The sequence below is a fragment of the Mirounga angustirostris genome, unplaced genomic scaffold (genome assembly GCF_029215605.1).
Source record: "Mirounga angustirostris isolate CCGP_5_RB_7025 unplaced genomic scaffold, mMirAng1.0.hap1 SCAF_1, whole genome shotgun sequence".
In the NCBI taxonomy this organism is placed as follows: Eukaryota; Metazoa; Chordata; class Mammalia; order Carnivora; family Phocidae; genus Mirounga; species Mirounga angustirostris.
In genome coordinates, this window is record NW_026991709.1 from 57352589 (window position 1) to 57632882 (window position 280294).

At 39.0% G+C, this 280294-nt stretch overlaps 4 protein-coding genes and 1 pseudogene across 8 annotated transcripts; 3 read left to right on the top strand and 2 right to left on the bottom strand.

Annotated features, from left to right (window-relative positions):
- The first annotated feature begins 825 nt into the window (after positions 1 to 825).
- CUNH3orf52 (chromosome unknown C3orf52 homolog) lies at positions 826 to 28925 on the top strand. The gene is made up of 6 exons (XM_045902854.3): positions 826 to 1057; positions 7127 to 7256; positions 13977 to 14104; positions 19746 to 19816; positions 23420 to 23601; positions 27462 to 28925. The coding sequence occupies exons 1-6, from the start codon at positions 920 to 922 to the stop codon at positions 27464 to 27466; spliced, it is 654 nt and encodes a 217-aa protein (XP_045758810.1). The 5' UTR covers positions 826 to 919; the 3' UTR covers positions 27467 to 28925.
- Positions 28926 to 33285: 4360 nt separating this feature from the next.
- On the bottom strand, positions 33286 to 53237 carry GCSAM (germinal center associated signaling and motility). Its single transcript, XM_064589469.1, has 9 exons — positions 53227 to 53237; positions 53006 to 53126; positions 48159 to 48176; positions 43195 to 43208; positions 40240 to 40308; positions 37558 to 37602; positions 36486 to 36532; positions 34570 to 34598; positions 33286 to 33668 (listed from the first exon to the last, which is right to left on the bottom strand). The coding sequence occupies exons 1-9, from the start codon at positions 53235 to 53237 to the stop codon at positions 33354 to 33356; spliced, it is 669 nt and encodes a 222-aa protein (XP_064445539.1). The 3' UTR covers positions 33286 to 33353.
- Positions 52910 to 127995, bottom strand: SLC9C1 (solute carrier family 9 member C1). Its single transcript, XM_064589402.1, has 27 exons — positions 127568 to 127995; positions 126327 to 126427; positions 123582 to 123710; positions 119282 to 119447; positions 116342 to 116470; positions 114465 to 114626; positions 109378 to 109477; positions 104739 to 104913; positions 94937 to 95018; positions 92236 to 92402; positions 90345 to 90470; positions 87099 to 87196; positions 83708 to 83827; positions 76801 to 76996; positions 75462 to 75647; positions 74499 to 74648; positions 73245 to 73296; positions 71894 to 72042; positions 68989 to 69114; positions 67739 to 67837; positions 67057 to 67230; positions 60682 to 60813; positions 60363 to 60548; positions 58785 to 58905; positions 57855 to 57904; positions 55515 to 55571; positions 52910 to 53126 (listed from the first exon to the last, which is right to left on the bottom strand). Exons 1-26 carry the CDS (start codon positions 127716 to 127718, stop codon positions 55536 to 55538), a joined length of 3363 nt encoding a protein of 1120 aa, XP_064445472.1. The 5' UTR covers positions 127719 to 127995; the 3' UTR covers positions 52910 to 53126; positions 55515 to 55535.
- A 40399-nt stretch (positions 127996 to 168394) lies between these two features.
- On the top strand, positions 168395 to 186354 carry CD200 (CD200 molecule). 5 transcript variants are annotated; one of them, XM_045902860.3, is made up of 7 exons: positions 168435 to 168545; positions 169299 to 169571; positions 172062 to 172143; positions 175299 to 175619; positions 177969 to 178236; positions 180401 to 180508; positions 185083 to 186354. In XM_045902860.3, exons 4-7 carry the CDS (start codon positions 175542 to 175544, stop codon positions 185088 to 185090), a joined length of 462 nt encoding a protein of 153 aa, XP_045758816.1. In that variant the 5' UTR covers positions 168435 to 168545; positions 169299 to 169571; positions 172062 to 172143; positions 175299 to 175541; the 3' UTR covers positions 185091 to 186354. The 5 variants fall into 5 exon arrangements, with proteins under 5 accessions (XP_054360146.1, XP_045758814.1, XP_045758816.1 ...); XM_054504171.2 differs by lacking the exon at positions 169299 to 169571 and having other exon boundaries at positions 168395 to 168545; positions 177964 to 178236; XM_064589538.1 differs by having other exon boundaries at positions 168437 to 168545; positions 177964 to 178236; positions 180401 to 185166.
- Positions 186355 to 205445: 19091 nt separating this feature from the next.
- LOC123834537 (small ubiquitin-related modifier 2-like) lies at positions 205446 to 205736 on the top strand (annotated as a pseudogene).
- The last annotated feature ends 74558 nt before the right edge of the window (positions 205737 to 280294 follow it).

Below are 280294 nucleotides of genomic sequence, written 5' to 3' on the forward strand. Positions count from 1 at the left end.
TTAGATTGTATGTGAGTGCGTATGCCTTTCCCTCAGGTTGGGTGTGTGTGTGTGTTGTTGGGGGTGAGGGGTGTCTGTGACTCCTCTTCTCAAAGGCAGATGATGATAAACGTTTGTGAATGTTTCCTACATGGTCGTCACTGCTCCGAGTGCTTTACTGACACCAACTCTTTTAATCCTGGCAAGAGTTCCATTCTGTAGGCACTAACACGCGGCCAACTTTCCAGGTGAGAAAGCTGGCAGGAAAGATGAAGCCCAAGGTCGCACTGTAGGAACCGTGTGAAAGGGAATTAACCTGGGCAGCCTGGTCTCAGAGCCTGCCCTTCCCTCCACCACCCCATCCTGGCTCTTTGCCTGACTCTGGACTTATACAGGGAAGGACTGTGTTCGCGTGTACTATCCATCTTCATCTGCTCGGAACCTCGCACAACGCCTGGCACGCAGGAGATGCTTCATAGTTCCTTGCTGGTGAAATGAATGAACTTCTGCTAGGCGGGGCAAGCCCTGGCAGCAGACGGCCCCTGGAGATGGAATGTCAACTTTCCTCCGTGGCACCGCGCTGCCGGCCCCATCCCGGCCACAGCCGCCACCCGGCCGGGCCCTCGGCTCAGCTTCTGCTTTGGATCTGCGCGAACTGGGAAAGGCTGAGCCGGCAGCGCCCTGAACAAACCAGAAAAACAGCCCTCCTCTGCTCGGCTCGCGAGCCCACAGGAGGCGCGGCGGCTCTACCCCGCGAGGGCCTGCGGCGCCTCCTCAGCCCCGCCCCGCCCCGCCCCGCCCCGCCCCGCCGCCCGAGGTCTGCCCCGCCGCGCCCGCCGGGGGCGGAGTGCGTGCTGGTCGGGAGGCCACTCTGGACTCTGCACCCTGGCGTGTGTGCACCCTGCTTCCCGCGGGCCGCTCAGCGCTCCTCTGCCCGTCCATGGAAGGGGCCAGATCCCCATCGCCGGGGGAAGACCTGGAGCTCTTGGCGCTCCGAGGGCAGCCGGACGAGCAGAAGCCTCTCAATGGAACCGTCCAGGTGATCCCTCTTTCGGTCGAGGAACCCTGCCCAGCCCAGGTAAGGCCTGCTTGGCGCTGCGGGCGGTGTCCGGGCGCACTGTGAGCCGGGCTGCCGGCCAGGACCCGGGCCTGGCACCCTCAAAGTTGCGGGGTTCCAGCCAACCGTCCCGGCGTCTCAGACGCGGAGCGCTGGTGCGCCCTGGAAGCTTCTGAATGGAGCGCACGCGGGAGTGCGCTTCCGCCTGAGCCCGCCAGAACCCCTGCCACCCCTCCGATCCTGAGCCCGCCAGGGCCCCCTGCCACCCCTCCGATCCCTCTGACCCCCATGGAACCTGAGGAACCCTACACAGGTTGTACAACTGTGTATGTTGTACAACCATTGCCACCGCCCGTGTACGGGCCCCTCTCTTCAGAGAGAGTCCCCAGGGATAGAGGTGGCTTTAAAAAGCTCTGTAACTTTAAGTTTTTTCTTTTTCAAGCGCGGAGAAAGAACTAGAGTGATAGATGGAGTCTTCGCTCTTTCTTCAGAATCTCCTTGCCTTAGCTTTACTGCCTTGCTGCTTCCACCCTCCCCCTAGCCCTCACCCACTGCCCATCATCCCCCTATCCCGCTTCACATCCCCCAGACACACGCTTTCTGTCCTTTACTGATCTGGCCATTTGATTTGGCAGGAAAAGAGACCGGGAGAGGCGACTGAACTCCCCCTGCTCAGTTGATGGGAAGTAATTTCAAAGTGTTTGTCCCAAAGAACTAGACTATGCCTCATTTGCTTTCCCTCCTCTCAATCTCTACAGCAAGTCATGGCGGTGCTTAGGCTGAGCTCTTTTCTGATCCAGCCCTGGCAGTGATGGGAAGTTTATTCATTCTCATCAAATGCTTGTAAAACAGCAGAGACTTTGAATTCACAGCCATCTGCCTTCTGATTAACCCCTAGGATTGGCTGGAGGTTTACAGGGTGCTTGGAGCTCCCCATATATATGGCTCCAACCTGATCTTTTGACGTCCCACTTCTCCACTCCCACCCCTTTGACTCTTCTTCGCCTGTTGATTTAAGGGATAAGCAAGGACATCGAAAGGAGAAAGCTGAGGCGCCTGGGTGGCTCAGTCGTTAAGCGTCTGCCTTCGGCTCAGGTCATGGTCCTAGGGTCCTGGGATCGAGCCCCACATCGGGCTCCCTGCACCATGGGAAGCCTGCTTCTCCCTCTCCCACTCCCCCTGCTTGTGTTCCCTCTCTTGCTGTGTCTCTCTCTGTCAAATAAATAAAATCTTTAAAAAAAAAAAGAAAAAGAAAAAAGAAAGGGGAAAGCTTTGCTTTTGCTTCAACATCGATTCCTGGAAACACTGTAAAGTCTGCTTTTCTGAGGACCTATAGGTACCCTGGAGGGTGATTTGGGACTTTATGTTTGAGTGAAAAATGAACACCAAGGAAGAATGAAGGTTGGACGAAGATGGTCTGTTCTCTGTGCAGTGGCCACAGCTGTGGGCTTGCTGTGTCAGTCCTCCAAGCCAGGGTCTAGGAATGGATTGCGAAATACTTGCCTCATGTTAGGTAGATCCAGGACATACCAACGACTCCTGGGACTGAATCTAGAGACAGGAGTTTTGGTGACAGTTTTACCACTAAAAGGTGTGCCCTGTGTCACGGTGCTAAGGTCTGTAGTTAAATGGTCATGTAATGAGGTTAACCGGGCTTCTCTAGGAGGCCTGGGAATGCCTTGTTGAAAACAGATGAGTAGAAGAACATGGCACATGCATGTAGGGCATCAGTATTTTATAATTGTTTAGTACCTACCCAGGAGAGATGGCTCTTTCGTATTCTAATTACTTCCTCATTAGCCAGCTGTACACTGATAGCCTAGACTTCCTCGTGATTTAGCTTTGTAGGTCGCCAGATAGGGAAAGCTATGGGGAGTGACAGAATGGCATGAAGGTGAAGGGTACATGAGCCCTTGGAGGGCATTCAGATATTTGAACAGGAAACATTTAAAAGGAGAAAAAAAAAATCTCCATTTAAGGTGTTAATCGTTCTCTTTGGTTACATAGAATAAGTTGAAGTGTATTTTGTTTTTTTAAAGATGTATTTGTTTATTGAGAGTGAGCACACAGGTACCCACAAGCAGCAGGGGGAGGGGCAGAGGGAGAGGGAGGGAGAGAATCTCAAGCAGGCTCCACGCTCAGTTTGGGACTATTGGGAAGAAGACATCCCACCTCATGGGTAACTTCCTAGTTGGAAGGGCGGATCTGGGAGAGTCTACAAAGGCAGTGGGGAAAGAGCTTTCCCTTGCTTGTTCTGGGCTTGGAGCTTGAGGGAAATTAGCCCCATTGCTATGCATTGTTCAGAATTTAGGACAAGAATCTGCTGGATTTTCTGTGGGTGGACAAGTGAATTAAATCCCACAATGAGATTACAAAAGTACAAATCTTTCTACAGTGCTAAGAAAATTTTTCCAAATGTATATAATTTCTGCTCTTAATAGAGCCAAAGAGAAGAAGAGCTTTTTGTGTCTAAGAGAGAGTTCGCCGTTGTTGCAGGGCTTTAGGTCATGTATTTGGATCCCTATCTGAAGGGGGATGTGACTGTTTGGGGGCCTGTTCAGAGGAAAGCCACAAAAATTCTCCAGCCATATAATGCAATCATAGAATGTAAGATGCAGTTTGCAAAAATCTCTGGAAAGCACCTGTAGAAAAACCTGCCTTGGCTTCTCCTCGTGACCTAGAATTTAGGCACGAGACAAAGAAGATGCTAGTGAAGGAGGCAGTGTGTCCTTGTGACCTGGGTTTTAGGGGAGTCTCGGCACAAATGACACACACCTACTCTATCAGAGGCTCTTCACCCTCAGGGCACAGTGGAATCTCCTGGGGGAACATCTAAAAAATACAAATTTCTTGGTTGCTTCTAATGTGCAGGGAGCTGAGAAGCACTGTCGTTTATTCTCGGGGTGGGAGTAAGCTGATGGACTACTTCACAATGACTTAAAGTCTGTGAAGATTAATTTTGCGAAGGATAGTGTCTCTCCCCTAGGGCTGACGGCAGGCAGCGAAGGGGCCAGGCTGTAGGTTGGCAGCTTTGGGCTGGACAGGAAGAGGCATTTCCTCCAGGCGAGGGGCTGTGTACTAGTGAGGTGACTATCCTAGGAAGTCAGAGTAATGGTCTCCTCATAGCACCAGGGTCCTAGTTTATTATTTCTAAGGGAAATCATAAGTGGAGCCACAAGAGGCCAAAGAGGTTCACTGACCCTCAATTTGCGGCTCATTTGAGACTCCAGCCCCTTTCATTTTGTACTAAGCTTATGGTCCTGGCTGCTTCTTGTGTAAGGACTGAAAATGGCATGAGGTCATTTTGTTCTCAGGAGCTCTGTAAGTAGGAAGATATGTTTCTGTTCCCTGGGAAGTTGAAGATACCTTGTCCTGGGACTTTTTTCCCGTGTGTCTTATTGAGCCCTTGGCTTTGGTGTCTTTGGAGCAGTTTTTAGTCTTCGGGTTGGGTGAGAGGTGGCTCTGTCCTTGGACTCTGGAAATCCGCTTACCTCAAGAGCATTTTCTTCTGTCCAGGTGTTCCCTTTGTTGCTCCTCTCACACCTGACCAGAAGAGCCAGTGTAAAGTGTACTCAGGGGCTCCAAAGTGTGACCTCCACGATAGAATTTCTCAAAGTACCTTCTTAAAAGTTCTAGAACCTTCTACACTGTATTAAGAGCCTAATACTTGAATGAGGCACAAATCTGGGATATAAGAATGAGGAAGTTTAAGAACCATTCCTCCTTCTATCCGGTTTCAGTTTACCTTGGAAGATAGGCTGATATCTGTTTATATTTGAATATGAAACCAGACAAAGCAGGGACAAATGTGCTGTGTGGACAGCTCATGTTCTGGGATATCTCTCCATGGGCGACATGGCAGGGAGGCCTCCACAAAAGGAGAGATCTGACCTGGCTCCTGGAGAGTGATGAGGCTTCAGAACAGAAGTCTCAACCCTGATAAAGCAACTGATTTACTCTGGGAGGCTCAAAATTACAGAATGGGGGGGGAGTGTGGGTGGGGGGGGGTGGGCACCTGGGTGGCTCAGTCAGTTAGGCGTCCGCCTTCGGCTCAGGTCATGATCTCAGGGTCCTGGGATCAAGCCCCACGTCCAGTCTGCTTCTCCCTCTCCTTCTGCCTCTGCCCTCGCCCCACTCATGTGCTCTCTCTCTCTCTCCCTCAAATGAATAAATGAATAAATGAATAAATAAATAAATAAATAAATAAATAAATAAATACATACATACATACAGGCTGGGGCCTACCCCCCACTTCCTCTACAGTCTGGTCCCCTGTGTCCAGGTAGGGCCTAGGGGTGTGTGGTTTAAATTCCTCCTCAGCTGATCCTGACGTGCTGCCAGGCTTGGGAACTTCTCACTGAGCAAGTCTGAACTATCGTCCTGAAGTGCACGATTTCCTTTTCTGGTGGCCATCACCACAGGCATGAGGGAAAGAAAGTCAACCAGGTGCTGCTCTGTGGGACTGGAGAACACAGTAATGATGGCTCCCGTGTGTGGGGTCCCTAACATTTGTGTAGCAGGTGCTTCATGTCCACGATCTCTAGCCTTTACAAGAGCCCTGGGAGCTAGATTTATTTTACAGTTGAGGATGTCAGGGCCGGTGAGCTTCAGTAACTTGCTGAATGAGGCAGTCACTGCCTTCAAGTGTGGGCGGGGAATGCCGATGCAGAACCACACTTTGCCCCCTCGGAGTCTGTGGACTCAATGTGGGAATTCCCGAACGGCTCGGTAGGAATGGAGAGGAGTCACGGAAGCTGGTAGGGGCCGGGGGTGGCCCGAGCGGGGGCACCCCACGGCAGCCAGACGCGCTCGGAACCTGGGGCTCTGCACCGTGTCACGGGGGGCTGTGGACGCAAGGGGCCAGCTTTGCCGTGACCCGCAGCAGGGATCCGTCTCGCCTGCTCTAACTGCATCTTGGAGATGGGCTAACGCGGCCCTTGCAGGGCCGTTCGACTGACATGAAACGGTGTTGGCCACCAATCAAGCATGGCCGTTGTGGCCTCACGACCCCCATGGCCGCCCCCTTCCTGGTGTGGCTCCCAAGCTGCCTTGCATTTCCCTTTCCAGGCCCTAATTCCACAGTGTGGGGCGCGGCGGCAGCCCCTTCGCTTGTTCTTGGTGTGCCCACTCTAAACCGCACATCATTCTTCTCTTCATCTTCAGCTCGGCTCTTATGCTCCAGAACCTTTCACGGGTCCCCAGCACACAGCAAATTAAGTCCAGACTGCTCTGGCGGCACTGAAAACCCTCTCGAGGAGGCTCCAGGCTTTCACGGTCTCTAATCTTAACCGTCGTGACTTGCTTCTGGAACCCACCACATTCCCGTCAGAGGATCCTCTTGGCCAGCTAGCTCCCTTATGAATCAACACTGAGGATGCTCTCTCCTGGAGTTGGAATGCCTTTCTCTGCCCATCCTTCAAAGTCCTGCTTCCACCGCCCCCCCCCGCCCCCCCCCCTCCACCTCCAACCTCACCTCAGAGCCCCCAGGGTATTTTCTCTCTTACTTTTTTTTTTTTTAAAGATTTTATTTATTTATTTGACACAGAGAGAGAGATAGTGAGAGAGAGAGAGAGAGAGCACAAGCAGGTGAGCAGCAGGCAGAGGGAGAGGGAGAAGCAGGCTCCCAAGGAGCAGGGAGCCCGATGTGGGACTCGATCCCAGAACCCTGGGATCATGACCTGAGCCGAAGGCAGCCGCTTAACCGACTGAGCCACCCAGGCGCCCTCCCTTACTTTTTTTAAAAAAAAGGTTTTATTTATTTATTTGAGAGAGAGAGAGAGCACAAGCTGCGGGGCGGAGGGGCAGGCAGAGGGAGAAGCAGACTCCCTGCTGATCAAGGAGCCTGAGCGGGGGCTCGATCCCAGGACTCTGGGATCGTGACCTGAGCTGACCGCCTGAGCCACCCAGGCGCCCCTCCCTCCCTTCTGTGTGAGGTTACATTCTGCTTCTTTGCAAACCTGACTCCGTGGAGTGTAGCCCAGAGAGGGCAGGATCCTGCTGCCTTCATTTCTGTATTACTGGCCCTTCACAAGCATTCAGAAGTGCTTCTTGAAACCAGTGACTGCCTCACAGTGTCCCTCTGCTTTCCAGGCCAACAAGGAGAACCCTTGGAGCTCCTGTAATAAGAAATTGATTGGAAAGTGCAAACTGTGGATGGTCATCGCCTCTGTTTTCCTAGGTCTCATTGTAGTCATCATCATAAGCTTATGTCTTCTTGGAGGTAAGAGGATTTAAACAGGACTAAGCTGATGCATTTGCAGAACTTATTTAATGTTCGTTTATGAGTTACACTGATATGGAAGATGTGCTCATTGCTATTTCATTATTTATAATATGAATTTAAAACTGGCTTGGGATTGTTGTATGGGTGGTAGCTATCCATGGTTCTTTGTTTTATTTCATTTTTTTGTTTGTTTAATAAGCTCTGAAAGAAGTATGGAGACCAATGTTTTATTTTAAACTCTGCCCACTGGATCTTGAAGGTTTCTTAATTTTAACTTACCTAAACACTAATTTATCTTTTATTGTTTCTCTACACCTACTTATTTGAAATTTTTTTCATTTGTTTCATAAAATAATTATTATACTTCCTCTGATATACCTAGTACATTATTATAATGATAAATAATGAATAGCCCATTTGAAAACATCTTAAAAACTTTATAGAACCACGTATCTATATGCTATCATTACTTTAACTATTTTGGAAATAACTTTATTATATTTGTGTTGTATGTGTTTACAAAACAAAAACTTACACGGTGCTAACTATATACTTTACATATTTTATTTATTATTTATTTTTTTAAATTAAAATTTTTAAAAAGATTTTATTTATTTATTTGAGAGAGAGAGTGAGAGAGAAAGAGAGCACAAATAGAGGGAGCAGCAGAGGGAGAGGGAGAAGCAGGTTTCCCGCGGAGCAGGGAGCCCGATGCGGGACTCGATCCCAGGACCCTGGGATCATGACCTGAGCAGACGCTTAACTGACTGAGCCACCCAGGTGCCCTTTATTTATTATTTATTATGAATATGAAAATAATACATGTTCAGTTACCCATAAAGCCCATCCATATTATTAATATTGCACTATATTTTCTTCTTTTTCTTACTTGCATTTTTAAAATAATTTGAGTTCAGATTGTTTTTTATTTATTTAATTCTTTTTTTTTTTAGAAAGAGAGAGAAAGAGAGCGTGAGTGTGAGCCACGGTGGGGTGGGCGGAGGAGGCGAGGGAGAGGTAGAGAGAGACTCCTAATTTTTTTTTTTTAATTTTATTCATTTATTTGCCAGAGAGAGAGCAGCAGGCGCTCTCCTGAGCAGGGAGCCTGATGCGGGATTCGATCCCAGGACCCTGGGATCATGACCTGAGCCGAAGGCAGACACTTAACCCACCGAGCCAGGCGTGGAGCCCTTCATGGTGCTTGATCTCACCACCTGAGATCATGACCTGAGTCAAAATCAAGAGTCAGATGCTTAACTGACTGAGCCACCCAGGTGCCCCGATCAGATTGTTTTTTAATCATCTTGGGGCCTACCTTTAGGATTTTTAATGCTATATTGAGGCCATTTTGCCAATTCACTAAAAATGATTTGTGAACACTTTTTTTTTAAATGACTGCATGATATAGTCTTCCATACCATTTTAAAGCTTTTTTAGGTAGTTGCTAATTTTTTATGATTATTGATATTAAGGTTTTCATGATGAATAAACATAGCACCCTCCAGTGGGCATTCATTTCCATTTTAAAACAAGAAAGAAGAAAATTGTTTTTATTTGTAAGTGGGGTGATTGCAGGGGTGGGGGCGCTTTTCTGGAGTTGGGATACTCTTGAGGGTGATCTGGTCTCCACAAGGATTTGAGTTGAGTCGGATTCTTCTTTTTTTTTTTTTTTAAGATTTTATTTATTTGCGAGAGAATGAGAGATAGAGAGCATGAGAGGGAGGAGGGTCAGAGGGAGAAGCAGACTCCCTGCTGAGCAGGGAGCCCAATGCGGGACTCGATCCTGGGACTCCAGGATCATGACCTGAGCCGGAGGCAGTCGCTTAACCAACTGAGCCACCCAGGCGCCCCAGTCGGATTCTTCTTAATAAACCCAATCTTGGATGAAGAGCCCCTGAGTCTCTCCAGAAGGGGTCCTGGGAGTTTTCTTCAGGAACTACATTTGCCCTTTACCTCCTATTCCTTTTCTTCCTCTCCTGTCTCAAGGTGTTAAAGTCCCTGAAGGAATAGGGAAATGTGATGGCACTATGTTTGCTTAATTACTGAGGGCATAGTTGAGGTGGGATGGCGATCTTTTGAGGCCACAGGCTGGTTTCGAGTTAGGGAGAAGTTGATGAGAGGCGCTACACCTCCTCCGACCTCCTGAGGACAAGAGTTTTGGTGTGAGCCTTCCTACTCCCTCTTCCCATCAACTGCCATACGTGGATGTCGAAACAAGTTGAGCTGCGCAACCTTGTCCCATCACAATTAGGTGGTGCTCTCCTGAACATCGGCTAATCTGTCTGTTGGCCTCTGGGGCCTATAACAAAGGAGGATGCAGCAGATCCAGTTGGTTTAATATTCAGGATTCTAAAGCACAAGACCCAAGAGTTGTCTTCCATTCTCAAAAATCATCGGACCTCTTCAACTGCCCAACAGCAATCTGCAGAGGAAGGAATGTCTTTTCCTTCCGTCATTTCCCAAGGGACCTGAGAGTTCACTGGATAATATTCAGGAAAGAACTCTATAATACTTGTAGCGCAAACTTCATTCTCAATGTGGTCATAAAAGTGTATTTTCAAATGTTATTGCTGTAAAGAGATTTGCACACTTTCACATTTTTATAATCCGAGAGATACTTTTGCTTCACTTGGCACCTCAGCCCTCAGGGGTTTGGGCCTTTGGGGAGAGTCATGGTGTGGGACTGTGGGGGAGGGGGAATGCCATGGGTAAAAGGGGCGGGGCCGGGGCTCTCCTCCTTCCCTCCTTGACAGTCCCAGCCTCACCCAGAGCAGCTCTGTAGGTACTTCTGGGATGACCGTATACAGTAATTGGCCATTGCCTCATGACCGAGCCCCAGTGATAGGAATCGAACTCATAGAACTTCTGTGAGGAAAACACTGCTGTCTGGAAAAGCACAGTGTTGGCAGAGCCAAGGGCTACACGCATGGCTGGCTTTGTTAAGAAGTGAGGTTCCTTGGGAGCTACCTTGGCCTCCTTCTTCCCGCCCTCCAGCTCCTCAGTCTCCTGTCACCAGGCTCTGTAGCATGCAGACTGAGGCTCAGAGGCAGAGATGTTAATAACTGTGGAGATGGAGTGCACACAGAAGTGGACAATAAACAGGTCCTGACATAGAAGGGGTAACGAGTTGAGGAGGGGACAGTGGGGTACCCAGGGTGAGGTGTTCAGTGCGGAGGTCTATCTTGTCACTGACATTGTTAAGAATTACTGTCAACTGTGGTCTGTTTTATTATTGTTAATTTTCTACAGACTGTATACCCTTTATTGCCTGCATCTGGGGTGGATCTCCTGCCACTTTGCCCTTGACATGCCATTGAAGTGATGACAACTTCAGGATCATGGCTCAGTGTAAGGCATTGAGCTGGGGCTGCATAGACACTGTGCAGGAGATGCTCTGGTAGACAATGAAATCTTCTTAAAGTGGCCAATTTGGGGAGCAGAGCCCAGGGAATCCTGTTGAGTCTGGAGGCTTGGTTTTGTCTCCATTCTTCAGGGAAAAGATAATGATGGATTCTCTTCTTCTCCCTAAAGAAGTATAAATTCCTTGATGTAAATAAATGATAAAAGGCGGGGGGGAAGCCTCCCCCCACCAAGTCATCTTCTTTCTGGACAATTTAGAAGATCAGTTAAGCATCTTCAGGGGTTCTGCTTTTTTCACTGAGTTGCCCCAGCCAGGGAGGGGAGAAACCTGAGTAACACCCTACAAGTGAAACTCTCGTTGGAGTGGCAAAGAATTTTAAATATTGTATAAGCCAAACTGTGACAAGTAGGTGGGTACTTAGAGATATAGTTTAAAGGTGATCAGATTTAGCACTCTAGGGACCCTTATGTGATATTCCCCAGCATTATGGATGGGGAAAGCCTGACTTCTTTACTGTCTTTCCATACAAGTTTTTCCCCGAGTAGGAGTGCTATGGTGCTGAGATGTAAGCAGGGACTTCAGAAGTGCTGCGTGTTGAATGGATTGTTTTGTCTTTGCGTTGGGTGTAAGAGCCGCAGTTTATGCTGTCACAGAGTGTTGGTAGGCGGACAGGTTGCACAAGGCAGTGCTCCCCAGTGTAGGGTGACTCATGGGAAAATCCTCAGCAGACAGCATTAGCAAGTTAAAAACTAGCAAGGTCCTTGGGGGCAGGAACTTAGTAGCAAATCCATAAGCCCTGTTCCTTGAAATTTCTTTATGTTTTCCCCTGTTTCTCCACCTTCCCAGGACCAACCTCTTCACCTATGCTCTCCCATAGGATTCTCCCCAGCTCCTCCTGACCCATGGACCTTCAGATATCTCCGTGTCTCACTGAGCATCCTCAGGCTCTTCTCAACTTGGGCCTCTTGAAATGTGCTAGCATTGTCTGTCCTTCAAAACCTTCTTCCATCAGAATCTTGCTACTTCATTTTAGGAATTTTTTTCTTTTTTTCTTTTTTCACTGGCAAACTTCTAGAAACAGAGTTCTGCGTTTGGATCTTGCCTCCTGCTCACTCCTAACCCATTGGTTCCAGGACCCTGGGATCATGACCTGAGCAGAAAGCAGACACTTACCTGATTTAGCCACCCAGGCACCCCAAGACTTAAAATATGTAACGTAAAATGTGAGGGAAAACTTGTTGATTAAAGGGTTATTGTATTTTTTTTTTCTTGTTTTATTACAATTTCCTTACTTGGCAAGTTTTCAAACTACAAAGACTTAACTTTATCGTCAGACAAAATAATGTCACGACTTATAGCAAATAAGGGTGTGGGGGGATAATTCCCTGTGTTTGGGGTCCTCAGGATCACTCCTAGATCTAGTGATTTGCTGGGAGAATTCATGGGACTCAGCATATAGGCATAGAGATGATTACTGATGTGAGGAACAAAGGCAAAGGGAAATGTAGATAAAATTAAATTCCTTAAAACTTGCAGCCCGTTGACAAATACTTGACTCAGGGAGAGTAACACATTCCTCCAGGAACTCCCACCTGTCTTTAAGTTAATGACTTTCTAGAAGAAAAAAAAAAAAACACCTAAGCTTGACAATAGCTAGGCCTCCAGGAACCCCTAAGTCCTCTTTAACATATGGAAATCCTTTTGGAAACCTCCTTTGTCTCTACCTCTCCCAACTTAAAAGTATCTAATCAGTTGTTCCTCACAACTCCAGTGCGGCTCTTTCTGCCCACGGGTCCTGTCCCCGAGCTTTAATAAAACACCCTTTTTGCACCAAAAACGATGTATCAAGAATCCTTTCTTGACCAATTGCTCCCAGGCCCCATGTCAGATCACATCACTTGTGATTTATCATAGCAAAATGAAATAAAGCAAAATCCAGTAGGAAACCAGGCGCAAACTTGAGGACACACTTAACTGCCGCAGCAATGACATGTGACAACACAACACGTGAGAAGTGTTGTCTACTGGGGAAGCTCAGAGGCTCAGTGCCCAGGGTTTTACTGGGGCCGGTCCCGGAGGCAGCCTCAGCCTGGCACATGCTAAAATTCCAGATCCCCGGAAGGCAAGGTGGTCAGCTTCGGCCACATTGCTTGTATCAACAGGGGGTACCACCTGGGAGGGCGAGGTGGGAACCCTCCCCAGATTTGGGTTCGCAGAGGCCAGCCAGGGGCCAGCCTTGAGCCGGCCGCTCGGAGCCGCTCATCTCAGGCTCTGAGAACTCTGTTCTGCACGTCCCCTTGCTCCTCGTGCCTCCCAGGGAGTAAGTATCAGGATTCTTCTTTTCACCTGCCTTTCCCTCATACACTGAGGGCCTTTTCAAAGTCCAGCCAAAGAGGCTGCTTATGTTCTGTCTGAAGCATGAGACCTGAGAGTCAAGTGTTGGGCAAGACGAGCGCCCGGTTCCGCCACCCACGCCTTTCTCAGGGCCCGAGCCGTGGTTCCTGTGCGGGCCCAGCGGGGAGGCCGCCGGGGAGGCCGCCGGGGAGCCGGCCGAGCGGTGTTGACTTACCACGAGTGCCAGCTTCCAGCGCCGGGCCCCCGACCTTGTGTGTTTTTCCTTTGGCTTTAACTGCTTAAAAAATCAGTTAGCTCACCATCCTTAGAGCACCAACAGCACTGTGCCAGGAACGCAGGGCCCTCGGGCCCTGGGGCTCTGAGTGCTGTTTGGTTTCCCTTCTATAAACAGTGTGTAAAAAAAAAAAAAAGAGTGTGCCAACATTTGTCTCCTGTGGGACAGACTGCAGAGTGGAGGCTTCCTGCCCATCTTCTGTCTTCCTGGGAGATGTCAGGACATGGCTCACGTGCTCCTGTCTAGTCCCCGCTCTGTTCTGGTCCATGATGTCCCTTCCTCATCAGGGTCTCTGACAGCCCTGGACTGAGGTGATTCACTGAAATTCCTTGCTCCCAGCCCCTGGCCCCCATCACCCATGGTTCACCCCCTAGACCCTTGCCCCATCACCTGCCTCGACACCTGTGGACATAGCTAAAGCTGCAGGTCCCGTTCAACCAGGAAATTCATGTTCTTCCCGCTCCCTCCCACCGGCTTTTCCCGCAGTTTGTATTCAGTGGCATCTGGGAGCTCTTATGGTGTAAAACAAACAATTTTTTATCATACTGGAGGCCAGTCCCTGTCTTTATTTGGTATCGCCAGGAAGACAAAGCATTTCTGCTTGTACTTGCTTACTGTGTCTAGGCTTTATCCTTGATGAATGCTCCTTGTCTTTTATAGCAGCCAGTGGAAGAAATTATTATTCTAAGCATGTGTTTACTTTTACTTTTTATCCCCCTGCCTTTAGTAACTTACGTCGATGAAGATGCAGATGAAATACTTGAGTTATCATCAAATAAAACTTTCTTGGTCGTGCTAAAGGTTCCAGAGGAGTGTGCTACTGAGGAGGGGTTACCTCACCTGCTCACGGAGAGGGTAATTATATCTTAAGCATTGTTCACAGAGTTCTTACCATTAGAATGTGGGTTCTTCGAGGAGTCGGCATAGAGCAGTCACGTAAGTAGCTTCAGGCTTGGATTCTTTGTCTGGATTTGGGCAGACGATGATGCTTGGAATTTTCGATAGTGCAGAGCCTGAGAGAGGAGCCCTGCCCTCCAGCGAAATGCATCCTGGAGGATAGTGCTCCGTCTCCTCACTCTCGTCTTTCTCACGTTTGATTCAACCTGTCATGTTGTGGGGGACCTGTGATGTGCTAGACAGCGTGCCGAGAGCCACGGTCACAGAGTCTGGGCCCTCAGTTGGGGGCTCAGTGCCAGTAGAGGAAGCAGTCAAATAGATAGTTCTAAACAGTGTGATATGTTCTACTGGGGGGATGCGTACAGAGTATTTTGCAAGCACGAGGGAGGGTCACCTAAACTACCTGAGGTGCAGATGGAAGCTGGGGGGCCTCTTGCAGGAGGTGATGCTCAGGGTGAGTCTTGAAATAGGAGGTAGGAGTGTTCTAGATTACGCTGGGGGATCTGCCCCGCAGTGTCCTGCTGCCTCTTGCGGACCGTGCGGTGGGGACTTGCAGGGGTGAGGCATGAAGGTTTTCCTGCTCTTTGGTAAGGCACTGAGACATTTTCATCTTGTTCACTTGGTCAGCTTTTCGTGTTGGCCCTTGCGAGTGGTGGTGGAGAAACCCTGGGAGCTGAGAGCTCAGTCAGAAGGTACTGCACTAGTCCTGGTGATAGATGCGGGGCCTTGACCCAGGGCAGTGGCAGGGGGGTAAGGAAGATTCCAGAGAGATTTAAGAGGTCTTCTCACTCAACGGGACTTTATGGCTGATTGGATGTGGGGATGAGGGAGACTACGACTCCAGGCTCCCGGTTGGGTAGCTGAGTGGGTGGATGGTGGCTTTGTTCTTGGAGCAGGAAATGCAGGAGAATGTCCTTTGTGCATGATGAGGGCATGCAGCGTCACCATGAGGGCTGGCTGGGTTCACAGCCAGATCCAGAAAAGCATTTGAAAAGAGAGTAGAAGCAAGACCAGCCTGCCATCCATTACACCCTTCTCTGCAGTTGGTAGGTGGAATGGGGTGAGTCACCTTCATTTGGTTTCCATCGGATTCCTATGAAAGCTTTCCCAGGAGGTGATTCCCTCTCGGTCACCCCAGAGTTAGTTTCTGGGCACCCAAGGGCATGTTATTTGATTGCTCCTTCGGGTCACAGGGGTTTGTGCTCTGGGATGATTATCTGGGCTTCTCTTCCTCCTCCTTTTCCTTCTTTAAATCCTACCTGCAAGCCCCTTTTCCTCTTTTTCTTTCACCTGCTTCCAGAGCAAGTTGCTGAGTGAATAAGCCTCTTGCCTTTTTCCTCTTGATTGTTTTTTTCGTCAAGGGGTTTTGCATTTGCTGAGCAGAAATGAGATGATGCAGCATCCACACATGTCACATGTTACAGACCGAATTCTTTAGTCAAAGGGAAGTGGATGTTAATCATTCACCTCAGAGCCATATCTCTTGCACAGAGCCAGACACGAGCAGATCCTGTAGGTACGTTTAGCTCATTGCTGTGTAGTGGCAAAGGGGCAGGGACTGGCATGATCCCTGGGGCAAGTGCACGGGCCTGCTCGAGCTGGTTCCTTCCCTGATAAATGGGAATCGCTATACTTTTACTGTATACCCACAGGTGCACATGAGATGCATATGAAGAACTCTGTAAAACACTTTTTTTTTTTTTTAAAGAATGGTCTGGTTTACAGATGATTAAAGTAAAGGCACAGCAAGGTAAAAAGTTACTGGCCCCTGGTGTCCCAACCGAGTATGTTCAGGAACAAAAGTGAGACCTTAGAGGTATTAGTCTTACTGTCAGGTCAAGAGCCCCTTTCTTTCATTCACTCAGGCCAACTTCTAGAAGTTTCCAGATATGGAAGGTAAATGGGAGTGGAGAGTGAAACACCATGTCCTCGCTTTTGCTTTATTGTCTTGCTTTTCTAAACAGTTTTCCTAGCCCCTCCCTTATCCCACTGCCAGAATTTTCTTCTCTTCCCGCTGGGGCCCTCGCTCTGCTTCGGCCAGCCGGTTAGCTGCGTGTTGTGGTACCTTGGCCCGTGTCCCTGATGCAGGCATTAACAATGGCAGGTCTGCTAACACGGAACATACCTCCCTGGTCTCGAATTAGCGGCTCTGCCCAACCCCGGGAGTCAGCTCACCGGGTGCCAAGCTCAGCGTGCACCCAGCCTCATAGGCACAGTGTGGGACTCCAGGGCCAGGGGTGAGGAGCCCCCCATTTCACTTCTTTGGGCCCATAGCAGTGTGGTTAACCGCTCCCAGATATGTGGACATGTCCCAATGACAGCAGGGGGCCATGTCACCAAAAAGAATCACAGTGGACACTAAAAGTGATCTGGTACACCATTCCAGCTCTTAATGGAAAATTATAGCTTAGATTTTTTTTCTGAGAGACGACTATGTGCCAAAGAATACTAGGCCCTAAGGATTAAAAAGGAAGGAGAGAGAGCGGGAACAGAGAAGGTTGGAAAGACACCATCCCTGCCATAACACGTTTGTTTATGTTTATGTGCATATGTGCGTATGCGTATTTATGTGTGTACACATGTATGTGTGTAGGGTGTGCGTATGTATGTGTGTGCACGCACGCGTGTATGCATGTGTGTCTGCATGTTTATGTGCATGTTTGCGTGCATGTGTGCATGCACGTGTATGTATGTGCCTATGTGTGTACATGTGCATGCATGCGCGCACGTGTGTGGGGTGTGCGTATGTATGTGTGTGCACACGCACGTGTATGCATGTGTGTCTGCATGTTTATGTGCATGTTTGTGTGAGTGCATGTGTGCATGCACGTGTATGTATGTGCCTATGTGTGTATATGTGCATGCGTGCGTGTGTGAGGGGGGTGTGCGTATGTATGTGTGTGCATGCGCACGTGTATGCATGTGTGTCTGCATGTTTATGTGCATGTTTGCGTGCATGTGTGCATGCACGTGTATGTATGTGCCTATGTGTGTACGTGTGCATGTGTGCGTGTGCGTATGTATGTATGTGCATGTGCACACGCGCGTGTATGCATGTGTATGTGCATGTTTGTGTGCGTGCATGTGTGCATGCACGTGTATGCATGTGCCTATGTGTGTACGTGTGCATGTGTGTGTGTGGGGGGGGTGTATGTAAGGAAGTGCTTAGAAAAATAAAACCCCGTCCATAGCATCCTCTGCCTCCTTGTTGTTTGGAGTAGCCCTGTGAGAGCCACTTTCTTATTCCTGCATCGGCCTCTGGCAGCATTCTTTCTCGGGGGCTCAAAACCTGTAAGATGCCTCAGTCATTTTCCCCCAAGGTTCTTATCACTTTATGCTTCTTTCCTCTTTGCTATTCAGGACACTTCCTTGCTTCATCCTCAAATGTAAAGAAAGTGGGTTTATTTTCTATCACCCCTAGGACTGAATTCCTTATGAGCAGAGCAACCTCAGGCAGGTTTCGTACCCTTTCTGCGTGCTGTTTTCATTATTAGTAAGAAGGGAAGGGTGGTGATGCCGCTTATGTCAGGTTCTTATAAAGCTCGGAACAAAAATACAAGAGGTGTACACACTGTAGGTGCTCTGATCCCCTCTGCCCCACCTTGAAGGGACTGAATTGTCACCAGATGAATTAAGTGGGAGTGTACTGTGGAAATGTAGGCTCCTTGAGATTCTGTTCAGACCTGGGTGGGACATAAAATGAGCCGAGCTCCCCTCCGGGCACTGCTCTTTAGGGTGTGTCTGCTGCTTGTACTGGGTGAGGTGAGGAGGCACTGAGCGGTCACGGGTGCAGCTGGGCCACTCACCTCAGCACCAGGCTGCCCCTGGATGCCCCTGAGCCTTCCACTAAGGCTGACTTAGGCTAGGCAGGAGTGGGCCTGGCGGTGGGCTCACTCCAGCCCCAGAGCTGGGGCCAGGGTAGAGAGTGCAGCCGGATCCCAGGGCAGTCCTCCCGATTTATGCTAGAAGCTCTCTGCAAAAGACCAAGGCATTTAACCTTCAAATGCCAATTTCACAAAAGTGCAATGTAAGTACATTCAGCTACCCATCCTCAAGCCCTACTAGGCTAGGATTCCCATCTCTGAAACATGATAAAAAGGTTAATCAAAGACAAGGAGAAGATAATGGTAACGTAAAAGCAGCTCGTGTCCAGAGTATAACACCAGACACTTCAGATAGAAAAGATGCAGATACAGCCAAGAAACAGACAACTCAAGAGAAAGACAGGAAACCAAGAGGCACGTCAAAGGTGCAAAATCCTAAAGGAGTTCATAAACATGCCTGAAAAGATACTCAACCCCACTTGTAATAATGCAAATCAAAACAATGTAAACAATTTTATACCCCTTAGTTTGGCAATAATTTAAAAAAAATCTGGTAACAGGAAATGGCAGCTAGGCCATGCAAAATGGAACACTGCCAAGTGCTGAGATGGAGAGGAATTCGGCAAGATTTAGGTGGGTTGGAGATGCACCCACTCTTGGACCCAGCAATTCCATTTCTCCTCACATACTCAAGGGAAACTTTTACATGTATCAGAAGAGAGGCACCGAAATATTCCAGGAAGATTACTTGGGCATAGTTTGTGATAAGAGAAAATTGCAAACACTGCACATCACCAGCATGGGGGAATGGAAAAGTTGGTGAAATCATTTAATCTGATCTCTGCAGGAGTTAGAAGTCAGTTTAAATGACCTCCATCTCGATGTACCATTATGGGGTAAATATCAAATGCAATTTTGGATGAAAAAAAAAACAAGCCAGAGAAGACTGTGCAGAATATGCCACCTTTTATTTGAATGAAAACAAAGTAATTATGAGTTGTTATGATTGTACAAAGAAGTATTACATGTATAAAAACCTGCATGAAAAAGATACATGCCAACTTCAGGACAATGGTTAGTGCTGGGGGCAGGAGGGAGGAAAAATAGTGTGTAGGAGTAGATTTAGCTTTGGTTTGTTTTTTCGAGTGAAGGGCTGAACTAACTATGGTAAAATGTGTAGCTGTGAAACCTGGGTAGTGACCACACAGGTGTCATTTTTGGTGTGTGATTGCAGTCTCTGATGCATGAAATAAGAACTCTGCAATTACAGACCAGCCCCACTCGGTCCCTTCATCCAGGGGAAAGTGCCACACCTGGGGCTTCCATGGCCGTGTTTCCTTACAATGAAGCTCCGCAGAAAAGACAGCACAAGCCCTTGTCTGGTGACGTTCCAGGTCCTGAGTGGCCTCTTCTGCCGCCTTCCCAGCCACTTCAGTGTTGTCTCCTTCCCACGGGTCCTCGGGGTCCGTGGGGGCTCTGGCTGCTGACCATGCTCTTCACGAAGGCTGCAGGTGTCTGCACGACATGTGAGAGATGTTGAAAATCCCAGCCTGGTCACCTGCTCCTTAGAAATGAGGTTCTTTTAAATGAGTGTTGAGTTTTGGTTGGGGTAGGTAATAGGCCCCTTCCTATTTCTCGATCCAGAGCCTCTGATTAAGTGAATTCCAAGCTAGCGTGGAATCTCTGTCTACCAGTAGCTTTGCTTTGTCAGGTGATATGCAATATGATCCATCTGTAATGTGCGTGGTTGTTTAACTTGTTCCTATTTGTTTTAGCTCACAGATGTGTACACTTCATCCCCATCGCTGAGTCGTTATTTTACTTCAGTGGAAATGACGGACTTCAGGTAAGAATGTGGAACGTTCCATGTTGGTCTCTTTCTCTGGGAAGCGACACCCATCACCATTTATCTAGAAGGAACTTTGAGTCTCAAAGGACAAAGGGAACTGATGATAGATAGAATCATAGACTGTTGGCTTGGAAGGGTCTTTGGACACCCACTAGCTCAACTCCCTGATTTTACAAAGGAGCAAAGTGAAGCCCAGATTAATTATATGCCTCAACAAGGTCACACAGAAGAGAGGAAAAGCCAGTCCCGGGTAAACCATTCCTGTTTAACAGCAGATGCTCAAAATAAGCCAGGGATAGGACTAGAAATAGATCTCAGAGGGTGGCTGGGTGGCTCTGTCAGTTAGGCGTCGGACTCTTCATCTCAGCTCATGTCTCGATTATCTTGATCTCAGGGTCATGAATTCAAGTCCCACATTGGGCTCCACGCTGGACACGGAGGCTACTTAAAAGAAAAAAACAGATCTCAGATAGTGATGTGCTGTAAATGATATAATCCATATACTAGCTCTTGCTTTTGAGGAATATAGTTAATATAGGAGTTCATACTCCTTGTATAATATTAAAAATATAAAGACATGTAATACAGGAAAAGTCTACCTTCTCCCTTCCACCCCAGCCTACTACCCTTGGATGTTGCATGTTCCAGTCAATTCCATACACATAGTACATTTCCTCCCTTCTACTGAATGGACTGCCATCCACTGTTTGGTGTGATTTCTTCTATATGTGTATTTACCACATATACTTTATGTACTAAACACGTATAGCCTATACATACACATACAGTTTTTCTTTTTACATTTCTTTTTTTTTTTTTTAAAGATTTTATTTATTTATTTATTTATTTGAGAGAGAGAGAATGAGAGACAGAGAGCATGAGAAGGAGGAAGGTCAGAGGGAGAAGCAGACTCCCTGCTGAGCAGGGACCCCGATGCGGGACTCTAGGATCATGACCTGAGCCGAAGGCAGTCGCTTAACCAACTGAGCCACCCAGGCGCCCTCTTTTTACATTTCTTAATCTTAAATATTTTTGTCTCCGTTTACAGAACTTAGATAAGAGGTGTACATGTGATTGTCTTTTTTATTGCTAGAATAAGATTTAGGTGACAAAGCTGTATTATCCACTATTCCTAAGATACCTCTGGACCGTGACCATCACAGATAGTATTGTATTGAAATCCCCCCTCTCCAGCTATACATTTCCTAGACCATAATCTTCGTACACCTGAGAGGGGAAGCATGTAAAGCAGGTGGTAGTACAGCGGGATGGGACCAAAAGGGACCTGAAGTCTGAAACTGCCTCCAGTGGTGGGTTGCCTTGGCAACGACACTCTTCCTCCTTCTTTATGGAACCCCCACTGTGCATGTTACCTTATGGTGACCTCTCTGACATTGCTCATTTTAATCCCAAATTACTGGTATTAAAATGCCAATAGAAAAAAGCCCAACACATTTTCCTCCATATACTTGCCCCCAACTTGCAATTTCAAGACAGAGCTGAGAAAGGAAAGACATTCAACTGGAAGGGTTTTTCCAAGAATCCAGCCCCAGATTATGGGTCTAGAGGAGGTGGGATTACATAATGGTTTGGGGTCGACCTTGGGGAAAAAAAAACATCAGAAAGTTGAGTCAAACATGGCTAGAAATCTGAAGACTTAATGTTAGAGAATTTGTTTTTAAAAGTTATTTGAGGGGCGCCTGGGTGGCTCAGTCGGTTAAGCGTCTGCCTTCGGCTCAGGTCATGATCCCAGGGTCCTGGGATCAAGCCCCACATCAGGCTCCCTGCTCCACAGGAAGCCTGCTTCTCCCTCCCTCACTCCCCCTGCTTGTGTTCCCTCTTTCGCTATGTCTCTCTCTGTCAAATAAATAAATAAAATCTTAAGAAAGACAGAGAGAGAGAGAAAGAGAGAAAGAAAGAAAGAAAAGAAAAGAAAGAGGTGCAGGCAAGAGTTTTAAAAATGTTGAGTTGAGAAACAAAAGCCATTGCCCCCCAGAATATGCTGCCGCTAGTGGGCAGGAGACAGCCAGACCCCTGACAGCTGGGTTTGTGTCTCCAGGGGATACTGACCTCGGTCCTGCCCCGGCCATGCCCCTGCAGGAACCTGCAAAAATGCCCATTGGTTCATCACCTTCCGGGCCCACTCTAATGGTGGGCAGCGGAGGCAAAGCCCACAGGCTCTCTGTTTTCCTGGAAATCCCTCCTTTTCCCCCTCAAAATCTACCTGTAAGGTAAACTCCCCCGGTGGGTGACTGGACACGGTGGGATTAGGTTGGACTAGTGGGACTGAGGTAGGCAGGGCAACCCTCTCACTTCCAGAAGTCAGCTTCTGGTCATTGGCAAAGCCAGCCTGAGCCCTTGCCCACCTGCGGGAGTGCAGGGTGGCTGCGCGTCTAGATGTTGACCATGGATAGCCATAATTGGAAGGTGGAGCACAGGGGACAAAGAAGAACACCTGCAAACTTGGGTGGCAGGCTAAGAGTGTGAACATGCATTTTCTAGCCATTTTCTGTAGCAGCATCCATAACCCGAGAGAGTTCCTCCAGAGTCTTGATGGTATATTGCTATTTTGCATGACAGGGTTTGGCACAGGGCTTGGCTGTCACAGAGTTCATAAACGGCCACATCAATGCAAGAATCCTGGCCTACGTGACCTCTGGCCACAAGAGGGAGCTCGTTTCCTGTCCTTAGCAGGGACAGCGGTCTGAGTCTGGCTCCGGGAAGTGTGTCCAGTCTGTAAAAAATCGCTGCAGGGCGGGGTCTCACATGTGGCCATCTCTTAATTATTTTATTACTGGCTCTTGATCTGGGCCTTCTTGAACCAAAGTGACAGGATAGCTTTGAAACACCTAAATGCTGAGCTAGCATTTAACGAGCAGTATAAGCTACTAATGAACTGAGGATAGCCCTAGGATTATTTTCATTTTGGAAATGGAAAAATATGTGCTGGGAAGATGAAAACTCCTTCTCCTTAGGTGTCTTTACTGTGAGTTGCAAAGCTGGGAGCCTCGGGAGGTGGAAACGGGACGGAACAGGTTTCTCAGTCTAGAGACAAACGGGGGGGGGGTGTTCTGATTGGTGCTGCTACATGGGGCTATGTGTGGGAGTTCAGGAGTTCTGCAATGAGCAGGGAGCTCTGTGTCCTACCTTAAATAATTTATAGGTCAAGGAATGAACTGGTTGAACCCAATAGCTTGTCGGGGCAGGGAGAGGGTGGATGGAGTGTGGGAACGTGGAGCAGGGAATACAAGAGGAGAACGCAGCTTCCCTGCCCCAGGGGATAAAAGGCTGGCATTGGGGCCTACGGTGGGCCAGCCTTGGGTCTTCCTTGACAATAGCTGGGTTGTGACTCTTCCTTCAGTGGCCTCTTCCAGTGATCTCCTAAAGGTTGGGCTTTAGGTGCCAGGAAGAGGTTAGGGTCACCTCAACTTTTTGTGAGGAAACTATGGAAGAGGGTTCTTCTAGAACAGTGTGCCCTTTGCTATTTTGTCCTGGAAGAATGTGAGGAACTATAAATGTGGTCCCGCTAAGGCCAATTTCCTGAGTTGCAGTGGGATTCTGTTGACATGTGTTGCTGTCTCTGTTTGGTGTGTCTTTCAGCGACGAAAATGCCACGATAGCCTACCACCTGCAATTTGGGGTTCCTTCGGAAGGTGAGGGCTTTATGAAGTACAGGATGAGTAAGGAGTTGGTGCGCGGCGTGTTGCTACAGAATCTGCACGATCGGGGAGTGCCTGGCTGTGAGACCTTGGGACGGGGTCCAGCGTCCCTCTTGCTCTACGGTAAGTGGAGGAAGTCAGGAAGGCAGAGTTGTGGTGAGCCGGGCTGAGGGCAGCTGCCTGGGGTCTGATCTCCGCACTGGTGATGTTCGCGCTCCGTGGAGGTTACACGGTCCCTGCCTTCCCCGAGCAGATGGAGTATTTGGGATAAAACAATTAAATGGTACCCCACTTTGCAATATTATTAGTAAGCTCCGTGGAAAGGCCGCGGTTTCACAAGAGAAGCAAAAGTACTGAATTTGAAATGAATAATGATCCCAACATGGGGAACCTCTGTCTTTTTCGCCTGAAGGCCACTGAGTCTGCTACATTAATAGAGGGGCAGAACAAGGCAAAGTAGTCTGTGAGTATAGTAAACTCACTTATCTACTTTTTGAAACCAAGAGTGCGATGAGAAATTTGGCACGTTATTTAATGAGCCTGAAGGACACCCGCTCGTCAGAATCTGAGAACTTTGAAGACTTCGCACAAAACCTGGTGACAGGCCTTGGAGAGGTGCCTCCCTTGCATCTGCACGAGAACTTTGGCCGGGCCTCTGGTCCCATGCCCCACTCTGATTCCTCTCTGGGCGAGGCATGGGCGCTTGTTAGCCCCAAGGCCGGCCATCTCTGATAGTCCATCACCCATGATCCATCAGAAATACCTTCTGCACACTAGTAGCAGTAAATAGTAGTTGAATGAATGAAAAAGGCCAATCAGGAGATGGGTTAGCAGCAGGCACAGTGCCAGCCGGCCTCGCATTAGAAGATAGAACAGAGAGATTATAAAGCACCCCTGTCGCTACATAGTGTGAGAAGGGGCGCTTATTATAATGACGCTTATTTCTTGATGATGGGAGGTGAAAGTAGGCTTAATCCTTGTCTAAGAAGGCAAAGAGTTACATAAAGCAGTTCTGAAAGCTTTCTTTTTCCCAAACAAATAGAAAGGATGACATTCAGAAGGTCAGATCTTAGGTCGCTGGGAATGAATAGTTTCCTCACAGAGCATCTGAATAAATTGCGTCTGTGGGCCAGACAGAGGGCATACATGTGGAGAGTGAAGAGGCTATACCCCCCTCTACAGGAATTTGAGAAAGAAAGGAAAAAAAAGGAAAGAGGGAGGGAGGGAGGGAGGAAGGAAGGAAGGAGAGAAAAAGAAGAGAAGAAAAAGCAAGCCCTTCAAACCCCTCCTGTGTAAAGAGGTGAGAGAGGGGAGGTGCACCTGCCTGAGCTGTGTGTTGTGACTGGTCGTGATTTTCTGAGCCCCTCTGTACTATGGTGGTTGCCAGCTTTTCCAAATGTTGGCGAGGAAGGTAGAGGAGGATGGTGAAAAAAAGTTGACAAGATGATTGGGTTGGGAAGGCCATACAGAGTAGGGCAAAGGGCAAGTGGCCTGTGAGCCTGGGCAGAGCTTGAGCAGACGGCCTTGGAGACACTTGCCCAGGGCCAGCCTCTGCATCGGGCCCCACAGATGCAGCGGGGAGCTAAGCAGGAGGTTGTACTGTTCCTCTGAGACATTTGTGCTATGGGGGAGAGGGTGTTCCCATGACCCTATGTCCACTTTCTAGAGTATGCAGGTGCAGTATCTGCCATTTGATATTTTCAGGAATATGAGTATCAGTCAAATGGAAGAGGACACAGTGACCATTTGGGAAGTGAGGAAGGAAGAAGAGAGACCTAGAAAAAAGGCAGGCAGGCTGAGGGAGGGGATAAGCTCGGGCAGGGATAGGCAGGATAGGTAGAGGCCCTTGGGAGGGGCCCAGTGAGACCCTGTGTGTTCTTAGGCCAGTTTTCCATGTTCATGTACACTGTGAGCCTGAAGGTTAAACCTCCCCTCCCCCCACGGCCCCCTGTGATCATCTGGGCCATTCGTGGTGAGCCGGGCAGCTGGTTTCCTACAGAGATAATGTTCCAGTTCTCAAAGAACAATGATTCTTTTTTTTTAATTTGAATTTTAGTTCGTTAACCAGTCAATATTGGTTTCAGGAGTAGAAGTCACTGATTCATCACTTACATACAACACCCAGTGCTTATCACAAGTGCCCTCCTGAAGACCCATCACCCATTAGCCCATCCCCCCCATCAACCCTCTGTTCTTTATCATTAAGAGTCTCTTATGGTTTGCTTCCCTCTCTCCTTTTTTCCCTCCTTTCCATATGTTCATCTGTTTTTTTTCTTAAATTCCACATATGAGTGAGATCATATGGTATTTGTCTTTCTCTGACTGACTTATTTCACTCGGCATGATGCACTCTAGCTCCATCCATGTCATTGCAAATGGCAAGATTTCATTCTTTTTTATGGCTGAATATTCCATAGTGTGTGTGTGTGTGTCTCTCTCTCTATATATACATACACCACATCTATATATACATATACATACACCACATCTTCTTTATCCCTTCATCCATTGATGGACATTTGGACTCTCTCCATAGTTTGGCTGTTGTTGATAATAAAAGAGCAATGACTTAAAAATTCTTTTCTCCATGTAATGAGAACTTTCAGGATTGCCTCTCTTAGCAACTTTCAAATGCACCATACAGCAATGGTAACTCCAGCCCTTGTGTTGTACGTCACATCCACGGAACTTACATATTTTATAACTGGAAGTTTGTGCCTTTTGACCACCTTCACCCAAGCCCCCCACCCCCTGCCCCCACAACCAGTCCGTTCTCTTTTTCTATGAGTTTGTTTTTTCTAGAGTCCACATGTGAGCTCACGCAACATTTGTCTTTCTCCGTCTGACTGATTTCACGTGGCATGGTGCCCTCGAGGGTCAGGGAATTGTTGTAATAGTTCTCACCTACCCCCTTCCCCGGTTTTTGGGCTACTTCACCTTTTGGATGTTTGGGGGCCCCGGGGATGAGGAGGGGAAATCTGTTTTACAAATGTAAAATGGCAGTCTGACCTGAGTCATCTTGACCTGAGTTCGTTATTTTGTACTGTTTTCTCATAGGGGATGGAGTCAGCTAGTAGACTAAATGAGAAACAAAGGCAAAGACCAGATTTATGTGAGAGAAAAGGGGAAAAACCTGTAGGCAGTGAGAACGGTGAATCTTGTTTGCACATTTTTGTGGTAAACCGATGAGCTGGTTGCTGGCAGAGGGGCCGATGTGTGAGTTCCGTCCTTGAAAGGACTGCTTGGTATCAAGGAAAATCATGTGAGTTGTTTTATAGATTTTCCAGAAACTCCAGGAACGTTTAGCCAAGGAGCCCTAATTCTCATGTGGGTGCGATTCTGCAGCCCCACCACACCCCCGGGGGTATTTGGTGATGTCTGGAGACATTTCTAGTTGTCAAGACTGGGTGTGTATGTGAGATACTAGCGTCTCGTGGGTGGAGGGCAGGGATGCTTCTGCACATCATACAATGCACAGGACAGCTCTCTGCGACAGAATTATCCAGCCCATAATGTCAATCGTGAGGACCCTGTGGTAGCACGTGGGCTGTCTGCGTGGTGTCCCCAGGTCCTTGCACAGACATCTCCTCCTCGGTCACGCCAGGTCCACAGCAGACCTTCTCACAAGCTACTGTAGACGTTTTAACAAACTGAAAATTTAGAGGTCAGTAGTGAGATTATGAAGAAGGACTGAATATTTAAATGTCCTCAGCACCCAACAGGCCTCATCAAAATGTTATTTACCATGAATTATGCCAAAGCAAATGAGCATTGTGTTATTTGAGGTGTGGGTGTGGGGGGTGGTGGGTGGGTGTGTGTGTTGACTGAAAAGAAAACTTCCTCTGTTAGGAATTTACAAGCATTTCAATTTTACAGAAGAGTTTATATTCAAACCCAATGAAATAAAATGAAAGCATAAATCTTTAAAATAATCATGATTTTAAAAAATTAGTGACTTCCGTTTGCCTGTATTCTCTTTTCAGAATGAAGGGGAGGATGTCGGTGTGTATCTGAAGGCAGAGCTCCACTGAGTTTGGGCATGAGAGAATTCACTTTGTTTTCCAGAGAAGATCCTGCGAATTACCATGGAAGGCCTGGCAGTGACTTGGGGGTGGGGAGGAGGCTTCTCCTGATTCAGCATTTATGAAGTCTGGGCTCTGTGTCCAGCAGAACAGCCCCTGTGAACTAGCCCCGTGGGGTCTACTCTTGGCAAAGGCAGGAAGCCTGATGGAGCTGGGGTGATGGGGTAGGTGGGTGGGCCTTGCAGTGCGGGGTCACTGCTATTCTTGGAGCTCGAGTTGCCTCCACCCACACGTGCACTCTTTAGTGCAAAGGTGATGTTTCAGGCAGGATTCCGTCAACCTGTGCTGGTGGAAAGAGTGGGCAGGCATGAGGTGAGGGACAACTGAGCCAATCACTCGCTGAAGTCCTCCTCCCACTCCCGTCGTGGTATTTGATGTACCTCTTAGCAAGACTGTGAGGAAGGCACTTTACCAGACCAAAGCAGCAAAGTTCTGTGGCTAATTCCATGACCTGTAGCTGCCTACGCCAGCCTCAGGCACGTCATCCAGTATTACTGGGTCATGCGTAGCTACAGAATAAGGTGTGTGTTTCTTATTTCACATCTCCTCATTGCGCCGGTGACTCCTGAACACCGCTTTTGGAAACGTGGGTCCCTGTGTGTTTTGAGTTTTGAACACAACTGCTGTTTGGGATGGTTTTTGCACTTAACAGTTTCTCAGACTTCCATCAGAGCATCGTTAAGTCTGCTTACCCTGTGCACGCTGGTCCATGGCTTTTTACTGTCCCATGTGGCTAGGCTTCCTCTAAAACTCAGTGTCTTCACACACTGATCGCGTATCTCATTGAAGAGGATTCGAAACAGGAAGAACCACTCTCTGTTTGAAATAACCTGTTGGAGGCTTGATGCCAATTTGTTAGCAGGCCGGGGGGAATGTCAGCGACTGTATTGATCATCTACGGACATAGAATTGCCTAGCATGAGGAAGCGGAGGATTTGTTTCGTTGGGAAAATTGTTTTGCTGGAAATGTTCCAAGAGAGAGTGTTGTGGTCCTATCACGAGAGATTCTTAGCCCTGGGATCTCAGCTAATGGGCCGCGGGGGGACGTCAGTGTGAGGGGCTGCCGTGCACGGGGAGGTGTCCAGCTGTGAGTCTCGGGCTAGATTTGTCCTGGTCTTCCTGTGATCCAGGACTCTGGATAATGTGAACTTGTTTTCTTATTTAACTGGAGGGTACGTTTATTGTAACCTGCTGTCTCATTTTGAGGCCAGTTCCTCAGACTAGCCAAATAGGTGCGTTTCTCTTCTTCCTCTTTATTTTTTACATGTCAAATGTAAACCGTAGCGTGTGTGTACTTTTGAGAACGTAACGAATAACTTTCATGGGGAAGGATTTAAAACTATTCGCAATAAATTATTCTTGGCACAGTCGTGGTCACAGGTTTGTTTCACAGGTGTTTTTTCTCCGGGGCATGTTGGGGCTGGCATTTTCTTGCAGTGAATGGTGCTGGAGCTGATTTTTCATTTCCCAGAGGGCAGTTTCCCCTCCTGAATAAGACTGAGCTGGAGGGGCTGGAGTGAGCTAGGTCCTTCTCTGTTGCAGGGAGAGCAGGGAGGGGGCCCCCTCCCTTCCACTTCCTTCCAAGGCGCTCTCCTGGCAGGCCCAGGTGTCTGAAGGGCCGGGGCTGGAAGGAAGGGCCAGGACAGTGGGCTTTTCCTTTCTCCTTTGGAAAGCACTCAGACGCAACTACCAAGTCATACAGAAGACTTTCCATAGGTTTGACTTGGCTCCAGTGCTGTGGGAAGAACTGAACTTTGTGAATTAAGTATTTTGAGGTGTTTTGCAGAAGACTCCAGGAGATATCAGCGAAGAGGAGGACAATGATAAGAAAAGAAGCTGCTGGTCTCGTTAGGCAATGAGGCTCTGCACAGACCAGATAGGAAACAGCAAGACAAAACAGCCTGGTGTGAACATAGAGACAGACTTTGGGTTGTGGGTAGTCAGAGAAGAGAGCGGTCAGTGTCGTTTAATTGGAGAAGGCCTTGCCTAAGAAGGACAACACAGCTGAACCTGAAGCAGGGGTAGCATTGGAATAAACAGATTTGCTTTCCTTTACACATGTTTGTGTCTGATTAGGTTGAGGTTCATGTTCTCATTCATTCATTTATTTTTATTTTTAAGTAGGCTCCATGCCCAGCGTGGAGCTCAACGTGGGGCTCGATCTCATAACCCTGAGATCAAGACCTGAGCTGATAGCAAGAGTCGGATGCTTAACCGACTGAGCCATCCAGCTGCCCCTTTTCCCTTTTAGCTCTGGGCTCTGCATGGATCCCTGCCCCGTTCAGAGTCTCATCAGTGCTGAGAAACCTGAGAGAAATCTCTGTAAGTCTTCCCTCCCCTGCTCCCCATTATGGTTTCCCTGCCTTACAATCCGCTCCTTCACATTGTCCCTGCGTTGCTGGCGGTGGTGTCCACAGGCAGTCCCCTCATCTTATACTTAGGAAAGCGAGGTCTGGAGAAGTGAATGGATGAGCCCGGAGTTCTGCAGTCTTGGGGAGCAATGTCCAGCCCACTAGGCGACCTCAGACCGTCAGTGGCCTCTGACTTGGGCAGGCTCTCTAAGGTCATGTTCAGTTCAGGCTTGATTGAATCCACAAAGAGTGTGCTCTCACAGGTGGTGAGAGGGGAAGGGATGAGTTAAGAGGTGTCACCATCAGACTGTAGAAGACGCTCTAGGATGATAATGACCACCCAGGGCTCCCCTGAGGGCCTTGCAAAAGCACCCTCTGTAGGAAAGTGGGAAGAACTTACACTGACCCATTCAACAGGTGGCAAAACTGAGGTATGCTCAGATCCAGTGACTTTCAAGATGCTTTCTGAACACAAGAGGCTGGAAAAAGGACAGAGTCAGATACATGTAAACGGAATCTCCTTTTGTCCGAAGGCTCCTGTGGTATCCCAGGGACTCATCTGTCCTGTTCTACCTATGCGTTTCCACTCCATTCCTGAGAATATTCGAAGCACCTGTCACCCAAGGTTGTCCTAAAAATGTCAGCATTTGAATTTATTTGTTATCAACGGTAGATTGTCCTGACCTAGCTTTGCCCTTTTCTTGTACCTCTCTTCTGTTCTGAATAAGAATTTATTCACAGGCTAAAGGATTATTTATAGATGCTACTATGAACGTGAAACGGAAACCACAAAGCCTGCCTCCGTGAACTGGCCGAGTACAGGTGTAAGGAGAGCGTGGGGGAGGGGAGTTCCCTGATGATATCTGTGATCTGAGGGAGCAGTTTAAATCCTCAGCCTCCGTTTCTTATCAAGAATACAGAAATTCTTTCATTGACGGGTGACATCCCCGACGACGTGAAATTGTATAAAATATTGTGTGTGTGTGTGTGTGAATGTGTATTTTCCGTGAAGAGGGTTACATGGCTTTCATCAAAATCGTGAAATCTCTGGAAAAGAGGATTAGCATTATATACAGACGAAGCACTCCCGAAGGGCTCTCCTGCTCAAAAATCATTCCCTTCCATCATCCCTCTGAATTTCGTTATAAGAACAAATCTCATTGGCGAAGTGTTTATACTTAATATATTGCTGGTAAGTAATTGGGACAAGTAATACTTTCACAGAAGACTCAAACTAATATAACTTATATTGTACTGAAGATATTTAAACCAGTCAACTTTAGCAATGGTCCAATGTCCAAATGACAAATTCCAGTATAAAACCAGCGATTTCATTTCTAACCCAGTGGAAGATTACTGGATGACCCTGATCATCAAGCACATCCACACATGTTTTTCTCCATACGTCATGAAGGTTTTTGTCCTCTTTGCTCTTTAATATCATTTATTCAAGATCTGCGGTAAATGAATTACATACGTTAGATGCAGCCCTCCTCCTTTTGGGTGATAAAGCTGAACCTTCAAGTTACATGCTCAAGGTCACAGAGGGAGGAAGGGATAGAGCCAGGATCTGAATCATTGATTATCTGACTCTAGTGTCCACACTCTTTCCCTAAGTGAATCCCAGCCAAGGGTCAAGGTTAGGGTTCCATAGGGTTCCATGGCTGAAAATGGGAAGTTAGCAGAGGACAAGATACCCAGATGTGATTGGCTCTTAGCTGAAGACCACTGACTGCCTGAAGTCTCAGCAAATGTGTGTTGACATGTCCAACCTCATGTCACTGAATTTCTCCTCCCTGGCATTTAGTGCATTTTAAGTAACAGTTATTAAACTTTAGTTACTTTGGGGGACAAAACAGTAATTAAACACATAATTTTATGTACTACTTTGTCAACAAACCTTTACTATTTTAACACCCCTAAAATTAAGGCGGTTAAAAAAAAACAGGAAGTTGAGACCACAGCTGTGAATATAGAAATAGTCTAATTTGCTAATTGTTCTTGGTCTCGCTCATATCATTTGTGGTTTAATATTTTCATGCCAGTTTATTGGTACCAGCTCTTATGAGTTACAATACCCAAACACATTTCTGTTAAGTTTATCTCCCAAGTATCATCGTTTAGGCCTGGGGTCTACAAATTTTTTCTGAAGAGGGCAAAAAAATAAATATTTTTGGCTTTGCAGGACCGTCAGTGTGTGTCACAACTACTCAGCTCTTCTGTGGCTGAGAAGCCATAGACACTATGAACTTGTATACAGTATAAACGAATAAGCATGGCTGTGTTTCAATAATGTTTTATTTGTATATAAAAAAAAGACAGTAGGTCAGATTTGGCCTGCGGGTCACAGTTTGCTGACCTCTGTTTTAGGGGATAGATGGAATTCTAGGAATAATGAAGAAAAAAGTAGGAAAAATAATCAGAACACACAGAGTCAGGCTCATTAGAGAAGGGGTATGTGTGTGGGGATGTGTGTGTGTTATTTTTCTCATATGGACTTTTTTCATATTTTATACATGACGTATTAGTTCATCCACACACACACACCCCACAGTTGAGTAGAGGCTCTTCTAGGTAGTATGTTGGAAGAGTGCTGAATTGGAAACCAGGAAATCAGGCTCTGAATAAAGTTCTGTCACTAACTTGCAATGTACATTGCGTTACTTCTCTCTGAGCAAAAAGGATAATGGGATTAGAGTGTCTCCATAGGTCTTTCTACTCTACCATTCTCTAATGCTGTGATTTTCTTGTTAAGATTTCTAGGGAGAAACACGAGGTTAAAAAATATGGACTAAAATTATATTAAAAATTATATAAAAACCTGATGTAGAACTTACTGATTCAAGTCACATAACCAACAAAACCACAAGGGTCAACAAGTCAAAGGACACGATGCAAAGGACACGGCTAAGTGGCACAGGGTGAGAGAACACACAGGTTGCCACCTGGAAGGCTTGGAGTGAGGGGTTGGGCCTTCAAACATGTGTGGAACCAGTGGAACCCCTTGGCACACTTAGTACGATGGATAAGGCTTCCTTGTGACTCCAGGAGACAATCATGTGGACATTTTATGGAGAAGAATCTGGACAGAGGAGCAGACCCTTTGTGATGCTCATAGCTGTAGGGGACCAAGAAGCCCCTCCCTCCACTGAGCTAAGTGGTCCTTTTCCAAAGCCATTTGGAATCAAAGATGGCCACTCCGTTCTCAAAGAGTGGTGTTCGGGATAGGTGGTTGGTCTTTGGATGATGAATATTGAGCTGGATCTAAGAGGCCCTGTGGTTGGCAAACCAGATTCTGCAGAGACCCCTGTAGCAAGGGCTGTTGTGTGTGTGGAGGGGGGTAAGCCTGAAGGGCTCTAGACCCCACACCTGCTTCAACCAGAACCCCGCACCCCCGGTTTTTATTTACTGGTATTAGACAAGTACTGGTCCAACTATTTCATTATAAATAGGAAACCTGAGTCTTCGACGGTGGCAGAGGTAGATGTGGCTGTTGCAGGGAGTGGAAGATTTTACTAGGGACTACAAGTTCATATTCATCTTCTGGGGAAGACAAATGCCTTGGGGAGGAAGGCACCCGGAGAAGTGTGTATGAAGTCTCGGTTTCTCCCAAGGACTTCCTGGATGTCTTGGTCTTGGGGGAAACATTCTCATAGCACCCCTCACCGGAGATCCCTGACGGCCTTCTCCCAAGGACGCCATGATTAATGAGGGTGTAGCAGAGATCCTCCGAGGAGCTCTGATCAGCATCGTCCTGCTGGTCAAAGAAGAACCTTATCAAGAGTGAGCCTCTTGCCATTCCCTTTATATACTCCAGGCTCAACACAGACCCAACCCTGGCCAAAATCTGTCTTCCATGACCATCTCTCCTCCAACCCCTGGCTGTTTTTCCTGATGGCTGCCCCCACCCCAACCACTAGCCCAGGCATCCAGACAGCTCATGCTGTCCGGAGTATTCAGCCTACCCAGGCATGTCCTTTCTGCCCCATGTTCCAGAGTGACCCCTGACTATCCCAAGTCATATATATAATTCCCAAGTCTCAGACCCTGAGGGCAGCACATTTTTATATAAGAGAACAATCTGAGGCCACCTTGGCATGACAGCTTATGATATTTAACCACTCATTCTAGAGATTTTTGCATTATTAAAAAGGGAAACCCCTCAAAAGAAGCTCCCAGGCAGTGGAATCTCAAGAGATAGAAAGCAAAGCAGCAAAGTACAAGAGGGAGAACCTTGGATCTGGGACTGAGGCTTGGTTTGGAATCATGCGCCTGACTTCTTGTCAGCGTCTGGCTTGGGAAGACTATCACTTGGCCTCTCCATTTTCTCACTTGGACAACAGGGGAAATAACAGTGCCAGTCTTATAGGGTCGCCGTAACAGCGACATGAGACACTCCAGGCAAAGCCCTCAGCCCACTGCCTGGCATCAGCAAAGGGCTCCAGATATATTAGCCCCTTTCAGTAAGATGTACAACAGAGGTGGCTGCTGCTGTTGCCACCAGGCTCTGTACGGGGCCCTGGGCCGACAAGCCCTGGCATCTGAAGTCTTTCTTTCATCTCGAGGTTTGAAGGGGTCTTGGAGGCCAACTTCTGCCATCGGGGGCATCTGCATTGCTACTGGCTTCTCAGAAAAGCGTTCAGAGGTGTTTGCATTACCTGCGTGGGAGCAGATGACATGCCTTTATCTGGAGAAAGAAAATACAATCAATCTCAGGTCATGGAGAGATTTGAGAGAGGATGGGGAGTGGGGGGGAGGGGTGGACACGGGGACATAAGCAGTCAGAGAGCCAAACAGTGGTCCATCAGGCTCTTCTGACCTGCGACACACCCCTGGGGAATGGCAGGACCAGCTAAAGAAACAGCAGAGCTGTTTGGGGCTGAGTGGAGGGAGACATATTCGGTGGGGTTTTGGAAGGGAAATCACAATTCCCTCTCTCCCCCCCACCCCTCCCTCCCTCATACAAAATTCATTGCATACCTACCCTGTACCAGGCACTGTGGAGACAAAGAAAAATCAGAAACAGTTCCTGTCCTCAAGGGGCTCACAGGCTAGCATAGGAGGCAGACAAGGGCCCCTGAGGATCCACGATGAAAAAGAGGACTGTCGTGTCTACTGCAGGTGACAGGGGATGATGGTAGTGGGGGGCTGGTGCTCAGGAAGAGCTTGACGGAAGGAAATTCTTAAATTGAGCATTCCCATTCCTGAATTTGCTAGCAGATACACACAAAAGCTGGCCAGATTTTCAAAAGCCAGTTTATTTAAAAGCAATCGGCTATGGCCACTCAGCAAAGAGGCAAATGGACGCACTCGCTACCCCCTCACAAACACACAGGCTCAATAAGCCAACGTGAACTTTCACACGGAAGCCGCAGGATGCCTTCCTACATAGGAGGTGGATGTGCCCCTGCAGCCCATCTTATTTATTATATTATGGATTTACCTTCCCTCAGGACTGACATCCCAGATTCTCACATCTCCATAAATTCCCGTGGCCATCTAGGACATCTCTGATTATCACTGTGAGGAACATCTGTGAGTTTTAGCATTAGAGGTCTTATCTCCGCCTTGTTTTGCTCTGATGGCGATTGGGGTTTCCTGGGCCCCACCATTCCCTGGGGTGACGCTAGGGGTGGGAGGGTCGTATTATTCACGCATACACTTTACGGAGCTAGTTTGCAAGACTCAGAGTGAATGAATTAGGCTCTGCTCTTTAAACCCAGGAAGGTAGGGACGCCCGGGTGGCTCAGTCAGTTAAGCGGCTGCCTTCGGCCTGGGTCATGATCCCAGGGTCCTGGGATCGAGTCCCACATCAGGCTCCTTGCTCATCAGCAGGGAGCCTGCTTCTCCCTGTCTCCCTCTGCTTGTGTTCTCTCTGTCAAATAAATAAAATCTTAAAAAAAAAAAAAAATTAAAAAAAACCCAGGAAGGCAGAGGCAAAACTCCATCACTTTTCTTCTTTAGAAATACAGTGGCCTGTCCTCAGGCCTATACTTCCTTTCTCTCTTTCTTGCATGTGATGCTATTCACCACCCTCTCCTTCTCGAATTTCTTCTCCTTAGCTGCAGTCCTCTTCTGTCTCCAAAGACCATTGCCTCACCCCCTAAGTGATCTTCCAGCATCCGCTCTTGCCAGACGCTAGTGCAATGTGCTCTCTGCACAGCAACCCAGGCGGTGTCTTTTCATGCAAAGGGCATCATACCAGCCCCTTGTTTAAAGCCCCTCAATAGTTTTGCAGTTCTCAAGACAAAAACTCCAATCCTAAGCTTACCTACAAGGCCCCGCCCCTCCTCGTTGCTCTCTGTGACCCTCCACCTTTCCAGTTATTGTTCCCAGTTCACCCATCTGGCCTCCAGACCTCACGGAGGGATACGGAGATCAGTAGCCAGTTCCTGCTTCGATGAGCTCACAGTCTCGTGGAGAGAGACACAAGCAACTGGACGAGTGACACAGATCCACACGTAAGTATTACACTGGAAGGACGACACCCAAGGAGCTTGGGAAGCACAGAGAAGGGGCGGTGTGGAAATGTAAGTCTATCCAAAGTAGAAAAGATGAAAAAGCAATGACTTACTCTTCTTTGAGGAATCTGGCTTTGCTTTACAAATGCGTACTTTTTTCCTGAAAAAAGGAAAGGAAGGAAAATTGGTGGTTTCAATATTCAGAAACTCTCAAAGGAAATGACACTGGACTCCAAAACCTTATCTTTAACTCTTTCATTTGTTAAAGTTATGCCTCCTTTAGCGTGGAGGAGAACGAAGATAGATAAAAGGAAAAATGAATGATAAGACCAAGTAGAAATCTCCACCTTTGTGTGTGTGTGTGTGTGTGTGTGTATCTCTCTCTCTCTCCTCCCTTCTCCCTTTTCTATGGGTTGAGGTAGAACTGATTTATAAATGGAGAACTATGGTGATGACATCGGTAAATATTTGGGGATTTTTTTTCTAACAAAATAGCAATTTCTTTTATATCATGTGACATAAGGAGCCAAGGTTATTTCCAATTCCAACCCCAAGGCTGATCTCTGATCTCCAAGCAAGCAAGCAAGCAAACATGGCCCATGTGAGCACCAGGGGTAACTACTCTGTAGAGCCGAGTCCCCCAGAGGAACACAGTCTAAATATAATGGAAGCTCATTATCATCTCAGGAGACAATGACATGTGTGCCAAGCAGCATGACCATATGTCCCACTTGGCTTAGGGAGTCTGGGTAATGTCCTTATCAGTCACTTAGGGACCCCAAATTATTTGTAGCATGCCTTTCACTCTCAACGCCTTCCCAGGGTGTCAGATGACTTATATGATCACCCTGGCTGTGAGTTTTCTGTGCAAGGGCCAGAAACGTGTGCTTCCACACACGGAGTCTAGCACTTACAGTGTGAGGAGTGGTCTTTCTCTCTACTGTAGCCACTTTCAGCCTTGCTTCTGAGGCTTTCTGGTTCGAGGAGCACCATCAAGACTATTGTTCCTGTTTCTCACCAGGCTCTAATTGTCACTTTCCTGACTGACTCTCAGATGACTGAGTCTGGGGAGTCACAGGCTTCCCCTGTGGCCACAGACAGTGGGCAGTTACAGGTGATTTACAGTAAATACCACATTGAAACCACACTCAGGGAAATAACTCTTGAAAACAATTCTCCACTCACCACGGAAGGCAGAAACACCTTTCGGCAACATAGCGGTCCCAGCATCTAAAATAACCATGAGATGACACAAGTCACCATGTTGGTTTCTGCAGCTTGATTAGGGTGACTCCTCTTTGCCAGTTCTGTGAAAAACGCTTTTTTCCTCTCCCAACCCCCAACACAGTATTTATTCTAGACGACTTGGACACATCTATCATGCTAGAATGATTCCTTCCTCCCAGAACATGAACTGCCCCTTTGGAAATATGAAGACAATGCATATCAACTCCTAAAGGGGGAAGGAACTTTCTGCTGTTGATAGGCATCATCTCCATATTTCCAAAGGGGCAGTTCATATCCTGGGAGGAAGGAGTCATTCTAGCATGATAGATGTGTCCAAGTCACCTAGAAGAGCTTGCTCATCCCTGATTTCAATGATTTACTTGGCCTCTTATGATGAAGGACACACAAGAGTCATCTCCAGGAAATCACGGTATCAGTGCGTGGACATTTTAGAAATTTCTTTCTGGTACAGGTTAAGCAATATTTATAGCGAATTCTACTGTACTCTGAATTTCTCCTATTTATACTATAATTATAAATGTATACCACATTATAATTGTTGGGTTGAAAAAAACCCCAAAACAACACTGGCTCAAAATGGTGTCACTTGGACTGAGTTCCCAAACTGGTGCTTAAAACATAATTGAATTGCAGTTTCAACCTCCTCCATCAATGTAGTCTTAACCCATCAGCCGGGAATTCTTCAATTTGTGCCATTGAGTCTGTCACCTGGCCTTCTCCATCCCCACAAAAAGGTGAGGTAATCTGCATGATAAGACACCTTGCTTTTCCCCTCAGGAAGTAGTAGCCTCACCTGGAATTATGTTTTTCTTCTGCTAATTACTTTCTTTTCTCCACCCTCCTTCTATATACAACTCCTTAGAGAGCCTCTCTACCTACTAGGTGGGGTGTTGCTGATTTGTGAATCATTTAATAAAGACAAGTAGATCTTCCCATTTACTTGGTTGAATTTTGTTATTTAACAGTTCATTTGTTTACATCCTACACTAGAGATTCATAAAGTCGGGGACCGTATAGATTTATTTTGTTCATCGCCCGCATAGATCACCAGCATGTGCCAGAGTGGCTGGTAAATCTGTTTTCAATAAATATTTGATAAATGAACGAGTAGCCTAGAACAGAGTAACTCTAACTGGCTCAGGTCATCAAATCTGCCTCCTTGACCCAAGGGACACGTAAATTAACAGGACTTGGGATCTCTTTTAAGGCAGGCAGATTGTTCTGCAGTCAGACATCCAGGCTGACGTCTATCATGCTGGGCATCTCTCTGAACTTGAGTCATAGTCAGCTACCTAGGTAGTTGAATGTGAAAGCCCTGCATGTCCCAGTAACACTATGTTAAAAGGGTCTGTAAAAATACCATCTAGACATATCCCCCCCAAAGTGAGCTTCCCAGGGAGTTCCCTTGCAAAGGGTGCTGGAGGAGACGCTGTGGGCGCCAGCATGGCAGAGTGTTCTGACAGCAACTGGGGATCCCTGTACCCCCAGAGTTTGAGGGCTGAAAGGCATGGCCCCTCTTTGTGCGACTTTCAGCCGTTGTTTCTATCTCCCGTTTCTGTGGCTGAAGAAACGCCAGAAGGAAACCACTGAACCTCACCAGTGCTAAGAAACTGGGTTCCCTGAGAAGATTTGGGTGATGAGAAAAGACAGCCGATTTTGAGTTACTGACAGCACCAGGATCTTTGGAAAACTTGAGCCATGGTTTCTTTGTCGTAAAACGAAGATGCTTACACTGCTTACCTCATGGAGTTGTAAGGGTCACATAAAGTTAAATATGGGCAAAAGCTATTTTCAAGCTTATTATTCCCCCCACTCAATTTTTCTGTCATGTATTCTTGCATTTCAGCATGGATGTTTTGGTTTGGGGTAGGTTCTGCAGGAGACCAGATGCATCTCTGGGACGCCACACTCTGTGCCAGCAATTCCAGGTTCCTGTCTCTTACATAAAGCTTCCCTGGCCCCCTAGTCTACCCAGTCTCTCCCTTGTTATAATGCCCATGACCCTTTTGGTCTGGTTCATTATTTGGAGTATATGCTTTAACACATGTCCAGGGATATCCCCCAAATAGATGATCCTTAGCTTGCCCTAAAGACATGTACTGTAAAAATACCATCCAGACATATCCCCAGTGATACAGTACAGATCCCTGTTGGGGGATCTTTGGGTGTCCAGCTCCTAATACAAGCTTTGGCTCAGTGGTTGCTTTTTAATTTAATTGATATTCTTTCAAGAGCTTCTCCTGAAACCATGGGAAAAGGGCAGATAACTCTATAGGCCACAGAACAACTGGCTTTGCTACTCTTTGGAATTCTTGGACCCTGAGACCCTAGTTCCATATTTGAGTGATTCCCTGGCACTCAAAAGGACTGGTCAGAAAGGGTTCATGAGGAAATCTTGGTCTAACAGCATCAGGGTAATTGCAAGTGTCTCTCTCCACAAACCTTTTAACGATCATGTGGGAGAGGTAGTCACCTCAGCAATAGAAACTTAAAGAGTTTAAAATGGAATGGTCAGGATGGAGCTTGAGCACAAAGGTACTTGAGCTAAATGAACAGAGGCAGCAGACTTTACTCTTCATGGGCAAAGGCTGGGAGAAGGTTTGTTGGATTTGTTCTCACCCGGATGTTCTCTGTTCGAAGCTTTGGTTTTTCAGAGTCCAGGGTATTTCTTGAGTGCCCTGCTGCCACCTAAAACCCAACATATCAAGAATGAGCTAAGTTCTTCCTTTCCGGGCTTCCCTCCTCGATTCCCAATTTTTCCAACTTTTGTCATTTCTGCCATTTGTGTGTCACCCCAGCATCACCTCGGCTTCCGCCTGTTCCCCTTAGATCTGTTCACAGCTTCTCTTTAACATACATGGCAACCTTTTATCTGACGCTTCCTCATTATCGTGGCAACAGCCCACCCACCGACATTCTCTGACAAACTCCACACACCACCGGTCCTAAATCATTTGTTCCCATGCGGCCAGGATTGCTCATGATGACCATGAGACTATCAGCATATGGAGAGGCCTGTCCGCTTGGCGCAGTCTTCGGGATGGTGCATGGGGATGGGGAAGGGTACTGGCCTGTCCCAGGTAAGTCATCAGCTTTCACAGCACCAAGGCAGAGAACATGGGATAAGAGGAGAAGAAAGGATTAAAGAAAGAAAATAAATCTGTTCCTTGTGCGGGTTGGGTTTCTGTATAACCATTTTTTTTTCACTTGTGGGGATTTCAGAGTATAGAGAAAAAGAAACTAAAAATTAACTACTACTGGGGCGCCTGCGTGGCTCAGTTGGTTGGACGTCTGCCTTTGGCTCAGTCATGATCCTGGGGTCCTGGGATTGAGCCCTGCATCAGGCTCTCTGCTGGGCGGGGAGCCTGCTTCTCCTCTCTCCCTCTGCCTTCCACTCTGCCTACTTGTGCTCGCTCTCTCTGTCTCTCTCTCAAATAAATAAATAAAATCTTTTAAAAAAAGATTTTATTTATTTATTTGAGAGAGAGAATGAGAGAGAGAGAGAGCATGAGAGGGGGGAGGGTCAGAGGGAGAAGCAGACTCCCTGCCGAGCAGGGAGCCCGATGTGGGACTCGATCCTGGGACTCCAGGATGATGACCTGAGCCGAAGGCAGTCGCTTAACCAACTGAGCCACCCAGGCGCCCATAAATAAATAAAATCTTAAAAAAAAACTTAAGTACTACTTACTATATGCTTATTACTTTCTCTCATCTTCTCTCTCTCTCCACACACACACACACACACACTCCACTTACTAAATGTATATAACACATACATTTTATATGTTATATTTCATTTAATCTCAGAATAAATCCATGAGATAAATGTTATGATTCTATTTTTTACCAATGAGAAAACTGAGGCCAAAAATGTTAGGTAACTTGTCCGAGGACCACCAATCAGTAAGACTCTGAGCTCCTCTTGTAGAAGACTAGGTGACACACTGCTCAGTGTGTGTGTGTGGGGAGGGGGGCGGGTCTCCATGGCTTTTGTAACAAATCGGATCTGGAGAACCATGGTGGGGCTGTGCTGACTGGATGATAAACGGGAGGTAGGGGTGAAGTTGAAAATCAGATCCCAGGAAATAAAAGCCTTTGAAAATTATACTAAGGGAAACATTTTAAATCAGCTTGGAAATGAAGATGCTGAACCAACTGATCAACTATTTTGAAAAAAAAAAAAAAATATATATATATGTGTGTGTGTGTGGATGGGTGGGGTGTGTGTGTGTGTTGCGTATTTGACACCATATAGTGAATATATGGGGCTACATATAAAGCAATAAAACAACAAAAAAATGATACTGTGGATGTGTCTTATCTTAAGATGGGGAAAATTTTAAGCATAAATTGGTAGAAACCGAAGAGCTTTCTAGAGTTAATTCAATTAGGTTTAAGAAACAGTAAACAAAACATAAAAAGTTTGCAGGGCACAAGATATACAGACTAGAAAAAATATTTTTTGTAATATGAGAAAGTGCTGATTTCTTGAAACTGAGAATAGCTTGTACTATCAGTAAAACAAAGTAGACCAAAATCCAAAACAAAAAATAGGCAAAAGACATTACTGGCTCTTCACAGACAAAGAAAGACAAATGACTGGTAAATACAGACATTAAAATAAGGAAGATGTATCTAATGTTGTCAACAGTTATAAATGTGATTTACCATCTTATTTTCTTTATAGTTCATGTATTTTTCCCTGTTTCTACAACTAACATGTATTAAAGTCCTAATCCTTCACCCTCACACCAAAATTCTAAAAAAAAAAACCCAAAAAACTACAAATGTCACATCAATCATGACTTTCTCAGTCACATTATATCTGTATTTTGTTTTATTTTTCTTCTCAAGACAGTGATTTCCTCACGTTTCCAATCATTCATCAAACTCTTTTTGAGTGCCTACTATTTGTCAGAAATAATGCTAAGAAACAGGAATTCAAACATGACTAAGAAACAGTCTCTACATTTGAGGAACTCACACATAGATATGAGAATAGGGATTTTTAAGCTGATAACATGGCCGAGCTGCAGATGGCTCAAGGCCTGAGGAACCAGGGAGGAGTTTCAGAAAACACTGGGTTTCAGGGAGGGGCAGGACACATCCCATTGGTTCACCAAGCCTCTTTTTGGCAGGTAGCATTTTGAGTCCCGTGTCTTAGCTCCCAGTGGTAGGAACTGAGACTCGGGATGCCAAACGTAATCCTTAAAAATCCTCCCCTTTCCTTGTCCCAGCGAGTTCATTCTCCCTAGACCACCTCACTAGGGATTCTCTTTGTTTTGGGTGGTACTAATTTTTACAATGACTGCTTTGATTTTTTTTTTTAAAGATTTTTATTTATTTGAGAGAGAGAATGAGAGATAGAGAGAGCATGAGAAGGAGGAAGGTCAGAGGGAGAAGCAGACTCCCTGCTGAGCAGGGAGCCCGATGCGGGACTCGATCCCGGGACTCCAGGATCATGACCCGAGCCGAAGGCAGTCGCTTAACCAACTGAGCCACCCAGGCGCCCCTTAATTACTATTTTAGTTCAAAATAAATAGCAAGCTCCCAGTGGCAGGAGTGAGGTCTCACCTGGTGCACATTCCCTGCAATGGGTAAGCAGAGGTCATTAAAATCGGTCAAGAATTTGGCTTACTTTTTCTAGACCTCAGTTTCCTAATTTTAAGAGGAAATAATAATACAATACCTACCTTGGAAGTTTCTAGTGCGTGTGATGCTAGCACAGTGCCTTACACACAGTAAGGTTTAATAATAATAAGATATTATTTGGGGGACCATCATCTTCATTAACATCAAAGCAGTCGGGCGCCTGGGTGGCTCAGTCGGTTAAGCAACTGCCTTGGGCTCAGGTCATGATCCTGGAGTCCCTGGATCGAGTCCCGCATCGGGCTCCCTGCTCGGCGGGGAGCCTGCTTCTCCCTCTGACCCTCCCCCCTCTCATGTGCTCTCTCATTCTCTCTCTCTCAAATATATAAATAAAATCTTTAAAATAAAAAAAAATAAATAAAATAAAATAAATAAAATAAAATAGTAATTAAAAGAGTAGTGGTGTCTTTGAGCTCCTTGCAGGCATTCAGAACTCAGGAGACTGTCCTCCCGCCCCATCCCCTGCCAGCCCGCAGAAAATTGTTCCATTTCTTGAAGTCATGGTTTACTGCATTGACCTCCCTTGATAAAGTCCTTCTGCCTTTTGGGGGTTCTCCACCAGCTGCTTGCTCACTCTGATTCTGGGGAGAAGGCCAGCCCTATAAGGAGTTGAACTTAGTGTCTGACCATCAGTAGGCACTTAATTTTTTTTCAGTTCTTTACCCTGTTCCCTCCCCTTGCCCAAAGACCTCTTTTTTTTCTTGATGGCTCTGTCCCACATCCCCTGCTTTCCCCTGGGGAGTCTGGACTCACCTGTTTTCCCTCAGCAGAGAGTTCCCCATTCTCTCAGTTCTCCTGGTGACTTCCCCTCAGCCAGCCTGGTGCTCTAAAGGGGGCAGCTCCTGACTTACTGTGTGTTGCTCTGGTCACCAGTGCCAGAGAGCTGAAAGGAGAAGAGTACCTCCCTGCGGCGGAAGGAGGACCCCAGGGGGAGGAGAGTCTGAGGTGCACGCATGCACAACTTCCTAAAATGTCAGAGACCGTAAATGGGAGCAAATTTCGCCACTCAGAGATGTGCCTCTTTGGCATATTATTTTAAGTTGGTTACTTTAAAGAAACTTCAGATACAAAACAGGCTCTGAAAATCAAGTAGAAATTACCTTACTGTAAGAGACTTTTGCATTGACAAGGAAAATCTCCATGTGTAAGGGTATCAGGAAGAGGGAGCTCTAAGTCTCTAGAAACTTTTACTAATGCAGAAGGCAATTAAATCTGCATAACAACACGACCCTTGTTTACTGTGCCTTTTCCTCCCACCACGGACCCTCCATCCCCAACATCTTTTGTCTTTAACTGAAGGTGGTTTTTAAGGGGATGGCTTCAGCCCTTTGGGGGAATTGCTTAGTTTCCCTGAGTCTCTCCCTTACATACAAGAGACAGACATGTTATTGAGCTTTTGTTTCTCTCCTGTTAATTTGTTTCATGTCAATTTAATTCTTAGGACAGCCAGAATAGAGGAAAATGTTTCCTTCCCAACTCCTGAGGGAACCAGGCTACTAGCCTTAACCAGAAGCCATTGGTCAAGGAGAGCGTTGAGCTTCTGGGGAAGCCCCATCTGCAATTACAGACAGGCCATGGAGTTTTTCACTTCAGATTCCTAAATACCACTTTTTAATAAAAACCACTTCGTAGTCTTGGAAAAGTCAGAGGGGGAATTTTGTTTTAAAGCAAAAAAAGGTTAGGGGCGCCTGGGTGGCTCAGTCGGTTAAGCGGCTGCCTTTGGCTCAGGTCATGATCCCAGGGTCCTGGGATCGAGCCCTGCATCGGGCTGCTTGCTCATCAGAGAGCCTGCTTCTCCCTCTCCTGCTCCCCCTGCTTGTGCTCTCTCTCACTATCACTCTGTCTGTGTCAAATAATTAAAAATAAATAAAATCTTTAAAAACAAAAAACAAAACAAAACCAAAAAAGGTTAAAACAAGTTAACCCAATGACCAATAGAAATTATTAACAAAGCATATATCTGATAAAAAGATTTTATCCAGAATATATAAAGAACTCTCAAAACTCACTAAGCAAACAAACAGCCAATAACAAAATGGCCAAAATATTTGAACAGACATTTCAACAGAGAAAATATATAGATGGTAAATACGTGAAAAAATATCCAATACCATAGTCATTAGGGAAATGTAAATCAAACCACAATGCAATACCTTTATACACATTTGCCAAAAAACAGGTCAATCAAGTGATTTTGAACACTTAATTGGCTTTATAAGAGACTCAGGACTTGGGCAGCATCCTATCCAGCAAGTAGAGAGATGTTGTACAAAAATGGAAGGTTTTTATAGGAGGGTGGGGCAGGAAAGTTATTAGCAAAATAAAAGAAAGAATTGTTCCAGTCAGAGTCACTTTCCTTTAGAGGGACGATGGACAGGGGGTCTTATTAGGTGGATTACCTCTTCTTCCTTTCCGGGATGAAGAGGATCACTGATGTTGATCAGAAAATTCCCTACTCACCAGTTAAGACTTACATTTCTGGAGGAGATTGAAATTGCACTTAGTTAGGTATTAAGCACCCATTTGGTGACTTAGCCTAAGTAAAGCCATTGTGGGTCTTTGGTTGTCTTATTTACATCTATTAGAATGGCTAACGTTGAAAACAACAGAAAAACTGATGATACCAAGTGCTGATGAGGGAATGCAGGGCTTGCTGCATGCATTGCCGATGGGAATGCAAACTGGTTCAGCCTCTTTGAAAACCAGCATGGTAGTTTCTTGTAAAGGTAAGCGTAGCCTCATCATACAATTTAGCAGTCCCAAGTGAAATAAAACATAAGATCTCTAGGAACCTGCAGACAATAGCTGCTTTACTCAGAATTGCTCCTCAAACCCTGGAAATAACCCAAATGATTTTCAAGGGGTGACCAGCTAGACAAACTGTTGCATCCCTCCAAGACTGACAGATAATAAAAAGGAGTGGACTACAAATTCATGCAACAACACAGATGAATCTCAAATGCATCACGCAAAGTGAAAGAAGCCAGACTTAAAGCCTACCTTTTATGACATTCAGCCCAAGGCAAAATGGTAGGGACAGAAAATATATCAGCAGTGGCCAGGAGCAGGGGGTGGGGGAGGGATTGACCTTCAAGGGGCAGGAGGGAATTTTTCTGTTCTTTTGTATCTTGTGGTGGTGGCAACATGACTGCATGCGTGTCTCATAATCTAAATAGCTGTCTACCAAAAAGGGTGCATTTTACTATGTAAATTATGTCTCAGTGGAAAAAAAAGAGGTTAAAAAAAAACAAAGAAATGAACTTGGGGACAGGGAACCATGGATTTTTGGTATTATTCTTATATTTAATGGCTGGTTCCAGTTTGATCACTCATTCGTTTCTTTATTTCTTTAACAAGTATATGTTGAACTCCTACTATACGCTGGGCACTGCGGGTTCAACGTGGAGCAAAGCAGATAGAGGCTTGCCCTCATGGGGTTCCTTGAAATGAGGTAAGACAAAATGCAAGCTACTTTCTTGCTTGTCCTTGAGTAATGCAGAGGTCACACTTGCCGCAGTGAGGAGCAGCATGGGGCGGGTACTAGGTCTGCAGCCACCCTTGTTAGCTGCTCCCCAGGCTTCAGTCTGTCCATGTGGAGCATTTCCAGGAGGGCTTCACTACCAACCGGCCGAGAGACAACAGTCCCTGCAGAGGAGGAGAAAACATTCTGACGTGAGGAGGAACTGTAGGGAAAGGAGGGCAAAGCCAGTCTAGGAGCACTGGAGGCTCAAAGCAAAATACATGAGTATTTCTAACATTTTAGTACTCTTAAGGGCAAATACAAATTTAAAAGATAAGAAGTTTAATTCTCTCTGCTGAAAATGAGGGTGGGGACTTTCTCTCCACTCTTTTCTTAAAGCTTTTCCATTAGAGAACTTGTAAGTTCTTTCTACCTTTGAAGGGTAAGTAAATCTTGTAAAGGTTGAATAAGCAACCCAGGAATGTTTCCTTCAGGATCTGGGAGCTTTCTCTTTGAAATGTAATCACCAAGGAAGATCGTGCCCAACCTCCCAGTCCCCCCACCCCTGGGGAATAGCTGCAGAAATTCAGCTGGCCTGGGGACTCCAAATTGCAAGCTACTTCCATGGAAAAAAGAGGAAATGTTCTCTTTTAAGGACAGTTAGCAAATATGTTACCAAATGAATTTAGGATGAGTTGTGTGTGGCAAGTGGTGCAGTCAAATCCTCTTATTTGAGGACTAGTCACTTTATCTTGAAAGAATGCATGCAATGGATTGTATCTGCTTGGTTATATAAAAGGACACAATTCCATGGTCTTTACAATCTCCGTAGTGAATCACTTGTGGCTTGCTGCGCATTCTGGTTCAATGCTTATTAAATAATAAAACTTTTTTTCCTTCTACTTTTATGGAAAGATTTTTCTGGGATGGCAGGAGATTTTTTCATTATATTTCTCCAACAGTACCACCATCCAATGTTTTCATTAATCCCTAGGGTAATTAACTCTAGGAAAGATGTTAGGGTGGCAGATTTTCTTACCTGGGGAATATCTAAAATTCAGGAAACCCTTTCCTCAGCAAATTAAGTGAAGCAGTGAAGTAAGAAAGAAAATTCTTAACAAAAAAAATTAGGGGGGGGGTCCACTGAATACAGGTCTAAGAAATCTAGGGCTGCACTAATCTGTTTCTCCCATTCTTCTCTGTCAAAACCACTTTCTTTCCCAGGCTGACCAACTGCAATACATTTTAGGGAATGTCTTCGAAGTTATCTAAAGCATTCTTTTCTGTGTGTAAGAAATCTGGGGTAACAGCCAATGGTCTGCCATTCTGTGTATGAAGAAAGTGGTGTGTGTGTGTGTGTGAGAGAGAGAGAGACAGAGAAAGAGAGAGAGAGAAAATGAAGTAGTCTTGACACATTGTTATAACTAACCTTCCTCTTCCCCATTACCTTCAGGAAAAAACGAAAAAAAATTTCAATTCAATCTAAAAGTCCCTCTCCTCAATGGCGTCTGTACCTTTCACCCTACCTAGAGGTCAGCAGAAGGGAACCATAATTTTTCAGTATTATGGAGAAAACAAAATGGCCAAGGACATTTAGCCAGTGAGTAGGACTATTGCTGACTCGTCATCAGTATGAATTAAGATATCCCAGACTCTGGGTGGAACAGTTTGAGCAAACAGCCCGGACACTATCCCATGGGTGGCTTAATTAGTTCCAGTGTTGAGCAAAGCCGAAGGGTCAGTGCCTCAGGGGTGAGGGTTGGAAATCAATATGCCATTGCTGGGGATCACTCCTTAACCTTCAAGCTGCACTTCTACTCAGGCCACTAGATGGAGAAGCTGAGCTGAGTAGAAGTGTTAGCTACCCATCATGAAAATTTCCTGTGATTGTGTGATGTAGCAGGGAAGAGCAGGACATGGATAGAAAATACACACATTTATTGCTGTGAAAATGACTCTGGACTAAATAATCTACCTCCACTTCACAAATGGAAGTATAGCAGCACTCATCCCCACAAAAAGAAGCCAAAATAACACATTTTTTAATCAGACCCACCTTTTTACCCTCCTCAGTGCTGACCCCAGTGCCTAATACATGAGAAATTGAATTGAATTGAAGTGGAAATAGAAGCCTGGATCTTTGTAAACAGATGATGGTGAAATCAGTGGAAGTTTGAGTTGAAATCTTCAAATTTACTTTCCTGTCCTTTGGCATTACTGCAGACACTTGATGACAAATGCAAACACTGTTTTCCTGTATCTCAAGATCATAGGCTAATATCAAAATAACTATTTGTTGAGAACTTCCTATAATCCATGCACTGTTTAAATGTTTTAGATATAATTTCTCATTTGTTCATGCAAGAATTCTTTTTTTTTTTTAAGATTTTATTTATTTGTCAGAGAGAGAGAGAGAGATACAGGCAGGCAGAGGGAGAAGCAGACTCCCCGCTGAGCAGGGAGCCTGATGTGGGGTTCAATCCCAGGACTCTGGGATCATGACCTGAGCCAAAGGCAGACGCTTGACCGGCTGAGACACCCAGGCATCCCTCATGCAAGAATTCTATGGGATAAAGACTATTTCCTCTATTTTAGAGATGAGGACACCCAACCTCATACAAGCCAAGTGACTTGCTCAAGGACACCCCTTAATAAGAAAGAGAGCTAGAATCTGAGTTCAAAAGAAGTGTGGACACTTTCTGTCTGTTCATTGCCCTATTCAGTAAGTATTTGTGGAAAGATGAACTTAGCTTTGAACTCTGGTCTGTAACACTCCAATATGTCTGGAAAGACTGAAACATACTTTCATGTTTGGAGTGTGTTATGCTTCCCAATTCTTATGTGGCTTTTCAAACACCTGGCTGGCTTCAGCTGCTAAGGCAGGTTAGAGGGCTTTCAGATAAGAGTGATTCTTCGAGCTTCTTCGGTCTCAAAGAACTGGATGGGATAAATGTGGCTCTAGCTTACTCCTTTGTAGACTCTTGTGGCTAGCGAAGGGAGCTGGGAGAGATATTTATGCGAAAGGAAAATCCTTATGGATCATTTTATGGTAGGAAAAGAACTGGTTTATTTAAGAGTTCTTGTAGAGTCAGGAATCTAATAGCTTAGCTAAGTTTTCCCTATTCTGCTTCCTTCTCAAAGGGCTTACGGAGAGGGTAAAGACTTCATGGAGTGATATTATTGAGTGGTATTCCTGAGGGTAATTTTCCAACTGTTTACTTTGTGGTGCAGAGAGTTAGTTATGTGTTTGAAACTCTGGCTATTCATTGCTGATATTCCTCACTAATGTGTACTTGGTTTGAAACAGGAGGTAATAGCAGAGTTTCAGTACCTCCCTAACTGAACTTTGGGCCTGGGATTTTGCTTTCTGGTGGAGGGATATTCACATATAGCTCTGCTGACTTTCCAGGAATCATAACAACACAGAGGGTTATTTTTAATGGTAAGAGGACTATTTGGCAACAAAATGGGGATTTGCTCAGCTCACTGAGAGGGCTCTTACAAATCTAATGGCAGGTGGAGAGTATAGCACTTCCCTGTCACTGTTTGAGCCACGAATGACCCTTGGGAAGAATATTCCTTCATTTGCAATGTTTCTGGTTTCTCATTAGTGAGATTAACATAGAACATACATGATTAAGAATCTGGGGGGAAAATTACAAACTGGGCTTAAGCACCATAAAAGTTAAAAGCTAAATTAAAAAGAAATTCAAGAATTAAAGGATCAAGGAAAGCCTTTTATCTACAAATTTTAAAAGCAGACATTCTGGGCTTTGTAAGCAAATAAAGGGGTTTCCGCTGTAGAGTCAAGTGTAAGTGAGCTCTAAGCGTCCTCCTCAGGTCAAAGTCAGCGCATTACATTATTTCAGATGATTAAGATTCAGATGAAGAGTCCTGGGCAACAATCACCCAGATCCTGCTGATGGGTGGGTATATACCATGCCTGGCGCTGGACTTACTTCATATCTCAATACCTTGTTCAGGGTTCTTTCCCCATGTGAAAATGATTACACTCCAGAACACAAACCTGGCCAAAAATTGACCATGACTAATATTTGTGCAGTGTATCCTCTTCTCCGGTGCTTTAGATTTCCAAAACGAAGTCTGGGGAATTTACTTCACAAATTATACTGAATGTGCTTAAAGGATTTGAAAACCGATGTCATTACATCTAGCTGTGATTTCGAGTAATTTACCTGAATTCCCTAAATCCCATTATTTCCTCTGTAAAATGAGGCAGTGATAGTACCCACTTCCTAAAGTTCCTGTGACAATTGCCTGAGCTACTGAGGGCAAAACACTCGGAAGAGCGTCTGGTGCCTACTGTGCTTGCCGTCAGTGACAAGCTACTGGTGGAGAACTTCTTCTCCACCTGGTGTCTTGTTCGGGATTGAGGGCTTTACTCTCCATTACCCCAACACTCATGGCTTGTCACCAACTCATTCATTCTGCCGAGGTGGAGTGGCTTATTGATGAATTTGGAAGCAAAATCTGGGCATTCTTTGTCACCCCTTTCTTCCTGATTTCTTTTAAGACTGAATTTGACTTTACAAATCTTGCATTGTTTATTGTTCTCAGCTATGCAGTAAACTTAATGATAAATGCCTACAATGGTCAATACATCCAATTCTGGGGGTCAGAAGGCAACCAAGTTCTTTATGTCAGTTCAGTTACTAATAAAGGCGTGTGCATGAGTGGGTGTGTGTGGGGGTGTGTGGGTGGTTTAGTCTCTAACTGCCTCAAACCTTTGTTTTAATTTTCATTGGCACTCAGGAGAAAAAGGGTACTCGTTAATGGGGTTCCCTCAAACACTAAAACAGCTGCTAGTCAATTATCATTAGAATAAAAACTGGTTGAGTTCAGTTTTGGAGAGAGGTGATGGTAGTTTGATTTGACTTTCCCAACATAAACAAACCAAATTGTTTTCTCCGCAAGGACCTTTTGTGAATGGAGTCTCTATACCTGGCTTCTGAAAATGTGCCTACCACTACTCGTAGAAGACAAAATTTAATATTCAGATTTCCAACCCCCAGGTGGAAGCATGGTCCTGAAGACATATATTTAAATTTTTATTAATTTTTCAGATATTTATTTAGGACTTACCATACTGGAGAGACATATGGTATAATAGCTAATCACAGGCTTGTTTCCAAATCTCTGTTCTGCCTATTACTAGTTGTGAGATATTTGGCAAATTATTCACAGTCTTTCAGTTTACACATTTGTAAATTGGAAATAATAATACCTGCCTTATATGCTTGTGAACATTAAGTCAGTCCGTAAGTGCATAGTGTTTGTTAGACACTATGGAAAGCGTGCATACGGAAAGCATGCAATAACTCTTAACTGGTTAAGACTGTTTTTTAAAAAATATTTATCTATTTATTTGAGAGAGAAAGAGAGAGAGAGAGAGAGAGCAGGGGAAGGGGCAGAGGGAGAGAGAGAGTAGAAAAATCTTAAGCAGACTCCCTGCTGAGCATGGAGCCCAATGCAGGGCTTGATCCCATAACCATGAGATCATGACCTGAGCCGAAATCAAGAGTTGGATGCTTAACCGACTGAGCCACCCAGGTGCCCCTGGTTAAGACTATTTTAAAAAATGATGTGCCCCAGTTGGTTGAGCATCTGACTTTTCATTTTGGCTCAGGTCATAATCTCAGGGTTGTGAGATCAAGCCCCATGTTGGGCTCCATGCTGAGTGTGGAGCCTGCTTGGGATTCTCTCTCTCTCTCTCTCCCTGCCCCCCCCTCCAGCTCTCTCTCTCTCTCTCTCTTTCACTCTCTGTCTCTCTCTCAAAAAAAAAAAAAAAAATGATGTGCCAGGCATTGGGCTCATTGTTGTAATGAGATGATGAACAAAATGGATGGACACTGGAAGTTTCATTTAGGACTGAGTTACACTGTTTAAGTGTAAATCAGTTTCCATTCTTTACTATTTTATTCACTGAGTGGTTCCAAGATGGGTGAAGTGCAATGAGTGACAAAAATCAATACTTGATTTAAGACCAACATTTGAACTACATTTTAATAGCATTTTATTTTTCATAAAGTGAATCAAATCATTTGTGTTCTAGTAAATCTATGCAAACTATCCTAGGTGGCCCAAGCTTATTTTCTGGCTCTAAAATGAAAACTTCCTCTATGATTTTTCTGAGATGTTTTGGATATTTACCATAAAAGAGATTTTAAATCAAGAAAATGTTCCAAGAAATATATTTTAGGTGGAATGGTTGCAAGGTCCAGACAGCTTTCCTTGTGGCACCAGGACCATCCTTACGGGATCCAGCTCGATGTCGCTTCCCTTTGATGCAGGGAAATGTATTTCAAAAACAGGAGGCGACTCTTGGCAGCAGTGCCCATACGTGCGCCAGTCTTCAAAACAGTGTCGTCCACCAGTCCTAATAGAAAAGTAGGGGGGGGAAGAAAAACAAATGCAAAAGCGCCTGAGACTTGTAACCCTGAGCAGGATGTACTAGACGGTCAGTTTTCAGGAAATACCTCCTGGTCATTATTGCTGAGGCAGAGGAAGGGCGCCGAGTGGGTGAGTGAGTGTGAGTCAGTCATCTTTCCCAAAGTGGTGGTGGCATGATTTAAACCACGGGTCCGAGTCTGGGAAGCCCCTGGGGCCCGCTGAACGGGACAGGGGTGGTTTATGGCCTATTAGGAGGAGCACGTTCCACTGTGGGAAACCCAGATGGGATCTCAGCTCTGGCTGCTACCACTCCTTTTCACCGCATGGGGATGGCTGAGTGTAAAGGGGAGCAGAAAGGAACAGACAAGTTCCAGACTATTTATATTTGAATAATGCTTAGGAGTTTTACAGTCATGTTTTTCATTACAAGAGCAATAAAACCACGGAAGATAAGAGGTAAACACACCTGTCCCTACTCTCACCTTTCTAACACCTGGTTGAATCATTTGGGTTTATCTTTTCTGGCCTCTTTTTTTTTTTTTTTTAAAGATTTTATTTATTTATTTGAGAGAGAGAATGAGAGAGAGAGAGCAAATGAGAGGGGGGAGGGTCAGAGGGAGAAGCAGATCCCCTGCCGAGCAGGGAGCCCGATGCGGGACTCGATCCAGGGACTCCAGGATCATGACCTGAGCCGAAGGCAGTCGCTTAACCAACTGAGCCACCCAGGTGCCCCTTTTTCGTTGTTTTTTAAGTTTTTATTTATTTATTTGAGAGAGAGGGAGAGAGCACAAGCAGGGAGAGAGGCAGAGGGAGGAGAAGCAGGCTCCCCACTGAGCAGGGAGCCCAACGCGGGGCTTGATCCCAGGACCCTGGGATCATGACCTGAGCTGAAGGCAGACGCTTAACTGACTGAGCCGCCCAGGCACCCCTGACCTCTTTTCATGTTAAGAAAGTTGTATGTATAGGTTTGCCTTCCTTTTTATATTTTACATAGGACTATATGCCCAATCTTTTTAAAGGTTGTATGATATTTCCTCTAACGGATGGTCAGTAGTGAAATTATATACTTTCTTACTATTGGACACTGGGACTCTTTTTAATGTTTTGCCATTAGAAATAGTGGTGCACAGGACAGTTTGTACATATGTCTACTTTACTACTTTGGATTACTCTTTTTGGATCGATTCCCAGAAGCAAATTCATGGAGTCAAAGTATATGAGCATTTTTATGACTTTTGTTTCAAATTCCATTTAATCATCTACCAGCAAAATATAAGAAAACAAGTATCACTCTATTTTCATCTATTTCAAAGAAAATAGATGTTACCATGGAATAAAAATTGTTAATTTTAAAAAGTCAATGTTAATACTTCATTGTTGTTTAACTTGGCACTTCTTATCTTCCCCCCCTATTCTGGTTATCGTCTTTTTCCTGAATTGGCTGTTCTTAAATTTGCCTATTGGAGTCATAGTGTTTTCCTTATCATTTTGTATACATTTTTTTCTCCCGTGAAGATTTTGATTGTATTACAAGTAATTCTTAAAAATAATTTTTCATAGCTTATTGTTACCCTTTGAATCTATTTTTAAATACGGTCTTCGTCATAGGAAGTAGCATGCAAGAGTTAACATTTTTTAAATGGAGACACAAAGATTTATTGGAAGGTCATTTTTTAACCCAGTGATATGCTTTATGTAACTCAGAGTCATATAAAGCACACACACACACACACACACACACACTTCCCCATTGATGCTACATTTTGAGCAACCAAAGGCCACACTGGTCTACTCATTTTGCCCTAAAAGTCTTGGTCTCTTGTGTCCCTATTCCAAGCGTCCTCTTCCTTCTCCACAAAGAGTTTATGTTGACCTGCACTTGTTTCTGTTTTGAATTCCTTGAGCTTCATTTGGTACTATCCACAGTGTATCTCGAACGGCTATTCAACTGCCTTCTGATTGGTTTTGCCTCCTCACCTAGAACAGAAACTCTTGAAAATTGAAGTCATTGTTTATTACATGTTTATATCTTTGTTACTTGTTTATATCTTCCATAGTACGTGGCAGCCTGAAAAATGCCCGTGCTGCATGTGAGATTAAGTAGCAGAATAGAGAGGGAAGCCATGAGTCTATTTCAGAAATCTAGGTAAAGGAATCTTATTTTAGAGTTAATTTTCCAAATTAGAATTTAGAAATAGTATCATTAGAGGAATCAACAGGCTAGTGGAAAGTGATCATATCACAAATAATGACTAAAGGAAAGGGGCATAATTCATACTGTCACACCAAGGGGCACATGAACTTCTGGCTTCAGCCTGTATCTCCAGGGACAGGTGTGATCCAGATCGTGCTGAGGAAAACTGAGGCAGCTTACCAGATTTTCACTGAGTCTTATTTAGGCAACCGTATAGATGTCCATTTCTTCCTTGATCTAGAAATTGAGATAGGAGATAGGGGTCAAATTCTGAGTATCTAGAATCTAGAAATTGAGATAGGAGATAGGGGTCAAATTCTGAGACTGTTAATAAAGATTAGATTTATAAAGCAGGGCAGGTGTCAAACCTGGTCTATGGAGCAAGGAACTGAGGACTAGGACTTCTAGCAATGGCAGCACTGTGTGCTCCCATCCTGGGAACCAAAACACTTTGTAAAGAGCTGCTGGGTGCTGCAATGGGCCTTTGTACTACGTGAAGGTAAAGCCACAGTTCTGGGGTGGTGGCGGGAGGAGGGGTTGGGGGAGCATGAAGGGAGCTGGCCCAGAAACATAGCCAGGATCTAACATCAAGGAGAAAAAGCATTTACTAAATAACACAATTTGACAATTGTCTTTATAAGACTCAGTAGCTGATGTTCCTACCATTTAATGAAATGTCTCTCGCTTCCACAGTACTTTCTCTATATTAACGACCTCATGCAATCAGGTTTTTTTAAATTATGAAAAAGCAGCACTTCAGGGAATATGTACAGGGAGAGCATTAGCTTCCCTGCTTCCTCATTCTTCAAAATATGCTATTAAGCTGACTGCTACAAGCTTGGCAGCCCGTCCAGGCTAAGGGGGAAGATAGGCTACCCAGTGGCCCCTAGAAGCCATCTAATATTTTATCTTAAGTTTTCTCCTCATCTTCTTCATTTTTTAAATTGTAATTTCCCTTTGTTACTTCCTAGTCTTCAGCAGCAACTGTGTTTGGGATAATTAGAGGAGGTACCTATATCCATATTTTTTACAAAATTAGTATCTGGGGAGCACGAGAAGTTTGGAGAAGTAGTTTACAATGTGAAGAAGGGGTTAGAAGAGAATAATAGAAATTATGTGTACAGATGGTTCGTTATGTGCCAAACACTAAGCAGTGTACTTTTCATTTCTTTAATCTGCACGGCAGCACTATACGGGGTCCATATGATTACTGTCTCAGTTTTGTAGATGTAGAAAATTATGCTTAAATAGGTTACGAAATCTGTCCAAGCTCACATGGCTAAGAAGTGATGGAACCAGGAAGCAAACCAGGAGTCCCATGCCAGAGCCCATACTCTCAGCCCCTATGTCATTGAGTCAGTAGTTCTAGGCAACAAGGAACAACCAGGGAAGGTTGAGGAAAAACATCCCCAGAAAGTCTCCAAAATGTTTAGGGAGGGGGTGAATTTCTTGCCTTTATGCTGGATGGGAAGTGGGTATTAAAGAAAAGTGTTGGCCTCGGGAAGACTGGACAGACATGAGAGAGACACCTTCAACTTCCCCCACCAGAACCTGTAATTACCTTTCTTGCAACATACGCTTGTTGAGAGATTCAGGGGAGAAGGAACGTGTGTTCTCAGAGTTTTATATCTAGTGCTGATAGAGCAAATGGACTTGATGTAAAACATATTTTTAACAACAAAGGACACAATTTTCTGGCTTGTGTATTTGTAGCAGACATCACTCAGATTGTGGGTATTATAATCAGCACCTCCTGGAGTAATACGACCAGCTCGGCACAAACTAGATTTAAAAATAAATTCTCCACCTCATCTGGAACTCCCCAGGATTCAGTCTACAAGCAAGCTGGTGTAGATGTAGTGAGGTACTTCCATCCTATTTCTCTGTGCCCTACTTTCATTTCCAGGGCCCTGTAGTGTTTCATACTGTTGCCAAGTTGGCCCAGGGTTTTGAAGATCCCAAGATCCCTAAGTGACGTATCCAAGTTCAGAGGGGACTATGAAATTAACCAATATTTATGAGATTTTCTGGATAACTTAGGTTAACCTGGAGCAGAGTAGATCAGTACATTCATTATTGAGCTCCTGCTTTGTGACAGGCATTGTGAATAACTGAGCGAACTGCCTCCAGGTTGGAAGATCCCAGATGTGTAGTTGAGGTAGCAGTGAAGGCTTCAGACCAGTCCAAATTTCCGCCCAAGGCAGAGAAGTGGGAGGGGCTCATGTACATGACAACCCTAGCCAGCCACCCCAGTAGTGCGTGGTGGCTCATGTGATTAAAAATAAATATCCTGGTATCTTCTGAACTTTGTTTTTCTTTGTCATTTATCAATATTTACCTAAAAATATAAATGCAATTTCCACTATACCCTGGACTAAGAGACAGTGTTCATATCAATATCTACAAAATGATTAGCAGGTAAACTCCTTCAGATTAAGAGAAGCACATTGATAATTTCCGTACATTCCAGACTCTCTTTTCTCCAAAATAAAACTTTTAAAAAGACTGCTTTAAATTTACCTCAATATTTGTGTCAAATTGAAGGTCTTCTTTATAGAGTCTGCTTGCAGCTGGTTCAAGAAAGACTGTGTTAGTTCAAGCATTGGAACAAAGCTCTGTTTCTATTAGTTCAACTGTCACATTAGGCCAGGTTCAAATCATTCACACTCAGGGCCTATGATCTGAAATTGGTGGTAATTTCAATTGGTGGGAAGAAGGGTCACATTTAGAAAAAAGGTTTAAAAGTCTTTTATTATAAAGATTATGTAACAAATGTGCAGGAAGTTTGGAAAGAGAGAAAAAATAATCTATTGTCCCATCATCTCGAATACATTTATGTTAAGGCGTGTTGAGAATGAAAGCCAGGCCTGTGGGTAATTGGAACAGTCAGATAGTACAACAGTATTTCCATTATTATGGCTACATAAAATATGTTAATTTGGGGGAAGAGCTAAAAATTGTCTCATTGGGACACCTGGGTTGCTCAATTGAACCTCCAAATCTTTGTTTTGGCTCAGGTCATGATCTCAGGGTTGTAAGATCGAGCCCCAAGTTGGGCTCTGCCCTCAGTGGGGAGTCTGTTTGAGATTCTCTCTTTTTCCCTCTCCCCCTACCCCTCTGCCTATCCCAGCCCCTGTGCTCTCTCTAAAATAAATAAATAAAATCTCAAAAAATAAAAATTCCCTCATTAACAATTTTTCCATGGTATTTTGATAATTATCTATGTTTATTCTTATAGATGAAATATAGAATAATTCCTACTTACAACATGGATATTCTCAATCTGGATTCCCCATCAGATATCAAATATGGCAATTAAAATGCTTTTCCAATACTCTAGGTAGAATGCATTCAATAGTTTCCAAATATATATATATGGCTATTTTATAAATATATAAAATTTTATAAATGGAAATTTAGGTCTCAATTACTCAAAGAACTCTAACTCACATGATACTGGAAGAGATGCTTTACGCGAAGGTACATACTTTCTAGTGTTCCATCTGAAGTTTTTCACATCAACCAAAGGTTGAACAATCATTACCTTTGTAAAATCTTCAGTGCCTTGTACCTGAAGTTTGACAGAATGTAAGTTAATTTCTGAGTACATATCATACAATAAATGTTTCTCTGGTAAGCTACTATCTCAGGACCTCTCTAAATATCATGTAAATATCTAAATTTACATGAAAAGTAAACATGTCTCTATTAGATAGATATCTTAAAATACCTGAATACGTTGGTTTTTTGAAAGTCAACATTCCATATACTTTCATTGATTTTTAAATGTTTTGCTCATTTCTCTTACAAATGAGAAAAACGACTAAGAGTTCATCATTAATGATCCTTTAAAATATCACCCAGAGAGATTATCTATGTGGCAAAAGAAAGTTTAAAAAACAGTAGACTTCAAGAAATCCTTCAACATGTGGTTGTTTTCGATATGCTTTGAATCACATTGGTACCCAAATCTACAGTAAGCAGGGCTTTCTGCCTGTGAGAGTAGACAGAGTTGGGTAGGTTTTAAGTTGCCTTGAGAATCTCTTGCTTGGGCATCTAACTTCCCAATCAGCACCCACAGTAGAGCTCTGTTATTATGTATTCAAGGATAGAGGTAGGGAGCACCAGAGTTAAGTGTAATGTCTTACTTCTTGTCAGTGGCATCTGTTCAGAAAATTTTTCTTATGACCCTTTCTCATCTTGGGATTCCTCTTATCCCCACCTCATGTTTTTCTCCTGTCCCAAATCTACCTCTTAAGTACTTCTGTCATAGCTGTACATGTTTCATTAACATATGTATGTTTCTTTTCACTTGGTTGAGACATCTTTTGAGGGTAATTGCAAATCTCATTTGTCTTGATCACTTTAGCGTCTAGCACGGTTTCTGCCATGTATTCATTGCTTTAAAAATATATGCCTAATTTAATTGACTCTAGGTCCCTCTTTCAATTTACTTTTTGTAGCTATATTTTGTATGTCCCCTGATTCCTCCTGACATGTGCCTCTCTTTCTCTACCCCAACACACACACACGTGCACACACACAGTCTGCCTTCTTTCTTTCTTTCTTCATATGCACAGCTTCTCATTTTGATTGCCAGGAAAACTCAACAGCTTAAACATGGGAAGTCTTTCATCTTACATTCACTTTCAGAGTAGCTGAGCAAATTCCCCTGATACTCAGTTCAGCATGGGTCTGGCAGAACTTTTCTAGAGTACTGTTGATACAGTCCAGGGAGAGTGGTCCTTCTGCAATGTGTAAATGAACTTACATGCCCTCTGTTGCTATTTATAATTGCACCAAAATCTAACTAAGGCCAAAATGTACAGCTCGGTCTGCTTCATTGACATTGAACAGGAATATCTTGGTATTTGGACTACTTAGAGCCAAAACAATCAGTGACTTGGGTGTATGTGGTGTGTGTGCTTATGGAGTGGGAAGGTGGAAAAGTGACAATTTTTCTAATGTTCATACATTGTCTGGGTATATGGCATATTGACTGGAAGGCATGAATCAACATTTCTATACCTGATAGCACGTTATAGGAATTAAGGAAGGTGCCTTATAAACTTTTCGTAACTGACAATCTTCTATAGCTCCATGGATAAGGATGACATAGATCACAGTTTCATCATAGATATCAGTTTTGGTGTTCTTTGGTATATCTTTTACACAAACATTACAGAGTTTTAACTGCATCTTGTAGTTCCAATCCTATAAGGAAAACAATTTCATAGTCTACTGTTTATAAAGTTTAATATCAATCCCTAAATAGTTAATTGATAACAGTACTTTAATACAATTCCATTCAGAGAGAAGGATGAGTTTATATATAAACACCTCTTACCTCATAAGATAAATGTTCCCTCATTTTTTTGGCAGTAATAGAAAGTCCAAGTTTTAGCCACATTTTATACTCAATGTGAGGACAACATTGTTTAAAAGCTTCATACAAGTGATTTTTAGGAATAAAACATGTCTGAAAAATGGAGGATATAAATTTAATATTTCATTCTGCACACCTATAGTTTAAGGATAAAAGGTTTTCTCATTTACATATAACATTAAAGCTAAGAATTTAAATTCTGTAAGATTCATGTTGTTGCCTGGACACCTAATAAGATGTGTATACTAGTAAATATTTGTGTGATCTTATCATAAATTAAATATTAAAAGGTCACATGCTCCAATGAGACATTATTATTCTTACAGATTCTGCAAAAGTAGAAGAAACATATCAAAAATAATTGAAACTTTTAAACTAAAGATATAAATATTTCTAAAAATACATAATTTTAGGTGAGCAAACTTTTTAGATAACAATAAATGCCAGTGCTAACAATGAGCAGACCACTGGCTATGAGGAATAAGCTGCTACGAATATACAAGATGCTGTGTATGTTGGTTTTTATTTCTCATGGGTAAGTATGTATGAGTGAGATTGCTGGGTAATATGGTAATTGTGTGTTTAACTTTATAAGAAAATTGCCAGTCTGCTGTTAGAAGGGTTGTAACATTTTACCCTCGCATCAGCCATGATGGAGATTTCAGCTGCTTCACATCCTTGCCAGTATCTGCTACTCATTATTTTTATTTTTAGCCAATGTAGTAGGTGTGTGGTGATATCTCATCATGATTTTAATCTGCATTTCTCTGAGAGCTAATGATATCAGGCACCTTCTTCATGTGCTTATTGGCCATTTGTATATTCTTTTGTGAAATGTTTGTTCAAATCCTTTGCCCGATTTTTAACTTGGTGTTTTGTCTTCTTATTTTTGAGTTGTAAGAATTCTTTATAGGTTCCATTGTCAAGTAATTTTTCAGATAAAGATATTGTGATACGTTTCCATTGTCTGTGGCTTGCTTTTTCCATGTTCTTTGTGGTGTCTTTTTAAAAAGCAGAAGATTTTAATTTTAGTGACATTCAATTTATCAATATTTCCTTTTATGGTTAGTGCTTTTTGTGTCCTGGCTTAGAAATCTTTGCTTATCTCAAGATCTGTGTTTCCGTTTAGAATTTTTATAGTTCTAATTTTTTTTTTTAAAGATTTTTATTTATTTGTTTAACACAGAGAGAGAGAGAGCACAAGTAGGCAGAGCAGCAGACAGAGGGAGAAGGAGAAGCAGGCTTTCCGCTGAGCAGGGAGCCCGATGCGGGGCTCGATCCCAGGACCCTGGGATCATGACCTGAGCCGAAGGCAGCCGCTTAACGACTGAGCCACCCAGGCGCCCCTATAGCTCTAATTTTTATGTTTAAGTCTATCATCATTCCAAGTCAATTTTTGTGCACAATGTATGGGGCCGAGGCTCATAGCTTCCATATAGATATTTGGGATTTTCAGGATCATTTGTTGAAAATACTATTACTGATTATTATCATAATATTAATTAATTAATTATTATATTAATATTATTAATAATATTACTATTAATATCAATATCATATATACACAATATATGAATCTATTTCTGGATTCTCTTCCCTGTTCCACTATTCTATATTATCTTAAACTAGTACCATTTGGTGTTGATTATAATACATTTATAATAAGGCTTCAAGTCAGACAGTGTATGTCATCTAACACTATTCTTTTTAAATTTTAATTCCAGTGTAGTTAATGCACAGTGTTATATTAATTTCAGGTGTACAATATAGTGATTCAATAATTTCATATATTACTCCAGTGCTCATCAAGATAAGTGTACTCCTAATTCTCTTCACCTATCCTATTTCACCCATCCCCCCACCCCCTTCCCTTTGGTGTCCATCTGTTTATTCTCTATAGTTAAGAGTCTGTTTTTGGTTTGTCTTTTTTCTTTGTTCATTTGTTTTGTTTCTTAAATTCCATATATGAGTGAAATCATATGGTATTTGTCTTTCTCTGACTTATTTCACTTAGCATTATACTCTCTAGATCCATCCATGTTGTTGCAAATGGCAAGATTTCATTCTTTTTTATGGCAGAATAATATTCCATTATATATATATATATATATATATATATATATATATATATATATAAATATGTGGTGTGTATATATATATGTATATACACACCACATTTTCTTTATCCATTCATCTATTGATGGACACTTGGGCTGCTTCCATAATTTGGCTATTGTAAATAATGCTGTAGTAAACATAGGGGTGCATATATCCCTTCAAATTACTGTTTTCAAATTCTTTGGGTAAATACCCACTAGTGTGATTACTGGATCTTGGGTAGTTCTAGTCTTAATTTTTTGAGACACCTCCATTCTGTCTTCCACAGTAGCTGCACCAGTTTATATTTCTATCAATAGTGCATGAGGGTTCCTTTTCCTCCACATCCTTGCCAACACTTGTTTCTTGAGTTTTTGATTTTAGTCATTCTGATGGGTGTGAGGTGATATCTTATTGTGGTTTTGATTTGCGTTTCCCTGATAATAAGTGATGATGAGCATCCTTTCATGTGTTTGTTGGCCATTTGTATTCTTCTTGGAGAAATGTCTGTTTATGTCTTCTGCCCATTTTTTTTTTAAAGATTTTATTTATTTATTCATAAGAGACAGAGAGAGAGAGAGGCAGAGGGAGAAGCAGGCTCCCTGCCAAGTAGGGAGCCCGATGCGGGACTCGATCCCAGGACCCTGGGATCATGACCTGAGCCGAAGGCAGACGCTTAACCATCTGAGCCACCCAGGCGCCCAATCTGCCCATTTTTTAATTGGATTGTTATCATTATTTTTTGGTGTTGAGTTGTATAAGTTCTTTATATATTTTGGATACTAACCTTTTATCAAATATGTCATTTGTTAATATCTTCTCCCATTCAATAGGTTATCTTTTAGTTTTGTTGATTGTTTCCTCTGTTGTGCAGAAGCTTTTTATTTTGATATAGTCCCAATAGTTTATTTTTGTTTTTGTTTCCCTTGTCTCAGGAGACATAATTAGAAGAATGTTGTTATGGTTGATGTCAGAGAAACTACCATCTGTTCTCTGTTCCAGGATTTTCATTTTTTTATTCATATATTTTTTAGGTAAGCTCTATGCACAATGTGGGGCTTGAGCTCATGGTCCCAAGATCGAGAGTCACATGCTCTACTGACTAAGCCAGCCAGGCACCCCTATTCTAAGATTTTTATAGTTTCAGGTCTCCCATTTAGGTCCTTAATCCATTTTGAGTTTATTTTTGTGTATGGTGTAAAAAAGTAGTCCACTTTCACTTCTTTGCATGTAACTGCCCTGTTTTCCCAACATCTTTTGTTGAAGAGATGGTCTTTTTCCCATTGTATACTCTTGTCTCCTTTGTCAAAGATTAATTGGCCATATAATTGTGGTTTATTTCTGGATTTCTATTCCATTGATTTATGTTCCATTGATTTATGTTTCTTTTCTTTTCTTTTTAAAAAGATTTTATTTATTTATTTGACAGAGAGACACAGTGAGAGAGGGAACACAAGTAGGGGGAGTGGGAGAGGGAGAAGCAGGCTTCCTGCTGAGTAGGGAGCCTGATGTGGGGCTCAATCCCAGAACTCTGAGATCATGACCTGAGCCGAAGGCAGGTGCTTAACTACTGAGCCACCCAGGTGCCCCTGATTTGTTTCTATTTTTGTGCCATGCTGTTTTGATTACTATAGCTTTGTAATATAATGTGAAATCTGGAATTGTGATACCTACAACTTTGTTTTTTTTTAAAGATTGCTTTGGCTATATTAGCCTGGTGATGGGTATGAAAGAAGGCACGTATTGAATGGAGCACTGGGTGTTATATGCAAACAATGAATCATGGAACACTACATCAAAAACTAATGATGTAACGTGTGGTGATTAGCATAACATAATAAAATAAAATAAAATAAAAGATTGCTTTGGCTATCCACGGTCTTTTGTGGGTCCATACACATATTAGGATTGTTTGTTCTAGTTCTGTGAAAAATGCTGTTGGTATTTTGATAGGGATTACATTAAATCTGTAGATTACTTTGGGTAGTATGGACACTTTTAACAATATTTGTTTTTACAACCTATGAGCATGGGATATCTAATTTCTTTCATAAAGGTTTTATAGTTTTCAGAGTACAGATCTTTCACCTCCTTGATTTATTCCTAGGTACTTTATTATTTGTGGTGCAATTGGAAATGAGATTGCTTTCTTAATTTATTTCTGCTGCTTCATTATTAGTATATAGAGATGCAATGGATTTCTATACATTGATCTCATATCCTGCAACCTTACTGAATTCATTTATCAGTTCTAGTATTTTTTTTTTTTGGTGGTCTTTAGAGTTTTCTTTATATAATATCATGTCAAAGAGTGAAAGTTTTACTTCTTCCTTACCAGTTTAGATGAGTTTTATTTCTTTTTCTTTTCTGATTGCTATGGGTAAGACTTGCAGTACTATGTTGAATAAAACAGTGAGAGTGGACATTCTTGTCTTGTTCCTTACTTTAGGGGAAAAGCTCTCAGCTTTTCACCATTGAGTATGATGGTAGCTGTGGGTTTTTTACATACAGCCTTTATTTTGTTGAGGCATGTGCCCTCTAAACCTACTTTGTTGAGGGTTTTTATCATGAATGGATGTTGTACTTTGTCAAATGCTTTTTCTGCATCTATTGAAATGATCATATGGTTCTTATCCTTTCTCTTACTGATGTGATGTGTCACATTGATTGATTTGTAAATATTGAACCACCTTTGCATCCTGGGAATAAATGTCATTCAATAGTGGTGAATGATTTTTTTTAATGTATTGTTGGGTTCAGTTTGCTAATATATTGTTGAGGATTTTTGCATCTATGGGTAGGTATCTTGATGTTCATCAGAGATATTGGCCTATAGTTCTCTTTTTTGTAGTGTCTTTATCTGGTTTTGGTATCAGGGTAATGCTGACCTCAAAGAATGAATTTGGAAGCTTTCCTTCCTCTTTGGTTTTGGAATAGTTTGAGAAGAGTAAGTATTAACTCTTCTTTAAACGTCTGGTTGAATTCACCTGTGAGGCCATCTGGTCCTGGACTTCTGTTTGTTGGACTTTTTTGATGCTTGTTCAATTTCATTGTTGGTAATTGGTCTGTTCAAATTTTCTATTTCTTCCTGATTCAGTTTTGGGAGGTTATATGTTTCTAGGAATTTAGTCATTTCTTCTAGGTTGTCCAATTTGTTGGCATAAAATTTTTCATAATGTTATTTTACAATCCTTTGTATTTCTGTGGGGTCAGTTATTTCTCCTTTTTCATTTCTGATTTTCTTTATTTGAATCCTCTCTCTCTCTTTCTCTCTCTCTCTTCTTTTTATGAATTTGGCTAAAGGTTTATCAATTTTATTGATCTTTTCAAAGAACCAGCTTTGCAGCATCATATCCAGAGGTACATGATGCCCAGCTGTCCAACTTTTAGTGATGCTACAATTGTTTTTAGGTGGTGCCAGCCAGGTCCTTTCACTATAAAGTTTCCCATCAACATTGCACACAGTAGTTTTAGCATCAATTGATGGCTGTTGCCTAGATCCATTATTTCATTGAGATGGCAAAATGAAGATATTCTAATTCTCTGTTTCTACATTTGTTAGCTGGAATTCTGTATAGAAGAATATTTCTTCATTTTTTTTTTTTTTTTGGTTACCTTGAAAGAGTTCATAGTTAGGCAGGATAAATGTTGAATTCTTTCTATTTAAAAAAAAATCAATTTGTAGAGTAGTAAGTTAATATCCCAAAAATCTTATTGGAAATTAAACAAATTTGGTATCATCATCAACTTATGGATTTTTACATATTATGGGGCTCAATTGTTTGCAGTCATTGTTCTTTTTGAGTTTAAATTAGGCCAGTGATAGCCCCTGTTGCTTTGAGAATTTTGTCCTCATTGTGCCTGGGGAAACTTCCATCCACTTTGCTCAACTTTTTTATTAATAGATGTTAGTTCTCTGACTTTTTCCCTTCCTGACCCCCCAAATTATGGTATTGATAGCTAAAATATGTCCTCTAATTTCCCCATGAGAGACCTCATTTAATCAGTTTTTCTGGTTAAATTTTTCAATATGGTAGGTTAACTTTTGCAAGCCATTTTGCCAGGACAGTATACTGGATAAGTATAATTTGGTAACAAGTTTTATTCCTTTACTATTCCTATTTTTTAATAAAATTATCACTAGACTGTAAACATATGCTAAGTACAGAAATAACCTTAAATTTGATACTAGATATTTAATAAGATACAGCAATAGACCATATAGTGATGTTTTCTGACCTCCACTACAGTTTTGCAGGTAGCAGAACACATCATGGGTTCGTTAGTTAAACAGTTTAGCTCTCCTATTATTTCCCCACTGATCGCAAAGTCTGTGTACATTAGCTGATAATCTTTTTCCTCTGACTCCCAGAGCATTTGGTCAATTCCGAAACCAGGTTTTGATCTTTGAAGCTGTTTAGGAATGAAGAAAGAGAAAAAAAACATATGCCAGTTAATTACAAAACTCTCTAATTTTTTACTTTTTTCCTTTGGTTTTAACAATTTTAATATGTAGATATTGTTTTGAGGATACTTCTTACTTATACCTTTTAAGGCAATTTTATTAAATTAGCAAAAACATTCCTAGATACTGCAATATTTCTGAATCCTTCTACTCAGCCAACCTATACCTACCTTAGAATGGCTAAATGCCTAATTCAGATAAACATAAGATGAAAACGACCTATAATATTCCATCTTAAAGATGATCCTTTGGATGGTTTCTTGTTATCTATGGGAAAGTAATGCTTAAAAGGTGATAGGTAATGTTAACCACTGTGTTTGAACAAGAAAACTGGATGGTAGCTGTTGTCCTAAAAGAGGAACAATGCAGTTCTTAACATGGAAAACTATGAATTCTCAATTTTATAGAATTTTTAACTAATGTTCCCAAGTGCATTTATGAGTAACTTTGACTTACCTTTATCATACCTGATATTATTATATAAATTCCTTTGGGCTCATCACCTTCTTCAAATATATCATTTCCACAATCAAATGTTACAACTTTGGCTCTTTCCTTAAAAATATCACCAAATGATATAAGATACAAACACTATATTAGCAGTGGTTGAGGATGTTGAAGTTTACATCTTAATGAAAGTTTTTACATTTTAGAATATCAGTCAGTAAGATCCAACTTATTGTGTTAGTGATAAATTTGTAAGAGAAAATAGGAGTTATGAATACCAAAGAGAAGAAGGGGATATTCATAGATCTTTGTAACTTCAGATGGGGTATTTATACATGGATTAGAAAAGAACTAATCTAATATAAGAGTAAGAATGTAATGGAAAGATAAAAATATTTCATCTGGATGAAAAATAATCAGAACAGATTCAGGCTAATGGCATATCTACATCTCACACATAGTTATGCTCTAAACAGCTGATGAAGTAAATAAAAAATTCGTTCATTCAAAATATTTTAAGCAGGTGGAAAATATGCACCTGCTCCTTTGCCACCAAGTAGATAGAGAAAAATAATGTTATTAGAACAAGTTAGACCTATTTAATTGTTCATTCTACAAACAGTCTTTGAGCATCTTCTATGTAATATGCAAAGTGCCAGGGGTGGGTATTCAAAAGATGGATGAGCTAAAGGATATAGCACAGAAGAGGGATGTAAAGGTAATTGTAATGCAAGGTACTTAATGCTATAATGAAACTGTATAATGGACATAATGACGACAACCTTGGTCCTCCAAACTCAGGATGGACCACAGAATGGTCTTCTACTGGTGTGGTATTTGCCCCCAAAGCCTACTTTTCTGAGTTACCTTTGGTAGGAATGTTTCCAGGATCTTTCCAGAGAAGCAAGATTTGGGAAGAAAAAAAAGTGAAAACAAAGGATATTTCAAGAAAAGTAAACAGCACCTCCAGAGGAAGGGAATTAGAAAACAGTGAAAAGGGTTTGGGGTACCATGCAAGGTTGAGTATAAATAGAGTATGAGGTATATGATGAATGGACAACAGAAGATGATGATGGAAATGTAGACAGGAGGCAGATTGGGGAAGGTCTTTCCAGGTCACTTAAAGGGATTTTGATTTTATCCCATAGACAATAAAAGACTTTTAAAGAGTTTTAAGCTGGAGAGAATCACAGTCTTAATTAAAAAAAATCATTTGTTGGTACATTATAGATGGTATTACCAGAAAATAAAAATATTACCTGAATGAAGTTTATATGGTCTTTGTCTTTATCTAGCCATGGAATATGGTAGAGTGCTTCTTCAACAGTAAGGGGCTTGATAACAGGTTGAAAATCAAGTATCTCTCTTTTTTTGGCCATTATTAACTAAAACCACAAAATATAAGAAAGATGAACAAAACCAGTGTTCACAGAATGCTTAAGAAATTATGGCTTTGTACTATTTCCTTTACTTGCTCTTCTGAGATTTTTGTTCTTCTGTGGAAACCTTCAACTTCTCCCCACTGATAGCATTTTTCTGTTATCATCATTCTGAAGTCATAGATTAAACATTTAAAAGTAAACTTTTTTTTTACTAAATTAAAGTAGATAAACAAAAAGTGCACAGATTAATAAATGTCTGCTCAAAGAACATTTACAATGTGAAAAGATCTGGGTAACCAGCACCCAGATTAAGAAATAAAACATTTACTGCACCTAAAATCTCTCTTACATTCTCTTCTAGTCATTTCTTCTATCTAAAGATGACCTCTCTTCTATCAGAGTTTAGCTTTGCTTGGTTTTGAGATTTATCTGCATGAAATCAATGAGTATGTACTTGTTTGTGTCTGGTTTTATTTGCTCAATAGTATGTTTGTGAGATTCATCTCTAATATTGCAGGGAGCAGAAGTTCATTCCTGTCATTTTCATTGCCATAGAGGACTATGTTGTATGAATGTACCACAGTTTTGTCTACTATTGATCAACATTTTGGGTGTGCCAGTTTTGGCCTTTGTAATGCTGCTGTATTTGTTTGCTGTACATATGTACACATTTCTGTGGATATATGGTTCTGTAATCTAATTGCTGTGTCATATGTGTATGTTCAAATTTAGTAGATTCTGCCTAACAATTCCAAAGTGATTGCATTAATTTACACTCTTATTCTAACGTTCCAGTTGTTCTACATTATTGCCTACAGTTAGTTAAAAAAAAAATCAAGTATTCTGATGGTTGTGTATTGGTATTTCATTTGGTTTTAATTTGTATTAAGCTTACGACAATGAAATTTAGTACCTTTTGTTATGTATTAGTCATTTGAATATCCTTTGTTGGGAGGTGTCTACTCAATCTGTAGGACTCCTTTTAGCATTTCTTTCAGGGCAGATCTAGTGGTAATAAACTCCCTCCAGTTTTGTTTATCTGGGAATGTCTTAATTTCTCATTTCTGCAGGACAGTTTTGCTGGAAATAGGATTTTTTGTTGATAGGTTTTTTTTCTCTTTTAGCACTTTGAATATATCAGTTCACTTCCTTCTGGTCTACAAAGTATCTGATGAGAAATCTGATAATAATCTTATTGAAGATTGCTTATATGGGATGAGTTGCTATTGCTGATTCAAAATTTTCTTTTTGTCTTTTTGACAGTTTGATTATAATGTGTCTTGGTGTGGGTCTCTCTCAGGTCATCCTACTTGGAATTTATTGAACTTCTTGGATGTTAATATTTATGTCTTTCATCTAAGTTGGGAAATTTTTGGCCATTATTTCTTCAAATATTCTCTTTCTCTCTCTCTCCCTTCTCCTTGCGGAATTCCCACAGTGCATATGTTGGTCCACTTGATTGGATCTCATGGGTCCCTTAGATTTTGTTCACTTTTCTTCAATCTTTTTACTTCTGTTACTCAAATAGGATAATTTCCATTGTTTTATCTTTAAGGTGACTGATCTTTCTACCTGCTCAAATATGCCTTTCAGTTCTTGCCACATAGATGTTATATATTTTATGTTAGGTTCACACTTAAGGATTTAGAGTTTTTAATCACTACTGTGAATAGAATATTTTTCTACATTTTCTTTAGTTGGGGAAGAATTTTGAATTTTGATATTATTTCTGAATACCCTATGATTTATCTTATTCTTACAGATTTTAATTTATTTTCCTAGGATTTTAAATTAAACAATCAACATATAATAACTTTTTTCCTCTTTCTAAAAATTTTATCTCTCAATTTCCTTTCTTTTTTTTTTCTTGACCTGGTTAAGACTTCCAGCACAGCATTCAGTATTTGGAGTGGCACTGTTCATTCTTCTTTCATTCCTGACTTTAATTGTAATACTTATAAATGTTTTGACACCCAATACAATGTTTTGACATCCAATACAATGTTTCTTCTAAATTTTTAATAGAAACTCTTTATTTAGTTAAGGATGCTACTTCTCTTATTAGCCTTAAAAGAATTTTAAAAAATATTTTGAATAATAAATTTTGTCAAATTTTTTCTTTCTCTTTAAATCTCTTAATAAGTTATATAGCTATTTGGGGAGCTAAAACATTCTTAGTTATAGTATACTAAACTTTTAATATATTACCAGATTCAATTAGCTACCATTATGTTTAAAAGTTTTGTATATGTATTCACAAGCACAATAGCTTTTGGGGTTTTTTCTTATACTATTCCCAATTTGGAGAGTAAATTTTGTACTTACAGAATTAGTTGGGATCCTCTATTTTTTTATATGTCATGGTACCATTTAAATAATTTAGAGAAAGGAAATGTAGTGAATTTTTACCCTATAATTGAATGTTCTTATAAATCACAGGATTCTACGGGAAAAGTTGTCTCAGTGTCAAAGATAATTCCTAGAAAAATACTAATATCCACTGTAGCCTAGGAAGAGAAATAGTTTCATCATACCACTGGTTTGGGAGCAAAGCATAGAAAGAGATGGTCCCTTGTTGTGGCAAGAAAGGGAAAGAGAAATTGAGCATTGGAGCTCAGGGAAGGAAATGCTCTATTGTAGGTGCTTATCTTTAGATAATTATTTTAAGTTAGATAGTCATATCTCAGAGATGGCTTATATTGAAAAATCAAAAGTAGGTTTGAAGATCATGAATAACTATATATCAAGTAAGTATATTTGTTTTAAAAATATGCTACCTTACCTTATTAATTTCAGAACCTTCAATTTTATGAATAATTCCTTTTGACCTAAAAACCTTAACAATTTCTCTAGCCAAATTGAGCATGACATTAATCTCCTCCTTTGTTTTCATAGTAACAGCGATTTCTGGGTGATCATACTCTAAGTAGCCTGAAAAATAATATGTTCACATAAAATAAGAACATTATTTAAATATTTCATGTAGACAATAAGCTAGTATTTCCACTCTAAATCCATGAAATACAACTCCCAACACAGAGAAATATATCTCTCCCTGATGAGGCCTCCAGTAGTTGCAGAGTTCTGCTTGCCGTTTTCTTGTCAGTTTATACCTAAGCCCATGAGGAAGGGCAGACAGCCCTCATTCTAGGATTAACAATTACACTGATATACCTGCATGGGACACTGAGAAGCTCTTCTGGGCTCTAGGTCTAGAGTTTATGTCCTACTTTTCTATTCTGTTTGAATTAGGATTAGCACTTAGATACGGCTTCTGATGAAGTCCTTTCATTCATCTTGGGTCATTGTCCACCCAACATTCTTGTGCATCTAGATGACTCATCTGTCTATGCTCTTCTGCTTGACTTATCTGGATTCCTGAATGCCCACGAGAGTTGCATTCACTTAGATTCTACATTTTGGCTTTTCCTTCATGATGGCTTCTTGTCTAGCTTGGTAACTATCTGCATGCAAATCTCTCAAGTCTTGTTTGATTTTCAGACTTGCTGTGCCCTTTTGCTGCCCACCACCTAGTACCAAACCCCCTTCTTCTCCTCTCACATGAGCACTATACTATAGGAGTGTGTCTGTCCCACTCCCAGGATTTATCCTGTACTAGGAGCATGACGTGGCATGACTCAGAGAATAAACTGTTGTCATGTTTAGGCATAGAAGCTCCCAGTGCTCTATCAGAGATCTGTGAGATTCTCTTCTGATTTCAACTTATAAATCCTAAATCCTCAGATGGTAGCTCTGTGGCAAGTGAAGGGAAAAAAAATTACTTTTTTCCTTGTTTTGCTCAGCAAGGTATGTGTACTTTTGGTTTGGAAGAAAATAGAATTTAAAAGGTGATAATAGCATGTATAAACATGCGATGCCAATGTGTTTCCTTTAAAGAGAAATTAAAAGGTCTTCATTGAGGTATAAGGCAGGAAGAACAAGTGTGGAGAGGTAATATTACACTAAACCCATCCAAACCGAAGATATGATCATATTGATTAAAGTTATATACTTTATTACTAGTAATAAATAGGTTTCCTCAAAGATCAGTTTAGTTATCAAAATAATTGCCTTTCTGGAGTAATGATAATAAGAGATGGTTGTGTTTAATCTTTAGGGCGAGGGGTACATACCTAGCTCTTTCATAGCATGTCCTGTATTCTTCATAATCCTCCTTAATAATATCTACAAAATAAAAGAAGAGTTATCCCCACTGGAGAACAAGCTGTTATAAAATATCTTTACATTTGCTACTGATGGATTTTTTTTTTTTACCTAACTAATAACTTCAAAGAAAAAATATGATGGGGAGCTTTTCAGGGATTAGAATTGAATTTTGTGCAATAAATTTTATTTTGCTCCAGCAAATTGGTGGAGAGAATAAAAAGTGGTTTCAATCTTAAATGAGGTAGAAGGTTTGGCCAAACTGTGTGAGAGCAGAAATGAGGACTAAAACTGGACATCTTAGAGATTCAGGTCCTTTTGTTTTCCCTACTGTGTATTCTCAAATTCCAGTGCTAAATATTCTTTTCCAGGTTAGAACAGGTAACAAAATTCAGGAAAACAGTTTTAAAGTTACAGGTGGTGAAGAAAGGAAAGATACTGTTTTTTTGTGTTCTACTACATATCACATGTTCAATTTTCTCAACTACAGAGCTTTGGGCATATTACATGGCATTCACGTGTTCTACATTGCCTTGAAAGGTAAATATTTCACATAGTTGACAAACTTGTGAGAACAACCACCTCGGTCAAAAAAGTGAAAATCTAGAACTTAGGCCCTAGAATTCTCTTCGCTGTTTACTAGCCGTGTGACTTTGAGAATAACCATTCAACCTCTCTTGGCTCTTTTTTGTTCCTTATCTGTGTAATGAAGAAATTAGACAAGGTGTCCTTCTAGATGAGTTATTCTTACTTTTTCCATCTGCCAGATCCCCACCCTTTGCTTCTTTTACTATTTACTGTGGGAAAATCAGGCAGGGAGTGAGGAAGGGAGCCTTTGGGAATTATGAGGAAGCTCCCTTTGCTTAACACTGCCATTATGTCTCATCCTCCAATATTTCCTATTTAGTGCACCTGTAGCTGACAGATCCTGGAACTGGCATCAGGAGGGAGCTGATGACCACTGCACATATGTTTCATGATAGCCTCCACAAGAACCAAAAAGTGGGTTGCCAAAACCTCATGATTTGTTACTGTGGCACAGACATTTAAGTAAGGAAGCTTTTGAGTAATACAAATGTAGACTAGTTTAAGTTTTTACAGAAATTACTTAGTGAATCAAGTCAAAATCCCCATCTACATATATAGATAGAGGACATAATGGGTGAGGGCAACTGAGGGATTGGAGGAATAAACCCTTTCCTTACTATTGAAAGTTTTCTCACCTGTTTAACTTGCTTAGAACTTGAAATCTGATCAATTATAGTCATTATGTCTGCTTCACCTTGGACATATCCTTTTAGTATAGCATACTTAAAGGACAGCTGGTGACTCATCTTTTGATCTATTATTTGCAGCAACTTTGGGGTTATGAGCTGGAAAAAAACAGAACTACTATTTAATATAAATTGTATACATTTAGATAATTATATATTGATTAGTTTAACTAAAGTAGATAATAAGAAGAAATGACATGCTTTCAACAATAACTATAGTAACCTGTCAAGGTTTTTAGTTACTTTATTCACGGTAATTTTATAACTTCATGACCAGAGTGATTTCCTTATAATTAATAATGTTGGACACCTATGGTGAAGTTATGAATTTACTCTTTACTTATGTCCCTTATAGAGAATTGGATGCTAATTTCAACTGGTTTAAATTCTTGGAAAACAATGCAATTAATCTTCTGGGCTTAAGTCATAAATGTCTATAAAGTACTGCCACGTTTACCTGTGAAATCTCCTACTAACCTTTTTAGAAGGTTTATTCGGGGGTTGGAACCCATCACAATTATATTTCTTGTTTGACCCCAAGGATAAGTGCAAAAGAGAGTATGTACAGAATGCTAACAAGATAAAAAAAAATGATGTCCTTTATTAGGTGGTACTTAAACTGAATCTTGAAGAATGACCATAAGCTAGCACTTTGAGGATTAATGGCAGCTGGTTGGGGGGCAGAGTATGGAGATTATGGAGCATAGACAGGAAAACACAGGAAATATATAATTTGGATATTCATAAAATAATATGTTATAAAATTTAATTTGTGAAAGGGTTATAAAATTTAAAATATAAACATCACCTCAATAGAAAGTGGAAGTCATAAAACTACTAAACTGATTTTAGTTCATATTTCATGATGCAGTCAGTAGAAATTTGAAACTGAATGATTTAATAGTTCTTTACCTTCAAAATACGTAGTATGCGAAGAAATCGAACAATTTTTATAAAGATTACTGTTAGAATAAAATCAAGAGTATAAGTAATGGAATTTGTCTCAATAAGAATTATATCTATGATGCCAACTAATGTAATTGCTAACTCAAATAGGTTCCAGGTATGTAAAAAATATTCCTTCCTCATTGCAGCCATCTGTTGATTAAAAAAAATAGGTTATCTTGTTTTTGCTTTTACTGCAACATTTTCCACAATAACTGAAACATCACTAGTTAGATTTTTTCTGATCTACCTTAAGACTACTTGTCTGAAATACTAGTAAGTAATCATATTAATTTAAAATTAAAATGCTTGAAATATTGAAGCATAGCTAAGAGAGTGGGAAGTATTAAAGATGATTGTGGATGCTAGTCTGGGAAATTGGGTTTCCAGTGGAATTTTGAGGGAAAAGTAGGTTTAGAGAAGATAAATTTTTTAGAATGTGCTATTTGAGATGTTTGTATAGTATTTTGTTGGAGAGACCCAGTCCTCAGTTTTCTATATGATCTGAGGCTCTTGATAAGATATGAGCTGGGAACATGAATTTGGAAGTTATTAGACAATAAATGGTAGCTGATGTCAGGGAAGTGGGAGAGATAGCATGGCCTATGAACTTCTTTCTTTTTTACGTCCATGTGTCCTGTATCATTTTCCATATCCTCCACACCAATCTAACATCTCTCCAATATCCATGCTGACCAATCCATCCCAAGTTCCAGTCACTGGGAGTGATGTTCCTTGCGGGTGTCATGGTGTTGCTTCTAAGTTTTCCCTTGTTTTTGTCCATCATGTTATGTACTCACATACTCATTCTCCAGTTGTTGATTCATATAACACAATATTATTATCCGTTTGTGGTGATACATTTCCTCATTTTACAACTACCTTTATATTAAATTTAAAAATCAGATCATGAAATGTTTATCAAGTATAAAGGAGTATCTATCACTCTACCTATTGATCTGTTTATCTATCTAGTATTAAAAAATAAAATGAACACTACCCTGCTAAGTTTATGAACACTGCCAATATCTTTGAAACTCCCTTTGACACATACCATTTTAAAATTTATTTTTACAAATACAAAATCAATTCTTAAAGTATGGATGTTTTCTACTGAGTTGCCTTAAAAATTTACCTTTAAAAATTAAAGTTTGTTTATGAAGTGAGAAAGAATTTCATACACTCCTTTAGAAAATTGTGTTTAGGTAGTGTTGAAAAATGAAGTCAGGGAATCTCTCTGTGAGACATATAACATGTTCACACATACACAGATACACACACACACACACACACAATTTCAGATTACCTTAAGTAGGGACTCCATTATATAAAATGCAAGAAAAGAGTAGTTGCAATATCTTAATTCATGCTCATAGATATCACTTAACTCAGGTATCCAAGAAATTATAATGGGAAACATATTCATTAGTATCACAAGATACCCAATGTACTCAAATTCATCAGTAAATACAATTTTATGGCATACACGAAGAATGCAATGTCTACAAAAAAAAAAGAGTTTTATCTGATAAAATAATTATACTGAATTATTTTCATTATATGTTCAGTTCTGTTTTAATCATCTATAGTACACAGCCCAGCTTAGTTCTGGGTAGAAGCAATCCCTACCTAACACTTTCTGGCATCCTGCTTCAGATATTGTCCTTTTAATGTCCTCCTCTGCTAAATGTCTTGAGGCTTGTTTCCCCTCTTCTTTCCCCCCATCTTCCTCAACTCTCAACCATTTTTAGTTTTAATAGAAATACTTTTGGTCACGAGATGGGGATAATTCAAACTGGAAATATTAAAAAAATAATAAAACAAAGGGAATCCCTTCCACCTGCCAGACATGATTACTATTAACAGTTTGAATATTGGTCCAATCTTTTTGTTTATGTAATCATTATTTGTAAACACAAAAGAAATTATATCATACATATTGTTCTGTAAACTTTTTTTCTTTTTCTTAACAATGTATCATGAGCATCTTTCCTTGTTGAGGCATAAAATCTGTAAAAAAAAAATCCCAGGATGTGTGGTAATGGACCAGTATGCATCCACAGTTTATCAAAATATTTAAAGCAAAATGGATGGAAGTCCTAAATGTGAGACAGGAAACCATTAAAATCCTAAAGGAGAATATAGGCAGCAACCTCTGTGACCTTGGCTACAACAACTTCTTAATAGACACATCTCTGAAGGCAAGGGAAACAAAAGCAAAAATGAACTACTGGGACTTCATCAAGATAAAAATTCTGCACAGCAAGGGAACAGTCAATCAAACTAAAAGGCAGCCTATGGAATGGCAGAAGATATTTGCAAATGACTTATCTGATAAAAGGTTAGTATCCAAAATCTATAAAGAAGTTATCAAACTCAACACCCCAAAAATAAATAATCCAGTTAAGAAATGGGCAGAAGGGGCACCTGGGTGGCTCAGTTGGTTAAGCATCTGCCTTCGGCTCAGGTCATGATCCCAGGGTCCTGGGATAGAGCCCCGTGTCAGGCTCCCTGCTCAGCGGGGAGCCTGCTTCTCCCTCTCCCTCTGCCTGCCTCTCTGCCTACTTGTGCTCTCTATCTCTCTGTCAAATAAATAAATAAAATCTTTAAAAAAAAAAAAGAAATGGGCAGAAGACATGAAAAGACATTTTTCCAAAAAAGACATACAGATGGCTAACAGACACATGAAAAGATGCTCAACATCACTCATCATCAGGGAAATACAAATCAAAACCATGATGAGATATTACCTCACACCAGTCAGAATAACTAAAATTAACAACTCAGGAAACAACAGATGTTGGCAAGGATACAGGTTGTGGAGAAAGGGGAACCCTCTTACACTGTTGGTGGGAATGCAAACTGGTGCAGCCACTCTGGAAAACAGGACGGAGGTTCCTTAGAAAGTTAAAAATAGAACCACCCTATGATCTAGCAATTGCACTACTAGGTACTTGCCCAAAAGATACAAAAGTACAGATTCGAAGGGGCACATGCACCCTGATGTGGTGTCATGCAGTATTTGTCTTTCTCTGGTTTATTTCATTTAGCATAATGCCTTCAGCATCCATCCACACTGTTGCAAATGGCAGGATTTCCTTCTTTCTCATGGGAATAATACTCTCTTGTGTATATATACACCATATTTCTGTATTCATTCATCTGTTGATGGACAATTAGTTTAAATTCATGTCTTAGCTACTGTGAATATGTTGCATTGAACATAGGAGAGCAGATATCTCTTTGATATCCTGTTTTCATTTCCTTTGGATGTATACCTGGATGTGGGATTGCTAGATCGTGCAGTAGTTCTATTTTCATTTTTTAATTTTTTTTGAAGAATCTCCAAACTGCTCTCCATAGGGGCTGTACCAATTTTCATACTTACCAACAGTGCACAAGGGTTCACTTTTTTCTACATCTTTGCCAACACATATTATCTCTTGTCTTTTTGTTGATAGGGATTCTAATAGGTGTGAGGTGATATTTCATTGTGTTTTGATTTGCATTTCCCTGATATTAGTGACATTAAGCATCTTGTCATGTATTCTTTGACCATTTGTATGTCTTCTTTGAGAAAGTGTCTGTTTGGTTCCTCTGACCATTATTTAATTGTGATGGTTTTTGTTTGTTTGTTTTTACTATTGAGTTGTATGAGTTCTTTACATATATTGGATATTAACACCTTACCAGATATATGATTTGCAACTATTTTCTCCCACTCCATAGCTTGCCTTTTCATTTTGTTGATTTTTTTTTCTGTGTAGAAGCTTTTCAGTTTTGACGTAGTCCTACTTGTTTATTTTTGCTTTTGTTGCCTTTGCTTTTGGTGTCAAATCCAAAAGTCATTGCCAAGAATGCTATCATGGAGTTTTCTTCTGGTTTTATGGTTTCAGGTCTTAGTTTACTCCATTTCAAATTGATTTTTGTGTATGGTGTAAGATAGTGGTCTAGTTTCATTATTTTTTTTGTGGCTGTCCCGTTTTCCCAACATCATTTACTGAGGAGACTATCCTTTCTGCATTTATATCATTGACTCCTTTGTCATAAATTAATTGACTATATACCCATGGGCTTATTCCTGGGCTCTCTATTCTGTCCCATTGATCTATGTGTCTGTTTTTATGCCAATACCATACTATTTGTTTACTACAGCTTTTTAATATAGTTTGAAATCAAGAAGTGTGATACCTCCAGTTTTATTCTTTATTCTCAAGATTGTTTTGGCTATCCAGGATCTTTCGTGATTCCATACAAATATTAGGATTTTTTAAAATTTTTGTAAAAAATGTTATTGGAATTTTGGTAAGGATTGCATTGGATCTATAGATTGCTTTGTGTAGTATGGCCATCTTAACAACATTAATTCTTCCAGTTCATGAGCACAGGTATCTTCCCATTTATTTGAATCTTCTTCAATTTCTTTCATCAATGTCTTATAGTAATCACTGTACAGGTCTTTTGCCTCCTTGGTTAAATTTATTCCTAGGTATTTTATTCATTTTGATGCAATTATAAATGGGACTTTCTTAATTTCCCTCTTTTGTTATTAGTGTATAGAAATGCTACTGGTGTTTGTATATTGATTTTGTATCCTGTAACTTTACTGAATTTGTTTATTAGTTCTACCTTTTTCTGGTGGAGTTCTTAGGATTTTCTGTATATATCATTACATCTGCAAAAGATGTCAGTTTTACTCATTTCTTTCTGATTTGGATGACTTTTTTTTTCTTGCCTAATTACTCTGGCTAGGACTTCCAATACTATGTTTAATAAAAATGATGAGAGTGGGCCTCCTATCTTGTTCCTGATCTTAGAGGAAAAGTTTTCAGCCTTCAGCTTTTCACTGTTGAATATGATGTTAGCTGTGTGATTGTCACATATGGCCTTTGTTGAGGTACACCCCTTCTTTACCCAGTTTGTTGAGAGTCATAATTTATATTTACCCCTTTTTATCTTGTGTATCCATTATTGTAGTTATATTAGTTTTTTTAATACTTTTGACTTTTAACCTTTATGCTAGATTTTAATGTGATTTACCACCATTGTTACAATATTAGAGTAGCCTGAATTTTATATTATTTATTTTTTTAAGATTTTATTTATTTATTCATGAGGGACAGAGAGAGAGGCAGAGGCAGGGGGAGAAGCAGGCTCCCCGCTGAGCAGGGAGCCTGATGTGGGACTTGATCCCAGAACCCTGGGATCACGGCCTGAGCTGAAGGCAAACGCTTCACGGACTAAGCCACCCAGGCTCCCTAGAGTAGCCTGAATTTTATTATATATTTATCTTTACCAGTGAGATTTATGCTTTCATATGTTTTTCTGTTACTAATAGGGGGTGTGTCCTCTGGATGGCAATCACAAAAGTCAGGGTGCCAAACTCTTGCACAAGTTCATTTCAGGTAGACACTGTCCTTGCAAGCTCATTAAGAACTGTTTCGTTGTCTGCTCTAGTCTTCTGGATCTTGTGGACATAAGCCCAATTAGCTCTCAGAGCAGGTGTTTTGGGGACCCATCTCTCAAGAGGAAGTCTTAAAAGTTGGAGCACTAGATGTTGGGTCCAAACCCTTTACTTCTCATGGAGAACCTGGGGGCCATGAGTTCCCTTCTGATCACATGCCTCAATGCCAAGGGGTGAGTTTTATGCTGAGAGTGTGTCTCAGTCTTTCCTACCTGTTTCAGTGTAGGTATTCTCTCATTAGTCTGATGTGTAGGAATCACTCAGCTAGTTTGTGGATTTCTTTGAGAGGGAAGTGATCCATATGTGGCTGTAGATTTGGTGTGTTGATGAAAGAGTTAAGTTCAGGAGCCTCCAACATCTTATCTTGGACTAGAATACAGACTGCTTTTCTTTATTTCTTTCAGGAATAAAGTCATATCTGGCATAGCATTGCACTTGATGTTACCTTTTGCTTAAATCTATAATTGACTATACTTTGACTTGTTTATGTCAGATAGATGAATTGAAAGGGATATAATGGGGATTGCTTACAATTCCTTTAAATCTTTAATGTTGGTGTTAATTTCTTTACTCCTGGAATACTATATTGCTTCTTATGACTATTTTGGCCAGGGTTCCACTTGGTCACTTGGACCTCCCTGCCATAATAATTCTTATTCTATAGGTCAGCAAGAAAATGTGAATGTTCAGTTACACACGGACTATACTCATCCCAAGTATACACTTGGGAGATTTAGAGAAATAATCACACAGTGGACTTGCTGGATTACTATGGAATGAAGCAGAGTGGGTCAGAGATTCCATATATCATCTAGCCTAAATCTTCCTCTCTAACTTGAGAACTATGATAGCATTTCAAGCCTTTAGTCTTTTGTTTGTTTGTTTATACTCCCCCCTCAGTCTTTTAAAAAGTCTGAGTATTCTCTTTTTTCCCAGTGAAAAGTTAACTCTTTTAGTAAAGTGACTAAAGGCCCATCTGAGAAAAGAGTGAGGGAATATTTATCCTATGCACTTGTGGTGTTCGTGTAGACCTTTATGAAGGCTTTAAAATTAGGAATGAATCAAGTCCTATATACATTTGTGGTTTTCCATGTAATTACCGTATCATTCTATGACTCACAGAGAATTGAATGACTTCCTTTTATTCAATTATGAAGGCTTTAAAAAACCCTATAATATGAAAATATCTTTCTTGTATTTATTGAGTATGGTAGATTAAGGATGCCACATAATCTTTGATACTTTTATTGAGAAGAGGGGTCTATATTTCCTCCTCTTGAATCTAAGAAAAGAAACTAGGCACCCAAATTGGAAAGGAGCAAGTAAAATTATCTCTATTCATAGATGACATGATCTTATACACAGAAAATCCCAGCAAATTCACAAAACACAGGAGAGTTAATCAATGAATTCAGCAAAGCTTCAGAATACAAAGTCAATATACAGAAATCATACACTAGGAATGAACAATCCTAAAATGAAATTAAGAAAGCAGTTTCATTTATAATAACATCAAAAAGAAAAAATATAAATATAGGATTAACTTTAATCAAAGACTTGTATGCTGAAAACTACAAGACATTCCTGAAAGAAATTAAAGATCTAAATAAACGAAAAGTCACCTCATGTTCATGAATTGGAAAGCTTAATATTGTTAGGATGGCGATACTGAAGATTCAGTGCAATCCCCGTGAAAGTCTCAAAGACATTATTTTTTTGCAAAACTAAGCAAATCATAAAATTTATATGTAATTACATTTATATATAACATTCCACATTGTTACACCAATCTTGAAAAAGAAAGTAAAGTTGATAAACTTATATTTCTTGATTTCAAAATTGTCTAGCAGCTGTGGAAAACAATTTGGTGGTTCCTCGATAAGTTAAACATAAAATTATCATATGATCCCGCAGTTTCACTCTTAGGTGCATAGCCAAAAGGTGGAAAGCAGGTATTCAAATACTTGTACATGAATGTTCATAGCAGCACTGTTCTCAATAGCTAAAAGGTGAAAACAACCCAAATGTCCATCGACTGATGAGTGGGTAAACAAAATATGATATATCTGTATTATTCAGCCATAAGAAGGAATAAATCTTGATACATGTTACAAAGTGGATGAAATTTATGTTACTGATACATTCTACCGTGTGGATGAAAAACCTTATGCTGAGTGAAAGAAGCCAGAAACAGAAAGCTATATATTGTACGATTCTAGTGATCTGAAACATTCAGAACAGGTAAATTCATAGAGACAAAGCCAACTAGTGCCATGCAAGAGCTAGGGGGCAGGAGGAGTAATAGGGAGTGACTGCTTAATGGGTGCTGGATTTACACTGGGGGCAATAAAAATGTTGTGGATTTTGATTGAGATGATGGTTGCCCAACATAAGGAATGTGTTAAATAACATGGAATGATACACTTAAAAATGGTTGATCTTGTTATATGAAATTTACTTCAATAATAAAAAAAAGTTATTATACTATCTCTTTTTTTCTTCAAGTAACTTTTTGTATGTATATAAGTAATTTAATTGTAAACTAGTCCAAAATATTTTCCAATGTATTCAGGATATGAATTTATTTTTTAAATTTTTCGTGGGGCTTCAACTTTCAACCCTGAGATCAAGAGTTACATGCTCTACCAACTGAACCAGCCAGGAGCTCCCAGGATATAAATTAAAAAAAATAAAAATGGTATTTAAAATCAGTATAATAGCATTTCTAGTAAGGTTCAAAATCACTTACCTTGATGGGATCCCTTTTTCTTTTTTAGTGTTATACACCCAATTGAGCAATACTTTTCTAATAAAGGAAAGAAGTTTTTTGCTTTCAGAATAATTCTTTATTGTCTCAGGACTCATATATCTGGGGAAAAAAAGAAGTAATCATTAAACATGCTTTAAAATTTGGGGAATAGATTTAATGCAGTATTGTCAGAAAGCAGGAAGATGATTTTGTCCATTGATAACTGGAAATAGGACACTTTCATGAGCATAGGTCCAAGTCACAAAGTTGTAGATACAAGTAGATATATAATTATTAATTTAGATTCTGGGGCTCACTCATTAAAGAGAGAGTATAAAAAGTCAGAGATACATGGTTTAAAATAGAAAGGTCAGGTCCAGGGAAGAAAAGGATAACATGATTCAAATACATCCAGGTGTTCATGTTGTATCCCCCATTATCTGGTGAGGCAATGAACAAATTACCTCATTAAAATGTTTGCTCTACAAAACAGACATGAAAATATCCATGCCAGTTGGGAATAATTAAATAAGAAAGTATATATGAAGCACTCAGCCCATCTTACACATCCTCTTATCTCTTTGATGTTACCTTCTGGGCAGGTAGCTGGGGAATTAATGGACAAAATACAAGTGGTAAGTAAAGACTTAATGGTTAGTTGGAGAAGTTAGTGGTCCTAAAACCCCAAAAGACGGTTTGGTGCACATATCCCATTGTCTCTAGGTTTCTGCTGGCTTTTCTATCGAGGTAGCTCATACCTATGTGCTACGATTTGGTCTTAGCCAAATCCCTTGGTTTTCGTTATCTTAATTGGAAGGGGGATAGGGCTTTGTCCTTGGGTCTGAGACCCTACTTTAAAATATGGCTTAATTGGAGGGTGTTGGTGACTTAAATTCAAAGGTGGACCTTGTCCTTCCTATTGACTATACTGTTCTTACTCTGAAATTTAAGCAATTTCTCTGCTACAGGGATACAGATGTAATTGAAAAGAAGGAAGTCATTCAATTCTCTGTGATTCATAGAATGATACGGTAATTACATGGAAAACCACAAATGTATATAGGACTTGATTCATTCCTAATTTTAAAAATATTTATTGAACCTATCATGCTTGCTAAAAGCTGGGGAGAAACCATGAACAACTATAGATCTCTGCCCTTAAGGATCCAGCAGACTAAGGGAGTAAAACATGCAAGTAACAATTGCAGTAAACTAGGGGGTGTTGCTATGGAGATAATAACGAATAGGGCACTCTAGATCCAGCAAGTGGGGGGCATTTAAGGTAGTGTTGGGGAATCAGAAAACCTTCCTGAAATAATTAATGTCTCAGCTAAAATCTGGTCATTTCTTAAGTTCTCATGAATCCTAAAATTCTGTGATATCAGTAATTCAGACTCCTGAATTCCTATTTTTTATCATCACATTCTCTGTTTAGACCTGATTTAGGAAGACAGTTGTGATCTCTTTAATTGGATAGTGAGGCAGCTTAAACTTCCAATGCGAGCTTCCCAAGGGGCTACTGATAGGAATGACAGGCAAGTTGCAAAGTCAACTCCAAGGCTAATAGTACTGACTATTAAGTGTAATTAACAGGAAGTTCTCTGGGGATTGGAACACAATTCCACTTATCCTACTATCCTGATATTCCTCATAGTGCCTGCCATATACATTTGCCCATATTAGTATATAATATTTATCTCTTTAATGTATCACAAAAAATAATATATTCTAAAATGTGCCTTTGTTGTCCACTAGGAATCCTTCCAACCCTTTAACTCCCTTCTCCCCACTGTTGACCTCCTTTCTTTGGGTCTTCATAGGCATATATTGCTTCCGCCTTCTTGGAGGATTTAAAGAAGAAAAATCAAGGCAATGGGTTGAATTGCTCTACACTGCTTTTTTTTTTTTATATATTAACTTCTCCTGAGCAATGCAGCGATAATGCTTTTCAGCATGTTATTTATTCATCCATTTAAAAACTTTCACTGTGCACTGTGCATCTGTCTTCTTTAAAGAGTGCATAATATTGTTCCTAAGTGATCACATTTGCCCAGTCCTCTTTGCCAGTCTCTTTCCCATAAGCATTTGAACAGCCTAGAGCGAGGGGGCAAATGGAAGCCCTTGTCCTTACACCTCATTCATCAAGAAAATAAAATTTTAAGTAAGATGTATTATATCTTCCTACCTTGACAAGCATGTCATAATGATTTGTATGGCTAGGTTTGAAATGGAATCTCTTACAGTCTTTGAAATCTGTACTTAAACTGCAATGAGATTGTGCTCCAGCATCTGGCTGCTTCTCTTCCCGCACACGGTTTATCCCTCTCTGTGCTGCAAGCCAGGACTCGTGAGTGGACACCATGCTGGGGCTTCTCTTAGCTTTCAGGCTATGCACACCAAAGGCCCAGTTTGCTTGCGAGATAATGGCCCAGGGGAAAGGCCCAAGAAAACCTTACAAATGAGCTTTGGGACCATTCGAGCAGGGAATTTTGGTGTCTTTAGTACCAGGAGTGTGGTTTATTTTATTTTATTATTTTATTTTTTATTTTTTAAAAAACTTTATTTGTCAGAGAGAGAGAGAGAAAGCATAAGCATGGGGAGTGGCAGGCAGAGGGAGAAGCAGGCTCCCTACTAGCAGGGAGCCCAATGCAGGACTCGATCCCAGGACCCTGGGATCATGACCCAAGCTGAAGTCAGTTGCCTAACTGACTGAGCCACCCAGGCGTCCCAGGAGTGTGGTTTAGAACAAGAAGATATGTTATGTCCGGTCTTTGGGTGGACATCGTTGTAGCTACATGGCAGTTTAACTCTTCCCTTAGCCCACTCATATATCCTTTGTCCTTCCAAGGGGATCTGAGGCTACTGTCTAACATGCAGACTTCAAGGAACTCATTGTGTACTACATAGGCTTACAGCAAAAGAAGCTATTACAAAAATATGCTGGGTATTAAGAGAGAATATGCATTGGGAAGATGTGCCTGGAGGAATTAAGGGAGTCTTTGACCTTAGTGAGGCATTCAAGCAGTCTAAAAGGAAGAGTATTTTACTACAGCTCACTTTGGGGGCAAAAGGAGGAAAGGAAAAGCATCTTAGTTGGCAGCAGCAACATGTTCAAATGCACAGAAGTCTGAATAAGCAGAGCAAACTGGGAAACTGAACATAAGTGATTTGGCCTGATTTGGGGCTGCAGAGCAGGCAGCAGCTCAAACACGTAATACTGGATGATCTCAAGTTACCAGAAAGAGCAAGAAAACTCACTTGCACAATTTTCTAAATGCAGTGGCCTAGGCCTCACAAAAAAATGTGAGATTAACATATTTTCAATATCCTCGAAGGTAAACACCATAGTTTGTAGAAGCCTAGGGAAGGCTTCTCTTGCCAATGTACTTACTCTCCCTTCTTCTCTCCAAAGCTTCCCGCTGCACCTACCAGCACCTGGACTGCACTCTGGGACAGAGTCTCATTCCTATATTGTCTCTGGTAGCTTGCCTAAAAGAAATGTGCAAATTATTATATAGCATGGGTAACAATAACAACTTAATATTTTCTTTATGGAAAAATAGTCTGTAGAAAGAAGTCAAAATCCCTAAATATCTACTATCTCTATAAAAAGACTGTTTCTATGCAGTTCAGACCTCGCAATCAGTGCAGAAGGTCCGTCTGGGCTTTGGGTAAAACCAAACTGGTTCTGTGGGAAACTAGATTCCTGCTAGATGTTAATTAGGCTTTCAAAAATAAATGGTGTTCTGTGACCGCTTAAACGGCCAAATAAATATGGGAATTTCCTGCTGCAAGTATATCCTCATCTTAACGGTTTATAATGCACATTAGAAAATTAAAGACTTTGAGAAATCCTATAGTAGAGAATCCTGGTTTATATCTTTAATTTCATTTTCCCAAATATTTTGACAACACAACTCTGTTGTCTCCAGTCTGTTATAAGCATTAAATGAACTGCCACTGTTGTACAGAAAACTGTCATTTGCTCATTTGGCCCATATATTGAGAGCCCACTTTGCTTCCGGCACTACCTCTGATGCTGAAGAGGCCATTGTCTGACACTGCCCTGGCCCCAGTGTGCTGAACACTGTCAAAAATCACTGTGTGGACTAACTTCCTAAATTGGAATGTATGATATAACTAAAGACTTTTGCTTCCATAGAACATGACTTGTCTGCACAATCATGTATGGATTTTTTTTAACATTTTTATTTATTTATTTGTCAGAGAGAGAGAGAGAGAGAGAGCACAAGCAGGGGGAGGGGCAGGCAGAGCAGGCTCCCCACTGAGCAAGGAGCCCAACGTGGGACTTGATCCCATGACCCTGGGATCATGACCCGAGTCGAAGGCAGACGCCTAACTGACTGAGCCACCCAGGCGTCCCTCATTTATGGATATTAAAATGCAGCTTTGCTCTTGAGGCATCCCAGAAAGGGGTAAAACTAATTTTAAGAATGAGGGAACAAAGTTTATTTGTCTGTAACACAGGAACTCAACAGAGTAACACTGTTCTTCTTAAACTAAAAGTACTTATAAAATAATGTGAGATTGGGCGCCTGGGTGGCTCAGTTGGTTAAGCGACTGCCTTTGGCTCAGGTCATGATCCTGGAGTCCCGGGATCGAGTCCCGCATCGGGCTCCCTGCTCGGCAGGGAGTCTGCTTCTCCCCCTAACCCTCCTCCCTCTCATGCTCTCTCTATCTCATTCTCTCTCTCTTTCAAATAAATAAATAAAAAATCTTAAAAAAAAATGTGAGATTAACATATTTTCAATATCCTCGGAGGTAAACACCATAGTTTGTAGAAAAATAAGGAAGCTGAAAGTAGTATGGAACTCATGAAAGCTTAGCAACACAAATGACAAAACAGACTCTAGAAAAATGTTAATTCTTAAATGATCATTCATGCCAAGATGTAAGAAGAATTTAGAGAATGGTTGATTCCCTAAAATAACTGCCATTTATTGAGCTCCCTACCATACTATTAAATTAACTGATTTATATATATTTTGCAAAGAATCATTTAATCCTTACCGGAAATTTATGGGGAAGATAATCTAATCTGCATTTCACAGAGAGAAAGCTGAGGCTCAAAGAGTTAAGTATTTTTCCCAAGATCACATGAGAAACTCAGTTCTCTCTGAATTTAAAGCCTGTCTCCCTTTCCCCTTGTTATATGTGGGGGACGCCTCCTCTCCTGTACCACTGTCTCATCATGCTGTGCTTCCTCTTCTAATGTACAACAGTAGAGAAGGTATTGCCCAGTTAATAATAACTGGCTGAGATTTAAATAAAAGCTCTCAAGGCTTTGAGAAGTATAATAAACTAGTTAATATTATGGTTGGAGCAGTGAGCATTAGAATTGAGGTTGCAGAAACCAAATTAGCAAATGAAGGTAAACATGAAAATACGTCTAGAACAAAGAAGGGCTAAAAAGATGCGAGATGAGATAAAGAGCTGGAGAACAGAACAGAAAGATCCAACCTACTTTAAAAAAATAGGATTTCCTGGTTAAGACCCAATACATAGCACAAAATCAACAAAGATATAATGGTAGAAAACAAACATTTAGGGAAAAGTATGTGGAATGTATATTGCAGAAAACATAGAATATCACAAGTGGAAAAAATCTAGGAGGTCTTGCAGTTAGCATTTTCCTCTTTTACAAGTGGGGAGAATAAAGACTAAAAAGAGTTAAGTCCTGAGTCACATTATTAATGAAAGCAAGACTTAAAATGGAGTCTCCTGTATTGATTTGGAGGGTTCTTGAATACTATATAAATTAAAAATCTGGAAGTGACTCAAAGATATGGTATCATAAAATCTGCTGGTGGAACAAAGCACTATATGGGCATAAGTTCATCCTTCATGGCACTCACTACCTCAATTGCTTAAAGAAATTATTTAGGTTCTTGGAAAAGCTGCCTTTGAGAGTCAACCTCTCTGCCAGGACTAAAGCTGAAGAGAGAACAATCGTACCCTATAGACCTTCCATTTCCCAAGTTAGAATGAATACATAGAACGCTTGGAATTCTGTATGGCTGGAATAGCCAAGACATGCATGAGAGTTCCATATGCAATGAGGAAGACCCACCATGAAGATTTTGAGAGCATGAGTCATGGCAACGAGTCCATATCCTGACCTGGATAGTAAAATGGTAATTAGGCTATTAGCAATTTCCCACAGAGTCCAGCATGCTGCTGTGCCACAGAATTTCTCTAACTTTTATCCAAGATTTGATCTGAAAACTAGTCTCTACCTGCAGTTATTAGCAGAGTTGGTGGTATCTTTCATGAAAAACTGGTGTGGACCTAGAGATGGGTGGTGTTGTGGAAATGGCTGCATAACACACCTGAAGGTTGAGTTCTGCTGTAATTCCTGCCTTGGGGTCTGTGAAATTCCCAAATCCTCTTAATAAAACACCTTTTATTTAGGCTAATTTGGATGGATCTATTTCCCTTTTCCTTCTTTTGGCAGTCAAACAGATTCCTAAGATAACGCCAAACTTCCCTTTGCCTTTGTAACAATCTATTAAGCTATGCAGGTAAGCCTAATCAAGATGTCTTTAGTGAAGGAAAACGTTTTCAGGATAATTTTAGGCCCAGATATCATTTTAAAAGTGTATGATCAAGTACTAACTATTTGTGCCGACAAGAGACGCCTGTTGGCCAGCTCCATTGCTTCGATGTTAAGGGTCTCATCTATTTCCTTGTTACAGTCTAGACATCTCACCTTTTGATGTTCTGTTGGGTCTCCTTGGCTCAACTAAGTGAAATAGAAATAAAAACAAACAAAAAAATAATACACGAATATTAACATACTGTTTATCATAACCCTCAAGCAATTCACCTAAAAATTTAGTTTGAAAAACTATAGAAAATCTGTTAAATACAGAAAAAGTGTTCAGATGAGTTTCCTCATCATCTCACAGTTATCTAGAAGGTAAAATAATTGCCAGTTTTGGAGGAAAGGAGTTATGACATATTTTTATGTTTACATGGCATTATTGACATTTTATAAAAGCGACCACATATATGATCCCACTTTAAACCAATGGTTCTGGAAGTGTGGTCCCTCAGCAGCCTCAGCGTCACGTGGAAATTGTTAGAAATGAATATTCTCAGACCCCAACACAAACCTGCTAAATCAGAAAGAACAGGGCAGCAATCTGTGGTTTTATAAACCCATTCCATGATTCTTGCTGTTGATAAAATTTGATAATCACTGCCTTAACCTCATCACTTAAGGTAGAGTAGAAGGTGAACTTAGCATTGGGAGATGGGGATTATGGATAACTTCACTTTACAGTTGAGAAAAGCTGAAGCTTAGAGAAAATAGAAGATTTGCTCAAGATCACAAAGCTTTTTATTAAGTGACAAAGCCAGATATGAACCCAGATTTTCTGAGTCCAAGGCCAGTGCTCTATCTATAATACCATAATATTCCCCATGTGTAATTATCTGCCTTCTGAAACAGATCAAGTATCAGAGTGGTGGCCTCAACCTTGACTTTGCACTAGAATCAGCTGGGTAAATGGAATAAAAACACATATTCCTGGGACCCACCAGACCATCTGCGTTATTAGCATCTCCTCAGTGGGGCTGGGAAATAAAGCCATATTTTGATAAGCTTTCTAGATGAATCTGATGCAGTCAGATTAGCAAAAAGGCACAATTGGGAGCTACTATAGAAAATAATTGGATGTGACTTGGTACTTGTCTTATCCAGAAATCCCGGCACTATTCTGTAGGCAGAGGGCTTGGTTCTGAGTCCCCATCCAGAGCTTCAAGCACTGGTTAGTGGATATGAAATGGATTTTGGGGAATCCTACTTTATAGAAACAAATTATCTTATTTCTACACTCCTAGAAGTTGGCTCCTTCTCCTATTGTATGACTCAGCAAAACATTGCAAAAACTGCATCATACAGTATGCATTGAAACATTGCATTGAAAACTGGATGTAACAGAGGAGATAACAAAGCAACAGTAGCATTGAGAAGATTCCAGAACAACTTTTATTATTTCTCCTTATGGCAGCCACGACCGATTGGGGAGTTATATACCCTTCAGTGATTAAGAAGTCTGACCACGGAGATTCTAAAGCATATCTCAGAAGCAGGAGGTGACATCTCACCCACACCTAAACTTATGATACTGGCTTTGAATTCTATTTGATATCAAAAAATAATATTAATCATAAGTGAGGGGCTAGCAAGTACTTGACAGTGTAAACAAATGCTAAGTAAATGCTGAACAAAGGCACCTGTTCACTGTCAATCTAATAAAAAACTAGCCATTTTCTCAGGCTCACTCTCCTCTTTTATGGCACCTTTTATAGGGAGCTCCAAAGCACTGCTCCTTCTTTTGAATTTACAACACTAAGATTCTTTTCTATTATGACAGTGGGTTACCAATGCAACTTCTCCGTCAATTACCAGTATTAAAACTGTGAATATTTGTAACATTTAGGCTTACTTCAGGTAATGATATCTACTTTGAAGGAGTAAACAAAGAATATGACTTGCTTACCGCATATGGGTTTTGAAGTATAATTGCTTTCTCAACCATATTCCAATCCGCATTAGCAAGATCTTTGTCAAATTTGAGTGCAGAGGCTGCAGATTTGGTTAGCTCTTGAAAGTGTTGAAATGTACAATAAAGTGATTTATATTTTGTTGATGTGACATCACGAAGACCTTTGGTACGAAAAGTATGTTTTATCAATAATAAGGATACCACCATTTTAATATGGATTATACAGTTTCCTTTTGTGTCTACTGTCACAACTATTTTTTATTGAAGTTAAAGACTCAACATAAATTGTATAATAATGGAAACATTAACAATTTCAAGCTTTTCTACTTTCGTACTCCTCAGAATAATAACAGTAATAGTTAATATTTATTGAGTGCTTACCATATGCTGAGAAAACACTTCTCAGCACATTGAACGTATTAAGTCTTTGATTACCTTACCCATTGTTTAAAAGTCCCTTTTCCCGGTTTGATAGATGAGGAGACAGAAGAATAGAGGTGTAATGATTAATTTTATGTGTCAACTTGACTGGGCTACAGGATACCCAGATATTTGGTAATATTATTCTAGGTATGTCTGTGAAGGTGTTTCTGGATAAGAATAACATTTAAATTGGTAGACTGGGTAAAGCAGATTGCCCTCCTCACTGCCGGCAAGCCTCATCCAAACCATTGGAGTCCTGAATAGAACAAAAGAAAATTCACTCTCTCTGCCTTATGGTCTTTGAGTTGAGACATCAGTCCTCTCCTGCCTTTGCATTTGGACAAGAAGTTACGCTCTGGCTTTCCTGGATCTCAGACTTTTGGACTGAAGATCTTGGACTTCTTAGCTTCCATGATCATGTGCACTAATTTCCTATAATAATATAATATATCCACGTACACAGAATAGATGACCCATACATATATAGGAGATACATATGTAGGAGATATATATGTAGGAGATATATATCTGTGTATATGTATATCTATACTTCCTACATACATATCCCTGACATAAATATCCCATATATATGTATATATTTACAAATATACAGAATATAGGTAAATATACATATATTTAGGAAATACCTATGTAGGAAGTATCAATATAGATATATACATATATATATATATCCTACCTAAATGTAATGTCATGTATACACACACACACATATATATGATAAGTATATATATTTATCTCCAGACCTCATTAAGGTTTGAAGGACTCTTCCTATCAGACACAAGTTCCTTTTCTTGAGCCATAGAAGCTTCCTTGGAAAGCAATAATGTTCCATGAGCAAATGTTCACTGCTCTCAATGCAAATAAACTCGTGCTCCTCAATAAGAATTTTAAGTTTATTTAGCTACTAAGTAGAACATATGATACTCTTTGCAAAGCTCCCCCTCTTTAATCTTTTCTTCCCAATTTACTGTGTTAAGGCTCAGAGAATTTTAAAAAGAAAAAAGAAAAGGTTTTGTTGCAAATACAAGGAAGGAAGGCAGATTGGGTAATGATTGGTCATCCATAAAGATGGAGTCTCAAGACTGATTAAAAATGCCATTAGGATGAAAGCTCTGTGTAACAGAAGGGGTGATAGAGCATTTGGGAATATAATGGATTGAAAGCATCAGGGTTATTTGTTTCTAGTTCCTCAACTGCCATTACCTCGTTGCATGACCTTGGGCAGGAACTTTTAACTCTCTAGATCTCCATTCTTCCCTTGTTAAAAAGTAGACGATGAAAATGGGCATACTGTATAAGGCAATTGCCTCCTACAACTGCTATTTCTGCTTCTATGCTCCTCATACCATGCAATCAGTTATCCACAGAACAAGAGTTAACCATATAATTACATTTACTTGCTTAAAACTGGCCAAGGAACTCCTCTTGCCCTTAGAATAAAATCTTAAAATCTGAGGCCCTTCATTACTTAACTCCTTTCTACCTCTCCCATCTGGACATTCTCCACTATCTGCTTGTTCTCAAAGGGTCAAACCCTCTTTCCTTGAACACACTCAGTTTCTAGCTTCCTCAGGAACCTAGCACCCATTGAATTTTCTATCTTATGTATGTGTGATTTGTTTACTTTGATGTGCATATGACTCTCTGGTCCTGCCTCATATGACCTGTTAACTGTCTGTTTCTCCTTTCTCCAATGTAAGCTCCATGGATATAGAAATCTTGTCTGTCTTCATAATGCATCATTATCAGTTAGAGTAGTGTCTGGCAGATAGAAGGCTTTCAATAAAAGTTTGTTGAATAATTGAATAAACTTATTGTATTATTTTATTTAAACTAGACTAATGCAAATAAGTAATCTTTTTAAATTTACAAGCTTATTGGCCTAAACTGTTCATATGCTTTTTTAAAAAATTTATTTATTTGAGAGAGACAGAGATAGTGAGAGAGAGCACAAGTGGGAAGGAGGGGGAAAAGCACACTCCCCACTGAGCAGGGCGCCCAATGCAGGGCTTGGTCCCAGGACCTTGGGATCATGACCTGAGCCAAAGGCACCCCTGTTCATATGCTTTAATACACAGATCCAATTTCCTCTTCAGTTAGACACTTGATTTTCATTTATGCGGCTTCTTTCCTCCTTATTAACAATTCTTTAGCATTTTTAGAATGTCTCTTCACTCGGGAATAGTAATTACTAGGGGTTACCTAGTAAGTAGTAGGGCTTATCTAGTAATTAGTAATTACTAGGGCTTACCTAGTTTACTAACTGCCATTGGCAAAATAAATCTATTGACAATCAAGGTAACTAAGCATACTGACACTCCATGAAATAATACCTAGAATAGAAAGAAAAATACAAAGTAAGTATTCATGATAATTTCTTGTAATACATTCTATATTTACCAGTGTAAATTAAACTAGATTGTACTAGGTAGATAAACGCTCATAGTAGGAGAGAATTTGAATGTCAGGCATGATGAAAGTACTCTGGGGATTCTCTATCTTCCTGCACATATTTTATCCATGTTTTTGGAACAAAATCAAGACTCAAGACATATGATTTGACAAGTAAACATATAGAGACATTGGGGGGAAAAAAACTTGTCCCTAAATTCCATTGCTGCACTTCTTGGGCCTTCAGATATTGGGTGCTTCATATATTTTAACCAGTTTAATAGTTGTTTACTATAGGAAATAGGTCTGATATCCATTATTCAGCATGGCCAGAGTCAGAAGTCCACAGGCATAAGTAATTTGCTAAAAGTTCCTGAAGCATTCTAGCATGCCTTCAAAGTTGAGGACCACTAAGTTAGTTAATTTAATAGTAGTACAAGCTAACATCTCTATAGTAAGTGTAGAGCACAATATGTCAGGCTTATTTAATCCTCACTACAATTCTATGAAGTAAATACCAATATTGTCCAATTACACAAGTGGGAAACTCAGGCAGTAACTAACCCATGGTCAATTAACTTGTGAGTCCTAGGGACAGTATTAAGTTATTTTTTTATTTTTTATTTTATTTTATTTTTTTATTTATTTTATTATTTTATTATTTTATTTTATTTTATTTATTTTATTTATTATTTATTTTATTTTATTATGTTATGTTAATCACCATGCATTACATCATTAGTTTTTGATGTAGTGTTCCATGATTCATTGTTTGTGTATAACATCCAGTGCTCCATTTAATACATGCTCTCTTTAATACCCATCACCAGGATAACCCATCCTCCCACCCCTTTCCCCTCTAGAACCCTCAGTCTGTTTCTCAGAGTCCAGAGTCTCTCATGGTTCATCTCCCCCTCCGATTCCCCTTCATTTTTCCCTTCCTACTATCTTCTTTTTTTTTTTTTTAACATATAATGTATTATTTGTTTCAGAGGTACAGGTCTGTGATTCAACAGTCTTACACAATTCATAGCGCACACCATAGCACATATCCTCCCCAGTGTCTATCACCTAGCTACCCCATCCTTCCCACCCCCCACCACTCCAGCAACCCTCAGGTGTTTCCTGAGATTAAGAATTCCTCATATCAGTGAGATCATATGATACATGTCTTTCTCTGATTGACTTATATCGCTCAGCGTAATACCCTCCAGTTCCATCCATGTCATTGCAAATGGCAAGATCTCATTCCTTTTGATGGCTGCATAATATTCCATTGTATATATATACCACTTCTTCTTTATCCATTCATCTGTTGATGGACATCTTGGCTCTTTCCATAGTTTGGCTATTGTGGACATTGCTGCTATAAACATTGGGGTGCACGTACCCCTTCGGATCCCTACATTTGTATCTTTGGGGTAAATACCCAGTAGTGCAATTGCTGGGTCATATGGTAGCTCTATTTTCAACTTTTTGAGGAACCTCCATACTGTTTTCCAGAGTGGCTGCACCAGCTTGCATTCCCACCAACAGTGGAGGAGGGTTCCCTTTCTCTGCATCCCCGCCAACATCTGTCGTTTCCTGACTTGTTAATTTTAGCCATTCTGACTGCTGTGAGGTGGGGTATCTCATTGAGGTTTTGATTTGGATTTCCCGGATCCCGAGTGATGTTGAGCACTTTTTCACGTGTCTGTTGGCCATTTGGATGTCTTCTTTGGAAAAATGTTTGTTCACGTCTTCTGCCCATTTCTTGATTGGATTATTTGTTCTTTGGATGTTGAGTTTGATGAGTTCTTTATAGATTTTGGATACTAGCCCTTTATCTGGTATGTCATTTGCAAATATCTTCTCCCATTCTGTCGGTTGTCTTTTGGTTTTGTTGACTGTTTCTTTTGCTGTGCAAAAGCTTTTTATCTTGATGAAGTTCCAATAGTTCATTTTTGCCCTTGCTTCCCTCGCCTTTGGCGATGTTTCTAGGAAGAAGTTGCTGCAGCTGAGGTCGAAGAGGTTGCTGCCTGTGTTCTCCTTTAGGATTTTGATGGACTCCTGTCTCACATTGAGGTCTTTCAACCATTTGGAGTCTATTTTTGTGTGTGGTGTAAGGAAATGGTCCAGTTTCATTCTTTTGCATGTGGCTGTCCAATTTTCCCAACACCATTTGTTGAAAAGACTTTTTTCCACTGGACATTCTTTCCTGCTTTGTCGAAGATTAGTTGACCATAGAGTTGAGGGTCCATTTCTGGGCTCTCTATTCTGTGTCTGTTTTTGTGCCAGCACCATACTGTCTTGATGATGACAGCTTTGTAATAGAGCTTGAAGTCCGGAATTGTGATGCCGCCAGCTTTGCTTTTCTTTTTCAACATTCCTCTGGCTATTCGGGGTCTTTTCCGGTTCCATACAAATTTTAGGATTATTTGTTTCATTTATTTGAAAAAAGTGGATGGTATTTTGATAGGGATTGCATTAAATGTGTAGATTGCTCTAGGTAGCATTGACATCTTCACAATATTTGTTCTTCCAATCCATGAGCATGGAATATTTCTCCATTTCTTTGTGTCTTCCTCAATTTCTTTCATGAGTATTTTATAGTTTTCTGAGTAGATCCTTTGCCTCTTTGGTTAGATTTATTCCTAGGTAATTCATGGTTTTGGGTGCAATTGTAAATGGGATGGACTCCTTAATTTCTCTTTCTGCTGTCTTGTTGTTGGTGTATAGAAATGCCACTGATTTCTGTGCATTGATTTTATATCTTGCCACTTTACTGAATTCCTGTATGAGTTCTAGCAGTTTTGGAGCGGAGTCTTTTGGGTTTTCCACATAAAGTATCATATCATCTACAAAGAGTGAGAGTTTGACATCTTCTTTGCCGATTTTGATGCCTTTTATTTCTTTTTGTTGTCTGATTGCTGTGGCTAGGACTTCTAATACTATGTTGAATAGCAGTGGTGATAGTGGACATCCCTGCCACATTCCTGACCTTAGGGGGAAAGCTCTGTTTTTCCCCATTGAGAATGATATTCGCTGTGGGTTTTTCATAGATGGCTTTTATGATATTGAGGTATGTACGCTCTATGCCTATACTCTGAAGAGTTTTGATCAAGAAAGGATGCTGTACTTTGTCAAATGCTTTTTCTGCATCTATTGAGAGGACCATATGGTTCTTGTTCTTTCTTTTATTAATGTATTGTATCACATTGATTGATTTGTGGATGTTGAACCAATCTTGCAGCCCAGGGATAAATCCCACTTGGTCGTGGTGAATAATCCTTTTAATGTACTGTACTGGATCCTACTGGCTAGTGTTTTGGTGAGAATTTTTGCATCCGTGTTCTTCAAGGATATTGGTCTGTAATTCTCCTTTTTGATGGGTTCTTTGTCTGGTTTTGGGATCAAGGTAATGGTGGCCTCATAAAATGAGTTTGGAAGTTTTCCTTCCATTTCTATTTTTTGGAACAGTTTCAGAAGAATAGGTATTAATTCTTCTTTAAATGTTTGGTACAATTCCCCTGGGTAGCCATCTGGCCCTGGGCTCTTGTTCGTTGGGAGATTTTTGATGACTGCTTCATTTTCCTTAGTGGTTATAGGTCTATTCAGGTTTTCTATTTCTTCCTGGTTCAGTTTTGGTAGTTGATACATCTCTAGGAATGCATCCATTTCTTCCAGATTATCTAATTTGCTGGCATATAGTTGCTCATAATATGTTCTTATAATTGTTTGTATTTCTTTGTTGTTAGTTGTTATCTCTCCTCTTTCATTCATGATTTTATTTATTTGGGTCGTTTTTCTCTTCTTTTTGATAAGTCTGGTCAGGGGTTTATCAATATTATTAATTCTTTCAAAGAACCAGCTCCTAGTTTCGTTGATCTGTTCTACTGTTCTTTTGGTTTCTATTTCATTGATTTCTGCTCTAATCTTTATTATTTGTCTTCTCCTGCTGGGTTTAGGCTTTATTTGCTGTTCTTTCTCCAGCTCCTTTAGGTGTAGGGTTAGGTTGAGTTTTGAGACCTTTCTTGTTTCTTGAGAAAGGCTTGTATTGCTATGTACTTTCCTCTTAGGACTGCCTTTGCTGCATCCCAAAGATTTTGAACAGTTGTGTTTTCATTTTCATTAGTTTCCATGAAATTTTAAATTCTTTAATTTCCTGGTTGACCCATTAATTCTTTAGTAGGATGCTCTTTAGCCTCCATGTATTTGAGTTCTTTCTGACTTTTCTCCTGTGATTGAGTTCTAGTTTCAAAGTATTGTGGTCCGAAAATATGCAGGGAATGATCCCAATCTTTTGGTACCAGTTGAGACCTGATTCGTGACCTAGGATGTGATCTATTCTGGAGAATGTTCCATGGGCGCTAGAGAAGAATGTGTATTCTGTTGCTTTGGGATGGAATGTTCTGAATATATCTGTGAAGTCCATTTGGTCCAGTATGTCTTTTAAAGTCTTTATTTCCTTGTTGATCTTTTGCTTAGATGATCTGTCCATTTCAGTGAGGCGGGTGTTCAATTCCCCTACTATTATTGTATTATTATCAATGTGTTTCTTTGCTTTTGTTATTAATTGCCTTATATAATTGGCTGCTCCCATGTTAGGGGCATAGATATTTACAATTGTTAGATCTTCTTGTTGGATAGGCCCTTTAAGTAGGATACAGTGTCCTTCCTCATCTCTTATATAGTCTTTGGTTTAAAATCTAATTTGTCTGATATAAGGATTGCCACCCCAGCCTTCTTTTGGTGTCCATTTGCATGGAAATGGTTTTCTAGTTCCCTCACTTTCAGTCTGGAGGTGTCTTTGGGTCTAAAATGAGTCTCTTGCCAGACAGCATATCGATGGGTCTTGTTTTTTTACCCAATCTGATATCCTGTGTCTTTTGATTGGGGCATTTAGCCCATTTACATTCAGGGTAACTATTGAAAGATAGGAATTTAGTGCCATTGTATTGCCTGTAAGGTGACTGTTACTGTATATTGTCTGTGTTCCTTTCTGGTCTATGTTACTTTTAGGCTCTTTCTTTGCTTAGAGGACCCTTTTCAATATTTCTTGTAGGGCTGCTTTCATGTTTGCAAATTCCTTTAGTTTTGTTTGTCCTGGAAGCTTTTTATCTCTCCTTCTATTTTTAATGACAGCCTAGCTGGATATAGTATTCTTGGCTGCATATTTTTCTCATTTAGTGCTCTGAATATATCATGCCAGTCCTTTCTGGCCTCCCAGATCTCTGCCAGATAGGTCTGTTGCCAATCTAACATTTCTACCATTGTAGATTACAGATCTCTTTTCCCAAACTGCTTTCAGGATTTTCTCTTTGTCTCTGAGACTCGTAAGTTTTACTATTAGATGTCAGGGTGTTGACTTTTTTTATTGATTTTGAGGGGGGTTCTTTGTGCCTCCTGGATTTTGATGCCTGTTTCCTTCCCCAAATTAGGGAAGTTCTCTGCTATAATTTGCTCCAATAAACCTTCTGCTCCTCTCTCTCTTTCTTCTTTTTCTGGGATCCCAATTATTCTAATATTGTTTCATCTTATGGTATCACTTATCTCTTGAATTTCTGCCCTCATGATCCAGTAGTTGTTTATCTCTCTTTTTCTCAGCTTCTTTATTTTCCATCATTTGGTCTTCTATATCATTAATTCTCTCTCTTGCCTCATTTATCCTAGCAGTTAGAGCCTCCATTTTTTATTGCACCTCATTAATAGCCTTTTTGATTTCGACTTGGTTAGATTTTAGTTCTTTTATTTCTCCAGAAAGGGTTTCTCTAATATCTTCTGTGCTTTTTTCAAGCTGAGCTAGTACCTTTATAATTGTCATTCTGAACTCTAGTTCCGACATCTTACTAATGTCTGGTTTGATTAGGTTCCTGGCAGTCGGTACTGCCTCTTGTTCTTTTGTTTGAGGTGATTTTTTCCGTCTTGTCATTTTGTCCAGAGGAGAATAGATTAATGAGAGAACAAAATGCTAACAGGGTAACAACAACCCCAGAAAAACATACACTAAACAAATCAGAAGAGACCTGAAACCGGGGTAAAAGAAAGGGAAAGAAAGAAAAAAGAAAAAGAAAGAAAAAGATAAAAAAAAAGAATATGGTCAGATATGATCAGGCTGGTGCATAGATCAGTGCCACACACTAGATTTTGGGCGTATTTTGGTCTGTTAGAAGAAAGCCTCCCAAAATTTTAAAGAAAGAAAAACTTATATATGTACAAAAATAAGGGTAAATACAATGAAGGGATGGAATATGACTGTAGAGATGAAAATTATAAAAGATTTTATGAAAGGAATTGATAAGATAAGAAGTTGGTTGAAAAAAGAAAGAAGAGAGATTAAATAAAAAAAAAAGGGAGAGAATGTGATCAGGCAGGAGACTAGAACAAAGCCATACACTAGAGATTTAGGGTATATTTTGGTCTATTAGAAGAAACTGTATCCCAAAATTTTAAAGAGAGAACAACTTATATATATACCAAAAATAAGATTAACTACTATGAAGGGATAGAATATGACTCTAAAAATGAAAAATAAAAAAGATTTTTTAAAAAGGGATTGATAAGATGTTGGCTGAAAAAGGGAAAGAGAAAAATTCAAAAGAAAAGAAAAGAAAATTAAAAAATTAACTTTGAAAGACTAAAGAATCATGGGAGAAAAAGCCATGAATTCTATGTGCCGTATTCCCCTAGTGCTGATGTTCTGCCGTTCTCATTGATGGGTAAACTTGGTCTTGGCCGGCTGTTCTTGCTGATCTTCTGGGGGAGGGGCCCGTTGCCATGTCTCCCAAATGTCTTTGCTGGAGGCGGAATTGCCACGCCCTTGCCCGGTCCGGCTAAGTAATCTGCTCCGGTTTGCTCTTGGGAGCTTTTGTTCCCTGCAAGCTTTCATACAGCTTTGGAGGACTAGAGCGAAAATGGCAGCCTCCCAATCTCCACCCCGGAGGAGCCGAGAACTCGGGGCCCCGCTCCTCAGTGCGCCCCCAGAGAAAAGCAGTCAGTCACTCCCATCTCCCCGGTCTCCGGCTGCACTCTGCTCACCGGCCTGTGACTGAGCGTTTCTATCTCTGGCACCCGACCCCGCGTGCAGTCTCCAAACCCAGCAGATCCCTGCGGTGCGCTCCCGCGCGGCTCCTCCCGGGGGAGGAAGGTGAGTCTCCCCGGATCTGCCGCTTGTTGGGTCCCTGCTGGAGGAGCAGTGGCCCGACTGTGCTGTGGATCACGGTTTAGGGCAACCCCGAGCTGAGAGCCCGCTCCTTGGCTCCGTCTGTGCAGCCGGCTTCCCCGCTCGGGTACCTGGGAGCTCTGCCGCACTCAGGCACCCCCGGTCTTCCTTTGACCCCGAGGGTCCTGAGACCACACTGTCCCACGAGGATTCCAGCCCCCGCTTAGCCACTGGAGCGATGTCCCTCAGCGGAGCCGACTTCTAAAAGTTCCGATTTTGTGCTCTGTGGCTCTATCACTTGCCAGAAGCGGCAGACGGAGGCCCCCTACCCCGCCGTCTATCCTCCTGAATATCCTCTTGGATTCACTTCTCCGTACGTCCTACCTTCTAGAAAGCGGTTGCTTTTCTGTTCAGAGAGTTGCTGCTATTCTTTTCTTCGATCTCCTGTTGAGTTCATAGGTGTTCAGAATGGTTTGATCCCTATCTAGCTGAATTCCTGGGACCAGACAAAATTTAGGTCTCCTACTCCTCTGCCATCTTGCTCCTCCCCTCAGGATTAAGATATTTTTAACCTTTTCCTCTCGTGCTGCTTCATGAGCATTAAAAAGTTAGCTGGAGGGTTCAGCCAGATTAAATTAAGGAAGAAGTGCGACCTTCTTCTCAACTAGTTACTACTAGTGAGGGCATCTCACTACATGATTTTTTTACTAGGGTTTTATCTCAAATCATTGCTCTGCATGGCATCATTATCATCATCATCATGGCTCATATTTATTGTACATTTACAATATGCTAAACAATGTGTTAAGTATTTTATGTATATTTTCTATTTCTCAAATAACGCTTTGAGATAGTGTTGTGCTAGAGCTGACTTTTACCAGCTCATGAGAGCTGATCATTACATTTTCAGGAAGTTATGGAGTTTATTGTTGTTCTGTTGAGTGATTACACCACGGAAATTGACAAATACTACCAATTAGGGCTCCCTCTGACTCCTAAGAAAGTTACTTGTTAAACATTTGCTAGCACAACTCTGGTATTATTTAGTCCCTTTTGGAATGAAGAAACTGACAGGTGCGATGGGGTAGGTACTAATTAACTTACTGATGGCCACGCAGCCAACTAGAAATTTTAGAATCCAGATCCATGTGCAATGTCTACCTTTACACTGGCCAGGATGTGTGGTGCCAAACTGACCTTGATTATTCAGGCATGTGGAGATAGTTAAAAAGAAAGGGGAGATCATGTAATATTAGATAATTTGGTTTTAAAAGCAGTGTTTGAATGTTTAATTTTGTAATGTTTGGGCTATTATCTAATTAGACATGCAGTAATTCCCTTGCTGCTCTTCTCTTTACATTTGGAATTTATGTGTTAAAAAACCCACAATGGAAGTGTTAGATGCATCGTGATATCTGCACAGGAAATTTCTTACAGAGCTCCTTGTAATGGTCTTACCTGGAAATGAGGTAGAGGGAGAGTCATGCCCTTTATGTTCTGTTTGGCAGAATTTGGGGCTAGTATCAGTGTAGAGGTAACCTCAGTTGACCATTAAAATGTTTTGGTTCCTAGCATTACTAAATGTGGCCTCACAAAGTTACAGAAAACAATAAAGTCAATCATAAGCAGGTTTCTATTTTTCTCGAGTGGCTATTAGGAATAAGTAAAAATAAAAATAAAAACACTTATTGAGTACTTACTCTGTATCAGGTACTATTTTAAAAAATATTTATTTATTTATTTATTTGATGGGAGGGAGGGGCAGAGGGAGAGGGAGAGAGAGAATCTCAAGCAGACTCCACACCCAATGTGGAGCCCAGTTTGGGAATCCATCTCATGATCATGACCTGAGCTGAAACCAAGATTTGGAGGCTTAACTGATCAGGTACTATTTTAAATTATAAGTTTTAACTCCTTTAACTTTCATAATAAACTTATTTTAAGAGTGTAATGAAAAAGGGTGCCTGGGTGGCTTGGTGGTTAAGCATCTGCCTTCGGCTCAGGTCATAATCCCAGGGTCCTGGGATCCAGCCCCACATCAGGCTTCCTGCTCAGCGGGGAGTCTGCTTCTCACTTTCCCTCTGCCACTCCCCCTGCTTGTGCTCCCTCTGCTTGTGCTCTCTTGCTTGTGCTCTCTTGCTCATGCTCTCTCTCTCTCTCTCTCAAATAAAAAAAAAAAAAAAAAAGAAGAAGCCAGAAAAGGTAAACCCAAATCATTCAATCAGGTGTTGGAAAGGTAAGAGTAGGAACAGGTGTGTTCACCTCTCTTATTTTATGTAGTTTTATTGCTCTTGTAATGAAAAACATGATTGTAATGTTAAGGGTTTAGGAATTCCTAAGTCAGAATGTTCCCCAGGAAGAGGAAAGTTGCCGGTTGTTTTCCTCTCCCCAATCTTGCCATTATAGCTAAATCACTCCCGCAGTCCAAGTGGGGTTGAGCTACCTCACTACAAAAACGTATTTTAGTACACAGCAACAGTATTCATAAAATGTTCAAATAAAAAAATTCATTTATCTTTACTTGAGATTTTTCCCTCTCAGAGCCAAGAGAAAGGTCAGAGTAGGCAAGCAGAAGAGCCATGTTTATATTAGGCGTTCCTTTCATTTCACTCCAGACCATTATGAATGCCCAGCGCCAGCTGAACCCATGACCAAGTCGAGACAAAAGAGGGCTCATTATTAGAAAGACCAGAAGTCTAAAAGACAAAAGAGATTTTAAAAAGTTATTCTTGCCATAGACATTTTTTTCCATTTCATTCTACTCTATTCCAATCTATTCCCTGTGGAATGGCCGACTCAGACAGATGAGTCATGTTTCACACACCGTTAGCATGGCACCAAAAAAAGGCAGAAGGGCATTTCATAGAGAGAGAAAGATGACAAGAGGATGGCATTATTCTTTTTCTTTCTATGAAGTTTGTAGTAGGGTAATTCCACATCTCTTGAGGTAGAAAAGAAATAGTTAGAGATGTTTTGTAGATATATTCTATTCTGGATCCCAAAAGGAAATAAAACCAAATCTAATGAATAAGAACTGAGGGGGGAAGAATATCTTCCCTTTCTTGTTCTTTGTAGATTTTAATCTTGCTGAACTTATCCAATATTGGTGGATTCATTTCTAGTTTTTCTTTTAATCACACATCTCCTACATTTTACACTAATTGTATCTGATCATTAGGGACTAATTTCCATTTAATTGGCACTAGCCAACTGATGTCAACGCCTAATTAGTTTTCCTAGATGGAAGTAGAATCCTAGCAACATGAGGGATAGAATCTGGAGAGAGTAACCACGGGGGTTTTTCCTGCTCTGTGTCACGTCCTTTTCACTTACATGGGCAGACTCTTTCCTGCCTCTTACCACTGAAAAGGGGACTACAAAAATTATTTAAGTAAAAAGGACATTTACAAAGAGGACTTCCTAATGATTTTTAAAAAGCTATTTGTAACTACAATTTAATCAGAAGGAAATTATTTGTTATACAATATTAGGCAAACAAAAGCAACATAAAACTTTTATTTATGATTGGTGCTGAACTTTATGAAACCTCATAAGAAAAAATAACACTGGACAAAATATACCAAATGTTAATAGCAGTTTCCTCTGGGTAGTAAAATTATGAAAGATTTTTTCCTTCTAATTTTCAAAATTTTTATAGAGTGCTTAGATTGCTTTGACATGCAGTTAGAAATTGGAAAAAAAATCCCACTAGAACAGAATTTGCTAATAATTCCTTGGCAAGGAATTGTTCATTTTCATTCTAAGGAATGAAACATTTCTATTTAAAAAATATCTTTGGGCTTACTCAATGTCCTATAAATAGAAAAATTCAAATGACATTCTTACCTTAAAACAATAAGTGTGAAATAGATATTTAATGAATAATATATGTCAGAAAATGATATATATAAATATGTATGTGCAGGAATTAGAAGTCCAATGAAGGTAAACACCATAAGAAAAGCAACAAATGATAGACAATTCCAAAATCTGCATTTTCAGAAAAAAAATTGAATGTAGTTAATTACAGTTGACTAATCTAACACATTTATCACAAGGCTTATTCATGTGAGGCATTGTGCTAGGCCTAATCAAGAAAATAAAGTTGAATAAGGCATTTACTTACACTCAAAGGGCTTATAATTTAACTGGGAAGAAAGGAGCAGTAAGGCAAGTAAACAAATAATTCTAAAGCAACCACATTTAAATTAGTGTCTTCCTTTTGGGATTGATTCTGAAAACATGTTTTGGTGCATTCAGGCATCACGGTTCATGTAGCTTGAAAATCCTGGTGTGAACTCCTCATATCATTAGGAAGAGCTAAAATTATTTATCTTCAAAAAGAACACTGAACTGCTAGTCTGCTTTACATAGTGATAGAATTGAGGCTTATCCTAAAATCTAGCTAGCACTTAGAAGATGTGAATTAATCCTTTATTCAAACGAATGTCCTTTGTAGATTCTCCATTTAGGATTTGTGAACATAAGTACATTCAAGTGCCCTAGAGCCCAGGAAAACTCTACATCACTCCAAAGTGCATGTTCTCATCTGCTACAGGCAAAGGAATTTCGAAAAAGACACTCAATTACCAATATTGGTCATGTTTCGCTATTGGGACCATAGGAGGCTATTTAAAATTTACTTCTTGGGGTGCCTGGGTGGCTCATTCGGCCAAGCGTTTGCCTTTGGCTCAGGTCATGATCCTAGGGTCCTGGGATCAAGCCCTGAATTGGGCCCCCTGCTCAGCGGGCAGTCTGCTTCTTCCTCTCCTTCTGCCCCTCCCCACTGTTCTCTCTCTCAAATAAAATATTTAAAAAAAAATAAAAATAAAAAATAAATTTACTTCTTGTTATCTTCCTTTATATTTCCTGTGTTGAATGTCACAATATTATATTTATAACAAAATAAATTGAAAAGATTAAAAGGGCACATTAATACCACTTTATGAGATGAAGGTAGCTTGGTTTAGCCATATGCTGAGTGCCCAGAAACAGTCCCTGAAACCCTTAAAAAGAATGATTGTCCCTTCTCCAGAAAAACAGATTTGCCAAAAATACTACAGATCCAATACTAAAAACAACTCTTTCTCTGTTCTAGTAATGTGAATTTTCAGTTCTGAACATTATTTAAGAGGCACAAATACCTAGGCCTTATCGGAGAAAAATTAAATGTAAAACATTCTAGCCTAGGAAATATTAAGTCAAATCCTTCAAAATACTGTTTCTGTGACCAAACTTAGGCTAATTACTCTAGGCTGTGAATTATTATCCCTTTCCTGCATATGCATGGCCATGCTTTTAATTCTGTTACTTCTGGATTTAAATGCTGCATTGAACACCAACTTGGAGGGAAACACACTAAGATATATTTTATGACAATTGTGTAATTTTTTGTGTTTTTTATCCTTCTTTTGACTTCACTATCAAAAGCAAATCCAATTGTTGCACCATGTGTATAGTCACCAAAAAACAAACAAAACAAAACCCTCAAAGCATTATACCCACCTACCCCTACAATTAATGAAATCCCTTGTGAATATTAATTGAGTAGGATAATTCAGTCAAGTGAATGGTGAATATGAACTACTACCATACCTTTCTCTTCATTTAACAATTACATAATTGAATAATTTTCCTAAATTTGTGGAAAAATGCTGCTGAATACCAAATATAACAGTCTCATTAAATGAGCATAAAATGAAACAAATCAATTAAGCAACAAATATTGAGGAGCTGTCAAGGCCCTTTCATATGTGGTAGGAATTAATGGGAGAAATCTGATGAGGAGGAAACCAGATTCTTTAAGGAATCAGTCTATCAATTTTAACGTGAGTATGAGCCGAACAACCAAGCTCCAACCCAGCTAATGGGTGTGTGCATGTCCTTGTGCATGGGGGTGCGCACTTGCATGTTTGCGATAAGTCAGGCACACTGAAAAAGAGCTTCTGACTTTGAGGTACAGACAGATCACCTACCTCAACTCTAGGTGCAGTAGTACCAAGGATGTGGGTGAGAAAAACACAACTTTTAAGGAATTCAAGGGAAGTAATGTCTTCAGGGGAGACCCAGGTTTCAGTTAGAACGGAAAGGTGAAAGGAGTCTTTAGAATCACTTCCCAAAGACAGAGTTGAAACACATAACGTTTTTAATTCTTCCTCCAACAATTAATTGTGGCGAGTAATTCTGCCTAGCTGCTGGTACAATGGGCTTCCATTATAATTGACATGAAACGTTAGTAAGTTTAGCTCCAAAATTCTGTAAGAGTCTATGCTTTCGAACTTTTGACTTCTGAATTTATTCTATCTTCTCTAATGTTCTCCAAAACTCCATAATCATTGATTATGTTCAGGGCTTCTGTTAACACATGTTGCCCTTTTGTGCTTTAGGTCAAGTTCTCAGCCAACGTGTTGGAGCATCACAGAAAGCAGCACCCTTCTTTTACGTTCGCACAAATTCCAATCACCCCTAAGCTGGATTGGATGCCCTTGAGCAGGGCACAGTTTATACATTTGTACATTTGGCCATATTTTCTTTTATAACACTGCCAATCCTTTTCAAATGCTCTAGCTTAATCTTTTAATTTGCTTTGCATGCCATCTCCTCATTATTCTTAAAATACTGGGTTTCTATTCTAGTAGCAGTGCCATGCTGAGCCATATTGGAGCCTGAGGCAAAAGGAACTAATCAGTAATATTGATTCCATCTTTATTTAAAATTTTTGTGTTTTCACAAACATGGATTTTTTGGATTAATTTCTATTTTTTTAAAAAAAATATTACCCTAAAATATTATTTATCTTCATGACTGAGTATTTTGGCACATTCTTAAATTTTGTGACTGAGATGAGTGCCTCACACGCTTTACCTTAATCCTGGCCCTGTCTAGTGAATTATACTGGAAATTACTGAGTAGATGGTCAGAGACTTGAGAGAATTTGTAGGAAAATAAAGTCAACATGAACTCAAGGTAAGGTTATAAATTTTGCCTAAAATTAGAGGATTAGAAGACACAAGCGAATAGAGTTTTTAGTAAAGGTTTTTAGTCGGGTAGTTTTGGAGGCAGTATCTTACTTTGACCAATGTATATGTAGATACAGTTGCTATTACAATATTATAGCTTCTAATACATGAAACAGAGTGAAAAATATGCTAGCTACTCACTCGAGAAGAAGTGCTTCAACTCCTGGTTTAAAACTTGTAGAATTTAAAAAAAGTCCCATAATGGCCAGGGTAAATATTCCAGACATTCCAACTAGCTCACCTATTTTTTAAAAGAATTAAATATAAAGTATTAATTTAACATCAACAGTGGCACAAATTTTGCCCGAGATGAAAATATCAGATATCTCGATAGTATAGTAACTTTAGAGAGAGGATACCCTACTTGGTTTCAACTGGATTATTTTGCAGATTATTACCACCACCTTGTCCTTCTTTCTCCTCAGATTCACATCCACCTGTGTTGTCAAATCTATACTGAACACCCTTGCACTGCTTTGGCTTCAGATCATTGCCAACAATATGAAGCTCACAAAACTCTTCATGTGCCCCACTGCGGCTTGAGCACCCTCTATAGGTCTAATTTTTTCAGAGGGGCTATGGAGGAATGAAATGGAAGTGAGCCAGTGAGTTCTTTGTGGACTAGCCCACTTCATATGCTTTCTTCTTAGGAGACAATGGGAGAGAGAAATGGTTTGATTTTGTGGCAGGACTAAGGGAGTCGATCCAGCAGAAACCTCATATGGCTATACTTCTCCAGCTTAATATTGTTTTGGTACATTCACTGTGCGGGACTGAAAAGCATAAAAAACTGGAATATTCTTAAAAGTAGTAGTATTAGAGTTATATCCCCCCTTGCTTATGAAAGTAGTATATTACCACTGTAAAAAATTCAAATAATACGGTACAGTATAAAGATTATATATATATATATATTTTTTTTTTTTTTTTAAAAGAGGACCCATAATTCAACTACCAAGACTTCAAGTACAGACCATCCCTAACTTAAGAAGTTTCGACTTGCAATTTTTCAGCGTTACAGTCGGGCAAAAGCAGTGTGCATCCAGTAGAAACAGTACTTAGAATTTTGAGTATTGATCTTTTCTAAGGCTAGCAATTTGTGGTAAGAGCCTCTCGTGATGCTGGGCAGTGACAGTGAGCTGCACCTCCTGGTCAGCCAGGCCATCATGAGGGTGAACAACCGATATGCTTACAACCATTCTGCACCAACACAACCACTCTGTTTCTCACATTCAGTACAGCACTCAATAAATTACATGAGATATCCAACTCTTTATCATAAAATAGGCTTTGTGTGAGATGATTTTCCTAACTGTCGGCCAATGTAAGTATTCTAAGCATGTTTAAAGTAGACTGGGCTAAGCTATGATGTTTGGTAGGTGAGGTGTACTAAATGCATTTTTGACTTATATTTTCAACTTACAATAGTGTATTGAGATATAACCCCATTGTAAGTCAAGGAAGATAATTATAATTTTAAAGAAAATTTGTATTAGAATTTCTAAAATGGAGAGGACTGTATTTGTTTAGAAGAAATAAGTTGATAAGTTAGTTGAGAATAGAGAATGAGACCCAAAGGGCAGCATTAAGCATTAAAGGATACCTGCTGAATTTCTATACTGGACACAAGTGATAAGAATTAAGCAGGAAACATGGAAAAGGGAGGAATTAAAGGGAGATATCAGATCTCATAGAGCCATGAATTACATAATGTAACTTCCCTTGTGAGCTCCCTTGTCCCCATCTTCAGTAAAATTTACTAAGAACCAAAACTTCTCTATATTTAAACGGAAGTAGCATGGGGTGCTTGGGTGGCTCAGTCGTTAAGCGTCTGCCTTCGGCGTGGGTCGTGATCTCAGGGTCCTGGGATCGAGTCCTGCATCAGGCTCCCTGCTTGGCGGGAAGCCTGCTTCTCCCTCTCCCACTCCCCCTGCTTGTGTTCCCTCTCTCACTGTGTCTCTCTCTGTCAAATAAATAAATAAAATCTTAAAAAAATAAAAAAGGAAGTAGCAGAGATCATGAGAAACTAAACTCCAGAAATTTTCAGGAATCATGAAATCCTTGGGTGCTTGTAGGCTATAGAATTGGGAATTTAAGATAATTGGATCAAGATCTTTAAGAGGAGTGGAGTACCCAGTGAATACTCATCATGGCATATATACACGACATGCATGCACACAAAGTCACACATTTAAAAAAAGCTATAATGAGATTATACAGTAAAAGTGTTCTGTAATAAACTGTTTTTTTCACTTATTGTTTAGCAGACATTGTTCTAGTTAATAAATAAAAATTAAAAAATTTTGTTTTAATAGTAAAAGAATATTGTGGACATGCCACTTTTTATCATATTGCTGTATTTATCAATTGTCAGGCATATTTGGATCAGTTCTTTGCCCCTCCATTTTTTGGCTTACTTTACATTACTTTATTGCAACAGTTGTGTTTTAATTACTGGTGGCTTGTTAAATGTTTAATACCTACCTAGGAGAGAAAGTTCTTGATTTTTCTTAAAGTTATCTTGTCTGTTTTCACCATCAGTATTTCCAGATGATATTTTAAATTGGTCGGTAAAATTTCAACCTCCCCAATTGCTATCATTGTTTGATTCAGATTGTGATACATTTTAATTTTGTAAAGTTAGTATCCTTATCACACTACTGAGTCTTCCCTTCCAGAGATGGAAAATTACAAGTTTTATATTCTTCATTTTAATCCTGGCCAGAAATGGTACCTAAGCCAGAAACTAACACTTTGTTTAGTTAGTTTTGAATTATAAAATAAGAGGGAAGTGTGGACATAGGCACTTTGAGGAGATCCAAGTCCTGGACTAGTCATAGTCATTTATTAGGTAGTAGTGAAACTTGGAAAATATTTGTGGTGAATATCTTGAAGATACTAATAATATAAACATTAAGTCAGGTCAGAGTGAAAGTCTTTTTACATTAGATTTATATTTACTCCGTACTTCATTCTCATGAAATTCTGCTTTAGAAGTTTTCTTTCTAAAATGTTTATAGAGGGGCACCTGGGTGGCTCAGTCAGTTAAGTGTCTGCCTTCGGCTCAGGTCCTGATCCCAGGGTCCTGGGATCGAGCCCCACATTGGGCTCCCTGCTCAGCGGGAAGCCTGCTTCTCCCTCTCCCACTCCCCCTGCTTGTGTTCCTGCTCTCGCTGTGTCTCCCTCTGTCAAATAAATAAATAAAATCTTTAAAAAAAAATAAAATAAAATGTTTATAGAGACATTTTAACTCTAAAAGTTTAAAATTATTTTGGGGGGTATAACCCTTAATCTTGAGGCTATGTTCACTTACTAAATAATGTTAGAGGGAATTATATTTGCTAGGATATATTTTTTGTAGAAATTTAGGTATCCACAATTAAAGTAGTATGCAATGAATGTATCTGTACTGACCGTTCTCTTGCTGTCTATTAATTAATTAACTTGATTCTGTAAACTCACTTGACTTTAACTGACATTACTGATTAGTAAGGAAGCCTCAAGATCCTACATTCGGCCTTTCCTTCCTCAGACATGAAAATAATGAATCTTGTTACTCTAGCATTTCTAAAAAGAATTTTTCTGTCTTGATTTATTCAAATTTTATATTTCTTAGTAAACTTAAATAGTTCTCCATATTAGGCTCAAACTTCTTGCTCAGTTTATTCCTTTATATTTTGTAATGTTTTGTCAATGTAAAGAGAATCAAATTTTCATTATATTTTCTAACTAGCTACTGCTGGCTTATAAGAACACTATTTTTTTCTGTATTTATCTTATATCAAGCTATTAAAAAGCCTTTTGGGCTTAGTTTATTAGTTAATGTTTTTGGGTTTTCTATGTAATCTAAAATGTTGTCACTAATATAATTTTCTCTTTCAAAATTACGGATAAATGTCTTCCTTCCTCTCTTTTCTTTTCCTTCCTTCCTTTTTCTTCCTTTCTTCCTTTCCTCCTTTCTTTCTTTCTTTCTTTCTTTCTTTCTTTCTTTCTTTCTTTCTTTCTTTCTTTCTTTCTTTCTTTCTTTCCTTCTTTCTTTCTTTCTTTCTTTCTTTCTTTCTTTCTTTCTTTCTTTCTTTCTTTCTTCCTTCCTTCCTTTCTTTCTTTCTCTTTCTTTCTTTCTTTCTTTCTTCTTTCTTTCTTTCCCTCTCTTTCTTTCTTTCTTTCTTTCTTTCTTTCTTTCTTTCTTTCTTTCTTTCTTCTTTCTTTCTTTCTTTCTTCTTTCTTTCTTCTTTCTTTCTTTCTTTCTTTCTTTCTTTCTTTCTTTCTTTCTTTCTTTCTTTCTTCTTTCTTTCTTTCTTCTTTCCTTCTTTCTTTTTCTTATTGCCTTAGCTAAAGCTTCCAGAGAAATCATGGATATGAGAAAAGGCAACACTGGCTTGCTCTTAAATGTAAATGGAAGGGCATAGTATAAGTTTGTAACTAGGTAACTAGGTATCATTTACTGCACATGCTAACTCCAAGTCATTTACAGGGCTGTCTTGAATGACATTCTGAGGCTGCACTAGAGAACAATACTATGGTGAATTATTAATATCTGCCATTCTTCTGTGAGGAAGAAGTGGTGGCAAATGGATTAACATTGATAGATTTTCTAATATTTAGTCTTAATCTGTAACTTCTATTTTGATTTCCTTTTTGAGCTAAAATTTATCAAGAAAAGTATATTTAATTTCAGGCTATTAGAATGATTATTTTTAAAGGCCCTCCTTTTGTAATTAGTAAGTTGTGAATGCATTGTGATTGAACAGTGTTTCAGATTTTATTAAAATGCTCTTCAAGTCTAGTTCATTTCTGTAAATGGTCTACAAGTATGTGTAAAGATATGCATTCTCTTTGAGGAGATAAAACTTCATATCCTGTTAACCAAGCATTTAAGTTTTTATTTATATCTGTTTATAGCCATCATTTTTTTGTCCGACTGGTTATGAAATTATCTGGGAAAGGCATGCTAAAGTGTCTCATTGTAATTATGATTTTGTCAAATTCTTTTGGCTTTTGTAATGGTATTTGCTTTATATATCTTGAGACATTGATTTCTGTTGTATAGATATAATATTTTCATCTCTTTGATAGGTTATTTTAACAAAAATATTCCTCCTAGACAAGTTGAATTTTTTGTTTTTTTGGGTTTTTTTTGTTTACAAACTTTGCCTGGTATGCATTTTCCCAAATCTCTGTTTTGCATTTTTCTGTCACTTAGTTTTAGGCATAAGCCCCAGACTTACAAATTAAAAAGATGAGGTACAGAATTGAAAAGCTGAGGCTTATGTGATTGACATCATCTCCAAAAACAGTAGACATCCACAGTTGAATCAGTTTTGAACTTAGAATTCCAAACAAGAAACTGGCTAGAAAATAAGACCAAATTTCAAGCAGGATGTCCAAGGCTGCAAGAAAGGGGAGTAAACAGAAAATAGTTAATAGAACTTACTTGATCTTAATTTTAAGTGATACTCTGGGTCAACTTTTCTTTTTGTCCTTATCTTTAAAAATAGCTCATCGCCATTTGTATGTATGGTATTTTCTTATTCCTAAATTGAAACAGTTTCTATTCAAATGCTGAAAGCCATATCGAAGTTTGCAAAATTTAGTCAGTTTGGTTTAAGAGCTTTTTTCAGTGCCCATTAAGAAATACACATGTATTCAGTGCCATACAATGCAATAAATTTTGGAGATGCAGTTGAGTAAGAAGTAGAAAGTCCCCAAACTCTTGGAACTTATATTTTATATCTATCAAGGTACATATAGGAAATACAGAAAAAGGAATGCCTCTGGGTCCCAGCGGAGTGAATCTATCTCCTGCATTGTTTTGGCTTGCCAAACTAACTGATTGGTTTCTCTAGGTCACACCTGCTCTAGGCATGGAGTTAAGCCATAATGGTAATCTGGGGAGTCTAGCACCTTCCGCAACTGAAACAGAGCAGAGGTAGACTCTGATTTCAGAAGGAGGTAGGGAACTGGAGTTAGAAGACCCATTTGAAAGCTGCTTTCTTTTTAAGGAAAAAAAGTAATTTCTAATCAGTAAAATGTTTACTGAATGGAATTATTAGGCCAAGAAAAAACAAATCCATTATTTCTTACAGTGTTTTTAAACTCTTAACATGCAAGTTGGAAAGGACAAACCTCTGAGTGCAGTAACTCTTCTTAGGTTTCCCCTTTATGAAATATGTGCTAACTTCAAAGATGGAGCAACATTATTTAAATAATTACATGAGTTTTAAAAATAATTATTATGAAAATTATTGATTCACTATTATGTCAATTGATATAAATGAAATATCAGTAAATCTTATTAAGCATCTTTTTTTCTTAAAGGAAATTTTTCTTTCAAATCTATTAAAAATTCAGAGAAATCTCTCGTGGCTGAGGAAATAAGTTCACAGTTCTCTTCATCCTTCAGCAGAGTTTTTATTATTGTAGTTGTTACTGTTATTATTTACATAGAATGATTATTTATAGTTTTTACTCCTCCGAAACTTAAACACAAAATTCTGTTCCATTAATTTTATCAAAATTATGAAGCAAGCTCTGTGAAAGCAAGGACTATTATGTTCATGGTTGAAGCATGAGGCCTAGAATAGGAACTATCACATAGTACATATCAATAAATAATTGTTGTATAAATGAATGAATGAATTTCCATATCAGTACCCACCCCTCCCTTTTTTTTTTTTGCTTGCCAATGAATATCAAGAAAGTTCTCTTGATTAGATCATAGATACCAACTCTGATAAGGTTCCCTGAAATTATGTGGGCAATCTTTACTATCTTAAATGGAGCCTAGTAGAATACTGGACCAGGCTGGAGGCTGGGCATGGATCTGTCCAATCAGCATGCATGACTATAGCTCTTTGTATTTTTCAGTTTTCTGAGACAGTGGTCCTTGAGTTTTTAAGAAGCTTCTGAATATAGACATCTCTTTGTTGCTCACCTTCATCATCTTCAAGAAGGCCCTATCTGCAGGAAGTTCTATGGTGAAAGCTCTCTGAGTGACATAATATCATAAGCATAACTTATGATAAAATATTATAAAATCCATTTCAGTTTTTAGAAAATATAGGATTCTGGTTTTAAGAAATTTAGAAAAAGAATAAGTCCTTACCTAAAGAATGGTTCACCTTTTTTTGCAGGCTGACATTAATATCCTCAATACCAGTGAATAAAATCAAAGACATTATAGAGGTCATCAGACTTTCTCCATTAATTAAATTGATGAGGCTTCTAGAAAGACCTGTGGAAGAGAAAATATTTTGTTTAAGGTGGGAAAATCACTACTAAAGAGTAAAATTTTATTATCAAGTAGGAGTATATTCTTAGCTATAGATTTATATCACATACTTTGCCCATGTACTTAAATAAACTTTAGTCATGTTTGAAAACTCCCTTCAAAGAAATTTAATTATGTATCAACTGCAAGTTAAGTCTAGACTTCCATAATTAGGAATGAAATTAATTGGGGTTGACCATGGTTTATGTAAGAAGGATGATCAGCTACAGCTGTCATTCATTGTTTTAAAGCCCAGATGAAAACATGAAATTCACTATTTTTTTAAATTTGGTGATTTAGCCAATATCATGTATTTAAGGCAAGACAAAAAACAATGATGGAGGGATAAAGGAAATAAATAAGCCAAGCTTTATAACATGGTACCTAAGCAAAGTACTGGGGCAATTGTCAAGATAACTCTCTATGATTAGAAATTGTTTGACTTTCCTATACATTCCTTTCAAAGATTTTAGAAATCAAGCTCTGTGAAATGGAGAGCACCTGGACATTATGTACTCCCATCCTAATTTCCCTCCATTTATGATGATAGTTTAGATATCTATCAATTGTCATTTTTCTCTATTAAATATGCTTATAGTGGCAAAAGTATAACTTTGAGCATTGTAATGATTTTCTAGATGGCCATAGGAAGGAAATGTTATTACATCACCCAACCACTTTATGATCACAATCTAACACAGTAAGTATGCTGTTGTAAGAGAAGAGAAGTCAAGGCATTCTATTCCTGTGGAAGCTCAAGTGCCTTGATGGTCCAATTCTTCACCTCTTTATGCACCATGCCCTTTGCTGTAAAACTGCAATTCCTCTCACCTAAGAGATCCAGCCCGTTTTGTCATGAGACATGATGCAAGTAGAGGCTTAAGAAAGATTGTTGCTTCTTGTCTCTTGCATCTCTGCCACCATCATGATAGTGTTCCCTGGCTGCACTACTGGAAGATTGTGAGAAATGTGTGGAAGAAAGATGGATCTTCCCAGTAGAGGCCATCCTAGATCACTGAGCCCCCAGATGACCCTCTCACTTACTGTAGATTCATTAGTGAGCCCAGCCAAGATCAGCAGAGCTCAACCATACCATCATAACTTCCAGATTCATGAGAAATAATAACTGTTGTTTTTCAGCCACTGTGTTTTTTCTTACTCAGTTGTTGGAACTCAGAGTTGTTCCTTACTGAGAAAAACCTAACTGGTCCTGTTGTATAACTATTCCAATTTGGAAAATGAACTATAACAAATGTAAATATTTGAAAATAAACAACTGACATGGGGGCATACGAGGAGTCAACAGACCATCAAAAGCTCAAGACAATGTGAATATACTCATGTACTCATAAGCCTGGGCAGACTTTATGTGTGTGTTAAAGTAAAATAAAACAAATATAAAAATCTTGCTTTGAAAACTCAGGCAAAAATGTTACCAAGAGAAAAATACTTTAGTTTTCTTTTTTTTTTTTTAAATAGGCAAAATGAGGAGGAAATCAAAATTCCAAAAGTCATGGCAAGATGACTAAAATGTATGAGCATAATTTTGCAAGTTAACCCAAAGAAATTATTTATCTTTTTAAAAAAGATTTATTTATTTATTTGAGAGAGAGCAAGAGCACGTGCATGTGGGGGCAGGGAAAGGGGCAGAGGAAGAGAGAGAAAGGAAACTCAAGCTGACTCCATGCCGAGGCACAGTGAAATTATTTAAATTATTAAATTCAACAATGACAGGCCAGGAAATCAGTGGAATACTAACTAGATTACAAGATTATAAAGTTAAGAATGTAATGCTCTCAGGTAACATAGAACTTTGCCAAATCTTTTGAGTAGAAAGGGGGCTGGCACTGACAGAGTCCCCACAGAGGCAGGGTTGGGTGACAGATGTTGGCACTTCCTTCTTCTAAAGTCTTACCTCACAATCTTAATCTCTTTGTTTTGAAGAGTTGGCTTTCCTTTATTCAGAGAGGTACATTGATGTGTCTCCTCTATTCTGTTTCTACTTGCCTCAAGTAACTTTTTCCCCTGTACTGACTATAGAATGGAAAGTGCGTGTGTGTTTGTGTGTGCACATGCACACATGCCATATTAAAATTCTATTTCAGAACAAATGTTGTAATTCTTGTTACTAAAAAGTGACTGGAGGAAAACAAATTAGGTTATCATTTTTTTTTGAATGAGGCTCTTAGATTTGTGTGTTGGGGGGGGGGTTGTGTTGACTTGGTATTTTATTTTTAAATATAGATTTATTTCTCCTAAAATAGTACACACTGAAAACACTGTATGACTAGTGACTTTATTGTTTTTGACTTTTCAAGTTTTGGGTCCTAATGGTGATGATGACTCCAAAGGCATTTTCTTAAATTTTTTATTTTTTAATTTATTTTTATTTTATTTTTTTTACAAATGGCATTATCCTAATGACAGTATTGTCAAAGGAAAAGGGGTATTGGGCAATGGAAATGTCACCACAATGTATTTGCAAATTGTTCGCTCCTGGAACTGTTGGCTCAAAGTAGAAGCATGTATAAAGTCAAGGATTACACATAATCCCATTTTATTTCACAATTGGATGAAACATATATATGTTAAGTAAGCCCATTACTGGCATTTCATTTTGTTCTAAGCACCACTATCCCGAATCTCCATGCTCAATCCCCAATGTCCCAGAACCCTATTTCACATAGTGAAAACCTACAGTGAACAAAAGATCTTAAAACTAGATATATTAAGTACAGAACATGATATTTTAAATATAGAAAAAAATATACCTACCAAGGTCTCTTATAGCAGCTGCCGTCAGCATGGGATCTGAACTCACAAGGATAGTTGAAAATAATAACCATGGAGTGGTTTTCAAAAATAATTTATTCACAGATGCCAGATACCAAAGAATTAATATATAATTCATCAAAAAGCCAGGAATTGAAATTAAAAGTACCTGCAAAGAAATTTTATGGATAGAAAAATCAGATTGCCTTTGTATCCTATTTTAAAAAGCAGATTATCAGGATTATTGGAGATACAGAATCACATTAATTCCATCAAAGGGAAATTTTAAGTTACCTTCTTTAACAAATATGTGCCTGCAACTCTGGAAATAAGAGACAAATATTGTAACGAGATACTTAGGACCTAGGACATACCAGTTGTAGGAAATACCATATTGTAATTAAAAGGGAACTTTTAATTTTCTTGATAAGGCTGTTGAATATAGATATGTATGTGTAAAGGTGTATGCACACACACCATATATACACACGCGTATATATACACATTTAACTATGCATTGGACTGAAACATAGGCTATTAACATAGAAAGAAAGAACACAAGTTAGAAAGAAGTGACCCAAGAGGGAAAGAAGGAGAAAATAAGATAATACAAAGAATGTAAAGAAATGGCAGAGCACTTTAGAAAAGATGGGAAGAAAATTTCTGTTATTCTAGACCTGGAACCTGGCCTTCTGCTTTCCCACCATTGCCTTCTGCTTCCTCTTATTACACCAGTGGCAGCTATGTAGCAAGATTTCACTCCCAAATGGGCTTAGAAAATGTGATGTGCCTGAAGCTACCTATAAGAATTCAGAAATGCATCCCCATGTTTATTGCAGCATTATTTACAATACAGTAATGTAAATTTACATTATTTACAATAGCTATATACAATAATAAGACATGGAAGCAACCTAAGTGTCCATCAATAGATGGAGTTGATAAAGAATATGTATTATATATAATAGAATATTATTCAACCGTAAAAGAGAAGGAAATCTTGCCATTTGTGACAACATGGATGAAACCTGAAGGCATTACGCTGCGTGAAATAAGTCAGATAGAAAAAGAGAAATACGGTATGATCTCACTTGTATGTGGACTCTTAAAAAAAGCTGAGCTCATAGACACAGAGAATAGATTGGCGATTGTCAGAAGTTGGGGGCGGTGCAGGAGTTTGGTGAAAGGGGTGAAACATTATTACATGTTTATTCACCATTTGCTAGGCAATGAGGCATTCGATAGGACCTAGAGAGGTGAAGAAGGTCAAAGGGTACAAACTTCCAGTTCTAAATAAATCGTGGGGATGCAATGTATAGCATGCTGACTATAGTTAATAATACTGTACTGTATATTTAAAAGTTGCTAAGAGAGTAGGTATTAAAAGTTATAAGAAAAAATTTGTAACTATGTGGTGATGGATGTTAATTAGACTTATTTTGGTGGTCATTTCAAAATATATATAAGTACTGAATCATTATGTTGTATATACACCCGAAACTAATATAATGTTGTATGCCAATTATACCTCAATTTAAAAATAAAATAAAAATGAAAATGAAAAATTATATAAAAATTTCATAAAGATGTTGACAAATGCCTCTTACTACCAATATTAAATAAAAACAGCCATATAGGGCGCCTGGGTGGCTCGGTCGTTAAGCGTCTGCCTTCGGCTCAGGTCATGGTCCCAGGGTCCTGGGATAGAGTCCCATATCGGGCTCCCTGCTCCGCGGGAAGCCTGCTTCTCCCTCTCCTACTCCCCCTGCTTGTGTTCCTGCTCTCACTGTGTTTCTCTCTGTCAAATAAATAAATAAAATCTTTAAAAAAAAAAACCCCCCAAAACAAAAAAAAACAGCCATATATATGTATACGCGCATATAGGAGTCTTGTGATTAAATCTTATTATACATCCTTAATTATATCTTTAGAATTTCAATAAGTAATATTAAAGACATGCATCATTTTAGGGTTTTCCCCAGAGATTGCCAAACTGCCCTCCAGAAAGGTTTACCAACAAACACAGCCACCAACAGTGTACCAATCAATTCCGTTTAAGACGATTCTCCAGAGAAGTAAAATCAAATGACACCCCCAGTTTCCTGTCTCAGTTTTTGCTACATCAGGAAAGTCATGCATTTTCTAATGAAAAAACACAGGCTCTCAATCCTTCGTTTATTACATGTTTATTTATCACCTGCTAGGCAATGAGGCATTGCCATAGGACCTACAGAAGCAAAACCAAAGATGGTTAAAAAAAAAAAAAAAAAAAAGAATTCAGAAGAACTAAAATATTAAAAGCTATCTTCCTTCTGATTACTTTGTTCTTCATTTGTACGGGGACAGTCATGCATGATGAATTGGGGAATAAACACTGGACTCTAATTCAGGAGGCTGGGGTGCTAGTGCTAAGGGATTTGGTTAAGTCACTTGATTAAGTGACTTAATACATCTCTTGCTGAATCTTAGAAGTGACAGAACAATGACGGAGTGTTTATATGGCCCTGTTGAGCCCTGGAGCTCCTGAGAGGGAGTCTTTGGTGGATAAACCTTGGTGACAACATTAGGACAGTGGGAGAAAATCAACGCCTCCTACATAATTTACCTCTAGGATGGCTGGGTTCTCACTGCAAGGTTTTGATGGTCTGGAGAGTTGTATTACTAACTCCTGTTCAAAGGAAAAATTAGGATGAGGCTCTGAGACAAGAAGACTGAGGGTCAGGAGGCCCAAATCCTTATTCTCCCACCAAGAGTTGTCAACACCCTAATAAGTCACAAAGCATATTGTTTGTAAAAGTTGCTGCGGTAATTCTGTTCTCTGAATTCACACCACTGGAAAGTTATCTCCAGCACTGACTTGGTTATCATGTCATTCTTTGCTTTGGCTGAAAGAAGCAAGAGCAAACACGATGAAGGTACAGGCCTAAAATGCATTGGCAAATTGGAGCTTGCCCTCTTCTGTTGATGTCTGAGACTCTGCAGCCGTCATGGGAAGAAGTCTGGAATAAACTTCTAGATCATGGTAGTGACACCCATTGCCTACAGCCAACGCTAACAGTAACAACCAACAGACACGTGCGTGGGGCCATCCAGCTCATCCCACCTCAGCTGACCCCACAGTTGTACAGAAATGCAAGAGACGGCTCAGCAGAGATCACCCAAACCAGCCCGAAGTACTTTTTGTTTTTGTTTTTGTTTATTATGTTATGTTAATCACCATACATTACATCATTAGTTTTTGATGTAGTGTTCCATGATCCATTATTTGCGTATAACACCCAGTGCTCCATGCAGAACATGCCCTCTTTAATACACATCACCAGGCTTTTATATCTCTATTCTGTTCCATTTCTTTCTTTCTTTCTTTCTTTCTTTCTTTCTTTCTTTCTTTCTTTCTTTCTTTCTTTCTTTCTTTCTTTCTTTGGTCACTTGTCTGAACTCCCATTTGCCTGGACTCAAAATAAGTAAATTATTTTAATAGTTTTGTTTCTAATGTAGTTTAGGTAATGACCTTATATTTATAAAGCTATTTTAATTACTTTGAAAGAAATGTATACCTTGCTTAAGATTTGGAGTATTTTTTCCTTGAGGTCTTTCCTTGATGGGGTTCAAATAGCACACAATGAGAAAAAAAATCGTAATAGTTGGTGAATTAGAATTATAGCCGTTTTTGTGAATATTCTCCGTTTTTGTTCATGTGCATATGGGAAGTTTTAGAAGGTGGGTATTTAAAACACGGCTTTTATGCAAAATAATCAAACAACTGGATCAAATCTATTTCATAATAGCTCTCTAATAGCATCTCAGAGTTAAAATTATAACTGGCATTAAGCTCTGCCAGTCAGATTTTTAGAATTACTTTTTTTCTCCGTAAGTTTTTTTTTTTTTTTTCCTGAGCCTTCAATACGCTGGGCGATTGTTAAGATATGGCTTATTCACTAAAATATAAAGCTGGGGGCACCTGGGTGGATCAGTCGTTAAGTGTCTGACTTCAGCTCAGGTCATGATCCGAGGGTCTTGGGATCGAGCCCCGCATTGGGCTCCCTGCTCGATGGGAAGCCTGCTTCTCCCTCTCCTACTCCCCCTGCTTGTGTTCATGCTCTCGCTATCTCTCTCTCTGTTAAATAAATAAATAAAATCTTTAAAAAATAAAATATAAGGCTGAATTTTTTTCTCCTGCACCTTATATTTTTTCTTTGTCTTCTTTGTTTTCTAATTTAAAGCAAAGTTTTAAAAAATCTGGACATAGATAACATATAGTAGTTCATGAGTGAATGATATTATCACAAAGAGAACTTCTTACCTGCCAAAATAGTTTCTGCAGCATGTAAACATCCATGTCAAATGCAACATTAAAGATAATTATTGGTGTAAATAGATAAAAAAATACTTTTGGACTCATCCATTGTATGGCATCTGCATATATTTGGACCTAATAATATAAAAATATGTCATTTTTTCATTTATCCATCCTTCTATTAGCATCGATTGCATGCCAGGCACTCCTATCTCTAGCGAAAGAGAGAAAGATATATCACAATGTAATAGGTGTCCCAATCTTAACTCTATTGATTTTCATCATTTTCTTTCCTTTTTTTTTAAGATTTATTTATTTATTTTGGGGGAGGAGAGGGAGAGAGAATCTTAAGCAGACTCCCCGCTGAGCACAGAGCCCGTGTGGGGCTCGATCTCACCACCCTGAGATCATGACCTGAGCCGAAACCAAGAGTTGGATGCTTAACTGACTGCGCCACCCGGGAGCCCCAGATTTTCATAATTTTCCATCAGATTGTTACCAGTTACAGTGGAAGTTAATGCATATCTCCATGCCCATTTTATTTTTTAAACAACGGGTATAGAAAGTACATTGATATGGGTACAAGAGAATATGGAGAAGATTTTCCGGCATAAAAGAGGAAGACAGGTTTCAGGTAGATAGATTATCATGCACAACATCCACAAAGAAGTAAACAATCATATCAAGTTTCAGAAACTACAAATAATTAACCATGGTTTACACAGAAGATGGGTGTGGAAGAATAGCAGGAATAGAAACTGGGAAGTTAATGCTGTGAATGAGATAACTAATTAATGGTGTTTATCACAAAATATTTAGTTGATATTTGTAAATCCTGTTATGAACATCCACTCAACATTCTGTTCATTAAGGAAACACTGATTGCCCGCTGTGTTAGGTGGTATCTTTGCTTTGGGGGGATGAGTCTCCATGAGTCTCTTGTGTTTCTCTACATCTTATGAGTGGAGGCGTTGATTGCTTTTCTTCCAGACTATCTTTCAAAAATATTTGTATGGCTAACAGCTTTGGAAGACAGAGCCAAGTGCCCCCCTTTAGAGCAAAGAGCTGGTGTACTATACTGTAACAAGGACAGTGTCTCCTTCCAGGGCAAAGATCAGGTGAGCTTACTGCCCATCACAAAATATTCAAGTTCTCTAAAACTCAGGTTTCTTCTCCTGTAATGCAATCCATTGTGTATGCAGGTTTCACTGGGCCCTCTTTGCTTCTCCCTGTGGGTATTGGGGCTCATGGAACAGGCACAAGAAGATGCTGATACTCCGGCTTCTGCTATCGCTGTGAGCACTAAAGTCCTTTTCTTGGGCCTAGGAGTCCCATGTCTTTTGCCAAGACCATGAAACTGTGGCAGGCTAACTTATTACTTGCAAATAGAGTAAATCTTAGACCCTTCACAGTTCTTGACCTCTGTTCTCTTCTTTTAAAAGGTTATTGACAAATAGAAAAATTAAGTTTATAGATGTACTTAAAATTGCATATAAGTCAAAACTGTACAGTTACAAAACCTATTGATGACAAATGAAGTAATAATCTGGGTCTTATATGGATACATGTCTTCCATGATGTTCGTTAATAGCCCTGGTTACATTTGTTTGGGAAAGCCAATCGTTTTCATACATGTTCTCATTCACACTCTGATTGACTAGAGTAGGTGTTGGTGAACTATGGCCCAAGGCCACATCTGACTCAAGGCCTGTTTTTGGAAATAAAGTCTTACTAGAACACAGCCATGCCAGCTCACTTACATATTGCCTGTGGTCGCTTCTGAACGATAATGGCAGAGTTGAGTAATTGTGACAAAGCTCACGTGGCCTGTATAACTTAAAATATTTACTATATGGCCTTTTATGGAAAAATTTGCTGCCAACCCCGGGGCTAGAGAACTATCTAATGTGTCAATGATACATTCTACATCCCTTACAGTAAGATGTACGCCTCTACCTGACTCCAGTTGTTCTCAACTATTTATAACACTGTAGCTGCCTGGACTACATCTGTAGTTTGCCTTCTCCTCACGTCCAGCTCCAGGTAAGAGGTTCAACTTCTGTTTCTTGAGATCTTATAAGTCACACACACTTAAAGTTTAGCCTCTATTCTAATGGAAACCCTGTAAAACATTCCTAACTGAGGCAATAGATTGGTTCAATGTCAGAATTCTCTTGCTACTAGAGTCCTATACCAGCAGCTTAGGGTCTCTGGGCTTCTATATTATTAACCAAGTCCAGTCAGTTAAGCATCTGCCTTCAGCTCAGGTCATGATCCCAGGGTCCTGGGATCAAGTTCCGCATCAGGCTCCTTGCTCAGTGGGGAGCCTGCTTCTCCCTCTGCCTGCTGCTCCCCACTCCCCCTTGCTTGTGCTCATTTTCTCTCTCTCTCTGACAAATGAATAAATAAAATCTTTAAAGAAAAAACAAACCAATTCTTGTCTAGCTTTTGAATTCTGCTTAAATTCTCATTAGCTGCTCACACTCTCAGTAGGTGTATATGAACTCATTCTCTGAGTTGCCTACCTCCTTTCAGATGGAGGCTCTGTTTTGACTACATTTAGCTGGATCTCAGCTCTGTCACCCCTGGTTCCTTTTTTCACACATCTGATCTGATGTCATCCATATCACAAGCATCCATCGACTGGCAGAGCAGTGAACTGGCAAGTATTTTTGCAAGTTTCCTTAAGCCATCTTTGTATTTGTATGAATTTGAGATATAGTACAAAATATTCATATTTACTATACACACCTGCTCAGATGTAAAACTTAATATTTCAAAACTGCATCCAATTAAAAATAATATCACAGGGAGAGGAATTGGAAAGTCTTTTAAGTGTAGATTCAAAAATGCTGCAAAAAAAAACATCTTTACTGAAAGGCAGTGAAATATCACATTTATGGAACTTTAATTTGATACGCTTTCTTAATACTGAGGACAATGAAATACTGTTTCACTTTTCACTTACTTAATTCCTGTAATTGAAAACCTCTCTCATACTTAAGCACACTGAATCAGTATAATTCTTAATCTGCTAGATTCTGTATTTACCTCTTCTATGAAGTATCTCATTTCCTTAGAATCTTTAGTAAATACTGCTAGAAGTCATTGGCTCTTGGGTTATTACTAAAATATTTATAGCAATTTTTTGGTATATGCTATAATCAGATATTAGTTTCTTTAGCAATCTTGCAATAAGAGGTTAATAAATAATGAAACTTTAATGAAATCTCCTGGCTGATTCCCAAAATAACAATGAGGAACTAGGTATAAGAATTTGCCCAATGAGAAAAACTAGCTTCCCATTACTGCTTACCTACTACACATTAGAAAACCTGTAATGAATTGTTATCAAAGTACAATAAGCTGTATCACAGCATTTCCTTCAGCTTAATGTTTTCTGCTTCTTTGTAATATAATTTCTAATCAAAGAATGCAAAAAAAAAAGGGGGCTTTCTTTTGATTTCTACAGTATTCTTTTCTTCTCATAGGAGTTAGGCATAATTTATTATTTGAACAAAACTTAGGGGACACCCAACCAAGTGGTTAAAAAGTAACTGGTCCACTCAAAAGACCCCACTCATTTTGAAAATTCTTTGTTCAAGTGAAGAAAGTGGTACACAAGTAGCTTTAATATATGAATGAAACTATAGTTTGTGATCACGCAGATAGTTATCAAAATCCCCCAACCCTTGATTTTTGGCTCATCTGCTTCAATTCTTCCCATCACTTAAATCTAACCATGACCTACCAGGTAAAAAGTGTGACTACTTTGAATCCAAAAGAGGATGAAGAATATGAATCAGTCTCTACATGTCTCTTTTCAGAGGCAGATTATCATTGGATTCATTTGGTTGATAATCTTAGGTTAAAAGTATGAATTTAGGAACAAAATTCTAACTTTCTATTACTGCTACTTTCCTCAGTTCTATATGGTGACATTTACAAGATATAGCCATAGAATAAACTCAAATAAAGAGAGTTACACCTACCTCCAACTGTGCAGATCAAGGACAATATTAGAATGATTTCAGGGAGATCATCAGAAGTAGTCATAAACGTACTTCTGAAAAATTCCAGCCATGTGCTAGAAAATCCTTTGGTAAGAACAGTGAAATTAGACAGACTGGAATTCAAATCCATTCTGTTGTTTCTCACAGACCAGCTGAATTCAACTCTTAGAATTTAGCAAAACTCTCACAGGATCAAAGGATTGTAAAATTTGCCTTCTTTCTGACCTTCTAGCGCATTTCTTTAAAAAGAAAAAAAAAAGAAGAAGAAGGAAGAAGCTCATATTTCTCCTTAATTATTTCTAGTGATATCTTAGGGCCCACCAAATTTAGGGAAGCCTGTGCCTTCTATGACGCTTACATTTTAAATGAGATAGAAAAGGTACAACCCCGAGTGACGGAGGCTAGCCAGTGTCACCCTGTGTTCACTTACTATACCAAGCACTTCTCAGCTGTTATTCGCCCTGCACCTACCCAACTGTCTGAAGGGAGTTTTCATCTAACCAGTTCCTGGGACCACAAACTGGTGTAGGTTAATTAGTTCTGGGGATGGACAACTGAGAGGTTTGCCCTCAACTTAGCTGAGCCTCTGGAAGCATCTCCTGGCAGCTATTCCAAAGTGGGAAATGGGATGGGGTCAGAATGTTCTGATCTCATTTGTTGCTCTCTCCAGACAGAAATTAATAGACCATGGTGCTATTCCATCATAGCTTTCTTTTATCTCATTTGGGAGTGAGGAGCCAGGTTTTCTCTAACTTTTGTATATCTACATAGTGACCAAGAATGTAAAAAAAATGTTGAAACCAAAAGGATTTAAAATAGGGGAGTTGTTACATGTTCTATCTCATGTGTCCTGGGATGTGTCTTGGTTTGAAGAAATAGGTCATAGCTACAGTCCGCTAATCTCATCTGCTTCCCGTGCTAAGGAGAGTTTTATATTGGGGTCCTAAATTCATGGAGGGGATTCTTCCAATTGAATCTCATTAATAGTGACTTAGCATTTTCCAGTGTCCACTATTAGCATCTTCTCTGGCTGCCATGCTAAATCAATTGGTCATTACCAAACTTCCTCTCATAATCCAACAATGTCTTTTTAAATTTCAAATTTTAATGTATTTTTAAATTTCAAATATTTATATTTTATTATATGCCCTTTCCTGAGTATAAAAATAATATTTTGAAAGAGAAAATTAAATGAATACATGTTTATTGAACACTTTTGAAATAAATATGTAAACAAACATTCCAAAAAACAGGAAAAAAAGTCAACCAGTCATGCCATCTCATGGCTCTTGTGTGTTTTATTTATAGGGTTGGGCTCATCCTTAAATAATTTTACTTTATGCTGCTTTCCACTGGATGTTCTATCACTAGCATCAAAGAGCCTTGTAAACATCATTTATAAAGGTTGTAGTATATTAGCACCAATATAAAAGTGCTGACTGTGGTCAGACTGCCCATAAGCAAAGGGCTGATGGGTTGCAGCTTGCAGGGTGAAAGACTCTGGGCAGCTTCCTTCACAGCTATTGGCCTCAGATTTCCATAGGTCCCTAGTCTGTGTCACTTATTCTCTCTGTGCTTATTATATTTATTTGGCATCACCTATGGTATCATAATGATACTGGTGCCTGGGTCCTATCCCCAGAGATTTCTATTTAAATCAGTCTGACTTGCAGCCTGGGCTCCACAAGCAACTTTAATGTGCAGCTAAAGTCAACAACCACTGTGATTCACCCAATTCAAAGGCAAAATTGCTCCATTTTTAGTCTCAAATCCAGTTTCTTTTTATTATTCTTGAGTCAGGTTTTGTGAGAAAGAGTATCAACGCCCTTCAGGCAAAGACCACCAGAAACACATCTGAGGTTGAGAAGTTGGGTTCATCGTTTGTCACAGTAAGGGAGAACATTCACCCTGGGGAACTGTGGGGTGTCTCAGTAACAGGATGTTGAAATTATTGTGGATCTGGGCTCTGGCTGGGTAATTCTAGACAAGGTTAGTAACAGGATGTTGAAATTATTGTGGATCTGGGCTCTGGCTGGGTGATTCTGGAGAAGGTCCAGAAGAGCAAGGGTTTACTATAGATTGGTGCTGTCAGAAAGCAAGGATAATTCTGTGGCTGGGTATCTTAACATATCTACAGGGAGGGCAGCCTGGAACAAGGATAAAGCTGTCACGGGTAAAGAAGCAGCAATCACTCATTTTAGCCAAGAGAGGGGATGTTTGGTATCTATGGGTTGCCTGGTGACTTTCTGTTTCACTTTTATGGTTTCGAGTGACCTCATCTGATGTTGATGTTCTGTGAGATTGTGTCCAACAGGAGAATAATATGGACTACATACGAGCAACAGGCTGGCTGGTGATGACACGGAGTGACACCTAGCTTTGAGTGTCAGACCAGTTCCCTGATGGCAGGGGTTTTTTTTTTGTGTTTGTCTGGTTTTTGTTTTTCCTCAAAGGATTTCTAAATTCCTTCACTTTACTTTAACATGTCAAGAGCTGAAGGTAGACCCGGGGATCCTGATAGCCATATAAGTGATGGAGCAGAGTGAGCTTGGCCATCCCTCTAAGACAGAGATTCTCAACCTTGGGTCCATGTTGGAATCACTTAGAGTTTTTAAAAATACAGAGGTGGGGGTGGCTGGCTGGCTCAGTCGGTAGGGCATGGGACTCTTGGTCTCAGGGTTGTAAGTTTGAGCCCCATGTTGGGTGTAGAGATTACTTAAAAATAGAACCTTAAAAAAAAATACAGATGTATGGGTGGCACCCCCAGAGGTTAATTAAATTGGTTTGAGGTCTAGCCTGGGTATTGGGAACTTTAAAAGCTTCCCAGTGATTCTAATGAGCAGCCATTATTCAGAAGCCCTGCGCTAGGAGAGGTCCGTGCCTTTAGGGAACAACACTGTGATAGTTTGATGATATTTGCTTTTAGTTAAACATCTAACTATTTAGGAAAATAATGTCAATGTCACCTATTAACTTGCCCACTGTTACTCCAAAACTAAACATCCTGAGGCAAACAGGCTTGACCAAAAAAGAAAAAGTATTTTCTGCAACATAGTTACACATTCTTACATGCTTGCAGAATTTAATACAGTTAAGGAGTTTATTTTTCAAACTAAAAATATTTTCAAACATCCTGGGGCAAACAGGCTTGACCAAAAAAGAAAAAGTATTTTCTGCAACATAGTTACACATTCTTACATGCTTGCAGAATTTAATACAGTTAAGGAGTTTATTTTTCAAACTAAAAACACGTTCCCATAAGCATTTTTCTCGTTTCTAAAATTGTTTATTTGAAAACTTTACTGGGTGTTTACATATTCAATTTTAATCAATTCCTTTCAGAAAAGAATAAAATTACTCCGAGTCTTAATTATCCTTGAAATTCAGGGATATGGATGATCAAGTTCAACAGAATTTCACTATCTGGCTGTAAATATGTGGCAAATACTCACTCTGGCTTTTCCAACCTCTGCTCCGAGTTCTCCTAACAAAACTCTGACCCTAAGAAATGATCTCATCTCAGTAAAATGCTAACACTACCCATACTAGGTATGGGTACAGAAATAGCAGTGAGACTAAACATATTTTCAATGTAATTAAAACTCTTCTTAAGCTTAAGCTGACTTTTGACAACTTTGGAGTTTATGAGTCCGTGTCTCATTAAGGGAAAAATATTCGTTTGTCTTGAAATTACCATATAGGTCTCCCACATTAATTTTTCAATAAATTCGATAATGCCTCCATTTGCACTATGCATGGAGTAGATGGATGACTGCTCTCTCAAAAAGGGAATGTAGCCTTGTCCTCAACAGTCTGTCAGTCTTAAGAAATTCTGTGTCACGGAAAAGTGGAAGTAAGACTAATTCCCTGTCCCTGAAAACGGGAGGTCTTTTTTCCTTCTAATCACACTCTTCAGGAATTAGCTGACAAAAGCATCTTGAGGAGGGCACGGTGGCACCCCAGTAATCGTCACGAGCTGCAAACTCTGGCCTAATGGTTTATGACAGATCCACCAGCAGGGTCCTGCCACACCACACAGCAGCCCTTACTCACGGAGTCTGACTGACGTGGGCGGTCTGTGTCCCTCCTAATGCCTCTTCACTCCCAAGGAGCTCTTCCTCCCTCTTGGCTCAGCTCCATGCACCTGAGGGGATTGACCAGGGCATCAGTGTGCTTCCCTCTCCGTGCCTCAGCAAGGCCAAGGGAACAAACCCACGCCAGGTAAATAGTTCAGAGGGATGATATAGGAAGAGTCATGAGGAGGGGCAGGGGCTAAGGGGCAGAAAGGCCAACGGAGAGGCTCGTTTGCCTTGATTTGGCTGCCAAGGGAAAGGTGGAAACTCCGGAATGGCTGGCTGAATGGGTAGCCGGAATACTGTGGGAGCATTTGCTCCGCTCCGAGGAAAGGCTGAGCCAGCAGGGAAAGTCCCAGAGGGGAGGGGACAACTTCCTAAAGGGTAAGCCGCGGGAGGGCTCACCGTCCAGAGCCTCAGGAGGAGTATCCTGGAGTAGTGAGAAGAGGAGGCTAGCGACTCTGGTCACCCCAGAACAGGAACGATCAACTGCAACCTCAACTGCAGTTACTTGCTCCAAGCCCCGCCCCTGGTCTGCACCCATTGGCTTCAGGTTCATAACTCCTGACTTGATTGGCTGATGAAATACACCAGAAGAGGCTACTCTGCACCATTGCCCCTTTACTACCAAAGACCTTGGAAGTCTTAAGGCCATGTTTGTTTAAAAAAATATACAAAAATACATAAATAAGGGTGAAAAGGAACCCCAAGGATTTTATTGCTATGTTAATTTAAAGTTTTGGACCAGTGGGTTTCTGGCAAAGAGCTGATGGACACTGTTTTCCTAGAATTCCAGAAGTGGGTGTCCTGGGTAAGACAGGGAGGTAGAGATTTTGAAATATGAGGAAGTAGGTTGCTGGATTAGGAAAAAAAGGGAGAGAATGGCTCTTTGGGACATGTAGGAGAATGAACAGGCTAGGTGGACTTTCACTTCTGGAACATTTATGTGGAGAAATTTTTAGGAATAATGATATACTCATTTCTTTTTCCTAAACATACTATGTAAAGGATATTTTAATTGAAATTACTTAGTGATATTACCATAAAGCCAATTTTCATATTTCCACTCTCATCATAAAATATTTTAGGAGACATTTTGTAATGATTTTGAAATCTAGATACTTACTTGTTATATGTGATATCTCTTTATAATTTTACTCACCCAAAGCCTTTGTGAAGTTATTTCAATGCCTACAAAAAGGTTTGTGCAGAGAAGAGAGGTCATAGAGTGGGGAAATGAAAGGCGAATCCACCCAGGACAGAAATAAATGCTGGAGAATGGCTGATTAAATTATCCACCTGGTCCGCAGAGAACATTTCAGACTTCATATTGGTCTTGCAGTGGCCATTAAGCAATAGACTTTGCCGAAGGAAATTATTTTCACCAAGTTAGCAATGTAAATCCACTTGGGGGATGGTCAGTCAAGAAAACTAAGAAAGGCTTTCAAAAGTGATAAAGTGCACATGATGTTTTAAAGACATTAAGATCGAGATTGCTTCTGAGAGACATGCAAGTTATCTTCTATTAGAGCTAGAATTAGATTAGCAGATGAAGTAATCACTGTTGTCTATACTCTCACAAGAAAGATATAAACATTTACTTTAAAGATTTTTTAAATATTTATTTTCCGTTCTGTTTCATCTCTTTCTCCAGGCCCACTTAATTCTACCCCAATAGCTACAAGGAAGAAGAACTGTATCTCCCCCCTTAATTTTTCTCTAATTTACTTGGGTGGAATTCAGTGGAAAATAAATAATTTTGTCATGATTTGTTTCTGTAATATCTACTGTGAGTGATTTCCTCTCATCTCTTATTTGCCTTTTTAAATTTTAATTTAAAAATCTCACCATTATTAAATTTATTTTTTATATACAAACCTATTGATGCTTTTTGTCTGTGATTCCTTCTTTCATTTTTGAGTGAGGTCCACCTTTTATAGCTAAGAAGTTTAATAATATTGTAGGGACCAAAGGCAGGCCACTCCCAAGCGGGCCACTTTGGCATGAAGATTATTTTGAGTTAAAAAGCAGTCAAGGGGCACCTGGGTGGCTCAGTTGGTTAAGTGTCTGCCTTTGGCTCAGGTCATGATCCCAGAGTCCTGGGATCGAGCCCTGTGTCCCAGGGCTCCCTGCTCAGCGGGGAGTCTCCATCTCCCTCTCGCTCTGCTTCTCCCCCCTGCTCGTGTTCTCCCTCTCCCTCTCAAATAAATAAATAAAATCTTAAAAAAAAAAGCAATCAAAACTCAGCCAATTCAGGGAAAGCTCTTTACCACTCCAACTGCTTATAAAAATTTAGGTAGAGGGCCTCCAGGAAAAGAGCAATCACCATAGATAACTACATCATAATAGGAACTAGGTGTGGTAGGTTGGGAGGAACCTAGCAAGGCCTGTTTTATCAAAGTCCTCTATGTCCCATTTTTTTCTAAATGGCCCAGCAAACATTTGTTGGTTAAACATTTATTCTTTTTCCTCTTCCCGGAAATTGCTTTCCTTGCCTTTGAAGTCCCACACCCCCAGCCCCTTCTCTTTAGTTCAGGATGACCTTTATACCTCATTTTGCCTGACTGTCTTTGGAATATTCATGTCTGCATGGAATCCCTGTACCTACGAAATTAAGTTGGATTTTCTCTGTTAATCTGTCTCATGTCAATTTGATTCTTGGTCTGGCTAAGAGGACCTTGAAGGGCAGAGAGAATTCTTCTTCCTCAATAATATTAAAACCTATTTACTTCTAATTATTAATGAATTTTTTAAAAAACTCAAGTCCCTTTAGAATTATTTCAGTATCATAGCCAATGAGGTTTATCCGAGGCGCGATTATTGCTAATTGAAAAGTTTTCAGTTCATAGTAAATGCCGCAAGAGTGGTATAGCTGGTGTGCTATGATCATTCAGTAGAAGCAAGGTCATGATCACTTTTGACTGAGATGGTCAATGAAGTTTCTCCAGAGGAAACAGGATTTGATCCTTAATAAGACAGGCGGGACTGGTTGATTGGATGAGTATAATGATGGTCTCAAGCAAAATAAAAATTGCCTTATCTGTGTTATTTTTATATACATGGGAGCCTTCAAGAATACAGAGGTAAAGGATGAAGACAGTTATCAATAGTGTAGTATGTGATGTGGGGCCACCAGTGAACCGTGAAGAAAGAATTCTTGAGACTTTTTGTACAAAAAAGGTGCTTTTATTATAGCTGGGGGACAGGACCCATGGGCTGAGAGAGCTGCACTGGATTGCGAGGAGTGACTGGTTATATACTTTTTGGTTAGTGGGGGTTAGGCATAGCACAAGTCTCTAAGGGATTTGTGCATGTTAAAAGCAAGGTCTCCAAGACATTGGAGGGCTAGCTATTGTTAAGATAAGGTTGCTTTTATTGTTGTCTAGTAAAACATTAGTTATGAGACGCTTCAAGTGTACATCAGTGGGCTAGATGTTTGAAAGGTGATTGCAAATATAGATCTTGGAGAGGGAGCTTGTTTACGGTTATCAGAGGGAAGTAGCACTAACAAGAGCAAAAGTATAGTGGTAAAACATTAAAAGTGTATAATAAAAGTAGTTATGTTGGTCATTGTTGGAGTAGGTCATTGAGAGAATGTGGCCACTGGTTGACCTTTAAGCTGGACCCAGACTCTTCACTCCATCCCATGTCCTTGGAGTATATATCCTGCCCACTGTTCCCACAGGGAGACCCATTTTCAAGAACGGAGCCTTAAGAGAGCAATGTGTGTTGACACTATCTGAACAGTATGTGGGACAGAACCTAGGTAAGCCTCTATATAAACTTTTAGGACTCTGGCAGGTGGATGCGGAGATCTACATATCTTGCTGCTGCCTAAAACAAACCTGTTCCCTCAATCTCTTCTTGCTCTTCAAACACAGGGTCCGGTTTCAGAGTTCACTTGGGAAGCTCCCGAATTTGCAAAGCAACAATTATTCATGCAAGGAAATAGTGAACTTTTTCTGAGAATTAGAGATTGGCATAGATGAAGTAATGTCTTAACAGATTTTGATAGATAAACTAAGCTTACATATACATGGAGTTTTGTGAAATACAGTATTATGTTTGGGATAGTCTCCGTTGTTTACTGTAGTGAGCACTGGAGCAATTATCATGGGTCTTGACAGACAGGTAGAAGACTGTCTTCTTCTTTAGGAAGTTAAATGGTAAATAGTAAATACAATGGAAATTAAGGTAGGAAGACCAGGGAGCTGAGGAAGGTGTGGTTTAAAAAAAAAAAAAGATCTCAAAAGATCAATGATCTGGATTCTAAGGATGTCCAGTGTATGGCCATTAGAATGTATTATAAAGTGAAATGGAAGAAAATCTTTAAAAAAATTTTTGTTAAGTTTTAGCAGAAACACATTCACACAGGTACACACATGTATTAGGTTTCCAACTCAATTAATTTTCATGTATATATCAAACTGTGAAAATACAGCCCATAGAAAAATAGAGAGTATTTTCAACAACTCAGAATATTTCCTGTCCCTCTTTCCAGTCAGTATACCTTCCCTAGAATTACCTTTATTTGGGTTTCTATTACCCTTGAATATTTTGCCTATTCTTAACATTTCTTATAAATGGTACCAAATAATATGTATTCTTTTGTCCCTGACTTCTTCCACTCATTATTATTTTGTGAGATTCATCCCTGACATAGTTTTCTTCTTTCTTTTTTTATTGCTGTGTAGCATCTAATTTTATGAAGATTACTATAATTTACTTGTCCTTTCTAGAGTTGATACCATTGGAATTGTTTTCAGTTTTGGCTACCACAAATAAGGCTTCTGTTACATTTTTGTATATTTCTTTAATTTTTTTAAAGATTTTATTTATTTTATTTTGACAGAGAGAGAGAGAGAGAGCACAAGCAGAGGAAGCGGCAGGCAGAGAGAGAAGCAGACTCCTCGCTGAGCAGAGAGCCCCACGCCCGGGCTTGATCTCAGGACCCTGAGCTGAAGGCAGACTCTTAACTGACCGAGCCTCTTTTGATGGGCATATTAATTCATTTCTTTTGGGTGTGTATATCTAGGAGTTAATCAGTGGGTCAAAGGGGCATGCAAAATACAACTGTAGCAGATACTGCCAAAATGATTATGCCAATTTAAACTCTCACCAATCTTGCCAATACTTGGCATTGACAATCTTTTATAAAATGTTAGTTATTCTGTTGGATGTTTGGTATTATTGTATTTGTAAATTTAATTTTCATCTAACTAATGCATGTTGAGCACTTATCTTTTCATGTGTATATTGACCACTTGAATTGTATGAAGTGCTTATTTGAGTGTGTTGCCTGTTGTTAAAAATTGAATTATGTGAGACTTCCATTTCCGGAAGATGGAGTCTCTGTACTTTTTCCTATCCCTTGCAGTAAGTACAGCTAAAAGCCCTGGACATTATATATAAAACAAGCATGAGAAGACTCTTAAAGATGAAGGGAAGGGAGGCCAGAGAGGTACCTTGAGACCTGAATAACTGACTGAGATAAGTTCTTTGAGTTTTCTTTTTGCCTCAGTTATCTCAGACTGGGTACTGGAGAAGCTGGAAACCTGGAAATGCCAGTAAGTACAGATTTTTAAAAGACTTCAAAAAAAGCCTGTTCTCTCTAGCCAAATGACCAGGAGTGGGGCAGTCTAGCAAGACAGAAAATGTTTACCACTAACTGCTTTACTCCAGCCAAACTCCACAGGAAAACTTGAACCATCCCCTCCCTCACATACAAATACACACATCAGCAAGAGCTGAGTGGGAAGCTTACACTTGACCCATGCCAGACTTTACAAGGTGCCAGAACCCTGCCCCTACTCCCATACCTACCAAAGAGGGTGGTGTCAGAAAAGGTCTAGTGGGAACTAGGTCTTTTATTCCCACCTTGCAGTAAAGATGCACCTCAGGCCCCTGTGATTCAGTGGAGACCATAGTGGAGCTTGTACTTCCACTCCCACCTGAACAAGTTACCCTTGCTCTCCTCACTGGGGTGATGTCAGAGGAAGACAAATAGAAAGTTTGGTCATTCACCATCATCCAGATATAAAAAGGTTATTCTCTCTCATGGTATAAGTGGAGGCCATGCAGGAGCAGTAAGAAGAGGGGTACCCCATTACTGCTTCTTAGCAATAGAGACACTTAGTTTCCCATAGCTCTGTGTCAATGAAGACTGAGTACAGAACTTTAGCTTCCATCCTGACCTGCCAGTAACAAGATAGTGTCCCTACTTTTGCTAGAGCAGTGTTAGACGAGGACTGCTAAAACACAGGATTTAAATATGGTCCAGAATCTTATAATATCCGCAATGTTCCAATGTCCATTAAAAATTATCCATTGTGCTCCAAGACTTAAAACGGATTCCAACTTAAAAAACAGATAATAAACAGATACCAAATCCAACATGACACACATTTTAGCATTACCTGAAAAGAATTTAACATAACCATTATAAAAATACTTCAGTGACTAGTTATAGCACAATTGAGGCTAATGAAAAAAATAGAAACTCTGGGCAAAGAAATAAAAAGTTACAGAAAAACAAGAAGGTGATATAAAGAAAAACCGAATGGAAATTTCAAAAATAAAAAATAATAAATGAAAAAATTAAAAAGCAACAAATGGGCTCAGTAGCAGACTGGAGAAGACAGGGGAAAGAACTTGAGGAGAGAACAATAGAAATGACCAATTCTGAAAAACACAGAAAAATTGACTGAAAAAAAATGAACACACCTTCAGGAACATGTGGTACTAAAACGCAAGTTCTAACATTTGGGTCTTCAGACTTCCAGAAGGAGAGAATATAGAGAGTGGCACAGAAAAAGTATTCAAAGAAATAATGATTGAAAGTTTCACAAATTTGGAAAAATACAGACCTACAGGGTCAGGAAGAGTTAACTCCAAACAAGATAAACCAAAATAAATTTATCTCAAGACAGAAGTTAAACTTCAGAAAACTAAAGATGAAGAAAAAAATCTTGAAAGCAGTTATAGAGAAGTGATATATTACTTATAGGGGGAAAACTATTCAAATGATAGCAGATTTCTTATGATAAACTGTGGAGGCCACAAAATTTTCAAGTGCTGAAAAAAAAATGAACTTATGAACCCTATATCTATATCCAGGGAAAATATTATCCACAAATTAAAAGAGAAATCAAGACACTAGCAGATGAAGGAAAATGGAGAGAATTTGTCATCAATAGATCTACTCCTAAAAGAATGGCTACAGGAAGTTCTCCAAGCAGAAAAAATATAATAAAATAAGGAATCTTGGAACATCATCAAGTAAGAAAGAACATGGTAAGCAAACTTGTGGGTAAACACAAAAGACTTTCTTCTCCTTTAGAGTTTTCTGAATTATGTCTGATGGTTGAAGCAAAATTATAACATTGCCAAATGTAGTTCTCAATGTATATAGAGGCAATGTGTAGAACGATTATAGTATAAATAGAAAAGGGTAAAGGAATGTAAAGGGAGGTAAGCTTTATACACTTCTTTAGGACTGCTAAAGTGTTGACACCTTAAACAGGTCATAAGGTAAACAGTGATAAGGTATACACATACACATATATACACATATCTTCACTTATGTGTTACATTATACATATATACACATACATATAAAATGTAATATTTAGAATAACCATTAAGAAAAGCTTTAAGAAGACACACTCAAAACACCATAGATAAATTAAAATGGAATTATAGAGTGTTCAAGTATCTTACAAGAAGGCAGAAAAAATAGAGAAGAAACAGAATATAGAAAAATAAAATGGCAAACTTAAACCTTAAAAATATAAAAATTATATTAAATGTAAATGATCTATAGACACCAATTAAAGGATTGAGATTGGTAGAATAGATAAAAAACAAACAAAAACATGACTAAGCTATACGCTGCCTACAAGAGACTCACTTAGATTATAGAAATATAAGAAATATAGGTAAGTTGGAATAAAATTATGGAAAAAGATACAGCATGCAAAGTAATTAAGAGGAAGCAGGGTCAGCTATATTAAATATGTTTCAGAACAACAACAAAAAAACCCCCCAAACTTACCAGAGACAGAAAGGGAAAACACAAAAAGGTAAAATGGTCAATATACTGAGAAGATATAACTGTCCTAAATATGTATTCACCAAACAACAGTGCTACAAAATATTTGAAGCAAAAATGATAGAAATGAAAGGAGAAATAGACAAATCCACAATTATAGTGGGATATAATCCACAATTATAGCCTCTCTCTCAAAAATTGGTAGAACAACTAGTCGGAAAATCAGCAAGTACATAGAAGAATCCAATAACACTACCAACTAATGGGATCTAAAGAATATTTATAGAACATGCCACCTTACAACAGCAAATACATGGTTTTTTTTTTTTTTTCAAGCACTTATGGAATATATACCAAGATCAACCATATCCTGGATCATAAAGAAACCTTAGCATAGAGAGTATATTCCCTGACCACATGGAATCAAACAAAAAGCAATAATAGAAAAATAACAGAAAAACCCCCAAACACAGAAAACATTTAAAAAAACCCTTCATTATCCAGGTGTCAAAAAGGAAGTCCTGGGGGGCCTGGGGTGGCTCAGTCGGCTAAGCATCCAGTTCTTGATTTTGGCTCAGGTCATGATCTCAGGGTCCTGGGATGCAGCCTCATGTCTGGTTCCATGCTCAGTGGGGAGTCTGCTTGAGGATTTCTCTCCCTCTCCCTCTGCACCCCCCTCAAATAAATAAATAATTTTCTTGAAGGAAGTCTCGAGGGAAATTAAAAATACATTGAACCGAATGAAACCAGAAATAACAGAAGTGCAGGACGGAAAAACTCCTTACTTTCAAATGTTCGTTGTTAAAGTGTGCTATGAACTGGTAGTGAATGAGCACTACTTTTCCACAATCCTAGCAAGAGGAAGCCATTCTGGGGAACTTTGTATGAGCTTGTGTGCATAAAATGCCAATAGGCAAGTAAGTGACTATTGGAATTTAAAAGAGAAAAACACAAACAATGCACTAGGTAAAGAGTGCTTTCCTTCTATTTAAAGTGCTATGCAGGGGAGGAGATGCAAGTAATCTGTGCCTGTTCTTTTTTCAATTTTAATACATAAATAGTATTTAATTTGAAACTAATGATTTTACAGAAAACTTATATTTTTAATTTCCTACTTCAGTTTGAGGAGATGATCATGGGGATTTCGATGCCAAAAGGAATGATTTTTAGAAACATAGCATGCCTCTGTGGAGAGCAATCTTTTCACTTGACCTCACTCAGTGTGGGTAAATTAGTTTGAATTTTATTATGTACATAAATAACAGGACATGAAAGACTGGGAAAAGTTAATAACACTCTCAAAAGAAGAGCTAATTAAATTTTCTTACAAGTTAGCTGGTAAGTTTTCAGAGCCTGTGTTTGAATCTGTGACAGCTACAGAGCCACCTGCACAATGTTGAAGAAATTACGTGCGTACAAGGGAGTCCACAAATGCTGCAAGATTAGGGGAGTTTTTCGTTTTCTGTTTTTTGTTTTAGGTTTAGGAAAGTTTTAATGGACTGAGCCAGTGGTTAATTAGTAACAGAGTTTGGTGAGAAATTTAAAAGATAATGCCATTTCACTTGATCTTAGCCAAAAGGCGGAGAAGCCATAAAGATAATGCCATTTCAGAACTAAGTCCAGTTAGAGAATAAAATACTCCATGTGTTAGTGAAGATTTTATAAATTTCATGGGTTTTCCACTCCAGTTCATTCTCCAGCTCCTCATGCTTCCCATTTGGGTACAAGGATCAGGTAACTCTTCACTTTTTCTTGCAAATGCTTTGTGGTTGGAAATCAATGGCAAATAAATACCAGGGTGGTCTTTTCACTTTTGTAAAATTACAGGAGTAGAGCATTATGTTTCAGTCTGCATGTTAATCACATAGTTATCCAAGTTGTTGGCAACTAGCAAACAGTTTAAGTTGAGCATATCTGAAACAATGACTTAGTAAACAGAGAATGAAAGAAAGGTAATAAGCAATGCTTCTGGAGTGAGCCCAAGTAGCTCACATTAGAGAGGCCACAGACCTGCTGGAAGCAAATGGGTTCTTTGCAAGTTAGTTAGCTAGCTAGTTACTTAGTTAGTGACTTCATTAATTTTGCAGTATTTCTTGCAGCCCATTTGTGTTTTAAGTTTGAATTTGACTTGTTTTGGTCACTATGAGGTTTTTCACTTTTATGTTGTTAAATCTGATCATTGTTTCCTTTGTGGGTTTGCTTACCATTACAAACTAAGGTACTCCTGAGACATTATGGATTTAATATTCAAGTCCTGATATTTTCTAGTCATTTAAAATTATTTGATTAAAGATATGTAATTCAATTCCATCTAAAATCTGTTGGGTTCATGGTAAGGGCAGTCACTAATGTTTTGTAGGAATTTAGTTGAGAAAATAAATCATGATTACTTCTAGTGAAGGAGTTTTTCTCGGGAGAAGTATCATTCGAATTCAATTAGATAATTCAATCAAAAGTTGAATGGGAGTGACACATGCTGTGGACAAAAGAAGCATGACAGGAAGAGGAAACCAGTATGTGTGAGTGTTACTTCTTAACTTACTTTAGCATCTAAAATACAAAATGGAGAAGGCTGGGTCTGACGTCAGGTAACTCAGAATCTAGCGGGGGAGATGAGCATGTGGACAAATAATGATAAGGAGATGTGGCAAGCATAATATAGAAATTGTTACAGAAATAGTGATAGCTAATTTGTTACCATTTAGACTTTCATTAGGTATTACAGGTATCCCCCGCTTTCTGAAGTTTCCTATTACATCACTTCACTTTTATTAATGACCTACATTAGTACCTGTTTTTGCTAACCAAAAAAATTTGAAGAGGACTTTTGCTTTTACAAAAAAAAGCAAAAGCCTGACACTCCCGCCTGACCCATGACCTCAACTCAGACCCTGGGAAGCTCATCACAGTGCCAGTAGATCAGGCCTGTCATGCCGCTAAGCCCTAACCCTAACCCTAGGTTGGGTTCTGAGGGGTCAGTCCCCAGAACCTTTCTCCAAAGCCCCCAGGATTCGCGACACCTGAGCAATATCAAGGGACTCAGGCTGCCACCCAAAAGGAAACTGCGCCATTTGGAAATGCAGTTCTGTACTAATGTAGGTCCTTTGTAAAAGCAAAATGATGTAACTGCAACTTTCAGAAAGTAGGGAATATTCTTCACCTGAAGCCATTTGGATTTATGAAAGGTTTCACAGGAATACTCTATTTTCAGATAGCAAGGGAAACCTGTAGTGGGTCTTTCTTTGGGGGCAGGGACTATACCACCCATGATCACTGAAATGTCTTGTCGAATATTCTTATTCCACACTCACAATACCCTGTAAGTCAGGTATCATTAAGGCCATTTTTCAGATGAAAAACCTGAGGCTTAGAAAAGTAAATGATTGCTTTAAAACCATACTTCTTGAAATTAGCAGAGATAAGACATCACAGATCTTTTGTTCACAAATGAAGTACTATTTGTACAACAAACATGCTATATGTATTTAAATATTCTCCAATGCTGTGTGTATAAATCAATGAATTTTTGAAAAATATTTGAAAAAATTTTGTTTATAATTTGAATATAAAAACCAAGAGAAGTGGATGAAAAACAGAACATAATATGAGTTAAGCGGAGTAAGGAAGATGAGGTTTTTTTTTTTTTTTTTAACCTTTGCATTTAAGTAAGACAGACATACAGGAAAGTGTACAAACATAAGTATGCAGTCTGATTAATTTTCATGATTACACCAACATATCCAGTATAGATCAAGAACAAAATATTAACAGCATCCCAAATCCTTATTCATGCCCCCTTCCTTTCATTTCCTAAGAATGCCATTATCCAAATTTCTTACACCATAGATTCATTTTATCTGCTGTAAATGTAATCATTTAGCATTTATTCACTTGTATCTAGTTTCTTTGGCTCAACAACATGTTGGTGAGTTTTATCCATATTGTTGAGAGTAGATATAGTTTATCAAATCTCATTGCTGTATAATATTCCATTGTGTAAATACCATAACTTATTTATCAATTCTGTTGATTTGCATTTAGGTAATTTTTTGGTTTTGACTATTACAAATAGTGATTCTATGAACATTATTGTACATAAATTGGAGTTAAGTGCTCCACTTAACTCATTTCTCTTAGATATATATCTAGGAGTAGATTTTTCTGATCATAGGATATGCTTATGTTCAGCTTTTGTTTTTATTATAGTTGATACACAATGCTAAATTAATTTCAAGTGTAGAACATAGTGATTCAATAATTCTATGTGTTATACTATGCTCATCACAAGTGTAGCTACCATCTGTCACCATAAATGCTATTACAGTACCATCAACTATAAGGCCAAAGGGTTTTTCATTTTACACTCTCATCAAAGTGTGTATGAATTGTGTTTTCTACATATCTTCACTAAATTTGGTATTGTTTGTATTTCATGTTAGTCATTCTGGTGCATGTGTAGTCTGGGTTTTAATTCACATTTCTTTGATGACTAAAGAAGTTGAGCATCTTAAATATGTTTATTGGTCATTTAGACATTCTTTTTTATGATGTGCAATTCATGTATCTTGCTCAATTTTCTACAGAGTTGTCTGTCTTTGTCTTATTGATTTGTAGAATACAAGTCCTTAGTCATATATATGCATAACAAACATCTTCTCTTACTCTATGGGTTCTATTTTACTTCTGAATATGTATCATTTGATAGACTGCAGTTATTAAATATTAAAATAAACCTATCTATCACTTCTGATTTTTTTAATCATGTCATATTCCTAAAAAAAGGAATAAAGCATCAAATAACTGTTGATTTATGCCCTACTTAAGAAATTGTTGGCTACCCCAGCCAAGTAGATGTTCTATAATACTTTATTTTTGAAGTGATGTTCTATCTTTCAAATTTACTTTTTTAAGCATTTGAAATGGATTTTTGTCTCTAGTCTTAGATGGGAGTCAATATATAATTTTTTCCACATTGGTATCTAATTTACACAGCATCATTTATTGGAAAGATAATCTTTTTCCCACACCTATGCACTGTCTATTCCATTTGTCATATATATCAGATGACCATATATGTGTGGGACCATTTCTGACTATTTCATTGTATTTCATCTATTTCCTTACCTTTGAATAAATATCACATTGTATTACTTTAGCTTTATATCTGGATAGTAAGTCTTCACTTTATTGCCTTGGGTTTTTTTAGAATCAGCTTATCAAATCCAGAATTTAAAAAAAAAACTGCTTGAAATTTTATCAGATTTGCATGGAATCTAAAAATTAGCTTGAAAAGAATTGACATCTTTATGGGTTTTTCTCTTAACTATGGTATGATATATCTTTCCACTTATTTAAGTCTTCTTTTTTTTTCAGATTTGTTTTTTAGATTTCAATAAAGAAGTCTTATATATCATTCAATGGATTTATTCCTATGTATTTCTTTCTTTTTACCTGGGGAGGCTATTGTAAATGGCGTTTTCAATTTTTTTTCCATTTGCTTATTGAAGATATATAGAAATATAATTGATTTCTTAAAAAGATTTTATTTTTGGGCGCCTGGGTGGCTCAGTCGTTAAGCGTCTGCCTTCAGCTCAGGTCATGATCCCAGGGTCCTGGGATCGAGTCCCACATCGGGCTCCTTGCTCCGCGGGAAGCCTGCTTCTCCCTCTCCCACTCCCCCTGCTTGTGTTCCCTCTCAGGCTGTGTCTCTCTCTGTCAAATAAATAAATAAATTCTTAAAAAAAAAAAAAAAGATTTTATTTTTTTAAAACAGTTTTAGGCTTACAGAAAAACTGAGAAAATAGTACAGTATTCCCATATTATTAACATCTTGCCCAGTTTTCCCTATTATTAACATCTTACATTAGTATGGTACGCTTGTTATAATTAATAAATTAAATTTGATATATTTTTCATAACTAAGGTCCACAGTTTATTCGTATTTCTTGATTTTTAACCTTTTTTTGTTTAAGAATCTCACCCCAGACACCACATTACATTTATTTGTCATGCCTCCTTAGGGTCCTCTTAACTATGACAGTTATCTCAGAATTTCCTTGTTTTTGATGACCTTGACTGTTTTCAGGGAATGATCAAGTATTTTGTAGAATTACCCTTTATCAGAATTTGTCTGATCTTTTTCTCATGGCTAGACTGCCCCTTATGGATTTGGGGGAGGAAGACCACAGAGGTAAAATGCCATTTTAATTATATCATATCAAGTGTACATAACTATCAACTCTTATGTCTACATAAGATACATTTATAATACAGTTAGATTTTTAGGTTTCAGTCTGCACTCCTTGGCATCTCCAAGCTCTTAAATAATTTTTTTAATTGTATATATTAAGGTTCACTTTATGTGCTGTAAGTCTCTATATGATTTGACAAATGCATAATGTCCTTTATCAGCCATTATAGTATCATACAGAATAGTTTCATTGCCCTGTAATATATTTGACTGTGGCTTGGACACTTGCTTTGTCTCTTCAGACTGTTTTTATTCTTGGTTTTTAGCATGCATTATAATTTTTTTTGTTGAAATCTAGACATGATATATCAGATAATAAGAACCAAGGTAAGTAGAGCTTTAGCATGGGTTTTATGTTAATCTGGCAAGGAGTTGAGTTGTGTTTATTGTTTATTATAAGTCTTTGCATCAAGGGTTTCAAATTCATGTAGTTTTTTTGTTTTTGTCTCTTCTGCTGATTTTTAATTTTCCTAAGAACTCCTTGTTAATAAAAGTCCGAGACTTGCTGTAATCCAGTGTCATTTTATTAGATCTCTATTGATGTGGTGATGAAGAGTTAGGAAGGGAAGTATTTTAAAATCTTATGTTCAAATTTCGCTGTTTTGGTGGGCCTATGACCCTTGGCTGTGACCTTCACAAGTTTCCTTACTTTTTTCCTCCTCCTTTCCCACCTTAGATAAGACAGGAAAGCTAACAGGAACCAGAGTAGGGTCGTTGTCCTTCTACCTATGTAACATAAGGATCTGGTAAAGTCTTTTCCCTGGAGAGTAGGTTTGTTTTTGTTGTTGTTGTTGTTGTTTTTTAAAGATTTTATTTATTTATTTGAGAGAGAGAGAATGAGAGACAGAGAGCATGAGAGGGAGGAGGGTCAGAGGGAGAAGCAGACTCCCTGCCGAGCAGGGAGCCCGATGTGGGACTCGATCCCAGGACTCCAGGATCATGACCTGAGCCGAAGGCAGTCGCTTAACCAACTGAGCCACCCAGGCGCCCTGTTGTTGTTTTTAATAGAAAATGGTTTGGGCTTGTTTTAATATGGTTGCTTTCCCCTTCCTTTGTCAAAGATATGAGGTGATTTTTCTTGGTTCTTCACTATAAGAACCTGGAGGGGTTCGTGCAAACCTATGGCCTGGAGCCCTGAGGATTTTGTCACCCTCAAGGTAATTCATACTCAACCTCCAGAAAGTCATCAAAATTACCATTACTTGTGTTGGTTAATATATGTTTCAATTTTTGTACTCAATAAATATTTATTGATTAGGTAGTATGTGCCAGAGACACTTTTAGAAACTACTAATCATTGGTGAAGAAGATAGGAAAGTTCATTTTCTAGTGGGAAAGAGACACATATAAAAAGATAATTATAAAACAGAGAGGAAGTGCTATGATAAGGGTAAGTCCAAGGTAGTATGAAAGTACATTTCTCTTAATTCATACTGGGTTTTATTTTCAGATTCTCCATACAGAATAAAATACAAAAATAACGAAACAGCTGTATTTGGAGAAAATGTGACCATCTTCTGCAATTTAACAACTCCAGCAGATGTTGTGCAAATTACCTGGCAGAAGATTCAAGGTTCTTTGCCACAAAATATTGGCACATATAGCAGTATATATGGAGAAAAGATTCTTCCACCATACAGAGATCGGCTGCACTGTGAAGTCATCGAACCCAATTCCTCATTCATAACTATCCGTGAAGTAACATTTGAAGATGAAGCCTGCTATAAATGTCTATTTAATGTGTTCCCACACGGCAGCCATGGTGGACAAATCTGCCTTAACATTATAGGTATATAAATGCTTTATGTAGAGTCAAAATTTTGGGGATGTGGTCTTTCAAGGTTAAGGTCCAGACAAAGAATGTTAGAAAGGAAAGATTACAATAGAGGCCACCCATGCTTTTGTTATACAGCAGAAAAAAAAAAAGGAAGCCAATGATAGTTACGTGACTTTCCCATTTTCACACAGTGCAGGACCAGACATAATATTTAGGTCTTCTGACCTCTCATCTAACTTTTACACTGCATTGATTTTAATCTGGCGGATAAAGTTCATGAATGGCATCAGAATTTTCAATGAGAAAGAGAGGAAAAGAAAAAGAGATAGTGGAGAAAATGAAAGAAGAAAGAAGACTTAGAGAATAAGAATTAACAAAATGTTGAGGGAATAGTTATAGTTAGTATCATAGTGTCCCCTCATTATTTTGCTGAAAATTTAAAGTATTGGAGGTTTACATAAGATAATTTTAAGGTTGAATGAAAGTGGAGATAATGAAGCATTTCTCTTAAATTGGAGTATAGTAGGTGTAAGAGATGGAATTGTGAGATTTTGCAAAATATGAGGAGAGGTGTCTGAAAGGGACATGCTTCAACATTTTGTCATCATATAAATATTTGGGGAAGTCTATCTTTAATACCTTAGAAATCAGGTATGACGTATATTTTATATTTAATTTTGTGTCTCCTTTTTTGTCTCAGCTGTATCTGAATTAAAAACTGAACTCCAGTCTAATCTTGACTCTGAAGATTTTCTTAGATTTATTTACTCAGCTGTGGGAAAACCTGTTCCTCAAATATCTCTTTTCCCATCACAAGTCTTGATTAATCCACCAAAGGAATACTTTGCTCAGAACCCAAATGGCACGGTGACTATCACTAAAATGTACAACATCTCCTTGGAGACTGTGAGGTCTCTAGGTCTCCAATATCTGACTGTGCGCATGGATCATCCTCTAAGGAATGAAGAAAAGATTGTTCCATTGTCAGTCAAACAAGAATGTAAGTAGAAGTAATAATCAACAAGGGGAAATGTTCTAAAAATTCAGAAGTGTGTGTGTACTCATCTATTTTTAGAAATGTTAAGTCATTGTGATCCATATGCATGGTTAAAAGAATCAAGTAATGAAAACGTTCTCTAACCCAGTTCTGCTTCCAAAGGTAACTGTTCTTAAATGGCAAATTTTTAACTGGTCTCTCTTAATTGCTTTCCACTGAATTTCTTCCACAGTCAGTGAAGACCAGGTTCACTTACATCTCCTTCAACTTTTCCTCCTCCCAATATGGTTCCTTTCTTCCCAATACAGTTCTTTTGCTGATTACCTCTGCAACCTTCAACAATGTGGTTAAACTTATTTTTGTGTCATCCACCATAGAAAGTCTCTCTTAGCTGCCCATTTTTCCTTGCCTATCTTCCACCTAAGCTCTGTCAATTGTACCCTCTGTTTCAAAGCCATAGTTAAACAAGGTATGATTTTCTTTAAAAATTTAAGTAATAATTTAAATATATTTATGTTTCTGTATTTATATAATACAATTTCTTATAAGATTTAAATAATTGTTTTTATATTTCACCTAATCTTCCGACACTGGAGCATTTTCTGTAAATACTGGAATATTTGGGTTTTCATCTACCATCTTACTATTTGTTTTCTATTATTTGACCTGTTTTATGTCCCTTTCTTTCTCTTCCTGAATTCTTTTGGGTTATTTATTTCTGTTTCATTTACCTCCTCCATTAATTTGTTAACTATACATTTCTGAATAGTTTAAGTGGTTGACTTGGAGACTACAACATACATCTCTTGACTTATTAAAGCCAATATAATTTATTATTTTTACTACTTTTCAGATAATGCAATGAGCTTATATGAATTATCACTCTTGGTGCTGCCTTTTTGTGCATTTCATTTCATTTATTCATTCATTTATTTATTTATTAATTTAAATTTTTGTTTGTTTGAATATAGTTGACACACAGTGTTTTATTAGTTTCTGGTGTATGTTTTGTTCATTTTAATTCTTTATATATATATATTTAAATGCCAAAATATATTATTGTTGTTATTCATAGTAATATTCTTCTAGATTTATCCTTTCTATTGTTTTTTATTTCTTTGTCTATGTTCAAACTTTTATTTTTCTTCTGCTTAAAGAATTCTCTTTAGTTTTTTCCTTAGTGAAGATGTATAGATGACCAATTCTTTTAATATTTTTGGTTGTAAAATGTTTTAGCTTTTGAAGTACATTTTTGTGGGATTTTTGATTCCAGTTTTGATAGTTATTTTATTTTTTTCATCACTTTGACAATGGTATTTTACTGGCTTCTGACTTTCATTATTACCTTTGAAAAGGTATATGTCAGTTTTATGGCTGGTCCTTTGAAAGGAATGTATCTCCCCTTCACCCCTACTGCTTTTAAGACTTTCTCCTTGTATTTATTTTACATTAGTTTTATTGTTTTGGTATCACGTTCTTTGTATTTATCTTGCTTGTATTTTCCTAAGCTGCTTGAGTCTATGGGTTAATGTCCTTCATCACTTTTGGAAAATGTGTAAACTCAAGAAAATGGTGAGGATAACATTTCTCCATAATTTGTTTCAATCATCCAAGAACCAAAAAGCATCACTAGCCATCAATGATATTGAATCACAAAGTTTGAATGAATGAAGGAGACATCACATCTTTTGGAAGTTTAACAGCTTTTCTACATAACCAGCTATGGGAATATTGGAATAAGTAGCCTAGTACGTAGTCTGGATGGGCTAACCATAACCTCATTAGTTATCTCATTAGTCTCTGAATTAAACAACCTATGGCCTAACCTAAATAAAGCACAAAAAATGACTATCACAAAATGAAACTACTATAAAGCATAATATACTCAGGTCAACATAAATTATTCTTCCATTGTTTTCAGCCTCCCCAGGTTAGCATGACCTGGTTCAAGTAGAGTCAACTCTGCTGTAGAATTAGAACAGTGGGCAATTTCCCTAGTGACTCTGTAGTGATGATAACAGGCCACAGGATCCATCCTATGGTCCGACAATGCTGTTTCATGTGATTAATAGTTTGCTTGTTACACCACTTTAGTTTAACCACCTTTCTGCCCACAGATCTTGTAGAGTATTCCTCCGTTGTCTTTGATCATCCACTGTTATTGCTGAGAAACCAAATGTCAATCAGATAATTGTAACTGTATCTTCTCTTTGATAATATGGTATTTTCTCTTTATCCTTAGAGTTCTGAAACTTCCTAGTGCTATTTTTAAGGTATTTTATCTTATTTTTAATACTTTAATGTAATTGCCATTTGGTGAGCTCACTCAATTTGAGACTCAAATCCTTCAACTCTGAATATTTTCTCATTTCTTTGAGAATTTTACACCTGTTCACTTAATTTATTCTCTTTTTATAAACTTCGTTAAGTGGGCATTAAAACATTTCAATTGAATTTTATTTTCTTCTTAAAAAATGTCTCTTTTTCTTTTCCTCATAATATCAGGGAGATTTTTAAAAATTATCTTTAAACTCTTTCATTCAATTTTCCCTTCTTTTGACAGATTTATAATTTTGAATTGCTTTTACAACTTAAGATTTAATTTTATAAATTAAAATTGATTTAATTTTTTTATACCCAATTTTCCTGCTTTATGAAAGTAATATCTTGTCAAATCTATCTGGGAATAATAATTTAGAAGTCCTGTTTCTTTAATTATCTCTTCCACCCTCCCCCCGGACTTACTACCACCATTATTTATTTATTTATTTATTTATTTATTTATTTATTTATTTATTTATAATTTTAAGAAGGCTCTATGCCTAATGTGGGGCTTGAACTCACAACCCTGAGATTAAGAGTCTACGTGCTCTACTGACTGAGCCAGTCGGGTGCTCCCCATCATTTTAATTTTATGTTTCTTTTACTCGGTCTTTCTCACTTTGATTACAAGTTTTATTCAAAGTCTAGTGAGCTCTGACTGGAGGATTACAGAATCTTTATTTGGTTAATTGTATCTTGTAAAGAATGACTTCTGTTTGTAGAAAGCAGGCTGTTGCTTTCTACAGTTAGCCAGGAGACTCCAAAAGCCAGAATGTAGAGGCCTGTACTCTGGGCCTATGACTCCCTACCTTAGTTATTTCCAGGATATTCATTAAATTACTTAACTGCCCCTTTCTTCTCTCTCTCTCTCTCTCTCTTTTTTTTTTTTTTTGGCTGAAGGTTACGCACACCTGCCTCTCCAGAATTGTGATTTCAGATACGGAAATGGGTGCTTTCGACTGTAAGTTTCATTCTGTGATTCACCCCTCCTTCTTTTGCCATCCGAGTTCTAATGCTCTCCAGGTTCTGCAGGGCTGTCTCTGCAGGTGTAAGCTGCTTTTTGCATACATGAGCTTGCAGCTTCTCATCCTACACCTTCATAAGCCTTTCCTCTATCCACTTTACAACTTTTGTAAATTTGTTGAAATCTCTTGCCAAAGATCATTCTCCTGTTTGTTGTTTTTCATTGAATCAATTTATTTTTGTTACTATAATTTTAATGAAGTAAGAAGGAGTAGAGGTAAATATTTTTGTTATGTGTATTTCTTGAAACTGAGGTTAATCAGCTCCTTTTTTCCTGGAAAATTTCCCCAAATCATGAGATTGGAATATGCCCATTGAATAGCATATATATCTCCCATCAATCTATTGGTTGGATTATTATATTAATTTCACTTCTCACTGAGCTACAAATGTCTGTAAAGGAGTAACTTATCAATTTAGAAGAGAATTCTTCCTTGCTTAGCTTTGCAACAAATATTAGGGATATAAATTCCTGATTCTATTGAAATCTTCTATAGAGCTTTTATTCCCATGCTTTATTATTGCTGATTTCAGGTCTCTGTTCACATTTTAGGCCCATTCAGCCTCCTTTGCCCATTTTGAATGAGTTATGTAGTATCTCATTGAAAAAGAACATAGTTAAAACTAAAAACTGAGACAAAGTGATGTCTGAACAGTCAAAAATAAATAGCACAAAGTTTCTCACATGGATTTTCCTAATAGTATCAGGGAAGAAGAAATTGCTAGCAAGAATTTCTCTGCAATGATAATGAAAAATTGAAAGCAGCAAATTAAAAAGAAGTAAGAGGTTACAATGAACAGAAAAATGACCTCAATCAGAAAGAGGACCCCACAATCTTCCAGAAGCAGACCTAAGAATACGAAATGCACAATAATTCATACCATTTTAATGTAAGTGCAGACTTCCTTGAGGTCCATCCACAAAGTATATAGGTTCATTTTTATATCTAAAAACTAGCAGAAATACTCATGATGACCTTTGGTTAAACTTACGTTGCAATGAAAAATGTAAATTATACTCAGAAGGCTACATAGAAAGAAGTGGATTTGTAATACAATTTAGGAACACCATGGTCAAAATAGCTACTGTGAAGTGTTGATACTTAAAATTTCATACTCTGTTTTTTTCATAAGACTGCAGACTCTAGAATCGACAGAACTGAACTTGTTTCCCAATTTTGCCACTTAATCACTATGTATCTTTGGACCATTTTCTTAATGTCTCAGAGCCTCTGTTTTCCCATCTGAACCTAATAATCTTACTCACTTAGTTGATGTAAATAATCCTTACAAAATGCTTATCACATTGCTTAACACATTAATCTTAAATACTGATTATTATCATTATAAATTTGTTTTCTGAGGTTTTTGCAGATTCTTTGAAAATTCCATTTTAGTAATTGAGTACTATTTCATTATGACTGCATTATATTTTTCTTTAAACATCTTCTTTTGTCGAATATTTGGGTGGTCTGATCTTTTTTCCTTCTTCTTGAGTGTCGTAAAATGGTATTAAATATCATCTGTCTTCAATTTGAATATACATTAGTATATTCTTTTATAAAATTGATTATGGCAAATAATCTCATAATATCAATTTGAATGTCAATGAAGCAATGGCAAATCAAGAGAGTATTGCAGATACAAAGTGCCAAAATGACAGTACAATGTACGGAAATTAAGCATAGTCACAAAGAACATGTTTCTGGTTTGTGTCTTTCAGGTACTTCTGGTTCTTCTTTTTGGTTGCGTACAGTTGGTCCACTCATAATTTTGTTATGTATTTCATTGATCATTGTCCATCTTGTCCGGAGAAAGAAAAAGTAAGTTGCATTACTACTTCTCTATGATAGGGAAGGTGGGTAAAACAGGGCTAGTTTTAAATATGAAAAAAAGACATTTCAAGGGCTTTGGCAAAATTCGTCATGGAAAGAATGATGATGGAAAACTCTTTTCCATTTACTTAGTAATTCTTGCAGTCAAGAGTTTATCCCTGGTCAAATGATATCCTACTTGGGATTGTATAAAGGTAGACTGTTAGTCATTTATGCTGATGGTAAATTGAGCTTAAAAATCTTCCTTTAGAACAAATTTTGAAGGAGAGAGCATATGAACTTCAGACTATTGGTGGGAGGGTCCACTGACTGCGGAACAAAGCTGAGATTGGAGGCTTGAGATAAATCTACCTCACAAAGCCACAGTAGGATGAAAGTGGACTAATATATTAAAATATCTTTTAATTACAGGACTAATATATTAAAATATCTTTTTATTTATTCAACAAATACTTCTTGAGTGCCTATATATTGCTATGCATTATTCTCAGTGAGGGCAAAAGAAGCACAACTAAAACAGGCAAGTTTTAGAAGAGTATGTCTCAGTAGGGAGAGGTGGTCAATGAAAATTTACATAGAAACAAGAGAACACCGGGTGGTGATATGCACTATTTAAAAAATAAAGCAGAATGATGTAATTGAAAGAGACTATGGGACTAGTTTATATTGAGTGGTCTCTCTGAGAAGCTGACATTTAAATTGGGAAACCTGAGTAAGAAAAGAGTTTTGAGTGACATTCTCGAGAAGAGCATTCCAGACAAAAAAGGAAGAGTTATTGTAGGTCCTGAGGTGGGAATGAGCTGGGTGTGTCCCAAGACAAAATGAGGTCAGTGTGCATAGAGCAATGATTTAGAAATAGAGATGGGGTTTAGAACAGGTAAGTCCCTCAGGCCTTGAAAGGTGTTTGGGATTTTTACTACTTGCAATACCAATCTATTGAAGTATTTAAAACAAGGGGACACAAGGATCAGATTTACATTTAAAAAGATCTCTCTCACTGGAATGTGGACAAAGTTTCTTAGAATTCAAGGATGAATGCAAGGAGGTTTTTAAAGAGGTGATTGCCAGAGTCAAGATGGGAGTCAACAGTGGTCTGGAGTAGGGTGGTAGCACTGGGAATTGAGGAATTAGGGAGAGGTTTAGGATGACAAGATTTGCAGCTGGATAGATGTGGATAGAGGGGAAATGGGGGGAAATTATCTTGATGATTCTAAACATTTTGGCATAGATTGAATAAACCTTTTATAAATGGGGAAAAATTCAAGGAAGAATAAATTTTGAGGGAGGATCAAGAGTTCTGTTTTGAATATGTTAATTTTTAAATGCCTATTTGAGATCCAAGAGAATATGTCAATTATGTACGTATCTGGAATTTACAGAGCAGATGAGACCAGAGGTACAAATTTGGGAGTGTAGTGGGTATCAACAGGACAAATCATAAGTTAACAACTCTCACTATTATAGCGTAGAAATAACCTTCAAGTTCTGTTAATGGAGTATTTTTATGCTGAATTAAGCATTGAAAAGATATTTTGATCAATCTCTAAAGAGATCTTAATCTTCCAATTTTTTATTCATAGAATACTCTTATAATCTATTGCCATTAGGGGGAGTGTTTGGGCTTTCTTCATCTTATGGATCTATCAATGTCATCACACCTATAGGTCAGAGAACGCGCTTAAAACCACACCCCAGCTCAGACAGCCTGATGTGGAATCCTTAGTGAGCCACTCTCTTCCTGCACACAGGTAATTGGTAGGTGTGTGATTTTTGCTGTCATTGTGCATACTTCAAATTTAAGACTTAACCTTCCATATTAAATCATCCATTCGGTAGCAGCAATTACCATTTTAAAAATAAATGGAACCATATATTTGTTTATATAATCCAGCTTCATGAACTAGTGGGTTCAAGTGAAATGGTATTAATATTAATGACTGAATGTTTCTATTCATTCCCTGATTCAGGACCCCTAGTTGAATGACTGCTTTGCTTTGCTTTTTTTTTTTTTTTTTTTTTTTGAGTATTAATAAGTATGAGCATGTCTTCATATATTTCTTAGCCATTCAGGCTTCCCTTTCTGTGAAGTTCTTATCTATATCTTCATGTAATTTCTGATTGGTCGTCTGTATTTGCAGAAATTCTTTATATTCTAGATTCTTTATGTACTAGATAGTGATTACTTTTCCCTATTTAGCAGCACACTACTAAATTTTTCAGTTATATCATTAAAAGAGCAGAAATCTTTGATGCTTTAATGTTGTTAAATCCATCAATTTTTTCACCTAACACTTTGAGTTTGGGGACCTATTTAAGAAGTCATCATTCACGTAAGTTCACAAAAATGTAATCACATTTACTAGCTTCATATTTTTCTATTTCATATTTAGGTCTTTTAACCTTTGTACATAATGTAGGAATGACATATATTGTTAATTTTCATCATGTAACGAGCCAGATTTCCTAACATCACTTATATACAATCCATCCCTTTCCTTATTGATGAGCTCTGTTTTTAGCTCTCTCAGGTAGAGAGTTTTGTTCCATTGTTGAATTTTTTGTTTCTTCATGATTGCGTATAGTTTTTATTATTATGGTCTTTTGTTCTGTTGAAATGTGGTAGGGAGAGATCCCTTTTTGTGTTTTTTAAAGATGTATCTATTCAGGGATACACACACACACACACCGTGAAAAAAGTTTATTTCATTAAAAAATATAGCTGGAATTTTGGTTAGTCTTGCACTGAATTGATAGATTAATTTAATTTAGAGAGCATTGATATCTTTACAGTGTAATTTACTCCACCCATAAATATGCTATTCATTTATTCAAGTCTTTCTGAATGTCTTTTAGGAAAGTTTTAAAATTTTCTCTCTGTAGGTTTTGTGTAATTTTTGCTAAATTAATTCCTCAGTACTTTTAATTTGTTCACTATGATGAATGGTATCTTATTTTTTTTTTTTTAAAGAATTTATTTATTTGAGAGAGAGCGAACATGAGAGAAAGAGATCACGCAGGGTAGAGGGGCAGAGGGAGAATCAGACTCCTTGCTGAGCAGGGAGCCAGATACCGGACTCGATCCCGGGACCCTGGGATCATGATCTGAGCCTAAGGCAGCCGCTTAACCAATTGAGCCACCCAGGTGCCTCCGGTATCTTATTTTTTTTTAATGAAAATTTCTAACTGGTTATTAATGATTTAGGAACAGTTCTGGATTTTTTAGGCTAACCTATATTTGGAAACCTTGCTAAACTCTTTATTAGTTAAAAGTTTTTCTGTTTATCTAAAAGTTTTCTATGTAGATAATCATCTCTTGTGCACTCAATGACATTTTTGCTTCTTCCTTTCTATTCTTTATACCTCTTTTTTATATTAAATAACACCAGTTACCTTTGTCTTGCTTTTCTGAAATTAAAGACTGTGTTTTAAATTTCTCAAGTATGGTATTTGCTGCAGTGTTTGGCTATTAATCATATTATCAATCTCAAGAAACATTTTAATATTTCTATTTTCTGTCATTTTGTTATATATAGACTTTGAATTTAAGAAGTAATTTTGTATCTGTTAATATAGTCATATGAATTTTCCATAGTAGTCCATTAATATGATAAATTGCGTTGAGAGATATCTAGTGTTAAACCATTCTGGGAGTATTTTTTTGCTTATATTTATAAATAAAACAGGACAATAATTTTCATTTTTTTAAATTATCTTTCCCTGGCTTTGAAATAAAATTTTCAAATTAAGGTTTTGAAATTGACAGTAGCCTCAGAGAAAGAACTTAATCTTTTAATAGTTCTCCATTTAGAAACATGTATATAAGATGGCTATTTCTATTCCTTCACAATTATCTGGGTCTGTGGGGTTTTGATTTCAGCTTAATTGCTTTCAAAGTGACTGGCTTATTAAATTATGAATTTTTATGCCAATTTTCATTATTCTTTTCCTAATTTTAAATGATTTTTTATTTTATTGTAGTAAGAACATTTAGCATGAGATCTACACTCCTAACAAAATTTTTAAGCATACAATATAGTATTGTTGATTAGAGGTACAATGTTGTACAGCAGATCTCTAGAACTTACTCACATCGCTTAACTTATGCCTATTGGTTAGTAGCTCTCCATTTCTCCCTTTCTCCAGCCCCTGGCAACTACTGCTTACTCTTTGATTCTATGAATTTGATTATTTTAGAGCCTTCACATAAATGGAATCATGAAGCATTTGTCTTTCTATGGCTGGCTTATCTCACTTAGCATAATGTCCTTGAGCTTCACCAATATTGTCACCTATTGCAGAATTGCCTTCTTTTTGAGGCTGAGTAGTATTCTTTTGCATGTATATATCACATTTTCTTTATCCATTCATCTGTAGATCAACATTTAGGTTGTTCCCACATCTTGGCTATTGTGCATAGTGCTGCAATGAACACATGAAAGTACTAATAGCTCCTTGAGCTTCTGATTTCAATTCTTTTACATAAATATCCAGAAGTGGGATTGCATCATATATAGTTCTATTTTTAATTTTTAAAGAAATCTCCATATTGTTTTCCACAGTGGCTGTACCATTTTGCATCCCCACCAATAGCGCACAAGGGTTCCTATTTCTCCACATCCTCACCGACATGTGTTGTCTTCTGTTTCTTGTTTTATTTGTTTTGTTTTGTTTCTTTCTAGTTATTAACAAGTTTTTTTTTTTAATTGAAGTACAGTTGACATACAATATTATGTATTAGTTCAGGTGTACAACATGGTGACTTGACAATTCTATATATTACATATGCTCACCATAATACTAGTAGCTACCTTCTGTTATAAAGTTGTTACCATATTATTGATTATTCCCTATACTGTACTTTTCACCCCTGTGACTTAATTATTTTATAACGGGAAGTTTGTACCTCTTAATTCCCTTCACCTGAATTTGCCCATTCCCCCACCACCTTCCCCTTGGGTAACTATCAGTTTGTTCTCTGTATTTATAAATCTTTCTGTTTTTTGTTGGTTGGTTGGTATGTTGGTTTGTTTGTTAGATTCCACATATAACTGAAGTCACATGGTATTTTTCTTTCTCTGACTTACGTCACTTAGCATAATATCCTCTAGGTCCATCCATGTTGTGAATGGCAAGATTTCATTCTTTTTTATTTTTTATGGCTGAGTAATATTCCATTATATATATATATGAATGGATACAGAAGATGTGATTGATATCTATAGCTATATGAATATAGATATATATATCTCATTTAACAATAGTAATTCACAGACATGCTAAAATTAGTCCATAAATCTCCTTCATGGATAACCCAGGTGCTTTTCAAAATGCTGCCCCTGTGCTGGGTCTCAGAGTGATATAGTGTGCTGGCCCTTTAAGAGTCCCAATTTCTGTATCCCTCTGGCTCTCCCCAAAGGAAGCTCCACCAATTTTCAAAGCTCCTAGAATTAAGTCCTGCTGATTTTCTTTCTTTCTTTCTTTCTTTTTTTTTAAAGATTTTATTTATTTATTTGACAGAGAGAGAGACAGCGAGAGCAGGAACACAAGCAGGGGGAGCAGGAGAGGGAGAAGCAGGCTTCCCGCTGAGCAGGGAGCCCGATGTGGGGCTGGATCTCAGACCCCGGGATCATGACCTGAGCAGAAGGCAGCCGCTTAACGACTGAGCCACCCAGGTGCCCCAAGTCCTGCTGATTTTCAAAGCCAGATGTTAGTGTTGCAGGATTGCAGGGCTCTTGTCTCACGGAATGAAGAATGAATCTCATGGACACAAAAGGGTAAAGTGAAGCTACGAAGTGAAGGTGAGAGCAGAAAGGAAAGAAAAAAGCTCTCTAGAGTGAAAGGGTCCTGAATGGGTTGCCACTGAGGGCTTTTAGTGGCAGTCTTTTATTGAAACTGACTGGGAAGCTTGTGGCCTTGAGATTCTTGTGCTGTCTTGGTTTGTCCCCTTATCTCTTGTTCTTCTTTTTTTAACTTTTTTAAGAGAGAGAACCAGAGAGCACAAGTGGGGGAAACAGTAGAGGGAGTGGGAGAAGCAGGGTCCCTAATGCGGAACTCGATCCCAGGACCCTGGGATCATGACCTGAGCTGAAGGCAGCCGTTTAACAGACTGAGCCACCCAGATGCCCCACCTTATCTCTTGTTCTGCTCTGTCTCAGTGTCTCCACTTGCCAGGAATAGTTCCAGAGCCTAGTCAAGGGAATCAGGGGCCTCCTATCTCCCCAGCCTATACCTTCACCCCTTCCCTACTCAGGACCTGTGGGCAGAAAGAGCTATACTGGGATTATGAGCAGTGACTGATTGCCTACTTTTTAATTCATGGGGGTTAGGGATGGAGCAAGTCTCAGAGGAATCTGAAAAGCCTTGCTTTTCAGGACCTTGAAGGGCCAGCTGCTGCCAAGATAAGGTTACTTTTAAACATGATCTCACTGATATGCAGACCTTAAGAAACAAGGTAGAAGATCATAGGGGAAGAGAGGAAAAGTTGAGACAACGAAACCAGTGAGGGAGACAAACCATAAGAGACTCTTAATGTCAGGAAACAAACTGAGGGTTGCCAGAGGGGAAGGGGATAGGGGGATAGGGTGGCTGAGGGACAGACATTGGGGAGGGTATGTGTTGTGGTGGGTGTTGTGTAAGACTGATGAATCACAGACCTGTACCCCTGAAACAAATAATACATTATATGTTAATCAAAAAAATAATGAAATAATAAAATAAAATACAATAAAAAACATTAAGTCACTAAGGCAGCCAGGAGTTCCTTGAGGAAGGTCACACTTTGCGTGTTTCAGGTGTCTATCAGTGAGCTGCAAGCTGTAAGGCAATTTTAATTTAAGCTGCATTTCTTTTGCCTTTGTTTCCCCCATCATTATGAGGCTTCATCTCCCCTTCCCTGTATCAGAGCCCCCGGGGTGTCTGATGTGGGGCTTGATCCCCTTGCTCCTCGGGGATGACCTCCGCACTTGTGAAATCCCTTCTGCTTGTAGGTCACCATGCTGGAAGTTTGGTTCCTGGCTGCACCTCTGCCCTTCCTACCCTTTTCAATGGGACTTCCATTTATATCTTTATTTGTGAGAAATCTGTCCTGCCAGTCTCACCAGGCTTGTTTTCAGAGTGAGTTGCATCACATGTAGTTGTTGCCTTAGTGTGTCAGTGGGAGGAGATGAACTCAGAACCCTCCTACTCTGCCCTGTCTTGTTTTCTTGGTAACAGCCATCCCAGCATGTGTCAGGTAATATCTCATTGTGGCATTGATTTGCATTTCCCCGATGACTAATGACATTGAGCACTTCTTCACATACTTGTTAGCCGTTTATATCTTCTTTGGAGAAATATCTGTTCAAATCCTTAGGCTATTTTTTTAGTTGGGTTATTAGTTTCCTTTTGCTACTGAGTTGCAGGAGTTCTTTATATGCTTTGGAGATTAACCTCTTTTTTTTTTCCCCCAACTGAGGCTTAATTCTGCCACTAACTAGCTTTTTTTTTTTTAATTTAAATTCAATTAATTTACATTTACAATGATACATTTAATGTATTTAATTACATTTACAATAATACATTTAATGTATTATTTGTTTCAGGGGTACAGGTCTGTGATTCATCAGTCATATAATACCCAGTGTTCATTACATCACATGCCTTCCTCAATGTCTATCACCCAGTTATCCCATCTCCCCACCCCTCTCTCCTCCAGCAACCCTCAGTTGTTTCCTGAGATTAAGAGTCTCTTATGATTTGTCTTCCTTTCTGGTTTCATCTTGTTTCATTTCTTCCTCTCTTCCCCTATGATCCTCTGCCTTGTTTCTCAAATTCCACATATCAGTGAGATCATATGATAATTGTTTTTCTCTGATTGACTTATTTCGCTTAGCATAATACCCTCTAGTTCCATCCACGTTGTTGCAAATGGCAAGATTTCATTTTTTTTTTGATGGCTGCATAATATTCCATTGTATATATGCACCACATCGTCTTTATCCATTCATCTGCCCATGGACATCTGAACTCTTTCCATAGTTTGGCTATTGTGGACATTGCTGCTATAAACATGGGGTGCAGGTGCTCCTTTGGTTCACTACAGTTGTGTCCTTGGGGTAAATACCCAGTAGTACAATTGCTGGGTCGTAGGGTAGCTCTATTTTCAACTTTTTGAGGAACCCCCATACTGTTTTCCAGAGGTGGCTACACCAGCTTGCATTCCCACCAATAGCATAGGAGGGTTCCCCTTGGAGATGAACCTCTTGTCATTTAGATGGTTTGAAACTTTTTTCCAGAGTTCGTTATCTTTTATCACTAGCACTGATTAATTTAAAAACATACCTGGAAACATGCCCTCAATAAAATGAAAACCAGTTTTAGAAACTCATTAGGCCAGATGATGTGACAGTGAGAGAAGTAGGATGCAGAGGCTCAGGGCTACGAACCATCAGCAAGGGACTGGAGGACCACAAACATTTCAGGCTTGAGTCAAGACCTTTCAGATTCATGTGGAGAAGAATGAACCCTGAAAGCCACCAAAAGTTGTTGCCTACCCTGGAGCTACTTGCCGGTGAATCTGAGTAATCATTTCTTGTTCCATAGCTCAAATACATGCAAATAGGTTACAGTCTTAGATGCATTAATAACAGTGAGAAACCAATATCGGCATGCTTGTGATGAATTATGTCTCCTAAGGACTCCTGAAAGTATTTCTGCCCATTCCATAGCCTGCCCTTTCAGTCTGTTGTTTCCTTTGCCATGCAGTAGCTTTTTAGCTTCACAGAGTCCCATTTGTCTATTTGTGGTTTTGGTTGTCTGTACTTTTGTTTTCATAGCCATGAAATCATTGCCAAGACCAACCTCACGAAACTTTTCCCCCATGTGTTCTAGGAGTTTTATAGTTTCAGGTTTTACATTTAAGTCTTTAATCTATTTTGAGTTGATTTTTCTGGTGTTGTGAAGGAAGGGTCCAGGTTTATGCTTTTGAATGTGGATATTTAGTTTTCCCAACATCATTCATTCAAGAGATGATCCTACCTCCATTGTGTGTTCTTGACACCCTTGTAAAAATCGGTTGACCACAAATGCGTGGATTTATTCCTGAGTTCTCTAATCTATTCCCTAGGTCCATATGTCTGTCATTATGCCAGTTCTGCTCTGTTTTGATTACTGTACCTTTGTATTATATTTTGAAATCAGGAAGTATGGTGCCTCCAGCTTCATTTTTCTTTCTCAAGATTGATTTAACTATTCATGGTTTTTTGTGTCCCATGTGAATTATAGAATTGTGTGTGTGTTTTTTAAATTTCTGTCAAAAAACGCTATGGGAATTCTGATAAGGATTGCATAAAACACCCAACTTTAGTCCTTAAGGAGCTAGAAAAAGAAGAAAAAACTGATCTCAAAGTTAGCAGAAGGAAGTAACAAAAATTTGAGCAGGAAAAAACAAAAATAATAGAAAAAATTAACAAAACGGAGAGCTGGTTTTCTGAAAAGGTAAACAAAATTGATAAACCATCAGCTAAACTAAGAAAAAAAGAGTGAAGACTCAAATAAATAAAATCAGAAATGAAAGAAGAGACTGATGCCATATAAATAAAAAGGGTCATAAGACACTATTATGAAAAATTATACACTAACAGCCTGGGTAACCTAGAAGAAATGGATAAATTCCTAGAAACATCTAACCTCCCATGATTAAATCATAAAGTAGAAAGCCTGGATAGACCTCTGACTAGTATGGAGAGTAAATCAGAAATCAAAAAACTTTCAACAGAGAAAAGGCCAGGACTATATGGCTTCACTAGTGAATTCTACCAAACATTTAAACAAGAATTAATGCCAATGCTTCTCAAACGCCTTCAAAAAAATTGAAGAGGAGGGAAGACTTCCAAACTCATATCTTGAAGCCCACACTACCTTGACATCACAGCCAAAGACGTCACAAGTAAAATAGCCAGCCAATATTCCGACAAATAGAGATGCAAAAATCTTCAACAAAATACTAGCAAACTGAATCCAACAGCGTATTAAAAGGCTCATACAGGATGACCAAGTAGTATTAATCCCTGGGACTCAGGGATAATTCAACATCTGAAAATTAATGTGATACACCATATTAACACAATAAAGAATAAAAATCACACAATCATCTAAATACATGTAGAAAAAGCATCTGAAAAAATTCTAAACACTTTCATGATAAAAACTTTGAACAAACTAGGTATAGAAAGTAGGAAAGTACCTCAACATAATAAATGTCATATATGAAAAACCCATAGCTAACAACCCACTCAGTGGTAAAACACTGTAAGCTTGACTTCAATAATCAGGAACAAAGCATGAATGCTCCCTCTTGCCACTTTTGTTTAACATAATACTGGAAGTCCTAGCCACAGATTTAGTGGAGGAAAAACAAAAAACAAAACAAAAGGCAGGGAAATCAGTAAGGAAGACCTAAAGTGTCCCTGCTTGCAGATGCCATGATCTTATATGTAGAAAATCCCAAAGACTCCATAAAAAACTTTTAGAACAAATAAGCAAATTCAGTAAAATTGCAGAATACAAAATCAACATACAAAAATCGGTTGTGTTTCTACACGCTAATAATGAACTGTCTGAAATGGAAATTAGGAAAAACAATTCCATTTACAATAACACAAGAAGGAATAAAATACTTAGCAATAAACCTAACAAAGGAGGTGAAAGACTTGCATACTGATATAAAATGTTAATGAGGGGCACCTGGCTGGCTCAGTAGGTAGAGCATGTGACTCTTGATGTTGGGGTCATATGTTTGTGTTCAAATTGGGTGTAGAGATTACTAAAAATAAATAAACTTAAAAAAAATCAATGAAGGAAATTAGAGAAAACACAGCAAATGGAACAATATCCTATAGTCATCTATTGGAAGACTTAATATTGTTAAGGTGTCAGTCTTTAAATTTTTATGACCAACTTGTCATTTTCAGAATTTTATCCACTTTGTGTTTTCAAATTGATATGAATGTTCATAATATTGTCTTATTTTTTTCTATTTGTTATGTCAGTTCTACTTCTCATATTTCATTTTATATTGTTTCTTTTTTTCTAATTTTCTTAGTAATTTTCTAGATGGGGGGAAGGTCAGAGGGAGAGGGAGAGAGAAAATCTTAAGCAGGCTCCACACCCAGCGCAGAGCCCCACACAGGGCTTGATCTCACCACCCTGAGATCATGACCTCAGCCGAAATCAACAGTCAGACGCTTAACCAACTGAACCACCCAGGCACCCCAATTCTCTTAGTAATTTTTACCATAGGTTTGTTTAATTAATTTCTAGAAAAAGCTCTTTTTATAGTCATTCAATTTTGTTCCTTTTTATTGATTTTTGCCTTTAGTTTTATCTACACTTTTTATTTCATTGACTTCACTGCTTCTTTTGCTCAACATTGGTATATGATAAGTATAGTTAAGATGATAAATTAGCTCTAACTGCTTCTTTAGATTTATCCAAGAATTGTAATTGTCATCTTTCCCTTGTTTGCCAAATGTTAAATTATGTAAGCACATTTTTTCTTTTCCAGAGACTTTTTAAAGTAATGTTTATGCTTCATAATGGCAGGGATTTTTCCCCTCCCTTGTTCACTCTTCTGTGTCCTAGGTTTCTATCTTTTGTGTTTTTAACCTATTTGTATATGTTGTAGTAACTGATATAATAGGACATCTTTTCCATTTTATTTTTAACTTTCATATCATTTTAGTTATATTCTTTTTTCTCCCATGCTGTTATGAAGTTAAATATTCTTTTGTTACTATTCTTCTGATGTTCTTCCCTAACTTACTAAGGACAATACTTCTCTTTATTTTATAATGTCAATTTCTTTCTTTTTTTAAAAAAGATTTTATTTATTTATTTGACAGAGAGAGACACAGTGAGACAGGGAACACAAGCAGGGGGAATGGGAGAGGGAGAAGCAGACTTCCTGCCAAGCAGGGAGCCCAATGTGGGGCTCAATCCCAGGACCCTGGGATCATGACCTGAGCCGAAGGCAGACGCTTAATGACTAAGCCACCCAGGTGCCCCTATAATGTCAATTTCTTAGAAATGTATATCTTGCCAAAATTCTCACTTACCTCTCATATCTCGTTTCCTCCTTCCATGTAGGTTTTATAATTTGGGGGATCTTGCTTTTTGGGACAATTATAAATTTTGATGAATTATTTATTCCTTCTATATATCTTTCTATGTTGCATCCTCCCGGATTAATGTTCCTTTTTCTTAGAATACTCTTGAAAGTGTTTTCATGGAGAGTTTGGATGGAATAAATTTCATGAGAATTATATCCTTTACAGAAATCTTTTTTTATCCTATAATTGTATAATACTTTGTTTATAAAATCTGGAACAGAGTCTTTGAGTAGATTTTAAAAATTTAGGTCCAGCAAAGTATCTGACACTTGGGGAAAAAAAAAGAATAGAGAAAGATTAAAAATAAAGCAAAAGGAAAAGACATATCTGGCAAAAATAAAAAATAATCTAACAGAATGGTCTACACAGGTTCACAGAAAGCCACGTATAAGAATGTTTATAGCACCACTATTAAAAATAACCCTAAACTGGAAAACAGATTTCCATTAACAGTAGCATAGAGAAATAAATGTGGTGTACCGTATATACAGAATGGATAGTCTACAACAGAGAGAATGAACGAATCACAACTATATGCAGTCACAAGGAAGAATTCTTCAAACCTACTGCTGAGTGAAAGAACCCAGATACAAATGAGGACGTCGTCTCTGATGCCATTTATATGAAGTGTACCAACAGGCAAGCCTAGTCTAGGAGGTTAAAAGTAGGACAGTGGGGCAGGGGTGGGGGGGGAGGGGCTGGTGGTGGTAGTGACAGGCTCTGGAGAGCTGGGAATGTGCAGTTTTTGATGTGCTTCTGGCTATGACATCGAGTTGTATACTTGTGATGTTTGCATGCTCCTCTACAAAATGATACATTTGATGAAAAAATAAAAAAAATTAAATATACCTGTGTAGCAATGTTCATAAGAGACGACGTGGAATTCAAAGTTAGTTTTCTTCAATATGAAAATTAACTCATTGTCTTCTTGCACCTGGCACTGCCTTATGACATTTAAGGTCACTTTGATCCTCTTTCCTTTGTGTGTCTCTCTTCACTTTTGAAGTTTTTTAGAATTTTCTCCTTGATTTTCTTAATTTGACCTTCTTGATGTCACTATACTATGTCTATAAGTTGATTTTCTTTTACGTATCCTGTTTGGCAGCCCATGAGTCATTTAATCCTTTGATTATGTGTGGTCATGTTTCTGTTTATGTGGAAAGGTCCAGTCATTATAATTACAGCTCTCAGGTTTGCGGTCCACGGATCCTTAACTAAAAGCTCTTTCCCAGCACCTTGTCAGAAGGTGGTGGTAAGAAAACAGGAAGATTTCAGGAGATGAATAATTCAATGATCTGTTTACCTCTTTCTCTCTCTCTAAGAGCCAAGGACTCTGGAACTTGTTAAAATAAGAAGAATCTTCCTCGCCAAACAAGTGGAAGGAAACTCCTCCATGTAAGAAGACAAATAAACCAACCAACCAGTCACTCTGAAAGAAGAGATCATCACAGAATTGATTGCTTGAATACAAAATTTGATTCTGGATAAAAATAAATGTGCATTTGTTTTTAAAAAGCGTCTGTTGGTTAAATTCAGCCTCAAAACATTTTTTTTTTTTTATTTTCATAGGTGACATCTGGAGAAACTGAATAACATTTCTCAAAATTCTTCATTTCTGACATGCCTGTGTGGAATTGTGTAAAATTTCTGGACGTGAGAGAATCCATCTTGATGCTCCATTTTCCTTTCCAACTAATGAGCTCTTGAACTGAGCCAGAAGCGACAACAGTTTTACAAACAGTTAAATTTCAACACAGCAGCTGGCATTCAGGTCATACGAAGACAGTATAGGCAGTTAACACATACTAGGGACAGCTTAACTGGACAGCAACAATAAAGCACTGGTTATCAGAAGTGGCTGTCAGCACCAAATTAGCACCCTTTCCCCTTATTTTCTTTATCTGCCTCATGTCATCACCCCTTCCTTCTTTTTCATAAAACCCCTTGCTTTCCCTACTAGAGCACAGCGCGCTTCTAGTTTCTCGGAGCCCGTGCTCCCTGAACTGCGATTCCCAGACCCCCGAAGAAAAGCCTTTTTCTTTCCTTTTCCATTTTGTTCTCTCTCGGTTTCACCCCCTCCTGTTATTTCACACCTGCTTAACAATGCAGGTTGCCATTCCTGAGCGCTACGGCCCAACCGATGACTCCTCACCTCCCCCATTTCCTTTCTGCCCTGTCAAATGAAAATGAAAAAAGTGTATTCCCCACCCCATCCCCCACCCCCGTGCTCTCTCAGTTTCCCCAATCGTCACCTCGAAGAACTGGAAATGTTTCAGGGTGGGGAATTTAACCGGAACCCCGTGAGGCCGGGCTCTCGTGGGGAGTACTTGAGGGCGCGTGGACCGCCACGATGGCTCCGTGCCGGGGCGGGGATTGGCCCGCCTCCCTGAGCTGGAGGCGCCCGGCGCGCCGCGGTGAGGGCCTCCGGGCTTTCCAGCCGAAGCCGGCAACCGCGCGCGCCCGGGAGCGACCATGGCGAGGCCGGTGAGCGGGGCCGGGCGTGGAAGGAGGGCGCGGGGCGGGCGAAGTCGCGCCGGCGGCCCTGGGGACGGCGGCGGCTCGCCCGGGGCCGGCTGGGCGCTGGGCTTGGTGCGGGCGCTTTCCCCGCGACGCCTAGCCTTGCCTCGCGGAGGGTGGTTTCCAGGCTGGTCCCGGAGTCCCGGTTCTCTGGGCCAGTTGTCCTAGAAGGATGCCGCCAGGCGGGGGCCTCGGAGACGGAGACGCTTCTCTCGAGATCATTGTCCTCGGAGGGGACCTGGGCGGGGAGGCGCGCGCCGGCGGCCGGCCGGTCCTCCGGGCAGGCTGGCGGCTGGGCTCCCTGGCCCCGACCCGAGCGCACGAAAGCACGTCCTATTGTATGCTGTCCCAAGAAGGGGTGGCGGGTGCTGCTTTGGCTTCGTGTTGGCACCCAAAGCTGGGGTGGGGGCTGCAGGATTCAGGGCTCAGAGCTCGCTCCCTCCTTGAAGCACCGGCCTCTTTCTCCATCCTTCGGTCCTTTGCCTCGGGAGCCAGAGAGGGCCAGATAAATCAGGGTTAAACCCCAGGGTATCCAAGAGAGACAGACATTTTGTTTATTCCGGATCTGTTTACATGGCTCAAACCGAATGAGTGGATTTTTATTTATATTGGGAGAATTGAAAAGAATAATAACAATACAAGATTAAAATCCAAGTACAAGTAATACCTCAAGGTATTTTCTTTTCTTTTCTTTTTTTTCATATATGGTTTACTGGCAAGACCGCACGGCCAGTCATTTCAGTATCTTTCTTAACAAAGGAGAATGATGGCCTGGGAGCTTACGTTTACTGGGCGCACTGGATGCTGCTAATCTTCACAACCATCCTTCAGAGGAGGAATTGTTATGTGCTTTTACAAATAAGGAAACAAGCAGAGAGGTTAATTTTCACAAGCCCATGAGACTACACCTGATGGGAGCAGGATTTGCACCTAGAAACTCAGGGGAAAGAGGCATGGATAGGAGCAGTTAGCTGCCAGAGGGGTAGCTGTCAGGTAAGACCAGGTCCCTGGGAACCCTGGCCCTCCTGGCAAGGGGTAGAAGTGGATTTCTCCATTTTCATTTTGTACTCCCTGTATGTGGTTTGATTAATGGATTTTTTTTTTTTTTTTAGTTACCTAACGTATTGGGATTTACTGTATCTTAGACACCTTATTAAGTGGTTTCAATGCTTAATTCTCATAGCAACCCAATGAAATAACAACGATATTTATTTAGTGCTTACTCGTATCACTCACTATTCTGGGGGCATTCCATGCACTAACTTGTTTAGTCTTTTCAATAGAAGGGTTGGTGCTGTTATTTTGCCTCTTTTGGAGAAGTAAAGTCATTTGTCCTGGCTCACACATAATGGTATTTGTGCTAACCCCACTCATCAGCCAGAATAATTATGTATATATTTAATAGCAAGGCTTTCCTTCTAATTCCCTTGCCTCAATCATTGTGTTTTCCTTCTTAGACATTCTTGGCTCCCAGCTCACACGCTGTGTTCTGGTGTGCGTCTGCTTTCTCTCTTATCCTAAAACACAAATTTTCACTGTGAGAGCCAGTCCATTCTGTATTCCTCATCATCTTTGCTAGAATTTGGGTTTCCATGTGAGAGAGAGGCATATGGTTAAAAAAAATGGCAGAGAATTAGAATGCCAAAGAAGACTTTAGTTTTGGAAGCCAAGGTGTTGAGACAGCAAGAGCCTAAGCATTTGAGTTTTAAAAGCCTAAACACTGGAAAACCAAGAACATACGTTATTCCAGATGGGAAGAACACAGGAGATGGAAGAACCAGCTTTCCTGACCCTAGGGGAAATACATATTTTCTAGGCTGGGAGAGCAAAGAGGGCCTGATTAAAGTCTGTATTCAGACACAAGCTTGCCTTCTGAAAAGGCAGCCCTGTGCCTGATCACGGTGCATGGGGAGGGAGTTCAGGAGGATGGTAAATAGAACTTATAAGGAGCTATTGAAATCCAAGAACAGAAACATCTGTGCCTTGCTTTCCTGGGAGAAACTGTGGAAAGAGACCAGCCTCCTCATCATGACAAGGGAAGAGTAAAACAGAGATGGATAGATAAATGGGCGTCTAGGCAGAGAGCTTGTAGAATTTCCCTTTGCCCAACCCAGGGGCACGGAATCAGGAGAACGAAAGAGAATGAGAGAAGACACTTTCTAAGTGCAAGGTTTAATTGCACAAGTCGATGACCATGATGACTGGAGGGGAACACAGCCATCTTAGAGAATGCTACCGTGGATAGATGGTTGTAACCAAGGACTAGTAGCCCTGTCCCATGGCTTGGCATTGTGTGAGCCCCCAAGAATGGAGATGCAATGCCAGGGATTGGGACACTTGTGAAGTGCGGGGGTCGCAGGGGGCTGAATTGACAGAGATGATGTGATATTGACTGCAGTGAAGTCTCTACCTCTAGTTGGAATGGCAACATGAAATAACAATGAAACTCAGGTAAAGAAAAATACAGAGAGACCTACATTTCTTACACATCTCTAATACAGAAAAATACAGGGAAAAATTACATTTCTTGCCTGTACCCTTATGAACACACACATGTAGAGGAAGTGAATGGATCCATGGGGCTACTGTAGTTAGTCTGTCTACATCCACCCTCTCATTTTATAATAAAATGATACCCAGAATAACATCCAATTAAATGTCACCATGTAAAAATGCCAAAGATTTCTTCCCGGACACATGAAAACAAAGCAATGCAGAAAAAAAATAAGGACACTACTGTTTGTTTGTTTGTTTTTTTAAAAATGTATTTATTTATTTGAGAGAGAGAGAGCACGCACAAGCGGGAGGGACAGAGGGAGAGGGAGAGAGAGAGACGGAATCTCAAGCATATTCTGCACTGAATGCAAAGCTGGTGACAGGGCTTGATCCTGGGACCCTGAGATCATGACCTGAACCAAAACCAAGAGTCCAATGCTTAACTGACTGCGCCCCTCAGGTGCCCCTGGACACTACTGTTTTTTAAAAGGGGCAATTCGTATAAAATTTGCAGAATTTTCAGGGAAATCTACTGCAGCAAACTCCAAGGCAGTTGTATCTTTCTGCAAAGTGGTCCCCCCTGAGTTCCGTCTTTAATGTTAACAGAAGTGGATTCTTTGGGAAGTGGATGAAAGCATTTGTAGTCTCCGTGTTTTCTGTGTGTATTTATGGCAGTTTGTTTTCCCCGACCATCCCACGTCTTTGAGGCCTGGCTCTTGACAATGGTGGCTTTGAGAGCGCGGTCTCAAATTGCTAGGGATTGCCATAATGGAGGAGCCATACTGCTGCTTTTCCCTTCCCATATCCTGAGCACACTCTTTTATTTATTCCATTTAGCGTCTGCAGTGCTGCATCCACAAAACCAAAGTTATCTGGTGGTTAAAACTTGAGCTGCAGCATTCCCTGAGGTAGCCATGAAATTGAAGGTTCCTTAGCTTTTTGTCCACATGCAAATGCCCATGTCTTTGCTTTGCTTTCTGTCTTCAGGTGTTCAGGAGGCTCTTCTGTCATCTGTCTACCTACAGACCGATTTGGTTCTTGGCAGCAGTGATGCTATGCAGGGCGCAAGGTAAAAAGATACCCAGTTCCCCTGCATGGGGTCCAGGGAGCACAATTTCTGGAGTGGAGACATCTGGCTAGTGTTGTTTGTGCTGTGCTAGTTTATTTGTCTGCATGAATTATTTAAACATGTAATTTGCTTAGAGGAATGGGAGTGGTTCTTTCTGCTTTACACATTTTTGTTTTTGAAGTGGAAAAAGGCTTTGACTATTTAGAAACTGTTTCCATAGATAAAACCAGATGTGAAGAAATTCTTTCTAAATTAAGATGTTTTTCACCTATCAAAGCAAATGACTTTTACATATTATTTAAATATAATTCCCTATGTTTATAAAGATATGGAAATGCTTGGGGAGTATGAATGAATATATACCCTTTTTAGAAGGTAATCTGGTAGTAAGCCTTTAAATTGGGCATGCCCCCTCTTTTACAGAAAAATATGGAAAATAATGTAGTCTAGAGGTTACCTAGGTTCACAGTCTATATGAAGCATACGCCTGTGCTGTCCACTTATTTGTTGAGTTTCCTAGTTGTGCCAGACCTTTCTCCTGTGTTCCATGGGATGCCACCCCTCACTTCGCCACTGACCTTCTATCACCTTCCATGTGCTGTTGCTTTATATCAGCCTTCACAGGTGGAGACAGGGCAGGCTTCCCACCATCCATGGCACAGGCTTTACCAACGGGCTTGGGGGAATCTAAATGGAATTCCATAGAAGCATCCAAGAACTGTAAACTGTCCACTAGATTATTTCTTAGTCAAATAGAAAAATCACCTAAGAAGTTAAAACTCTAGCTCAGGTTCCTTTTCTACTCTCCATTCTAAAAGCAGCAATTTCTTCAAATCTCTGCTCTGCAAAATCTCAACAAACTTTCAGAAAACCCCAACAACAGGTATAGCCTCCAAAGCTTTTCACATCTACCAAGAGTACACCTCCCTACAACTACACTTCTGCAATACTCGTGGGTTCCAATTTGTGTCTGTTGGTATGCCTACCTTCTCATCCTTGACATTGTTGAAGGGCCACTGAGAGGACATTGCTTCTTTTTTTTTTTTTTTTATGATACTAGCCAACGTGTTCTCTGTGTTATTCATTTAAAAAAAAACAGATTTTGGTGTTTTTGATTAAGTCTACATGTTGTCTACCATTGCATTAATTTGTGCTTTTATCTATATGAATTCACTCCTTTTATCTTTTGGGGGATGTTTGAATATACGTGTGTATTCATTTTTCAATCTCTCGTTTCCTAATGAAGTTAAGATTAAATATTTCCCTCTGAAGATGGCTTTATCAGTTTCTACGGATTTTAATACATTATATTCTCCTTGTCATTTATAGTAATTGATTATTCTTGCTATGACTTCCGGTGTAATTAGAGTTGAAAGAAGTATGTAAATTTCTTGTTTATTACATTGTGGACAGTGTTCAAGGTCATAGGGTAAGAGCTTTTTTTGCATTTTATTTCAAGTTCAATTTGGGGGAATGTTTGTAAAGATTGTATGTTCTCTTTTGGTAAAAGTTTATAAATACATACCTATATACACATACACATATGATTTATATATATAATGATTTATATATAAATATTCATTTTTCAAATCTTCTCATCCTTACATTTGACCTTTTTGCTTTATCTGTATTTTTTAATATGTGGAAGTGAAAATTCTGAGCAAACTATGGAAAACTCTCCCATTATTTTTGTGGATTTAAAATTTTTCTTTTCAATTCTATGGCTTTTTATATGTTTCACTTATGTTGTTAGGTACAGAAAGGTTTGTTTGTTTAAAGATTTATTTATTTGAGAGACAGAGAGAGAGAGAACATGGAGGGGGAGGGAGAGAGAGAGAATCTCAAGCAGACTCCCTGCTGAGTGCGGAGCCTGATGTGGGGCTAAATCCCATGACCCTGAGATCATGACCTGAGCTGAAATCAAGCATTGAATGGTTAACTGACTGAGCCACCCAGGTGTCCCAACATAAAGATTCATAATGTATATATCTTATTTTAGATTGCTCCTTTTATCATTTTGAAAAATACATTTTTGTCCCTTACAGCGTTTTTGTCTCCCATTCTTCCTTTTCCCTTCTTATAAGTCTCAGTGATGATGTTGAAATATTCCAGGTCTTTGAATTTTTCTTGAATTTTTTCCATATCTTTATGCTTTTGTGCTACATTCTGGGAAGAATGTAGCACAAAAGCACACTTAACTAGTTGACCCTTCAGTGATGTCCATTCTGCTAAATCAGCCAAATCATTAAGATTTTATATTTGTCATTTTCTACAACTCTAATTTCTACTGTTTACAATGCTGGCTTCTTTTTATACTTAAGAGATCATGTTTATTCACGTCAAAGTGCTTCTTGATTCATTATGTCTTTATTCATTTAGTTTGAGTTCCTGGGTTTGTAGAGTTTATTCTTTCATTGAGTCAGCTTTCTCAAATGTCTGCCTAGTTGTTATTATATTAAGATTTCCTATTGAATCATCTCTCATATCAATATGAGTAGCCAGCATTGACGGGGGAAGAAATTATTATCATGCCTTATATTCTGCATTGCATTAAATAAAAATGTGGGAATGCGTAGTAAATTGTTATTTGATTGTCAAAGCCATCTGGTACTATGTAGCCTCCTGAAGCATTGTCCCGCATGTTCTTCTACTTTATGTTCCTATATTCACCACTGCTTCCCGGAGGCAAAAACTGCTATTGCTGACCCTTCTTTATAGGGGGTGTGTGTGGAATGTATAGGCCTGTTACATCTTCTTCACCTAAACGGATCACTCTGCCAATTGTCCGTTGGCCCTTTCTTTCTTCTGCACCTCTAGGCATGAACACTCCTGGTGATGCTTCTATTCTATCTGGCAATTTGCATCTCCAACCCCATTCTACCTGCTTTCAGCTTACAGGGATTCTTTGCACAATTTCTGTCACTGAAAGTTTGCTTTCTTGTTTTTTTACTCTGTTACTCTTAAAGATTGAATAAACGTATTTGAACTTAGATTTCTCTAGCAACATCAGGGATGTAGGTAAATGTTTTCTTTGCATTTTTCTCTATCTTTTCTATGTTTAACTTTGAACATGCATTTTTTAAATCAGAAAAATATGTATTTTTATGTATTAAATTTTAAAATACAAATGTTCTTTTATGATTCCATGATAAAAGTCATGACCCAAAATGAAAAAAAGCCGCTGAACACACCTGCTTCCTTAAGATGCTCTCTGCAAAATTCCGAGGAAGTCTTGATTGTGACATGGCAGAAAATCAAGGCTGTTAGCCCAGAAAACATGGTCACCTTCAGCAAGAACCATGGGGTTGTGGTCCAGCCTGCCTATAAAGACAAGATAAACATCACCCAGCTGGAACTCAAGAACTCAACCATTACGTTCTGGAACACCACCCTGGAGGATGAAGGGTGTTACAAGTGCCTCTTCAATACTTTTGGTTCTGGGAAGATCTCAGGAACAGCCTGCCTCAGCCTCTCTGGTGAGAATCTCTGGGAATACATTGTCTCTGGCTAGAAATGGCATTTTCAAGAATGTTTGGAACCTGGTAGCAGTGCCTGGTTTTTCAGGATCCGAACCTCAGAAAAGCTCATGAGAAGACACTTAGCCTTTCATGTCTGTTATAACTGTGCTTATGGTTATTTGGAAAGTTCGTGGGGCTACCTTGAATCTCTGCCTGGGGTTATCTTTGCTCTGAGGAATGGTGTTCTCAGCAAGAGTAAATTAAGGACCATGGTGAGGATAATGGGTTCTTCATAAGTAGTGGTATGATTCAGACCTGGCTTTGCCATTAGCAGTCATGTGACCCTGGGAGCGTCCTATCCCACTCTCTGAACCAGAGTCTGTCTATCTGCACAGTAAGTATGAAATCGATCATCTGTAGGGTCTCTAACAGCTTTAACACTTTTGGATCTGAGGACAGAGCCAGATTGGGCCTACCCAGAGCCAGTTATGGTGGTCCCTCTCATTTTGTTTCAACACAGTTCTCTTGGGATATACCTCAGAGGCTCTTCATACCTGCAGTCAACTAGGTATTTAACTGGATAATAAGCATTCTTTTACAATCCAAGAGGCTTAGTTTGACAAGTTTCTTTTCCGTTTAACTGACACATAGCTGGGATCGAGAATTGAGAAGTGGGAATAAGGGGTAACTTTGGAGCATGGCACACTTGGTGGTAGTTTTAGAAGGGAAAAGAGAAATTTAGACAGGGTTATCAGGAATGTTAAAGTGAGAGTTTGAGCACACCAAGAATATTGGACATGGGGTAAGAGGAGGATCAGTAAACGAGAGTGCAAGGGAGGTATGGCAACAGGAAAACAAAACAAAACAAAACAAGGTTTCTTTCACTTATTTTGCCTATAATGAGTCCTCTCTGCAGGATCTTATGTCAGGTTTTCTTCTTGACTCTATTTTTTTGTTTTCTTTGTCTCTTTGTCTCCCTGTCCTTTTTCCTCTTTCCTCTCCCTCCAGTCTTCCCTCCTTCTTTCCTCTCCATTTTTCTCCTTCCTTCCTTCCTTCCTTCCTTCCTTCCTTCCTTCCTTCCTTCCTTCCTCCTACCTCCTCACTTGTCTTTTTTTTCCTTCTTGTGGATGTTTTTTTCATTTCTATTACTTTTTCTTTTCTTTTTTTCTCATCTTTCTTTTTTTTACCCTCCTTTACCCATAAACTTTTGTATTATTTTTTACCTGAAAACCAAACTCCCCTGAATTTTCTGGATAGTAATCCTGTTCTTTTCCACATGGATCATTTCCAGCCATACCTTATAGCTTCCATCTATAGCTTCCTTGGATGTACCAGAGAACCCTGCCACCCAGTCTCACCATGTCAACCATACTCCTCTTCCTTCACTTTTATCTGTCTTCCCGTAGTGCCCATCGACTTTAGTAATCTGGGTATTCTTTGGAAGAAGCCACAGTCCCTCTGGGCCCATTTCCTCCAACCCACTGCCACCCACCCACCTCTTGAACCTCTAAACACAGACCAGGTTTTCCTTTCGCTACTGCCCTTTAATTATCTTGTAGGCTTCAGAGTAACCACAGGAAAGCCAGCTCGTGTTTGCTCAGTAGAGATGAACTGCACATTGAAAGTACACAATGAAAATGAATTCACTGGTCAAGGGACTTTTGAAAGGGAACAGGGTTACAGCTGGACTAAAATAATGTGCTTTTCTCATAAACTATTTTGTCTTAATTCTATCAGGTGATCTCCAAGGTCCTTTCAACTGTCATTCTGTGATTTTCTGGTTATCAGCAGTGAATTTCTAATTTACATTTTCTGTAGATATTCCAAGCAGGGACTTTCCAAGTCTCCTCCTCGCATCTCATTCCTGGTCCAGCTCTGAAAGGCCATCTCTAAGCACTCCCTCTGCGGGCTCTCTGGTCTGAAACCACCCTGGGGCTTCTGAGAAGTACAGCCTACCTCTATGGCCATGCTGACGGGTGACCATTGTCAGACTATGAGAGGGACACCCAGAAGAAGCCAGAGATGCTGCCTTGCCCATGGAAATGGAGAACAGAATATTAGGCTCTGGATCGTTTGAGAAAGAAGAATCCCCTCCCCCCCCCCCCCGCCCCATTCAGCTAATCCCCCTGCAGACAAACTATGGAGAGGATTTTTCTTGTTACAGGGCTGTCTTAGGCCAGTTTCCATCCTGCCAGCCAGAGGATTAGACACAGGAAGAACTGAGGAGCCCCACTTTGGATTGGATGTGCCACCTTATCCCTTGAGCCCCCAGTGTCTTTCTGTAAAGATCTTCCTTCCTCCTCTGAGGAGAATGTGGGGCTTAACTGATGGCAGACCATCATTTTTTTTTTTTTTGTCCCAGTACAGCCCACAGTGTTCCTTCACTATAAATTCTTCGAAGACCACCTAAATATCACTTGCTCTGCCAATGCCCGCCCAGCCCCTGTGATCTCCTGGAAGGTGTCTGGGTCAGAGATTGAAAACAGTACTGAGGTTCTCTTTCACCCCAATGGGACCACGTCTGTCACGAGCGTTCTCCAGGTCAAAGACCCCAAGCGTCAGGTGGGGAAGGAGGTGGTCTGCCAGGTGCTGCACCTGGGGAATGTGACCAGCGTCACGCAAACTGTGCATAAAGGTAAGAGAAGGGGCGCCTGGGTGGCTCAGTCGTTAAGCGTCTGCCTTCGGCTCAGGTCATGATCCCAGGGTCCTGGGATCGAGTCCCGCATCGGGCTCCCTGCTCGGCGGGAAGCCTGCTTCTCCCTCTCCCACTCCCCGCTTGTGCTCCTGCTCTCGCTCTCTCTCTCTCTCTCTCTGTCAAAAATAAATAAATAAATAAAAAATAAAGGTAAGAGAAGGCTGTGGTTGCATCTGTGTACACACAACTGGAAAGTGGTGAATGTTCTGCAGAGCCTCTTGGCCTCTTAGCCAAGGAGCTAATAAGAGAGAGAATGGAGTAAGTGGGGAAAGAAAAACAGAGTTGAGGAAACCAGTAAAACCAGTTTTACTTTGGTAACTGTTGTATGTTGCCCACATACCAAACGCTTTTGTTGAGATCCATCCATGCCTTTAGCTTTCCATGCTGCTGACATTTCCTGAGTGTCTGTTGTGTGCCAGGTGTTGGGACTGTTGAAGTGCGACAGTAAGCAAGACTCAGTCCCTGTGCTCAGAAAGCTTCTGTTCTACTGCGGATAACACAACGGGCAATTACACAACTGCGTGCGAAATGCTTCAGGAAGAAAGCTACGCTGCATCCAGGAGGATTGAGAGTGGGGAGGAGAGGATCAGCTCAGTCTGGAGGGAGCAGGAAGATTTCCTGGAAGAAGTGACGTCCATGAGGAAGGCTTTGCATCCTCTGCGCTGTAGAACAGGGCCACAGAGCTTTTAAGAAAGGGGCCAATGTGAGGATGTTTTCCTCACCCCTTTGAAACAAACTGCATCCTGAGCAAGACTGCTTTTGCTTTCTTGTGTTTCTCTCTAAGCTGCTAGCTCTGGGCCTCATGGACACAGGAAGTGAGGCCTGTGGGCGGGAGAAGAGAGGGAGCGGCAGTTTTAGGCAAGATGCTTTGGGAATAGCCACGGTTTTCTTTATCTGTGTGGCTAAAGCATCAGCTCTGGACGAGGCTCTCATTAATAAGCCTCCTACAAAGGTACTGATGCTTTTTTTCCAGGGAGCATTTTAAGCACTAAAGCCTGGGAAAACTTTCCCCTGAATGCCTTATTGATGTGGTTGCCTCTAGGGAACATTTCCTATAGTCATTTTTGGGGTTATTGAAAAACACAGACTAATCAAAAAGTCAACATTTAGGTAATTTTGGGCAAAAGATTTGTAGTGTTAGATCTGGACATTTGTGAAGAGATCCTCATTTTCAGCCAAGGCAGAGGGTAAATTTCCCTGAAAAGCAAGAACCTGAAAAGGAACATGTCTTCTTGTCCAAGAATGCCAGAATCGACTTACGTCGTTTATAATGTTTATACATCGTTTGTGTAATGTTTGTTTACTCTGCGAGCATTTACTGAAAGTCTTCCATGCTTCAAGCATTTATCAAGCACTGGAACCATGGAAGTTAGACACATCTCTGTCTGAAGGGGCTTGGTTGAATTATGATGTGAGAAATCCTGTTACAGAAGTATGAGGAAGATGCTGGAAACTCCCAAATCAGGAAGCTCTTCCCCCGCTGTAGGATTGCGGAGTGACACTGAGGGGCTGCGTTTATTGACTGTTGGAAAGAGGTTTAATAACAAAGACACAGATTAGAAGAAATACAATAAAAACATTGAGATGAGTTACTCCTGGGGTTGGCATCATGAAATCCATGATTTTTTTCCTTTATATGTCTCTGTATTTTCCACAACTTCCTCAATAAATATATTATTTTAATGGGTTGTGACCTCTGACCAAGCCTTGGTTCTGCCCCTTACTACGCTGATTTGGGGCTTACTTAGCTTCTCTGAGCCTCAGTTTTTTGTTCTGCTGTTGTTGTTGTTGTTTTTATATGTGCGATGATGATAATAATACCTAACTCTTGGGTTGTTTTGAGGATTAAATGAAATAACACATTCAAAGCTCTTATGAGATAGTAGCCACAGAAAACGTGGTTAGATTATTATTAACTAAATGTTATTGAAATAATATGAAACCATGAGTGGAGACATCAATAGGTATATATTTGAGGATAATTTTCATCGAAAGCTCCACTCTAGGAAAAACTCATCACAACGATTGCTTTATATCACTTTTTGCCTCAATGGTTTCTGCTTATGACTTTGTTTCTCCTTTTTCCCCCCTTCACCGTCTATAGGATTTTGGTTTTCAGTTCCGCTCTTGTTAAGCATTGTTTCCTTGGTAATTCTTCTGGTCTTAATCTCCATCTTACTATACTGGAAACGTCGTCGGAACCAAGACCGAGGTAAGTTATCATAGGAAGTACAAAGAAGGAAACAAATGATTTTTTTAATAGCACTGTGGAGAGTACAGGAAGATGTAAATAAGGGATGGCAACAATGTGTCCTGCTTGTTGTTGCTGGTGTTTTAGAACACTTTTGGGGTCATTTTCTAGCAGTTGGACATTAAACTGGATGTTTCTGCTTTTTATTTGCTACAATCATTTAATGGCTAATTATTTGTAAGTTGAGAGTAAGGGTCGATGAGAGGAAATGTAGACAATGTCCAATCCCTGTAGAGTCAGCTGACAGCCACACCGGAGAAAGAAGTCTCCGTACCCACACTATGTTCTTCTACCCATTAACAAGAAGGACAGTCTCTTTTCCTTTTACAGCGAGCGCTCCCTGGGCCAGCTAGTCCACGTAAGAGACTCTGAAATTGTCCAGTATACTCACTAATTAAATAGTATTTTCTATGTTATACTCCTACTATGCCTCAAATACTATAGGCAGCTTACAGGTGACCTACACTTATTAACTCCGTCATGTCATTCTGTCCTTATAGACTATAAATTTTTTTCTGTCCCTACAACATCTATCACAGTGTCTTATGTATATGAAGTTCTCAATAAACTTTCATTAAGACAGTGAATGAATCGGATGGATGGATGGATGGACAGATAGATAAGATTTTCAAAGTGACATTTTCAATTCTCTTTTTCTTATTGTAATTTCAGTACCTCATAAATGCTGAGTCTAAAACCTTGGGAGATACTATAAAATGAGAAGCTATAAAACAAGAGGAGTCAGCTAGAGAGAGAGATTTAAATTTTTTTGTTTTCGGGAGGCAGTGCATAATTTATTAAAGTTAATGCAAAGCTTCAGTTTATGGTGTGTGTGATGGGGATTTCCAAGGGTGAAAGGCTGATATGGGAATTTTTTCCATCTCGGATGACTGAAAGATAGGGAAGAAAAAAACTGTTGGTTTTTTAAAGTTAAATCGTAAGCTATCTTTCATGTTGTAGGTTTTTTGAACACTTAATTTTGCGTAAGCCTTATACAAGTACCAGATTAATTCTTGTGATTTTATAAGAAAAGCAACAAATCTTCAGTGTCAATGACCCTTTTGCAAAAGTAGATAAAAGTGTCTGTTCGATGGGAAGAGGAAATTACAGATCAGATAATTTTATTGCATATAAACATAAGCCCATAGAATTCATTAGTGCTCTGCAGAATGTCAGAGGCAGTAGGCTGTTTGATTTTACTTTATCCAAACATTTCATTTTTCCCATTAGGACTTGAAGCCAGAGAGAGAAATTGACTTCCTTCCCTAAGGTCGCACAGCTAGTTAACAACAGGCTTAGGACTAGAACGCTGGTTTTGGTCTGCTGACCTCTGCCAGAACGTTCTTCCAGCTATGATGCCCTGGAGTCCTGACTTGAAAGGCATTATTGGGTTGCATGTATTTTAATCCTAGCTTGCTGTTACTGTTGTACTCTTTTGGAAAGCGTGAGGAAAGAAGTATGAAGTGTTCAAATTCATCTTAAAAAGTCCCTGTTGGACAAGAATCTTATAATACAATCTATTCAAGCCCAAGGTAAATTCCACTAGAATTGGGCATTTGCAAAATAATTGTCCTTTGTTCATTAAGTAAGTCTTGGGTTTTCTGGGAAACATCATTGTTCAATGTCTTTTCTAGTTGAAGCAAAGGGAGTCAGCTTATCTTTGTTTCTAGGCTTTTTCTCATTTATGAAAATAAACACCTGAACCTCTACAGAATCTTGCAAGCACTGGGATTGCCATTTACTGATGATGTCTTCATGACATACGGCCAAATCAGTTAATTACATTGAATGTTCAGTGGCACATTTTGGGGGGCTGAATTTTTTTTCTGGTTTCAAATATTTTAACAGCCAGATGATTTGGTCCCATTTACTTAAATAGCTAGTAAAACAAAGTGTCGGTTATGCTGGAGACTTAAACACTCAAGATCAAAACTGAAGTTATAACAAAAGTTGGGCGAAAGGGAAGAAAACCATAGAAGATGTTGACATTTTAAATTTCTTTAAGTAGCAAATCCTGATTATCAATTTGTGATGAAAGCCAATGGACCTACTACATTTGCTTCCTCTTTCCTTACCCTTCCTTACTTTGGATTTTCTTTTTTTTTTTTCTCTTTTTCTTTCCATCATCTCCTGAACACCTAAAACTTTTGGATGGGCAGGAAAACATGATCAGTCAAAAATGACACCAAGTTTCTGATCCCAGTGACTGGAACAATGGTGATGTGCTCAGAAATAAGGAAGTGAAAAGGGGAACTGAATGTGTGTGAGTGTGTGTGTGCTTGTGTTCAAGTTCATGGAGAGAGAAGGAGGGGAGGAGGGATGAATTCATTCTTGATGAATTCATTCTTGAACTCACTGAATGTGAGTAGAAAAGAATCCTCTCCAGGGAGCCGCCCCATGGTAAGACAAATCTAGTTAAGTAAGTGTGACTCAGCAACAACAAAGTCTATTTAGATCAAAATCACTTATTCATTGCTCACAAAAGCACAAGCAAATTTATAGTTTTGGGATAGAGGAGTGATCTCTAATGATGATGTCACTTTTGTAGAAAAATCACTTTTTCTTGTGATTCTGTTTAATGCCAGAAAATGGTTGTGTTCTTTTCACCAGTGAAGGTGAAATACCTCTGGAGGAAGGTATGATGACTTAGAGGCAATTTCTCTTTGTATCAGTCCTGGTGGGATCATTGTAGTTACTTCCCATGAAACGACATCAGTAAGATAATAGGTTGATTAATAGGTTGATATGTTTTCAAAGAACAGCCTCTTTCCTTTGTCTTTCGTGAATCCAGTACTTTATTACTAAAATAGAAAGTGAAAAAATAAAATAAAATTTCCTAGGGAAATTTTCCACCATTCTATATTAGTTCTTGCTATTAAAACCCAGTTGATGTCATAAATGTGCCCCTTCCACAATGAAATTAAATTTGAGCTTGAGAATAGCCTTTTATTTCTCATTAGTCAACCCACCAATGATTACATGCTTCTCAAAAACTCACCTCACTTTGGGGCAGATCTTAATAGACAGATAATCACCTCAGTTTTTGAAATTTTTGAGTACTAGTTTTCTTTTGTTTGATTGAGTCAAGGCAGAATTGGCAAACAGTAGAAAATTTAGACATTCATATGAAATGCACACGCCAGATTTCACTTTTTCTTCAAGTGTCTAGCTATTTCATAGCAAAGTGGTTTTTTTTTCTTGCCCACATTATCTATAATTACCCTGAATTCTTTCACTTCACTTCATAATAATGTAACCTGTAAATGGGCTCTTTCAATGATAATGGCAGTGTTAATAAAACACTATGTTCTGGGTAGAATCATGCCATTTTTTTCTTTTTTAAGATTTTATTTATTTGACAGAGAGAGAGAGAGAAGAGCAGGGGGAGAGGGAGAAGCAGGCTCCCCGCAAAGCAGAGAGCCCGATGTGGGACTCGATCCCAGGACCCTGGGATCATGACCTGAGCCGAAGGCAGATGCTTAACCGACTGAGCCACCCAGGCACCCCGCCATTTTTTTCTATTTTAAGCTTAGTACTCTATCAAATAACAAAAGTGCCCAAAGGACAATTTATGATGGTGAAATTGGTGACTGGTTAGAAGGACAATACAAAGAGTATTTGTTTCTAAAATAATAAGAATCTTTGCTTTGCGTAATAATTGTACTTAACATCTCCCTGAGGCAGGCTAGATGGGTGGTAGCCAGCACCCCTACCCCAGTTTCCTCATAGCTCTAAGCTGAAGAAATGGGGTGTTTTATACAAGAAAAGTGTGGGGCAACCTTTATTGGACTGCTTAGGTCAAAACTGCTGGGAGAAATCTTCCATTCCAACGTATTTTTCTACAAGAGTTTACCCTTGAATGGGGGCAGATGCCATCCATCATACCAAAATGTCACGACCAGATGACACAGTCACTCACTAGCAGAACCTTAAGCCTGGGCATTCTTGCCTGAGCTGTTCTGTGTTTTTTTTTTTTTACCACAGACAGCAGGTACTGGAATTTTGGCAGGTTTAAAATGTTACAGTTTCTGGTAAAGAATTACTTAAGATTACACAGAGAATGAGAGGTAGCCCCAAGATAAAATCCCAGGTCTTTGCCTGCCTTGTAGGGAGGTCCACATCCTTTCAGTTTAGGTGCGAGAAACCTGATAGCCCTGGAAAGGCCCTCCATGGGTCTACTTTGTGACCATTCCCAGCCCAAGGTCCAGTGAGTTAGTATCCACAGAGAGCAAAGCTCAAGGTCTTATAAATAAAATACATGTAGATTATTTGGAATTCTCTCTCTCTTTTTTTTTTTTACTTGTAGTCCTAAGTGATTCTGTAAAAGATTATTTCCTAGAATTACCTACGTCCCTTGGAGAGAGTCATGGTCTCCCCACATCACATTGGGTCAGGAATGTCCTTATCTTTGCCAATGAAATATGCACAGGTGTGTTCTATGCTTATTGACACTTCTGTTATGTATCTTCTTCAAATGTGTTAGGATAGACATTATAAATGTTGGAAGTTAATATCTTGATCTTTCTTTTATCCAGAGCCCTAGAGGAAATCACACAGAACCTGGAAAATTTACTCCCTGGTCTACTTGAATCCGACTCAGAAGAAAGGCAGGAGGAAAAGGGTCATTCTCTGAGGGACATAAAGAGCAGAAGAGGTAGGGGTAAAAGACCTAAGAATTTCAAGATTTCTACTGCCATCTAAGCTACCCAGTGCTTGTGAGAGTTCCAAAAGGAAGTCGTTTTACCTCTCAAGTCTGTTGTAGGACTTGATTTTGTGAAGCAATGCAGTGTTGTGCTGTTGAAAGGAGACTGGACTTTGAATCAGTAGCCACAACTCAGAGGCTGACTCTGGCTCCAACCGAGGGCAACGCTCTGTCCATCACTTTATCTCAATGAGCATCCACACCCGCATCCAGAAAATTAGGAAGTTGGACCAGATCGTTTGCCATTCTGCTCCAAAAACTGATGTAATTGCAGGAAAAAAAGGAATCAAGAAAGGAAAAAGAGAAAGGAGAACACGGGAAGGTGTTAAGGACCAAAGAACTTTTCTGAGACTACCTTTTACCTTTCTGTTGCTGTTCCATCTCTTCTTCCATATTGTTCTTAGGTCCACGAGTCAGTTTCCTCCTCATGTGGTGGTGGTAGTCCACTACCTGCTGACTGGTTTGTTAGTAACTGGTCTTTCTAGAATCCTTGGTTTCACTGCAGTTCTTCATGTCCTCCTCTGACTGGCGTTTACCACAATGAATATGGGACTGAATTCATTGCAAAATAACATTGACAACCTTAACTTTACTTATCTACTTGTATAGAAGAATATTGTTAGCCCAGCAGCTCACGTTTTTAAAAAAAGCATTTCCTGTCCCATTTGACTTATAATAGGATCTGGTCCTATACCAGTCATTGTGAAATCAAAAGAAAATACATGATAAAATAAAAACAGGCATTTAGGAAGCTTCGAATTCAAAGTCAATTCAAATGCTTCTCCCTCCTGGCTTCTTTTCCCATGAGTTAACTTCTCATAATAGCAGAGAAGGTATGTTTGGGTTTAGAAATCCCTTTGTTCTAAATTATATTGTTCTAACTAGTGGAACATTTTTGAACTCTTAAAAATCATAAGACCAAATTATTGACTTTTTCAGTATCTTTTGCTTTCTTGTCTCTACTCAGTGACCTAAGAACTAAAGCTTAAGTTGTTTTCACTGTTGAATTGGATATTTGTATATTTAGTAAGCTTTTCATATGTTATTTAAATCTGTATTATTTCTTATATTTGTATTAAGATACTGAATGATTAAAAGTGTCAAATCTAAATATTTGGTTCACGACACTCTTTTGGGAAATGTGGACATTAATGATAATCTTTAGATTTTCCCCCTTTGTGTGAAACCCTCCTCTCTCCTCTATCTCTCACCCACCAGAAGATGCCACTGACATTTCTGATTAATCACAAAGTCACAAATCAGATATCCCCGATCTGGCCAGTGAGAGCTCCGTCAGGTTGCCAACTGTGCTTTGGACATGACCTGGTCAGTTTGGAGCACTTCCTTGTATATGTTCTTTTGATTTTGCTTTTAGATATCAACCTTTGCAAACTGATTAAGTTACTCTGGTTTTGAATTTAATCAGAGCTACCACCCTGCCTGGTATTTCAGCTGCCAGATCAGGGAGGATAACTAAAGCAGTAGCTCTCAAAAGTTTAGAACGTGCTTAAAAACATTATTGAGAACCCCAGAGAGTTTCTTGTAAAGAGAAGTGTTTGCTGATATTTACCACATTCGAAACTTTCACATTTAAAATTCACATTGTGAATTTTAAAAACAAAAATATACAAGCATGCATTCTCGTAGCCATCAGAATGATGTCCACAGTACACATCACATAGTTTCTGGGAAGTTCCACATCACGATTGTGAGAGAATGAGCGTAAAAAAGGCAAATGATGTGTTGCTGTGAACAATAGTTTTGACTTTTGTGGACCCCCTGAAATGGTCTCAGGGACAATATTAAAGACTGATCATTTAAAGTATATGCAAAGAAGGAGACCACATTATGAGAAGATTTCATGAGTCTTTCCCAAAGAGACTCCTTATTAAACAGATATCTTTACAATGCCTAAGCATTCTATTATTTCGCCATAACTTATTGCAGAGAGCCCGAGGGCTAATCCTTCTTCATCACTAATACAGGAGTACCTTGGAGATATTGTGGGTTTGGTTTCAGACCTCTGCAAAAAAGCAAATATCACAATAAAACACCTCAGATGAATTTCTTGGTTTCCCAGTGCATATAAAAGTTATGTTGACAGTATACTGTACTCTATTAAGGGTGCATTAACATTATGTCTAAAAAAAAAAAAAACCAACTATGTACGTACCTTAGTTTAAAAATACTTTATTGCTAAAAAATGCTAACCATCATCTGAACTTTCAGCAAATCATAACCACTGATCACAGATCACCTAGCAAATAGAATGGTAATAAAAAATTTTGGAAAATTGCGAGAATTACCAACATGTGACACAGAGACAGGCAGTGAGCAAATGTTTCTGGAAAAATGGCACCAATAGACTTGCTCGAGGCAGGGTTGCCACAAATCTGCAATTTGTAAAAAACACAGTATCTGTGAGGTGCAGTAAAGCAAGGTACACTTGTAATTCAATTCAATTGGCTTACGAAATGGCTTCTCAGTTACCTTGGAGGATACTGAGAGACTTGGACTTCGAATAGTAGGTTATGATGGACAAGACCTGGGAGGGTCGTAGCCAATGGAGGCAGGAGGAGGAAGGGGGGACCCAGATCAGACCCGGATCACGTGGTTCTGCCCCAGAAAGTGGATGCGTGTGAAACACCTTTATTGCCCTGTGACCCTTGCCCCCTCACCTCTGGGAGGGCTCACCAACTCCTTTGTACTTATTCTGAATGTTCCAGTTAAGGGTGCTTTTTTTGTATTTGTGAATTGGAAAGAGGCAGCTTGGGCTTTGCCTGTTTATGTAAGATTGGGAAAGTTGTAAACATTCGAGTCACTTAAAATAATTCAATCACGTAGTTCTGTTGCTGGTAAAAATTTAGAAAAATTCCAAGGTGGTGCTAAACCTGCCTCAGAGACAGGGGAAATCAAAAGAAATCCTTTGTGCTTAAATAAAACTAAAACTGAAGATGAGAATTTGGGGGAGTGTGTAAAAATTTACTAATCACCAACCAGGTAACATTTATAAATGCAGGTTCAAAAAGTACAAAATCCATATTGTAACTAGGGATCATAAAGCTTTGGTTAAAACAGTTTTCTTTTTTACAAACGAACTTTCTTCTATGGCTATTCTTAGCCTTCCAAGGAAGAGATTTAACTTTTTTAAAAATAAAGCTCCCTAGCGGCGCCTGGGTGCTCAGTGGGTTGAGGGTCAGATTCTTGATTTAGGTGCAGGTCGTGATCTCAGGGTCATGAGATCTAGCCCCGTGAGGGACTCCATGCTCAGCAGGGAGTCTGCTGCTCTCCCTCTTCCTCTGTCCCTCCCCCTGCTCATGAGTGGGGCCCCCTCTAAAAATAAATACATAAAATCTAAAACAAACAAACAAACAAACAAAAAAGAAACCATTGCCGAGTTTTTAAAATAAATAAATAAATAAACTCCCTAAATTAATTCCTCACAACTGTAATGTCTTTTGTTTGGGGGTTTTATATTTGCCCCCACGATATTCCAGATTTGACCTCAGTCTCCCCGCCACAGTTGCTCAGGCAGACGAACTTGCACGAGGTCACACAGAGCTGCGGTTCATTTCTAAGCAAGCAAACTTCTGCCCAGGCATCACATTCCTTTGAGCCTTGTGCGATCAGGAACGTGTCAAAGCCCATTTTTCTCGGTGTGAAAAATGAGGCCCCAAGCTCTTCAGTGACTTTTCCTCAGGTAACACTGTAACCATGAGATGGGCTGAAACTCCAGCTGGGAACCCCAGGCTTCCTGCCCAGGACTCTCTCTGTCCTCTGCACTCACCCCACGATTCAGCCCCCACCCTACTCGTCTATCCTGTTTGTTCTATCAGCACTCAGAATCCAATTCCTACCCCCAGTCCTACCACCTTGCCCCAACCATCACTCTCTTTCTCTGAGACCCTTGTCAAAGCTTTCTTTTTTAGTCTCCCTGCTCTTTCTCCCCTGTTCGGTCTATTCTCATAACTGTGTTAAAATGTAAGGCAAGGGACGCCTGGGTCGCTCAGTCATTAAGCGTCTGCCTTCGGCTCAGGTCATGATCCCAGGGTCCTGGGATCGAGCCCCGCATCGGGCTCCCTGCTCTGTGGGAAGCCTGCTTCTCCCTCTCCCACTCCCGCTGTTTGTGTTTCTGCTCTCGCTATCTCTCTCTGTGTCAAATAAATAAATAAAATATTAAAAAAAAATAAAATGTAAGGCAATACAAATCATGTCATTCTGCACAAAATGTCCAAATGTTTTGCATTTTATTTAGAGTAGAAGCCAAAGTCTTTACGTGGGCTATAAGGCTCTCCATGATCAGGGCCCCTGATAACTCTCTGAAATCATCTGCCCCTCTTTCTCCTGATGGCGCTCTGCCAGCGACACTAGCCTCCTTGCATTTCACCACCTTCAGCCATGCCTCCACCCCAGGGTCTTGGCACCTACTATTTTCTCTGCCTGGAATGTTCTTTCTGAAGACAGCCACTGAAGCCCTTTCCCCAACAAATACTCTCCTTCTCCTGCTTTATTTTTCTCCGTTGCACCCACCGCCATCTAGCATACTCTATGCTTTATTTATTTCATGTATTATGTGTCTTCTCCCATTAGATGGTAAGCAGAGATTTTTATCTGCTTGCTTGCTTGCTTTTTCCTAGCACCTAGTACAGGTGGCCAATAAATATATTTTTTGGATAAATTCATGTTACAGTAATACATTATGGGAAGAAGGAGTAGTCCAAGTAACTTTGCACTGGTGTATCCTTCCTGCCCTATGGGAAAGTGTGATCGACCTAGACCGCAGAAAAAGGACTTTTAGAAACTGGTGGTCCTGAGGCATAGGGACAAGGATAATAGATGTTGAGCCAAAAGGGGATTTCAACTCCACTCCTGGCACTTAATAGTGTGTGATCTTGAGCCAGGTGCTTCATCTCTCTGAACCGACATTTCCTCAGTTATTAATTGGGCGTGTGCTCTGTCTTGCGGAGTGGCTGGAGGACTCAAGTAAGAAAGGCTGTGTCCCTCAGCGTGCCCAAGTGCTGACGCATGTCTGCCCCGTTTGCTCAAAGTTCTCACCAAAACAGCGCGGGCCTCAGGTCCTCAGTTGTTCTTAGATTCCTCCTCACCCCCACAGCCAGCCCCTCCCTTGTCCAGAAGTGGATGTGGGGCTGAGGAGGACGGGGGCCTACTGGCAGTGGGGGCTGAGCTCTTGCTGGGCAGAGATAGATCCAACCGGGCTTGTTTCCAACAGAGGCAGATGTCCAGTGCACCCTCCGGGACGACTTGACCTTTCCTTGCCCTGAAAGAGAATAAAACACACAAAAGTTGAAGTCCTTTCTCTTTAGCATTGGCTTTCTTTTTCTTTCTTTCTTTCTTTCTTTCTTTCTTTCTTTCTTTCTTTCTTTCTTTCTTTCTTTCTTTCTTTCTTTCTTTTTCTTTTTTCTTTTTCTTTCTTTCTTTCTTTCTTTCTTTCTTTCTTTCTTTCTTTCTTTCTTTCTTTCTTTCTTTCTTTCTTTCTTTCTTTCTTTCTTCTTTCTTTTCCCTTTAACAAGAAGTTTATTTAAACAACAAGAGGCTTGATTTGAAGGGAAAACCAGCTAGGATTCATTTCTTTTAGAGTCATTTGTCCCTGCTTACAGACAGATTGCCCTACATGTAACAACTGTATAAAAAAAGTTATAAAATTGTCCTTGGTTTTGCAATGATAAATGAAAAATATTAAAGCTCTCCAATTGAACAAGGTATGCAGGGACCTTTATGTTGTTCTTTTTTTGCCAAACAGTGAGATTGAAATAACTTACTGGAGTATAAACCAAAGGAGGTGGCAGCAGTGTGGAGGGAAGGCAGCATTGGCTTCTTGACTAGAGTTCTGCCATCTTGCTCTAGTATTAATAGCCATGACCCATCAATAGAGATGGCAGAGAGCCCTCCAGAACACTAAAAGAGGATGCCGAAATGGACATCCCTGAAATCTCTCCCTAGACTTAATGTTGCTTCAGCAAATCTGATACTATGTCACGACCCAAGGACCTTGCCAGAACCTGAAAGGTTCCAGAAAACTCATAGAGCTTAAAGATATCCTAGAATTTTATTCCCCCTTTCCATCTGTCCCCGTGGGTTTCTGAGAAGCCAATCCAGTTCTGCAGCTGCCTGGACATGGCTGGAACTGTCTGGGGAGAGAAGATGCTTCTCTCTACTTCATCTGAGAGCTAACTTTAGTTTACAAATCCCTTGGAAAGACAGAATGTATTCCCCAAGGGAACTCCAGGCCTGTCAAGGTGTTTTTGATCATATCTGATTTGACCAGATTCTATCCCCAAAGTGTCATTGGAAGCCACCATCTTGCTTAAACCAAGGACAACAACAGTTTGAGACCTAATGCTTCAAGAGCTGATGGGCATATGCTTCTGGGTGAGCTGAAACTTCCTGGTATATGCTAAGGGGCACAGCACCCTATGAGTCTCTGTGCAAGAGATGGAGTACGAATCACAGAAAGTCAGCATTAGAAGTAATGTCAGATGGGGAAACTGAGGCTTAGAGATGTCAGGTGACTTACTGACACTACACAAGCCTTGTTCCTTTACCAGGAGAGACGGAAGAAGCAGGCAGTAGAAATTCCCAATAGCTCAGACAAAAACTCTTCTGTGGCCTGATAGAAGCTAGTGAGGGGTACTGACTCAGCCAAGAAAAACCATTTCCTAAGTCTAAGTATAGCTTCAGGAGGTCATGGCTTTACGGGAACCCCAAATTTTCCTGAACTCCTCCCTCTGTATGAGGTTCAAAGCTGTTGCCATCACTGGTTTTTGATGTTCTTCCAGCTTCTCTCACAGTGAACAGGTAAACATCTGGTTTGATATAATATTACATGCGGTTAAATTCTGGAGAATTCTTTCCCTTGGCCGGTATAGTTTTGACTGCTTTCAGCAAACATATTTTTTTCCCTTGGATCTTGACCACTGTGGGAGGGGGGCACATTGTCAGGGAGGGAGAGGAAAGTTTCTCTCTATATATCAGGTTAAAAACAGAAACAAAGAAAACCAAGAGTCGCTTATGAAGTAAACAAAAAGCCAGACTTGAATGAATTTCCATTCACTCTCATCAAGTTTCAAAAGCTAAACATATCAGAGAACATTTCAACAGTGGTGAAAGATGAATAGAAAGAAAACACATGATTTCACGAGTTTGGAGCTCATGTGTGGCTTGGTTTATTGAACAAAGGGGTGGCTGAGAGGTGATGATGTCATTAGATGAAGTCTGTGATGATTGGTTTTTAGAACAATTAAGCATATAATAATTTTCTAACCATACAATTATTAGAGGGTGACATGATATTTCTTTTTACCATCTTACATACATCTTTCTGCTGGTTGCATTTATGGTGGTCAGCATGTATCTCGCAGCGGGTAGCATTTATCAAGTACTGTTCTAGCCACCCCACTGCCCTGGGTCCCAAGAGACAGTTGCAGAGGGACTCACTAAATAAATCCTTTTCCTGGAGAGATTTGACAGGCAAATTAACCTCTCTGCATTATTTAAAAACAGCTTGTGAAATATCATTGAGTAACGTCATGAATGTGAAATAAAATTTAGAAATGTGCTTATTATAATTCAATTTATACTTTGATTACATATGTAATGATAGGATATCTTAGATATGGATGATAGGCAATGTGACACTGATGTGTTGATCAGTATTGAAACTGCAGTTCGTTACACTCTCCTCTCTCGTTTTGTGTATGTTTGAAAAATCTCATAATCCAAAGTTTAAAACAAAGACCTGAGCTCCAACTTTGCCACTAACCGGCTGCTTGAGGGTGGCCTTTCATCTAAGTGAGAAAACTCTCTCCTCTATCTTCACAGTCTATTCATCACTGCCGCCTTTTCATGTGGTTTCCAAATAAAATCTTTCTTCAGTCAATAACTTTAAATTCCTTACTTTAGACCTTTATCAATGAAAATACAATATAAATATTATAAAACCTAAACCCATACTTTATTTCTCATCCCCAGATACTTCAAGTTATTAGAGCCGGCTCCGAGCACACTTTCAAACCCAGTGCTGATGAACCAGACCCAGGGGTCATGCTTTTCTACTCACTCAGGCACTCATTTCACAGCAATCTTTCAGAGTAAATGACTAAGGACCCATGGTCCATTTGATGGGCATCTATTCTTGGGCCACATAATCTTAGCACAGTATAGAATCACTTAGGACTTCTCCTGGTTTGGAACAATGCTGCAAGAAGCATTTGTGGGCACAGTCAGGTCCTTTGCTGAGAAATGATGCTGAGGTCAGAGTGCATTATATTGCTTAGTGCTTCAGGTAAAGCCAGTACTAGAAAAACTGATACTTTCCTGAAGGAATTGACCTACTAACTCCTCTCTGATTCTAATGATCTAAATGACTGATTTTCTCTTCTTGCCTTGACTATCAAGAAAGCCAAGTCTGGGCGCCTTGGTGGCTCAGTTGGTTAAGCGACTGCCTTCGGCTTAGGTCATGATCCTGGAGTCCCGGGATCGAGTCCCACATCGGGCTCCCTGCTCAGCGGGGGGTCTGCTTCTCCCTCTAACCCTCCCCCCTCTCATGCTCTCTGTATCTCATTCTCTCTGTCTCAAATAAATAAATAAAATCTTTAAAAATAAATAAAGAAAGAAAGAAAGAAAGAAAGCCAAGTCCAATTAAGCAGTTACTTTTCAATGATGAAAATAATAAATAATACATGCTCATCATAAAAAAGTTGTAAAGTACGCAAGGACTCAAAACAACAGAAAGAGAGGCATCAAAAAATTAACCCCTTATCCTGTCATCCAGAAAAACCACTGTTAACATTTTTTGAAAGAGCCAAATATGACACCCAGTTAATGGAATTAAATTTACCACTATGGTTGGTATGAATGCTCACCTTTTACTTGGTTCTGATTTTCTCAATTGATGACTTTTTAAGTGTGTGTATTTTGAAACTGTTTCAAATCACTTTGGGGAAGAGGAAGGGTAAATAAAAATTAATCCTTAAAATGATATGGTGGTAATAGGAGGGAATTATTGCCAAATTTGGATGTCCTGACATAATACCTACATGACTGTGGGATTATGAGGCTTATATCAAATGAGTCACTGGTCACACACTGAAAATGTCAAAGTACTATACCATAATGATAATAAAAACAGCTAACACTCATTGAGTACTTCGCTATTTTGCCAGGCACAACAACCCTATGAAAAGGCACCATTTCAGCATTTCAGCCGTTGGTGTTCCTAAACAGTTCACTTCGCTTTTTTTGTGGGATAATGAGGTCCATACCTGAATCCCTAAAACCTCAGAATGGGATCTTATCTGGAAAATAGGTCTGTGCAGATGTCATGTAAAGTAACGACCTTGAGATGAAATCACCCTGGATTGTCACAGGATGCCCTAAATCTAATGAAAGGTATCTTTACCTAGAAGAGGGGAGAAGCAGGGTGACCATGGAAATAGACATAGACATTGGAGTGCTATGGCATCAAGTCAAGGAACGCCTGGAGCCACCAAAAACTAGACAAGAGAAAGAACAGATTGCCTGTAGAGCCTTCAGAAGGGGTGAGCCATGTGGACCACCTTGATTTTGGCCTTCTAGCTTCCAGAACTGGGAAAGAAGAAGTTTCTCCTGTTGTAAGCCACCAAATTTGTGGTGATTTGTTATGGTCACAAAGGTTGGTAACCTGGAGTTCCAGGAAAGTAACAAAATTGAACTAATTATTGGCATTGTTCAAGAGCACGAGGGGCTGAGTTATGAGATCATAGGCCTCTGGCAATTGGAATAGTGGCTTAGTGGTTGAAAAGTCAGAAGGAAAGCATTTATTGACTGGAATGGGGAGTCCTTTAAAACTCTCTTATGCTTTTATTTTCTCAGATTTACATATTTCTGATGATAGTTTTCTGGAATCACTTCTCAGAAATCCCCAGATTTTACTCACATCATTGTCCATTATCTCTGGTTGGGTTAAAAATAATAGAGCTAGTTCCAAACAGGAAGATTGGTCTCCAGGGCCGGAAGAAGCTAGTGTTGACCATGCCTAGCAAATAGAATTTGGGAATACCTGGCAGAGCTTTCTATCTACGCAGCCATGTCTCTGAAGTGGATTCATCTGATGCTGTCCACATCTGTAGAGGAACAGACTTTTCCACAGGCTCCAGGCTAGTCAGAATGATGAATAAAGCCAGCCGGGCAGATTAGGTCTCAGCAGCTCAATGTGTGTCTCCCCTGGCATGTCCTACTGTATACTTCCAAAATGCTCTTTCATTTGTCATGTCTTTGGTCAGGTCTACTGTCTCCTGTGCTTCTGTTTGGAAGACTGCTTGTGGGGCTATGATTAGGTAACCAAAAGCAAGATAATTCTACATAAACCAAATATTTCTCCCATAATTCTAAGACCTGGAAAAGTGGTGAAGTGCTGTTTACATAACTTCAAGCCCTGTAATATGGCTCTGCCTAAGAAACAACCATTTGGAATAGAATATATATCTTCACAGTATATTTTCCTTGTTTAAACAAATCCTGCTCCCCCTTCAAGGCACAGTTTAAGTGTTCTCTCCTCTAGAAGAATGTTCTCGGATTTTCCAGGCTAAGATCCTATGGCACTTTTACAGATTTATATTTTAGTGCTTAATATAGTACTTTTTTAAAAAAAAGATTTTATTTATTTATTTTTTTGACAGAGAGAGAGGCAACACAAGCAGGGAGAGTGGGAGAGGGAGAAGCAGGCTTCCCGCCGAGCAGGGAGCCTGATGCGGGACTTGATCCCAGGACCCTGGGATCATGATCTGAGCCGAAGGCAGATGCTTAACGACTGAGCCACCCAGGCGCCCCACTTAATATAGTACTTAATTTTTTTCTTTAGAGTCCTGTGGAACAAAATCTACATCTTATTTTTCTAAGTATCCCTTGTGGCCATCAGAACCAGGCACATAGAAGGTGCTCAATAAATGTTTGTAGAGTACATTAAAGTTGCTTAAAATTTGGGATCATGAAATGAACTTACATTGTTTCTATTTGAAACAATAGGGGGAAAAGGGAAATTGTTTGAATGTAATACATGTAATAGGGCAAAAATTGATTCATGAAATGCTCATGAGTTGAATTCTGGGTCACAACAGAAGGTGTATTTCTTCTTGTGGGTTAACTGAAAATGTGAAAAACGTTGAATTAAAGCATGACTGAGTAATTAATATCTGCACGACTCAGCAGTCATTTTAGCTTATATTTGGGTAATTTTTTGGTTAAAAATTCTAGTGTGCCTGTCAATTTTTGACCACACAGTTATCCTTCCCCTTAGGAAATTTCAGATAATGTGTTGAGATTCTCCTGTGGCCAGGTGATTATATAGGCACAATCACCTTCTGGGGGGCTAATGCTGACAAACACATGGTGGCTGAGATTAATGAAAAGGACAAAAGTCACCCCTCTTCCTTAGTAGCAGAGCTGCGATACAAACCCAAGTGTCTCCTGGGATTCCAAAGTCCAAAGTCCAAGTTCTTTTTTTCTCTCTCTTGTAGAAATGACCTCCCACAGAAGCAGAAGCTTCCCTGAGAGCTGCCAGTCAGAGACTCATGAGAAATGATACTGAAAATCCATCTCCAGAGATCAAGAGGGAATCCCAAACTTTTGCATACTCCTCACAAGACCTTGCCCCCCACATTTCTCAAATACACCATTTTTGTCACCATTACCTGACATGTATTTATCCCTGTTTATGTCAGTCACTGCAAGAAGTCCAGGAGTGACTCCTAGGAAAGTACTCATTCCTCCAGGCACCGTGGTCCCCTTTCCTGACCCTGTCTCCCACAAATCCCCAACTCTTGAAATCCTTCACCTCTGTTCCCTGGAATTCTTTCTTTTTTTACATTGAAGGACTGATTTAAATATAATTTACATACCATATAATATTAGTTTCAGGGGTACAACATATTGATTCAACAATTCTATACACTACTCAATGCTCACCACAATAAGTGTAGTCACCATATAACCTTATTACAATGTCATTGACTGTATTCTTTATGCTGTACTTTATGCTGTGACTTATCAATTATATAACTGGAAGTTTGGGGGTGCCTGGGTGGCTCAGTCTGTTAAGTGTCTTCATTCAGCCAGGTCATGATCCCAGGGTCCTGGGATCAAGTCCCACATCGGGCTCCCTGCTCGGTGGGGAGCCTGCTGCTCCATCTCCCTCTGGCCCCCTGCTCATGCTCTCTCTCTCTACTTTACCTGTTGTTCTCAATGGAAGGCAATTTTGACTCCCAACCCCCATCCCAGGAAACACTTGGAAATGTCTGGGGACATGTATAGTTGTCACAGACGGATGCTAAGAAGATGCTATTGGCCTCTAACAGGTAGAAGTCAGAGATGCAGCTGAACATTCTACAATGCACAAGAGGGCCCTCCGCAGCAAAGCAATTATCCAGTCCCAACTGTCAATAGTGCCAATGTTGAGAAATTCTGCTTAATATGATGAGGATCCTCAATATATTGATTCTTCCATGGCTTATGGATTGCATCATGTTCTTGAAAAAGCCTCTATTGAAGTCCTAACTCCCGATTCCTCAGAATGTGAACTTATTTGGAGATAAAATCATTGCAGATATAATTAGTTAAGATAGGGCCATGCTGAAGCAGGCTGGGCCTCTAACCCAATGACTGGTCTTTATAAAAAGGATGCCATGTGGAGATACAGAGACACAGGAAGAACACCACATGAACATGGAGTGATGCACCTACAAGTCAGGGAATGTCAGGGATGGCCAGGAAATCACCAGAAGCTAGGAAGGGGCAAGGAAGTGTTCTTCCTTACAGGTGTCAGAGAGAGCATGGCTCTGCTGACACTTTGACTGGGGACATCTAGCCTTTAGAACTGTGATACAATAAGCAGCTCAGTTTGTGAGACTTTGTAATGGCGGTCCTAGGAATCTCATATTTATGGTTTCACTGAACTTTACTCCATTTATGTCCTCTCTTGCTGCATTGCCCAGCTGAAAAATGGTGACTGCTGATGCAATAGAAGATAACAATCTTGCCCAGTTGTATTTAGTCCAAACAGGAGACAAAGAGATTGAAATCTGGTATATGTTACAGTATTTGTCTATCCAAATCAAGTGATAAAATGTTGCAAGCAAATATGATAAAAGCTTGGGGAAGGATGAAATTGGAAAGAAGGCAAGGACTTAAGTGATTCACCAAATTGACATACTGGTGGGTTCTCCAGTGACAGAGCAGAACCCTTGAAAAGAGCCTTACCCTATACACCAGAGCTGACTCTTCCTGGGGTGAACTTTGTATTGGTTCACATCTCCCAGGTTTTATAATTCCTTGACCAATGACCAAGAAGCCCAAATCCATAACATTGGTGTCAAATCTTTAACCAACTATTCCAAGTGTATAATCTCAGCTACTGGGCTGCTTCTTAAATAATGGTTTTGTTCCCCTTTGTTAACTAAATAACTTGAAAAACCTGAGACTATACAAAAAAAAAAAAAAATGAATGCAGAGATGATGAAAAAATAGATACAGTGCTTTTTTTCATATAAATTTATGTTTTTGCAAATGTAGCTAGTTTAAAAATAATTTTACTGCTTTGTATATTCTTTATATTAAAGACATTTAAGAGAAACTAACATAGTAAACAAATTATTTTAACTGAAATATTTGGGAGGCTTAACCATTTTTACCCATTTGCAGTTCAATACTTAATGTAATCTGATTTACTAAATTTATGAGTTTAGGGGTTTTTAAAATTCTTTTTAAAAATTATTATTGAGGTATAATTGGTATACCATGCTGCACTGGTTTCAAGTGTACAACATATTGATTTGACCAGTCTGTGCATTACTCAATGCTCACCACGATCATGGTAAGTGTAGTCACCATCTGCCACTGTTACATTATTACAATATTGTTGACTATATTCGCTATGCTGTACTTTTCCATCACTGTGACTTATTTATTTTATAACTGGAAATTTGTACCTCTTAATCTCCTTTATCTCTTTTATCCATTCCCCCCCATCAACCTCCCCTCTGGCAACCACCCGTTTGTTCTCTGTAATTAAGAATCTGTTTGCCTTTTGTTGTTCATTTGTTTTGTTATTTGTTTATTTGTTTGTTTATTTCTTTATTTTGAGACCGGAGGGGTGGATGGGCAGAGGGAGAGGGAGAATTTTAAGCAGGCTCCACACCCAGTGCAGAGCCTGATGAGAGGCTCCATCTCACAACCCTGAGATCATGACCCTGAGCTGAAATCAAGAGCTGGATGCTTAACTGACTGAGCCACCCAGGTTCCCCCATTTATTTTGTTTCTTAGATTGTGCAGATAAGTGAAATCATATGCTATTTTTCTTCCTCTGTCTGAATTGTTTCACTTAGCATAATACCCTCTAGGTCCATCCACGTTGTTGCAAATAGCAAGATCTCATTCTTTTTTGTGACTGAGTAATTTTCCATCATATATATATATATGTGTGTGTATATATATATATATATATATATATATATATATATATATATTGCCCATCTTCATTACCCATTCATGTATCGATGGACACTTGGGTTGCTTCTGTATCTTGGCTATCGTAAATCACAGTACAATTAACATAGGGGTGCATATATCTTTTCAAATTAGTGTTTTTGCTTTCTTTGGATAAATATCCAGTAGTGGAATTATTGGATCTTATGGTATTTCCATTTTTAATTTTTTTTTTAATTTATTTATTTGACACAGAGAGATATAGCAAGAGAGGGAACACAAGCAGGGGGAGTGGGAGAGGGAGAAGCAGGCTTCCCGTGGAGCAAGGAGCCCAATGTGGGGCTTGATCCCAGGACCTTGGGATCGTGACCTGAGCCAAAGGCAGACGCTCAACGACTGAGCCACCCAGGCGCCCCTCCATTTTTAATTTTTTGAGGAACATCCAACCCATAGTGGTTGCACAAGTTTACATTCCCACCAACAATGCGCAATTTTTTTCTTTTCTCCACATCCTCTCCGACACTTGTTATTTCTTGTCTTTTTGATACTAGCCATTCTGACTGGTGCAAGGTAATATCTCTTTGTGGTTTTGATTTTCATTTCCCTGATGATGAGTGATGTTGAACATTTTTTCATGTGTCTATTGGCCATCTGTATGTCTTTGGAAAAATATCTGTTCAGGTCCTCTGCCCATTTTTGAATCAGATTTTTTTTTTTTTTTGGTGTTGAGTTTCATAAGTTTTTTAAGTATATGTTTTGGATATTAACCCTTTACTGGGTGTATCACTTGCAAATATATTCCTTCATTCACTAGGTTACCTTTTTGTTTTGTTGATGGCTTCCTTTGCTGTGCAAAAGCTTTTTATTTTGGTGTAGTCCCAATAGTTTATTTTTGTTTTTGTTCGCTTCACCTCAGGGAACATATCCATAAATATGTTGCTAAGGCTGATGATCAAGAGATTACTGCCTATGTTTTGTTTTAGAGGTTTTATGGTTTCAAGTCTCACATTTAGGTGTTTAATCCATTTTGAATTTATTTTTGTGTATGGTGTAAGAAAGTGATCTAGTTTTATTCTTTTGCATGTTGCTGTCTAATTTTCCCAACGTCATTTGTTGAAGAGACTGTCTTTTTTCCATTGGACATTCTTTCCTGCTTTGTCGAAGATTAGTTGACCATAGAGTTGAGGGTCCATTTCCGGGCTCTCTATTCTGTTCCATTGATCTATGTGTCTATTTTTGTGCCAATACCATACTGTTTTGTTTACTACAGCTTTGTAGTATGTCATGATATCTGGGATTATGATACCTCCAGCTTTGTTCTTCCTTCTCAAGATTGCTTTGGTGAGTTTTGTTTTAAGATGCTGAAATGCTTAAGAGAATTATATGTAAATGTACACTTTTATTTTTAGCTTTATTAAAATAGTTTATATGTTTACAAAGGTATGTTTATGGGGTTTGTATATCTGCTTTCTTAAGTGCTTGAGATTCTTGAGGAAATCCATTATATGAACTATGACTGTAGCTGGACTATTTATGGGAATGCAAGTAACCAGGTCTGTAAATGTGTTTAAATATGTAGGAATATTCAAATTATCAGATTTATACATTCATTATATGTAATATATAATTACATTTCAAATATAAAATACTTTTATATATAGTATCTAAAGGATTATGCAAATTTTGTTTGTCAAGTGTATAAGCTAACCTAACAATAAATACAAACTGCATTTAATTTCAAACTAAAAATTTTTAATTTACTAGATTTTTGCTATTGTATTTAAAAGCTTAGAGAAAGTATGTTTTTCAATTTATAACTGTAGACTATTGAATGTCAGTGATAACACAGGCTACTGTAAGTATTGTTTTCAGTACACAAAAGCCTCTATGAGATTAAAAAAAAAAAAAAAAAAAAAGCCCAACTGATGTCAGCCTGGGACGATTCTAAGAAATCTTTCTGATGAAAGTGACTCTGAGCCTGGAAATAAGGAATCTGAAAAAGTTAGCCAGGACAGAGAGAGCCTGAGCAGGAGAGAGGAATGACAGTGTGAGGGAACACAGAATTTCAGTCTTATTGGAAATAAAGGATGAACTAGGAATCCTTAGGGAGTTAGATGCCAAAACTCCTTATTAGGAACACTATCCAAGAGGCAGCTAAACACAGATCTCCAAAATGCCTCCCACTTCTAAAACATCGTACACATACTTGGTATGGTAAAAAATGAATCTAACTGCCTTCTTCCAGAACTCTTTTCCATGAAGAGGCCTTGGTGGGCAGCATAAATTGGAAACAAGGCTTTGGATTGTGCTTCCTTCAACAGAACCTGGTGCCAGCTCTGTGGCTCAGGAAACAGAGCTCAATTGTATCCTCCAATCCTCTCTCTTTTTAACCTAATACACTTTTCTGACAGGCCATGGTACCAGTCAAGCCTCACCCCCTGGTGGCCACAGGGTCTCCATCTGCCTTGACGTCAACACACAAGCATCAATGGGAGGAAGCAGAAAGCAGATCAGGAGGAAACATAGGAGCAGAATAAAATGTGAACAAGACTTCTGCCCTATGGCTGGCCCTCCATGGCTACAGGGACTCCTCCTCTTGCCTGACCACTCCTCCAGAGCCTTTTCCCAGCTTCACTAGGGTTCAACCACAGGCAGCTTTGGCTGCTTCCATGTATCTGCATTCTTAGCTCAGGGCCTTCATTGGCATGTGCTGTCTCCTCTACTGGAATATGAACCTTCCCTGTTTTGTCCACTCCTAGACATCCAGGATCCAGAATAGCATCCTTACAGAACAGCCTCTCAGAGAACATGTGTGGGGGCCCGAGTGGGGGATAGGAACTACGAGAATACTCTTTCAATGGCCTTTTCAGCATTTCCTAGTTGTGCTCACCCAAGAGGCAGATAGGACCCTTCTGGGCAGCATCAGATTTGTTCTCTGCCCTCCGCACAGGAGAGGCCCAGCCAGCACGTGTCAGACAGTTTTCTGGAAAACTCAGGAAGCAAAGTCTTTTAAAGGCACAGATGGACTGTGTGTACTGTCTTTTTTTTTTTTTTCCTCTTCTCATACCGGCTGTTCTAAGTCCTGCTCAGCCCCATGGAATAAAAGACCAGAATAAAGTGTAGCCGAATCCAAGTCCATCTGCCCAATGTGCAGCAAATCTAATCACTGAGACATCAGATTTGCAGCAAGGCAAGAGTTCTTTTTGAGAAGCAGCCAAAACAAGGAAAAGAGATGGGAGGACAAGCCTCAAATTTGCCTCCCTGAAGGGAGTTTTTTTTTTTTTTTTTTTTTTTTTTTTTTTTTTTTTAAAGATTTTATTTATTTATTTGACAGAGAGAGACACAGCGAGAGAGGGAATACAAGCAGGGGGAGTGGGAGAGGGAGAAGCAGGCTTCCCGCGGAGCAGGGAGCCCGATGCGGGGCTCGATCCCAGGACCCTGGGATCATGACCTGAGCCGAAGGCAGACGCTTAACGACTGAGCCACCCAGGCGCCCCTGAAGGGAGTTTTTTTATGATCCTAAGGGTTGAGATTACATACATATTGAGAAAAGGGCAGGGAAACTTAGGAATATTCATGAGGAAAGGTAGAGCATGCACATGGAATGAACATATGTAATATACATCCCGTGTTAACTTTGGGGTGGAGACTTAACATCATCAAAATGAGGCAAAGTTCAGCCCCTGACATCAGGAGGTTATTTTAGGACAAGGAGAAGGGGCTATGTTCTGAGAACCAGTATAAACTGGATGGGGTCTTAGGCTCATTATCTCGGGTAAGGAAAGAAGAATAGCTTGTTAAAAGGCTGGAACCCTATCAGTTGACCTTGAGTCCAGGCTTCTGCAGAGACAGCTAGTGGATTTGTTAGTGGGGTCTGAAAAGACACAACAGCTGATTAGGGAGAAGCAGTTCTCTGAAAAATACGCCCTAAACTTTCTGCTAGTTTCAGTCTTATTAACCCTATGCGGCATGGTTTCAAAAAGAGGACCAGGTTGGCCGGCAACACTTTTGGGTTGGCACTGTCTCTTCCATTTACTAGTTCTGTGACCTCGAGTAACTCACTGATCTTTCCTGTACATCTACATAAAATGAGTTAAGACAATACTTGGCTCATAAGGCTACAGTGAGAAACAAAGAAGATAATGTTTGCAAAGATTTAGTAAAGGTCCTTAAGAGGTGTGAACTGAATTGTTAACATATGTATATATTATATGTTATATGTATTGCAATATAGTGAATATATTGTGGTTTTTATTATGTTGTTATTAGTTATAAAATGAAGGATTGTCACTTGCTTTCAAACTATTTTAGATGACCAAAGATTTCTTAGAGGCCCTTCAGTTTCTGTAAATGTTTAATTCTATTTTTAATAGACTTCTTCCTTTATAGTTGTGTGTGTGTGTGTGTTTTTTTTTTTAATAGACTTTAGTTTTAGGTTCACAGAAAAATTGAGCAGAAGGCGTGAGGCTTCCCATATATCCCTTGCCTTCCTCCCCCATACAGCCTCCTTCACTATCAACATCCTGCACATACTGGTACATTTGTACCCACACTGATACATCATTATCACCCAAAGTTCATACTACACATTAGGGTTCACCCAGTGTTATACATTCTATGGGTTTCAACAAATGTATAATGACATGTGTCTACCATTATGGTACATATAGAATAGTTTTACATCCTAAAAATCCTGTGTAATCCCTTCATCCCTTCTTCTCCCACCCCAAGCTCTGTCAATCACTGGTCCTTTACTTTCTTCATAATTTTTTTTTTTTCCCAGAATATCACATAGTGGGAATCATACTGTATGTTGCCTTTTCAGATCTGCTTCTTTTACTTAGTGACATGTATTTAAGTTTCTTCTATGTTTTTTTTCATGGTCTGATAGCTCCTTTTTTTTTTTTTTTTTTAAACATTGCACGACAGTCCATTGTCTAGATGGAGCACAGTTTGTTCTTCCATTCACCAAGGACATCATGGTTGCCTCCAAGTTCTGGCAACCATGTTATATGTATTGTAATGTTATTATGTATTCAGCTGTATATACATATAACATGTATATCATCCTCATGTAAGTTTTTATGTGCACATAAGTTTTCAACTCCTTTGGGTAAATACTAAGAAGTGGAATTGCTAGATTGTAGCTAAGAGTACATTTAGTTTTGTAAGAAATTGCCAGAATGTCTTCCAAAGTTTTATATTCTCACCAGAAATGAATGAGAGTTCCTGTTGCCCCATATCTTGCCAGCATTTGTTGTTGTTAGTGTTTGGGGCTTGGGTCATTCTAATAAGTGTGTAGTGATAGCTCATTGTTGTTTATACAGGTGCTTATTTGTCACTAGTATATCTTCTTTGGTGAGGTGTCTTGTTCAGGTCTTTGGGCTTTTGAAAATTAGGTTATTCATATTCTTATTCTCGTTCTTTGTATATTTTAGATAATAGTCCTTTATCATATATGTATTTTGCAAATATTTTCTCCCCGTCTGTGCCTCGTCCTTTCATTCTCTTGACTGTGTCCTATGAAGAGGAAAAGTTTTTAATTTTAATAAAGACCAGTTTATCAATTATTTCTTTTGGGAATTGTGCTTTGGTGTTGTATCTAAAGACACATCACCAGCTGTCTCCCTCTTTGGCTGCTCCTGGTCCTGCTATATGTTCCTTCAGTGTGGACCTTTTATTTCTTTTGTGAAGTGGCAGCTGAGGAGACTGGCGCACTCCATGGCCAATAAAAAGTACAAGGAAGGAGTCAGAACTGAGAACAATGATCCTATTAATTTGAAGGCGGTGGAGCAGGATGGTTCTGCAGTGCCATTTAAGATGAAGAGGCCCACAGCACTTAGTAAACTAATGAAAGCCTATTGTGAATGACAGTTTGTCAATGAGGCAGATCAGATTCCTATTTGATGAACAACCAACCAATGAAACAGACACTTCTGCACAGTTGGAGATGAAGGATGAAGATATAATTGATGTGATGTGTTCCAGTAGCAGACAGGAGGTGTTTACTAAAAAGGGAACCTGCTACTTCAAAACTCTGTTCCTCCAGACCAAAGAGGACCTTCTCAATTGGAAAACTGCAATTTGCTTCCACCACATCCTGACTATACAGTAGTTTTTCTTGATTCTTTCATTTTTCCCCTTCCTCATTCCTTTATTGCATAAAATGTAACTATGTATGTGCAGAAGCATATTGCATTTTTTTAACTAAATGGACAGTGGTATGTTTTGATTGACATCAAATGGACATGAGATGGGGAAAAATACTGGCTCTGTGAAAACACCCCCTTTCTCCATTCGTGGCATTCAGCTCCTATCTTTATATCTCAGTAAGTTATTTTGCTCTCACTGTTTAACAAAAAAAGAACAGCATAAAGGTCCTTGCATACCTTGTTCAATTGGAGAATTTTTATTTTTTTCATTTGTCATTGTAAAACCAAGGACAATTTTATAACTTTTTTTGTATATAGTTGTTACATGTAGGGCAAACTCTCTTTAAGTAGGTATAAATTACTTTAAAAGAAATGAATCATAGATGGTTTTCCCTTCAAGTGAAATGTCTCGTTATTTAAATAAACTTCTTGTTAAAAATGAAAAATAAGGGGCGCCTGGGTGGCTCAGTCGGTTGGGCGTCTGCCTTCGGCTCAGGTCATGATCTCAGGTTCCTGGGATCGAGCCCCGCATTGGGCTCCCTGTTCCACGGGAAGCCTGCTTCTCCCTCTCCCACTCCCCCTGCATGTGTTCCCTCTCTTGCTGTGTCTCTCTCTGTCAAATAAATAAAATAAAATATTTTTTTAAAAAATGAAAAATAAAAGTCATCACCATACTCAAGGTCACCTGTATTTTTCTGCTATGTTATCTTCGTGGACTTTTACAGCTTTGCACTTTATATATTTAGGTCTATGATTCATTTTGAGTTCACTTTTATGAGAGGGGAAGGTCTGTGTCTAGATTCATTTTATTATGTGTGGATGTAATAAAAGTTCTCCCACTATCAATTGTCAAAAAGACTATCTTTGCTCCATTGTTTTGCCTTTGCTCCTTTGTCAAGAATCAGTTGACTATATTTTGGGGATCTATTTCTAGGCTCTCTATTCTGTTTCATTGATCTCTTTGTCTTCTTTTTCACCAATACCACACTATATTTATTACTGTAGCTTTATAGCAAGTCTTAAAGAGGATAGTGTTTGTCTTCTGACTTTGTTTTCTTCAACATCGTGTTGGTTATTCTGGGTCTTTTGCCAATTAATATAAACTTTAGAATCAGTTCATTGATACCCACAAAATAATTTGTTGAAATTTTGATTGGAATTATGTTGAATCTATACATTGAGTCAAGAATAACTACCATCTAAACAATAATGAGTCTTCCTATCCATGACCACAGGATATCTCCCCATTTAGTTCTTCTTTGATGTCTTTTGTAAGACTTTTATAGTTTTTCCTCATATGGATCTTGCACATATTCTGTTACATTTATTCCTAAGTACTTTCTTTCAGGGGGTAATGACATAAATGTTATTGTGTTTTAAATTTCAAATTTCACTTGTTCATTCCTAGTATATAAAAAAGTGATTGACTTTTGTATATTAATCTTGAATCCTGTAATCTTGCTATAATCACTTATTTTTTCAGGGTTTTTTTTTTGTCAGTTCTATCAGATTTTCTACATAGATAATTATGTTATCTGTGAACAAAGACAGTTTTATTTCTTCCATCTCAATCTGTATACTTTTTGTTTCCTTTACTTGTTTTATTGCTTTAGCTAGGACTTCCAGTACAATGTTGAAAAGGGATGGTGAGAGGGGACATTCTTGCTTTGTTCTTGATCTTAACAGAAAAGTTCTAGTTTTTCACCATTAAGTATCATATTAAGTAAATTCTGTTTTTGTTTATTTATTTGACAGAGAGAGAGAGCACAAGCTGGGGGAGCAGCAGAGGGAGAGGGAGAAGCAGACTACCCAATGAGCAGGGAGCCCCATGTGGGCCTTGATCCCAGCCCACTCATAGAACTGAAATTCTAATAAATTTGCCACTGATTAAGAACATTTTAGGGCGCCTGGGTGGCTCAGTTGGTTAGGCGACTGCCTTCGGCTCAGGTCATGATCCTGGAGTCCCGGGATCGAGTCCTGCGTCGGGCTCCCTGCTCAGCAGGGAGTCTGCCTCTCTCTCTGACCCTCCCCCCTCTCATGCTCTCTCTCTCTCATTCTCTCTTTCAAATAAATAAATAAAATCTTTAAAAAAAAAAAAAAAGAACATTTTAGGTCTGGAGAAGTTTTCACTGCCTTGGAAGACAATGCTGAGCTTCCTTGGGGGGCCTCCTGAAGAAGTTGCCTGCCAATTAATGGATGATAGCTAACTCACAATCAAATTTTGATCAAACTACAGGAAACATGGACATGGAATTCAGACCCAGTTCACTAATGGCTGTTCAAACATTGAGAAAGGATCATTTCCTTAACGTAGACCCTGTGCTTTTCAGTACTGAATTCAATGGCAGATATAAACCAGGTTAAAGGGGTTCCATGACATCTTCTGTGGAGTCATATTATGTCTTGGGTCCTAAAGGGCATTCTAAAAAAAGTATTTTATCATATGTTCAGACTTTTCATAAAACTTCATTATGGATAGAAAAACAGAGAGACAATGTGGTTAGTAAAATCCTCCCAAATGCCAGCAGAATGGACTCCATAAGGCTCCTAGACCCTCTGCATAAGAGGGTTTTAAGAGGTTTGTCTTCTCACTCCCCTTCAGCTTCAAATTCAGCTTCAGCTACTGAAGATTGTCAGGGGACAAAGCAATGAGAGTGTGTGTGTGTGTGTGTGTGTGTTGTTATTAAGAAAGGATTTATAAGGCATCCAGGATAATATAATAAACATGCAATGCAAACCCACAAAGTTTAAGAAATAGATCATTGTCAACTACTGACATTGTTTAAACTCAAAGGAGGGCAATCTTAGTATTTATTTCTTTTTCTAAATTATTAGAGTTTCGTTTTTTTCTTGATTGCCTTTGGAAATAATAAATAATACTTGGGAACTAGATGTCTGCTTATTGTGCCATCAAGTATTATATTTACTGCCAAACAAGGACACCTGTCCCAATGACTTTGATTCATTTACTCATTTATTCAATAAACATTTCTTCTATTATACGATAGGTCCTTGTATTTTACTTGGCATCCTATGATGGTGTTCTTAATTTAAGATGAGATGATTCCCATAGCTTATTCCTTGTGCCATATTGTCAGTCTTAGGGTTCTTTCCATCTCACCTATGGGAAAGGCTTTTGCACCTTTGTTCCTCCCCAGAGTAAATGGATCCTCCTTGTCCTTGCCTATACCTACATACTTGTTAAAATTACTAAGCATCTTCCCTGGATTTTCAGGGACAGTCTGTTTTCAAATGTTTGGCTCATGAAATATGCTAATTATAGTTATGTGTAAATGACTTCCTTGTACTTGTCTTTGTTGAGAATATAGCCTGTATATTTGTCACATGAGGGACGGTACTCTATAAATATTTGTTGAATAAATACATGTTTCCATTGGAGGCAGAATTTATTAAAAGGAAAAAAATATATCACACTCACTTTTCAGCTAGATTATTTTTAAGGAGAAAATAAGACCCTTATACTTCTGCCCATCTGTACCTCAAAAGTCTCTGTTACAACCTTTCATACTGCTGTGTTTGTGCTCATGTGTACACTTTTCTGGACTAGAGTGAACTGTCCCTCCACTTCCGCTCCACTTATGTAAATCTTTTTCATCCTTCAAAATCCTCCAGGAAATTTCCCCAGGATCTGTCTCTATGCTTCCATTGACCAGTCACTAGACATGTAAAGACCTAGGGATAAAAAGAGAAAAATTCAGATCATTTTTTCTAAGCTTTTGATTCTTGTTATTTCCTAACTTCTTTTTTTAAAAAATAAGGGGATGAGAGTAAGTGGACTCCTCCACACTTTTTTCAATAAGACAAGTATATATTATATCCTAAATATAACAAACTGTGTTGTTTACATAAGCAAACCATGTGTTACATAATAGAATTTCATGCCTCCAAAAATGTAACTTTAGATTTGCTCAAGTTACAAAAGGAAAAGAGTGCTCTATATTTTTCCTTTAAAAAGAAGTCATTTCTGGGGCATCTGGGTGGCTCAGTCGTTAAGTGTCTGCCTTCGGCTCTGGTCGTGATCCCAGGATCCTGGGATCGAGCCCCGCATCGGGCTCCCTGCTCAGCGGGAACCTGCTTCTCCCTCTCCCACTCCCCCTGCTTGTGTTCCCTCTCTCACTGTGTCTGTCAAATAAATAAAATCTTTAAAAAAAAATCATTTCTAACCTCACTCTCCTAACATAACTTTTGATGCACATTGGAAATTAATCATGAATTGCCTCATGACATGATCTATATCATGTTATTTAATGTCTGTAGGGTTGTTTAATAGTTCATTAATTAAACAACATAGTAAGGGTGCCAAGACCAAAGTAGGTTCCCCATTAATCTTGGAAGGAGAGGAATTACTTTGGGATTGATTGAAGTTTTGAGGCTCTGGAATTGAGATTCCTAAATGAAAAGAAAAGGGGGGAAAAAAGGGAAGGAGTGGAGATAAAGTTTGTTTATGCCTCTAGAGTGGGAGCTGCATTCTCAGATGCCTAGAGAAGTCAGGGAAGGTAAATTAAAATAAATGATTTAATAAGAATAGGGAGTTGTAGACTCAGTGTCAAACTTGAACTCAAGCACTAAGTAGTAAGAAATAGAATGGCTAGGAAGAGAGGAAACTGCTCTTGTGTCACTGAAATATTAGTTCGTGGCTCATGAAAATTAATATTTTTAAGTGTAAGTCTTGCTAATATTCTTATATGTCCCTGAATGCCCTTTGAGACCAGTATAATTTTCCATTTCTCAATGCCTGACTTGAAGCTCTTGAGACCACCTTCCCCTTCATCCCACTTGGAACTGAGAATTTTAAATGAAGAATAAAAAGATTAGAACAAAATTTGTGCTCCTGGACTTTTTTTTTTTTTTTAAAGATTTTATTTATTTATCTGAGAGAGAGAGAATGAGAGAGAACACATGAGAGGGGATAGGGTCGGAGGGCAAAGCAGACTCCCTGCCGAGCAGGGAGCCCGATGCAGGACTCGATCCCGGGACTCCAGGATCATGACCTGAGCCGAAGGCAGTCGCTTAACCAACTGAGCCACCCAGGTGCCCTGTGCTCCTGGACTTTAAAAAAAGGATCTTCTATCTAGGGTGCTTTAATAAAACTCCTCATGCTCTGTCTTTGTAGGCTCTTCTAGGCTAGCCCTTGCCTTCTTCTTACCTTGGACCTGGCCTCTTGGCCTTAGGGTTGGTTTTCTACCATGATTCACCCCCTTGCCCTTTAGAAAAAAATTCTGTATTGGGACTACTTGACTCCCAGCTTCACTTACCCCAAGATTCTGGACTCCAGTTTCCCCTTTGCTCTGCAATCCATTCCTCTGTGAAACTTCTTATTATCAAGCTCAGTGCAAATTTTCAGAACCCCAGCCAAGAGCAAAGCCCTCAGGCCCCTACTTGCCAAGGAAAGGAATTTGGACGTGAAAAATGTTGCAAAGAAATTGAAAGAAAATGTTACCCAAGCAGAGGAAGAGCTCCCAAATGAGTGGATAAGTAAACCGAGAGTCTTCTCCCCTTTGGCAGAGATAGCAGCCAGCAGGACTGGTTTTTGCCAACAGTTAGGCACTCCAGGTAGTAGCATGGTTCTTGCATCCACAATGCAAACAGTTTGATTGTGTTTGAAGTCTCAGTAAATAAGGTCATTGCAAGAGAGGGGAGAGGAGCAGCATATCTCCAGGATGAGAAAGCCTAAATACCTACCACAATGAATATAAAACACTCTATAGATTCTCAGTGTAGAAGAGGAAGGAAATGGAAGAAGGACAACTCTTGAAATCGTTAGTGTAAGGAAACAGCTGTCAAACATAACTGAGAAAGAATGTGCACTCTTTGTTGTCCTGCTCCTGATTGCCCGCCCCCAGGAAGAAAAAGCTACAGATGTTTCCTCCACAAAACACTCTGAACACAACAGAGTAATGCAGCTATGCTGGACTTGAAGCCAGAGGACTCAGGTTCACATTCTGACAGAAACATCACTGTGCCACCCCCCACAAGTCTGTCTGTTACGTCCCTAAACCTTGACTTGTCCATTTTTAAAAAAGAGATGACGTAAAAAATATTCATTTTATACTGTCAAGAGAAATGCAAGAGGTAATGTATGTAAAGAACTTTCAAATACTAAAGTACCCCATGAATATGAATTTGCATTATGACTTGCTAGTGTTTTAGCACTTATGGTATTCATACTAAGTATTTGTGATTTAAATGATACAGGTTAAAAATAAAATTTGGATTGTTAATCCAAACAAGTGTGAGTGTTAAAAGAGACCTCCTAGCATGATGAGTTTTGAAGTCTGATTCAGTGCAAATCCAAGATTTGCAACAGACTAACTATATGATCATGGGTTATCACTTTTCAGCCATATGTACTCATCTGTGAATAATTCTTTGCATTGTTTTCCAGGGTTAAAGGAGTACAGTATAATGTTTGTTGTCTTTCCTTTCCTTCTTTCTATTTCTTTTTTTTATTATTAATATATAATGTATTATTTGTTTCAGGGGTACAGGTCTGTGATTCATCAGTCTTACACAATTCATAGTGCTCACCATAGCACATACCCTCCCCAATGTCCATGACCCAGCTACCCCATCCCTCCCACACCCCTCCACTCCAGCAACTCTCAATTTGTTTCCTGAGATTAGGAGTCCCTTATGGCTTGTCTTCCTCTCTGGTTTCATCTTGTTTAATTTTTTACTCTCTTCCCCTATGATCCTCTGCCTTGTTTCTCAAATTCCACATATACGTGAGATCATATGATAATTGTCTTTCTCTGACTGACTTATTTCACTTAGCATATTAACCTCTAGTTCCATCCAAATCATTGCAAAAGGCAAGATTTCATTTTTGATGGCTGCATAATATTTCCATTATATATATATATATATATATATATATATATATATATATATATATACATACACACATATATTTCATATATATATCACTTCTTTATCCATTCATCTGTCGATAGACATCTTGGCTCTTTCCATAGTTTGGCTGTTGTGGACATTACTTCTATAAACACTGGGGTGCAAGTGCCCCTTTGGATCACTACATTTGTATTTTTGGGGTAAATACCCAGTAGTGCAATTGCTGGGTCATAGGATAGCTCTATTTTCAAGTTTATGGGGAACCTCTATACTGTTTTCCAGAGTGGCTGTACCAGCTTGCATTCCCACCAACAGTATAGGAGGGTTCCCTTTTCTGTGCATCCTCACCAACATCTGTCATTTCCTGATTTTTTAATTTTAGCCATTCTGACTGGTGTGAAGTGGTATCTCATTGAGGTTTTGATTTGGATTTCCCTGATGCCAAGTGATGTTGAGCACTTGTTCATGTGTCTGTTGGCCATTTGGATGTCTTCTTTGCAGAAATGTCCGTTCATGTCTTCTGCCCATTTCTTGATTGGATTATTTTTTCTTTGGGTGTTGAGTTTGATAAGTTCTTTACAGATTTTGGATACTAGCCCTTTATCTGATATGTCATTTGCAAATATCCTCTCTCATTCTGTCAGTTGTCTTTTGGTTTTGTTGACTGTTTCCTTTGCTGTGCAAAAGCTTTTTATCTTGATGAGTCCCCATAGTTTCTTTTTGCCTTTGTTTCCCTTGCCTTTGGTGATGTGTCTAGGAAGAAGTTGTTGTAGTCCAGGTCAAAGAAGTTGTTGCCTATGTTCTTCTCAAGGATTTTGATGAATTCCTGTCCCACATTTAGGTCTTTCATCCATTTTGAGTCTATGTTTGTGTTTGGTGTAAGGAAATGGTCCAGTTTCATTCTTCTGCATGTGGCTGTCCAATTTTCCCAACACCATTTGTTAAAGAGACCATCCTTCTTCCAATGGATATTTTTTCCTGCTTTGTCAAAGATTAGTTGACCACAGAATTGAGGGTCCGCTTCTGGGCTCTCTATTCTGTTCCATTGATCTATGTGTCTGTTTTTGTGCCAGTACCATACTGTCTTGATGATGACAGCTTTGTAATAGAGCTTAAAGTCTGGCATTGTGATGCCACCAGGTTGGTTTTCTTTTTCAAAATTCCTCTGGCTATTTGGGGTCTTTTCTGGTTCCATACAAACTTTAGGATTACTTGTTCCAGCTCTGTGAAAAAAATTGATGGTTTGATAGTGATCGCATTCATTTTGACAATATTTGTTCTTCCAATCCATGAGCATGGAATGTTTTCCCATTTCTTTGTGTCTTCCTCAAATTTTTTCATAAATATTCTATAGTTTCTAGAGTACAGATACTTTACCTCTTTGGTTAGGTTTATTCCTAAGTTTGGGTGCAATTGTAAATGGGATTGACTCCTTAATTTCTTTTTCTTCTGTCTCATTGTTAGTATATAGAAATGCAACTGATTTCTGTGCATTGATTTTATAACCTATCATGTTGCTGAATTCCTGTATGAGTTCTAGCAATTTTGGGGTGGAGTCTTTTTGGTTTTCCACATAGAGTATTATATCATCTGCAAATAGTGAGAGTTTGACATCTTCTTTGCCAATTTTGATGCCTTTTATTTCTTTTTGTTGTCTGACTGCTGAGGCTAGGACTTCTAGTACTATGTTGAACAGCAGTGGTGAGAGTGGACATCCCTGCTGTATTCCTGAGCTTAGGGGAAAAGCTCTGTTTTTCCCCATTGAGAATGATATTCACTGTGGGTTTTTCATTGATAGCATTTATGATATTGAGGTATGCACCCTCCATGCCTACACTGTAAAGAGTTTTAATCAAGAAAGGATGCTCTACTTTGTCAAATGCTTTTTCTGCATCTATTGAGAGGATCATATGTTTCTTGTCCTTTCTTTTATTAATGTAGTGTATCACATTGATTGATTTGCAGATATTGATCCAACCTTGAAGTCCTGGTGAATAATCCTTTTAATGTACTGTTGGAATCTATTGGCTAGTATTTTGGTGAGAATTTTTGCATCCATATTCATCAGGGATGTTGGTCTGTAATTCTCTTTTTTAGTGGGGCCTTTGTCTGGTTTTGGGATCAAGGTAGTGCTGGCCTCATAAAAAGAGTTTGGAAGTTTTCCTTCCATTTCCATTTTTTGGAAGAATTTCAGAAGAATAAGTATTAATTCTTCTTTAAATGTTTGGTAGAATTCCCCTGAGACACCATCAGGCCCTGGGCTCTTGTTTGTTGGGAGATTTTTTATTACTGCTTCAATTTCCTTGCTGGTTGTGGGTCTGTTCAGGTTTTCTATTTCTTCCTGGTTCAGTTTTGGTAGTTGATACATCTCTAGGAATGCATCCATTTCTTCCAGATTGTCTAATTTGTTGACCTATAATTTCTTATAATATGTTCTTATAATTGTTTGTATTTCTTTGGTGTTGGTTGTTATCTCTCCTCTTTCATTCATGATTTTACTTATTTGGGTCCTTTCTCTTTTCTTTTTGACAAGTCTGGCCAGGGGCTTATCAATCTTATTCTTTCATAGAACCAGCTCCTAGATTCATTGATCTGTTCTACTGTTCCTTTGGTTTCTATTTCATTGATTTCTGCTCTAATCTTTATTATTTCTCTTCTCCTTCTGGTTTAGGCTTTATTTGCTGCTCTTTCTCCAGCTCCTTTAGGTGTAGGGTTAGGCTGTATATTTGAGCCCTTTCTTGTTTCTTGAGAAAGGCTTGTAGTGCTATATACTTTCCTCTTAGGACCACCTTTGCTGCATCCCAAGGATTTTGAACAGTTGTATTTTCATTTTCATTTGTTTCCATGAATTTTTTAAAATTCTTCTTTAATTTCCTGGTTGACCCATTAATTCTTTAGTAGGATGCTCTTTAGCCTGCATGTATTTGAGTTCTTTCCAACTTTCCTCTTGTGATTAAGTCCCAGTTTCAAAGCACTGTGGTCTGAAAATATGCAGGGAATGATCCCAATCTTTTGCTCCCAACTGAGACCTGATTTGTGACCCAGGATGTGATCTATTCTGGAAAATGTTCATGTTGGGGTTAATGTAGAGCATGAAATCATCCATAATACCTGGCTTGCTAAAATGTAACACGGAGGCCACTGGAGGCAGGGAAGGTTTCAGAGAAGGGTGTAGGTCTTTGGAATGCCGAGGCTTGCATGATCACTCTGACGTAGGAATGCCACGGGAGGTTGCCTTCTCCGAAGCTCTCTTAGCCCAAACAGCCACCCTGGGATCTAAGAGATGTATGCATTGTCCCCTAGGCTATGTTTAGCGGAACTCCATAGAACATACAGATTAGCATATCATATCTTTCCTGTAAACAGATCCTCCTTGTTCCAGTAAGACCCCTTGTCACACATCACATGCTTGAGAAACAGTGATAAAGATGTTTGATTATCCTGTAGGACCAATAAAGGCAGGAGCAAAGAAGAACAAAGGGTCTTCATCTCTCAGTGGCGACCCCTTTGCCTTCTCCTCTCTTTCACAGCAAAGTTTGAAGTAATCTTTCATCCATTGGTACAGGGATTGCTGACCATTCCCAGCAATGTTCCATGGGCACTAGAGAAGAGTGTGTATTCTGTTGCTTTGGGAATGAATGTTCTGAATATATCTGTGAAGACCATCCGGTCCAGTGTGTCATTTAAAACCCTTATTTCCTTGTTGATCTTTTGCATAGGTGATCTGTCCATTGCAGTGAAGAGGGTGTTAAAGTCCCCTACTATTATTGTATTATTATTGATGTGTTTCTTTGATTTTGTTATTATTTGGCTTATAAAATTGGTTGCTCCCATGTTAAGGGCATAAATATTTACAATTATTAGATGATCTTGTTGGATAGACCCTTTAATTATGATATAGTGTCTTTCTTCAGCTCTTAATACAGTCTTTGATTTAAAATCTAATTTGTCTGATATAAGGATTGCCACCCAGCTTTCCTTTGATGTCCATTAGCATGATAAATGGTTTTCCAACTCCTCACTTTCAATTTGGAGGTGTTTTGGGGTCTAAAATGAGTCTCTTGCAGAGAGCATATCAATGGGGCTTGCTTTTTTATCCAATCTGATACGTTGTGTCTTTTGATAGGGGCATTTTCCCATTTACATTCAGGGTAACTATTGAAAGATATGAATTTAGTGCCACTGTATTGCCTGTAAGGTTACTATTACTGTATATTGTCTCTGTTCCTTTCTGGTATATGTTACTTTTGGGCTCTCTCTTTGCTTAGAGGACCCCTTTCAATATTTCTGGTAGAGCTGGTTTGGTGATCACAAATGTTTTTAGTTTCTGTTTGTCCTGGAAGCTTTTTATCACTCTTTCTATTTTCATTGACAGCCTAGCTGGATAAAGTATTCTTGGCTGCATATTTTTCTCATTTAGTACCCTGAATATATCATGCTAGTCCTTTCTGGCCTGCCAGGTCTCTGTGGATAAGTCTGTTGCCAATCTAATATTTCTACTGTTGTAGGTTACAGACCTCTTGTCCCAGCTGCTTTCAGGATTTTCTCTTTTGTCTCTGAGATTTGTAAGTTTTACTATTAGATGTCAGGGTGTTGACCTATTTTTATTGATTTTGAGGGGGGTTCTCTGTGCCTCCTGGATTTTGATGCCTGTTTTCTTCCCCAAGTTAAGGAAGTTCTCTGCTATAATTTGCTCCAATATACCTTCTGCCCCTCTCTCTTTCTTCTTCTGGGATTCCCAACTATCCTAATATTGTTTCATCATATGGTATCGCTTATCTCTCGAACTCTGCCCTCCTGATCCAGTAGTTGATTATCTCTCTTTTTCTCAGCTTCTTTATTCTCCATCATTTGGTCTTCTATATCACTAATTCTCTCTTCTGCCTAATTTATCCTAGCAGTTAGAGCCTCCATTTTTTATTGTACCTCATTTATAGCCTATTTGATTTCAACTTGGTTAGATTTTAGTTCTTTTATTTCTCCATAAAGGGATTCTCTAGTGTCTTCTATGCTTTTTTTTTTTTTCACATCCAGCTAGTATCATTATAATTGTTATTCTGAACTCTAGTTCTGACCTCTTACTAATGTCCATATTGATTAGGTCCCTGGCAGTCAGTACTGCCTCTTGTTCTCTTTTTTGAGGTGAGTTTTCCATCTTGCCATTCTGTCCAGAGAATAGATGAACAAGATAACAAAATACTAAAAGGGCAAAAACAACCCCAGAGAAATATACACTAAACAAATCAGAAGAGACCCGAGACTAGGGGGGAAAGAAAGAAAATATGATCAGGCTGGTGAATAGAACAGACCCATACACTAGATTTGGGGTGTATTTTGGTGTGTTAAAAGAAAATGCATCCCAAAATTTTAAAGAAAGAAAACCTTATATATACAAAAAATAAGGTTAAATACAATGAAGGGATAGAATATGATTGTAAAAATGTAAAAGGAATTGGTAAGATAAGATGTTGGTTGAAAAAGGAAAGAAGAAAGATTAAAAAAAATGGAAAAAAATTAAAGTTGAAAGACTAAAGAAACATGGGGGGAAAGCCATGAATTTTATGTGCTGTCTTCTCTTAGCCCTGGAATTTTGCAGTTCTCATTGATCAGTAAACTTGTTCTTGGCTGGATGTTCTTGCTGATCTTCTGGGGGAGGGGCCCATTTCATTGATTCTCAAATGCCTTGCCCCCGAAGGAATTGCATCACCCTTGCCAGGGGCCAGGCTAAGTAATCTGCTCTGGTTTGCTCAGTGTAGTTTTTGTTTCCCAAAGGCTTTCTGTGCAGCTTTAGAGGATGAGAATGAAAATGGCGGCCTCCTATTCTCTGGCCCCACAGCTGGGGCCCCACTCCTCAGTGAGCCCTCAGAGAAAAGCAGTCAATCACTCCTGTCTCCCTGGTCTCCCTCTGCACTCTGTGCTCACCTGGCCTGTGACCGAGCATTTCTATCTCTGGCACACGACCCTGTTTGGAGTCTCCAAACCCAGCAGATTCCTGTGGTGCACTTCCGGGCCGCTTCTCCTGGGGGAGGAGGGGAGTGTCCCCAGTTCTGCCGCTTGTTGGGTCCCTGCTTGAAGAGGAGTGGCCTGTGGACCACGGTTTATGGCAACCCCGAGCTGAGAGCCCACTCCTCGGCTCACTCTTTGCAGCCAGCTTCCCTGCTCTGATACCTGGGAGCTCGGCTGCACTCAGGAACCCCCGGTCTTCCTGTGACCCCAAGAGTCCTGAGACCACACTGTCCCAGAGTGGGTTTCACTCCCCGCTTAACCACCAGAGCAACATCCCTCGGTGGAGCAGACTTCTAAAAGTTCTGATTTTGTGCTCCACTGCTCTTTCACTTGCTTATAGCTGGCTGACGGAGGCTGCCTCCCCTGCAGTCTATCTTCCATATATTGCCTCAGATTCTTTTCTCTGCACCTCCTACCTTCTGGGAAGTGGTCATTTTTCTGTTCATAGAGTTGCAGCTATTCTTTTCTTCCATCTCCATTTGAGTTCGCAGGTGTTCAGAATGGTTTGATAGCTGTCTACCTGAATTTGTGGGACCAGATGAAATTTAGGTCTCCTACTCCTCTGTCATCTTGGACTCTTCCTTCTTTCTACTTCTTGACATGCCTTCTCAGTCTCTCAAGGTTATTAAAACCTGAAAAAAGGAAAGTTACCTTGGTGGATCCAAGCAAGAGATACTGGCATGGGAATATCCTGGAGCCAGGTGGAGAATAAATGTTTCATGAATCGCAGACAGTACTAGATTCAGCTTCTGCCCCTGTAGTCTGATATCATTTGTACTCTCACAAACCTATAATACTTAGTTTAAAGAAGTTTTGGGTAATGCAAAACTGACTTGATAGCATGCAGTTGTCATTATGAAGAGGGATGCAGGGCTATATAGGAAAACTATGTGTCCATGACTGTCACCATGATTTTAAAGGTTTGTTTTATCCTGAGCTGACACTTAGAAAGTTGTACCTCCTGAACACATGCCCTATAATCTAAAGAATTTATTATCAAGTCAACTGGTTGTCTTATTTGTGCTTATTTATACCTTATTTATGAGTCTGTGGTACAAATAGTTAAGCTTCCATCAATGGTATAGTAAGCTGAGAGACTCAAGTAATGACACATTTGCCCAACAAATACAAATGTGTACTACAATATTTTAAACACAGTGTAGTAGGAGGATTCCTGGGAAGGCAGAACCTAGCATGTTTCTAATTCACACAAGTGTGTTGAAGGAACAAATTCCTTGGAACCCAGGATGACTTTGCCATGTAAAAGTCACTGGGTGTAACTCTCCCAGGGATGGATGAGTTATTATTTTTTTTCCTTCTAATGTTTACCTTGAGAAACTACTACAGGACAAACAGGTTGGCAAGAGGCAATGAATAAAACTGTCTGGCTCTGTGGGAGCAGTAAGGTAAGATGTCATACTTCTCCCTCAAGAAGGTCTTGTCATTAGGGCTGACACTTGGAAATGAATGGAAACAAACTGCTTTAAGGACTGCACTGATAGCAACAACCCAGTGTTCTTCAGAGTCACAGATGCTTCATCTAAATATTTCTGAGAGGAATATCAGTGCCAGGAGGAAAACAGAACCAACCCAAAGTATCTCCTATACATGGCCAGAATCATTGCATAGCAGCTGGGGCAACATCAGTGAGGGAATAATTTCTTTGGAAATAGCCTTCACTTTAAGCCATAAAGCATGACTCAGCAGAGTGAGTTTATGGAAGCAGATTTGACACACCGGCTTCAATGTGAAGTGCTTCTTTACATGAATATGATGAATATGTGTAAACCCTCTGGGCATTTGGGATTACCATACAGAAGATGACTACAAAGGAGGAGAGAAGCTTATTATCATGAAGGGCAGATCTATATGAAGGCTTAATCTGGTTTTTATTTGAATAATAAAATATGACCTCACTTATCCTACTATGTATGATTAAGAATATAGTGAGATGAATCTCAAACTACAAGCTCAGATGTAAAGATACAACATTTCTTTTATTTAAGAAAAATCAACTTATTCTACTTTCTCCCTGACTTCCAAATAAAAAATTATTTTATTTCACATAGTAAAAAAAAGCCTGCTTTGGAGACGGTCTCCTTGAACTCTAAGAAAATATTATTATAATTCTACAAAGAAATAAAAACACCATACATATGTTAAATTGTAGTTATTTTTGTCATTCTACATATTAAGCTTTAATAATAATATTGAAAGATATATACAAGGTAGGCAACTGACTTTTAAAAAAATAATCTTACTGATTAAGGTTTAACATGGTAAGAAATTGCCAAAACCTACAAAGAAAAACAAATACTGTGAAAGATACAACAACAACAAAGCAGAAAAGTAGGGAAATTAATGTCATCAATTTAGCAGAGTAGTTTCAAGTATGTTTTAGTATCTCTTAAAAAAAAAAAAAACTGGAGACTGCCATATTTTGGAGATATAGAACATGGATTCATGAGACTCTGTTCCTAACAGTTTAATAGTAACATTCTCGATTGAGGACCTTGCTATAGCAATGCAATTGTATCAGATGTACTCAAGTTATTGAGCAGAAATAATGAATCACAAAGGGTGGAGATTTACAAGTTAAATATTGTGTCTGTATGGAAAAAGAGGGAAGATTGCATTTCCTGATGGGAATCTTCAGTGACATAAGAACCAATATTGCAGAAAGTAATTTTTAAAATTAATCCAGAGAGTTATTTCTAACCACTATTTTGAGAGAAACAGCAAGCACAAATTTCTTGGGGAAAAAATCATATTAAGGCAATTCCATTGCCTTTTATATCATGGTGCACCGTGAGTATTTCAGCAAGTAATACACACTAGCCACTTCTCCTTCAGGCTTTTCCCCATTTTGAACTGCTGAAGCCCAGTAACTTGTATATAGTGGTTTTCAATGATTATTTATTGGATGAATGAATAGATGAATGAATGAATAAATACAAAAAAATTTAGAACTTTTCACTTTGAGTGAACTTGTTACTCTTGAACTTTGACTTAATCATTTCCTTTCTTTTTGACAGGCAACAGAGAGCAAATAGTTCTAGTTTTTCCAATTGCTGTACAAATCTACAAGGCCTGAATTTCTTTAAAGAAATTGTAGTAGTCGACCCAGCAATTGCACTACTGGGTATTTACCCCAAAGATACAAATGTAGTGATCCAAAGGAGCACTTGCACCCCAATGTTTACAGAATCAATGTCCACAATAGCCCAACTATGGAACGAGCCCAGATGTCCATCAACAGATGAATGGATAAAGAAAATGTGGTATGTATACACAATGGAATACTACACAGCCATCAAAAAATGAAATCTTGCCATTTGCAATGATGTGGATGGAACTAGAGGGTATTATGCTAAGCGAAATAAGTCAATCAGAGAAAGACAATTATATGATCTCACTGATATGTGGAATTTGAGAAACAAGGCAGAGGATCAGAGGGGAAGAGAGTAAAAAATGAAACAAGACAAAACCAGAGAGGGAGACAAACCATAAGAGACTCTTAATCTCAGGAAACAAACTGAGGGTGTCTGGAATGGAAGGGGGTGGGAGGGATGGGGTGGCTGGGTGATGGACATTGGGGAGGGTAGATATTGTGGTGAGCACTGTGAATCACAGACCTGTACCCCTGAAACAAATAATATATAATATGTTAATTAATTGAATTAAAAATTAATAAAAAGAAAAGAAATTGTAGTAGAAAAGCAGATAAATTATAAAGTATTAGAAATAAGTTCTAATCCATGTTTTGACAGAGCTGTTCTACTTATTAAATTAGAAAATTTCTAAACTCAAACTAAACCTTTAAATTCTGAAATTAGTCATATAATACCAAGCTACAGTTTTTTGATTTTATTATGAAAAATAACAGGAAAATTCAATGTATGGAAACAAGTGTAATATATATATAAGATTTAGTATGTAATATAATATAACATATATGTAATATATAAATGAAGTTTGTTAATTAGAAATGTATCTGTTATTGCTACATATCTCATTATACTTGTCTTGCATTTGTTGTCTTTTGCCCTTAGCAAAGTATCTACATCAAGGCAGATGAGTGCCTAGGGGAATGTCACTCTGCCTGTTTCAAGGACTTGTCAAGGGGCTGTAAGTGGTAAGGAAATTTGATTTTTCTTTTGCGTTTGTTTCCCATATCAGAGAACACATTCAGGGAGAAAAACAAATAAAGACTTGAGTTTCAATGATAAAGATAGAAGAATGTCTCGTTTTGTATGTGTTTATTATCCCTGTAATAATAACTTGTTTTGCTTAATTATATATGCATGATGAGGCAGTTCTAATCAATAAATATCAGTAAATAAAGAAGCTTTATTTTACTTACTTAAGAGAGAATGTCTACTTCTAAATTTTGCTCCTTCACCGTAATGGGTCATCCACATTCACCTGGCATATTAATAGACAATTTTTACAAGAGAATTCCACAGGTTGAATATGAATAGCCTCCTCTGTTTGGCAATACCTCAAGACTGGACTTACAAGTAACAGTTAGCTCTTAGTCATCTGATGGTAAAGTCAAGAGATTGGTAAAAATGTGTTGGGAATTCTAGATAGGATTAGGCAAAAGTAAGTCTGGGTCTTTGGGGGGCTATTGTAAACAAACGCAGTGTGTGTGTTTCACAGAAACCACTCTGATTTAGAATCCCCTCTCCTGCAGCTCACATCCTCATTCCATAATGGTAACCCGGAGTGAGCGTTAATTCTGAAATAATGCAAAGCCCAGAAAGGCAATAATTTTTTCTCACATGATTAATAATGTCTTTATATCAAAGTGCTTTCATGAGTTTTATTACATTAATGATCACTTTACATATTAGGAAACTGAGTTTCACAGATAAGACTGGACTGACTCAATGTCTCAAAACTAATTAGTAACAGGGCCCCCGAGTGGCTCAGTCGGTTAAACCTCTGCCTTCAGCTCAGGTCATGATCCCAGGGTCCTGGGATCGAGTCCCACATCTGGCTCCCCGCTCAGTGGGGAGTCTGCTTCTCCCTGTGCCTGCTGCTCCCCCTGCTTGTGCTCTCTCTGTGTCAAATAAATAAATATTAAAAAAAAACCCTAATTAGTAACAAAGCCAGGACAGTGCTCTTCCCAGTGTATCCTGCCTGAAAGACCATCAAATAGATGACAAAGTTAAACTACATTTGCTTTCACTTTAGTGTAGGGAGAGACATCCTGACTCAGTGACTGAATGATAGAAAGGAGAGTGACTTTAAACCAGGGCAAACAGACCTGACTGTGGAACCCAAACAGAAAAACCCTTCATTTTAGGTCTCTTTCTATTGTTTTGTCCTGGCTCATTTATTTGTCATCCTTTCCAAAGATTAAGAAAAGGAAAGGAACTGCTAAAATAGGAAGTATATAGAGGGAACTATTTTTATAACATGCGCCCAAGCTGATCAAGTAACATCAGACTACAGATCTGTCACTTGATTCATCTATTTAATGTCTAAACTTGTGTCGAATCCACTTGACACTTGAAAACAAGTAATTAAGGACTTGTCATTTATCTCATTTCTATGGTTTAAATGTTAGAAATTATGCCCTCAAATATGGACACAAGCTGTATTTTTAATCCTGGGATCCCCAGCACTTAGAACAGAGCCTGGCACATACTCGATACTTAATAAATATTTGTTCAATGCATGAATAAATGAACTATGCATTGGTGATGGGAGGCTGAGAGGAATAATGAAAGAAAGGAAGAAAAATCATGTTAAAAACATGGCCTTCCTTCTGTTTTCTGCCTGGACAGTAGCAACAAAATATTACCCAATATTGGCAACAGTGGAAACTTGATTGGGAAATTTCAGAAACGGGATGTTTCTTTTCCAAGGAAATCAAAGAATGAAGTTTACTGAATGTAGTTTCCTTGTTCATTCAAATGTTATTAACAACAAACTCATAAAGACATTTCTATTGCATATCAAAAGTAAAAACTGCAAGGAAATGATCTTCTTCCTACAAACATTGAGTTATTAGAGTGTGGAGCTTCTCAAACTCTAATGTGCCCGTAAATCACCTGGAGAACTTACCAGAATGTGGGGCTTACAGGTTATGATTCAATGAGTCTGCACTGGAGTCTGAGATTCTGCATTGCTAACAGCTCCCAAATGAATGCAAAGCTGTTGATCTGTAGGTCACCCTTTGAGTAGTGTGTGTTTACTTTTGGAAGGGTTCCCATATTTTCCTTTATCTTCACTCAAAGCCTCATTGTCAAATATGAAGGTCTGCAATGTCCCCTAGGTGAATCCTGAGATTGATCCTTTATTCTTCCTGTATCACAGGTTATACCAATGTCACCATATCAGGCTATTGATGTGACAGACTCTGATAAATCAATCTTATTATTATGACATTTTTCATTATTGGGAAATTCAAATTAACCATTTTAGGAAATTGCTGACATCACACCTGAGTATGACTGATAGCCTTACAATAAGCATAGCATCATCAACAGGTTGTCCAGTCATCAGAAAAATTCCCTTTCTTTCCCATTTTTTCAGTTTATTTCTATTCCTGAAGCTATGAGCTGGACCACTCCTCTCTGAAAAGTAAGGCTGAGCAGCTACTCTCAATCATGATCCCTTTAAATTGTGAAGTGTTTCAAAACTAATTACATGGTTAAATTGAATATAGCAAAGCAGTGAAGTTGGCAAGCAATTTGCATTATTTAAAAATTATAGTCCATTCAAAGTTACCAATAGTTCTTAGACTTGAGAATCACTAAGAATCACCTGGAAGACTTCTTAAACCACAAATGCTGGGGCCCACCCTTGCTTCATTAAGTCTGGATGATTTGTACCTCTAATAAATGCCCAGGTGATAATTCTTTGTTGTGGGAGCTGTCCTCAGCATTATAGGATGTTTAGCAACAACCTTGGCCTCTTCCCAATATGTCAGTAGCACTCCCACTCCCTTCAGTTGTGACAATCAAAAATGTCTTCAGACATTGACAAATGTCCCCTGAAGATGAATCCACACTTGACTGAGAACCACTGTACCATATATGCTATGTCATTCTTAGTAACTTACATTTTAATATGCTTTATTAAGTGGAAGACTAAAGATGTGCCAACTCTGGTGTCACAGCAGGGCGGTGTGGCAAGTGTGCACAGCATTCCCTAGGACTGTTTCCATGGAGAAACTGGTTATTACTGATGCTTGAGGTCACTACTAGCCTAACAACACCGTTCCAACACCTAACGCAAAGGAAAATTTGGAAGACAATCTATTCTTATGCCAGGACAATCTCTAGATATCAAGTAGGGTGTCTAGAAAAAAAATGTGATTAGTATAAGATCACATTCTGTTTGTCGTCTTCCTCTCTTTTTCGGTCTCTCTATCACTGATCTGTGCTTTCTCCATGTTTGGATAGCATTTTTTCAATCTTCCTTTGGATCTCACATTAAAATGTTATCTTTGTATCCAAGAAATATTATGTAATCTCTGTGTCTTCTTTGATTGTGTAGTTCCTTCATTTAATTCATTGAGTTACTTCTCAAAAGAAAAATGTTACCAAGACTCATGGAAAACCCAATGAATAATGATGCTATTGATATCGATAAAGGGTAACTTTTTTCTGTCCCACTCTAGTTCTCATATTGACCCAGAATTCTTACTAAGAGAGATTTCTCAAAACCTGTTTTTGTTCACTTACTGAAAGAAGTCCATTGACATTGGATTCAGATTTCCATTGAAACAGAAAAAAGAAACGTTAATTTAGAAACTGTGATCCAAAGACACAAAAGGAATTCCAGAAGTCTCAAATAGTGAAAACTGATAGAAGGCTGAAGAAAAGAAGAGGGTGGATTTTCTTCAGATAAATCCTCTACTCCCTTCCTCTTGCCTCTATCTTGAACATCCCTACAACAAACCCTACCAGGCCCTCTTGACTACACAGTTCCAATACCCCCTTACTCACTCCTCTAGCCTCCTTTTGCTCTCCCTACCCAATCCCCCCCCTAAAGAAAAAAGACTGAGTAAGGACTGAGAGGTCATCTGATGTGGGAGAATCACTCCCCTAATGTATTGATGTAGGACCTCTGTGACTGGGGGGAGGGAGGAGATTAAGAAAGAAGCATATAAGAGTATCAAACGGCACATTAAAGAGATTGCTCTCAGGACTACTGCAGGAAGTCTGCTCACAAGTCTTTGGGAGAAACTTACCCAAAGGTCTAACTCGCAGCTTGCAGTCAACCCAACACCCAAGTGTCAAGCCCATATCTCTCCCCACTCTGCAACCAGCTCCTCTGCACACTCCCAAATGTGGTGGTGAGTGAGCCCCAGTAAACAGAATGCTTTCATAAAATCAGACCAGGGTCTTTGGACTGGGGGAAACCACAAACTTGAACTGTAGCACCACCTGCTGGAAAACAAAAGAGAGGGTTTTTTGGCAATAACGACAGAAGACCTAAAAGCTTAAGAGTTTTGTCATGAGAAAAATCAAGAAGTGTGGAGCAGGTGTATCCATACAAAGTCGTGGAAAGCCCCAGATATAACAGGACCAAAGAACAGTACATCCCAACTGAAGGCAACTTGTAAAGATTTGAGAAGGTGTCTGCTACTTCAATTGTGAAAGCTGAAATGCAAAATTCCAAGAAACATGAAGAATGAAGAAAACATATTGTTACCAAAGATAACAATATTCCTCCAATAACTGAACTCAAAGGTATGGAATTTTGTGATTTAGCTGATAATTCAAAATAGCTTTTCTTCTTTTGAGGAAACTCAACAAGCTATAAGACATACAGACAATTCAATGAAATAAGGAAAACAATACATAAATAAAATGAGAAATTTAACAAAGAGATAACAATCATAAAAAAGAACCAAACAGAAATTCTGGAGTTAAAAAATTCAGTGAATGAAATGAAAAATGCAGTAGCATCTATAGCAGAGTAGACAAAATGGGAGATAGAATCAATGATCTAGAGGATAAGAACTTCGAAATAACACAAATGGAGGAGAACAAAGAAAAAATAATGAAAAAGAGCAAAGAAAATCTATAAAATCTTTGAGACTCTATCAAATATTAGAATAATTGGGGTCCCAGAAGGACAAAAGAAGGAGAATGGGGCAGAAAGTTTATTTAAAGAAATAGAAACTGGGGCGCCTGGGTGGCTCAGTCGTTAAGCGTCTGCCTTCGGCTCTGGTCATGATCCCAGGGTCCTGGGTTCGAGCCCCACATCAGGCTCCCTGCGCTGTGGGAAGCCTGCTTCTCCCTCTCCCACTCCCCCTGCTTGTGTTCCTTCTCTCGCTATCTCTCTCTGTCAAATAAATAAATCTTAAAAGAAAGAAAGAAAGAAATAGAAACTAAGAACTTCCCAAACCTGGGGAAAGTCATGAACATCCAAGCTCATGCAGCTAATAGATCACCCTATTATCTTAATGTAAAAAGACCTTCTCTATGACACATTATAATGAAACTGTCAAAAATCAAAAACAAAGAGAAAATCCTAAAAGCAGCCAGAGGAAAAAACCTACAAACGAACCCCCCTTAGGAGATAAGCAGATTTCTCAGCAGAAACCCTATAGGCCGGAAGGGAGTAGAATTACATATTCAAAGTGTTAAAAGAAGAAAATTACCAACCAAGAATAGTTTATCTAGAGAAGTCATCATTCAAGTATGAAGGAGAAATAAAGGCTTCCCCAGACAAACAAAAGCTGAGAGAGTTCATTCCACTATACCTGCCTTGCAAGAAATGCTGAAAGAAGTTCTTCAAGCTAAAATGAAAAGATGCTAACTAGTGATATGAAAGCATGTGAAAGTATACAACACGCTGGTAAAGATAAATATATACTCAGATTTAGAAAACTGTGTTCTGTAATAGGATGGGGTGTTAACTACTTAACTAAAGTTTAAGGGTTAAAGGAAGAGTATTAAAGCTAACCATAGCTACTATAATTTGTTAATAAATACACAGTATAAAAAGAGGTAAATTTTGACATAAAAAATATAAACAGGGTGGGAGTAAAAGGGTGGAGCTCTCATATACCATCAGAGTTAAGTTGCTATCAGCTTAAAAATCAACTGTTTTATCTATGTTTTATGTGAACCTCATGGTAATCACAAAGCAAAAACCTAGATTATATTAACAAAACAATTTTTAAAGGATAAACAAAGCCAACCTAACTGTACACCTTTGGAAACTAGAAAGTTAGCAAAAAAATGAAGTAACAAAGATCAGAGTGGAAATAAATGAAGTAGAGACCAGAAACACAATAGAAATGATTTATAAAAATAAGAGATGGTTTTTTGAAGTGGTAAACATAATTGAAGTGGTAAACAAAATGTTATAATTAATAATAAAAATGATTAAATTAATGATTAAATAATAAACTAATAACTAATGATCAATAATAATAATAAAATTGATTAAAAGTGTTTAGCTAGACATAAAAAAGAGAGTGAAAAGACTCCAAATCAGAAATGAAAGAAAAGACATTACAACTGATACTAGAGAAATACATAGGTTCATAAGAAACTACTATGAACAATTACATGTCAACAAATTGGACAACCTACAAGAAATGGATAAAGTCCTAAAAACATGAAATCTGCCAAGATGAATAATGAAGAAGTAGAAAATCTGAATAGACTGATAATGAGTAAGGAGATCGAAGCAGTAATTAAAAACTCCCAACACAGAAAAGCCCAGAACTGGTTGACTTCTCTGGTAAATTCCACAAAACATTTAAAGAAGAATTAATGCCAATCTTTCTCAAACTTCCAAGAACTTGAAGAGAAGGGGACATTCCCAGACTCATTTTACAGGGCCAGCATTACTCTGATAACAAAACCAAATAAGGACACTACAAGAAAAGAAAACTATAGGACAATATTCTTGATGAATAGAGATACAAAAATTCTCAACAAAATGTTAGTAAACCAAATTCAACAACATGTTTAAAGAATCATACACCGTGACCAAATAGAATTTATCCTTGGGATGCAAGGATGATTCAACATATACAAATCAATAAATGTGATACATCAAATTAATAAAATGAGAGATAAAACTCACATGATCATCTCAATAGATGCAGGAAAACATTTGACAAAATACAACGGTTTTCATAGTGAAAACCTTTAACAAATTGGGTATAGAAGGAATATACCTTAAAATAATAAATTCCATATACCACAAACCCATCGCTAACATCATACTCAACAGGGAAAGATGGAAAATTTTCCACTAAGATCAAGAACAAGTAAAGGGTGCCCACTCTCACTACTCTTATTCAACATAGTACTAGAAGTCCTAGTAAGAGCAATTAGGCAAGACAAAGAAATAAAACCTGTCCAAATCAGAATGAAAGAAGTAAAATTGTTGTTATTTGCAGATGATATAATCTTTTTTTTTTTAAGATTTTATTTATTTATTTGAGAGAGAGAGAATGAGAGAGAGCACATGAGAGGGGGGAGGGCCAGAGGAAGAAGCAGACTCCCTGCCGAGCAGGGAGCCTGATGCGGGACTCGATCCAGGGACTCCAGGATCATGACCTGAGCCAAAGGCAGTCGCTTAACCAACTGAGCCACCCAGGCGCCCAGATGATATAATCTTTTTAAAAAATATTTTATTTATTTGAGAGAGAAATCGAGTAAGAGAGAGAGAGCATGAGCAGGGGGAAGGGCAGAGGGAGAGGGAGCTTGATGTGGGGCTCGATCCCAGGACTCTGGGATCATGACCTGAGCCCAAGGCTGACAGACTGAGCCGCCCAGGTGCCCCTGCAGATGATATAATCTTATAGAGAGAAAATTCTAAAGACAACCAAAATACTGCTAGAACTAATCAATGAATTCAGTAAAGCTGCAGATATAAAATCAACATACAGAAATTAGTTGTGTTTCTATACACTAACAACACAAATCTGAAAAAGAAATAAAACTATTCCATATTCACAATAGCATCAAAAACAATAAAATACTTAGAAATAAATTTAACAAAGGAAGTGAAAGATCTGTGCAATGGAAGCTATAAGACTTTGATGAGAGAAATTGAAGAAGACATAAACAAATGGAAGGATAGCCTGTGTTCATGAGTTGAAAGAATTATTATTATTACAATGTCCGTACTACCCAAAGCCATCTACAGATTAAATGCAATCCCTATTAAAATTCCAATGAAATTTTTGACAGAAATAGAAAGCAATCCTAACAGAACCACAACAGACTCCAAAGAGCCAAAGCAATACTAAGAACAATCTAGAAGCATCACACCTTCTGATTTCAAACTATACTGCAAAGCTACAGTAATTAAGCCAGTTTGATACTGGCATTAAGAATGGACATATACACAAATGGAAAGAATCATAAGCCCAGAAACAAACCCTTGTATCTATGGTCAACTAATATTTGACAAGGCAGCCAAGAACACTCAAGGGGAAAGGACAGTTTCTTCAACCAATGATGTTGGGAAAACTGGGTAACCACATACAGAAAAATGAAATTGAACCTTATCTTACACAAAAATTAACTTGAAACAGATTAAAGACTTAAACATAAGACCTGATACAATAAAACCACCAAAATAAAACATGGAAAAAGATCCTTGACATTGGTCTTGGCAATGATATTTTAGGTATAATACCAAAAGCAAAGATTGACAAGTGGGACTACATCAAACCAAAAAGCATCTGCACAGCAAAAGAAACAATCAACAAAAAGAAAAGGCAACCTACAGGATGGAAAAAAATATTTGCAAATGTTGCATAATATTTGCATATTGGATAAGAGTTTAATATCCAAAATAACTAACCCGATAACAAACAAACAAAAACAATCCAATTAAGAAATGGGAAGAGAGGGCGCCTGGGTGGCTCAGTCGGTTAGGCGACTGCCTTCGGCTCAGGTCATGATCCTGGAGTCCCAGGATCGAGTCCCGCATCGGGCTCCCTGCTCGGCAAGGGGTCTGATTCTCCCTCTGACCCTTTTCCTTCTCGTGCTCTCTGTCTCTCATTCTCTCTCTCTAAATAAATAAAAAAATCTTAAAAAAAAAAAAAGAAATGGGAAGAGAAACTGAATAGACATTTATCCAAAGAAGATATCTGGCCAACAAGTATATGAAAAGATGCTCAACATCACTAATCATCAGTGCAATGCAAATCAAAACCATAACGAGATATTACCTCACACCTGTTAGAACGGCCATCACCAAAAAGATAAAAGAGGTTAATAAGTGTTAGAAAGGATGTGGAGAAGAGGGACCCATTGTGCATTGCTGGTGGGAATGTAAATTGGTGCAGCCACTATGGAAAACAGTATAGAGGCTCCTAAAAAAATTAAAATATAATTACCATATGATCCAGCAATCCCACTTCTGGGTATATATCCAAAGGAAATGAAAACAGTATATTGAAAATGCATCTGCACTCCCATGTTTATTATAGCATTATTCACGATAGCTAAGATACGAAAACAGCCTAAGTGTCTGTCAATGGATGAATGGATAAAGAAGATGTAGTAGACGTATATTCATACAATGGAATGTTACTCAGTCATTTGTGACAACATGGATGAACTGGATGGACATTATGCTTAGTGAGATGAGCCAGACAAAGACAAACAATATATGATATCTTTTATATGTGGTATCCAAAAAAGCCAAATCCATAGAAACAGAGTAGAAAATGGTGGTTTCTAGGGGCTCGGGGCTGGAGGAATTGGGGTCATTTTGTTTAAGGGTACAAACTTGCAACTAGAAAATGAATAAATTCTGGAGAGCTAATGCACAGCCTAGCAATTATGGTCAACAATACTGTATTATATACTTCAAAATTGCTAAGAGACTAGATCTTAAATGTTCTTACCACACATGCACACACAATAATAATTATGTGACCTGATACAGATGTTTAGCTAACACTAAAACTAAGGTGGTGGTCATATTGCCATATACAAGTGTACCAAATAAACAGGTTGTATACCTTATACAATGTTATATTTAAATACATTTTTTAAGATTTATTTATTTATGAGAGAGGGGGAGAGAGAAAGAGAGAGGAGGGGCAGAGGGAGAGAATCACCAAGCAGACACCCCGCTGAGTGTGGAGCCGAGAGGGATTGATCCCACAACCCAAAAGACCACGACCTGAGCTGAAACCAAGAGCTAGATGCTCAACCAACTGGGCCACCCAGCACCCCTGTAAATTATATTTTTTATAAAAAATAGAAATGTTAAACTTATTTAATTCTATATAAACTAATATCAGATAAAATGTAATAAAGCAACTATTTGAAACATTAAATGCTATATAAAATAAATTTAAGTTAGTTATTAAAACATAGTATTTAAATATTATTTGATCATCTACAAAAAGGGTTGATCCCATGTCAATGGATCTCATATGAACTACATGCAGTAATTTTTTGTAAAAACACTTCCAACTATTAAAACTCTTTTTGCTTCTGAACTACTTGGGGGAAATGAAGTAAAATTTATAAGCTAGCCTTAAATATTTTTCTCTGGCTCATTCACCTTTAAATAATTCTACCTCTTGCTTGCAAAGCTTGAGACCTTTTTGAAAGCTTTAATTTTTTTTTTTTTTTTTTGGTGATGGCATTGAGAACAAGTTACAGTGTTTGTTGTTGTTTTGAAAGAAAGTGTTTTCAGGTTTTTTCTTCTTCAGTATCTGTATCAATTTCAATTTTGTCATGTTTATATTCCACTTGTTTGGAAAGTCTGTGAACTAGAGTAAGAACTGGATCTGCAATGAAGTTTGTATTGTCAATTGACTTTTGTGCTTTTGTTTATGAGAATTTTTGGAAGTATAGAAGAATGCTTTTTAATCAATGAAATATATCTGCTTAAGCACTTTTAGTGTAGTGTATGAGTATATATAAAGGTGTTGATGGTTCATGTTTTTTTAGTCTCAATAATGTTACACCAAAAGAATATCAATGTCTTCGTACCTAAATATAACACAGTCCACCAGAATTTTGAAAACCAATATTGTTTTGTTTTTTTTTTAAGATTTTATTTATTTATTTGACAGAGAGAGACACAGCGAGAGAGGGAACACAAGCGGGGGGAGTGGGAGAGGGAGAAGCAGGATCTCTGCTGAGCAGGGAGCCGGACGTGGGGCTCGATCCCAGGACCCCAGGATCATGACCTGAGCCGAAGGCAGCCGTTTAACCAACTGAGCCACCCAGGCACCCCTGAAAACCAATATTGTGATCTCAATTTCTTCTTTAGAATTCTTCAATTAAATAAGTCTTAAAGAAGCTGGAATTGTTATTCCAATCCTCTTTCCTCTGGAGGAATAAAGTGGAAATTCTCTCCTTATGGGAAAAAATGAGGAGAGTAGAGTTCCACTCTAATACCTTCTTGTTGCCTTTATAATAAAATACAAACTTTTGACTCTCACCTGCAAGAATCTATATGAGCAGACCTGTAGTTAACTTTTTGACATCATCTAGTACCACTCATCTCCTTGGCACACTGGTCTTCTGTCTGGATCCAGAACAGCTAGGCTCTTCTCCATCCTTGGGCCTTTGCATAGGTTAATCCCTTTGTCAGAAATGCTCTTCCTCCCCAGCTCTGAGAGAGCTTTTCATTCAGATGACAGCTGGAATTCCTTTCCCCCCAGAAAGGTTATCCCTGACCCCTCATCTACAGGAGCTCTCTGGTCACTCTCTGTCCCTTTGCCCAATGTATTGATTCATCTTCTCAGTTTCACTACGGATTATTTTTCTTCCTTTCGTTTATTTATTTATTTTTAATGTATGGTTCCCCTGCCACCTCCTTACCTGACCCCACAAATGACCCATGAAGGAGGATCTTTGTCTTTTTCTGTGCTATATCCTCAATGCCTACAACAATGCCTGGAACATAGTTGATGGCATTTGTTACGTGAGAGAATGAATAAAAGAATGAATAAATCTCTCTCACGTCATTTGTGACATGCAGAATCACCTTCATCTTTCCCACGTCCTTGTCCTCCAGGCTCGTCCAGGTTTCCCATCTCTGAGACCTTTCCCCCTCAGCATTCTGCACAGTGTTTGCCTGGTGTTGTTCTACTCTTTACCTGGCAAACTCTAGTCTCAAGTAAAAAAAAGTCACATTCACATGCATAGCATTGATGATTAATAGCAAACTGAATTGTCAATTTGCCAGTCTGCATATTGCTTTTTTATTTTAGTGGTTTCTTTTGAATCCTAATCTTAATATAACCAAATCTATTAATTCCTCCTTTGATGGCTAGCTCTTTTTGTGTGTGTCTTTATACAAAAAGTTTTATCTATTCCAGTCAGAGATGTTCTGTTATATTTACCCCTAAAAGCCTATTGTTTTACCTCTCACATTGAGATATCTAATAATTCTGAAATTTATTTTTGTGCAGGAGTTGATATATACTTTTTTCTGTGTGAATATCAAGTGACCCATCATTTCTCCCTACACTGCAGTGTTAAATTTTTCATAAATCCAGTGAGTCTGTTTCTGAACTCTATTCTGTGCCATCACTCATTTATCTATGTTTGAACCAAGACCACAATGTCTTAAGTGCTACAATTAATTATTTGATATAATTGGATCATATAATATGTTATACATATAATTAATTATGTAGAATAAGATATAATTAATTAATTGGGTTTTTTTTTTTATCAGATCTTGATACTTAGTACTACCTCCAGGTTTTTTCTTCTTCAGGATTGCCTTGGCCATTCCTAAGCCCTTGTATTTCCACACAAATTTCAAATTCAGCTTTTCAATTTCTGCAAACTGTAAACCAAAAAAAACTCTGCCAGTACTCAACTGTGATATATTTGATAGTTTAAATTAGATCACATGACAAGATATTTTGTTATTATTAAAATTATATATTCAAATTCATAAAATTCAAAAACTGTTATAATATTAATAATAGCTACTAATATTGTGCTAACACCTTACATGAATCATTTTGTCAAATTACCATGATATCTATCTCAGATATTTGCAATTGCCTTATTATTTGATATTTAAGAAAATGAAAGCTCAGCCATATGGTTTAAATTATACATGGCTACACAGTGAGTAACAAACTCAGAAAACAGGGGCGCCTGGGTGGCTCAGTCGTTAAGCGTCTGCCTTTGGCTCAGGTCATGATCCCAGGGTCCTGGGATCGAGCCCCGCATCGGGATCCCTGCTCGGCGGGAGGCCTGCTTCTCCCTCTCCCACTCCCCCTGCTTGTGTTCCCTCTCTCGCTGTGTCTCTCTCTGTCAAATAAATAAAATCTTAAAAAAAAAAAAAAACTCGGAAAACAAACCCAAGTCAGTGTTCTTATGAAAAAAAGTCAAAATTTTTGTCAACTACATTTAAAAAATATTAAGCATTTTGAATGGAAATCTTTTAAAAATGAATTACAAACTTCTTTTGCCTTCTCAACCTATAGAACACCATTATACATTTTCATTTTAATTTATGGTCCTTCTTATGAATATTAATGATTGGCTTAAACCATAATATAGTGCTATCCTAAGGCTCTATTGTGGTGCCTAGCATCATTTTCTGTTATATTAAATGGCATGAAAATAACCTACTTTTTTTTTTTGTAGCTGTTCTTTTGAACTTTCCTAGTTTAAATACATCAACTTGATCTGATCTTTCCCCTTGCTGCTCATTGTATATTTTAAATTTACTTTCATAAACTATGTACTTCAAGCATTTTAATCTGGACTGCAAGCCTTTCTGGCTTAGGATATCTTCCCTGGAAGTGTACTTAGAGGCTACCATCCTGTGAACGTAATTTCCTACGTAACAGTGAGGCATAGCAAAGAAGACAGAGAAAATGAAGTGAGTCTGATGACACAGCTGGGCAGAGAAACAACTTGCAGATTCACAATGCTAAACAGGATAGAAAACCCTTTATATTGACTACCACAGATTCAATGAAAAATTTATATCTTGGTGATAGGTTAATGCCTCTAAAAATATTTTGCATTAAGCAAGGGTCTCAAAACATGATGCCTTGCCCATCTTTTGAAGTCACTGATAGATTCATGTAGTATTCATGTACTGTGGTATTGGTATTTTCCAAATATTATGGACTAAGGGAAATTTAATTATAACTTCTGTATCAAGATTAAAGACCATTGCAGGCTTTTCTCTCCTACCTTCTGAAAGTCCCACTGAGATGACAATAAAATGGCTTAAAACATTACAAATATGCAATAAAAAAGGAGAAAATATGAGCATATGTTAAAAACCAGGGGGTTTTAACAAAGTGATGAAAGATGAAAAATGAAGATAGGAGTGCATGATGAAGCAGTAGGGAGAAGGGGTGGCATAGAGCAGAGAAGGCTTCAGAAGAGAGGAAAGTAACATGAAGCCTGTGGCCAAACTCTGGAGAGGCTCACGATTCAGACCCAGAGTTGTGACTAAAACTCTAAATCCAAGCCAGTTGAGCTCATTCTGCATTCTCTAATTTTCCCAACCACATGCAGCCACCTGGGAAGCCAGTTATCTGCACTCATTAAAAAAAAAAAAAAATCAAAGAATACTTCCACAAGGAAATTAAATACATTATCTGAGATTACCTAACATAGAGTATTTGGACATCAGTTCCTCCAGAGCAAAGACCTCTACATGTGGGCATTGGGGGGGTCCTGAAACATAACTGGCCTGCTTTCTTCTTGTTTTCACAGTATGAAAACCATCAGTTAATAAGCCCCACCTATAATCTCGAAGCAACCAAGAGCCATAAATCACCTCTAGCTCTTTGAGGGAGTTTGGATCATGAAAAAATAGATCAAGTTAAAACCCATACTAAAGCTCTAATCATTTAAGTTAGAACAAAAAGAAGTGACTTATGAAACAAAAAGAAACTTAAGAACAGGTAACATTCTAGTTAGTATCTAGAGAGATTTGAGAGGTTATTTACATAAAACAAGCATAAGAGCCTATGAAAACAGAAAACCAGTTATCTTGAAAGACCTCTTAGAAATTACAGGTATGACTGACCAACAAAACAAAGTAAGAGTCAATGAAAGTGTTGAAAGAGAAAACCTAGGAAATCTCTGGAAAGAAGAAGTAAAAAAAAGACAGATGGAAAGTCTAAAGGAAACATGAAAGAAATAGAGAATCAATTCTTGATGTCCAACAACAGACTAAAAGGAATTTTTTAAATGGTAAGTTGATGAAAATTATCACAGGAGAAAATCGTAAAAAATTTATAGAAAGAAGATAACTCCCACAGGTGAATGATAACACTGAAAGGTACCACTGAATGCTAAGGTCAACAAATGAAATGAAAACACACATACATCTGTGGAGGCTCAGAACACCAGAGAGAGAGAGGCAAAAATAAAACCAAATTACCTAGCAATGAACAAGAATCAGAGGGCAACAGAGTTCTCAGGGATCCCCAGGATTCCTGAAGCACTTCAAAGTCAGGACAGATCTGGAGATCAGAACGTAAGCAGTTATAGCTGAGGGAAATGAGAAAAAAAGAAAATTAAATACAGGAGTAAGCCATACAAGGTTTCCATAGAGTCGATGACAGTAATTCCTCATTTTTAAAAATATTAGGCTAAAATATAAATAGCACTCTTATTTTAAATTCCCCCTTTTTTAGAAAAATATTTTCAGATGCTCCTAAGTTGGTTTCCTCTGTCCCCTGACAAACCTTCCAATAAATGAAAACCAGTTAGGGTTACCTTTTTCACGAAACCCTCATAATTTTAAGTGTCTAAAATCAAAGACAAGAGATAAGGTAAGAAGAAGTACTACACAATTTTTGCCTTTTTAAATGTTTATTAATTTGAAACAGGGTAAATTTATTTTCCTGCTGTCAGCTTTTCACCCTTCTCTTCCTCTATATTTTCTTTTTTTCCATTTCTCCTGCTACTTTGCAAAAGTCTTTCAGAGTCTCTTTGTGATTCTTACCCATATTAATGAATTGTCAGCTGGAAAAAAAAAGTAGCATGGAAATGATACAGAAATACCTGTTTCTGTGGTCACTGTGCCTCTTTATTTATTTTTGAGAAAGAATTACAGAGAGGGAGAATGAGAGGGGTGAGGGTCAGAGGGAGAAGCAGACTCCCCGCCAAGCAGGGAGCCCGATGCGGGACTCGATCCCGGGACTCCAGGATCATGACCTGAGCCGAAGGCAGTCGCTTAACCAACTGAGCCACCCAGGCGCCCCGGTCACTGTGCCTCTTAAGTCCACTGGCCTCAGCTCTCCTGTCTGTAGCATGAGAAGCGTTGACTAGATAAGTCCAGTTAGTCTTCCAGCTTTAACATCCCTCTGTGACTACAATCCCTAAAAGGTCAAGGCCCAGGGTTTCCACCACAGCAGTTTGCTCCCTCTAGAAAACATTAGATTCATAGGATGGTAGGTATGCCTGTTCTCCATGCTTGCCATGTAGAAACACAGTAAGGGAACATTTGTAACAAGCTTCATCCTCAAAAATCACATCTTCTATGGCTGTGAACTGTTCTTGATGTTTTGCAATGCAATCAATCTCAATATGGTTGCAGAATTCCCCCACATATTTATGTCGTAAAGGCATCATTTTTATCTAAGAGTCTACTCTCCTGCCAGGACTTTCATTTACTGACCTGGTCAGATTGCAGAAAAGGGTCACATCTTCTCCCAGCACATATGGAAAACCTAAAAATAAAACCCCTAATTAACAGGGAGCTACATATTTCCATCACCCTCTGGACTTAGCCATGTTCTAGCACTTACTCTTGTGTATCATGATTATCTTTTTCCAGATCTCTCTACTGGGGTTGTCAGATAAAAATAGAATTCTCAGGTAAATTTGAATTTCAGATCAACAACAGAAAAGTTTTTAGTATGTTCCAAATACTACACAAACATTCATACTAAGCGTTTAGTTACTTACCTGAAATTCAAGTTTAACTGGGTGTCCTGCATTTTTATTTACTAAATCTGGCATCCCTACTCTCTTCCCACATAGACAACAAAATCCTTAAGAGAAGGACCTCTATTTTGTTCCCTTCTGTGTCCCCAGTCCAAGCAGAGTATCTTCACATAGTAAATACTCAATTGTTGCTGAATTAACTGATGAAAATACAAACAAAACAACAACAAGATAGGTAGTGTTAGCAAATATTATTTGTAACCTAATAGTTCATAAGGTGAAAATGAGTCATTCAGCTAGGCTAAACTCGGTGTATGGTTAGAGTAGACTAGGTCATGAAATGAATGCTTACAAGTTTTGAGTATTTAAACATATGTGAGAGGAATTACTCTGCTGTCTAGTTCAAACTCTTTATGAACCCCTTTATTTCTGATACAGTGTTAAGACTAGGACTGGTTCCAACATACTCAGTACACCATTTCTAAAAGAGGGAAAATACTAAGTTGGATGCTCATGGAAATTCAACCGAACTGAGAAGAATTTTTGTTCTCTTTAGTAATATTTTCCCTTGACACCTGGGACTGGTAAGCAAGGACATAATTAAGTAAATATAGTAACAATCAAACCATTTTCCACAGGAAATTTTAATTTAAAAAAAATTTCCAGTCAGTAACAAAGGAACATTTTGGAGAGATTTCACCACGAAATATACATAATCAGATTTATACAAAAAAAAACAAAAGACAATAAGGACGCCAGGGTGGTTCAGTCTGTTGCGCGTCCAATTCTTGGTTTCGGCTCAGGTCATGATCTCATGGGTCATGGGATTGAGCCCCAGGTCAGGCTCTGCGCTCGGCAGTGAGTCTGCCTGAAGATTCTCTCCCTCTCCCTCTACCCCCACTCACTCTCTTTCTCTCTAAGATAAATAAATCTTTAAAAAACCAAACAAACAAAATAAATCTAAATTTGCCTCTATGTGTCATACTTGATTTTGTTCATTTTCATTTTCTTATTTCTTATTTCTCTCCTTTTCTCTGACTCTCATTCTAAAATTGAGGATATCTGGCTTTTAATTTTTAACAAATTACTGCTGACTATCTGCTATCTGGTGTTTTAAGGACTAGCTTCTTGTAAAAGTTGGGACACTCAACTTGTCACCAAAGACTTACGTCCATCTGCTGCTTTCCAGAATATGTTCTTGTACCAGTCCCCTCTGAGCTTCTGCTTACTCAACTGCAAGATGGAGAGCAGGATTCCTGTTTCACATGGTGGTTGTAACAATCCAGTAAAAACATATGCATAAAAACACAGCTGCATAAAAACACTACAGATATATTGGTTTCCATGCATTATGAGTGTGGTCCAAGTGCAGGGAAGACAAAAGATAGACACAACTGAATTCAACTTGAAAACTGGCCACAAGAGCATTTCTCTTTTAAACAGCCTGACGTCCCACGATAAAGAATAACTAACCCACTCGATTACATTTCATCTATATCTACAACCACCTTTTGGGACTCTACGGTGGTAGAAACTAGAAATACTGAGATAAAAGAGATTTAATTCCTGCCCAAAAGGAGCCCCAGGTGAATGTCCTTGGAGATTTGCTCATTCACTTGATTCATCCCTCCAACAAATGTTAATTGAGTTTGTTGAGTTGACAAAGTCTGTGCAAAGTACTATCACTACAACAAAGAACAGGACACTCTTCATCTTTGACAGTCTTATGGTGTATAACAAAACAAAATAAAACACTCTCTCAGCTTCTTCCTCTATTATGAAAAATAAACACTGATGGCCTAAACTTCACCAACCACTTGTTCCTCAGTTGCTTTCAGTTGTGCTTATAGATCAACTATGTATCTAAAAAGACTATTAAATATATAAATACACATGCACACACACACATACACACAGAGACACATCTTGAGATATTGTGTGTTTAATTCCAGACCACCACAATAAAGCAAACACTGCACTAAAGTGAGTCATATAAAAGTGCATAGAAAAGTTCTGTTTACACTATACTGTAGTCTACTAAGTGTGAAATAGCATTATATAGAAAAACAATGTACATACGTTGATTAAAAAATACTTTATTGCTGGGGCGTCTGGGTGGTGCTGTTGGTTACGTGTCTGACTCTTGGTTTTGGCTCAGGTTGTGATCTCAGGGTCGTAAGATCAAGCCCCCTGTCAAGCCCCCTGTCGAGCCCCCCTCAAGCCCCATGTCAGGCTCCAAGCTCAGTGCAGAGTTTGCTTAAGATTCTCCTTCTCCCTCTGAGCCCCCGACTTGTGCTCTCTCTCGAAAATAAATAAATCTTTAAAAAAATACTTATTGCTTAGAAACGCTAACCATTAACTAAGCTTTCAGCAAGTCATAATCCTTTTGCTGGTGGAGGGTCTTGCCTTGATGATGAGGGCTGCTGACGGATCAAGGTGGTGGTTGCTGAAGGTTGGGGTGGCTGTGGCAACTTCTTATAATAGGACGACAATGAAGTTTGCCATGTCAATAGACTCTTCTCATGAATGATTTCTCTGTAGCATGTGATGCTATTTGATAACATTTTACCCACAACAGGACTTCCTCTCAAACCTGCCACTACCTTGGCAACGAAGTTTATGCAATATTTTAAGTCCTTTTTTGCATTTCAACAATCATCACAACATTTGCACCAGGAGTAGATACCATCTAAAGAAACCACTTTCTTTGCTCATTTATAAGAAGCAAGTCCTCTTTCATTAAAGTTGTATCACAAGATTGCAGCAATTCAGCTGCATCTTCAGGCTCCACTTCTAATTCTAGTTCTCTGGCTATTTCCCCCACATCTGCAGTTACTTTCTCCACAGGAGTCTCGAACACTTCAAAGTCATTCATGAGGGTTGGAATGAACTCTTTCAAACTCCTGTTAATGTGGATATTTTGACCTTTTCCCGTTAATCACAAATGTTCTTAGAGGCATCTAGAATGGTGAATCATTCCCAGAAGGTTTTCAACTTACTTTGCCCAGATCCGTCAGAGGAATCACTATCTATGGCAGCTACAGCCCTATGAAATGTACTTCTTAAATAATAGAACTTGAAAGTCAAAAGGACTCCTTGATCCATGGGCTATAGAATGGATGTTGTACTAGCAGGCATGAAAACAACGTTAATCTCATTGTATGTGTATGTCTCCATCAGAGCTCTTGGGTGATCAAGTGCATTGTCAATGAGTAATATTATTTTGAAAGGAATCTTTTTCTCTGAGCAGTACATCTCAACAGTGAGCTTAAAATATTCAGTAAACCATATTAAAAATGAATGTGTTGTCATTGAGGCTTTGTTGTTCTATTTCTAGAGCACAGGCAGAATAGATTTAGCATAATTCTTAAGGGCCTTAGGATTTTCAAAAATGGGGGTGCCTGGGTGGCTCAGTCTGTTAGGCATCTGCCTTTGGCTCAGGTCATAATCCCCGGGGTCCTGGGATTGGGCCCTGCATCAGAATCGCTGCTCAGCAGGGAATCTGCTTTTCCCTCTGCTCCTCCCCCAGCTCATGCTCTCTCTCTCTCAAATAAATAAAATCTTAAAAAAATAATAATAATAAAAGGATTTTCAGAATGGTAAATCAACACTAGTTTCAACTTCAAGTCAGCTGCATTATCCCCTAACAAGAGAGTCAGCCTGTCCTTTGAAGTTTTGATGCTCTCTAGCTATGAAAGTCCCAGATGACATCTTCTGATAGAAGGCTGTTTCATCTACATTGAAAAGCTATTGTTTAGTGTAGCCACATTTATTAATGATCGGAGGTAGATCTTCTGGAGAACTTGCTGCAGTTTCCACATCAGCATCTGCTGCTTCCCCTTGCACTTTTATGTTATGGCAATGGTTTCTTTCCTTAAACCTCATGAACGAACCTCTGCTAACTTCGTGCTTTTCTTCTGCAGCTTCCTCACCTCCTCAGCCTGTGATTAGTTGCTCTGTATTAGTTTTTGGCTTAAGGAATGTTGTGGCTGGTTTGATATTCTATCCAGATAAACAATAAGACCGTTTCACTTTCTTACCATTTGTGTGTTCACTGTAGTAGCCCTGTAGGCTCCGTCAAGAACATTTCTTCTGCATTCACAACTTGGCTGCTTGGTACCAGAGGCCTAACTTTTGCCTATCTTGGCTTTCATTATGCCTTCCTCATGCAGCTTAATCCTTTCTAGCTTTTGACTTAAAGTGGGAGACATGCGACTCCTCCTTCACTTGAACACTTAGAGGCCGTTTTAGGATTGTTAATAGGCCTAATTTCAATATTGTGTGTCTCAGAGAATAGGGAGGCCCAAGCGGCAGGAGATTTGTAAAAAATGCTGTATCTGTGAAGCACAGTATAGCCAAGGGTGGGCAATAGAATGAAATCATGTACGTGTGTGTGCATGCACGTGCATGTGTATAAATATACACTTATATGTTAATCTTTCATGACATGTATTATTTCTAAGGTAATTGGAAAAAAACATTGTCTGGATTTATCAAGTTTATTGCTCCTTTCAAAGTAGTGTTGGTTGATGCTGGCATTTTTAAAGTCTCATCATTTAATATGGATAAGTTGGATACCTCTGAGACAAAAAATATAAACTCTGGAAAACACTTTTTAAAATGTACAAATGTATGCATATATCTATATCTAGCATATAATTTCTAAAATATATACATTTATATTTCATCCTTCTGTGTATGAATATATATATATATACATATATATATATATACACTTAAATGGGGACACATGTGTATAGTGGTAGTCTAAAATGGCCCCCAAAGATACCAAGTATTAATGCCTAGAACCTGTAAATATTACCTTATTTGGAAAAAGGATCTTTATACATATGATTAATTTAGATCTGGAGATGGACAGATTATCCTGCATTAGCCAAGTGGGCCCTAAATGCAATTACATATATTCTTATAAAAGGTGGACAAAAAGAGATTTGACAGAGGCAGAAGATGAGGAGGCAATGTGACCAAGGAAACAGAGATTGCAGTGATCTTGGGAGCCAACAGAGGCTGGAAGAGGCAAAGACTAGATTACTCTGAGAGCTTACAGAGAGAGCACAGCCCTTCTGACACTTTGATATTAGCCCACTGAAGTTGATTTCTGACTTCTGACCTCCAGAACTGTGAGAATATAGATTTATATTATCTTAAGCTATCAAGTTTGTGGTCATTTGTTACAGCAGCAGTGGGAAACACACACACAAAGAGAGAGAGACACACACACACAGAGTATGTACATCTCTGAAACTATCACTGCCCCTGAAAAGGGAAAGTTGCACCCTCTCTAAAGGAACCAGAATTGGGAGGAATCTCTGAAAGACAAAAATCATATTAACTGAATTGATTAAAAGCCACAATCTAAAAATCTATGCTTAGTTAAACTTTGAAAATGTGGGATTTGGCACCAGGAAACTCCATACCTGGAGAATGAGGGGTACCAGAGGAAAGAAACATGGTGACTATTATAAGTGGCTGAGTCGATCAGCCCTGCCCTGCTGACTGGTCACACAATGGGAGGGATTGTTTAAAATAGGAAGGAGTGAGAAAGATTAGGTTAGAGAGAATGGACAAAGGACAATGTACAATGTGCATGTGACTGCAGTGCCTAGGAGGAGTGGCAAGCACCCACACTCAGAAAGAGTAGGCATTGAGGCACCATCCTGTCAACATGCTGGGCTCTCCCCCCACTTTCAGTGTGACAGTGTTCTGGCAGGCTGCAAAAACACTTATAACCAGATAATCAAAAATAAAATCTCTATTACAAAGAAGAGTAAACAATCCAGAATAATGAGATATTTGAGGAAACCACACACAAGAGAGAGAGCAAGCTCAATGAGTGGAAGAACCTACAATGGAGAAACAGTTAATAGAGCAAGCTAAATAAAGCTTTGAAAAAGATAATAAAGCTCAAGAGAGTTGAAAACAGCTATTACAGTTATAAAAATGGCAAATTACAGATCATGAAAATTAAAAATGTGGTTGTTGAAATGAAAGCTTCAAGAGACAGTCTGAAAAGTAGAGCACACACAGCTGAAGAATAGATCCAGAATTTGAATAACCACTTCACAGTAGTTCCCAAGAGTAAGAATAGACCAAATGGAGGAGAGATGATATTTAAACAAGTGATGGAGGATAATTAATCTAAACTGAGAAACACATGAGTCCTGAGGTCAAAAGTCCTACTGAAAGCCAATCAAGAAAGAGAAAAGACTACACCACTTACAGTGCAATTTCAGAACACTAAAAATTAGGTAGAAAACCTGAAAAGCTTCCACAAGACAAAAACAAAAATTATCTATGAATAGAAAAAATTAGTTGACATCAGTCTTCTAATAAATAACACTGGGGGCAATATGAACATGAAAAAATATCTTCAAAGTTTCAAGAGAAGGTAACTTTGAGCCTAGAATTCCAATCTTTTTTAAAGATTTTATTTATTTATTTGACAGAGAGAGACACAGTGAGAGAGGGAACACAGCAGGGGGAGTGGGAGAGGGAGAAGCAGGCCTCCCGCCGAGCAGGGAGCCCGATGCAGGGCTCGATCCCAGGACCCTGGGATCATGACCTGAGCCAAAGGCAGACACTTAAAGACTGAGTCACCCAGGCGCCCCTAGAATTCCAATCTTAACCAAATTATAAAGACGAAATTAAAATATTTTATGCATGGAAGAACTCAGAATATTTACCATCATAACTTTTATTATAAGAATTTCTTATGTATATCATTGAGGAAAAGATCATTCCTAGGAGAAAATGTGGAACTCAAGAAGCAATGATAATCAAAGAAATTACTAAAACTTATTGTAAACATGTATTGATTTGCTAAACAGAAACTTCTGTGTGATAATAATAAAGGATATAGACAGGCTTAGGAAGAAAGCAGAGAGATTTTTAAATGTACCCATTTTCTTATCCAGTTGAAGAATATAATTACTAATTAAGCTTAGACACTGTTAGAAAAATATACACTAATTACAAGGGACAAAAAAAATTAACCCTTACAGAATAGAATGAGAATATCAAACATTGAAACAAGTCGAGGGGAAGAGCGGAGGAAACGGGCAGGAAAAAGGGGTGGGGGATGCAACCAAAGTAGGCTAAATAAAAAATATGAAATATTTTCTGCCCATTTCTTGATTGGATTATTTGTTCTTTGGGTGTTGAGTTCAGTAAGTTCTTTACAGATTTTTGGATACTAGCCCTTTATCTGATAAGACATTTGCAAATATCTACTCCCATTCTAAGCTGTCTTTTGTTTTTGTCAACTGTTTCCTTTGCTGTGCAGCTTTTTATCTTGATGAAGTCCCAATAGTTCATTTTTGCCTTTGTTTCCCTTGCCTTTGGAGAGGTGTCTAGTAAGATGTTGCTGCGGCCGAGGTCGAAGAGGTTGCTGCCTGTGTTCTCCTCGAGGATTTTGATGGATTCCTGTCTCACATTTAGGTCTTTCATCCATTTTGACTCTATTTTTGTGTGTGGTGTAAGGAAATGGCCCAGTTTCATTCTTTCGCATGTGGGTCTCCAATTTTCCCAGCACCAGAAGAGACTGTCCTTCTTCCACTGGATATTCTTTCTTGCTTTGTCAAAGGTTAGTTGCCCATAGAGTTGAGGGTCCATTTCTGGGCTCTCTGTTCTGTTCCATTGATCTATGTGTCTGTTTTTGTGACAGTACCATGCTGTCTTGATGATGACAGCTTTGTAATAGAGCTGGAAGTCTGATATTGTGATACCACCAGCTCTGGTTTTCTTTTTCAAAATTCCTCTGGCTATTTGGGGTCTTTTCTGGTTCCATACAAATTTTAGGATTATTTGTTCCAGCTCTGTGAAAAAAGTTGATGCTATTTTGATAATGATTGCACTAAATGTGTAGATCGCTCTAGGTAGTATAGACATTTTGACAATATTTGTTCTTCCAATCCATGAGCATGGAATGTTTTTCCATTTCTTTGTGTCTTATTCTTTCATAAGTATTCTATAGTTTTTAGAGTACAGATCCTTTACCTCTTTGGCTAGGTTTATTCCTAGGTATCTTATGGTTTTTGGTGCAATTGTAAATGGGATCGACTCCTTAATTTCTTTTGCTTCTGTTTCATTGTTAGTATATAGAAATGCAACTGATTTCTGTGCATTGATTTTTTTAATTTAATTTTATTATGTTATGTTAGTCGCCATACAGTACATTATTAGCTTTTGATGTAGTGTTCCATGATTCATTGTTTGCATATAACACCCAGTGCTCCATGCAATACGTGCCCTCCTTAATACCCATCACCATACTAACCTATCCCCCCACCCCCGCCCCTCTAAAACCCTCAGTTTGTTTTTTCAGAGTCCATGGTCTCTCATGGTTCATCTCCCCCTCCGATTTCCCACCCCTTTATTTTTCCATTCCTTCTCCTAATGTCCTCCATGCTATTCCTTATGTTCCACAAATAAGTGAAACCATATGATAATTGACTTTCTCTACTTGACTTATTTCACTTAGCATAATCTCCTCCAGTCCCATCCATGTTGGTGTGAATGTTGGGTATTCATTCTTTCTGATGGCTGAGTAATATTCCATTGTATATATGAACCATATCTTCTTTATCCATTTGTCTGTTGAAGGACATCTCAGCTCTTTCCACTTTGGCTATTGTGGACTTTGCTGCTATGAACATTGGGGTGCATATGGCCCTTCTTTTCACTACATCTGTGCATTGATTTTATATCCTGTCATGTTGCTGAATTCCTGTATGAGTTTTAGCAATTTTGGGGTGAAGTCTTTTCAGTTTTCCACATAAAGTATCGTGTCATCTCTGAAGAGTGAGAGTTTGACAACTTCTTTGCCAATTTGAATGCCTTTATTTCTTTTTGTTGTCTGATTGCTGAGGCTAGGACTTCTAGTACTATGTTGAACAGCAGTGGTGATAGTGGACATGTCCCTGTCATGTTCTTGACCTTAGGGGAAAAGCTCTCAGGTTTTTCCCCATTGAGAATTATATTCACTGTGGGTTTTTCATAGATGGCTTTTATGATATTGAGGTATGTTCCCTCTATCCCTACACTGTGCAGAGTTTTAATCAAGGATGCTGTACTTTGTCAAAAGCTTTTTCTGCATCCATTGAGAGTATCAAATTGTTCTCTTTCTTTTATTAATGAACTGGATCACATTGATTGATTTGCAGATATTGAACCAAACTTGCAGCCCAGTAATAAATCCCACTTGCTTGTGGTGAATAATCATTTTAATTAACTGTTGTATCCTATTGGCTAGTATTTTGGTGAGAATTTTTGCATCCATATTTATCAGGGATATTGGTCTGTAATTCTCCTTTTTGGTGGGGTCTTTGTCTGGTATTGGGATCAAGGTAATGCTGGCCTCATAGAGTTTGGAAGTTTTCCTTCCATTTCTATTTTTTGGAACATCTTCAGAATAGGTATTAATTCTTCTTTGAATGTTTGGTAGAATTCCCCTGGGAAGCCATCCAGCATTTGACTCTTCTCCAAAGAAGACATACAAATGGCCAACAGACACATGAAAAAATGCTCAACATCACTCGGCATCAGGGAAATACAAATCAAAACCACAATGAGGGCGCCTGGGTGGCTCAGATGGTTAAGCGTCTGCCTTTGGCTCAGGTCATGATCCCAGGGTCCTGGGATCGAGTCCCGCATCGGGCTCTCTGCTCCTTGGGAGCCTGCTTCTCCCTCTGCCTCTCTCTCTCTCTGTCTCTCATGAATAAATAAATAAAATCTTTAAAAAAAAAACCCACAATGAAATACCACCCTCACAACAGCCAGAATGTCTAAAATTAACAAGTCAGGGAACGACAGATGTTGGGGAGGATGCAGAGAAAGGGGAACCCTTTTACACTGTTGGTAGGAATGTAAGCTGGTGTAGCCACTCTGGAAAACAGTATGACGAGGATGGAACTAGAGGGTATCATGCTAAGTGAAGTAAGTCCATCAGAAAAAGACAATTATCATATGATTTCGGTCATATGTGGAATTTAAGAAACAAAACAGAGGATCATAGGGGAAGGGAGAGGAAAAATAAATAAGACAAAATCAGAGAGGGAGACAAACCATAAGAGACTCTGAATCATAGGTAACAAACTGAGGGTTGTGGAGGGGATGGGGGAAGGAGGATGAGGATGGAATAACTGGGTGATGGACATTAAGGAGGGCAGGTGATGTCATGAGCACTGGGTGTTATATAAGACTGATGAATCACTGAACTCTACCTCTGAAACTAATAATACACTATATGGTAATTAATTGAATTTAAATTAAAAAAATACAAAAATACAAAATAAGATAAGGAGTACCTCAATCAAATCAATAAACACATCAAAAACAAATGAGTTCTAATACCCCATTTAGAGAGAAACTCCTTTTTTAAAACCCAGGTATGTATTATTAAATAATATCTATGGTGGAGAAAATCAAAATAGCAGTTGTCTCTGGGAGCTGGGCATAATGACTGAGGTGGGTGGTGAGGGAACTTTCTGAGGTAATAGTGATGCTTATATCTTAATAGGCATTTGAGCTAGCCAGATGTACGCATTTTTCAAAACTTGGTAAATGGTGAATGTCCCTATGAGCTTTGAACATTTAATTGCATACAAATTTTACATAAAAAAGCTCTAAATAAACATTGGCATCTAGTTAATGATATGCAAATTAAAGTAGTTAGCTAGAATTTACGTATCAGTAAAATAAATGGATTAGTGGATGTATAGGTATGGGATAATACAGTATAGTAAATGACTGATGGTAACAAATGTTGATATCTAGAACTATTCATATGGTGGAAAAGTGGAAACAAACTGCCATGGACTCAATGTGGCCCCCCAAATTCATATGCTGAAATCCTACCCCCCGCAATGTAGTAATTTTAAGTACTAGAGTCTTCAGAAGACGATTAGGTCATGAAGTGTAGCTCCTGTAAGTTGAATTATAAGAGTCCAGAGAGCTTTCTCAGCCCCTCTGCCGTATGAAGACGCAGAGAGAAGACAGCCAGAGAAGTCATAGAAGACCTATGAACTAGGAAGCACATGCTCACCCGACACCAAATCTACTATTCTTCAACCCTGAACTTCTTAGCCTCCAGAACCGCAAGAAATAAATGTTTGTTAGGTCACCCAGTCTACGGTATTTTTTGTTATAGCAGCCTGAATGAATTGAGACACAACCCAAATATTCATCATTTAGTGAATGCATGAACATACGTGGTATCATTCAGCCATAAAAGGACTGCAGTACCAACACATGCTACAGCATGAATGACCCTTGAAAACAGCACTATGCTAAGTGAGGAAGCCAGACATGCAACGTCACATATTGTATGATTCCACTTATATGAAATACCCAGAATAGGAAAATCTATAAAGACAGAAAATAGATTTGTAGTTGTCAGGAACTGGGAAATGACTGCTAATGCGTATGGGATTTCCTTTATGGGGTGATGGAAATGTTCTGGAATTAGGTAATGGTGATGTCGCACAACCTGGGGAACACATGAAAAGTCACTTAACTGTACACTTTCAAATGGTGAATTTTATGTTATGTGAATTCTATCCCAATAAAATGACCCAAACAAATACAATCTTAAGATGCTAAGGATAGAATCTAGATAGTGGGTACATAGCTGACAACTTTAAAATCTTTTCAGTTTCTCTAAGTGAAAATGCAAAAAAATGTGAAAAAAATCAGGGGCCTGAATTTCCTGATATTAATCTCTATTTCATGGCCTGGATTTTAGTAGATCTTTCTTGCTTAGCAGAACTTTGAATCTGATCGCACCGTGACTCACTCCGCTCACTTTATTAAGCACTTGACACTCAGGCAGGCACACAAACATGGCATACCATCTGCTTTGAAGAGACATCCAGCACCAGCAGCCTGGAAGAGCAGATACCTGAGCACAAGAATGCACCTTCCACAGCCCGGAAGAGGAGACTGCAGGACATGGGAATCCAGTCAAGGACTCTGAACCAGAAGGTGGCAAAAAAAACAGTGAAGGAGGAATGAAAGTAGCTCCAAGGGCCACAGCCAACTATGAGACTTTGACACTGAGCCAAACTTTTGCCTCGCTCCAGGATTTTAAAATTGTTTCCTATGAAAATCGGCCCTATTCTCCAGATGTGACTGGCCTAGGATGTAGAGAAAAGTGAGACTTTCTAAACTGAATGTGGGAGTGGAGAGAAAAGGAATTCCTATGCCCATGGATTTTGTTCTCTTACCTCATAAAAACTTGTCAGAGCAGCAGTATCCTGTGTCTCCACCATGATGTAAGACTCTTAACAGATGCAGACAGCTTCACATGGTTAAGATACATTAATGTAAAATTCATGTATTTTGGAACTTAGATATGATCCATTTACTGAGTTCCTATAAAGACATGCCTAACATCTGGAAGCTTACAACGCCCAGAAGTGGCATTCCTCCTGTGTGCTGAATCGATCAGATATAATTGCAATGTTAATTATCTCCTCCAACGTTTTTCACTTCCAACTATGACAGTAGGTTCCTCTATATTTTCTATTGAATGGATACTATTATTAGAAGTTCACAGTGAAGAGAGAAACATTAGAGAGAAGAAAATAGTTGTATTTGAAGCGAGTGTTTGTGTAAGGCTTTGAAAATCTCCTCTGGGGAGGAATGTCATGGGTAGTGTCAGAATCTGGAGCTACCAATAGTTAACCCCCTTCCTTTCCCTGTTGATTTGGGCAGTTGGAGAATTAGACTCACAGCTAGACTGATAAAGATCAAAATATCTCTGTACTACAACCAAAAGCAGGATTGAAGTAATAGCTTAAATATGCAGCCACAGTGAGTTTCTTAGTACTTCACTGTAGACTTAAACAACCTCCCACAGAATTAGCCTCTCCCCCAGAGGCCAGGCCTGCTCCCCAGCACTAGGAGTAGGAGAGCAGACTCTGATGAGCCTGTAGGCAGCCAGGCAGATCCCAAGTTCATTTTCATTTCACATATTCACTAGGTAGATATATCAGCCCTCCTCTTGTAGGAAGGTGTGAGGAAGGGGTAGAGAATTACAAGTGTTTTGTACATAATGTTCCCTGTTGAATGGAGTAGAGTAAGAATTCATTTCCATTTTCATAAATATAAGAACCAGAGATTGTGTTCTTCCATTAGATATCATTCTATCCTAAACCAATTTTTATAATAGTGTGCATTTTATGACATTTTACCCTTTTATCATTTACAAATACCTTTCTCATAATTATCTCATTTGGCTCTTATAGGGTTCTTCTGGGAACTTGGGAGCTTGAAACAGGAATTCTGTAAGTAACTATGAGCAATGAAATTCTAAGATCTACACATAGATTCCCATGACACTACTGTTCTAAGATTTGGGATTATAATAAATATCACATTTGTCATAACATTTCAGACCCATTTAACTTCAATTTAGGACATATGGTCCCAAAACAAGAGGCATTAAGAAGCAGAGGGTGAAATGTAAGTGGGATTAGGTAGGCACAAGTAACCAAACGAATCATCAGCCTCGACCTTCTTCTTTTCCATTAGCATTGATAATCACCTTGGCCAGAACCTGGGACTCATTTCTCCCTAATCCCTCTGATCTGATGACCAAGTTCTGACACATCTACCTTCATCCCCGCACTCACTTAGGACCTCCCCCTCCACACCTACTACCATAGGTTTAGTTTCAGTCTTCATCACCTGTTCACTGGTTTCCCTGGCTCCAGAACCCTGCCTTATCCTGTCCATCTTCTACTCTACAGAAACAGTGACCTTTCACATACATAAATCTCTTTACCACCTTTCCTCATTCCCAGTGGAAGATGCTGTTAATGGGGTAAACCTACAAACAGTTCAACTCCCCTTTTCCTTAACACTCCCAGCTTAGGGGTGCCTGGGTGGCTCAGTCAGTTAAGCGTCTGACTCTTGATTTCAACTCAGGTCATGATCTTGGAGTCCTGGGATTGAGCCCTGCATTGGTCTCTGCTCAGTAGGGAGTCTGCTTCTCTCTCTCTCTCTCCCTCTCCCCCTTCCCACCGCCCCCACTAATGCTCTCTCTCTAAATTAAATAAGTAAATCTTAAAAAACAAACAAACAAAACAAACAAACAACAACAAAAAACACTCCCAGTTTAAGAGGCAGCTGAGTTTCCTTAACTCCCTTGTACCTCGTAAGAGTCATGGTGTTTAATCATGCCACCAGCTATGAGGAGGAATTCTATTGGATGGCTTCCAGGAAAGTTTTACTATTTTAGTAAAGCGCATCTATGCATAAATCCTCCCAATACCAGCCAGTGCTAGCTCTAAAAGAGAGAGAGCTAAGAATATTATTCTCTTGCTCTGAAATGCTTTCATAGAAATAGTATGATTGCATTCTTCCCTAATATTACGACCCCTTTGCAAGTGCCTTTTCCTTCCTCTATGATCTCGCACTGATTCCAATTATTACCTTTCTGACACACACTGCTCTCCATGGTAGAATTTTTTTGGCTCAGCAGATGTACCGTTTATCCATATAGCTGTTGAGAACAGCAGTTACGCTCATGGAATCTTATTTTTTTTCCTCAGCTTTATAGAGATATAGTTGACATATAACATTGTGTAAGTTAAAGGTTTACAATGAAATAATGTGATATATGTATATATTGCAAAATGTAAGGTTAGTTAATACATTCATCCCCTCACGTAGTTACAATTTGTGTGTGTGCACTAGAACTTTTAAGATCTACTCTCTTGCAACTTTCAAATATATAGTATTGTTATCTATAGTCGCCATGCTATACATTATACCTCCAGAACTTATTCTTCTTATAACTAGGAGTTTGTACCCTTTGACTACCTTCACCAATTTCCCTATTCTCCTCAACCCCCTGACTGCTGGCAACTGCCAATCTGTTGTTTCTACGAGTTTGATTTTTTTTAGATTCCATGTATGTATGAGATAATCAGTATTTGTTATTCTCTGTCTGACTTATTTCACTTAACATAATGCCCTCAAGTTTCATCCACAGTATTGCAAATGGCAGGATTTACATCTTTTTGGCCAAATAATATTCCGTTGTGTGTACCTATCACTTCTTCTTTATCCATTTGTTAGTGGACACTTAGGTTGTTTCCATGTCTTGGCTATTGCAAACAATGCTGCAGCGAACATGGGAATGCAGATGTCTCAAGATAGTGATTTCCTTTCCTTTGGCTACACACCCAGAGGTAGAATTGCTGGATCATAGGGTAATTCTATTTCTAACTTTTTGAGAAACCTCCATACTGTTTTCCACAGTGGCTGCACCAATTCACATTCCCACCAACAGTGCACAAGGGTTCCTTTTCTCCACATTCTTGTCAGCACTTGTAATCTCGTCTTTTTTATATTAGCCATTCTGACAGGCAAGAGGTGGTATTTCATCGTGGTTTTGTTTCTCATTTCCCTGATGATTAGTGACGCTGAGCATCTTTTTGTGTACTGTTGGACATTTATATGTCTTCTTTGTAAAAATGTCTATTCAGGATGTTTGCCATTTAAAAAAATCTGTTATTCTGCTATTGAGTTGTATGATTTTCTTATATATTTTAGATATTGAGGTCACTGTTGAAGATCCCCGGTTATATGGGGCTAGAGGTTATACTTAACAGTGACAGTACTGCTGACCTGGCTTCCTGCCTAAGTACAGCTGTAGGATGAGTTCTACAGCTGCTCAGATTCCTTGGTCAGGCTTCCAGGTCAAGTGGGACTAGAGGCTATACTCAGCAGTTGGGCAGGCTGCCAGTTTGCTTCCCAGATGGGTTGGAGCTATAGGAAGGGCTCATTGCTTGCCTGGCTTGTTGCCTGGAGATCTGAATTAGGCAGAACTGCCCACCAAGCTCCCTGGTCAGACGTGGCCACTGCCTCAGCTCTGGACAGACCTGTTGGCTAGGAGCTTCACTCGGGCAGTGCTGCAAGGAAGAATGTGGTCCTCCGAGATCTGGGTGTTGTTGCTGTAAACCTTGTCCCCACTTCTCTCTATCTAATCCCCAGGGATCAAGCCTTGAGGATTCCCCCAGGGATCCTAATGAGGCGAGACCTGAATGGGATCTCAGGAAGTGTCCCACAACTCTGGGGGAGCTATATGTCCACCTTGGGCTCTCTTTTATCTACTGAAAAAAATGTAGGCCCAGGGAGCCCTCTCAGCATGGTACAGAGCCAGTCTTGAGGAGGGAAGTTGTGGTCAGTGTGTAGCCACTTCTCTTTACCCTTCTAATGCAGTCCTTCTGGGTCTCTGTGGTCTAAGGGGGTGCTTCAGCCTCACCCTGAGTTCTGGGTTTTCCTCAGTGGAAATGTCTTGGAAAGGGAATATCTTGTCTACAGATAGTTGCTAGTTGGTCTTCTTGTGAGAGAGACTGAATTCTGTCATGATCTATGTCACCAACTTCTTGACCTCCATTCCTAATGTTATATTTGAAAAGTAAAGAAACATAAGACTAGTCCTGCTGCTTGGAAATAGAATCATATTTACAGTTAGCCCAAATTCAGTTACATAAGTTGAACTTATGACCTACTCAAAAGTACCTTCAGGAATACATACTGCCAAAATTATAGCATAGATATTGTGTCTTATTCATTTATATGACTTTTTTTGGGAACATATAAATTTAAACCCAGGTTTGGTATCACCAGAAAACTTCTGAGATCAGAAATTTATAAAGTACTGCTTTACATTCTTCCCCACCCATTATTTGCATTTCCAGATCTAGAAATAGATCCAGTAGAGTCCTCATTTGACTTCCTCTCATATTCAATCATTTGAATAATAATCCAACTCTTAAAATCTTTTTTTCAACAGCTTTTGAAAAACAAGGGTTTCAGATGCCATTACAATTTCGTAATGGAACCACTGCTCTAAGAGTGAAAAGAAGTGTGGTATAGCCATGCAATATTATTCTTCTTTCTTCATTTCTCTACATTGGTAGAAGAAAAACAGGTACCAGAAAGAATATATTCAACTGAGACAAACTGATGGATATTTTGCTCTTCCAGACCTTTGATTATATTCTCTGAGATTACTTCTGGATTACAGGATAAGCAAACCCATTATAGTACAGTCTCAATCCCAGTTCAAACCACTTGTAACCCCACCTGGGACTACCAGTAATGAAAGAATGCAATCCACTAGCCAGTTATGCACTGGCCTTTGCCTTCAAGCAATCTTACCCAATCCATTTCAAAGGATTTCTTCTTTGTAGACAAAAGTGTAGTTTCTTATCACATTAGTCAGCAGTTACTAAGGGGATGTGTCATCTGTAACTCAAGAGTGCATGACCCGAGCTCCTTTATGCCTGTTCATTTCACTGAGATAACTTCTAGCTAGGGATATGACTAAAACAGTGGCTTACTCTCCCAATCCCCCTCTGAGCCAGTGACTGGAATTTTTGATGAGCATCTACATGACTCACTTTAATTTTTCCTCTAAATTTCTACTGTGTTCTAAAATTCTACTGAGTTCTAAATCTGAGTTCCTCATACAGGGATATTCCTTATGTTCAGTCATGTAGGCCTCATTTGCCTGACCATATAGCAAGGTCACTGGCTGTAACCACAGAGTTTCTAAGCATCTAAACCACTACCAGAGGATAGGAGCTTTACTCCACTTCTGATGTTAAAGAGACAACCCGCAACTCTGCCCTTTGTGCAGATTTGTGGTGCCTTCTCTCTTTAGAGTGCTACTGAGTTCCATACAGCAACATGGCCTTCAATCCAAGAACTCCAGGCAGTGAACAGTGAACAAGGCCAGTAAACCTGGTCTTTCCTCAGCTGGGATAATAATCATAAAGTTCGGACAGCAATGAAGCTAGGGAGTCCTTGGAGGCCTCTATCATTGTCCCTATAGGCAATAAATCAGCTTGCACCCGTATGTGCTGGACACTCCTGGACATCCCCCTTCGGCATGCTCTTGAGTATACCACTTCCACTTAATGCCAGACACTTTTGTGCTTATTCTTCCTTACTGGGCAGTCTCTCTGGTATCACCCAAGACATGGATCGTATTACTGGCCTAAAATTATTTTATGCCTTTCTATGGTGAGGGCATTTTTGACCTAGGCCAAGTAACAAGCTAGCAATTATTTTTCAAATGGGCAGTTTTTAAGTATAAAACCTGAGAGGTGTCCATTGGGTAATGTATCTTATTTCTGCCAAAAGCTCCAATCCTGTGTATATTGTGGTTGTAGTTATTTCTAATATCACCTGAAGAATGGAATAAGACTACCTATGCCACTGCTTTTTGTAAATTTTTTTAAAAAAATTTATTTTAAAAATAGAAATAAATTTTATTTATTTGTCAGAGAGAGCGAGCATGTGTGCACAAGCAGGGGGAGGGGCAGAGGCAGAAGGAGAAGCAGGCTCCCCGCCAAGCAAGGAGTCCAATGCGGACTCGATCCCAGGACCCTGGGATCATGACTTGAGCCGAAGGCAGATGCTTAGTTGACTGAGCTACCCAGGCATCCCTTTGTAAATTTTTTTAACATTTGTTTCTGCTCAAAAAATTCATTTAAATTCAAATTTCTTTTGGTGAATTATGTCCAACAAGATTTCTAGGAAAGGAATATGACTTTTTCCCAAACCCCAGGAGCCAGTCCTGCTTGCCTGTGATATACTTGTTTATTAGCATGGTCTCCAAGAGATAACTCACTTCTCACAGTTTGAGGAATGTTGCTAGTTGCTCTAGTCCACATAATTTCCAGACTGGGCTGGGCCTTCAAATTTCATAGCAGTTATCAGCCACCATTTTCATATCATAAGGGTTCCCGTAGTTCTTAGGACTACTGAGAATCCTCTAAGGGGGCGATTCTCATGATGGTCAGGAGTGTGGTGCTTTCACTTGCTCTTAATAGTGATCAGGTCTAATCTCATCTCATTAAATTATAACAACATGTCAGCAAATTCAAATATTTCTGTGCCAAAACAATAAATGCATACTGGTTTCATCCCATGGGAATGCCAATGTGCTTAGCTGGACTCCGAAGTGGAGATTGAAAAGATATCATCAACAAGACCGAAAATGGCATACTAATCCCCTTTAGCCTTTCTACATTGTCTTTACCATATCAGGTATTGCTAAATCTATCAGTAAAACAAGTTTTATTGAGGGAGTACTCTTCAGAATGAATCTCTAAGAGAGAGTGTGAAGCAAAAGAGGGAAGTAGAAAGAGGTAATCAGGATGTGACCTCAGGTACAAAATAGCCTGGGCTGCTCCCTGGGGGTGGGAGTGCACTGGAGCATAAACTGCACCACCAAGTTGTTCCCCTTTGAGATAAGGGGTTGGCCTATCATACCTAGTATCAACTAGTTACTCATTGTCTGTGGACTGTGGTGGGGGAGTTGGTAATCTCCCAGAAAGGTGACTACCATCATCTAAGGGTAATTTTCCAAGGAAGTAGGTGTGGGGGGGAGGGGGCTGTGAATCATTAGCAGTCCACACTTACAACAGCTTGGGGATGTGTGTAACTGCTGGTAAACACAATTGGGGAGGGGTTGCAATGCCATCGATATACCTGCCTTATTCCATCTATTTCTCAAACACATAACTGACTTGAGAACTCTAAAAATGTATGAAAGAGGAAACAGAAAATAGTTTAGAAATGATGTTGATGAACTGACAGGTGTATACACAATACGAAGGAAGTTGATGGTATGCTTTGAGTTACTCGGGGTCCCCTCAGGCAGGTGGATGCATACAGATTCAGTAAGTGTAAGCCTACTGATAAGTATGGGAACTCACCAGTTAGAGCAGAATTTTTAAAATTCTGGTGGCAGAAAAGTTGTCATAAAAAAAACATACACAATTTGAGCTTTTTAGCAGGCATTCCTTTTGAAAAATCATTACCTGTGCCCAATCAGAGGTGATTTTTAAAAAAATGTTTTTATTTGAGTATAGTCATCACACAATATTACATTAGTTTCAGGTGTACAACATAGTGATTCAACTTCTTTATACATTATGCTATGCTCACCACAGGAGGGGATTTTGGAATAAAATCCAGGGCCAGCGTTTCTTTATTTCTATATAAAGATGAGAAAATTGATCTCCAGTGTATACATTTGTTATATATTATAAGCACTCCATCACTATACCTCTAGCACTCTTGCACTAATTTGTCTCCAGATTGCTCCTCCTCTCTTGGATTCTAAGTTCCTTAAAGGTAGAGTGTCTGTCTTACCCATTTTTAACTTTATTCCCAGTTAAAAGTCAGTACACTTTTGTCACATAAGTGAAGAAATAAATGGAGTACTGAGGAAATGTTCTAAGGGTCCACAGTTCCACTGGCATGAGTCATCGTTATTGTGGGGATGTGTGTAGGATTCCAGGGCACTTTCGGGTTTTCAGGGAATGATTGTTTCTCTTCCAGTAACTAACTATCCATCATAATTTATGGAGGCAGTTTCAGTTTTCAAGTTTATTTGGCTCATCCCATTTTCACTTCCTCAGGATCAGCAGGCCAAAGTTGAGAACTCAACTTTAAACTTATTCTTAAACACAAAGGGTAAAGGGTACAGCCAGGAAATAAGTAGTCAATGAGATTTTCCAGCTCAAGCAAATAGAAATTCTTTGGAAAAATAAAAGATACCTAATTTCCTCTTTGACTGAAAGAATGAGAAGTGAAAATAAACCTACATACGTGAGTATGACAGAATAGTTTTTAGGGTTATTGACACTGCATTATAGTTGAACAGAACCTAAAAAATCAGGAATTTAAATCTTTTAGCTTCAGAAATTAAGTGGCAATATTGAGTGTTTTCCTTATTAACAATAAACTATGTTTTCCCTTGGGTGCAGCAGGAGCTTTATTAAAATGCCAAAGTGATTTCTTTTTGGAAATTTGCCTGTATTAGGGCTCTTCACAGAGACAGCACCAATAGGAGATATACATATGTATGCATATATATCTCTTATTGGTTCTGTTCTCTATATATACATATATATATATAATGGTATGTTCTCTCTCTTTCTCTCTCTCTCTCTGTATGTATATATATATAATATGCTATGCTCTCTCTCTCTAAATATATATATGTATATCTCTATCTATATCTATATATATAATATGCTATGCTCTCCCTCTCTCTCTAAATATATTCCACTAAGTATATTTAGAAAGAGAGAGAGAGATTGATTTTAAGGAATAAGCTTCCATGTAAAGGCTGCCAAGTCCAAAATCTACAGGGTGAGGTGACAGGAGACCCAGGGAAGAGTTGATGTTGCAGTTCTTGTCCAGAGGCCATCTGGTAGTGGAATCCTTCTTCTTCTGGGAAGGTCAGTCTTTTTCTATCAAAGCCTTCAACTGATTGGATGAGGTCCACCCTCAAATTATGGAGGGCAGTGTGCTTAGCTCAAAGTCTACTGATTTAAATATTGATCTCATCTAGAAAATACCTTCACAGAAACTTCTAAAACAATACTTGGCCCAAGTATCTTGGTACTATGGCCTAGACAAATTCACATTAATCATCGTATTGCCCTAATCCTTTATAAACCTTCCAAGTATTCTGCTCCTTTTCTTCTCTCATGTTTCATAGTATAATTTCTCATATTTTGAGTCTTGTGCATTTATCCATCAGGTCACCATTTAATTACTATTCTTAAGTTTTCCTGGTTCAGTGTATTTCACACATCAATCACCTCCTCCCCTGAATTAGTTGGAAAGTAAAACGTTCTGTGCTTTTGCCCCCTCTATCATTAAAGCATAACTATTTGGGGAGTTGTGTTTTAAGAATGCTGAGGTTAGGGGTGCTTGGGTGGCTCAGTCCGTTACGCGGCTGCTTTTGGCTCAGGTCATGATCCTGGGGTCTTGGGATCGAGCCCCACATCCAGCTCCCTGCTCAGCGGAGAGCCTGTTTCTCCCTCTCCATCTGCCTGTCACTCTGCCTACTTGTGCTCTCTCTCTGTCAAATAAATAAATAAAATCTTAAAAAAAAAAAAAAAGAATGCTGAGGTTAGGGTCATAGCAATGAAAAGCAACAATGAATGGATAGCCATAATCTCATCTGACATTGCAAATGTATGATTCAAGGATAAAGTTCACAATGCAGGTTACCACACACCACTAATCAAGGGAACTAGTCAGAAAAAATTGGAGTATATAATTTCAATGGTTTTCCCATCCCAAGAGTTTATTTTGAGCAGATAGCATTGGTTTAGATATTTGGAGGTCTTTTAAAGAATATAAAGAAAATAGATGACTTAGGAAATTGAATGTTTCTCTTACACTAAAGAGTCCACCCAAACCAGATAAATAATGAACCATGAACATGCTCAGAACTCTCTTGCTTCACAACTTTGGTTATTCTTCCCCTTAATCTGAACTTCCACCTGCCAAACTCCAACCCCCTCCATCAAGGCATAAAAAAAGAAGAAAGGAAGGAAGGAAGAAAGAAAGCGAGAAAGAAAATATATTATACCACATTTTCTTTATCCATTCATCTATTATGGACACACAGATTGTTTTCATCTCTCGGCTCCATGAATAATACTTTAGGAGTGCAGATATTGCTTCAAGACACTGATGTTGTCAGATGAGATCACTGGCAGGGATGTGGTACCAGTGTCAGGATCCACGTGCTGATCACTGTGAGCCCCACCTGCTTCTCTATTTCTAGCTGACCCCAGGATGTCTGTCCTTGCCAATTCTTCCAATGTTCCCCATGAGGCAAGACAGAAGTGGATCTCCCAGTGAGCACTTTAGAACCCAGGGAAGCCGGCTACCAGCCTCAGGCTTTCTGCTCCCCACTGAAGAAGAGGAACCCTTCTCAGTGTGGCACTGGGCCGGCCTAGTGATGGGGCAGTGTGGTCAAAGTGAAACTGCTCCATTTAACCCTTCTGATATGGCTTTTCTAGGTTCTTGTTCCTCAAGAGGATGCTCAGCCTCACCTCCAGGTTCTGAGATTTTCACAGAAGCATCTATGTCTGTGGATAGTTGCCATTTGTGAAGGGAAATAGCACCAAGGACCTCCCATTCTGCCATCTTTGTTGATATCACTCCGAGAATTCTGTTATTGTTTTTGTAAGGACACTTAGGCAGAATCCTGTAAGATTATATTAAGGCTATCCCTGGAAGACAATCCATGTTTCATCAGGCTAAAATTTTACACAGACCATGCGAGTCAAATGAGGAGCAATTAATGATCAGAAGAGGGACAACTTAAGATTTTGGTCACTGTTTCCTCTTAGAATTACTATTTTAGTCACTGTTACTCTGGAAGAACAAGCATAGTTTTTCATATTCTTGACTATGGTTAAAATCCAGGAACTATCTCATATTTTTATTAAATGTTATTCTTGGATTTAGGGTTTTTTTTTTCCTTCAAACCTCTGCTTATGGTATCCTGTGTTAATTAGGAGTAATAAACTTGGATGGGATATTGTAATACATTTGGGGTTTTATTTCACATTAAGAGCTATGTGTGTGTGTACACGTGTGATGTTTGTACTGTTTAGTTATAGTCCTTTTGTGACTACTGAAGAGTTTCTGAAAGCATTATGGTTGAAGCATAGTTATTTGGGGAACTGTGTTTTTAAGTTCAATTTTAGAAATTTCTTATTTGAATAATTCAATTAAGAGGTTAAAACAGTATTGTAGCATGATTTAGAGGATTTATAAAATTGGATAGTTCTCCATGGTGAAGAAATCTGCTTCCTTTGGTGATTATGGTGTTTGGCCTTTATTGTGTGGGTGTGGTGGTTAATTACCAGTATTTTCAGGTCAACTGGTTTGTCAGTGTTTGGTATTATTGACATTGCTGTAAGTATTAAATAATTATTGAGAATCCAAGAGACCAGAATTGAGAAAAGACAGGAATAAAGTTCACTAAGTACTTTTAAGTGCCATTTATAATTACATAAACTAGATTAAAATGAACTAATTTTTTGTGATCAATTTTTAAGTGTTTTGAGATGCACTGAGTATGAATTTTGGTGTATTATCATTGTAAGATATCCAAGTGGGCAAGAGAATCTAGGGGGGGGGACCTCTGAATGTGAAACAAAGAATGTTCATAATGAGGGATGTTTAAGTATCCTCACATGGTGTGGATTGGTCAATGTTAAAATAATATTGTGAATAAGAATACTGTAAAAATGCTTTTGTTATATGATTGAATTTATAAAGTAATGAGTGATTCTGATAAAAGTAACATTGGAAATTGTGACTGACCCAAGAAAAAAAAGAAAATATCTTGAGTGCTATAAATAGATACGGCAATTAAAGTGACTAATTGGGGGCAGAAGTTAATTTGTGTTTGTGGCTTCCAGATTAGATTTTTGGAATAGAAATGTGCAAGGAATAGTGCTCCTATTAACATTAAATTTCCAATTAAATGATGACATGGTAAATAACTCATCTGAAAGCTTTCTTTTTTTTTATGGGATAGCTTGTTCATAATTTAGGTTGTGGATAATGAATCCTGAATATGTGAATAACTTAGTCATGAAGAATGCTTTAGTGTGGTGATGAGCACTGGGTGTTATATGCAACTAATGAATTATTGAACACTATATCAAAAACTAATGATGTATTATATGTTGGCTAATTGAACATAATAAAAAAACAAAAAAAACAAACGAAAAAAAAGAATGCCTTAGTGCAGATATATAAAAATGCTAGATATGAGCGGTTAATTCTTATTATACTATCAATAGTCCTAAATATCTGGAAGTTGAGAAAGTCACAATTTTTATGTCAATTTGTGATAAAGAATAGACAGCAGGAAAGTGTATTGCTATGGGAATAGGCATGATGTCATGGTTTGGATGGTAACATTGTTTTCTGGTACAGGGTAAAAATCCAGTTAGTAGGAAAACTGCTCTTACTATTATACTTAGGAGGGAATAATGCTATAACAGGAATTAGATCACCTCTGAAGAAAGGAAATCATGAATGGAGACCAACCTCAGCTGGTTTTATGGATGCTACCGTAATTAATCCTTATAAAGTTAAATTGCTAGAAGAATTTAATACAAAATAAGTTTATGGCTATGTTGGTTATGATTAGAAATATCTGTAATATAAATAGCATTGAGATAAAAGTATTTTATTTTCAAATTTTTGATAGGTTATACTAACTGGGTTATCAATATTGACAAGGGGGTTGAAGATAAAAACTGTCAAAATCTATGAGAAATGTAGACTTATTTCAAATAATTTTTAAATAATTAAAGGTTATTTAAGTTAATTATGAGGCTGTATAAACTATAATTAATATGAAACTTAAGTTTTTTGACAGATCATTTTATTGTTAATAATATGAGTGTGGATATAAAAATCATTAACATTGGAGTAGACTAGTAGATTAGGCATATAAGACTGTATATATTTGATATTATTACTAAGAAGGCAAAACCTACGCTGGAATTTCAAGCTACAAAATCTAATAAAATGAATGGCATTAAAGTCAATGATGTTAAATATTTGTTTAAGGTAAGCAAAGCTATATTGAGGTAATGTTTTAATTTTATTTGTCCTAAATCTTATAGTGACGATATTATTTGGGACTGGTAGATGAAAAGTCACATTATAGCTACTATGAAACTAGTGAGAAGTTCATTTAAATGATGTGGGGGGGTGCATTAGATGTGATGGTATGAGTGAGTCATAATATAATGAGTCAGTATTATTTGCTTGTTGTTACACTATATTCATTCAAGTCTGTTGAAGAACGAGCTCTTAATATTACAAGAACAAATGGCAGAGCAAGCATAATTTGCAGATTACATATTCAGAATACTCAAATTAGTGATAATAAAAAGACAATTCCTGGGTTAAAGGGCAGGAGGGTAACAGCTACTAGGAAAATTTTTGTTGGAAATAAGTTTGTAGATTCTAATCAAGTCTATATTCAGACAATGGTTTTTCTGTATATGCATTTAATTATCATAGTCATAATACAACAATAACTAATACTAAAGCTAATAATTCATGAGTAATAATGATGCTATTTGTAAGTTTATTCTTCTGTATTATCCTGACAATAACAAATTGGAAGTTGGTTGTTGTAACTAGAGACCTAGAACCAATAAGATTATACATATATCTATATCTATCTATATAGATATACACACACACACTATATGATACTATATGTATCTACATATATCTATATATATATATCTATGTAAGATATATATCTAGATAGATAGATAGAGATTTATTATAAAGAATTAGCTCACATAATTACAGAGGCTGGTAAGTCCCAGCTCTGCAAGTTGAGTGAGCAGGCTAGAGATTTGAGACCTGATGGGTCAGCACCAGTCTGAATCTGAGGGCCTAAGAAACAGGAGAGCCAAAGGGGTAGTTGTAGTATGGAGGCTGGCAGCCTTGAGACGCAGGAAGAGTCAGTATTTCAGTTTGAATCTGAAGGTAGGAAAAAAGCCAGTCCTAGTCTGAAGGCCATCAGGAAGAGTTCCCTCCTACATAAGGGAGGATCAGGCCTTCAGCTGATTGGATGAGTCCCACGCCTATAAGGAAGGCAACCTGCTTTACTCAGTCTACCAATTTAAGTGTTAATGTCATCTAAAACTAGCCGCACAGAAACACCCAGAATAATGTTTGACCAAATATCTAAGTACTCCGTGGTCCAGTCAAATTGACACAAAATTAACGATGATAGCATCATAGCTCTACTAAACTAGAAGAATATAATCTTAACAATAAATTGATGTGAATGAAATCTTAAAAATGGCAATATTAAATGGCAGCTTCCTGTCTAAAATGGTATATATATACATATTCATATATACAGATAAATGTTATAGTATATTTAGTTATAATTTAATTATTCTTAATTGTTTTAGGATATATTAGAAATGTTGTTCCTATTATATATAAATCACAATCCCATCTTTCAAAAAATGTTGAATCATACCTACCATTAGAAATGGTGGAATGGTGTTTTGAATATTCATATATTTGTAGCAATATTAAACAAAACTCTAGGAGAGCAATGGCAAGAATTAATGTCTTTCCATTATTCATATATTATAAATATATTGGTTGATATTCTTAGTATTAGTAAACCCAATCTATTAATTAAACTTTATCGTATGATTCCGGTGGCTGGCCCAGAATTCACCACCATAGTACCCCATGGGGATGTGGTTGAGCATAGTGTGGTAAACCACTTCAAAGAGGGCATGAGGCCACCTCCATCTGACCTTTTGTAAACTCAAGGGTATTTTTAAAGATGATGGTCATTGAAAAGTCTTAACATTACTGATAAAAGGGCCAAAACCAGGTTTCTATGTTTATGGGTATAAAATAGCATTTTCAGCACTTAGATTCAGATTAAACTATATAACTCATTTTTTTTAATTATGGCAAATTCTTCTTATGAGGGCTGTCAGGAGTTTAAGTGCTATGGCAACACTGACAGAATAAAAAACTTAGTTTATATACATTTAAAAGTGTTTTTGAAAAAAAAAATCCAAACTACTGAAATAGAAAAAAAATTTTTTTTTTGATGAAATTTGAATACTTGCCATTGAAAAGAAGTTTTGTATTACTTTTTCTCCTTCTTCTTCTTCTTCTCCGGTATTATATTATTATATTACTTATATAACTCCCTAAGATTATCAAGTGCTTACAACTAATTGTCATATTTGGGATGTAAATTTTAATATTAAAGTGTCAGGAAAACATGTTTTATTATGCCTTTTGTTTTTAATTTGTGAACGCTATCTTAAAGAGTTGACAACATGAAAAAAATCCAGTTAAAGGTAGTTAAATTTATAAATATAAATTTATATTTAAGTATGCTAATATTTCAATTTGTAATTATCTACATGCTTCTTATTATATGAGCATGTATATATTTATGAGGGTATATGTGTATTACATGTGTATTTGAGTGTAAATGTGTATTGTATATGAACATGAATAATGGTATGAGTGATGTGTATTATTGGATAAAATTTATACATAAAATTCTTGTGTCCATTATGCATTAGTTAAATAACATCTTACAACAAATGCTGCTGACAACAAATATTTAATTAAAGCCTTGCTATAGATGTTTACTGTGTTAAGGTCTTTGGCAGCCCTTGTCCACCCTAATTTTAAACATATCAAATGAAAGCCACTACAGTTAAGTGTGATCGTGAGCTGACTGTCATTAGCCCATAATTACATCATAGTTAAGAGAAAATGGGAAATTTTAAATGAGAAGTTTCTGAAGAAAAAACCAGATGTCACTTTTCAGTATAGGATTGCAGAGAAGGGTCTTGTGTGAATGAGTTGCTGGTTTCTTGATGCTTGGTTAGTAAAGAATTACACTGGAGATAATATGCATAATGATAAGGGCTTTATAATGGTATAAGATATGTACAATTAAAGGTTTAGTCTTATGTTGTTAAAAAAATTTAACACTAGAATTTAGAAACCATTTTATTTTATTCTATTTTGAAAGATTTTATTTATTTATTTATTTATTTATTTATTTATTAATTTATTTATTTATTTATTTTAGAGAGAGAGAGGGAAAGAGAGCATATACGTGCAAGCAGGGGGTGGGGGCAGAGAGAGAGGTAGAGGGAAAAAAATCCCAAGCAGGCTCCCTACTGAGCTCAGAGCCTGCTTGATTTCACAATCCTGAGATCATGATCTGAGCCAAAATCAAGGGTCTGACGCTTAACAGACTGAGCCACTCAGGCGCCCTTAGAAACCATTTTAAACAGTAAAGAAAATCAGAAATAAAAGTATAGATTAAATCGAAATTACAAAACAAGATATGAAATTGCTGTAAAATGTCAACTCTCCTAAATTAATCTGTGAATGTAATTTGATAAACTAATAAAAATACTAATAGGTTTGGGGGTAGTAGTGGTGATATTTTTGTTTTTTAAGTTTTTTTGTGTGTTATTTTTAAAGCCAATCAAAATTTGTTGAAGTACATATTAAGTTACTTTTACAGATTTCTTATAATAACTCATAGCCTAGATGAATTGTCTTTACTGTTTGAAATACCTCCACCTGGCCATGTCACATTTTAATTATGGTTTAAGTAACCGTGGACTCATTAATTCAATCAAAATATAATACATATATTATTTAATGCTAGCAGAGCTGATGAAAAGGAAACATATTCATAAGAATTATATTTAAATTATCTACATTCAAAAACACTATTTTAGGAAATATAATTCTATCAGAATTCAGTAAGAGCAGCTGTAGAATCAATTAAGTAACTGCAGTTAAGTTTTTAAAGAAGATAAATCAGACTTTTAAAGAGAGACAACTTGCAAATGTCCCACTGTGATTTGGGGTGTTAGGTTTGGTTGCTTTAAAAGCTGAATCAGACCTGCATTGACTCCGGATCCCTGAGACCTCACAGCCTAATCCTTCTATTCCTCTGGGACCCCAAAACCCAGGGGACCTTCCGGTGCTCTAGGGCCTGTGGCTGTAGAACAGCAGAGCCAAAAAAGCCACTTGGGAAAAGGTAGACTTTAAACTCACTTCCTTCGATTTTGTTTGTTGTGACCGTCTTCTTTTCTTAGTTCGTGGAGCTTTTTCTCAGTCAACAGAGCCATCAAAGGGAAGCTTTCTAGAGCTTTTTCTCTCATGGGAGATAATCAAGTTTTGCTAAAAAGAAGTGGATTTTTCTAATTCTTTCTCAATGTCCTTTATTCCAGGATATTTGTATAGCAAACAACCTTGGAAGAGAGATAATATCTGCCTCCAGAGCAAAGGGCAGGCATGCTTACTACCCAGGAGGAAGATCCGGTTCTTCAAGTGTGGAGTTCCTGTCCTGTAACGCACTGTTTGTGCAGGCACCCTCTGGCACATGTGCATCATCCTTGTGGGACTTGAGGGGCAAGTATGCTGATGCTCATGTTGTTTGCTGTGCCATGAATGAGAACATCCTGTTCTCTGGTCCAGGAATCTCTTGTCTTCTCACAGCACCCATGAACCTATAGCAGATTAACTTGTCAGCTTGCAAGTAAGATAAAATCTCAGAGCTTTTACAGTTCTTGACATTAAACTAAAATATATATACCATGTGATTCTATTTATATCAAGTTCAAAAGCATTAAAGCTAATATACGGTGTTAGAAGTCAGGATAGTTTCCTTGGGGAGCAGAGGCAATGCTTAGAAGAAGCATTAGGGGAGCTTCCGGTGTGTGGGCCATGTTCTGTCTCCTGGTCGAAAGGGTCCTGATTACATAAACTTATTCAATTCAGATTCAACAATCTTTGCACTTACTTTTTTATTCCCTTTTCCCCCTTCTATGAATGTTTTACTTCTATAAAATTTCAACTTAAAAAAAAAAAAAAAGCAGAGGTAGTGACCAGGATTGCCACATCAATGAACTAAAAAACATGTGGAACTAATTAACCCAACTCAAAGAAAAAGGCAAATGAACTGAATATTATTAGCCAAAAGATAAAGAAAGTGGAGGAGAGATCCAAGAAGAAAAACATGCTTTTAGTTGAGATTTCAGAAGTAGAGGAGAGACAAAGAAGACACGTGTTGGGATATATGCTATTTGAAATTCAGAATTTCAAGGATAGAAAATAATTTCTGTAATCGTCTAGTCAGGAAAAAGAAAAAAAAAAAAGTTACCTAAAATGGAAAAAAACCCTCAAACTATTTACAACAGACTGTTTTTATAATGTTCAATGTCAGAACCAAAGGAAACAGTAGCTGCATCATTTTGAAAAAAAAAAAAAAAGTTATCCGAGAATGCCAAGTTATTATCTATCTATGTGACAAGAGAAATGTAGTCTCAGATGTGAGTGGATTAAAAAACTATACCACTCACTTACCTTACTGGAAAAAAAAATATTGGAAGAAATATTCCAGCTGCCAAGAAATAAATCTAAATTGATGTCCAAAAACCAGGAAGACATAGTGCAGAAGAGAAAACAACCACTGAAAGAACACTGAATAGTTTTAATAGGCTTATAAATTATTCAGAGATTGTTACATTACACATGGGACAATATAGTAGTCTTCCTGCATCTCAGTAAATTGCCTGAGAGTGGCATACAGCTGTAGATGATTCTGCCCATTCTGAGTGAGAAATTTACAAAAATTGAGAAGGAATCTTTGTGGTTGTCGGAGTTATGAGCCAGCAATAGACTAAAGACCCTCTTGGTGCTCTCTCCTGCCTGACTTCTTGGCAGTTTCTCGCTTATCTTCCTACCCCTTCACCATATATAAACAACTGGTATAAAGCAACCCCAAGACAATTCCATCAGGTGAAACCAAGACCAATTCCTGAGGATCAATCCTTTAAGTTCAGGCATTAGGTTTATCTGAGGTCCAATCCTTCACTTACATCCCTCTGACATATTTAGCCATCAGATTTAGGTGAATCCATTTCCTTCCTTCCATGTGTCCCAGCAGGAATACTAAAGGTGCAGATGGATGGTGGTTTATATCCACGAAGCCACCTTCTTTTACCATCCCCAGCTGAACATGCTGATAGATATTAATGTGAAGGGGCCCAGTAGAAGAAGGCTCTGACCAGGCTCCTAGAGCAGCCTACATCAAATACGTCAATCAGATTGATTTTATTTCCTATTCAGGCTTACAAAACACAACTCTTTGAATTAATCATTTTCACTTCTCTGTTTAAATGGTTTACCGAGAGAGAGACATCTGACACTTCCTGTTGTTGAAAATGTACATTTAAATGGGGATAAGAATTTTATCTGTTTGAAACATCCTTGTTTTAGTGTAGTCGAGCTGCTATAACAAAATGCCATAAACTGGGTGGTTTATAAACAACGATTTCTCACTGTTCTGGAAGCTGGAAGTCTAAGATCAGGGCGCCAGCCTGGTTGGGTGAGGGCTATCTTCACGTTGCAGACTACCCATTGTATCCTCATATGGTGGAAAGGGCTATAGATCTCTCTGAAGTCTCTCTTATAAGCCATTGCTCTCATTCAGGAGGGCTCCTCCCTCATGACCTAATCGCCTTCCAAAAGCCCCACCTATTAATATCATTACCTGTAGCTGAAGGTTTTCATATATGAATTTGAAAAGGACAAAAATATTCAGACCATAGCAATTCTCAAAGGGGTTGACATAAATGCCTTATTCACAAACCATTCAATGGCTTCCCCAATGTCTATTAAATATATTCCAAACCTGATAGACTAACAGACTCACCATGCCCTTCCTAGTGCTAGGGATATAGAGGGTTCAATGACATCTTAGTCTTTATTTTCATACATAAGGACTTCATTTGTTCTCTATGAGCTCTCTCTTCTATTCCATTGATCTATTGTTGATTCCAGGGATTCTCAACTGAGGTTTAAATTGCGGATTTATCTACTGCTGCCCTAAATCTCTCAGTTTTTGTTTCATGTATTTTGAAGCTCAACTATTAAATTCATATACATTTAGAACTGTCCTTTTTACTTGAGAGACTGACTCTTACATTACTACGAAGCGTTCCTTATCTCTGACAAACTCCTTGTCTTGAGTTGTACATTCAATGAGAATACAGCCTTTTCAGCTTTATTGGGACTGGTTTTCATGTGATATCTTTTTCTACCCTTTTACTTTTAACCTATGTAGTTTTACTTAAAGTGCATCTCATGTAAACTGCATATAGTAAAGTCTTGCTTTTTTTTTTTTCAATTTGAAAGTTTCTGACTACTAATGGAATCGGGCTTAAGTTTACCATCTTAATGTTTGTATTTATTGCCCCATATGTTTTCTGTCCATTTTTCCTTCTTTTCTGATTTCTATTGAGTATTTAATGTTCTATTTTTATCTCCTTTACTAGCTCTTTAGCTAGAATTATTTATTAAATAATAATATTTAGTGATTATAATATTTAATGATTGCTCTAGACATTTTAATTTGCATCCTTATCACACTGTATTTTTTTTTTAAAGATTTTATTTATTTATTTGACAGAGACAGAGGTAGCGAGAGCAGGAACACAAGCAGCGGGAGTGGGAGAGGGAGAGCAGGCTTCCCGCCGAGGAGGGAACCCAATGTGGGACTCGAACCCAGGACCCTGGGATCATGACCTGAGCCGAAGGCAGATGCTTAACGACTGAGCCACCGAGGCGCCCACACTGTATTTTTTTAAAACGTTTTATTTATTTATTTGAGAGAGAGAGAGTGAGAGAGAGAAAGTACAAGAGGAGGGAGGATCAGAGGGAGAAGCAGACTTCCCACGGAGTGGAGAGCCCGCCATGGGACTCGATCCTGGGATTCTGATATCATGACCTGAGCCAAAGGCCAACGTTTAACCGACTGAGCCACCCAGGCACCCTATCACACTGTATTTTTATACGTCCATTTGCCACTTACATATTCTTTGGGCTGTTACTTTTACTTCTACATAGTCTATAAAATTCACGTTATTTTTCTTTAAACAGTCAATTATCTTTTAAAGAAATTAAAAATAGGATTTCAAATGTGTTTTATATTTATCCACATATTTCTCATGTTGTTTTGTTTCAGTAGTCAGATTTGAAATGTTTTTAATAGAAAAAATCATGAACTTATTCTTAGACTTCCAACTCAAAACTTAGATTTCAGGATTCTGAACATCTTTAATTTTATTATTGTGTTAAATTTTGTTGTACAGGAAAGCTTTATTTCTAAATATATTAACATATTTATATATTTGCATTATCCTATATTGTCCAAATATTTTTTTTAATTATTTATTTATTTAATTTATTTATTTTAAGTAGGCTCCATGCCCAGTATGGAGCCCAGTGCTGGGCTTGAACTCGTGACTGTGAGATCAAGATCTGAGCTGAGATCAAGAGCCGGTCACCTAACCAACTGAGCCAGCCAGGTGGCCCCACATATTTATCTTTAAAACAACAATAACAATGTAACTATGAAAAATGCCAAATGTGGATTAATATACCTATATGGTTCTTTTTGTTCTTATAATCTCTGCGGGGATGTATAGTTAAAACACTGATCAAGTCACTTAACATAATTATTCTATATGCATGGTTATCAACCTGATGCATAAACTTGATTCAGTCTGTTTTCAATTTGGGGCCATTTTTTTCTTTATGTATTGTTATTACTTTACTATGCAACTAATTTTCATGATTCCAAGTTAAAACCCTACACCAAGGTATATTCACTTGAAGTCTCTTTTCCATCCTTGACTATTCTACACTGTTTTTTTCCCCCACCAAGGGATAGCCATATAAATTAAATTAATAAATGATAAAATTAATTACTTTTTGTTTTCATTTTTTAACTAAAATTATGTATGTATGTATATTTATATGGCTGTATATATGTATGTGTATGTGTGCCTATATGTGTAGATATGTTGTATCCACTATTAATACCATTTTTGAGGTTTCTGAGATGCTGTAAGACATCAGAGATACTTGCAATACAGAATAGGGCAGTGCATTTTACACACAACAAAACCCAACAGATGGTTTGAATTCAGAGGTTGTTCTGGCCTCCTGGAGAATCATATGCCATGAGGTCAGCATATTTTAAAAAGCGTTGCCAGCTAAATGAGATTAAAACTAAGACATTTTGTGATATGTGAGTTTTAGAAAATGGGACACCTTCTGATTTTCCCAAAGCCACTAGGGTGTTTTTATAACTCATGAGTGGTGAGACTTACCTTAACTGAAATTTTGGAGTCTGATGATTTTACTCCTGAGCATTTGGGCCTTTTTTTTCTTGGCTTCATCAATGTTTGTCTGATTGGTTTTTCCAACATACTGATGTTTCTCAAGGGGAGGAGAGATGGAGCTGTGATGAGAAATGTCAGGTCTGCCTGAGCCCCAATTCTGCCCCCATCACTATTGCCAGCAACCTCCAGATTCTCTAATTCCTCAATTTCACACAAGTCTGCACACTTGTCTTTATCTTCAGTTTTAAGCCCACCCCAATCTGGGACCAGGCCTGAGTAAGACCAATGTTAGAGACTCCTGCATTCAAATGCAATGGTGCAATGCTGCCAGGCCCTATGCTAGTTTCCTACCCCATGCCTAATCTCTGGTCACTGTTACTTGGATTACTGACATCCTCATTATACCTGTCCATTTTTGTATCCTCCTTTATGTACTTACCCTGATGACCATTTTATGATCTATCCTTGACACCAGCATGTGTACAGTTCTCTCCAATGTAGTTTGAGATCCTTGTCCAGTACAATTTCTTTCTTCTCTCAGTGGCCCAGAACTGATAACTGGGAACTGAAAGCATCACCGGGTTATGCAGGGTAACATAGGGATTACAGGGATTAATCCAACATTTCTGGGTCAGCTTCAGCAGATAGATCTAAGGCATCATAGAGTGAGTCCAGAACAGCCCAAATCCTTCTCCATTGCTCCTTGAGTTGATGCTGTAGTAAGATGGGTTCTGGAATCAGATTGCTAGGTTGCAATTCAGATTCTACCACTTATTAGCCCTGTAAACTTGGACATGTTACTTGACCATTATGTGCCTCAGTTTCTTGGTCAGTGGAATGAGCATGACAGCTACTTACTCCATAAGATGATTGTGTGAGTTGAGCAAGTCATACATTTAAAAGGCTTAGAACGATGCTCAAGCTCTCAATAAATAATACATGTCCATTAGAATAAACATTATTGTTGTCAAGAGATCATCAAGAATCATAAGAGGCATCCTTTCCTAATTAAAACTCTTCAGAGTATAGGGATAGAGGGAACATTCCTCAAGTTCATAAAATCCATTTATGAAAAACCCACAGCGAATGTCATCCTCAATGGGGAAAGGATGAAAACCTTTCCCTTAAGATCAGGAACACATCAAAGATGCCCACTCTCGCCTCTATTGTTCAGCATAGTACTAGAAGTCCTAGCAATAGCAATCAGACAACAAAAAGAAATAAAAAGTATTCAAATTGGCAAAGAAGAAGTCAAACTCTCTCTTTTCACAGACAACATGATACTTTATGTGGAAAACCCAAAAGACTCTACCCCCAAATTACTAGACCTCATACAGCAATTCAGTAATGTGGCAGGATACAAAATCAATGCACAGAAATCAGTTGCTTTCTTATACACTAACAATGCAACTGTAGAAAGAGAAATTAGAGAAACGATTCCATTTACAATAGCACCAAAAACCATAAAATACCTGGGAATAAACCTAACCAAAGAGGTAAAGGATCTATACTCTAGGAACTACAGAACACTCATGAAAGAAATTGAAGAAGACACAAAAACATGGAAAAACATTCCATGCTCATGGATTGGAAGAATAAACATTGTTAAAATGTCTATGCTGTCCAGAGTAATCTATACCTTCAACATCACCCTGATCAAAGTTCCAATGACATTTTTCAAAGTGCTGGAACAAACAATCCTAAAATTTGTATGGAATCAGAAAAGACCCCGAATCACCAAGAAAATGTTGAAAAAGAAAAACAAAGCTGGGGGCATCATGTTGCCTGATTTCAAGCTATATTACAAAGCAGTGATCACCAAGACAGCATGGTACTGGCACAAAAACGGACATATGGACCAATGGAACAGAATAGAGAACCCAGATATGGACCCTCAACTCTATGTTCAAATAATCTTCAACAAAGCAGGAAAAAATATGCAATGAAAAAAAGACAGTCTCTTCAATAAATGGTGCTGGGAAAATCGGACAGCTATATACAGAAGAATGAAACTCGACCATTCTCTAACACCATACACGAAGATAAACTCAAAGTGAATGAAAGACCTCAATGTGAGACAGGAATCCATCAAAATCCTAGAGGAGAACATAGGCAGTAACCTCTTTGATATTGGTCACAGCAACTTCTTTCAAGATACATCTCCAAAGGCTAGTGAAACAAAAGCAAAAATGAACTTTTGGGACTTCATCAAGATAAAAACCTTCTGCACAGCAAAGGAAACAGTCAACAAAACAAAGAGGCAACCCACAGAATGGGAGAAGATATTTGCAAATGACACTACAGACAAAGGGCTGATAGCCAAGATCTATAAAGAACTTCTCAAACTCAACATCCAAAAAACAAATAATCAAGTCAAAAAGTGGGCAGGAGACATGAACAGAAACCTTTCAAAAGAAGACATACAAATGGCTAACAGACACATGGAAAAATGTTCATCATCATTAGCCATCAGGGAAATTCAAATCAAAACCACATTGAGATACCACCTTACACCAGTTAGAATGGCAAAAATTGACAAGGCAAGAAACAACAAATGTTGGAGAGGTTGTGGAGAAAGGGGAACCCTCTTACACTGTTGGTGGGAATGCAATTTGGTACACCCACTTTGGAAAACTGTGGAAGTGCCTCAAAAAATTAAAAATAGAGCTACCCTATGACTCAGCAATTGCAATCCCGGGTATTTACCCCAAAGACACAGATGTAGTGAAAAGAACAGAAGAGCCATGGCAGCAATGTCCACAATAGCTAAACTGTGGAAAGAGCCAAGAAGCCCTTCAACAGATGAATGGATAAAGAAGATGTGGTCCATATATACACTGGAATATTACTCAGCCATCAGAAAGGATGAATACCCAACTTTTACATCAACATGGTTGGGACTGGAGGAGATTATGCTAAGTGAAATAAGTCAAGCAGAGAAAGTCAATTATCATATGGTTTCACTTATTTGTGGAACATAAGGAATAGCATGGAGGACATTAGAAGAAGGAATGGAAAAATGAAGGGGGGAAATCGGAGGGGGAGACGAATCATGAGAGACTATGGACTCTGAGAAACAAACTGAGGGTTTTAGAGGGGAGGGGGAGAGGGGGATGGGTTAGCCCCAAGATGGGTATTAAGGAGGGCACGTATTGCATGGAGCACTGGGTGTTATATGCAAACAATGAATCGTGGATCACTACATCAAAAACTAATGATGTATTGTATGGTGACTAACATAATATAATAAAATAAAATAAAATTTAAAAAAAATTAAAAAAGAACTTAAAAAAAGAATCATAAAAGAAAAATATTATCTAGTGATTATTAATGCTTGATTATGGACCATAAAAAGCCCTGGAGCACAAGACTCAATGTAATATAGCAGCCAACCTATAGGCTATAGCTCTACTATGGATCCAACTCTACTTGGATTACTTCCTTGGAAGAGATTCATGGTAATATTATTTAATTTGCACTTCTTAACTTGAGAGACATACCAAATATTAGTATCACTCAAATAAAATTTGATATTGGTCACAGCAACTTCTTTTCCAATCTCTACATAGAGTATCACTCAAAGGAAACACAAATTCCCAGAAGTTTGAAAAACAATTCCACCTGTGGTTGTCCAGTTTGGAGTTATTATCATTTTTAGCCATTTTAAGGTAGCATGAGAAAGTTGGAGGTTTCTAACCTGATGAAATTCTAGGCAATCCTGACCCTCCTTTTTTTTAACCTCAAATAAGATTATTTATCAATTGTCAAACTTTGATTAAGACTTGAATAAGTTTATAATGATATTGTCTGAAATAAAAATAAAGTGTATGGCCATATCAGCATGCTATTTACACATATCTTGATCAACCAAGAAGCATAAAGAGAATATAGTTGCAATTGAGCTCTCACAGTGCATAAAATGCTTTGTATAATATACAGGAAAGCACTTTGAAACTACCTATATGCTATTTAGGTGACAATGACAGCTAAAATTTGGCTCATATCCTGTCACTTCCTCTAGTAACTTAACACCCATCAAGTACTTACCCTAAATTAGGAAAAAATCATTCTTTTTCTTGCCTCCCATTCTTACTTTATCTTCTGAAATAGGTGATTTACCCTCTTGCAGACTTCTTATAGAATGAGGATCCATTTAACTGACTGGAGAGTTGGACAGAACCTCTCACTCTTTTAACCACGGTAACCTTGGGAAGGAGCCCTTGCATTCAAGGCAAAGAAGGTTGTCATCACATCCCTGGCTCTCATTCATTTGCAATTCGGGAAGTTTGAGGGAGAATGACATCTCCCACATGGCTGGTTGAGTATCTCTTTTTAGACCTAACTCTTCCTATAAATAAGTCCCAGAGTCAAGCAGGATTTAAGTGGAGGAAGTGGTAGGAAACTTATGCTGTCATTGGACCCAAGCCATGCTCACCAATTTACCATTACCATTAATGTTAATCTTTTCCCCAATCTGACTTCTTTATGTTTCAATTGGTCAAGGACCTGTAGAGACAGAGGACTAAGAACAATTCAGCTATCAGATTATATTTTTTGTTCAGTTTCTACCTCATTCATCTATGCTATAAGCAGTAATGAGCAGTAATGGAATCTTTCTCACCATGTCACTTCAGAACCTAACAAACTCGTAGGTGCCTAATATGTGGTGATAGATTGTTTGCAGATAAAGCGATTCCCATGGAACGTTTACCTTGACTAACTTCAGAATAGGGCCTGATCTTAAAGATCAATCCCCAGAACTTGCTTTTGAACCTGTAACTTGATTTCTAACACAGGATTTTCAGTTCCTGTGTTCTCAAATTCAGGGCAAACATTCTATAAAGTAGTAATGTTTTCTTTCTCACATGCCATTTTTACTTTCTGGGCTGGGTGGTGAGGCTCTTCCTGTTCCTGCTTAAAATAGAACTTTCCAAATGAGTCTGTCATGAATGACTTGGCTTCCTGCCACACCTGACTCCTGGTGGGGACATGTGGGTTCATCAAGGCTAAGCTTCACAAATCATCTGAGTTTCTTGTGAAAAAAAGCAGGTTTTTATTTAGTAGGTGAAGACTGAAATTCTACATTTCTTTTTTTTTTTAAGATTTTATTTATTTATTCTTCAGAGACAGAGAGAGAGAGAGAGAGAGAGAGAAGCAGAGGGAGAAGCAGGCTCCCAAGGAGCAGGGAGCCCGATGTGGGACTCGATCCCAGGACCCTGGGATCATGACCTGAGCCGAAGGCAGATGCTTAACCATCTGAGCCACCCAGGCGCCCTGAAATTCTACATTTCTAACAACTCTCCAAGGATGCCCATTCTACCAATTTGAGGGCCATCCTGTAAGTAGCAAGGGGTTAGATGACCCGCTTCACAAACAATATCATCCATTCTTTAAACATTATTTAATTCTACTATGTGTCAAACACTGGGATAAGATACTAAAGAGAAACATAACCTAATCCTGACTCATAAGAAGCCCAGAGTCTAATATGGCAGCAAACCTACAAATAAATGCTATAAATGATGTCCATTAAGAGAATGAAAACACAAGCCACAGAAAATAGTTGCACAAGCCATATTTGATAAAAGATTTTTATCCAAACTATACAAATAACTCTTAAAACTCAACAATAAACAGACAAGCAACCCAATTTAAAAAATGGGCAAAAGACCTGAATAGATACCTCACCAAGAAGATACATGGATAGCAAATAAGAATATAAAAAGATGATCAACATCATATGTTAATAGGAAATTGCAAACTAAGAAAAAGAGATATTACTATACACCTATTAAAATGGACAAAATCCAGAACATTGACAATACCAAATGCTGATGAGGATGTGGAGGGACAGGAACTCTTATTCATTGCTAATGGGAATGCAGAATGGTACAGCCACTTTGGAAAACATTTTGACAGTTTCTTACAAAACTAAACATACTCTTACCATATGACCCAGCAATCATGTTCCTTGGTATTTGCTCAAACCTGATCAAATAAACCACATATACCGAATTGGCCTCTACACTGGGAAACCTGATTTAAATGATCTGGGGTGTTTTTCAATG

Coding starts and splice junctions, on each gene's coding strand:
- CUNH3orf52 (XM_045902854.3), top strand. CDS start 920: ATGGAAGGGGCCAGATCCCCATCGCCGGGGGAAGACCTGGAGCTCTTG. Junction 7,257..13,976: donor AAGCTTATGTCTTCTTGGAG/GTAAGAGGATTT, acceptor CCCTGCCTTTAG/TAACTTACGTCGATGAAGAT. Junction 19,817..23,419: donor GTGGAAATGACGGACTTCAG/GTAAGAATGTGG, acceptor TGTGTCTTTCAG/CGACGAAAATGCCACGATAG.
- CD200 (XM_045902858.3), top strand. Junction 175,620..177,963: donor AGCCTGCCTCAGCCTCTCTG/GTGAGAATCTCT, acceptor TTTTTGTCCCAG/TACAGCCCACAGTGTTCCTT. Junction 178,237..180,400: donor CACGCAAACTGTGCATAAAG/GTAAGAGAAGGG, acceptor CACCGTCTATAG/GATTTTGGTTTTCAGTTCCG.
- GCSAM (XM_064589469.1), bottom strand. Junction 37,603..40,239: donor TTCGAACAGAGAACATCCGG/GTGAGAACAAAT, acceptor TGGTTATTTTAG/ATGCTGGGACCGCTATGTTG. Junction 33,669..34,569: donor TGTCATCTGCTCCCACGCAG/GTAATGCAAACA, acceptor TTCTTTGACCAG/CAGGACGATGCTGATCAGAG.
- SLC9C1 (XM_064589402.1), bottom strand. CDS start 127,718: ATGGATTTGAATTCCAGTCTGTCTAATTTCACTGTTCTTACCAAAGGA. Junction 104,914..109,377: donor GTTGAAGCACTTCTTCTCGA/GTGAGTAGCTAG, acceptor TTTGTCTTTTAG/ACTTCTGGTCTTTCTAATAA. Junction 57,905..58,784: donor AGCATCTCTTCCAGTATCAT/GTGAGTTAGAGT, acceptor TTCTTGAACCAG/CTGCAAGCAGACTCTATAAA.